The 244,827-nt window shown below is 41.2% G+C and overlaps 7 protein-coding genes and 1 long non-coding RNA gene across 20 annotated transcripts; 4 read left to right on the top strand and 4 right to left on the bottom strand.

The window, feature by feature from the left end:
• Positions 1-11,246: 11,246 nt before the first annotated feature.
• Positions 11,247-40,910, bottom strand: swap70b (switching B cell complex subunit SWAP70b). Its single transcript, XM_030053262.1, has 12 exons — positions 40,780-40,910; positions 38,797-38,937; positions 31,934-32,107; positions 29,914-30,141; positions 29,527-29,673; positions 28,874-28,982; positions 27,988-28,169; positions 18,934-19,041; positions 17,398-17,564; positions 15,534-15,732; positions 14,676-14,772; positions 11,247-12,780 (listed from the first exon to the last, which is right to left on the bottom strand). Exons 1-12 carry the CDS (start codon positions 40,873-40,875, stop codon positions 12,662-12,664), a joined length of 1,767 nt encoding a protein of 588 aa, XP_029909122.1. The 5' UTR covers positions 40,876-40,910; the 3' UTR covers positions 11,247-12,661.
• Positions 40,569-45,689, top strand: LOC115360369 (uncharacterized). Its single transcript, XR_003928337.1, has 3 exons — positions 40,569-40,732; positions 40,825-40,928; positions 45,521-45,689. It is a non-coding gene; the product is annotated as an uncharacterized LOC115360369 (long non-coding RNA).
• wee1 (WEE1 G2 checkpoint kinase) lies at positions 43,290-50,436 on the bottom strand. Its single transcript, XM_030053261.1, has 11 exons — positions 50,159-50,436; positions 49,466-50,022; positions 48,320-48,537; positions 47,627-47,693; positions 46,799-46,971; positions 46,143-46,411; positions 45,751-45,846; positions 45,497-45,582; positions 45,228-45,398; positions 44,743-44,888; positions 43,290-44,510 (listed from the first exon to the last, which is right to left on the bottom strand). Exons 2-11 carry the CDS (start codon positions 49,946-49,948, stop codon positions 44,348-44,350), a joined length of 1,872 nt encoding a protein of 623 aa, XP_029909121.1. The 5' UTR covers positions 49,949-50,022; positions 50,159-50,436; the 3' UTR covers positions 43,290-44,347.
• A 1,039-nt stretch (positions 50,437-51,475) lies between these two features.
• On the bottom strand, positions 51,476-63,330 carry znf143b (zinc finger protein 143b). Of its 4 annotated transcripts, none has more exons than XM_030053254.1 (15): positions 63,175-63,330; positions 61,705-61,823; positions 61,114-61,302; positions 60,542-60,622; positions 59,230-59,426; positions 58,505-58,573; positions 58,305-58,421; positions 57,713-57,788; positions 57,157-57,282; positions 56,319-56,498; positions 55,289-55,516; positions 54,289-54,437; positions 53,743-53,895; positions 53,178-53,347; positions 51,476-51,823 (listed from the first exon to the last, which is right to left on the bottom strand). In XM_030053254.1, exons 2-14 carry the CDS (start codon positions 61,808-61,810, stop codon positions 53,198-53,200), a joined length of 1,821 nt encoding a protein of 606 aa, XP_029909114.1. In that variant the 5' UTR covers positions 61,811-61,823; positions 63,175-63,330; the 3' UTR covers positions 51,476-51,823; positions 53,178-53,197. The 4 variants fall into 4 exon arrangements, with proteins under 4 accessions (XP_029909114.1, XP_029909111.1, XP_029909112.1 ...); XM_030053252.1 differs by having other exon boundaries at positions 51,691-51,823; positions 53,219-53,347; XM_030053253.1 differs by having other exon boundaries at positions 51,691-51,823; positions 53,219-53,347; positions 61,705-61,820; positions 63,175-63,311.
• Positions 63,331-65,396: 2,066 nt separating this feature from the next.
• dnah10 (dynein axonemal heavy chain 10) lies at positions 65,397-98,910 on the bottom strand. Its single transcript, XM_030053243.1, has 79 exons — positions 98,831-98,910; positions 97,773-97,847; positions 97,523-97,620; positions 97,005-97,113; positions 96,780-96,895; positions 95,916-96,129; positions 95,097-95,254; positions 94,717-94,947; positions 93,244-93,434; positions 92,867-93,065; positions 92,525-92,719; positions 92,262-92,432; positions 91,838-92,017; positions 91,586-91,744; positions 91,289-91,434; positions 91,049-91,200; positions 90,784-90,948; positions 90,444-90,651; positions 90,155-90,311; positions 89,563-90,042; positions 89,261-89,419; positions 89,033-89,149; positions 88,681-88,783; positions 87,836-88,014; positions 87,539-87,750; positions 87,231-87,387; positions 86,864-87,097; positions 86,665-86,787; positions 86,337-86,570; positions 85,409-85,632; positions 84,987-85,256; positions 84,657-84,840; positions 84,387-84,521; positions 83,829-83,981; positions 83,462-83,650; positions 82,922-83,068; positions 82,541-82,732; positions 82,280-82,398; positions 82,015-82,173; positions 81,709-81,844; positions 81,489-81,611; positions 81,257-81,388; positions 80,891-81,107; positions 80,660-80,779; positions 80,387-80,532; positions 79,607-79,759; positions 78,851-79,111; positions 78,368-78,540; positions 78,180-78,273; positions 77,789-77,956; positions 77,440-77,628; positions 76,955-77,126; positions 76,651-76,854; positions 76,495-76,575; positions 75,859-76,056; positions 75,535-75,696; positions 75,231-75,405; positions 73,883-74,064; positions 73,644-73,780; positions 73,337-73,554; positions 72,949-73,170; positions 71,785-71,932; positions 71,400-71,679; positions 71,062-71,291; positions 70,322-70,595; positions 70,108-70,212; positions 69,596-69,750; positions 69,358-69,512; positions 69,042-69,225; positions 68,698-68,898; positions 67,723-67,932; positions 67,505-67,600; positions 67,247-67,418; positions 67,018-67,149; positions 66,614-66,825; positions 66,349-66,516; positions 66,038-66,218; positions 65,802-65,947; positions 65,397-65,693 (listed from the first exon to the last, which is right to left on the bottom strand). Exons 3-79 carry the CDS (start codon positions 97,583-97,585, stop codon positions 65,547-65,549), a joined length of 13,443 nt encoding a protein of 4,480 aa, XP_029909103.1. The 5' UTR covers positions 97,586-97,620; positions 97,773-97,847; positions 98,831-98,910; the 3' UTR covers positions 65,397-65,546.
• On the top strand, positions 98,741-112,255 carry LOC115360366 (proton myo-inositol cotransporter-like). 5 transcript variants are annotated; one of them, XM_030053257.1, is made up of 12 exons: positions 98,741-99,025; positions 100,073-100,545; positions 102,267-102,426; positions 104,416-104,624; positions 105,015-105,123; positions 105,440-105,603; positions 106,598-106,712; positions 106,925-107,050; positions 107,338-107,456; positions 108,543-108,695; positions 109,354-109,526; positions 111,213-112,255. In XM_030053257.1, exons 2-12 carry the CDS (start codon positions 100,098-100,100, stop codon positions 111,303-111,305), a joined length of 1,869 nt encoding a protein of 622 aa, XP_029909117.1. In that variant the 5' UTR covers positions 98,741-99,025; positions 100,073-100,097; the 3' UTR covers positions 111,306-112,255. The 5 variants fall into 5 exon arrangements, with proteins under 5 accessions (XP_029909117.1, XP_029909118.1, XP_029909116.1 ...); XM_030053258.1 differs by having other exon boundaries at positions 100,070-100,545; XM_030053256.1 differs by lacking the exon at positions 98,741-99,025 and having other exon boundaries at positions 99,931-100,545; positions 111,213-111,281; positions 111,392-112,255.
• A 2,974-nt stretch (positions 112,256-115,229) lies between these two features.
• LOC115360364 (kinesin-like protein KIF21A) lies at positions 115,230-177,352 on the top strand. Of its 6 annotated transcripts, none has more exons than XM_030053245.1 (35): positions 115,230-115,612; positions 138,453-138,675; positions 141,682-141,864; positions 144,706-144,846; positions 145,341-145,472; positions 146,361-146,531; positions 147,266-147,381; positions 147,957-148,152; positions 149,121-149,310; positions 150,250-150,316; positions 151,085-151,288; positions 154,644-154,731; positions 154,823-154,937; positions 155,085-155,273; positions 155,984-156,183; positions 156,455-156,562; positions 156,683-156,751; positions 157,265-157,407; positions 157,894-158,038; positions 159,135-159,329; positions 160,181-160,282; positions 160,363-160,528; positions 161,147-161,167; positions 161,913-161,970; positions 163,618-163,672; positions 163,785-163,987; positions 164,678-164,791; positions 167,143-167,211; positions 168,330-168,466; positions 169,269-169,443; positions 170,040-170,204; positions 172,516-172,633; positions 173,134-173,304; positions 174,358-174,557; positions 175,368-177,352. In XM_030053245.1, exons 1-35 carry the CDS (start codon positions 115,569-115,571, stop codon positions 175,456-175,458), a joined length of 4,764 nt encoding a protein of 1,587 aa, XP_029909105.1. In that variant the 5' UTR covers positions 115,230-115,568; the 3' UTR covers positions 175,459-177,352. The 6 variants fall into 6 exon arrangements, with proteins under 6 accessions (XP_029909105.1, XP_029909104.1, XP_029909109.1 ...); XM_030053244.1 differs by having other exon boundaries at positions 164,666-164,791; XM_030053249.1 differs by lacking the exon at positions 167,143-167,211 and adding an exon at positions 153,292-153,366 and having other exon boundaries at positions 164,666-164,791.
• Positions 177,353-183,023: 5,671 nt separating this feature from the next.
• LOC115360642 (copine-8-like) lies at positions 183,024-243,047 on the top strand. The gene is made up of 20 exons (XM_030053677.1): positions 183,024-183,142; positions 195,940-195,980; positions 201,703-201,749; positions 202,959-203,062; positions 212,091-212,130; positions 216,133-216,209; positions 221,506-221,569; positions 223,057-223,160; positions 223,889-223,993; positions 226,139-226,180; positions 227,366-227,441; positions 229,515-229,571; positions 230,339-230,400; positions 230,694-230,740; positions 232,609-232,790; positions 237,871-237,998; positions 240,015-240,117; positions 241,156-241,213; positions 241,948-242,021; positions 242,847-243,047. The coding sequence occupies exons 1-20, from the start codon at positions 183,066-183,068 to the stop codon at positions 243,045-243,047; spliced, it is 1,689 nt and encodes a 562-aa protein (XP_029909537.1). The 5' UTR covers positions 183,024-183,065.
• Positions 243,048-244,827: the final 1,780 nt, after the last annotated feature.

Below are 244,827 nucleotides of genomic sequence, written 5' to 3'. Positions count from 1 at the left end.
ATATCACTTTGCAAGTGAGGGTTTGCTGGTGCTATAGAAACATATGAGTCATGCATTTTGATGTGAACCCTTGAGGAGACACACAAAGAGCTGCAACGGCAACAACAAGGCACTTTTCATGGGCCAACGGGTGATTAAGTGGACTGTGTTTTGACATGATCCTTTTGCATTTCACAAGTTAACTGTCCTCTGTTTGCTTTGCATGCTGACGCCGCCTCTAAACTGAGCAAACTTGTGTTGAAGGTCCATGTGAGTACCTGTGGCTTTGGGGATAAACAGAATCAGCTGGTATAGAAAACAGCATTTTTGCCTACAGTCATTGTTGCGACATCCAGGAATTGCTACAAGAATAGCCCAGGCGTTAAGAAATTAAGAGAATATGCTGCCTGCTTGGGCCACAGATGAAGCTGTTATCAGTCTAATCACTCAATAATCAACAGACCATCATCTGAGCACTGGCATGGATCCATCATGTCATATTACAGTAATAGATATTCAGTGTTTACTTATAGACACATTACATTTTATGCTTTTATTCTGTTCATTTATCCTTTATTCCGTTTATCCCACACAATGTAGGAAATGTATTAACTGAGCCTTTTTTGTTAGTGATAGCATGGTGCTCTTTGTGGGTGTAAAAGCTCTGGGTGATATGCACTTGTCGAACTAAGAGGCCCGAACATTCCTCTTCGCTCCCCACCAAACAATGGAAAATCCCAGAGTGTGTTGTTGTGTGTGGAAAAACACAGGATCGGATATTTGCCATGTCCAGGTGGAAAGTATCAGTTGGCCCAAGGGAAAGACAAGGTTCAAGATATTCGTGTTCACGGATGACTGTTTTGGTTGTAGGTTACACATTTAGAGTGTAACATCGTTCGGTTCAGGAATTCTGAAAGTTATTTCCAGGATCTGAAACCGTCCAGCCCATGTACAGTATGAAGAAAAACACAAAGAATGTAAACAATTGTAAACTGTTAGAATCTCAGCTACACAACTGCTGACCTCTGCCTGCACTCTGCACTTTAAAGGGATATTTCACCCATTTTTAAATATTTGATATTATTATAAGGCAGTGGCGATGCTATTCTCCCCTCATCATTTTCGCTGTGCCTGCCTCCAATGTAAAGTATTCGCCTCTTCCCGTTGCTTAAATAACCCCCTGATTCGCTTTCTTAAAAATAATAATAATAATAATAACCACCTACATTCACTCAAACAAGGTTTAACAGCAGTTTTACAAGTGTTTTTTGTTGGAAAAGAAAATGTACTTGTGATGACTGAGTGCACATGCAAATGGGTTTATTTTATATCTTGTTTTTAATATTTGAGTGTACCTTTTAACAGTATCTTTTGTGTGAACATGCACTATGTCCTCAAGGCCAGGAAGCTGAGAACTAGATACAGTAGATGGATAGATAGATAGATAGATGGTGAGAGAAAGAATACTTTATTTATCACATAAGGGGAAATTAGAAATTAGGTCAACTCAAACCCATGACATCATCGGGTATTAAGTATAGAGCTGCTCCGTAAGAAGTTAATTCGGAAATATGGTAAAAATGACTGGGAGAGTAATAAAACAACACAGAGCTTTCGCAATATTTTTGCGATAAATTGTCAAAGTCGTCTCACTGGCACTGGCTATGTCATGGCTGCCGTAAGCAGAGTCGCTGAATGAGATAAGAAAGGACCCTTCCACGACTTGGGTTCAGAGTTGACTCTTTATCCTTTAGTTTTCTCAAGATCTCATCCAAATATGACTATTCCTGCCCACTGACAGACTGCAAGTCTCAGATTTACACCGAGTGGGACCTGTGAGTCCTGAGAAGTTTGCCATGGGAATCCCACAGCATAAACACAGAGCCCCGTCAGCAGCTGCCCTGGGAGCCCGTCAGTGTGACTTAGAGGGCAGGATGAGGCAGGGTAAAACTTTTAGTCCCAATGAAGACTAAATCTTGTGTCATGTGATGGATGTGCGGAGAGTCCAGCTCCCCGCCCGCAGCATTGTGACTCACTTGATCTGAAAGGTCAGAGAAAGATCCCACTTTAGCTTTGAGATCAAAGTCTTGATCATTCCATCTGTGACCCTGCAGAATTTGTGTTTTTGGTTTATTTTTATTGCAGATGAGGAGGCAGTGATTTATTGCCCAGGACCCCCAATTCATTCCCATCATTCTGCAGAATTCCAACATGGATTTTGTTGTTTTCTCTGCTGTCCACAGTGGCACGGCAGGCTGGCCAAATGGTTACATACACTCCCGTATATGAAAGATCACAGGTTTCATTCCCACAAGGGCTGGAGTGTCTTGTCAAAGAGCTCTTGAGCATGACGCTCAGGATCAAAGCATCAGCTGAATACATCTACAACATGAAACTTTTGGCCTCGAGGCTGGAAGTTTGTTGTTCGCCTCGGTTCTTCAAGCTCCTACCCCAAACGCTTGTCAGTCATCTTGATGAGCTGTGGGACTTGAAATTGCATCTTGCCTGAGGCTGTGCTAAACCTCAGCTGTGATTGGAACATACTCTGCACTTAACAGGTGCAAGTGTGAATGGCTTTTGGTCTGATATTTACAGTCCAGATGTTGCAGATTTTGATATTGCCTATATTTACCAGCACATAGTACTCAAATACACAACACAACAATAATGATTTCAACACAAGGCCATTGAAACATGATTAAAAACCATTAAAACATAAATAGAAGACACTGAGACATGATTAAAAGCTAAAAGATACTATAGATTAAAAAAAAAGGTATGAAAAAACCAATAAAAACTAAATAAATAAATAAATATGATCAGTAAACGACTCAACAATTTCTATCTGCTGACCATTAATTGGCACAGGGAGGACCTCCTCCTTTTTCTTCCTGAAATCGGTAATTAACTCTTTGGTCTTCCCTACATTCAGCCCAATGAATTAGAGTCACATCAGTTGGCAAATGACTGGGCCTCCCTTTTGTTTGCCTGTTGTAGAAGCATTACATCTTTGAGGCCCTAATTGATGGATTTGAGTCACCTGGGTAATTGGGGTTGTATGTAAACTTGTAAAGCTGAGTCATGTGTTTCACTTTTGTACAATGATGAAAACATCTGTCATTTAGCTGTTTGTATTCAGCTATGTAAGAAGGCATACAAATAAATTCTGCATCCTGTCAAAGTGCCCCAGCCTACTCTTTTGTTTCAATCTGTGAGGGTGATGTGAAAAAAAATGTTAAACACATGCTGTCTGATGCACATTTAGCTTCACCTTCTTTCATTTGTCTGTTTATTGTGAATACTTCCTTGCACTGTGGCTGGTAGCCTCGAGCCTTGACAGCCACAAGCAGCTCACCGCTGGTCAGTCCAGTGCAAATTGCTGCTGAGTGCGATCAGGAAGTGGTTTGTTCCTTCCTGTCAGGACTGTGGCAGCTCTGGGAACGTCAGCCAGCTGGCGAAGGTGTGAAGCTGAACTCACCTCACTGCAGCTCTGCAGCGGCTGAGGACAAAGACGCTGGCATAAGAAACAGAAGCTGCTGGAGCTTTATTGACATTATGTGTGCCTTTTGTTAAATTTTATTTTTTAATGATGGTCCAAGGCCTTTTCAAGGTGAAATTGCAGGCCAGTCAGTCAGCGTGTCCTCTGGCAGAGGACAGGTTTAACACCTTGATAGTAAGAATGAAGATCACCAAATGGCAACTTCTATCACATACATGAAGTTTGGGCTTCAGCAGTTCTCCATACAGTTCAAACAGATGTCAAACCATCAGTCTCCTCTGTGTTTTGGTCCATAGCTTAATGAAATCACACTTTACTTAGAATACATGCATTTTAGGAAACAACTCCCTATCAATATCGTGCTAAATCTAAGTCTTTCTGAATCTTTCTCTACTTGAAGCAGAGGTGGAAGCTCTCATCAGCGTTGGTCGGAGGTTCCAGGTGGATCCTGATCCTCAGCTGGCCGGACTCTGCTGCCCACCTGCCTGTTATTTGGGGTAACACACTCACCACTCAGTTTTCTGCCCATTCACCGTATTCACACAGAGCATTATGTTACTCTGGCTTTCACAGTGCTATATAAAAGTTATTTATTGTTACTCTTTCAGGCCATTGAATAACTAATTCCTTGGTGGCTTCTTCCATTTTATTGATGCAGTAGCATATTATAATTTATGGAAATAATTCCAACTAGCCCTGGCCTCTGTGTATGACTACAGAGGAACTAACCTGCTCTACCTGCAGGCTTTGGCATGCTCAGGAGCCCACTGGGAAAAAACAATGTTCTCCCGGGTTTGGTAGCAGCTGGAGGAAGAGGAGGAAGAGGAGGAGAGGCAGAGAAAGTTGGCTCGGAGATGGACACCTCAGCGGGGATCCTCACTTCCAATAAAGGCTTTATGGCTGCAACACAAATCTCCTAGCTGTCAGAGCCGGCGCCATCATGGAAGTGAAGAGAAGAATTGCATGTGCAGAAAAAATGGTTTATACACAACTAACAATTAAAAAAAAAAAGAAGAAGAAAAAGATTGCTGTGGTGTGGATGTAGGTTAGTTCAGTGATGCTGGAAGCGAAATGAATGGTCAGTCAGATTTGACTTTTGACTTAAAACATTGTAGTAAAGAATAGTCATCTTGTTTGACTTAATGATTTGACTTATAATTAGTATTCATCAATGAGTGGACTCAGATCTCTGGACCCCACTGTATGTACCATATTCTTTATATACAATAACTAATCAATAATCAAGATTAGGAAACAGAACGGAAGAGAAATGCATTAAGACTGATAAGGGAAAGAAGTTGGGGAGTTAGTTGGGAGATATATGAGAATAGTCACGAGGAATCACATTTTACACCAAGGTAGTTTGCTTGTATTTTGAATTTGATAGTAACATTCACTTCTGAGTTTATTCCCCCTCTGTGGAATATGAGACTGGAGAGTTGATGTTAGCGGTGCAATCAGTGCTAATTCACAGGATTAAATCATACTGACAGATATTTAGCTACAAATATACAGATTCCACAAAATGGTTAAAAAGTCTCCTTTTTCTTCTTATCAAGCTCCATTTGTGTCATCTCTGGAAGGGAGAAAATGATGACTTCAGACTTACAGAGATTATGATTGAGGGATTAACTTCAGAAATGTGTTCTATGAGACAATTTTTACAAATCTGTACAATCAGTTGCACACTTGCTGGCCAGTCCTGGCCGACTGATAACCAAAACGCCGCTGGCTTGAGCTCGACGCTGATAGCAGGGAGGACACGGTGCAGCCGTAGTCCTGCCACTGGACAGCCGCCAGATTTCTTGTATCATGCTCACTAATGCTGCCAAGTCACCTCAGGGCAATGTACCGAATGCCTTCCTCACTGATGAAGTACCCAGATGTCACAGTTTGTGCTCTGAACCCTTGTGGATTTGATATCTGTATATGACGATTTCTTATTTGCTGGCTGCAGAAACCACAAAAGTTCATTCTGACAGTCAAGTATCGTAGATGGATTCATGATGTTTCAGGGAAGCTTCTCTACATCATCAAGGCAGATTATTATTTTTATCATTATCTTAAAGTTGTATTAAGTCAAGTAGGACCTTTATTGACCTCTATTACCAGCAGCAATCGCAACAACATTGATAGAATTGTTGGCCTGTAACTGGCACAATCAAAAAGCCACAATTTCACACAACTGAGGAGTAAGTTATATGTATATATATTTTCAATAATAGTTCTTATATATACATATTTTTTAAGTTGAGAGCAAAGCGTTTCAGCACCTGGCAGAGTAACTCTTGTTACATTGTTATTGATCAGACTTGATCAGCACCCCACAGTTATACTGTGGTCATTTTGTGCAATGGTGCAGCGCAAATCTTACTTATTGACATGGAAAATATTTACATATTCCTGTTAAATTGTACCCAGAATGGTTCTCAGAATAGTAATTTTCTTATTCTCAAAATGTAACCAGTGAGTCACACTGACAAACAATGACATGGAGAGCATTCTTATGTCATGAATCTGTGCAAGGTTAATTGTGGTAAAATTGTCTATTTATTTAAAACAATGTGATGTGATATCACTCATCACCCTTCGTTTATTCAGCAAAGTGGATTAAGCATGCTTGTTCTTTTCTAGCAATCCCCGGTGTCACATTCACATCTAGGGCTGGACCGTACTGCTGGCTGCAGCTTTAGAGGTTGGGGTTATCTGCATTGCTCAAGGGCACACTGACAGTAGGTGATGAGGGAAAGGTGAGCACCTTCCCAGCTGGTACTAGGATTGAAACCAGCAACCTTCCAGTCACAAACACGCTTTTCCAAATTTCAGTCTATTGCAAGTGTGCAGCCTAGATGGACTCTTTCAAAAGTTAATTGAGAGCATAGAGAGAAATAGTTACTCTTGGTGATAATTTTGGGGTAGATTTTTAAACATATTAACTTAATTTTTGAAATCCTCTTAAGTTTGGCTGTTGAAAAACAGCAGAGCATTGTGGGACTCGAGAAATCTCAAGTTAGCAAATACTTAACAGCACCATCTCGGGTGTTGGGGGCTATTGGCAACCCAAGGAGAAATAAAAAAGAGAACATTGGCGCCTAGATGATCAGTTCCACCTCTCTGAATTGTGTACTAAACATTAAGGGGAACGAATAAGGCTCCCCCACAGCATAATTACAATGATATATTGATCACCATCTAGAATTGTTTGTGATTTTTTATTTTTGTACTAAGGCAACAAGCATAGCAAATGTAGATCACATTTCCAAGATGTTTGAGGCTTTATTCCACATCTTCTTCTCCAATCCCAGCTGATGGATGTCCCTCGAGTGGGCCATAAAAGTGTTTCGAAAATAGCATGTTTACTATAGTTATCTTGGTATGGTTAACACTGTAATTGCAAATGACGTATCCTGCTCCATCACATTCAGAGGCCATGAGTTGTCTGCTATCACGGAGGCATCACATGAGGCACAGCCACATGGCTGCAGTCTTCATCCGATGCCTCATCAATAGCGGTTGGGGCACATAAAACTCTGTCAAGCAAAATTCCCCCTTTGGTGAGTGGCCATCACTCACTCTGGCCTCCCCACAGAGAGCACAGTGATTTAGACCCTCTGAAATGTGACCCTGGCACTCTCTGGAGCTAAATGATTGCATAACACTTCGTTAGAAGAGGATGGTTTATCTTGAAAAAATGTAGCCAACAGCTCACTGTCACATTGTCCTCATTAAGGAATTAGAGGTCAGACGAAAGCGAGCATTTCATCACATATAATAAAGCTGTGTTGGACAACAAGAATCGATTGCAGTCCTTTTGAATAGTGGCTCACCTCTTATTTTAGAGGCTCTGAGATAATTTGCTGCGTTGTCAGCGCGTGCGAGCTATCAGCATGCAAAAACCACACGTTCATATCTTCCACAAAGCTATCACACATCATCCATCGCCAGGGGACATCACACTGAATCAAAGGGATATACAGAATAAATCCTGGTAATCTGACTTTGCCAGAAGGAGGGTGGAGGGGGGGGGGGTGGGTGGGGCGGGTGGCTGGGCTCCAGTCCAGTGTCCACACTGGAGAGGATCCTGACAGTTAAGATTAGGTGCAGTTCCCTCCTCTGAGTCATATCTCTTTTTTGACAGGAGAACAAAGCAATTTGTGTTACTCTCTGGTCATAAATAGCAGCTGCAATTTTACCTAGATGACATGCTTCATCCTCTGAGGAAGAGAGTGGGTGTGTGTTTAGGAAACACAACGATGACACAGTAGTGTGCAGGTAACTCTACCTTAGTGCTCGCCTCATTGAGCGCTTGGCCTTTAACCCAGCAAAAGAGGGCCTTGCTGAATCGTCAACTTCTTTGTCTCTCCCTTGAAGCCCACTGTGCCTGGGTATTTTTAGCATGATTTCATGTTCTCGTGTACAATTAAGTAGGATGCCGGTAAACAATGCGCTGGTGGGAGGCCAGTTCCAAACTTGGCTCAGTCATGTCAAGTCAGACGGTTTCGAGTGAAAAGGAATAACTTCATGCGCTGGCAAGAGCACAGCGTAGTCCATGGGGGTTTCAGGATTTTTCTTCTTTTTTTTTCCACAGAAACACTTGTGTTTTATATTTGCGCCTTGCCACACATTCTTTTGTGTTCGTGGGGGAGGAAGAGGATGAGACACACTCAGACTTTTGAAGCCTTTCTGTCTTGTCACGTACGGCATTCCACACAGAGTGGGAACACGAATACAACCAGCCACCTCTCACCGCTGTCTTAACCTTGGCCCAGCTAACAATAAACCAGGTTGTGTGTGCGTGTGTGTGTGTGTGTGTGAGTGTGCACACGCGGACACGCAAGCATTTATGCGTGTTAGTGTGTGCATTTGTGTGCTTGCTTGCATTGAGGTGTGTGTGGGTGTGATTGTGTATGCAATTTGGCGTGTGCATTTTTGTGTGTTCATGTGCACACATAGTGTGAGTGTGTATGCATGGATGCATTCAGATAAGGATGCATTTGTGTGTGATTTAGGTGTGTGTCTGTACATGTACTTTGACATGCTCTGCATGTTAACCTCTGACCTATGAGGGAAATGTCAGAGTGGCACACGGCTCACCTTTAGCTTGGCTCTTTGCATTGTCAAAAGATATTTATATTTGGAACGAACAATTGAGAAAGATGGGTTTGATTTCCCCGCTGCGGCCTCGGGCTCGGCCTTCCTGTGGGTGCAGAGTCAACCTCAGTCAGATGCACTGATTGGAGCCAGATCCTTTGTCCCAAATTCCGTCTCCTTGCACCCTTGAACCTCACGAAATCTCTAAACTAGAACCTTCAGTCATTTGGTCTAAGTCCCATATTACACAAATCCAACTCTAATGTGATGTTGTGAAATGTCAGGCAGGCGATGCGAAGAATCATGTGCTGCTGGACAAGAGAGCTGACACGCAGGTGAAAGAAGGTTAAAGGTGAAATTCCAGCGGCAGGCGAGAGCCACACGTACAGTACAGTCATTCGTTTAGCTGGTGTAAAATGGATTGCCGCCGCTAATCCCACATGCGCTGGACTCACTTTCGGTGTTTTTCGTTTTTATGAGGAGAAACAGGACATCTGTTAGCATCGTTGACCCTTACACAAATTCTCCGGGGACCTTTTAATCTTCCGAAGAGGTCTATAATGTGAAGATGCGGGGATATGCTATTTTTGTCGACTCTCTCACCAGATGCTTTGCTGAACTCTTAATATGCTCCGATCGCACCCCTGGGGTCCATGAATTGTCATAGGTGATGTTGCGAAGGAGGGTAAATGCTCTGCAGACGTTTTATTTTACTGTCCCAAAAGCCCCCCCTCTGCTCCACAGTCCTCCACAGACCCCGGGGCTCCCGAGAACCCCGTTTGCCATAAATACCCAGAATTCCACCAACTTTCGAACCCTATATATTCTGGATTCCTTGGACGCCTTCAAACACTTTGTATCTCAGATGCTGTGATACTCGAGGGGCCTGTGAGACTCCTTAACCTGGCCTTCTCCTTACTTCCAAACCTTCTCCTCCCTCCATCACCTCATACACACACACACACACACTCACACACATGCACCCCCTGCGATGGATTCCAGATAGGGAATTTAATGCATTTCTGTTTCGCATCACCTCCAAGGAATGCAGCACGCGTGCCACAAGCCTCATAACCCCAGGCTGATGATTGTGAGGATGTTTAAAAGAGTGGGATGATGGGATACAGACGCTGCTGGGGGTTATAGGGGGCCAGAGGGGGGGTTGAGAGGGATGGGAGGGGGGGGTTGACAGAGTATATCCGGCACGGCTCTTGGCGTTAATGACAGGCCGTCTTGTTGCATAAAGCAATGTTAGTGCAGCTGTGGTATGTGCAGGGCGCATCTGGACCACAGATTTTTGGGAACTCATTTTCTGTGTGTGTGTGTGTGTTTGTTTGGTCTGCCCCGTCGCACTCAAATTAACGACTGTTGCACGATACAGAGGGAGGATGGATGGAGTGAATTAGCTTTGTTGGGGATCTATCGGGGGGGGATGATCTAAAAGTAGATGCTTTACAAACTGATCTGTTTTGTATAACATTGGAAGAATATTTTTCTATTGTGGCAGAGGCACTCATTCATGAAGACTGAATTTTGTCCCAAATTTTGAACCAAATCACAGGCACTTTGAACTGCTGCATGAAAGCACACAGTGAGGCCTGCGTCAAAAAAAAAAAAAAAAAAAAAAAATTACAATATCTAGAGCTTCTTTTTATCTGCTTGAAATACCGTGAGTGTGGAGCTCACTGTACAGGGCAGGACAATCCAACTAATACCAGCTCAGTCACTCAGTTAGTATTCTTCCCTGTGATTGACAGCTCCACTGGCACAATCTGAACTGCCTCGACCTCACCCCTTTGGTGCTCCACGCATTGAAAAGCAAATTCTGAGATTTAATTAGTAATCCTGTCCAAGCCAGTTGGCAGGTTTCACTCCCTCATAGTCCACCTCACACTTTCCTGCATGTCCAAGCAGCTGAACTGAGTCCGTCACCAATGCAACCGTCCAAACAACTGCTCACGTCCAGTCAGTGGCCACACAAATTATATTTATCAAATCATTTCATGACCAACAATTTAATTACACTTAGGCCATTACAAAATTATACAATGGCATATGTTCCTGATGATTTCGCCTGGATCTTCCACAGTCAGACAGGAGACAGAAGACAAAGATCCGCTTTATTTTGGAAAAATCAAGGGTCTAGACAATGAAGTAATGGAAACTATTCTGTCCCTAGATGATCCACAATAATAAAACATATACAGTTTAACTGTAAGTGTGGCTCCCCGTGCCTTTTGCCATATGAGACTGCTGTCTCCCCACTCTCAGGGCTGAGGTGATGTTCTGTGGTGCTGCGGCGCCCTCTGGTGAGCAGCCTATTTTGGTGGGGATGCAAGTGCCCAAAATTGCCAGCAAGTTCTAATAAAGGATCTAACATGTTTGCATTTTTTTTTTTTTTCTGGAGAAATGGTATGCCTGTGTAATTAAAGCAACAATAAAGCAACAATAAAACAACTGCTGTAAACCAGCTGTTCTGCAGTTACATTACTGCCCTCACTGCCTTTACTTTTATGGTTGTATATTTATTTTGTCTGATGTCAGACCCCTCCTTTTATCAGTGCAAAGTGCTCCATGACATTTTTGAAACATGCTATATTAATTAGGGTTGCAACCTACTACCGTGCAATCACGAGAACAGTCATGTTTACTCAAATAAACAGGTAAGATGCATAAGCCAGTTATTCACGACATGTTTTATTACATAGTTCAGTCTTTAGCTGTATGGCCTACATACATATAAAAACACAAAATAGAAACCAGTGTTCACAAATGATGACAGTATCAAAGGCACTGATGGTCCCAAGGCAATGGCACACATGTTCTGCGGTTAGCACTCCTGTTTCCACTGAGGCTTTGGCAAAATGCCCAATCTCTGACCGAGTGTTTAAAGACAGGCGATTTTCTTCACAACATAGGTTTGTTAATTGGGGAAAATATTATAGCCCTATGTTACCCAGTGTGTGAAAAACAAACAAGACAACCGGTGTTAAAATATTTACACAAATCCCTTGTAATCTCCACGGAAAACAGTCCCAAAGAGTTAAAAAGAGCAAAAATGACAGGAATGTGAGTCGTCGTTTGTAACACTTTAAGTGGTTAATTCTTTACAGACCTTAGACCCATACAATAGTATGGATACGGCTCGCCAAGCCCTCAACACTACAAACTACACTTAACACAGCCTGAAGCTAAAATAGTGGCTTACCACTTTTGCTGTTTTCACTGGTCATCACGTGGTCCCTTGTTTGTCAACAGGCTCTGTTGAAAAGTAGTGCACTTCATCGATACAACCATAGTTGGGGCTAAATGGAACAAAATGAGGAAAAAATAGCAGGGAACACACTTGCCCCCGGCTCACAGACACCAATACAAGTCACACATTTAAAATCACGAGTAAAACCATATTTAAATAAGTATTACATATTTCTGTTAGCCTGTCAGGGTGTTAGCCATGTCTGCTTTTACATATCTGACTGTGTCCACTGTTTACCGGCTGTACAATACTAAGAACTGATAACTTTGTGTAAAAACAGACTAGTAGAAGAATTAGTGAGTTGTCTGTACCCTCCAAATACTCACAGGATGCATCCAGTGAATGCACACCTCATCCCACACTGCTGGGTACGTTTTGGATCCACCATTAAAAAAAATTTAAAAAGGGCAATAAGAAACTGCCTCATAAAACAAAATGACTGTGATATATCTGCAGATATTCAGAGGGCTGTATGCCAATACCAGCAACTCGACGATTACTTCTTCTTTTGAATGTTGCTGCAGTTTCTACTGGTCACCTACAGAGCACGGTGAGTGGTTTGAATTTTGGATCACTTAATGCCCCTTTAAAATGAAACACTTTTATTAATCACTGTTGTATCTCCCATTTAAAACATTTTAATGACTGACACTTTTATATCTTCTTGAGCTGGTGTCTTCATATTTTTAGTTTTTGGATTCCACTGAAAATCCAATTACCAGTGAACTCCCAGGAAGCTCTCTTGTGTCCCAGTAGCTGTCATCACCTCTTTGTTTTTGTTCAATCAGCTGTTTAGGAGCCTCAGCTGTGATGGTGGTTCAGGGTCAGCAGAGGCTCTACTGAGCCTGGGTCGGCGCGTTCTTCTTCTCCTGCCATTCCTTCTCCCTCCGGCTCAGCTCAGCCTCAGAGAAGGCGGCCGGGCCCCAGTTTGTGATCAGCTGATGGCCCTTGGAACCTGGAGGAGAAATTACAGAGACTGTAACATAGAGGTGGGAGTACTGTGTGCGGGAATAAAGTGTCCATTTATCTCTCAAATATTTCATGTTGTTGCTTTTTTTGTTTCTCATGACATCTCAATATTTAAAAGCCAATCAATAATAAAGGCTTCACAAAGCCTGATGTACAATTCAAACGCTGCTGTGGGTTGGACACCAAGTCGGTTTCACCTGACTGTGTTTATTGTTCACCAAAGGAATTTGGCTAGATTGCGATTTTATTCATTAAGTATGCATGTAGTAAAAATATTCTTCATATTAACTGCATTTGTGGTTTTCTCTTGCCTGCACTGAAGCAGCTCGGAGAACATGGTTAGTTGAGGCTAAATAAGAATCTATCAAATAAGCCCTGTTGTTTTTTCATATTTACTTCCTAATGAACTCTAATTGTAATTAGTAAAGAGAAACTACCATTAACCCTATAAAGCCATTTGTATCATATATGATACACATTTTCAATTCCGTTTTTTGTTTTCAGTTTAATCAATACTTGACCAAAATACTGTTGTATACCTTTGAACACTTCCCCTGTTCACCCTGGACCATACCATTGGCACTTCAAGTACATATCATATATCATATACCAGAAAGGTCGTGTAATAACATATTTTTTGATTTTTTTTTGTTTTTTATATATTTTGTTATAGGACTAAATAAAGGGTTCAATTTCAAAAAATTGGAATTTTCTGCCAATTCTTTCACGGTTCAGGCTTTATAGGGTTAAATTTATCCAAGCCAAGAGTCTGCTTGTAGCTTCAGAGAAATTGTGGGCACAACTCAACAAGATGTAATGTGGTGCTCTGAGAAACTCAGACTGAATGACCACAAAACCATCATGAAGCGATGTGAGTGACAGCTCTGCTGCTCTTTGTCTGAGTTCTGTTGGTGTGTTTGTGTTTCTCTGTATTTGTTTTTCTGACAGTCTGTTCTGCCGCCCTGCAGTGATCCACACCTGCTCTGCCTCAGCGATCAGGCTCACCTGGTCCTCATCGGTTCATCACCTCACAGCAGATCTGCTCTGCTCTGATCATCAGTCCCTACCGGATCGTCTCTCTTTTATTTCCTTAGGCCTATATTAGACCGGCATTATATTCTAACTGCAGAGAGTGCAGAGTGCAAAATGTTGGCAGAAGGAATCACAAATAAAACTGATCAGAAATCAAATCTGTTCATGTAATAAATCCCAGGATAATGCAATAATCCTGTCACATCATAAAGGGTGGTAACACATTCTAACTGGCAATATAATAATACAGATTGATGCCAGAACAATGTGAGTAATATCGGCATTCTTTTCATTCTTACAAGGCATGTCTTTATTGCTTTAAGTTATTACATCATAAGGCTAAATTACGTTATCCCTGTTATGAGGTAATTATTGATGGTTACTGTAATAATGTTATTCCATCATTTTATTGTTGCACAAGGATACATTAACAGGTTTCATTGCATTTTTGATACTTTTGACATGTTGCTACATAATTTAGCTGTTATTACATGATCAGTAGCTATAGACCATCTTGAGAGAATGATACTGTTTCACTTTATCCTCCTGCAGTATCTGCCTCGTTAAGAATTTCCCAGTTTGGAATCAAAGTATATCTATCTATCTATCGTAGATTTACTTGCACTGTTAACAAATATGATTCTAATCATGGTGAAGAGAGTAAAATAATATGTTAAAATAATTTTGTAACCAAAATCGGTGTGGCCATGGACGCAAGTATGTGGGCGAGACCTGCAGAGGTTGTGCTTGTATGTGTGTCTGCATGCACACAGACATTGAACAAACATACACACACTGAAAGAAGGAGTCAAACTCCACCCTGGGGGAGAGGTGGCGTGTATTTGTTACCTGGCTGAATGAGCCGTATCAAGCCCTCATGATGGGCCACCTTGTGCTTCCAGGTCCTGGTGTTGTTGGCTGCATCTTCCAGCTTCTTCATCACTGTCTAACTCACAGCAGACACACAAGCACACACAAAGACAAAACAAACTTTACTATTAACTGGAAAATACAAGCAAGGCTGTGTACTGATAGTATAATGTAGTATGCTTGTTGGTATTCATTTATTAACCAATAATGGGAGGTGCCAAGCATGTTCCTCTACCATATCCCATCCAGCAGTCATATACTGACACTGTTTGGTCATGGAAGGTACTACTGTGTCAACACCATGCTCCGTGGAAATGCATGGGCAACAGACACATTATAACACCCTCAGTTTTACTATAACCTAATTATAATGTTTGTGATAGGTCACAATGCATGCAATGTGGATTTATTCATCTACTTAATAGCACCTAACTCCCTACATCAAGGACTAGTTTTCAATACAGAAATGATGTCATTCACAGCTTCTTGACACAGTTTCTTGAGTCTTGCTAATTTTACTCGAAGACATTTTTGTTCCTCTTTTCACTGTGCTACATTCATTTGATGGTCTTAGGTTGAAGTTGTTTGGCTGAATATGCTCTTATGTGCAAATATTCAATATGGTCATCAAATGTCATGCACTGTGAGCCGCCAGTATATGGATGGATCTACATGATTAAAATAAATGCATCAATAATTTGACACTCTGAAACCAACAATGACTACTTTTACTTTTCAAGCTCATCTACATTTTACAGCTAATACTTTAATACTTTCATTTAACTTCCACTACTGCTACTTGTGTGACTGGTGCTGCAGCTTCAGCCGTCCTCTGACCTGGTACTGCTCCAGCGCCCCCTGCCGCTCGCTCTCCAGTTTCTCCAGTTGCGTCATGGCGGCCTGCAGGGCGTTCTCCTTAGCCAGACGCTCTTTCTCCAGCTCCTGTTTCTCAGCCTCCGTCTCTGATATGGCCTGCTGCTGCTGCAGGTGGATCTGCTCCAGCTCCGCCCTCTTGGCCGCCTCCTCCTCCAGTAACCTGCTCCACACAGACATGATGAAGTATGGAGCCACAAGTGGAAGACTACGCCTATTAAATATTATTGTCATTAGTGTCACGTGTAGGGCATCATGCCAGCGTGCACACATAATGTGCATTCCTTTTTTACAGCCTTGATTCAGTGTTTCAGAGCTTCTCTGTAGCTCGAATTTCACAAAAATATTTTTTAAAAAAGAAAAGAAAAAAAAGAACATTTTTTCTGTTTTTTTTTTCTAGCACAAATGTTTTGGTTTTTTTCTGTACTGTGTTGCTTAACTTTGTTGTTATAATGTTCCAATGTTACAGTAGAACATTTTGAGGAAAAAAAAGCTTTCTCTCCATATCTGTATTAATAGTGTGATATGTTCAGAATACACATCCATTTTTTACACGTTCGGATACCTCTGTGTCTGTGTGTTTGTATATGTATGACAAAACTTTATTAAAAGAGTTTTTTAAAAGAGTTTGAAGAGTTTTGCAAGAACTGTATGCTTTTGCATGTGATGTAGGATGCTTTGCCCAATGCAGAATTTATCGCATTTTCCACAACTAATCTCAATATAGTTCTCTGTATAACTGAACATTTGCTGAAAGAATATTATATAAATAAGCAATCAAACAAATCTGGCTGTTTCAACAGTTGGCACCATACTGCAATAATGCACTGTAGTTTTAAGAAAAGGAGTCTGTCATTCACAAATGTGGCATGCTGAGTACAAAAAGAATCTGCTGGCACCTACAAGAAACAGTTGATGAGAACAGACAAATTCAGCGTGGGTGTTACACACCAACACATCTGCGTGGTTAACAGTCAGCTCCTCTCTCCTGTTACATACCACTGTGCTAACTTGCCTGCATCTCCCTGATCCTCCAACTGTGAAAGCATTAGACGGCGCAATGGATTTAGCATGGCAATAAAAGGTTGAAAGCATGCACCAAATGGGTTGTGTTAAATACTTCAGGATGAGGGACTGATCGCTCTGAAAGGGGACACGTACAGAGCACTGTGGTAAGTAGAATGGTGCTGACACATTCACAACTGGTCTTTCAGTATATGATGTGGAAAAGCTCATGTCAGCAAAGAGGAAGGAAGGACGAGGGAGGAAATGTGGCGCTCAGAAGGAACTATAAGTCCTGTGTCTGGCTGTGTGTCTAACAAAAACAGGAGCCAACTCTGTGCTTGATGGAGCCCTCATCAGTGAAATGTTTGGCAAATGAATGAGACTTTGGTCGAACGTCCTCCGCAATAACAAGGGTTCAAATGATAGAATTTTATGTTGTCATGTCAAGTTAGTGGCCCATCCCACATGAGATGTCCTGATTCAATTTCTAGTGATTTTTTAAACACTATTATATAAAATACATTGGTGGTTTTGCATGTCTGTATCCTGTACATGTTGTCCTTTGGGTGTGGTTTTCATATGTAAGCCTGCACAGGGGTCCATCATACCCCACATGTACCTTTATGTACATATAAATAGAGATCCTATTGTTGACTCATATTATGAACTTGGTGGTCTTCTCTGCCTGAGTACGAGCTCTCATTTTCAAGACTTGTCCTTCTGGAGGCTAGTGACCTGGTGCACAGAGACCGCGACCCAGCCATGCTACCAGTTTTATGATGCCGCTGCAAAGCCTGTGCAGGTCCGCTCTTTGTTGACTGACCGTGCCTGCAGCTTGCGGACCGTCTCCTCGTCCTGCCTGGCGCGCCTCTCATCCTCCAGAGCGTCCTCCAGCTGACGGTACATGTCCTCCAGCTCTCGGACCCGCTGCAGATACTGCTCCAGCTCACTGGACTTCTGGGCCACCTGCTCCTCCATCCGCTGCCGTACCTGTCGAACCAGGAAATACAGCGCAATGCAATACACATCAGCAACGCCTTTGAGGAGTCGACTGTTCGCTCCTGATGTATGCGCTTTCTGTGGCTCTCAGCTGGTGTGAATGTGACTGCAGCAGTGGGCAACAACAGCTTTTTTGATTTTCATGTATAATCACATTCAAAACATTGCAATACAATATTCTTGATTCTACTGGCATTGACACTTACGGGAATATTATTATCATATGTGGTATTTTTCGGTATTTGAAAAATAAAATGCATGCATTTGAATTAAATACATTTTAACACCAGTATTGTTGTTGTTTTCAATACATTTTATAAAGATGTATTAATATTTTTAGCCCCCCCACCCTTCACATGAGCACCATTAATTAAGAAACATTTTTTCCTCTAAGGGATTAATATGAATGTAAAAGTGTTCAGTGTTCAGTGGTCCTGAATCCATGAGCTGTTGTCTCCTTCTCCATCATCACAGGTAAAAAAGGACGACATGGAAAGGCTGGATATGTTTTTAAGTATGCTTATGCTTCATTAGTCACTACTAACACTTTAACTTGTATGAGGCTTGTTGAATATACTATTCCCTTGAATAAGACAGGAAGTAACCCATGCCATCGCTTCCTCGAACACAAACGGGGGCTGACCTCAGAAAGGGAAATTAGTCAGCATCTCAGTGACAGACAAATAACGTCATCTTACTCTGACTTACTCTGACAGGACATGACGACATACTGGCAGGCACAATCAGATATTTAACCACAGATTCATGATGTCTTACCATCAGAGGTGTGGTAGCATGCCATGTGCTCTTTGGTGAATGTATTTAACAAAAGAGCCTCACAGTTAGTCACCATTAGTGTACCTGACCAGCTGGAATCACACAGCTGACCCTATCAGAGTGAGATAATCCATGCAAAAGCAAATAGAGGAAATTATTACATTTCTACTGAAGACGGTACAGAAATATAATAACTCACCCGCTGTTTCAGTTTTACCTTCACATGAACTAAACTGTCAGTTATAACAGTACTGCAGTTACACAATTACATTTCAGAACAAATGTACACTTTTTACTCTATAATGTCAAGCTAACAAGTCACATGATCACAACGAAGAATAAAAGGGGACTTCAACTGGACCTGTAAAAGTTAATATATAACATAGGGAACACTGCTTATGAACAAAATAGGATATACTGTATTTAACATTATATGTATGATTTAATAAAGAAAACTACCTTATTTAGTATTATATTGATGTTCCACTGCTTTTGACTTGACTATTAACTCTTACTTGTGTGCTTTTGGGTATACTTCCTCCCTCACAGGGCGCTCAGTGGCAGATAAAGACGACTGACATACCATTTTCTCGCGCTCCAGGTCCATCCTGTAGCGGTCCTGGAGTTCGGTTTGGGTCTGCAGACGCCTTCGCTCCTCCTCTGCTGCATTGGCTGCTGCCTCCTCCAAGGCCTGGCCACCACAAACACAGATGGTGGTCAAACCAATTATCTTTTTGTCAGTAAACACGAAGCGTTTACTTTTATCTTGTAATTGATAACCATGCAATTTAAGTCGGGGGAATTTACCACATTCAGTTCATTTCAGTAAGAAGATCTGGGAGGAAGCGATGGTTATCTTGATATCTTTAAATAGCAAATTCTGATGCAATTATTTCTCGAAGTAAAATGACACACAAGTTCTGAGGAGGAAGTGAGAGTGAATATAGGACACTGTCACTGCTAAAATAATATTTCTTGCTAAGAACAAACAGACACTATGAAATTGGGAACCACGACTACAAACTTCACTGAAATAACTACAAGATTTTATCAGTCAGTCTCACCACTCACACTGGTATTCTTCAGTGTTTTGAGTTAAAGTATGTGAAATTATTTTGCCACTATTTTTGCCATTATTTTTCACTCTAACTGCAGCCCTCTAGATGGCATCAAAATTATCCTGATTTTTGTCAGTAAATTTATCCAGATTTTTGAAACCCTGATTAAAGGTTGGACTGGATTATAAAATCCAGGTCCACATCTTTAGGATTTGAAACTCTTTTGGAAAAAAACAATTTTCAGATTTAATCCAATCGCATCACTTTTCTCCTGAAGGATATCTTTGAAAAACTGGCCCCTGGACTGTCTACCACGCTCCAGGCCATTTTTCATTTGAGCAGGTTGATCATCTGGAATAAGATCTAGTGACCCAAGACAAACACTCCCAGTTGTAAAAAGAGCATTCAGGGCTCAAATAGTCAAAGCTTGCCTCCAGATGTCAGCCCTCTACCCTCTCATTCAGCAGCACAAGCTGAGGGTGAACATGAGGACTGACCAGGCTGAGGTCCCCAAATATCTCCATGACTTGGGAGAAGGCTGAGTCAAACATGGAGAGAGAGAAGTCAAAGCACAGATATCTGCAGGTTACTTGAAAGACCTGAAGACAATAATCCCTTTCTTGACCTTTACAATGGATGTGGTGACAAAGATAACCTTCTAAAAAGGCAACATACACACGCCTTGGAACAAAAAGCAGAGATATCAAATGATATGTACTTGGCTGTTTTCCCAGGAGATGACTCTCTCAGTTATGTTCCTTAACTCACTGACACCCTATGGGGTCAAATAAAATCAAAGCAGCAGCTCCAGTGGTGCTTCTCGGGTCCTGACCGCACTCTGAACAGTGGTGCCAGGGTGGTGGCTGACAGGAGAGATGACTTTCATTTCACTTTCGTCAGACGACAGCTCCCTATCAGGCCAGCCTTCTCAGTCACAGAGAACAAAGGGGACAGTCAGGAGAATGAGCGGGTTGGTTATGAAGAGCTGCTACACTTCTGTATAGTAAGCACTATGTTTGCATCCCAACTCTATGACATTAGTAGTCCATAGGCAGTCTATAATAACACAAGTCTATACACAGAATACAAACAAAAATAACTAATTAAATCTCTACTATCCCAGTACCTGGCGTGCAGTTCTATTGCTTTTTACTGCTTTTACTACTCTACTATTACTGTTATATTTTAGCTATTGTTTTATTTTATTTAAATCAACTTATTTATCTTATTTTTTCATGATTCTATTCAATACTCCTGGTACTTTTTACAATTTTTTTACTTTATGTTACTGTGATATTTAAACACTCTCAAAACATTAAAACTACCAAAAAAAAAAAAAAAAAAAAAAAAGTGCAGCTTCATGTACTTTTAAAAGGTTGGACAGGAAGAAGAATCAAAGGGCTCACAGGGCACTGGGCTCTGGTCCCCTGTAATAGCTCTGAAACATACATTATGAACTACATATTTATACTGTATTTCATAATGTTTTCACATCATGATTACATTTCTTGTTTGATTTTACTGTTTAAAAACCACCAACTCTTCCAGGGCTGGGAGTGCTTGCATAAAACGAATAGTCAAGATTACAAAATAAAGCCACAAGGGTTTATTTCCATTGTGGTCCTGTTGGGGATGAGGCGTGTGCAGGGAACAGGTAACTCATAACCACTTTACCACTCATAACTACCATTAAAACCAAATTGCCTACATTACAAATTAAAAATAACTCAGTCTTTAATGTTATTATTATCTCTGCCAAGGAGTTTACATTTTTCCCCTTTTAGTCAGTATGTCTGAAATTTTGAGGACAGATAAGCCTTAGAACAACAGTCAGTTGTTAAGATTCTGTTTGTTAGATAATTATCACTTTTGTCTTGTGTCATGGGTTTGAATCCTGGACACAGCCTTTACTGAATGCCATCCCTTCCGAGTCCAAAAAAGCAGTTATGCCACAAAGAAAAAAAAAAAAAAAAAAAAAAAAAAAATATATATATATATATATATATATCCTTAAGCAAATGAGCTGAACCAGGAGGTGCAGCGGTCCCATTAACCCCGTGCTGACTCCTGTCACCCAGCTGCGAATCGCCTGCAGACTGTAAAACACACCCCTCATAGCAGGTTAGTGTGGAGATGCCAGCCGGGACAGAGAGCCTATTGTGTTTGTGTGAGCCCAGGGTTCACTGGAGATGGTCCTCTGTGTGCCAGTGTGTGTGTGTGTGTGTGTGTGTGTGTGTGTGTGTGTGCGTACATGCATATGCATTCATGCAGTCGAGTATGCGAGACAATGACTTGTACCTCAATGGCAGATTGTGTATTCAGGGGAGAGCAGTGTCGTGTCAGACAAAGGGAAACTGTTGCCCCAGTCAAACCAGTAGTCGTCCTCGTCCTCAGTGTCACTGTGTGTTATTATGTGATGTGTGCTAGTTCAACCAGTTGGTGCTGCGTCTCAACCTTTGCCACAACTGGCGCTGATGGCCACCACATTCACAGTACCGCTGCGCTGTACTGCGCATCTGTGAAACCCGTTAACTCCTATATATGGGTAATTCTTCAATTTGGGTAACTTTTCAGTCCCTGGCCTAAAATTTCATGAAAAAAATTAAAATCATATTAGGTTTTGTCACATTTGCTAAGTAGCAATAAAATTAACCCTGAACTTTTTTTATTGTCTCTTTGTCATGTATTTTTATACTTTTTTAAATGTGTTTTATGTCAAATTTTCAGTGCTTTGGCCATGTCCCTAGCCCAGAGTGTGGTACTTCAACTATGTTATAAAGTGAAAAAAAGTTTAAAAATAACTAAATTTTTACATTATAATTCTTCAAAACAAGTTGAATAAATACATTTCACATAGATATTTCATTTTAATGTGCCATATGTGGGTTTTCTCAAACAAAATATGGCTGTCCCTAAGTACTGTGGTCATTACCATCACTTTGAACAAATCACAGAATAATTAAGTTTTTCCAAAATCAGTTCACTTCACTCATCTGCATATGTGAAGAGGCAGATGAGCACATGGCTGTCAAGAGGAAAGTTTGACATTTTGATCATCAGAAGTGTAAGTAAATTCAAGATTTATATAGGGTGACAGTAGAGTATGTTTATTACACGTCATTACCAAATAAGCTTCAATGTTGTTATTTTAGTGTAGTTTTATGAAAATTTGCTCTGTTTGTGTGTAACTAGAGTGCATTTTATGCTAGCTGTTGGGTTAGCCTTGCAAAGTCATACAATGAGCTATTTTTTACCAGGAAAGTAAGAAATGTCATTACCATCACACGTCATTACCACCACACAATAAGCTGTGATGGTAAAGACAAACTGTGGTGGTAATGACATTTCTTTTTTTTTCTTGCCTCATACTCAATGATTTTTCCTTATTTAATGGAGATAAATGAGTAAAGATAAAATTCACAGATATACAGTACAGGCCAAAAGTTTGGACACACCTCATTCAATGCGTTTTCTTTATTTTCATGACTATTTACATTGTAGATTCTCACTGAAGGAATCAAAACTATGAATGAACACGTGGAGTTATGTACTTAACAAAAAAAGGTGAAATAACTCAAAACATGTTTTATATTCTAGTTTCTTCAAAATAGCCACCCTTTGCTCTGATTACTGTTTTGCACACTCTTGGCATTCTCTCGATGAGCTTCAAGAGGTAGTCACCTGAAATGGTTCAATTTTGAATAAATCCCCAACAGTGTCACCAGCAAAACAGCCCCCACACCATCACACCTCCTCCTCCATGCTTTACAGTGGGAACCAGGCATGTGGAATCCATCCGTTCACCTTTTCTGCGTCTCAAAAAGACACGGCGGTTGGAACCAAAGATCTCAAATTTGGACTCATCAGACCAAAGCACAGATTTCCACTGGTCTAATGTCCATTGCTTGTGTTTCTTGGCCCAAACAAATCTCTTCTGCTTGTTGCCTCTCCTTAGCAGTGGTTTCCTAGCAGCTATTTGACCATGAAGGCCTGATTGGCGCAGTCTCCTCTTAACAGTTGTTCTAGAGATGGGTCTGCTGCTAGAACTCTGTGTGCCATTTATCTGGTCTCTGATCTGAGCTGCTGTTAACTTGCGATTTCTGAGGCTGGTGACTCGGATGAACATGTCCTCAGAAGCAGAGGTGACTCTTGGTCTTCCTTTCCTGGGTCGGTCCTCATGTGTGCCAGTTTCGTTGTAGCGCTTGATGGTTTTTGCGACTCCACTTGGGGACACATTTAAAGTTTTTGCAATTTTCCGGACTGACTGACCTTCATTTCTTAAAGTAATGATGGCCACTCGTTTTTCTTTAGTTAGCTGATTGGTTCTTGCCATAATATGAATTTTAACAGTTGTCCAATAGGGCTGTCGGCTGTGTAGTAACCTGACTTCTGCACAACACAACTGATGGTCCCAACCCCATTGATAAAGCAAGAAATTCCACTAATTAACCCTGATAAGGCACACCTGTGAAGTGAAAACCATTTCAGGTGAGTACCTCTTGAAGCTCATCGAGAGAATGCCAAGAGTGTGCAAAGCAGTAATCAGAGCAAAGGGTGGCTATTTTGAAGAAACTAGAATATAAAACATGTTTTCAGTTATTTCACCTTTTTTTGTTAAGTACATAACTCCACATGTGTTCATTCATAGTTTTGATTCCTTCAGTGAGAATCTACAATGTAAATAGTCATGAAAATAAAGAAAACGCATTGAATGAGAAGGTGTGTCCAAACTTTTGGCCTGTACTGTATTATCAATGTCTAGTACACATTTTGACTATTTTGACACTGGGGTTTTAGATGCGGTCAATTTGGGCCCTGGCTTCTATAAAACATATGTGTCTGTCTTTGTCTGTGTGTGTGTGTGTGTGTGTGTGTGTGTGTGTGTGTGTGTGTGATTTTCTGGAGGTTTAACCCCAAGGATAATATGTGTTAAAATTTTAAAATAACAGCTGTGTTACATAACATTATTGAATAACATTTTTCTGCACCAATTCATAAATATTATGTCTGAATATTTTATAAAGGCCTCACGTGTCATTTAAAATAAATTCATACATTTTCTCTTAATAGGCTACAGTTAATTCAACATGGCACCAAAAACAACTGTGCAAAGGTCAAAAACATTAACGTTAACTGTTTTGTAACAAGGTAATAAACATTTTCTATTTCAAAAGGTGGATTTGATTCATTTTTACATTAGCTGTTTGTATCAAATGTCATTACCAAAACATTTTGTCATTACCGCAACACACAGTCATTACCAACACAGCACATATTTTTTGAGAAAAACAAATTTATTAAATAATTTCTATATATTTATTTTGTATTTGTGAGAATTTAACATTTTTTCTTAACATTTTATCCAAAAAATATATAAATTATTAATGTACTGAAAGCATAAATTTAATTGTCAGAGTAGCATCTAACATAATATTGAAATATCAGAACAAACAACTCCTATAAATATGTTTAAAATGAAATAAAAATCATTCTCAGCACAGCTTAGTCAAAATTAATGTTTGAAATTACATGCAATGTTTTAAAAACACCATATTTTCATGTTGTTTTGAAAAATAATTCACTATTTGATGATGTGATGGTAATGACGTTTTGTCCTGACATCTTGGAAAAACCTATAAATATATTAATATATCTGAAATAAATGGTCACAACCATCCACAAGAATGAATTCCTGAGAAAATAAAAGCAATATTCAGATGGATAAAAATATGTTTCTACAAGTTGTATTTTCTTACAATTTAAGAAGTCAAAAGTTACCTTAATTGAAGAATTACCCATATACATTTTGTGTTGTGTGAAGACCTTGTAATTCCGGTTTTAGTGGTTTTCATGCTTCATTTAAAGGAGTACATTCTCCTCTGTGCTTTCAAAATCCACCATGGAATGTCAAAAATACAGCCATCAAGCTAAAAACAAGGCATATTTTTCTAATTTCCTGAAAAGTTTAGATTTTAGAGATACAAGGTTTTCACAGACTAAAGACAAGACTAAATGTGTCCGCACTGAAAATAATGCTTTTGTTTTTTCTCTTTTACAGCTAACGTCTCCAAATCCAACAGCAGCAGCAATATAATTTATAGAGGAACTAATAATTTATATCAGCCAGTAGTAACATCAAGTAGCATCAAGTTCCTTAATTCATGTGAAACTGACACCTCCTATTAAGTGGAATGACAAGCTGGTAGCAGAGGACCCCCCACCCCCACCCCCACCCCCTTTCATAACTGCTGTTTGTGGATCCCATGCAGTCACTGCATTTTAACAATCAACAAGCAGTTTCAATTAGGGACATTAACCGGAAAAACAAGCTTGGTGCCTCTACCCCTTCCCTTTCCCTGGATGGAACAATCCACATTCTTCTCAACGGAATGGATGAGACTATTCATTAGACTGAGGCCACAAGGTGGGGCTAATCTTTTATTGACAGTCATGAGCACGTGGAGGGTGGAAACTGAAAATTGGTTTTCTGCCATCAGACGGTTTTTTGATGACCTGCTTTGTTAGGCGCTGGTATGCAGCCCTTTATGTCTTTGTAACCAACTGAAACCAGCTTTGTGGTCTACATAGTATTGAGCCTGGTGTTATTTATAAGGGCTCTAAAGTTAAACACAGTGATCTCAGTTGACACATTGTCATTTTAAGTGTGCTGTTAGCTGAGAGGAAGCTTCTTACATAACCTCCTGAACTTGGCAAACTGCCGTTCCCATGCCATCAATAGTGCTGTAACTACAGTGATGACAACATCACTGTTTGGAGGTGTCTGGATGTAGTGTGGTGTATGTTTATATGATGCACTATGGTATATAGTGATGTGGTTTGATATATGACATGCTATATGATATGGGGTGTAAAGTCCTGTGCTTGTGATGCAGGGCTGTGTTAAACTTGGCGTGACACCTGTCTGGGTGAAAAGGCAAATCATTACCAGCTTTAATAAAGCAGGTGCAGCAGAGGCAAAGGCACGGCACAGCTGTCAGTTCATCGCTATCTTGCCCGCAATTTCCTTGCAGATCTTTCACCTACTAGAGCATAATGAAAACCCAAAGGGTCTACTTATGATTTACCTCCATAAGTATTCAGTTATTCGAGAATGACTTAGCTGCACTATGGACTGATTTGTTTCTGCTATCATGCTGCACTTACATTGTACGCTTAAGCTCTGTAAAGAAATTCAGCGAGTACAGGGCCAGCTAGAGGCCGGCTGATTTCAATCTGGACTGGTTATGATGGACGGTGGGGTGGGGACGGAAAAACACACAATATCAAACACTGGCCTTTTGATCCAACAATTTTTATCTGACATGTTTCAGGATTTGACTGTCTTAGCTGGTCAGGTGTAATGTGAGGCAGACCAAGACTCACCGAGACTGAATTCTGAGAAAGACACTGGGAGAGATGTCACCTTTAGCAGTTCCCACTTAGGTACCAGACAGTTTGTATCAACAACGTTCCTGACTACACTGGCTTCATTTTTGTTGTTGCAAACAGCACATATAAATCTGTTCAAATGGCGATGAGCCTGGATCAACCCATAATATGCAATTAGAAATTAAATTCAACTGAAAAATTTCCTATTTTTTCTTGCTTATCCTTGTAATGAGGGTTTAAAATACAATTAATGTAAAGTAAATGTAAACAGTGGCCTCTGTACTATGTAGCAAGGTACCTAGTTTAACCCTCCCGCTTCCTTCGTCTCGGGGTCAGTGGGACCCTGAGCGGAAAGGGAGCAGGTCAGTGGGACCCGGAGATGAAGGAAGTGGGAGGGTTAAGTTAATGGTAAAATGTTGTTGAATCGCATAATGAAGTACTGTGTGATCTTGTGACAGCCATCTTTGTCCCATTGCCTGGAGTTCACACCAGATGGGATGCCTCGGATCTGAACTGCTTTACGCAGGCAGGACTTGAATCTTCTCGTCTGAGCCAGGCTTCAGAGCAACTGTGATGAAGACGTGTACGCAGGTTTGTTCCCTCCGAAACAACTTGGGAAGAATGCGTTTTGCTTCAGGACACTTCTGGCTTCAACATCCACTTATCCAGTTAAAGGGCAACCTTCCTAACCACCTCACCACCATGCTGCCCCTTTCCTCCCATTTTTAAATTGATTGAGCTGTAAGATTTTAAGAGCGGCATTGTTCTATGTCTCACCCACGAAAACAAATTTCTTTCAGGGAAAATTCCCTTCATCCAGTTCGTTAGTCATTAACAATTTGTAAGTTATTAGATCCTGGATGGGATTTTCCCTGGCTCTTACTCACTCAAACATAATAACACATATACTTGTATTTCAGGTGTACTCATGTTAAGGAAAAAAACATTTCCTCAGTCACTCAGCTTTCTGGAAAAACCTGCTTATCGGTAAGCACTATTGATATGATCAGAGGTTTCTAAACAACCCAGAGTTCCTCCCAAACTGAATGTTGCTAATGCAGTTTATTATATTGGAAGTTAATAACCATGTACTAGGTTTCTGACCAGCTCAAGGTTTCACCTAGAAGGGGCTGCGTGATAAAGACAGCTGACTGGAACTGTGAGGATTTGGGAATGTTTTCAGTCCTAACCTTCCTCATGGCCTCCAGCTCGAGCTGCTTGGCCTCGTTGGCCGTCTGCAGCTCCCTCATCCTGAGCTCCAGCTCCTCCTGCTCTGCCTGCTGCCTCAGACGCTGCTCCCGGCGCTTCTGTCGGGCTTCGCGGTGTGGCGCTGGCCGGCCCAGCCTCAGCAGGCTCACACAGGTCTGGATGGCTGGGAGGAAACAGAAGAGTAGACGTCCATATTCTTAGCTTGACCACCATGGCTTTTTGAAATGAAGTGAAGTGAAAACAAGATAATGCATAATTGGAGTTATGCTATTGCTGTCTGGTTTACTGTACTGACTTCTTATTCCTGCTTTGGTGCGTTCACATTTTGTGAACCTCATAACAACTAACAACTGGAAATGCTCAGCAGTGAAAGACTGCATATATTTCAGTTTCCATATCTTAAGAGGAATCCTGCAATAAAACAACACATTTCCCCCTGAAGTTAAACTCCTCATTTCCCTCTTGGTTGACTGAGAAACCATTATGATGATGCATGAAAACATTATGCAACAGTTATTGTGGAGGCTGAGCTTTCAAGGATAAACAAAAGCTGCTATGTATGAGTATCTGCACTGAAATGATCTAACATCAAAATAACGGAAATGATAATGACATTTTATCCAAGAAACAAACACTGTATTTTTACTGTGGCGTTGACATGACACAGAGATGATGAACATATTTTCTTGTTTAGGCAAGATCAAAAATAATCACAAAGTTCATGGGCAGCAGTAGTGGGGAGTGAATCACTGAGATAAGACAAGTGAAGTCGCCTCCCTGAGACTTACAACACCAGACCAGAGCAGTGAGAGGAATAATCTGTGTGATTAGCAAATTGAGAAAAAAAAAATCCACTGCTTCTCTTACCCTGGATCCACTCCTGTTTCCTCTTCTTGTCTGAAGCACTGATCTCAAAGCTTTTCTGCGAGCACTTGATAAAGAATAGGCACTTCTTCCCCTCCTTGTCTGGTAAAGACTGCAAGGAGAAATAAGGCAGGTCATGGACAGCCACTGCAGCTGATAAATGCGCTGTGCACAAAAAGATTAAGAATACCATGAGAATATTTGTGATGAACTGCATTCCCTTTAGCACAATCCTTACTTTCATTACCCCGGGGTGAAAAAGGTAAAAAATCCTCCTGTGACGTGTCTCTTGCATCTAATCGTAACTAAAGCATGACATTACATGTGTCACTGTGTCACTTGTTGGAACTCTTTATCTAAACTGTCTCACCGTGCCTCGTGTGAACTCATCTTTATTTGTGGCCCCAATGGGAACCAAACCTCTAACCTTAGCGGTGAGCCAATGAGTTATCCTGTTTTACTGTATGGAGCACTTTATCTTACATTTGCTTGTGTGAGGAGTGCTACACAAATAAAGTCTGATAGATTGAGGGCTTTAAGGTGGTGTAATATACCCTGAGGTGAATCCAGCCTCATCTGGATAAAACTAATCACTGAGGGGGACTGGGGCCTGAGACAGGAGTGAAAGGATTGGGAAGAGTATCTGTGGCCCTTGCCTCAACACAGCAGTTTCCATCTAATAAGATGTCGCCTTTCTTATCAGCCAGGTCCTCACTGACGTAGTAGGAGATGGTGGAAGGCTTCAGCAGGAACCAGCGCTCTGTCCAGTTCTTCCTCTTGTGACCCTTCTTCATCATGTAGCCCTGCAGAGACACCGAAGCACAGGAGTCGTTCTCTGATGATCACTTTCTTCAACCAGACATGTGGCTGTTGAAAACCTGTGTGACTCTGCCGCACAGAGACTAACCACAAAGCCACACTGGTACAAAATGAAACTACCACCACATCTTCTTGTAATACCTGCCTACCTGACTGCAGGAACATTTAATCTTTCCACTTAAAGTACAGGCACTTCTTGTCCTCTGTGCCAGTGTCATGCCAACCTGTTTGAGGACGTCCAAGATCAGCTCCTGGTAGACTTCGTTGATGCCCATGGAGAGGGTGGAGCGGTCTATACCCTTGCTGAAGTGGCCTGATCCGATCAGGCTTATGAGCTCCCAGACACTCAGGCACTGCTGCTTGGCGTTCAGCTCCAGCTTGTAGTCCTCAAAACGCTCCTCCACCCAGCTGCCGCCCATGGCCTCCGTCAGCTTACGCAGGAAGTACTCGATCTGGGCCAGGACACACACACAGACGGAAACACACGCAAAGTCATACAAGAGGAAAGTGTCGTGCAATGGCAAAGCGCACATATACAGACCTGAAGACCGTGGACCTGTGACAAGATTCAAAACTAAAGTCAGTTTAGGGGGGTCTCCGCCGAAATAAAACTTGAGTGATTTTAACATGCAAATGTAGCCTTCCAGAGCATTTTGTGATTAGAATACAACAGGGAAAAAAACATAAAGCCTTATTGATATAATAACATAACCTATTTATTGATTATGTTTTGCATTATTAATCTGATTCTGCAAGTAACTAATTGCCAAAGCTATCAGATAAATGTAGGAGTAAGAAGTAAAATGTTTGCCTATGAGATAGTGAGGTAGAAAATAGACATAAGTATCTCAAATTTTCACTTCAGTACAGTACTTGAGTAAATGTACTTACAGGGTTTGAAATTAATTTTGTATAAGCTGCCTGGATGTAAAAGTTACCAGCCATTCTGAATTTGCACCAGCCAAAACAGTGTCAGGCAGGCCTTTTGTTAAAAATGGCTTTGACACAGTTTGTGATTGAAATGCTGCCCCACTACCACATTTGAAACACAGGCTTGCAAATTGCACAACATGCTGTGTTATTTATAGACTGTATGGGGTTTGATTAATCAACTTCACCTGCCAAGATGGAAACATCTAATTTTCAGGGGTTTTTTTTGTTTTTTATTTTGCCCAGGAGGTTTTTAAACACACTGTTTTTATTTCTATTGGGAGAAAGCGGCTACTGTTCTGCTTTTTCTGCTTTATATTCCATATTCATCACAGCTTACTGACAGATGTTTCAGATCACAAGTAACACCACATATAAAGTTACGTCTCTTTTGAGAACAACCCTCCAGAGGCTCTCGTGTTTGTTATGCCCAACAATAAATCCTGTAGCATTTCTAACAGAACAGGAAGCTGGAAACTTCCTTTTCTGCTCTTGAGCAACAGACTGGGTGTTCCTTTTAAAGTAGCCGGTTAATGTGCCAGTGGAGGCCCACACATACACAGTACAGTCTAATGACACCAAAGCACCCAAATGACCTTCAAATCCAGTTTTGACACCTTGTCCTTGCTGCTGTACATAATGTTGGTGTTGGCATACCCACTGTTCCATCTGATTTATGATCTGAGTGGGAAATTAACACAGGCCACCCGACAATTATTACTAGTCTAATAATGGAGTTGACGAAGTAGTTCATGTGAATAATTTGTTTGGAAATCTGTGAGGCACTATAGTTACAAAACAGCAAAGTGTACAGGCCAGTGATGGTGTTGTGCTTAAAACCCTTGTCTTTGGACCCAAGATCCACATCAAAGCCTCTGTCCTATTATGTATCTCAAAAAAAAAATAAATAAAAGCTGGTGCCCACCCTCCTATAGAGTATGGCATCTTTGTACTTCTGCTCCATGCAGAGTGATTAATCTCTCACGCATCCAATAGAAACAAAAAGAGAAGTACCCAAGCAGATGGGAGGAAAAAAATCAAGGAAAAACTGATTCTAGCAGTACTAGAATATCCAGAATTACAACAGTCTTCCCCCTTTACAAGAGAAGTTATATAGGTACCCCGACAGAGATAATATTCTTGGCGATGTAGGATTGGCTCTTCCCCCAGAGACTTGAAAGGCCTGCCCTTGTTTTGTGCTGCCCCAACATCCCCGAACACCTAGTCGGAGGCTGAGTTGTATAAAAGCATCAAACAAACTGTGTCCTATTCGAAAGGAGCATTCAGAAATGGTGCTGTAAAGAAAACCCTCACCTCCTCTGTGACGATGACCAGCGGGTACCTGTCCTCGGACAGGAAGTTGAAGATGCACCAAACTCTGAAGCCGTCCTCGTCGGAGATGATCAGGTGGCTGCGGTCCAGGTTCTTCCTGGCGCACAGAGTCCAGCACATCCTGTTGAAGTCCTGACGGTCAAAGTTATCTTTCACCTGCGGTACAGGAGGACACTTAAGGTGAGGTTTTGTGGATGACGGGTCCTTCAAGCAGGGCACCTGGCTAGAAACGTCTGTTTTGGCAAGAATCTGTCCTACTTAAGTGTCCTTGAGTAAAGAGTAGAGAAACAGAGAGTAAAGAGTGGTGTGCTGTAGCCGACCCAGACCTGTCATCACTACAGGCGAAAAGAGAATCATTACATTAATTTTGACTTTATTTAAAGAGGCAAAGTTTTTGTTCTGTGAGGCCTTTTTAAAGAGACAAAAAGATGGGAGAAAGAGAGGATGACATGCGCCAAAGGTCTTGAGTCAGATCCCAACCCACAGTATGCTGAAAACATGGTGTGCGCCTGTGGTTAGGGATCGCACTTTTAATTTTGTTGTACATTGTACAATGACAATAAAGACATTCTATTCTATTCTATTCTATTCTATCCTGCTCAGCCACCAGTACACAGTACGAGAATTTCAATCTTTTCTTTATATGGTTTTAAAGTGTGTGTGTTTTTTTTTTTTTTTGCCAGTATGGTTTTCACAGAGCTGGCATGAACCCTGGCAGTCATGCCAATGCCAAACTGTCAAGACATGTGTGAAAGGGAAAAAAGTACCCTCTGTTTAGGTACCTTTTTTTTTTTTTTTTTTTTTTTTAGCTCTGTGGTTCAAATTCCAGAGCAGAAAGGGAGGAAAACTCTTGAAAAGGTACAATCAGTGCTGTGGAGGGGAAATGTTTTCTTCTAGCTGGTGAACAGTAGCGTAGCCATGGAGATTCCTGGCAGGCTGACTATGCAATCATGGTGGATTAGGAGCACATCTCGTCCGGCTGGCGCTTGTCAAGCAACCCCTCCTGACCCCAGAAACTTGTACCCGAGTCTAACCTTCACTCAGACTGAAAATCAGCTGAAAATTCAATGATGTGTCTACGCAAAGCCATTATTAGAAAACACTGATAAATAGGAAGAAATGAAAGCAGTGTGGTGTGGCGTGAGTAATCAGCGATGCAGAACCTGCCACTGTAACCCCAGATGGTTTCTCCACACATGCATAGATACGATGAAAACAACGTTAAAACAGTTCCAGATGACTAGTCATGTTTGTAGGCAGAGATAGCATGAAGTAACAGGTAGATAACATGACACTTTAAGGGGAAATGCCCTTGAATGTAAAAAAAAAAACAAAAAAAAAAACATTCAAATCTAACGGCATGTGACAGCCCAGTCATGTGAATTTGGGAACATGAACAGTGAGAATAACTTTCTTCTTTTTTGTCTGATCCTTCTGAAATGCATTGAAACCTGCACCCCTTTTTTCACTGACTTTACAGTAGTGTCCAAGACCTCATTTTTTCTGTTCATGTAAAGCTAAATAAATACATAAAGGTATATGAAAAAAATGAATAACTCAAAATTTTACTTGGGTGCTCATATGGCATTATAAAAAAGCTATCATACGTGCACTATATGAACACTGAGCATATGACAATTATTATAATAAATTATTCTAATCTTTGGGTATCTTTGTTTATTAATGGGATAGCCCCTTGAGATGAATCATCTCATTTTCGAGGGGGTCCCAAACAGAGAGACAAACCGGACAATAACATTACAAGACAACCAGTACAGTACTGACATTACAGGAAATTATAAGAAAAATTAGTGCAGACATGTATTTAGGTTCAAAAATGTTTACTTGACTTTCAAGTTCTTGTTTGGCAAAATTCAAAAGCTCAAACTGTGCATGTCTGGCCTGGGGTCTGGTCAAAATTAGACATAGGAGCCTCATTTGAGAGACGATGAGGCGGCGCTGTCACACACTGATGAATTTGTGTTATATTTTCATAGCAAATCAGATTCTTTCATTGCCATCCATGAATTTACACAAACCTGTAAGGCCCTATTCTGTTTTTTCTCAAATCCACAAATGCTTCCAAAAGATTTTAATGGCCCATCAGGAGCATGATCACTGAAACACAGAAGGTGGAAACTGTGTCAACAAAAAGGTTTTATGAGCTAATATTTGTGCTCTACACACACAGTTTCCACCTGATTCATTTCAATTATTTTCACCAATTATGATTTTTTTTTTTTTTTTACCAGTTTTTCCTTTTTTCCAATATATGTATTGGTTTTCATTTTGCAAATCATAGCACTTTGTACACTAAGTAGCAGTTATATAGGACATAGCAAATATTTTTCATTCTGTTCTCCCTCCCATCACACCATCCCTATCTACTGTGTCCAGATATGAAATAAACAAATGAAAAGTAACAATATACACAAGATAAAAGGTAAAATAAAATAACAATAATAATCTAAAAGTATAACAAATAAAATAAAAGCTGCCATTGTAAGAAGCCTGCAGAGGGTTGACTCACTCACTGTGCAGCTCCTGACAATATTGATTTGAAGATATCTGTCTGATGTTTGATGATTAAATTGAAAGAGGTCCCTCTGTGCTCCTGCTGGGCTTACAGTCTGTTTGTAATGCATCACCATGCACTTCTGTTTTCAGTCTTACCCGATTTCCCATCAGAGCTGGACTTCTGAGTACTAAGAAACTAAACTCTGATTTGTGACATGTGCAGCCTGGAGCTTACTATAGTGACTTTAAATAACTCATGCACTCATACACTATTCACGGTCATCTTTCCACTAAAAAATGCTTTACATTTTGGCACAAGCAGAAAAAAAACACCATACTACACAGAATACACTGAATATCATCTTGGAGACTTCCACATATAACGTTTGCCATTTTTTCTCAGCTCAATCTCTATGCAGTTTGCATATTTGTGGGTGTAAAAAAAAAAAAAACAAAAAACGTTTTTCTTCTCCTTTCTGGGCAAGGCAGACAGAAGGGAATGAATGCACTGAAGCAGTCTGAAGTTTTCAAGGGGATTTTGACCATACACACAGGATCTGATGTAACTCCCCCCCTTGCTTGGATGTTTGGCATGTCACTGTGGTTATCGAATGGGCGTCATCCATTACAGATGTGTCATATTTCAAACATCTGCTGATATTCCCCTTCCTCTCTCTGGAAATACTAACTGATACTAAATACTAACCATCATAAAAAAGGACATCCACTGTTCCTTATTCTCTCATCTTATTACTCAACAATGTGATTGTGTCCTTGTGAGAGTGACATATAATGACCTACAATTGTTATGTTACGAGGCAGGTGTCTGGCAAGAGCTACATGCGCTTACTCTTTTTAGACTTGCGGTTTTGAATGAGTCAACGGCAGCGAGCACAAAGACTGCCTCCAGTGAGAAACGCTGGCAGCGGCGCACAGCTACGAGACATGGGAGGGGACAGTTGTGAAGTTGTGACAGTCAGATTTGTTATGAAAGAGCAGCTCTTTTGTCTTATGTCGCATCATGCTCGGCTGGTTTTTCTCTCTGTCAGTGGTTTGTTTTCTCTCTCTCTCTCTCTCTCTCTCTCTCTCTCTCTCTCTCTCTCTCTCTCTCGCACTCTCTCTGTCCCTCTCTCTCTCCATCAATGTCACTCTCCCACTCTCCACACCTCAACAATGAGGGCCTTGTCAGGGCTGCCTCCCCTCCTGTCTAGTAACACATGTTCATTAGAATTCACTGGCCAGAGGAGTTAGACAAGATCCAAACACCAGCTTTATCTCCTGTGTGCCGGGCCTGGGAGAGTGAGATCCCCTGCTTCAGGAACGACAGCTCACACAGGAATGTTGTGGACAAATTGAATGGGCACAAGTGGGACAAGGGGTGTCAGATTAGAATAAATAGGGCTGGCACAAATTAGATAAACAGACTTGCCACCAGTTATAGAGTTTTGACACCAATTAAATACATGAGATTTCTACCAAAGAACTGCTGCCTGAGAAGTGAAAATATGAGAGGAATGTCATCTAAAAAGAGAAATAAGTCAGGTTTTTATTGTACAAAATAGCCATAACATATCTTAATAGATGCCCTTCAGTTATTCAGTGTGATTCTTTCTCTTTCTCTCTCTCCCTCCCTCTCTGGGTCACAAGAGGTCAGTTGTCACAGTGGAATTTTACGCTACATGTAACCACAAAGTGCTGAGTCGAAGGCTCCAAAATGGCAGGTCAGCCTTCTCCTGCCGACTCAACACATTCCTGTTTCTGCAAAATCATGAAGGGCCATGATTTGGGTGTCGGGTTATCACGATGGAATGAGAGAATGTGCATCGGAATGTACCATATCTTTCAATCAAGGTCACTCCTCACAGGCTAGCATTTTATTTTCCTCTGCGTTATTACTGTGATGGACTAGTGACTCAGTGAGACATACCTAAACCATCTCTCTCTACTTCCCATTTACAATGCCTGTGCAATTTATGGACACACACACAAACACACACACACACAGTCTCCCTGTGAGCCCGGGTGGAGTTTCCTTGGGAGCGAGAGGAGTTGAATGCACGGACCAACACCCTCGCTCTGTGTGGCCGAGTCACCTCCACTTCAATGGGTGGGTGGAGTGGTTGTGAGTGTGTGTGTGTGTGTGTGTGTTTGTGCTACAGGAGTTAACGTCATTCCTCTCTTCCTGAAACCTCTCTTGAATTTCTATAGCTTGAGGAAAGGCTGCTTGACTGAGTTAGAAGCGCAGTCAGTGTCACATAAAAGCGTGTGCAGCTGCGTCACACAGAGGAATGGTGCAACGCGGCTGGTTGTTAGACACGTTGTACAACTTTCTGTCTTCACAGAGGGGGAAGGAAGAAGTAATGGGTCAACCTTGAAGAAATAAAAATCCCTAAGTTGCTCAGAAAACTGCAATCCATTGCAAAAATCATGAAAAGGCACAAAATGACACACACAGATCATGAAAATTCCACAGCCAAGGTGTCACCACTGACTGTGACAATAAAGACTCCACTCTCAACGGCAACAGCGTTTGTGGTGTTTGATGATGCCACAGGCAACATCCATGCAGTGCAGTGTTTATGCAATACAGCCAACGTGACAAAGGCCTAAACAGCCCAAAATGTGTTTTCTAATAAATAATTGCCCTACATGTGGAAAAGGGTGCAGGTTCACTTTATTCCTACTGCTGATATTTAGTCAAGCCAGCAGCTACACTGATGTGGTGGACCAACTCAAAAAAAAAAAAAAAAAAAAAAAACACCATGAAACTCTCCTTGTGTTGCAATAATATCACAAAAAACATGTAGTATGTAGTCAACACAAGTAGTATAGACATAACCCTAAATGATGCAAGAGAAACATCACAATACCCTCTGACAGCACACAAGAGCATATCACTAACAAAAAGTTCATCATAGTAACATGTCACTGAAGATTTGCACATTAAATAAATAACATTTCTTGACAGAATGAGACAAATAACTAACAGCAGCTTGACCCACTTTGAATCCAAAAGCACTAAAAGCAGGGGTCGAATCAGGACTAAGGTGAAGGAGAGCACTTTGGGACACTGGAATGAAACTATTTGCACTTCACAAGAGAATTCTGACTGCTGCCATAGTAACCATCCAAAAATGTGTAGTTTTCCCCTCATGACACAAGGATTCCAAACAGCCACTCGGGACAAAAGGAATTCCATGGGAGTTTGCTCCCTATGACATCATTAAGGGGGAGACTTTCACTTGTCATGATGCCCAGCAAAACAATCGCCACCACTCCATTCACACTGTGACCTCGTGTGACATCAGCACCGGAATGAAGACAAGAAACTGAATCAATTCTCAGCGTAGAATAAACGCTCCCGTGTGGCTGTCCAAGCTGAGCATGCAATGAATGGCCACCAGTGCCACCAGTACATTATACTAATATCACATATCAATCAATAGACTTTCATGCTTGTTACCAGTGACATGAATGAAAATTTGGTGGGGGCTCGCCCTCAGACGTCCAGGGAAAATTCAGACTTCAAGAATCACAGAGAGGCTTAAAGTGAAAACCTCCGAACCAAAGTCCAGCTTAGTCCCATTTAGTTAACTGTTGTACTTATCTGTAGCTGAAATATTATCAAAAATATACTGAACTAGGCTAAATTAAATATGATTTTCTGAGACAGACTTTGGTTCCTAAAAAGTTGGCATGTTGAAGATACAGGTTTTTTTTAATGCGACAGCAACATGTCATGTGGGTGCTGGGCTTTGACCCTTCACTCTCCTTAAAAACAGTATCTTGTTACCACTTCACAATAAGACTGCCCTAATAAAGGTTTATGAATTGTTTATAACTGGGTTACTAATTAGGTTGAAAACACTTTACAAATAATCAATAAACAATTAAACAAGTTATAACACGGTTTTCACGCATCAATGCAGGCTCACTATTTGGCAAGATCATGTCACTGCTGCACTGCATTCATTCTGTTATATCTCAGATCTTCTTAGCTTACTTTACTTGACTTTGCCAAAAAGTGAGCCAGCATCAATGTATGAAAACTTGCTTATAACTGTAAGCAAGTTTATAAAGTGTTTACAACTTAATTAATAACCTAATTATGAGCCATTCATAAACCGTTTATAAGGTTAGTCTTCTTGTAAACTGGTAATGCTATTTTTAATATTGCCAGTCAAGAATTTTGACTCATTCCACTGTTGCGCTCAATTTCAATTCAAAGTCGAGTCCAATTTGAACTCGACATATCAATGTTAAACTTTCTCATTTGAGTCCCCCCCATGGTTCTACTGAAGGGAAGCTGATCAGTGGTGTTGGCTGACCTTGTCCAGGATGAACTTGTTCAGGTACGGCATGTAACCCTGGTTGGACACTGGGCCCTCATCATCGTCCTTAAAATGCTCCTCCAGTGCCACAGGGTCATGAGGGATCTTCATCACTGTGCACAAGTTGTGGGACAGCACCTGGAAATCATAGGAAGTTATATTACTTTTATTACAAAAACATACCCTTTGGGGAACGAGTTATGACCTAAAGGTCATCATTCAATCGGATATCAAACACAGGGCACTTTCTTTCAAATGTGAAGAATTGTTTATGATGGGTTGATGGAAGGTTTTTTTGTTTTTTTCCAAATGACAGCTGTCTTTTTCCTCCGATGCAGATAGTCATTGTAGTGGACAAACTATTGATAATGCCACCTGTGCCTCACACTGAACAAGCATGTGCTTACTGGGGTGAAAATACTGATAAGTCAGAACATCTGTTTCTGGGATGAGTGCCCATCCTGTGGTGAGAGACTCATGGCTACACAGGATCTGGGTTTCATCCCTTGTCCTGTCAAACAAGAAACCCCTGATGTATTGAGGAACAAGAGGATAAGCATGAACCTAAAGGAAACACCACCCTAAGGTACACTTTTATTTATTCATTTGCAATGTTCTAGTATCTCTGCCTGTTGCAGGCTGGATTTCTTCCTGTGCGATTGCTGACCATTAGTGCAAAATGGTAGGTGTAGAACAGGGGTAGGTGACTGTGTGCCATAGAGGTTCAAGAGTCTGCAGATTTTAATCCCAACAAAATACAGTGCAACCTGATTTCACCGATTAGCACTTCTTCAGTAAGAGAGGTGGAACTCATCAAAGAAATCACTTGGTATCATCTTTGGTTGGAAGGAAAACCTGCAGACACTCTCCTCTGCACAAGACTTCCATCCCTGGTCAAAACAAAAGCCTTTGGTTCTTGATTCTCATGGAATAACATCAACCAAAACCCAGCTGAAGCTGAGCTGGGAATATCCTGACATCTTGAAGCCATGGCATCCAGTTGTCTACATTAGGCTAGGTATTCAGAAGAAAAAATACACCATCACACAACAAAATGGATCTAGAAACAGCTGACTATTGTTTAAACAATGTTCAAGTGTAATAGGGCTGAGTTTTGACTTTAACATTGACCCAGTTCACCCCAGACAGCACTGCATCACCCATCACAAGCCACTCAAGGTAAAATATTTGTCATAATTCTGGGGGAAAAAACGATGCTGAAGGCTGAAGCACTGACAGCAAGGATGAATGTTGGTATAAAAATGACCGCTAAGACCCGCAGGACTTTACCATGATGACAACATATATCAAGGCAGTGAGGCGGCTGTCATCTTAAGCTCACCACAGCCTACTGTCCGCTTTATTGTACTATGTACAGAGGCAGGCAAACCTTTACCACAACTGTTGAAAACATGCAAGAGGCAGTTTCAGTTGTGCTATTCCAAAACAGTTGTGGGGTACACTAAATTAGAGATGACTATGGTATTAAACACGGTTAGCAAATGAAAATGTAAGATAACATTCAGAATTATGCATTCAAATGAGTTTATATCAACCTAATCTTACTTTATGGTCTTTGTTTATCTACAGTGGCATCACTATAATATCCATAATAGCCTATTAAAATCAGTAGTGAGGTTATTACTCATTTTCTTGTCCTATAGTATCCTAACAGCGACATGGCTTTGCTGCGGTGGTGAAATGTTTTGCTACTCTATAGTTTATTATAGGACTGCCAGTTCTGTTGCGTTACTGAGGTCAATCAGCGCGCGCCTCCGGACAGGTGCGCAGCTTTTCTGAATCGCGAGCACAAGCCAACAGGAATTTTCCGTGAACAAGAGATAAAGCTGTTCCTAAAGACGAGGCACGGCTCCTAGTTTCCTGCCTGCTCGGCCACCGCAGCTCCAAAACTGATGATAAACAGGCTGCGCAGGTTGGACATGATTTAACGTTGTCCCATTTTTGGAGAGTTTACTGTACCTTCAGTTGTGATTTGGACACTTTTCCGCTTTTGTCCACGTCCAGAGCTGTGAATGCGTGCCATATCGCCTTCAGAAGTTCGTCCCGTAGAGCCATAATGATGTCAACAGCAGCTCTCCCTCCCTGCCTTGCTCTCGTCTTGCTGACTTGTGAGTTGCGGAGCTGTGTGTGTGTGTGTGTATGCGTGTGTGTTGGGAGAAGTGTCTCTATAAAACACAATGGGACGGTCACATGACGCGCTGTCAGACACCGAGGCCGCGGTGCGTGTCTGGCATGATTATGATTGAGGTGCTGCAGCACCACTCAGCGAGAGAAAACTTCATTAATGTCATGGAACTTTGTGTGTGTGTGTGTGTGTGTGTGTGTGTGTGTGTGTGTGTGTGTGTGTGTGTGTCATGTTCTCACAGAGTCAGGATCCTTGATGTTTTGGCCAAAAAAAACCCCAAAAACAACACAATTTAATACTTGAAAGTTGTTTTCTCATATCTTGCGTCCAAAAGAACACATTTGTCATATAAAAGAATGAAATAAAGGAGGAAATCCAGTCAAGTCAAATTCTAGATTGTTTTATTTTCCTACATGTGATTTTATAAACAAGATGCAAATACACCGTGTTTTTTCTGCTATAAAAACAGGACAATGTAAACAGTTAGTATCTTTGTTAAAGGAGGTTATACTGGTAAGTTAAATATTGAACTGATTGAACTGATCTGGTCAATCAATTTGGAATCTGTGATTTCACTTTAGATTGTGTTTTTGCAGCTCAATGCAAAGAGCAAGGCCAGGATTTGGAGGGCATGATTCCCCATCTGGGCCTCTCTGTGCTAAAAATGTACACTATTCCCGCAATGGACTGAAAAAAAAAATGTAAATATATCCATATTCACAAGTGGCTATATACCAAGTTACCATACCATAAAAATCCTTTTTATTTTTTATAGCGAGTGAAACATCTGTTACTGGCGTGAAGTAATTCCACTTGTCCAACTCAAACCAAATCAAGTTCAACACTTTTTGGAATACAGTGTATTTTCCTTGAAACTCATGGTATGACTTGGCGCATTCTGCCTAGTTTCAAGATATTGGACCACGTACACATCACACCTGCAGGAGCTTTTCTGACCTCCCATTCTAAATCCACAGGCATTAATATGGAGTTGGTCTCCCTTTGCAGCTAGAACAGCTTCCACTCTTCTGGAAAGGCTTTCCACAAGGTTTTGGAGTGTGTCTCTGGGAATTTCTGCCCGTTCATCCAGAAGATCATTTGTGAGGTCAGACACTGATGTTGGACCAGAGGGCCCGGCTCACAATCTCTGTTTTAGTTCATCCCAAATGTGTTGGATGGGGTTGAGGTCAGGGCTCTGTGCGGGCCAGTCAAGTTCTTCCACTCCAAACTCAGCTAGCCACAGAGCCTGCTTTGTGCACTGGGGCTCAGTCACGCTGGGACAGAAAAGGGCCTTCCCCAAACTGGTCCCACAAAGCTGGAAGCAGAGAATTGTCCAAAATGTCTTGGTGAGCTAAAGTAACAAGATTTTCCCTCACTGGAACTGAGGCCAACCCCAGAAAAACCAGCCCATAACGTTATCCCTCCTCCACCAAACTGTACAGTCGGCACAATGCAGTGAGGCAGGGAACATTCTCCTGGCATTCACCAAACCCAGACTCATCATCAGACCGCCACATAGAGACACGTGATTGGTCGCTCCACAGAACATGTTTCCACCGCTCCAGAGTCCAGTGGCGGTGTGCTTTACACCGCTCCAGCCGACGTCTGGTGTTGTGCTTGGTGATGTACGGCTTGCATGCGGCTGTTTGGCCATGGAAACCCATGCCATGAAGTTCCCGGCACACAGTTTTTGTCCTGTTGATGCCAGAGGAGGTTTGGAGCGCTGCAGTTATTGAGCAGTGAATGGATTTTATTCACCTGTGGCAAAGGGGAATGAAACACCTGAATTCAGTGATTAAGAAGTGTGTCCTAATTCTTTTGTCCATATAGTATTAATTCTTCAGAAATGAACCTCCACAATAGAAACTGCATTGGAAACAAGCGCTAGAATTTTAGGAACTTACTGTCTACTGAAATATGATGCCATTTGAAATCATTCAGTACTCATTCAGTAAATGTTGCATTTACAAGCAAGACGATAATTTTGCATATTTCTAATTCAAACCATCTCTTAAGAATGTTCTTGGATAAAGTACTGACATTTTTTTTTTTAAATTTCCCAAAACATGTGAAACTAGGAGACAAGTCAAATGATCTCACACCACTAGCTTCATCTTCCATCTATTTGGAAAAATATTATTAAGGCTAATTGGAACACTGAGATGGATTTTTTTTTTTTTTTTTCATTTCTACCTTGTTGAAGTCATGGTGAACAACAATTCATGTTCAAGAGGGGTTTTAAAGCCTTGGGACAAATGATATGGTGTGTGATAACTAACTTTGCTGACACCACCTGACTGCAGAACTAAAGCATCATGGTATATAATCTGAGACTGAGCATGACAAGGGCTTTATGAGTTCAATTTAATAAAAAGAACATATGTACAAGGTTACAGCGACGTAAGGTTTTGTTAGGAGTTACAAGAACAAAAACATGAGAATACTTTTTCTAACAGTTATTGCCAGGACATGCCTTACAAAAACGACAGCAGAAAAACAAAGTAGAACATGAGAATCCATTGAACAGGATGTGAATGATTGTTCTAATGCTACAGGCAGGGTTGGCAGCTCACATGAGAAGTAAAACATTATGTACCATTTCTATCCTTAAAAACAAATGTGAAATCACTGGATTAGGTACTTATAACAGATTGGATAATTTTCTCAAATGGCACCATCCATTTTCTAGTCCCACAATTTGATTTGACAGGAGCAAAAAAATGTGGGCAACAGACTCCTGCTACTCAAAAATAAGAGCCAGTGATCTCTAGAACGGTCCAACCTGAATCCCACCAAACCCTGATACAGACAAAACATCAATAGCAGCAGTTTTTTTTTTATCTGGCAAGTTCCACTTGTTGCCTCCAAAGTGCTCCATTACAAACACAGCTATCGTCAGTTCTCAAACCCTCTTGTACCCAGCATCAGGCATTTGACAGGCAGTAAGGTGCACACGGCTACAACTAGTACATTCACACTGAAGAGGACTTCGATGCAGCTTCAGTTTGCCACCAGAAAGTCTTAGGCTTGTTGAAGAAGTGCCGGGAGACAAATGGAGAGACATCCTGACATCCATGCAACTTTGAGGAACAGCAAGAGTGTAAAGGTACAGTAACTACCTTTCGAAATGACGGTTTCTCCAAGGAAAAGTATATTGGCAACAGGGCTGAACTAAGCTGAAGTGAAAAGAGTTTATTGAGATGAGTCCAATCTCAGAAGAGTATGGCAGCAATCTACAGCTTCAACTGAGCTGAACAGTCCACCCGCATAATTGACTGGGTTCTCTTCAAGAGCGTGCACCATGTTTCTTCACAAAAACAAAAGTCTGTCCCAACTGAAAAGGTCTGAGTCTTGGTCCAAAATCCAATCAATCTGTTGACCTCCTGTTAAGGTGGAATGGTCTCAGTAGATGGTGAGGCTGACCGACCGGTTCATCTTCTTGCCAATGAGCCTGGAGGTTCTGGGGTTGGACTGAACTGTGGAGCGGGTCAGGATCCTATCTGTTGACAAACCCTTCTCCTTCTCCTCCGCTGCGGCCTTGTCCATCTGGGCCTTCTCAAGCTCCCTGAGTGAGACAAAGAAATGGTGTTAACCAGCGGGCCACAGGTCGATATCTCTAGCATCAGTTTACAGAAGCAGTTTTACCATATTGAAGCTGTAGAATACAAAAACAGTGAAAACATCTTTTAGCTGACTGTATGGAGTATGAATAACACATGACCAGTAAAATACTGCTGACTGTTGACTCTGGCCAACACAGTCAAAGCTTGGAATTGGCTGTGCTGCTGTGTACGTACTTCTGGAGCAGGGCGATCTTGAAATCCTTTGCTTTGAGTACCACTCTGAGCTGGACTGCACACATCCTGGAAGTGGTCAGGAGCACCGGGTGTTTGATCAGGTCAGAGGTTGATGGTCGTCTGGCTGGGTCAGGGTGGATCATTAGCTGAAGGAGATCAACAGTGTAAGAATTTGGATTTTTTTTTTTATGTTCAGTTAAGATGTGTTCATGTTTAATTAAATAACTGCAATACAAATGATGAAAATTCAAAAAGATTAACAGCCATTTTTACTCACTAGAAAATGTTGCTTTGTTTTTAAACAAGGCACGCAATGAGAAAGCAACATTTCAAATCTTTTGAAAGCTAAATTTAGGACATAAACAGCACATGTAAAACCTTTAAAGAAACCTCTCAAAAGAATGTCAAATGGGTGTTATAAAAAGATGTAAGATTCAAATGGAGAAGTCTGCCCACTGAATATTTGCCGTAACATTGGCCATTACCTTAAGAAGACTGAGAAACTCTGGAGAGAGCACTTGAGGAATTGCGGGCAGTTTTCCCTGGCGAATCTCATGCCACTTGTCTCCATTGGTTGGCAGAGGCTCAGCCCCTGAGGCACTGACCACAGTCAGAGCCAGGGCGAAGATGTCTGCCTTAGTCAAGTTGCTGTAATCCTACAAAGGAGAGTGCAGAATAACATTAAAGTTTTATACTTCTCTTGGTTTCATCTAAGTTTTATCTGTCCAAAAATACTCAGTTCGAGATAACTAACCTCTTGTAAAATTTCATTTGCCAGGTATCGGCTGTCACCCTCTTCTACCTGTGGGTTGTTCACTCTTGTCACGTGACCAAGGTCACCTGGAGAATGAAGAGAAGGGAAAAAAAAAAAAAAATCACATTTTAGGCACACGGCTGACCATCTTCCAACCAGCGCAACAGTCCAATATCACTGGAACAAAAACAAATCAAATAAAATCTGTTTTGCTTCCAACAGTAACTGTGCTGAATGCTCTCTGAGCGACTTACCTATTTTGTAAACAACACTGGTTGTCAGCCCATCATCCTCCTCCTCATCACATTCTTCAAAGCTGGCAACAGACTTTCGTGAGATAAAGATGTTGCCTAGGAGCAAGATGTAAATATTTTATTAGTTTCTCATCACAAAAGGCTGTACAAATCATCGCCTCTTGTGAAAAAGGCAAGTAGATCTATTTCCACTGTTTAATTTCTCATACTCAAGAATTACCTACATCTTTGATCTGAACTGTAGAATGGATATTCTACCCATTTTCTGTGTTTTGAATGTGTATCAACGCTGCTGTTGCAAGGCAAAACTTCCTTTAACGGCAGCTAATAAAGTTAGTTTGCGCATTACTGTTGCCAGTACTATACCATTTTGATTATGATCTAGCACTCACTTGGCTTGATGTCCATGTGCACCAGGGAGGTAGAGTGGATGTACTTCAAGCCTCGTGTGACCTGCAGCAGCAAATCCTTCAGCTCCAGCTCTGACAGGTAGTGTAGCCGTCGATAATTCTCTGTGATGACATCAGAGAGTGTGCCACCATTGCAGTACTCATTCTGGATGAGCATGTGGTCATCTTCAGCCCAGGCTGAATAGTATTGCACCACGTGAGGGTGCAGGCCCAGGACCGCGTGGGCATATACCTCCCGTAAGGCATTCTGTCTGTGAAGGAGGCGGAAAAGGGAACAGACTGTTTTAATTAAGGCATGTCTGGGGCAAGTCTCCAAGTTTTGTAGTTCAAAGAAAAAACTGCCTTCAAGTTTTTCTAGTACACAACTCCTATTGGCCAATCTGTACAGAAACACACTGGAGCCTATGGACTGTACTAAAAGCAAGCAAGAAAAAAAAAATCAGAAACCACGGGAATATATTTTAGGGGTTTTGCTCAAAATAACATATGCATTATTTGAAACGCGTGACACTGATTAACCTAAATACTCAGTTGACAGAATATCACTTTTACAGGCTGAATCCTAAAATTTTCGAAGATACTGAATGCTTAACATCAGCTAATAAGAGTTTTCTTTAGTAGACTAAACTTCAACTTACTCATCCACTGATCCCGCTAAAGGTTTCTTTGATCTCTTGATGGCGTATGTGCAGCCATCTAGTCTTTTCACACATTTGAACACAGCACCAAACTCCCCACAGCCAATCTTCTCCAGCTCATGGAACTCTGAGGCGTATCTGGACGTCATGTTGCTCTCCATCATGGTAATCCTCTGAGAACACACAGTGAAAAAAAGAGCTTTACAACAGGTTTACCGCATTAACTCTGATGAAAACTGAGTTGTGCATTTACATCCATGTGCATTTGAAGATCATTTTCTTCCTGCCAGACACATGTCACATCATAGGATAAAGTTTCTACAGTTGTTCGCCAGTTTTCCTATAATGGCTCAGTAGGATCACCACTGAAACTAATACACAACTAGTGCCAATTAGTTTCAAAGAAACATGCCAACAAACAATTATGGGGAACCGCAAAGATGAATGCAGAAAGACAAATTCAGAAACTGGATAGACTCCTTTATCCACACTGCAGATAAACTGCACATATGTCTTGTCCTTTGCACTTAAGCATTCTGCAGTTTATTATGACTAGTAATGCATAAAATTACAATTTACTGCCTGGTTGGTCTTTTTGACGTGTTTGCCTGGATTGGATGTACAGGTATATTGAATGTGGGCTTATTTTTTTCTATTGTGTGTTTAAATTGTAAACTTGTTTATAAAAAAAAGTAAAAAAAAAAAAAAAACATTCATCATAGTATAATATGACAGTTTTTTTTTTTTAACAAGTGCATAAAATGAACCACCTAACATCGTAAATGTCACTGCATGACATGAAAAGAGATTTCACAGAAGTTAAGTTACCTTGGATGGTGGGAGGACTTCCTCCTCCCCCACACCATCGCTTGCCTCCATGTCCTCCCCAAAGGAGCTGAAAATCAGAGGGAAAAAAAAGAGGATATCATTTCACATTCTGCACACCAGAGGGCAGCACTGAGGTCTTCACAACCACATGGCAGAGTTCACCAGTAACCATGAGGTCTTGGTTCCTTGCCAAACCCCCTTGTCTTAGTCATGCTTACTCAACGGCTTTAACGAATCTGGTTACTACAACAATGGGCTTCAATCTGTGTCCATCATGATAAGAGGCAGGTACAGGTGTGTGAGAGTGGTCTGTGCTATACAGTATGTGGTTCACTGTGCTGGGGAACAAGTTATTGTGCACTTTGCTATAATGCGCCAAAATGTAATTACATTGCTTTGACAACTACAACATGTGGGAAATCAACAAAAACACACACACAGTTAAGTTATGGATGTAGCTTGTCTACTCCTCCAGCCACTTTGACTAGAAACAAATACAATCCAGAAGTACTGCTCTAAACATAAAGTAAAACAAGTGGCACATGAATATTTCAGAATTTCCCAATTTGGGATCAATTAAGTACATCTATCTATCTGTTGAGACTGATTAGCCACTGTGGCCTGAAGACAAAAGGCTCCGTCTTGCCATACCACCGACAAAGCTGGGTCAAAGTAAACATTAGAACAACATACTCATTCCAGTGTGCCCGCTTCCTGTTGTTTCTCTGTTGTGTGGCAGATTGGATGAGGAGGGAGTCTGGGGTAAAAGGGTTGAAGTTGACCAGCGGGGCCTGGTGTCTCCTGCCACTGCTGTCTGTGACCGACTTTCCTGATGCCTCCACATTCTTGAACAGGGCAACTCTCCTGCTAGAGGGTCCTACGCTGGAGCCTCTAGCTTTGGACAACAGACTCTGGGAAAGATAAATTACACAGTTTAGTAATCACTGTAACATCAGCACTACAATAAAATACAAAGTAAAGATTTAAATTACAAAAAGAGGATGGACTACTCAAACAAGTGCAAGGTGATTTCAGAAAGAATGTTATTCGTGACAAATAACATGGTATGCACTTGTAAAATTGAATGCCCTGTGCATTAGGAGAAGAAAGAGAAGAAGCTTTATTGTCATTGTACAAAATACAACGAAATTTCGTTTAGCAGTAATTCTTGTAGCAGCAACAATCGTAAGAGTGGTATTAAGTTTAATAAATATAACAAAGTGCAGCAAAAAAAAAAAAAAAAAAAAAAAAAAAATACTGTGCATAGTTATTAAAAGGTGCAATAAAAAAAGCAGTTTATGCAGTAGTCCATGTTCTTGGACTGAGAGGTAGTAGTGGTAGCGTTGGGGGCAGTCTGGCTCTTCACAGCCATGGAGAAGAAGCTGTGTTTTAGTCTTATTAAGGAGAACAAAAGTTGTGTTGTGCTGAAAAGGAAATAACGCTCATCCAAAAGCCCCAAATTTACCTGCCCAGACAAAACACCCCCGTTCAACTGACTCATTTGACTGCCTAGCTACAGTGACTGCATTATGCAATTGTACAGTAGCACATAAGTAGGTCATCAGGTCGATCCTTATATGAAACTCGAGAAGTGGGATGAATTGTTTGTTTGAAACAGATACTGTTTTTGTTAAGATTGTTGTTGTACATCCAGTAGCTGGCATTGTAAGGCACAGGCATTTTCAAGTTTGCACAATTTACAGCAAATAATGTTGTTAAAATCCTTGTGTGGATTTTGTTAAGCATCGCAGGCAGATAAAGTGGAAAGCTGGTTAATAAAATCGATTTCATAAAGAATTTAATTACACAAATGTATGTGATCCACTGCCAAATACCAACCTTTGGTGTGTGTGGTGTGTCGAACAGACGGAGTTTTCTGAAAGTTTTGTGAGGAGGTGTGTCGGGGCAGTCTGGGATCGGGGAGCTGGATCCTTCCCCGTCTTCTTGGCCGTATGAGCGCTCCGGTGACCCGCCGAACAACCGTGAAATTTTCCTCGGCGACGGCGAGCAATTTGCAAAGATAACGCTGCCAGGGGACTGTAGGTGAGACGGGGAGTCGAAGCCCTCCTCGTCCCATAGCTCAACGTCTTCATCCCCGGTGCGATTCAAGGGGCTGCTGCCCTCCAGCCGCTTGCTGGAGGCGTTCCGGCGCACTTGCATCGGGGAGTCCAGTTCAGTGAAGCCCGATTCGTCTCCTGTGCTGTTGTTAACATCCTCAATGATGTCGTCCTCTCCGTCGCTGGATGTAAACTGCAATTTCTGACGAATTGGCCGAGCCATGGGCGAGGGGGGTCGGTGTCCACGGCAGCTGAGACTCGACATCTTCGGATTAAAGCCCGATGCGAAAATCACGCGGTTGCAACCCCTAACTCGCTATTGCAATGTAGTTGGAGTTGCTTGTAAGAAAGAAATAACACTCGTTAATGTCTAACTACCTTACAACGAAGGTACTGTCTTTCTATGAAGTACCAGCGGATCCTATTCTTTAAAAAATGCTAACAAACTATGAGAAAATTTAGCCGACTCGCTTACTTGGCTATAACAAACACGCCCATCCAACGTCGAAAATGGCACCACACTAACAAGTTGTCTTCTCCGTCTTAACCGCGTCTAAAAATGAACTTTCATACGGTACGAAAACTTTGGTAAACAGTACTGTCGTGTTTAGGTGTCCGTCAGCAACTTCTCGATGACATAGCAATGAAAATCCTGTAAATCCAAGTCGAATAAAACGCCGCAATGTTTACAACAACGTTTGAATGAGTCGAGAACTGAAGTCTTCCTATCACGCGCGTGGCAAAGGACTTCCCGCGACCGTTGGGCACGTGATCTTTTTCAGCCAATGAGAGCGCACAAGGGAAGTTTGAAAGATGGGCGTTGCAGAGGGGGCTCGGGGGTCGTTACGTCATCGATAATGGGACAAGAATCTGGCGCGAACGCACGCCTTTCATGTTTCATCCCCGTTTTGTTGGGAGCGAAACAATGACATTAACCTCCAGACAATGTATTTATTATGCTGATGTCACGATCAAAGCCTCGTTTTTAGTTTGAAGTGATAACTGACAATACTCCATTCATTTTTGGCTCATGCCAGAAGTCAAACATACCATAATCAATGATGTAATGGTAAATCATACGAGGAAAAACACTTCCCGTTGGCAACCACCGCCAATGTAAACAATGACTAATTATGTTTTTAATCCTTAAAGTGCTCTACATTCATATAGGTAACTTTAACTGCTTTAATACTTACCACTAGGATCTGACTTTTACCATTTTATATGTATCAGACCAAAAAGTGTATAAAACTGATTTCACAGTTTTAAGAATTACCAAATTGCATCAATAAACACATTCTCATATGCCTTGAACTTCTTCAGTCCACATGGGTCCTCCATCTGGAACTTCTCATAATATGGACAGCTGCTATGTACATATGCATTTCCTCCACATTTTGTACATCTGTGAAGTGCCTGTCTGGGCCTATCTTTCAAAATTGCACTACAATACAAATTTACAAGTCTAGTTTCTGCACAAATGTATGATCTTTGTGTGAAAATACAAACCCAATTTCACATTCTTCTTATTTGATATATACTTTTTAGTAAGTTATACAACTACAGTTAGTTTTTCACACTGTTAATGCTTTAAACCTATACTTTTTCATGCATCTCTGCTTAATCTCTCATAGCGCACCAGTAAGCTTCATCTGTAAAAACATATTTGCCACAATTCTGAGTGCCAAATGCTCTTACATAGATATGAGACCACAATATAAACAGGGGCTCAGGTATTCAACAGTCAGGCATACAGTCAATTAATCACACAATCTTTTTTTTTTTTTTTTTATTAGAAATAGCATTAGCTGTACATTGCAGTGTGCACTGTGCACCATAAACATTAGAAAGCATCTTTCCCCTCTCCAATTTGTTTGGATAAGGGACAAAATAGCATAGCGGAACTCCAATTATCAAAAACCTATGTACATAAAAGCTAAGTTCTTTTGTGTGGGGGAAAGACATGGAGGAAGACGAGTGATTTTTCTCTTTGATATAGTCCAATGTGGATGGTTTTGACCCTTAATCACAGTCCATAATCTGGTTATCTTTGCCATCAATCATCCAGGCCAGGCGACTCTCCTTGCTGTATTCTTGATGCTATTCTGATGGCTTCCTCCAGCGACGGCTGATCACTGAGCTGGACGAGGAAAAAAAAAAGAGCACAATACAAACACTGATTGGCATACAGAACACAGATAATCAATCACGGCTACAGTTTTATGCCTCAATAACTCATGTGACATTACAACTAAGTAATCAACACTGATTAAATCTATGTACTGCCACCCCTGTAAAAGGCTTCACCGCCTCTAGGTGTCAAACTATCGCAAGGTCGTAGAGAGTGGAAAGAAAGCATTAGCATTGTGATTTACATGACACAGCGAGCACAGGGGGGTAAATTAAGACTGCATTTGTTTGCATTTGAAACTCCTCAGGCTTAATAAAAAGGTTGGTTTGTCTGAACATGTTTCAGCTTTGATGTGATGTTAGTACTTCAAAGTTTTAAAGCCTGAATAGTTAATATCCACTAAAAACTGTTCAAAATGCTGACTTTCTTTAAGACTTTAAGATATTTTATGTCTGAATTTTGTGAATTGTGAATTATTACTATTTTTTTTAATGACAGACATTAAACAGCATGACTGGCTGCAGCGTTGAGTTTATTTGCACAAAGACAATCAATGTTTATAATTTCACAATGATCAGTTGTGGCGCTAGCATTTCTCAGATATGAAAAATTCGTCCAATTTCCTTCTGGACTTGGTGATAAGCTTCTGGAGTGGTTTTGAGTTGACATGCAATAAAACCACAACCGTAAATTATATCATGCTTTAGTTTCCTTTTTTGAGAGAGAACATGCTTATATGCTGCAAGTCACTTTTGGGGACTTAAAAAAAAAAAAAAAAAAAAAAAAAAAAAAAGACTTGTGGTGGTCATGAAGGATTTTATTTAGATGTAAACCAACACATCCCATTGCTGTTAACTCCCATGTAGTACAATTAGTAAGTCAGCACCACAAACAGGATGGTGCTAACGACTTTGTGTTCCCCCCTTCTCCTAAATCCCCTGTTCTGAAACCCGCCTACCAATGATTTTCTCCTGAGCATTTGAGCAAATAGCGTAACAGGGTGGGGACGTAGGAGGAATTATCTACAGGAGAAAAGGTGTAAACACAGCTAGTCTTGCCTGAAACTCCTGTCAGTATCATAGAGACATCAGAGCTGTGAGGCTGGTTTTCAGCAAAACCGAATGGATCAGCACAGACATACTGGAATTCTCAATAACCTTTAACCTGTGTATACAGATATATTTACATTTTTAGGTGCCCCTAATGCTCAATAGGCCAGTTTTAATGCTATTTCCATGTACCTCTGTCACCCATTTGACAGATGGAACCTTTTCTGCATGTGGCATGTCGGCCTGGAGGGGCACGTACACCCAACCCTTTAGCATTTGTGATCAAGAGAATGAATGCATAGAATTTAACTCACCCCCACCAGTCTATTGATGCCTATGGTGTTGGCCTACCAACCTGCACAGCGATGTGAGTGCCGTTCGAGGTGGCCAATAAGGTGACAGGATGAACGTCTTCTTGTTCTTGACTGTAGCCTGCTTCATCCACAGCTTGGAATGAGGCCATGTCAGGTGTCATGATGGCCACCTGAGGGAGACAGAGACATAAAACTGAAAAACTGACTTAACAAGATAATTTAGCAAAGCAGCTAATATTGATATGTGGCTAGCAATGACAAGCCAAATGTTCTGTTGTGCGTATCAGTTAGTGATTACCTGAATAGATACTACACATAGTTAGCTAACAAGCTGACATCATCTAAACACAAGACTTATGTGATAAAATGACCAGCTTCTAGTCAAAGGCACAGAAATTAACCATATCGATTCCAAACTGTTGAGCCAGCCGAGCTGTACATGCTGTTGCCCAGGAGAAAGAGCTGTGATGTGGGCGCCAGATGGTGCGTTACATGAATCGAAAGCCCTCTATAGCATCACAACAAGAGTCCTACAACCCACTTGGAACTTGCTGCAGTTGCATACCTGTCCATCTGAGCCATCGGTCGTCACCATGGTAACAGAGTGAGCCCCTTGCGTTGCAAGCTCATGGGCTGGGATGGTTATGGTCGTGCCCTCTTGAGTTACCATGGTGATTGTGCCGCCCATAGCCTGTAAGTCTGCTTCAGAGATACTGACCTAATTGAGAAACATTACAGAATGAAGAACATTCAGTTTCACATCACATTGATTTTGCAAAGTATTACTAGAAAATATTGATCATACAGATCCACACAGGTTAACCTGGCTAGCAAATTATCTTTTCAGTGTCACTCTGCTATGGTCTTCCTCTAAACTTATCACACTTGTTTTATTTTGAAACTGAGGAAAACGTAATCAAGTTAATTATCAATATTGATTTATCACCCATCACTATATTATTGTCCTAAGCAGCTACAGTTCGTTTCAGTGTAGTAGGTGATCCTAACTAATCCACTCAGCAAAGCTAATTTTTTCTGATACTTAGTGCTTGGCAGTTATTCATTTCGGGGTATGAGGTTATGTATTTACCATATCACTGTGTTACATCACCTGCTGTTGCGTTCCGTCTTCCTGTGTTACCAAGGCAACGTGCTGTTGTCCGAGAATCTCTGCGCTTTCCACGGGAACCTGCTCTGAGCCGGAGTCCTCTGCCTCCACCACGGCTGTTGCGTAGGTCACATTAGGGTCATCAATGGCATCTGATTCAAACAAGCAAGTTCACATTATTGACATGTAATTCCACAGTTTATAGCAAAACATTTTCAAATCTTGCATTTATCTTCACGCTGTGTATAGTTTTAGTTAATTACCGTTAAGGCTGCATGATACTGGGAAAAACTGACACTGCAACATCCTATTTTTCTATATTTTATTTTTCTGGGGTGCAATTGATCAGTTTCCCAACCAACGAAAATAGGTAGCAGTCATTTTCAGGTTGTGGTCGGTGACAAAATGGGGCTTTAGTTGATAAACTGATCAAATGCATCCCTTCACCAGAGCACACGGTGACCGGATCATTTTACATGCAGAGCCTGTGTCACTGGCAACAAACTCTGTGTATCAGAGAACCCCTAATGGGACAAAATTATGTTAAATCAGACGGTCTTTTAGTCATTGAAAATGAGACCTTTGTGAGGTTTCCTTTTCTATCAAGCAGCAAAAAAGTTGTAGCATGACGTTTTTCAGTTAATTTGCTTTACTTTACCTCTCATGTCCCTCAAAGGTGCACGTTGCGATGCCAATGTTGAAACAATATATCGCACATAGTTGTTTTGCACACCCAACATACATGTTGTAGCTCATGTATTGTCATACTTGCAATTCATATATTTTTTTCCTCTGTATGCTTTAGTCTAGCGTTAAAATTGTTGATTGCATAATGTATGGTGTCATATCATTTGCCCAATTCATTTCTATTATCGTTTTTATTTGCAGTTCCCTGTTATTTGATATTGCAATGATGTGCTTTCCTAACGGGCATCATGAAAGTTTTAGGAATATTATGATCTCAAAAAATTCTACACAACTTCCGTTTCTAATTTCTCCTAACCTGTTGGGGGTTCGAAGTAGGCCTCCTGCTCCTCTTCAATGGGCTCTGTGTCGTTGTGAGCCGTCCGTTTGTGCATGGCCAGCGTGGAGATCTGCTTGTACGTTTTGCCACAGTGGTTGCAGTTGTACGGCTTGCAGGGCGTATGGACAACATGGTGCTTGTAAAGGCTGGAGTACTCTGTGAAGCGCTTCTCACACCCAGGCACAGTACATACATAGGGCTTCTCTCCTGGAGGGGCAGGGACAGTACTTGGACAATGAGAACAAAGGCTTTCTTTTCAATATCATTTGGAGTAATGAAAAGGCATGACTTGCAAAATTCTGCACAAGGATGATGTGGAGTGTACACACCAACAATTATACCCATTCACTTTCTCTCCACAAGGCAATGTTATTTTTGCTTTTTAGCTCCAGCATTTCTTCAGAGGATGTATCAAGACTAGAGCATTTTTGTGTTGTTATAGCTTTTTGTTCTTTTCTTTCTATTTTGAAAAGACTCTACTGCTTTTTTACTTTTCTTTTAAGATCTTTAGGATGGCAAGTTTGTCAGCACCAGTATATTTTTCATATTTCTCTCTACGGGTTCTTCGATGGTGTCGGTTAATGTTCTACTCTCTCTGATACAGTCTGCAAGCCCATCAAACACGTGGTCTACCTTTGAACTCTGTAAACAGGTAGTCAGTCCCCCAATTATGTTGAAACACACACTTTTCATTATCAATTTTTTTCTTTTGCTAATGGCTTCTTTAGCTCCTCATGCCACAAAGTGGTGAGCAATTCCAGGGAGCCAAACCTTTATGACCTCCAACCTCTGTTGAGAAGATGGACGTAGAAATGTTATGCAAACACCTGCTGGTTGAAACTGACCTACAGACAGCACTATCCAGCCATATATGGCTTCCCCAAAAGTTAATAATTTCTATTAAAACTTTGAAATTCATCTGGAGGCCACAAAATGAAGGCTGGTGGGGCGCATGTGGCCTGCAGGCTGCCAGTTGCCTGTTTCTGAGCTAAATGACATGAAAAGTTACCGGTGTGAATCCTCATGTGGTTCTTGTAATTGGTGGCACTGGCAAAGGACCGTCCACAGCTCGGCTCAGAGCAGTAGTACGGCCGCTCCCCAGTGTGTGTTCGAATGTGGACTTTGCGGATATTGGAAGTGGTGAATGACCGGCCACAGCCTTCCACAGGGCATTTGAAAGGCTTCTCTCCTACATCAAGAGACAGAATGCAAAATAATTAGAGAAAAGTTAAGGTTTACAAGGTTCCTCCAGTTTCCAGTTCTGACACTCCATAATTTACCCAGACTTAAATTCCTTGGATGGATTCGAGGATTCTGAACAGTGGCCCACATGACAGTCTAATGGTATCTGGGCAATATGTCTGTTAATGAGATAATAATCACCCTACGGCTGAGGATAATTTTTCACACAAACAAATGTCAAATGACGAATGAGTCTACAACCGCGCAAGTCACAACTGTATTAGGACTGAACAACTGTTTTGCCTCATATTTCAGGACCTGGAAATTATCAAATTCTTTTTCCATACCTTTCAAAACACCCCAGACTTGCAAGGGAATGGTGCCTTTACACAGTAGAATGAAAATAGAAACTCTTCTGCTACATTTTTAGCCTGGGACCCATGCTGAGTAAATTTAGTATCACCCTGGAATGTGGGCTCATTAAAACTTTGGCAGTCTTATAATATTGGAACCTGGCAGAAACAGGACAAGGTCACAGACTATACTCAGGAGAAATCCTGTTCCAGACCTATGACACTGGATAAGGCAATTCTGTCTTTCTGCACATTAAAAAAAAAAAAAAAAAAAAAAAACACGTCAGTGAATTCCTGTGTGTTGCAGTGTACCTGTATGTGTGCGAGTGTGCTTTTGGAGGTCTCCAGAGGTTTTGAAGGACTTGCGGCAGTTCATCTCTTGACATCTATATGGCTTCTCCCCGGTGTGTGTGCGAGAGTGACTCTTCAGTCCATACCCTGAAAATGACACAAAAATGATTACCTACTGTACCAGCTGAATTGTTGGTCTAACTGACTTGATTACCAATTGATTGACTATCATTAATTACTCATCAATTGCTCGGCAGAAAATGAATTATATATGATGTTGATAAACTATTTTAGTCATTTCTCAGGTAAAAATGCCGAACATTTATGTGTTACAGCCTCACAAATTCTAAAATGTTAAGACAAAATGTTCTGACGTGTCTTGTCTCGCATGGGGACGGCTTTGCTCTGAATAACACTGTCATGTTCTCTGAGTAAACTGATCTGGCCGTTATATAAATCTGTGTACATGTGTTATTGGGGGAAGCTGTCTGCATGCTTTAGTCAAACTGTCATCTTTATAATGGTCATTCTCAGTGACTGATGCACTGAGTTCATATGCCATGTAACTCTTTGTTACCTGTTGCAAACTTCTTCCCACAACCAAGATATTCACAGACGTACGGCTTGTCTCCAGTGTGGGATCGCTCGTGTACCTGCGGGAAACACAAACAACTGTTTAGCAACAGGGCTGAAGCAAACAAACAAGCAGCTGACAACGCTGTGGGAAGACAGTGAGGGAAATACTGTCTTTGTCTCTTTGTCCTGAAATACAGACAAGGAGACGTTATATGAAACAATCCCACATTTCAGTAGGCGCATGCAGGCACATTTATATTGTCAGCATTCAGCTCAAAATAAAAGTTCCTCTCATACTCTTATGCAATGCGACAGCAGAATGAGCTTCACTTCTCCACATTACAAGCAGAGGTGCTATGGAACCTTTTGACATAACACAGGACAAGTAACATTACAGCATCAAAACGACATCACTTAATATTTGTCATTACCAAAATAAACAAAAATATCACAGGAATCCAAACTGCAGTCCGACTGACCTTTATATTAAAAGTTTAGTAATGCAGCTGATGGTCTTGTACAGAGTGAGAGTGAGAGAGAGAGAGAGAGATGTGGAAGGCTTTCTTTTCATGTGCACACAAACACACACTTGCCTTGAGATGGTGGGCAGTGGTGTAGAGTTTTCCGCAGCCCTCATATTCACAGCGGAATGACTTCTCTCCTACGTGTGAGACTCTTCCTTGTCTGCCGTCTTGACCCTGAACCACAATCTAAAGGCAAGAAACATTAATTAAACCCTGCTAGGAAATCTGAGAAGGGCATGGAAAGTCACCAGAAATTAAGGACACTCTACCCGCATGTGGACACCGTTGTCTGTTTCCGCCCTGCCAAAGGGTCCCAAGGGATTCTCTACATTCTCCACCTGGCAGGAGTGAAAAAGCCTTGTGTTAGTTTGCTGGATTATCATCAAGACTCACCACTAACGCAATGACAAGTGGGGGGGGGGCTATGCTTGCTTGCTATATCTCCAAAAACATGTCACATAATAAACCAAAAATAAACACATCAGCATTAAACAGAGGATTATTAATGCAGTCTACATTTGTGCCAAATTCTAGCTAAAACGTTGTCCCTATAGACTACAGAAATTCCAGCTTTTGCAAACCAACAAACAATAACAAAAAAAAGCTTTGTGTGAGCGGTAAATGAGTAGCACAAGCAAATCAAGAGCAAATCAAACAAATAATCCCAGTGAAGAACTTAGGTAATTTCTAAAGCCAAATAATAAGACAATGAAAAAAATAGAACAGAAACACAAAAATTAGGTGGTAATAAATATAGTATAAGCAAATTCAAACATGTCAGGGAGGTGTTAAAGGGAAAGGTATGAATAAAAAATGAAAAATAAGGTACAGCATCACAAGAGTGTGTAACATGACACTAGATCATGTCAAGAAAATATAGTATCAAAATGAAATATGCTAAGAAATAAGTGAGAAATAAACATAGTGAGACATGTTTGTTACCTCTGTGTCATTCACTGCCTAAAGTAGTAATGCAGTAATGTAGTACCTTTACCTTGGTAGTGTACTGCTCCAGCACACTGATGGTCTCGGGGTCAATGGCAGTGGCATCAGCCTGCAGGTCTGCAATGGTGCCGTCAGCCTGGATGGCCAGGATGGTGTTGGGCTGTGGCATGTGCACAGTGTGCTGGATGTAGGCGGTGCTGCCGTCCTCCAGCTGCACCTCCTGCAAGCTGCTCTGATCGTATGTGTCTGCAAAGAGTCAAGGAGTGCAGTATTCGGTCAAGATCAGATCCACAGCAGACCAAAGCAATACTTACATAGTTTACTTTCTCTTGAAGGAACATTACAGCATGATGACAGATTATGTTTATGTCCTCTGGTTTTAACATCACTGCAAATTGTTTTCTGGTGCTGTTATCATAGTAATGTATCTGCTATTTCTAGTTATTTTCAAAGTAAACATTTTGAAATGAACACTGTCTAAATATTACTAGACACTTCCACCAAAGAAGACTATGAAAAGTTTAAGCTGAGTAAAGCCAAGATTTACTTTTCTGTAGAATTTTACACAATACGGCTGCCATATTGTGCTTGGGTTTGTCTGCTGGCTTGAGTGGCTTGTAACTGAGCAGAAGTTAGATCCTAACTTGACTGCAGAGAACTTCAGCTATTTACAGAAAAATGTACTGTGCAGAGTACAACATGGAAATAGCAGAAAGCAGTCTGTGTCGTCTCGGCTCTCACAGTGTTCCCCAATGTGCACATTAATATTAAAGTGGAACTTCTTTCAAAGCTTTTCAAAATGTACACAATCACTGGGCAAAGAGCACAACTTATGTAAAACATCCCAGCTTTCATTTTAAAGTCTTTTTTAGAAAATACCAATGACATGCCGATATGATCATACATCCCTAGTAAAAGTGCTCAAAGTGCTTGGAGGGTGATGAGTGAAGTAAAAAGGCTTGCATAGCGCTCCTGTTCACCGTTGGATTCCACTGAACATACTGCTCTCATTGTAGAATAGATGAAAAATATTGTGACTTGATGTTCTGGTGATATCGCCCAGCCACTAACCTTGACTTATTTTCAGTGTAGTTACAATGAGAGAGTCTGATAGCAAGAAATTTTCAGCTATATGAAACACCAACAATGATCAAAAACCAAATAGGTTAATCACCATCAAGTGCAATGTACATTACAAATTGATAACATCATGAAAGTATCTGAGAGGGGACTTTTTCTGTCCTTTCCATTCAAAGAACTTAAACTACTGACATTATACATCTAAATGTTTTAGGAGAAACTAGAGGCAGGATGTTTAACACAAGAGGAAATCAAACAGAGGAGTTTTAAACAGTCTGTACCCTTGGGTGTGTGGATGTAGGCTGTTGTTCCATCCTCCAGCTGTACCGCCTGCCCATCTTCAAGCTGTAAACTGTCATTTCCTACAGAAAACAAACAAACAAAAAAAAAACATTACCTATCTGACTAGACCTCATATTTTGTATGGGAGAGTCTAAACTGCCTCTGATTGGCTAATAATCTCTGTCTTCAGTGGTTAGGCAGGTTAAGGTCAGGGTTAGGGTTGGTTTAGGAAGAGCCAATCAGAGGCAGAGTAAGAGCAAGCCCACAAGTCAATTTAGTCTCTCCACTTTCCCATACAGTAAATACAGTGAGTAGTTTTATAATCACTGCTTTGACTTTCTTAACATTTCTGTGTACCTGCAGTGCCATGAATGGGTATAAAGGTCATGAAATGGAGATGACATGTAGGTAAACTGTTGCTTCTCCTGATGCTACAAAACATGGGAGTGGAAGTGTCATTTCATAATTTAACAAAACAAAAGAGATACTATCCACCCTCATATTACTAAGCACAGACTGGGAATGTGTTAATACTCTCTGTCTTGGGATACTACATGGACTTGTCTTGTACCTGCTTTAGGCATGGACACATGCTGGACATAGGCAGCAGAGCCATCCTCCAGCTGGATGACCTGGCCATCCATGATCTGTCCATCTGAAAAGGAAGCTTTCGAATCATGCTGGATGTATGCGGTGGATCCATCCGCCAGAGTGACAGCCTGCAGGCTTACTGTATCCATGCTCTCCATTTGATCACCATCTGGGAAATTATACATAGTATCAACGATCAGCACACACACAGGACAATGTAACAAAACCACACTGAAGCTTAGGCAACATTACACATCGGCGGCTCTAAATGACAGCAGAAGGTAACTGTTTGGAAAAACTTGAACTTCAACCCTGAAATCATGTGATGGGACATTAGTAAACTACATGCAGCACACTCATGTTGACCAACTTGGCTGGTCTATGATCCCTTTATACCCATGAGACAAGAAAGGTAAAAAGCACAGCTGAAGTCTAAATGTTGTGAATACAAGGTACTGTGATAATAACATGTCCAGAGAGGGAGTCAAATATTGCAATGAACAGGAATCTCAAGAAATTACACCAAGCACCATCAACCGACAAAGGAGCCATGAATCTTTTGGTTGCTCACCTGCCACAGTCACAGCTTCTGCCAGACAGAGAGTGACTGGCTGCCCATCTGCATCATGAAACTCTGCCATCCCCTGTGAGTCCCGGTTTATCTGGGCCAAGAGCATGCTTTAGCTGCTGCTGGAACACATACAAGGCACACATATGAACCATTTGTGCCCACATGAATATACACACACACACACTGAGGATGCAGGTATTATTCAGGACATGGCAGCACAGTGTCTTTCTGATATACACCCCTGCAGACTTATCTTGTTCCATGATGGAGGGCACAAATGTAGGTTACTCATCCATTTGACAAGGCTGACCTGTATCACTGTGAGAATTATTTGTCCATAAATATAATCCAGAGCATTTACTTATTCATGAATAAACGGAAGCTACTTCTGAAGTTTACAGCGCATAGTAGGACTTCACAATATAGCAAACATTCACACCTTGATATTTATGCCAAATATCTTGATAACAATACAAATATACCATGACTATGGGTTCACACTTATTTGAAATTTTAAGTGCAGCCATCAGTGAAGTTGAGGGTGTGAAGAATTAAGGGTTCTTTAAAAACAGTGATACCAAATGGATGGAGAAAATGTAGTTACTGCACTAAATATTTTTTGATCAGAACAGACGAGTCAGTCTTAGGCTAACCCTAACTGTAAGTTTAATATGGTCCATATCATTGCCTTCTGATATTAATATCGGGCATGTTGACATCTAAATAACGATATATCATTCAGCCCTGATGTTCTCTCCCAGAGTGGCTCCCAGCCTCTTACAGGATCCGCAGGCACTGACTGTTTTTGGCGCTTACTGGTTTGAGCATCAGATTAGCTTCAGGGGCTAGCTAGCTAGCTAGCTGTAGCATAACTATGACTTGCAACAATATGTCAGTAAGGTATGTATGTAAGGTGATATTATGTGACAGCGTTGCAGAAGACTGCCGGTGCCCATACCATGTCGATCCTGAGGCTAGCTAGCTAACACAGTGACATGATGTGTGGAGAGTGAAATGTTTTACGACCAAAAGCGGTCCCCTGTCAGAGCGGGGTCGTCAGAAAACAGGCTAACAGCAGCGCTACGTGCTAGCTACGATGCAGCCTCTTTTCTACGGTTATCAGCCGACAGTTTTGAAAAGACATTTGGTTTAACAAGTACACAGCAAGTCAAACTTTCTCATTTTGAACGTCAGGTTGCTCTGTGCGGTAGCCACACGGTTAGCTAGTTCGCCGCTGCTCACAGTGGCGCACATTTCGGTAGCATCGCAGTTAGGTAACAAGACCGGGGAATCCATGAGCTAATTAATGATAACATAACCATTATGACTCTGTGGATGTCACATTCAGTTTGCTAAAAGCGTGTTTTCCCATTCTTCTTTTGAATCCCCGCAGAAATGCCTGCCATTCCCTCTCCCAGAGATGGCTGTGGGAATAATGCACACTGGGTAAAAACCAATTTATATACTAACCTCCGAAAAATTTCCAACAATTCCTCCTGTTCGACCACCATGCACCAGTGCAGGAAACGCTCCGTGTTGTCCTCACCCGGGAACGTGTATGAGGCAAAAATCTCTGCGGCGCTGTTCGGCCTACTCGGAGAAAACGACGTCTGATTGGTTAAAGAGAAAGCGAGGCCAAATTTACTCCACTCGGACTGGCCAACATACATGTCAAACATTTACAACAGGACGCCATGTTTGTTTTATTCAGCGTCCCGGGCCCCTGGCAGACGCCATTCCGCGTCAGTTTTCGTATTGTCTGCAGCTTTTGGGTTATATATGCGCTGTATTGTTGTGGGAAAATTATTTTAGCGTAGACATGAAACAGCCACCATATGAAACCACGGTGCTCATGTCACTACATGCTGTCGGGTCTGCCGGACCGTAACGTAAACAACACTGTGTGGGGAAATTGCGGCATCCATGTTGAAAACAAGGTCGTGTGGGAAACTGGGGGTATGTGGGCAATGCAGTGAACGGAGAGAGGCGAAGACCCGGAGCACCACCAAGCTGGACTACATGCTCAACTATAAGCATCACCCCTAAAAATAAACAGCCTGCAAACTTGACCATGAAACAGAGAAGTCTGAGTTCTTAAATCTACAAGTGGAGCATTGCACTGAACCTGACTACTGAGCTCTAATGAAGTTGCATGTGTTTACACGGGCATTGTCTCAGGTCTAACTGTGGCAATGCTTTGAGCAAGCATGATGGAGAATGTGTTTTTTAGAACACTGACAAAACTCGTCAAAATTAACCCTTGTTTTAAAAATCGCAAAATAGCCGCCACCCACCCACCCGTTCAACATGCTGTAGTGCCAGTCTCTTAATATTAGGCCTATCAGGTTGTTAGGACCCGATTCTTTTGTTGAATGCCCAAGGACAGACCGGAGTCAATCTTCAGCTCTCAGATATATTTATTTGGCCACCCACCCCAGCCACAGCCTGTTCACCCTGCTGCCGTCAGGCAAAAGATACAGAAGTATTCGCTGCCGTACAACCAGACTACAGAGCAGCTTCTTCCCTCAGGCTGTGAGACTACTAAATGCACCATCTGCACTCCTCCATGTTTAATAATTTTATTTTCTGTACAATCAATTAATCAATCAAGAGGGAACCACACTTTAATTTCATTATTCAACCTGTTGTATAATGACAAATAAACTTCCTTGTATCCTTGTATGTAAAGCAAAGCAGCGCTGGTCTCAGTGTGACAGAGCTCTCGCAGGATTTCAGTCAGAATGAGTGTCGATATCAGGAAATGATACATATTTATGTTCTTGGGCTTGGGCCTGCCCCGTACATAGGTTGGACTTTAAACGCAACCGAGAATAATTGGCCAGTTACCCGGACATGGACAGGCCAACCACTGTCCATGCCTTGATCTCGGAATGTGTGATGCTATGTGTATGAATGTTGACTGGGCCTGTATCTAATGCAAAAGACCTAAATAACAAGATAGAGAAAGTACATCTGGCTCCAATTATGTAATACATTGGATAATGCAAGAAACATTGAACTATAAGGCCAATTGTAACACTTCCGTAAATCATGTTCAGACATATATAATTGAATTTGTATGGATACATTAGAAAAAGAAAAAAAAAGTCTGCAAAGTTTTTCTGTTGAGAGCCTCCAACCAACAAGCAAAAGCAGGGGGAATCTAATCTAATAATGTTAAGTTTTTTAATTAACGCTAATACAAAGAGCACCACATTCTCCTTGCCATTGTCACACCTGGCAGAGTGCAGGCTCTTGTCGTTAAAAATGTCACCATGGTCACAACAGACCCAAGAGTTAATAAGGTGATCTTTCTTCACTGACTAAACATAACAGAAGTTAGGGCCTCAGTCAGAGGCCTGATGGCCCTTCACCACACTTCTTGATACCATAAAGTTAGCCCCGGAGTGTCCTTGCCCAACTCATTGCTGTTGTCTGCTGCCATCTAGTGAGTGAAACATGAAATATATGAAAGAACAAATAAGTGGAATTCTCTGTTCTCTTAGTTTGTCTTTTAGGTCTGCTGATACAGTATTTTCCAAGCAAGAGTTATCCGATCCACTCATGTGCCCTTTGCTTCTCTTATAAATTGAAGAGGAAAGTGAAAACATTATATACCACTAACATTGTACTAATTTGGAGTTTGCCCAAGTGTTTTAAAACATTTATTTCATGTCATTTAAAGTTTTAGAACTTTTCAGGATAACATTTATTATGTTGTCATTAAAATTATTATTTCCTTAAGTCAAAGACATTAAAGCTCATCTTTAGTTACAATGGACAAGGATGTAAGAACAGATTGTGCAATATCAGGCCACACTGGTGAGACTGAGGGCATGTCTTTAGTCAGAGTTGAGGCAGAGACAGACACCTTGGAGCACCCAATGGGAGATGTGTGTGGTGGTGAACAGGTCTGCCTCAAACACCAGTCCCACACCCATAGCATTTCTCCGTAAGGACGTAGTGTACACTGGTGTCCTCAGCGTATTCTGTGGTTTAAAACACAAGAAAATACACCCAACAGTTAAGAGAATAAATAAAACAGTGAAATTTGTCTGTCTATCTAAGGGCTTAAAGGGAATGCTTGTCCTCCACACCTGTAATCTGAGGCGGCGTGTCTCTATTGGGATGACCTTGAGGATGGGTAGCTGGACTACCGGAACTTTGGGTTTGCTCTTTACTAAACAGCCCTTCTCCATGTCCCAGTCTGCACCCTCCAGATACAGGCCAGACACAAAGCAGCCTGAAAGGAAAAAAGGAAGGAGTTATCCTCTGTACCTTTATGCTGGTACAGTACAATTTAATTTGTGTACAGTAGCAAGGGTATTCTTACCCTGTCCAGGTTTCTCATCAACTTCATCCTCACTGCGATACTGGGTCACCTGTGTGTAGAGAGTGGAACGATCCAGAGGCCAGCCATTCTTTCTGCATGTGGACTGGACCAAGGCAGTCAGGTAGGACTCAGGGATGTGAAGTCCTGACAGCCACATCACATTTGGCTCTCCCTTATCCACCTGGCGGACACATGATACACATTACACATTAAACACTCCACACTGCACACTTGAAGTCTTTGCATAAAGCTAGTACACTGTGAATAAGTCTCTGACAGGGTAATCTTTGAGAATGTGGATCCTTCCTTACCCAGGAGCTATACTGTTCATGACGCATCTTAAAATGAATCATCCAGTTGCCCAGGGACTTTAGAGTGTCGGGAGCCAGCTTCCTCCAGATGGCAGGGATATGACCGTTGAAGAGGGCCCGAGCAACTTCGTCAAGCTCATTGCTCATACCCACCTCACCAGCCAAGGCCTATGGCCAGAACACAATCAGATTAAAACAAAATATGTATCTGTTTGTCTCCCTGGTGTCTCATTTTCTATTTCTTTCCTCAGCCACTCTTCCTCACCTTCTGCAGCTCAGCAAGAGAGCGTTGCATGCGGACCACCAGTCTGTTGAAGCGCTCCAGTTCCTGAAGTAACACCACTGATGTGGGGGAAATGTCCAGACCAAACTTCTTGCGGATCACGTCCAAATCAAACACTTTGGGCAGCTTGTTCTGGATGTCCTGGGCCACCTGGCCGATGTACTCATCCCTGCTGATGCTCCTGCCAGACTCACCTGAGGCATGAGAGATCAGAGTGTGTTAAGGCAAACACAGGCATAGTATAGTGCACAGGGAGTAAAGAAATAATCCCTCAAGCAGAGGACATAGTTTCTAGTTCTGTGACAACAAGCACCTGCCCTGCTTCAGTGTATATCAGCAAGACAGTTGGAAAGAGGAAAAGACTCCAAGAACACTCCAAATCTTACCAGTCTGAGGCTGCAGCTCTATTAGATGGGTGCACATGTCTCGAGCTGCCTGTGTGTAATATCCTATCTCCGCATTGGAATGCAGACCCAATACTTCTGGTGTGTTTGCTAAGGGTAGGGACTCAATCTCCTCTGTGACAAAGAATAGGAAAATCAAAACTGTGAGCAATGAAGCAGAGACTTAAGGTTTTGTTATACACAAAATAAGAGGACCAAAACAATGACTGACCGACATATGTTTGCTTGTGGCCGTTGGGTGCAATCTTATAGTCCACATCCTTGTTGTGGAAGAAGTGAAAAGGCTGGAAGGTGTCAAAGATGAAGTCTCCTAGATACTCATCCATGTACACAGTCAGTATCCTGCGGTCGAAGCTATCTATAGCTCGCCCACCATACATCACCTATGAAACATGGAACACTTAAAAGACCAGCCTGCAGGATTACGATGGCCAAGAATAACAAAGATTTAAAACTAATTTAGCCTAACCTCTCCAATAAGGTACTTCAGACTTCCCCAGGGAATAGCACAGTCTCCTTGATCGTGTGCTTTGGTCAAATAGGTATTCAGGATCTCCATACACACCTATTGAGCATAATAACATTCTTTAAAACATGAGATATACCATACAACGAGCTCAATAACATCAATAACAACAGCCAAACAAATGCATGATCCGCAATATCATTGACTGTTGCACCACTTACAAGGAAGTCAGACTCGTTGAAGTCATACGGGACATTCCAGCCAATCTTGCCATACTTGCGCCTCTCTTGCACTACAGCATGGAAGAAGGCCAGCACATAGACCAAGCTGCGGAAGGCAGGGTGTGGGCAAGCCATCAAGGTCTCATCAGAGATCTTGGAGTATGTGGCTCTCATGTTCAACTTAAGACCATTGGGAGGCTCCGTCACTACCTGGACAGTCAAAAATAAAATATTATCAGACAATTATAGTGCATCTAAACACACAGAATGACCACATTCTTTATTATCTCTGCCAGGCAGCAGCCTAGTGGGAATCGTGTGTTTGACCATGTGCATGGGTGTATGCATGTGTTTAAATCTGTCTGCAGCTAATATCACATACTACTGAGCTGATCAGACTAATATTTTTTGTGCACAGCTATGGCTCCATGATCAAGGACCTCTCATGACTGCAGTGAATCAAACTGCCTGAAAAACAGAAATTGAGTGCTACCTCTACAGCTGTTTTTTTTTTTTTTTTTTGCCTAAGTCCAAGCACCCACCAAGAGGAAATACACAGATAGTGCTTCCAGATTTTCCCTTCTCCAAGTATGCAAAAAAGGGGTTGTTTGTTGCCTAAGTCCAAGCACCGGAGACAGGGAGATATGCGTGGTGGAAATCTGTACTCTATAGAGTGCACTCTTCTAGTGTTCTAAGTCTTTCAGCAAAGAGATGCAATATTGGTGATGTTGATTATTGTGGCATCTGTTTCTGTGTGTGACAACATATGAGAGTGTGGGCCTTTGGACCTTTTATTTTTCTTTTGCTGTTGTCAGGATGTTGTAGGAATGGAAGTGAAAGAATTACTTTGTTGAATTTCCTCTTAAGGGTATCAGTAAAGGTAAATTAAAAGAAATCCTCGTGCTAAGGAGAGGAACTGAGACTCACAACCAAAGTTAACCTCACTGCTGTGAATAAGGAAGAATCCTGTTTCACCTTTAGAGACTTTTGCAGGATGCCAATGGGGAAGTCCTTGATGGGGTCGGTGGTGAGCCACAGGCGGAAGTCAGGGTGGGGCTTGGTAATTCTCTCCAGTGACTTCTCCAGCTCTTTCAACCACTTCACCAGGAGGTGGCAGTTCTGGAGCATTAGCCACTGACCCCGGGACACTGCCGTATTCAGCCACTGTAGTGCCACCTTTATCACACATGCAGAAAAAATACCCCTCAACTACTTAACTCACCAAGAATACATTTGACTGCTGATCAATTCCTAAACTTGTGAGACTTGATTACACTAAAAGCTTCATTGCAAAGATCTGCAAAATAACTCTAAGGTACCTTCTCTTGGCCCTGCCCCATGGCAAGGAATTTAAGCTTTCTGCCTCCAACTCCTGACCTTTCTGCTAGTTTCATGAGGTCACTGGCTGGGTCAGAGCCAGGACTAAGGATGAAGACAATGGGGGAGGTAGGTGTGCTCTGTTCATAGATGGCATCAAAGCTGATCACTGGAGGCTGCACATATCTGAGCAGAAATAGGGATAAATCTTCATAAGTAAACAAAAAAAACTTAAGTCTGGATTACTGTACATAAACAAAACCACCCATATGTTGACTTTTATGTATATTGTGTTATCCAGAAAGACAACAGTCTCACTTCTCGCCCATGGTGACAGTGACATAGTCAGTGACAGCTCTATACACTCTATCAAGACGGAAGCAGCGCAGCAACAGCAGCTTCTGGAAGGCTGTCAGATTTTCCTTATACTTCATGGGAAAGGGAGCCTGCTCTGGCCCATCCAGGTCATACCACTGAGAACAAAAGGAACAAGGATTAATCCCTCAGGTGATTCAATAAAATGTCTGTAACACATCCTGTGACTGGGGTCACTTACAGATTTCCAGTCACTGGGGTTTTTCTCCACATCATCAGGCAGAGATCCAAATTGCTCAGGGAAGAGCTCAGCTAGCTTCATAATGTCCTCCCAGCCCTGGTCTGGAAGCCAGGTAAATGGCTTTGTGCGCTTGCTCTTTTCCAAGGATAGATTACCTTTACACAGAAGATGGGTAAGAGGGAAAAATGCAGTGCTAAACTCTGTGTATGTAAGTGTGTTTTCACATGCTTGTGTGCCTGTGCATGTAATTACTGTGGTCTGCTAAAAGGGTAACTAAAAGCAACTAAACCCCAAACCTAAATCTGTGAAAAGTGTGACATCTAATGGTAAAAGGCATGCTACACAAATTGCCTTCTGCTATTGGCTGATAGTTAGTGCTAGGTGATGTTATCTTGTTGTAATCTATAGAATTCTTTATATGATTAGATGTTTGGCTTTCTAAAGATTGGGGTTTGGGGTTTACTCACTCCTTCATATTTCAAGGGAACTCTATCTGCCTGTTGCCATCTCACCCTTGAGGAAGAACTCCAACTCCTCCTGAGGTGCCCTCTCTTCTGCCTGCTCAATCTTTATGGTCATGTTGAAGGAGAAGAGCAGCTTGTGTCTCTCAAATAGACCTGAGGATATACATCGTTAGACTAGATTTCAAGCTGTGCAAAAATCTTAAGTATTGTGCATTATCTTAAGAAATAGTCTCTTTCCATCTTTCCCTATATATTACTTTACCTGTGCAGCCATAGTTATAAACATTGTGTGTCAGAGTGTTCATGATGTTCTTCAACCTTTCGGACAGGATGGAGTCAGACAGGGATCTGCGCAGCGAAAAGTCAAATACTTCCAGGTAGGAGGCGAGAGAGTACTGGTACATGCTGTTAACTACAGCCATTTCTGCCAATACAAAGAACAGGATGGCACCACGCTTGGCAGCTGGACGGTATCCATCTCTCAACTTATCTATGTCCACTGCTGTCTTCTCAGCCAGCTTAAGCTTCTCAGATACCTGAGGAGCACAAATTGAAACACAGTCAAAAAGCAGGTTTGAATGACTTCACTGGTCAATTGCACAGTTTCAGTGAAGCAATCCGATTGGTCAAAGACTTATTAAAAACTTGTATTCATTTTCAGTAGTTATGGCTTGGTATGCCAACACCTCTGGTAATTTTGTAGCTAGTTAGTGCTCCTTCTTGTTTTTTTTGTTTTTTTTTTTAGTAAATAAATTATTGTATGCATGTCTGCATACAAGTGTTGGTAAACATTTTATAATGGCAATTATTCTCTTGAGGACCTTCTTTGCTGTGATAATGGGTATTCTGGCACTGCTAAAGACCACCTCTCGTCCTTCATGTATCACCCATAATCACAGTAAAGATTGTCCTCACAGGTATAGCATAAGATAATGACTGACAGCACAGTTTACGTCACATCTTGAAGCCAATTCCAGTGGGCCAGGTTGTTCACAGACTAACCTCACTGGCTTTTGACTTAGTCTCCTCCAGTGTGAGGACAAGCTCTGTGTTGTCCAACATGTTGCCTGTAGACGTGGCCAGCTCTCTAAGCAGGGAGTCCTCGAGGTCTTTCAGCAGCTTCTTATTCTCACTTGTCTCTTGGATCAAACGCTCGCGTTGCTCTTCCAACTGCTTTCTCTCAAAGCCTACAATAACGCTCAGCAGCTGGTCCTCCAGACCCTTGGGGGTCACTATGAGTAACACAAAAAAATAAATCGACATGGACAAGACACAGCTATAACTGCCAACATTTCTTTTGTCAGAGACTAAAATGTGTTTGCTGTACTGAAGGCTCTCACCAGTATAGTTAATGACCATGGCTTTTCCAAAAACAGAGGGGGAATACTTGGGGTTTGCCAGCTTGGTGTTGAGGTAGAGTTTAAAGTTGGGATCATAGTCCACCTCTTTGTCTCCCAGCAAAATAACCTGCCTGCCCTCTGCTCCTTTTACATTTTTCTCAAGGACATTGTCAATGACAGGGTCAATGTACTCATCGACATCTTGAAAAAGGAAAGGGAAGCCAAACTTGATGGCCATCTCTAGCTGTTTTAAGAAGTCTGGATCATTGAAAGAGGAGATCTGGGGGGAAGAGGATGATTATATTAGATGGAATATCATCCGGTATAAGGACATTGAAGAGGAAAAATAACAAACATAGCAAACTATGAATATGAAACTTTGTACCTTGAGGTTGTTTTTTTCCTCCTTCTTCTTAATCCAGTTGAGTGCTTGCTGTTGGGGGTCAATACACATGGGGAAGCGGCTGGCTCTGGTGGTGAGGATTCCGTTCTGGACTGACAGCTCATCTGGGGGCAAACCCTCTGACCCCCACCTGTCACACAAGGTGTATTTAACACATGCCAGGCCCCCCATGATCATTCTCAATTGAAATCAAAGAAAAATCTAAGTATAGGTTAAAGAAACTTGACTAACAACTTCACAAAGATATCAGTCTTTACTGTCTACAGTCTATAGTATAACACATTTTATATATATATATATATATATATATATATATATAGCTTTCTCACTGGCTGCAACCCAGATCTACCTCCGGGTACAAATAAACTTACCTTAACCTTAACCTTAACCTTATGTTATTCATAACAGTGCTTTAATTTAAGTGTTATGGCCAAGTGTATGTAATTCCGTTATCATCTCAGTCTTCCACACGAAATTACATCTAAAGAGAGAGGAAGAAACCCCAAAATGGATGAAAATGGCACAAATCAACTAGATCCCACCACTACAGTGGGAAAAAAGTTAAAACACATTTATTTGTAGAGCCAAGGTTACACCAAGGTTGGTGTATTTTTAAAAATGTACTTTACCATTATTAGTTTTTTGTGCCACCTTTCACCAGTTTTGTGGTCACAATTTCCTTCTTCTTTCTTTAGTTGTTAGCTCACTCCACAGTGCATCAGTGGACACCAAAAGCACTTGTGCTGCCCCCTTTTTATTACCTTACATTTCATGAAGACATCCCATCAATTTGCATTGTGTTGATACCTTTTCATGGTTATCAAACCACTCTGTGAGCACTTGTACCCTCTATAAGGATACATCACCATTCTTGAAAGTCACCTGGGTAGCAGCAGGATTTGTGTAATGAGTAACAAGACCACCTCTCTACCAGAGGATCCAGGTTCACACCCATATGTCAGCAAGTATCTGTCCTGCTGAAATAGTGACGCTTACCCTGAGCAATAACTGAATTCCTAAAATTTGATTTTAGGAATTCAGTTTTTATCTATGAAAGACTAGAATCAGCATTATTTGCAACATATATACATAAGCATTTCATTTGTCATGGCATGTTTGGTGTAGAGTGCATACACTCCCTCCCACCTGCTGATTTCCACCTCATCAATCAGAAGATTCTCCACTCTAAAAGGCTGGCTCAGGGGGATGCTTCTCTCCAATACGTCCTTCTCCCACATCTGGTACACCATCTCATTCCTAAAGTCCCAGCTGAAGGCTCCCTCATAGCTCAGGAAAGCAGCAGAGATCAGACAGTCACCTAGAAGACGCACACGCCGCTGCTTCAACTCCTCCAAATCAAGCGTCCAACTGAGAATGGGTATTATGACAAATGGGAAAAAGAGGAAGTAGTGAAGAGAGGCAGGCAGAGCATTAAAAGGAAAGACAAAGAGGAGACAAGGAAACAGGATAAGCAATCTTTGGCCATGGGCTCAAATTAAGTACTGTGATTCCATGATCTGTCCCCTAGCCTCACCGCTCGTTCTCGGAGCCCAGGCCAGAGATGAGCTTGTCAGCAGCTATGAGCCTTCTTTCCATAACCTCAGCCTCCTCCTGCAGCAGCTGTTTTTCCGCCATGGCAGCGTGGTATTTGTCCCCAAGAGCTCCCAACTCCTTCTGGATAGCACTTAGCTCATTCTGAATATGCTCCAGCTCCCGCTTGCTCTGGAAGAAGTTCCTCTCTAAACGTGCCACCTATCAAAATTGGTGCACATCCACCGGTTTATTCTCCATTGATTCAGTTACAACATGATGCAGTAATAGTTATACATTTGTTGTATTACCTTCTCTCTCTTGGGTTTTATCTCCCTGGCAACATCACAGTAACCCATGACAGCTTCCACAAACTTGAGCATTCCCGAGCCAGCTTTACTGATTGCCTGCATCTCCTCAAAGCTAGTCTGGAGGTTTGCCAGGAAGCCTGGCAAGAAGAAATTACAAGGACAACATTTGTTAAGAACTTTGCCAATGGAAACATCATTATTTTATAAATGCTTTTGATAATCCACTAAGGCCAGCATACCTTTGACAGTTTTGACCTGGCTTGCATTTATGGAATCACAGTCCATCTCCATCAGAGATCGCAGGAAATTAGCCTCTGACATCATCCCCTTGGCTGCCTGCCAACTGATCTCCTTGTGGCCACGTATCACCAGGATACACTCACATACCACCTGCACCTGTTTGGGTGGCTTGGCAAAGGATCTGCACAAGAATGTATCAGAACACCAGCAGGAAAAAGCACACGGGAAAATGATCAACAAATATTGATGTAAAGTAAACCTTTAACATTTGTTAAAGGAGTAAAAAAATATTCTTAGCTAAAGAAAGATTCATCTTGCTTTTAGCGATTGTGGATGTATATCACAATCCATGTGATACTTGCTATGCACAAATCTTTCAACACAGCTATCACTAAGGACTTTGTCAGTGTCAAAATGACTAATTGAAAGCAGGATAAAAGCAGCTGGTCACACCATCCTATTTACCTGCCCCTTTAAGAGATGTCATATAAATACAGATCATATATTCCCAGTCTGTGACATGCATCTTGTTAGCTTTGCTTGCTCACCTCCAGTTTGCAGTGGCACAAATGGCACTCTGTGAGTAAAAAGCAGCAATTCTGATTTATCAACTGTGTGCAGATTGATTATGCAAGTGCAGCTGAAGATGGGTGCAAACTTTTAATGCCTTTGAACTGATGAATATGTATTTTATGGTACTTAGGCTTATGTTTCTGAAGTCAGTTCATGTTACACAACATACAAGGCATTGTCCTCACTTTGCTTACTTATCATTATTGTGCTCCACAATATTCGCCTGTGGATCAACGGTAAACACAAAGAGGGTGATGCTGAGGATGATGATACAGTGGTAGCGGTGGAGGAGGAGGAGAATGAGGAAGGCAGACTGCCCTTGCCCCGGTGTGCCAGGGGCATCAGGGCTTTAGTGAGACGAAATTTTTTCTCCCCTGACTTTTTCATGGATGGTCTATTATATAAAATCTTTTGAACTTGTAATGCTCCTTTTTAAATAGAGTTGTTGGTATTCTAACTGACTAACTGAAAGACAGAGCTCAATTAAATGTCAGATGAAACACTCGCTAAGTAAACAGTTGTGTCCTTCATTTTTTGCTGCTGATTTGCACCTACACTAGCAAATCAGAAGGTCAGATCTGAGCTACTGTGTTACTGTAATCAGGACTCCACATATTCTGTCATTATAATTTCAACATTTGTTTGCAGAGGCTCAACATGGGATTGAGCAGAAGACCAGGACTCTTGACTGCTTGCTCAGACTCTTGAATTTGGTCATCAATGCTGGGTGTTTCAGCAACAGAATAAATAAAAATACTCAGAGGGAGGGATCACCGGATCTCTGTGACATCAGATTTGTCCAGGTCTTGCAGGGCAATGCGGGCTGCCTCCAAGGCAGGCAGAGCCTCAGCCAGGGAACTTTCAGCATCTTTCTTCTCAACAGCTATCACTTTGTTCTGCTCCTCAATCTCTTTGGCTTTGTCTTCTGCCAGGGTCTTCTTCTCTTCAGCTGGAATGGGAAGGTATTAAAATGAATTGGGCTGTAACATCCAAGATTTGTGTTGGGTTTTGTAAGCCTAAATTATGTTTACTATCAATCCTGATAATGGCAAGATAAGAAGTGGTTGTCCTCACTGACCCACAGTGGTGTTCGTGCAGATCTCCTCCAACAGTTCCTCACAAGCTGAGGATTTTTCTGCTAGGACAACCTTCTGCTCTGCCAGCTTGGCATTGAGCTCAGTCAGTTGCTCACTGGCCTCCTTCAGCTTATCCAAGCCTCCTTCTAGGCGCTTGCACTGAGCTAGAACAGGAAAGGAAAAGTTAGATCGCTCATAAAATAAAAAGACTACAATCACAGCCCATTGAACACAAAGTATACCATAGGGCATCAGTCTAACCTAAATGAGGAATTGGACATTCCTATAATTTCTGTGTGATCTTATTGGATGTTCCTTCTTCTTACCCAGGATGTATTGGTCCTTGTCCTTAAGGAGGTTGGAATATGTGCTAAGGAAGTCCAAGTAGTTCTTTGGGGTGACATAGTTACTGCGTCTTAGTTTCTGCAGGAACATCTTGCTGTACTCTCCCACAGAGCCGTGGACCATGCATACATGGGCTATCACTGCTGCACAGTGTGACTCAGGGATCATTGGATTCTCGCCTGTAAAATTCAATTGCATGTTGGAGGTTAAACACAAGTTAAACAACAGAAATGCAATGTTTTCTGAAGATTTTTTATAGTTTGGGCTCTGAGACTGATGTTAATTTTCAGGTCCCTTCCACTATCAGCTCCAAAAGGTGGTACAGTTTCTCTAGAATTGTATATCATGACACAAGGACAGTTGTGCTGTTAATCATTAGTTTTGGGGAACAAGTTGAGCAATGATGCCTGATGAAGATTTACTGCAATTACATTACTCTGTATGTGGTAGCAATAATCGCAGCTGTGGGGGGGGGGGGGGGGGGGGGGGGGGGGGGGGGGGGGGGGGGGGTCACATATAAATTAATATAAATGAAAAACTCAAATTACTCTCTAAACAAAAAATGACTCATTTTCATAGCAAAGCCACTGAATGTACAAATGTTTGTTGTTACAGACCAAGGAAAGACTGTGCCACAGCATGTAATGCCTGCGGGGGCCATGGAAGGAACCAGTCTATCCCAGTGTTGTTCACCAGTCCTGAGGAGAAAAAAAATCAGCCAAATACACTTTTGCAAAAATTAGAGATAATATTACAACCAAGCTGTATTTCACCTGGGAAGTTCCTGCAACGTGTTCTCAGGGTGTCTCCCACTGGGGACATGCCCAAAACAATGTGTAGATTGTTGGCACTCTTGTTAACAAAGTACTGCCACAAACTCTCCTTGGAGGGGCCTGACCCCATCTTCATGGCCTCATCACGAAGCTGGTTGAGAACTGACTCTTTCTCATCATCAGGGAACAGTGCAGGAACAATGCCTGGAAATCAACAAATCACTTGACTGCTGTTCTAGAGCTATCATATCAAAGAATGACACTGTAAAAGAATGTGAGCCAGGATTTAAGTTCGATATCCAACCAGAGGTGAGCATGTTGTTAATGAGTTCCAGGAAGCCTTCCTCAGCAACATGAGCATCGGTGAACAAGAACACCATCTTCTTATTTTCAATGCCAAGCTTCAAGTACAGGGTTTTTAGGTCCTCACGGAAGTTGGCCTCTGTGTATCCACGGCTTAGCGTGATCTCAAACACCTGGAGAAAGTAGTTTCCATTACTACACAGACTTGTCTTTGCAATTATTTCTGTGTAAGATTTTGTGATGTTGTGCAATATAGAAAAAGCACACTTCTAAAAACAAGCACCAAGCTAACAGTTTCTGAGATGATAATAGGGACATTTGCTGCTTGAGGAAAATTGTATCTGCTCCGAATGTGCTACCTATAGAGTGTATATGTAGAAGAACTGGTGCTCTTTTTAATTTAGAAATGCTTTCCCTTTCTCTAAGTCTCATTGGGAACCATTTGTCCTTCTGCACAGATTTAATGGTATACTTATGTTTTACAACCTCACAGCCGGCAGTGAAGGCAGCAAGCTTGGTGAGGGACTGCTTGCCAGAGCCCCCAACTCCCACTAGCAGGGCGTGGCCACGGTTCATACGAATGATGCGATGCACCCGGGTCAGATGCTCCAGGGCATCATCAAACAGTACTAGGTTCATCCTTGACTTATTCTCATTGTACTCCTCTAGAATTTCCTGCAGAATGCAAAGATAGAATCCACTTTCAACATTTTATCGCATGACTAATAGTGACAACTAATGACAACCTATGTCCTTGGATACTACCACATACCAAAAACAAAACAAAACAAACAAAAATATTTTTTATAACTTAGATTTCATAATGTGACAGTACCTGAAACATGGTTTGGGAAGCCTCATAGTCCTGTATGTCCTCATAGACCCTTGGTTCAGACTCATTGAGGGCTGTCCTGTAGTCTCCAAACAGGATGGGGTCCCTCATGGCTGCCTCCAGGTCTGACTTAAAATGCTCATCAATTAGGTTCTTTATATGGCCTTGGACCTAATGGAAAATGGTACAAACACAGGGTATATCTGAAAGCTCAAATACAACTTTACCCCACGGTCTACTGTTTTGTTTTGTTTTGTTTTTTATAGACAGTAGAGGCTAAAAGCCTAAATGTGTAATTACAATAAGAGAGCAGTTACAAAAATAATGCTTGTTACTGTAGTCAAGACGAAAGAAAATATATAAATGTAACTGCCAATATAATTATTGTTATTACCAAAGTTTTGTCTGTTTCACTGATGAGTCTATCATGGAATACTCTCAGGCACTCGTTCCTCCAAACACGCACAAACTCAGTGACTGTCAAAAACCTGTCAGAAGAAATGTGCCAGTGGAAAGATATTTACAATACAGGTGAAAAGCAATATCTACAAGTATTAATAAAATGAAAACACCAAATCCAACCTCTCAGCCGTGGTCAGGGTCAGTCCATTGTAGACCCTTGACAGATCCCTCAGGTTGAAAATATAGTGAAACTTTGAGGGAGTGGGTGGAAGGTCTTTGATGATGTTCTTGTAGAGTTCAAGCGTGCAGAGAGTGATTTTATCACAAACCTTTTGTATACCTTCCTCAAATGCCTGAAATATTTGATGAAGTTGAGTAAATTATAGTCAGTGGTAAATTCAGATGTATTCAGATCCCATTAATTCTGTGCCACTACTGAAATTTATTTCTCAAGACTTATAATTTTAGGATTTCAGTTGAAAATTAGACAAGAATTAATTGTTTTGGTACAAGGAATTTACATGATTCATTAACCGCACTAGTACTGCCATGTGTTTCATTCATTCAGACATTCCACTGGATTTAATAAAGCCAGTTTCTAAGGGTTCTGGATTATTGAGGTTCTAATATGTTCTGATTTAAGAAGACGACAATGCTGCTCACTTCAGTGTGGCCTTTGAGGATGGAAGCGTAGATGAGGTGGAGGGATGCCTCCTCAGGGAAGGGGATGCTGAAAACGCTGAAGAGGGAGATGAAGCGGGGATCCACCTCGTTCCTCCCACCTCCTGCCTTCCCCATGGCGGCAATAAAGCCAAGGTCCTTAAGGATTTTATAGTTAAGCTCCTTCCCTCTGTCATACATGCCTCCACGGTCCAATAACAGCTTCAGTAGTGCAATAGGCTGCTGTGTACCATAATCATCCACCTGGGTGGGCATATCTCACAATTAGGGGGGTCTGTGTGTGTGTGTGTGTGTGTGTCAAAACGCATAGAATAATATTGTTTAAATAATCCAGTTCTTGTTAAATAATTAATAATAGTAATAGTTATAATAATAATAGTTTCTTTCTGTTCTCACTTTGTCTCCCTGCCAACACCACACACACACACAGCGCACACACCTGACATGGTTACAGACTCTGTCTCTCTCTCTGTCTACCTCCTTACATTCAAATTTTGAGTGTAATTCATTTGACAAAAACAGTTAAAATCCACAATAAAAAAGGTAAAGATGAATTTGACGGATAGAATTATTTTGTTTTTCAAATATTCAATAGATATCACAATAATATCATTATCGCAAATTCTTTTAGCATGACAATCATGTAGTAAAAATGTGCCTAAGCCCTAACAGCCCTAATCACAATACAGTTATCAAGGTAGGTTGAGGTGGAGGAGGACATAAAGCATTTGCAGGTACCTTTGGCATGTTCAGGTCATCTATAAAGACCAACAGTCTCTTCCCCATTGGAGGTCCGTAAGTTTCTTTCGTCCTTTTCTCCACATTGGCCTCAAGGTTCCTCTGCAGGTCCATTGAGGTGGTCCTGGATGAGAAGTTGATGACTAGAGTCATCTGGAAACAGAGAGGATAAAATCAAAGAATGTTTTAGACACTATTGGAATTACTGTTTTACATATGCATGGCTATTCATTGGAACTTATAACAAGCAACTTTCTACAAGCTCCACACAGTTACAGACAGAAACACTCTCCTAAAAACAACACACAATCCTTCCAAAATCATCAGTTCCCTCACCCCTGACCTATCACCTCTCATTGCCATGCCCTAAAAGCAAACTCCATTGCTCCCAACTGAGACCACACAATCCACCAACACTTCATCCTGCTTCCCTCTGGCTGTAGATACTGTTCACTCAGATGCACCAAGGCCAAATTCAGGAAAGGTTTTATACCATGGGCCACACATGCTCTCAACCACCTCAGGACAATGTTGTCCCTCCTGTAATTACATGCTGCATACTGAAGTGGTGTTAACCAAGATCCATCGCCATCATACTAATTTCTGACATTCATTCAAATATTAAGGTGTTGTATTTTACTGCTCTTCCCTGTTTGGTACTGTCCTTATGTCTTCATGTCTCATCTTACTGTGGTGTTTATGGCATAATCTGTCCATGTACAACTTGAAGATTTCTTTAAAAAAGAAGGTATACAATTTTCCCCCATACAGTAAACTCACTGTGGTATCTGCATTGAGATTCTTCAGGAAGTTCTGAGTGGTGGCAGTTTTGGAGGTGCCAGCCTCTCCAACCAGAACTACAGGTCTCTTTATCTTCACCATTTGCTCCAGCATCCAGTTGGCTCTGGTAGTGTCCACAGTTGGGACTGTAGGGGAGAGGAAGGATCAGAGGTAGAAAGCAAAAGCGCATGCAGAGCTTGGAAAGTGCAAACATTTGAAATCTATATGTATGCAGGACATGCTAGCATGATAACTCACTAACTCAGTCTTTACCTAGAATATCTATAAACTTCATTTCAGAGTTATGGATGTATTTGGTGACCAGAGAATTCCAGGGAACCCACTTCTGCTGCACTCCATCAAAATGGAAATCATAGAGTGTTGGTAGGTTTCCTATAGGCAGAAATTTGGTTATCAGTAATATAATTTTTGATTTGTTAGTTCATTATTTACCCATTCTTTGACAAAATTCATCGAGATGTCAACTACCAGTTCTCCTCTAACCTGGGATCTCTCCAGGCCCAGCCATCGTGTTCTCATCATGGACTGAGGGTAAACCTGACAATTTCTTAATGAACTCATCAAACTTGGTCCTGCCACTGTCAAGTAGTGTGGCCCCAAGAGAGCAGCACAGAGCTTCCAGGAAGTAACACTCCAAAACCTCTGCACTGTCGCACTCGGTGTCCAGCAGGGCATCTAACATCAAGGACAGCTGAGTCACCTGACCACACCAACACATATAAACAGGGTGAAAGCATTACTATGGACAAGGGACTGTACTAAACAGTTTATGTTGGATTATAATTCTTCATGTACCAATACAACAACAGGGGCAGGGCAAGACATTTGAGGTGGACAAGGTTCACTAACCATGTTCAGATCTGTCTGAGGGACAATAGTCTTCAGTTTCTTTCCCTGTTTTCCATCAACAATACCATCCACAATCATGTCAATAGTGCTGGGCACATATTTTTCAAACAGCTTGTTCAGGTCGTGTTGTTCCTACACAAAAGCAAAGACAGAAGTCAAGACTTTCTCAAATTACATTTTAATTGTGCTAAGAGAGTGCAAATAGTATATAGTAGATGAGTTTTTCTCATACCATGGACGGTCTCTTGTTAAGCCATCTCTGCCAGTACGGGGTGTACCGAAGATTTTTGGGATCAACAAACACCATCCCACAGCGGGACACAGTGGCAGGGGAAGCATACTGCAGATCTCCAACCTGTAACAGTTGCATAATACTTACAATGAGTTCGGCACATGTAATGATTTGGCAGAAAACTTACACTTGGTGCAGCAATCTCGAAATTCAGACAAACCTCAAACAGCAGGGCACAGTGACCCTGTAAACGGATCCTCTCTCCATTGGCCAGAGTGAGGAGCTTGTTGTCATCCATCACTGAGTTCATATTCTCTACCCACAGAGCATCCACATCCCCATCAAACAGAATGTACCTGTGAATTGAAGTTCATGTCTTCATGCAGTATTTCTTATAATTCCTTAAACAGATCAGTATTTCCTATAGATGTTTTGTAGATGTGGTCAGTGGGGGTACTTTAACACTATAGTTATCTGAAATATGTGGGTAAAATATCTTATTATTTCTTAAAAGCCTCTATTCTACCTCCTTTCTTTTTTCTCAGTAGGCCTGTTGATGTCACGGAAGATGTTGGAGAGGATCCCATCTGTCCAGTCTCGAGTGACAGGGTCCAGAATGCCATAAAGTTCAATCACACTCATGGCTTTAGGGTTCAGGGGATACATCTTGGTCAGCAACCCTAATCTGTCATTATTGGGATAAAATATCAATATCATCAATATGACAAGGAGTTTTCCAAAAGGAAAGATCAGTGAGTTGCGGTAAACTTGGTGGTGGAACTAGCACTGACTTGGTCTGCGCTTGACATAATGTGCTGATCACAACTGATTTTCCTCCACCTGTCGGGCCCACCACCATGGTAGTGTGCCTAGTCATCATAGTTTCATACATCTGAACCACTTTATCCACCTGAAAGAAAAGTTAGGTTTAGAACATATCAACATTAAAGCACAGGTTTCACATGCTCTAGCAACATCGCTGACATTCAAACTCTAAGGACTTTCAGTTGCATAGAATTTGGACATTAAACATGTAAAAACAGATGAGACACCTGGTTAGGCAGCAGGACATATTTATTTTCTTGTAAGGTCTGATCTACGGTGTCGTTGAAGGTGGGATAGCGAACACGAGGGCAGTCCAGCCCAGGGAACAAGTCTGAGATCAGTCCAAGGAAAAGAGGCACATCCTCAAAGACAAATTTAGGCAGGTTCATGTCTCTTAGGGCACGCATCAACACCACATCCTGAAGGGGAGATATGAGGAAATAACAGGAGGAAGTATTCTGTATTACTTACAGAACAACATCTGCATAAATAATGCTGTAGTTCAGTTACTTAACACATTATCCAAAAAGGAAATATTTTCCAATTTGGCAATGAAACCAAAACACATGAGTTTCATAAGCTTTCAAAGATGCACTTTGGAGTTTTACCTCATTGAGGTCTGGCGAGCCTCGCTTCAGTTCTCCTGCCATCACTAGTACAGATTTCAGGGCACGCAGGCCAAAGTCATAATGAGACTGCTTGGATAGCTGCTCACGGGCTAGTTTATACAGCACTGTCATCTTCTTTGCCAGTATCTGGATTGACAAAGAATGTAGATCAAATCTCACGTAAGAAAATTACTATTACTATAATACTTTGGAGGAATACAGTATCTTAGCGGAAAAACAATCTGCAGCACAGTGGTAAATTTGCAGATTCTTACCACACATATATGAATTCTGTTTTAATATTTAGTAAGCCATCTGTAGTGCACTGGTAAATTTGCAGATTCATACGACATATGTAAAAATTTTGTTTTAATATTTGTCCAGAAATTCCTGACGTGCATCTGGAACCAGACCTAAGAATTCAAGTGTATTGCACTATTTAGTTCATTTTAAGTCATTCAGGATTAAAACTAAATACTAAATACTGGCAAAATACTTAAAATGTTGTATAAAATGTGTTTGTATGTGTGTATCCTTCACCTTGGCCATGAGGAATCCCTCAGAGAAGAGCATGATCTCACATATCTGCTGCAGGTCAGGCACAATAACTACCACAGGTCTGAAGAGGGCTTTGACTGACTCTGGCAGCTCTGTGCGCCCTGCGTAACCTGGGTTCATGGTGATGAAAATCCCCATGCGGCCATCCAAACTGATTTCCTGGCCTTCAAACTGATGCAAATAATGGGGGGAGTAAAACTTAACTGTGTGCATACAGTGAAAATCCAAAACTCATATTTGTTATTATCAAGAATGAAACAGCCTCTGTTACCTTTCAATGCTTTATGAAAAACATAATAAATCGGATGCATTCATTACTGTTTCTGCTCTTTGGCTCCAACTGACTTACATGGAACCTCTTGAGGTGCATGATCAGAGCATTGCGGATGGTCTGAATTTGGGAGGAAATGACAGATAGCACCGCAGCATCAATACGGTTGAACTCATCAAAGCAGCCCCAAGCTCCACACTGAGCAAGGCCAGAAAAGATCTTCCCAACAGCCTGCAGACAGACAGAAATTGAAGGATAAAAACTAATGACAAAAGAAAATTAAAACAAATTAAAAGTGGTTACTTAGTCCAGCAGACCATCCATCAGCAGTTAATAAAGCTAAATACTACAACTTTGGGCCACAGGTTTTAAAATTCATGCTTTTGTGCATATGCTTTCCAGCATGTGGACAAAGGAATGACAACAAGACAGAATTAGGATGCAAAGATACAATCAATGTACTTCTGAAAAACACTTATTTATCAAATAATTTGGGCAATAACAACAAACATACTTCTGTGTGAAAATTTATATATCAACAAATTTGTGTCCTTTCCTAGGAAAACTCCATAGCAAAGATTTAAGGTAGGAAAAAGGCTTTGCTGGGTTCTTGTTCTGCATAAGGAGGCATCTCACCTTGTAGTCCATGCCCTCTCCACAGTTTGTAACCACACAGAGGAGGCCTAAAGCCTTGGCCAGGTCTTTGGTGGACTCTGTCTTTCCTGTACCAGCTGGTCCAGCAGGGGCTCCACCAAGGTACATGGAGAGAGCCTGAGTCATAAATGCACACACACACACACACGCACACACACTATGTTGTCGATACAAGCTCACAGAAAAACATATGCTAACTCAAGTATCTGGGGAATTTTGTTTGTGAAGTAAACTCTGCAAATCCAGACAAACCTGTGTGAGGGTTAGGTAGATGCGGTCAGTCAGCGGCGTTATAACCAGCCGACCGTTCAAACCCATGTATTCATAGCCATAGGAGAAAGTGGCACTGCACTGATGCACAAACAGATCATCAGGTTCCCGCAACCAGTAGAACCTCAGCTGGCTTTCCCACTCAAACTCATGGGCGTCCATAATACTGGGGAGAGAGTTCAGAGAGTTCACCTTGAAACATAGAATTAAAATGATATGAAACGTATAGGGTATAGACCGTGCTGTTTATTCTATGGGATTGTTTTTTTTATTACACTGCAGCTAAACAAAATGCAAATTAATAGCGTTAACCTGTTCATGACAAAGCTGTCAACAATGTCTCTGGCATGGACATCGATGATAAGGACAGTGTTAATTTTACGTCTGTCATTTTTCTTCATGGGCTGTGTGATGCGTGTCACCAGCTCATCAATCTGCTGGTGCATCTGCTTGGCGTAGTTTTTAAGAGCATCCTTCTTTCCCTGCTTCACTTTGTTGAAGACGTCCTCCACCTCCCATGTCCACCACACCTGGTTCCCAGCCAGCACCACCATACCCTGGTACAGCAACATCCAGTCCACCCTGAGGGGGACATGGGACTATAATAACAACCTTGCTGTGGTACGCCTCACTTGGATATAAACATATACAGACACACACACACACACACACACACACACACACACACGCACGCACACACGCACACACACACACACACATATATCTGCACAGACCTGCTCATGTTTTCACAGTAATAGAAAATGGCTTCCTTGGTGATGAGTCGGTTGGTTCTCCTCATCTCCAGCAATACTCCAGTCATCCAGTCCTCCACTCTGCCATCTGCTGGGATGGGCTTCTTCAACTCCATTATCTCACCTTCCGCAGATACCAGGGCTCCAGCAACTGTCTCCCCATTGCTTCCCACTTCAAACCTCAGAGATGCTATGTTGTCATACATCTTGCGTGGCAGGGAAGAGGAGATCAGGTAAATGTTATGTGAAAGCTATTAGCTATTTCTCACACGCACAAATCTGAATGGAAAGTGGTGATAATCTCCCTTATCCCTACTTTGGAGAATAATGTGTAGTGATGCAATGAAATGGAATTTCAGGGCAGAGTAACAATACTATTACCAATAACATTACTCCTGTATTTACGGGAGGACAACAAAGGCTCATTTTTTAGATTGGCCAGTTTATTTCTCTTTTTGTTTCTTGTCTCTCTTTTTGCCTCTTAATGTGCAAACAGGGAGCAATGCAGTTCATATAAATTCAAGAGACAGCCTTGTCTAGTGCGCCCCCATGTTAAAGAAGATGCACTATACAACAGCCAAGATGTAGTGGTTATTTAAAATAACAATTTCTAATAACAGCCAGTCAAAATAAGGATTAATGAATATAAAACAATCAGACTGTCCTCATTTCTTCCCCCTTAAAATGACTAAAATGTAACAGCACGGAGCAACAGAAGAACCGCACCTGCTGTAAAAAAAGGCTCCACCTTATCAGATGTAATTATCAAATGAAATTCCATTATTGGAACAATAATAGATTTTTTTCATTTATGGGAGGATAATATATCAGCCATCTATATAATGTGCATCAGTAATTATGTCTCTTACGTCTCCCCTATCATTTCCTTCACTCAGTAGGGGCCTGGTACCTTGATCATGTGCTCTTGGACACAGGCAGGGTCGCTGCTCCCCATGATGCTGAGCAATTCATCATCGGAGATAAAGAAGAAACGAGGGAATGCGTTCCGCTTGGAATCCAGATAGTCATTGAGACTCTTCTGGCACCGCTCTAGACCATCACTCAGGCTCTGCAGATCTGTTAGCCGGTTGGGAACCAAACAGCATCGCTTAATGCTTGGGTCCCTCACTGTGTCACTCATTATCTAAACAAAGCAGAGGACATGGTAGTAATTATTAATGTTCAGGTATCTAGAACTTTGATTTAATCAGGTTTAAGTAATCACAATGTACACTCACTTTTTTGAACACGCTATCAATTTTATCAAATTTCTTAGCCTCCTCTGGTAGCTGAGAGCGGATGTCTCCACCAATGAAAATGCTCTCCAGGTACATCCATTTTCGTTGTACCAACATCCACACCTGCGCAGAAATCATTTTTTAGATCCTGAGATTTGATAGATTTGCTAGAATGTAAGGGCTAGCGTTCCTGACTGACCTCTATGACCTCACTTATGAGCGACAGGGTTTTCTCCCACTGTTGAACAGTGTCCAGGAATGGTCCTACAAAACGGCTGCCTGCCATACTCTGCAGGTTCATGGCATCATCATCCAGGTTCTGCAGGATCTCATCCACTGCACCCAGGATAGAACCACGTTCCTGTGTGCCTTTAAAGTAGCGTTGTACACCAAAATCCATGTTTTCCCATGTCTCGACCACCTCCTTCACCCCCTGCATATACATATACACAAACATAAGTAAGTAATATATTTACTTACCAAACAACAATAACATCTTCAGTGTCTGGGTAAAAAAGATCCAAAAGGCCACCTGGCTTAAAGTAACTGTAAAGAGGAAAACTTGCCTTCTCAATACTGAGCTCTTTGACAGCAGAGGTGACAATGTCACCTATGACATTTCCATACTTGTGCAGCTCCATGGCAAACATATTCTCCAGAGTGAAACTGTCAGGGTTCATCTCAAACCTAGTGCCAGATCTTTCCATCAGTTTCTGCCAGTGTCTGTGGGCCAAAATATTAAAAGTTATGCTCTGTACCTTGTGACATCATTGGCTTATTCTCGGTATTACACATTTTTAGTATTTTAATATTTCATGGCATTTTGTTTTTCAATTTACTCCAGAGAGGTTCTGGAGCTGATCCACTGACCAACCTGTCTCTGAGCGCTTCATTCTTCAGATCCAGCAGAAGAGGCAGAGACTCTTTGAATTCCTTCATGCGGCCCTCAAGGAAGAAGGCCACAGGCAGTGCCCGTACATCTTTGGGCAGCTTCCTCAAGCTCTTGATGAAGCTTTCAACACCGTCCTGTAACAGCTGGATGTTTAAGTCCACCCACAGAGTCTGGGACCACTCTGTCTTAGCTGCCTGAGAGATGAAAGGACACAAAGATGAAACACATGAAGACAATGACATGTACTCAGTTCTTCTGTCAACAGCCACTAACTCTGACCTTCTGAGCTTTGTAGATGTCAAAGATCTGTCGCAAGCCATTCATATCCTTCTGCACGTTGAGCAGTTCTGGGTACATGGTGATTGGTAGGTCAAAGAGCTTCTCAGCATTGGCCAACTCCTGCCGCCCTGCCTCTATCTTGGCAAGCTCTACCTCATAAGTTTCCATAACGGCCAGTCCTACAAAAACAAACAAACAAACAAACAAACAAACAAACAAAAAAACATAAAACAGCAGAGAACAATTCAATCAACAGTAGATCTGTTTTTTGAATTAATGTGTAGATGAAAGGGGGGCCTTGTGCTTGGGACACAAGCTCACCTAAGTGTGATCAACAGAAATTTGGGAATTTTGTGATCAAAGGTGATGGTGCATCGATGGTGCATTCGCACTGCAGTTGTGATAGAGGTTGGATTACAGGGAATACACTATCAGTAGGTGTGGTAGAGGCTAGCACTCATCATGATCAATCAAATCAGCTCTACTCATTCCTTTTAAAAGTAGTGCACTGCCCACCATGATATAATAATGGTTTTATAATGGGGAGTCCAGTTTAGCTTCTCCCAAAAGGAAACTAATGCTCTTTTCCAGGAGGTGCTATCAGTGCAGAATATGTGGCACACCAAATATATCCTCGAAAAAAACAGATGATGTCTCTTTTTAAGGTGAATTTATGTTTCTGGAGATACAGCGTAGCGGCCATATTTTCAATGAATAATAATGTTGATGTGATATTTTGGAAAACAATGATTCACTCAGTAACAACATATGCAATTATAACAAACTCTGTAGAACAACAAAACTTGTTTCTATTATTGTATCAGATACCTGTAGTCCAACAGTACCTTTCTCCAAATTATCTCCCATTGCTCCAGGTCCATGCATGTTGAAGCTCTCAGCAAAAATAGACACCTCCTGTTTAAACTCTTCAATCTGCTGCTTAGTGATCTGTGAGAGCAGTGTGGGGGGTGGGGGGTGGGGGGGGGACCCATGAAGCGTAAGCTGTGGTGGATGAGTGCTTATAAAACTGGTATGACTCAATCATAGCGTTTGAGTTTTGAAGGAACTCAAATTGATTCAAACTGGAACATGATCTTGCATTTTCTCATTTTCCATATCTTGCCTATGACTAGACAACTAAACTTTTTATTTGCTGTTTTTCTGGGATGTATGGGAACACAAGTTATGATGTCTCACCTCTACGAAAGATTTTTTGACATGTATCAGACTTCGATCCACTTGTCTGGATTCCGCCAAAAGGTCGCCCCACAGTTGGTCAATACTGGTGGCCAATTCAAGCTCCTCCTCTCCAACCTAAACATAGAAAAGGCAGAACAACTGCTTTGACAAGGATCATAACAGAGATTACGCTATTTTCTACAAAAAAATAAAATGTTACACAAACTGCTCTTTATATGGCACTACCTCTATTTTGTACATGGCCAGAGTCCTATATCTCTCCTGAATATCAGTGAACCTCATCTCCACAGTCAGAGACATGCCCCTGATGTCTGAGATAGTGCCAAGGACAAACTTCAAGTCTTCCAATGTGTTGGGGCTCTGCTTCAGGTTTTCAGAGAGTTGCTGTTCATAAAAATGAGCATAAGGGCAGAGTAATTACACATGAAAAATAATAAACTCTCAACTGTAAACTAACGCTAAGGTATGACCACGAATAAATGATTTGTGAATAATATTTAGATGTAGTAAACATGCATGCTGAGTACCTTGAGTTCATCTCTTAGGCTTAAGAGATCCTCTCTGGCAGAGCGGTTGAGAAACATGCCCAGTGAACTGATCCAGGCCTGGGCATTCTCACGCAGTGTCTGAACCAAAGGCTCCAGGTTCAGATAGATGATGTGCTCAGTCTTGGAAAGAGGCTCCAGCATCACCTCCTGATTGATATGAGTATAGTACTGTAACCTATCATCATACATAACACAGGAAGGCTTTTTTGCTGCAAACTTTTCATTGACAGTGGCTTTGTCCATCTTCCACAGGGGCCCGTAGTGTTTCCAGCAGTTAAGGTAGTGGCCCACAGAGCTGAGCAGTCGCTGAACATTTTGGGACACTGTCATGGCACTCTCATTTATCCGGGGATTTGGATACACATCACTGTAGAAGCTGAATACCACCACTTCGTCTTCTCCACTCACACGCTGTGGAGGGCACTCAATGCAGGTTCCACGCATCCAACGCACAAAGTGCTAAAGGTGTAAGGACAGGAGATGTGTAGGATCAAGTTGCACTCTCATTAACGCATTACAAACAATATTAACAAATATAGTTAATCAATAAGTGGAGGGCAAGAGGTTCTACCTTGGTGCTCTCTACACAGTTTCTGACACACAGCATGATCAGCATGTAAACATCATTGCTCTTGGGCTGCAGCACAATCTCAGGGGCAGAGAGGATGGCTTCAATTCGGAAAAGAGGGGTGCTTCCCATCAGTGCTTTGTTAAAGGCTTGAATGTTCCTAAATGACAAAATATGCAAAAACTTTATAATGTGTCCTAGACAGACATTACACTGTAATTCAAAACAAACACTGATTTTTTTTTTATGCTAACAAAATGTACAAATTGTTGTTATCACTGTCCCAAATCACCTCAGCACCATCTTGAAGAGGGAGTCAAAGACCTTGGTTTCCCAGTAGGTGTAATATTGTGTCATGTTTTCGGCTTTGCCACTGCTGGTTTGCATGATCAAACGCTCCGTCATAGTGAGAAGGGACCCAATGTCAGCGTACTTCCTACTCAGCAAAATTAGATCCTTTGCCCGTTCTTGTTGAATAAGCTCACAGAACTCCCTCACACCTTGAAAAAACAATGTCAAGTAGATGATGAATGTTGAACAAATAACATAAATAAATATAATAATGTTATTCAGCATATATACAATGTATACACATAATTTCTTTAATTAGTTCATACTCTCTCACACTCTACCTGGTAAGTCACTTAATTTTTCTCTAGCTGGAAATCTGAAAAGGTTGGCCATCTCCAGGAAATGCAACTTAGCATCAATGTCCATCTCATTCTTCCTAATCTGGTTGGCAAGAAACTCAAGCTTAGAGATAGCTTCAGTGGCTTGAGAGATAAACTTGGCGATACCTAAAAACAAACACATATCAAAATTCTTGTTCATCTCATCAGACTGAAAATGCACCTAAATAACACTGTAGATAGTTTTCAATAAGTGCATTTGCCATACCTATGGATTTCCAGTTGAGTCTCCTGCATCCAAAGCTCAACAATTTCCTGAACTCGTCGATCTGTTTGGCCAGCATAAAAAACTTGGCATCATTCAGGCTGTCCGTTAGGGAGTGGTAGCGTTTTAAAAGGTCATTCAGATCATCTACACACCTAAAACCAAAGCCAAGCAAGAGATGACATAAGTGATGACCGTGTTGTTCAGTGCACTCAGTATTAAGTAATATGGGACTGTCAGTACCTGATGAATTTTTCTTCCTGTTTAGCCACGGTAATAACCAGATCAGACACAGGGTAGCCATGTAGTCCAAGATGTTTGGCCTCAGCAATGATCTCCTTGATCTCAAAAGCAAAATTGACCATGTATTGAACGTCCCTCTCTGACCTCTGTTCAGTTGCAGGGGCCACCTTAAAATCAGAGTGATGAAGAGAAAACGCACGGAATCAGAAAAAACTGCAATTATCAACTTCATGTCACACATGTTGACTGACAGTTATCAGTGTGTTTCTGCTCAATTTCTGAGAGAAAGGTACTGACCATCTCTGCCTCGCCTTGGTGTCTACTGGTAGTCATGATCAGCAAGTTTCTGTTCATCAGCGATGGTAGGGTCTTTTCTACCTCTTCTTGCCAGTGCTCATGCTTCTTGACCTCGTAGTCCCTCATCTGCATTCCCACCTCAACATATTTTTCCTTGACCTGAGCAGAAAACACAAAAGTTAGATCATGCTTCAAATAATATTTTATAATAGCAGAAAAATATTTACATTATTGTAAGATAACTGCTCTCACCGCTTTGCCGTGCTCACTTTCCAACATCTCTGGCATTTCTGCTAAGAAGTGAAGAATGGGGGTTTTGATGCGATGTAAAAGACAACGCACCCAGTAGATGGCCCCTGCCACCGGAGGCTCTTTCTTATTTAACGGAGGGTTGTCTTTCTCCATCTCAAACATTCCAGTTATCATGTTCAACTACACCAAAAGTGACAGAAAAAAAAATTCAAGCTTTCTAAAGGTATCACTGGGATATGCACTATGTCATAAACAATTGTAATGTTTGATTTGTACCCACAACTAGCATCCAGTCATGTAGGTCATTCAGGCTTGCATACTTACTGAATATAAATCCAGTTCCAAGTTCCAAACAGAGCTTAAATAACATTTTTAATGCAGACTCAAATATAATCAGCATTTTTGTGGTGATTTCAACAAGTACCTCTTTGTCATACTGAGCCAGGACATCATTAAACTTTTGCATCATTTGTTTGTTGATGGCCTCTCTGGAACGTATGTGTTTACATTTCAGTAGCATGTCAAAGGCAGCCGTTGCAGAGCGCAGTGTCTTGAAAGACTGGTCAATGAACTTGATGGCCTCTCCTTCAATAGCCTATTCAGACATAGGTCAAGGATGACTGAATCAGAAAAGTGTGATAACTAAGGAATATATAAAAATTCTGCTTTTTGGTTGTCTAACCTCACCTCAACCTCGGTGTTGAACTCTTGCATGATCATTTTCCAGCTGGTCATTTTAGACATATTGAATGGGTCAAAGCTGACTCCCTCAATGGGTACAATCAGGCTATCCACCCTGCGCAGTACATCATCAATGCGTCTTGGGTCACCAGTCACAGCTTTGAGCTCCGGGCCAAAGATGTTATGGAATTCCTCCAGAATCTGCACAACACAAGGCCAAGGCAAATCAATTATCACAACATCTTAACCTTTCAAAAACTGTATTATGAACTGCTATTTGTGCTATTTCTGCTAAGTGTCCAGTCATCATGTGAGAGGTCAGTCTTTGTGACGTTTGTCTGTACTGACCTGCAGGGCATCGTACAAGTCCTGGCAGATGGAAGCCATGTAATCACTCTTGCCAAATAGTCTCTTGAAGTCAAATTCCCAGCGGGGACATCTGCCTGACTCCTCAATCTGGGCACGCATCTCAAAATAACTTGACTTCCACAGGTCTAGAATCTTCTTAGCATCCTGCACCTTAGATTTGGCCATCTCTCGCTTCTCTCTGTTTAATAAACAGAGCATTGTAGAGGTACAGTGAAACCACAGAATACCCCATGTAGATACTGGACACAGTTTATCTTTCTATTTAATATATACATTATAAATTATTCAAGATACACCTAATATCCATAGCTCCCATGCAAAATTTCAAAAGTAGGCAAAAGGTAAAACCAACATACTTGAAGAGAACGCGGACATGAATCACACGAGCCACACGCTCACACAGCTCCCAGGCAATACGCTCCATTAGTGGGACCATGCGCTCATCTGTATTGTAGTGCCTGGAGATTATCCACACCAATTGTAGACTGTACATCATTGAAGGAATGGTGTCCAGGATCAAAGCAAAGTTGGCTCCTGTAGCCAGGTTCTACAACAGGGATTAGAAATTAACTTTGATGGTTCCATGGGGACAAACAGTGCTGTTGATTGGGTTGGAAGATGCATTTGAATATGTGAGTATGTGCAACTGTCTGCCTCGTGAATATTTTTTTATATATATATTGTAATAACAACTGATTTTTTTCCATTTATATTTATACTAAAAGACTCACAAGACATGAGATTTGTATTACAGTTAACACTTCCTGTGTTAAGATCTATATGCATTCATGAGAGCAACCACTGCGTATGTGTACCACTTGCCTCTGGCTGAATATAATTTATTTAAAAAGTAAAAATTAAAACTTGTGAAACAGTCGCTATAGGATTCAAGGTGCAAACAAAGGTGGCCGAGCACCACCATCGCTGCAAATAAAAAAAAAACGCTGCAAATAAAAAAGAAAAACGCTGCGTTACAAAAAAAAACAAAAAAACAAAAAACGATGCAAACAAAAAAGCCAACACCGTAATGAATTACCTGGGACTATTATTGCCGATGCACAGGTGTGTTTTTTTAATGTGAGAGAAGAAGAAGAAGACAAAGAAGATGACGCAAAACAAGAAGAAAAACGAGCAAAGTTAAAAGTTACTGTTTAAACAGACATTGTACTGCATTAACTGTAGTCGCCATGTGTTTTCTATTTTTCATGGCAGCCCCGAGCAATAAGCCCCTTGACGCCATGGGTTACAGTGATTTTACAAAGCCCCTCAGCCGTTGTCAAATCACTGTAACCCACGGCTTCAAGGGGCTTATTGCTTTTATAAAACGGTTAGGCCTACCCTACATATAACCCATAAAATAAACACACAAGAAAAAAAATCAATAATTTATTGGTAATAATGCAACAATGAAATTGAGAACTATTCATTCTTCCACCAAGCAAGATAGAGTGCACAGAATGGTTGCCAAGCAACACAGACGCTAAGATTGCTTTATCATCTAGCGCCATCAGGTCACATCAGGCTATTTGGGCTCGTTAATGTTGAATTGGATATTACCGTTAATAGTGCAATTGTTAAAATAGTGTTCAATTAAGTTTGCATCGTTGCTTTTTTTTTATTTGCAACGCAGCGTTTTCTTTTTTATTTGCAGCATTTTTTTTTTTAATTTGCAGCGATGGCGGTTCTCGGCCACCAATTTTTTACGTTAATCTTGAACACTGCCTGTCATTTTTGAAGACGACAACAGGAAATGTAACTGACTTTCAGTAATAATGTATCTATGAGAAAAATTGCATTGGAATGTTGGACACGGAGCCGTGCTGGCTAACCTTGAAGTGCCTCTCCAGTGTGTTAAGAAAGCGAACATTATCCGCTGACTCCTCACGGTACTTGGTAAGTTCAGCCACAGTTCGTTCCAGGTTCTGAACAGTGACTGAGTCTGCTTTGGTCATCACCTCCACAACCTTCTTTACCACAGGCAGATTGAACTGCTCACGCAAAGCACTCAGGATGGCTGTACGCTCCCGCCAATAATCTATCTCAGCCAAAGGGCCAGGTGCCTGGAAAAATGGAGGATGGATGGTTCATCATGGTTTATGGATCAAGCACAAGTCACTAAGCAAAACATCAGCATTCTTCTTCCTCATTAAAAATGTGTTAATGTATGAATCACTGTGGGGAAATTATTTCTGTGCTCAAGGACACAAACCTGTGGTTTCTTACTCTGTTGCTCCTCAATAACAATGGTAATCTGAGTCTGCCAGTTCATCATACACTGCTCCAGCTTTTCTACCATCTCTGGGGTAGACAACAGTATATCCACCTCTGGCTTCAAGTCTATATCAGGGATGTGCAGCTTAATCTCACCTATAATGGAAAGGTTTATCTGTAGATCAGTGATTTTCCCCCATGGAAATAAACTGCTATGTAAGCATGAGTATTCCGAGTGCCTGTTGATTTAACTACTGTTTTCTGCTACATTCACTCACAATATCACTGAATGGAGCTGTGTCCCAATTCAGGGTCAGCATCCTTCGAAGTCCGGGTCCTCCGAAGTCTGGGTCCTTCGGAGGACCCGGACTTCAACCGAAGCATCCTCCCCCGTCAACTAACGGCTACGAAATGGGACAGTCTAGCCTTCGGAGTATTTCCTGGTTGCGTAACCGCCGTTACCGCCGTTTCCATGACAACAAACTCCGGAGACCGAAATATAACGTTTCTTTCTGTCAGACAAGACAGAACAGGGGTTTTGGTTTAACATATATGGCGTTGGATGTTCAAATGAGTAAAAAACGAATATTTATAATGTGAAATCTGAACTTTTCTCCGACTGAGCAGCAGCACGCAAAGCATTTTGGGATACAGGAGCCCGCAAATGCTAGTCGCGGTGCAGCCTTCGAATCGGCTACCAACGGCTGGAAAGAAGGCCGCATTTGAAGTGCGCATTTCAAATGCCGACTTCGAAGGATGCAGACCCTGAATTGGGACACAGCTTGGGTCTAGTAAACTAACCGACATCAAAACACACCCTCAAGCTGATGGAGAATCATGTTGATGTGGCCCAAAAACTTGTGCGTGCTGTTGAGCAACTCGTCACGAATCAAAAGCGCCCCAACAGACTCCACTGGCAGGTTGTCCTCGCCCTCTCCTGCTTTCTCTTTATCCTGAGAGGATAATGCTGCTGATTCAAAACCTCTATCAGTCATCTTCAGCTGACTAACCGCGAGCATGGGGTTGTATACCTGAAATAAATGACAGTGAAAATAAATAAACATGAATTTTACCACCAGAGAATCAGAAATATACTATGCTTTCTTTATGTTGGAAAACCCCACCCTCTTAGAGTATTTTGCATCTCTACTTTACCTGACAGTAGAGAGACAGGAAAGGCAGGGGAGAGCAGCAGAGGGCTTAGGCTGAAATCAAACCCCAGCTGCATTGGCAGGAGCGCCATATATGGGGGAAAAGTTAGGACAATCCCAAGGGCCCTTGCTTGACAGGGGCCCCAAAAAATAGGTAAAAACTAATATGAAATTATTAAACCATCATCGAGTAAATAGATTTTTTTTTTTTTTCATGGGGCCCAAAATTCCTGGCGGCGCCCCTGTGCATTGGTAAGGACCTTGATACATGGTACTCACATGTTGTGCCACATTCATCTTCTGTCTATGTTTTCATATTTTATGGTTTTATTTTTCTTGGACTGCTTCTTTACTTTTTGCTTGAGCATTACATTTTTAATCCACTTATTTTTAAGTGTTAACCAGATGTTTTGAAAAGTGATATACAAATAAATGTATTAATATTGTTATTGTTTTTATTATATTGTTCTTGTGGTTATAATATTATCAGGTTTAAGTTTGACAGTTCACTGGTTGCGTTTCTTACTAACATGACTCAGTGTATTCTTCAACATAAGAAGGGCATTTCCATTGAGCATGCCAATCTCCATCACCCTGGGCATGAGATTACTGGCCTCATTCATGTCACTGGGTTTAGAGATGACCTCTAAATAAAACACAAAGAAATAATAGCTTGGTTAATATTTTCCAGCATGGCATGTAGTTTATGGTTTGATTTCATCCTGCTTTTGTAGCACTGTTTAACTCTCACTCACCTTTTGTGTTCCTGAGAAAGTAGAAGACAATGGATTTCGTGAATCTCTCTGGGACAATGTTCACTGCTACATGAAGCTCTATGTGATACACCATTCGAGCCTCAGTCCTCTGGAAACAGGCAACCATAATGGCAGTTTATTACTTTTTAATGTATTAAGCCCCCCTTTCCCTCCATCTATGCACATGTTTACTTTACACTATTTAACAGCAAGCTGCATGATCACCTAAATCTCTCCACACCTTAACTCCTAACCATTCATGGGACTTGTGCAATGTACTGTTTACACTGCTGCTAATTATTTATCTTTTATTCATTTATTCAGCTGCTGTTGTTGTATGTTGTTTGTTTTTATCTTTTGCCACAAGGAGTTGCATTTGAATTTCGTTGTACAGTTTTGTGCAACGACAATAAAGGCATTCCATACCTCAGTCATAAACTATAAAGGTTTTGAAACATTCATAATTACTAAGGTCAGCTATTAAAGACTCTAGGGGTTAAATCAGGATTTAATCTCACAGTGGGCTGCCGGTTTTTCTCCCCCGAGTCCAAGATTATCTCCTCTCCAGCAGTTTGGGTCATGGAGTTGTCGCCAGGACCTGAAGAATCGCTCTCTTCTAAGACAACAGCAGTGACGTTACAGGGTGAATTTTTGGACGGTTGGCACACGTTAGCTAACTATGTGACTAGCAGGTAACATCGAGACAAAGTCACTAGCTGTTATTTTATCTGGCCAACTTTTTTTTTTAAATTGAGTTTGCCCACTTACCAACTGGAACTTCAACTTCAATTTCCTCTTCTCTAACCCTCTTGAAAAACAGCAGTGTGGATGCCTGCTCCTCCTCTGAAACATCGTTTAAAAAGTTTAAAATTAACTGCTCGTTTTCTCCATCTCCTCGCTTGAGTAGCTCCTCGAAACAGTCGGGCTCCGGTAAATAAAAAGCGGAGAGGACCCGCTGCCGGATCCACTCCACTCTTAAATCATCGTGTACCATATTTCGTGTACCGGTCGTGTACCGGTTTTATAATCTATCCAACCATAGACATTAAGAGAGACTATTATATATGTCTGTGTATCCAACTCTGCTGATCTTTACAGTTGGTGGTGTATTGCTATGGCAACCATCAACCGTCCTGAGCGCGTGCGCATTCTCCGACGGGAAGCCAATTTTTTACATTTACATTTTTATTTATTTATTTATTTATTTATTACATTTTTAGTGGTCATTTTGGATTAATGGTTAAGGTTATCGTTGAGGTTAAGGTTAAGGTTATAGTTGGGTTTAATTTGGTTATGGCTGGGATTAGAGAAAGGCTGTAGAGAGTTAATCCTAGGAAAAATATTGCCGACTGTTAGGTACCAACCTCCAGCAGATTTTTAGGTAGGCTACTTTTGCTTCTGTTTGTTTGTTTGTTTTCCTCCCAGTGTTATCTGTCGCCTCACAGCAAGAATGCCATGGGTTGTAACCCCGGCCTCGGTTCTTATGTGGAATTTGTTTGCATATCCTGCTGCCGAGGCATGTTGCTCTCTGTTACAAAACGTTACGACCAAACATATCATTCAACGAGACAACGTCGTTGAATACGCCCCAGGAGTAGGCAACCCTGTGCCATGGAGAACCTGCAGGTTTTGATTCCAATCAAAAACTCCACCACGTGATTTCACTGATTACCACACCTTAAAGCAGAGAGGAGGAATGGTTTTAATGAAAACTTGCAGCCTCTCCATGACACGGGGTTGCCTACTCCTGCTCTACATCCACACAAGCAGCAGCAAGGGTTGGGGCTGTCTGGAGTTAAATTAATGACATTTCTTGATGATTATACCTTTTTCCCCTCTGTAAGACAGATTCGGGGGCAGTCTTAAAACATTACCGGATAAAACATCACCAGCCTTGTGCCGACGATGCTCGTGCCCTGTGGTCACATATCATATGACTTCAGCCTGAAAAACTTCCGGTTGGTGCGGAGTAGCGGCAGACAGTAAACAGTGCACAGTTGGAACAACTTGTCTGTAAAGCGGTAAGTAAATCAACCAGCACGCTGGGACTGCTGTTTAATTTGGTCTTTGACATTTCGAGTCACTGCGGACTGACATTTGTCATATGTTGCTTTTATTTTGCTTTTGATTTTAAGTATTGGAGGTAGGCAATAGGTTTAGTGCATTTCATTCAAACCTCTACAAGTTTGATACTGCTTTTCCGAGTTGCAGTTAATGGAGAAAAGTAAGCCACCAGGACTTTTATTATTCGGCATCTGTACAATACACCAATCAAAACTAATTTTGATAATAAATAAACGTAAAGATTTTGTTGTGCTACGATTGTCAACATAACCAAATTAAGACCTTGTTCAAATTAAGTGCTACATGCTTGATCGTGTACCAAACCGAATGTACCAAAATATCCAGTCGATGACTAAATTGTTTTAGGTTTTGTCTTAATCGGTACATACGTTTGCAAAAGAGTGAGGAATCAATAAAGTGATATATTTTGAATGGAGTTTGGTGTGAGTGCGGGGAAACAGCTCATTGTATTCTTGCCACGGTTTCACCCGCTTTGACTCTTAGCAGAACGAATCACTTTACGGCACCCCAAGGCAGCGATGCTGACTTTTCACAGTGCATTTGTGAAATCTGATACACACCCAATTATTGGCATTAAAGGTTAATGGCGGCGCAATGCGTTTTGTTTCGCAGTGGATAATGACTTGGTTGCACGGGATACGTAGGTAGAGGCTGTGGATGTGAGCTGAATGCTGCTTGTTTCCTCTCCTGCGTAGGCCTAACCTCACTTCTCTCCTGATACTTTGTTTTACTTCTCTGCTGACACCGTGGTATTCATTATGAACAGTGAGGATTATGATAGTGGGTGTTTCATTAGTGTGTCGTGACAGCTGACTACACCTATGTAGACCTCACACTCCCCACTCGGACGATGACGAACACCGACTTCCACGTCGATGATGAGACAGGGCAGGACAGGACAGGTCAGGTCTCGGATTGTTGACTCAGACAGACGAAGTTGAACACCAGTGAACATAACGACTGCTTTCACCTATGCCCAGCAGCCGCGATGAATACAGCCTGCAGCGAATGAGCCACCTTATGGGCGGCAAGAGGCAGAGTGACGATGGAGAGCGGAGCCTCATCGGAGCTCCCGCCGGGGACCGCGCCTCCGTCACCGGCGGAGGCATCGTGGACCAAGAGCCCACCACGCCGGGATTCGTTTATGTCTTGGCGTTTTTCTCCGCCCTGGGAGGATTCATATTCGGATATGACACCGGGGTAGTCTCCGGGGCTATGTTGCTCCTGAAAAAGGAGATGAACCTTAGCGCCTTGTGGCAGGAGGTGCTCATTTCGAGCACCGTGGGAGCGGCGGCGCTCTCCTCCCTCAGTGGAGGCACCCTGAACGGGCTGCTGGGACGCAGGGTGTGCATCCTGGTGGCCAGTTTCATCTTCACCGTCGGAGGCATCCTCCTGAGTGTTGCTCCGGACAAGTTGGCCCTCCTCCTCGGCAGGATTATAATAGGCTTGGGTATTGGTAAGTTTGCTGGCATGGCATGTGTGGAAACATTGGACTAAGCTTGTTGTGTGTGTGTGTGTGTGTGTGTGTGTGTGTGTGTGTGTGTGTGTGTGTGTGTGTGTGTGTGTGTGTGTGTGTCACCCAGTGTGCCTCAGTTATGTTCCCTTGCCCTGTCTTCCAATATCATTTTATCAAAAAGAAACAGCTCCAACATAAAAAGAAGTGTTTAGGAAATAATATCTGAAATTGTGTTTGGTAACATATTCTTATTCAAACACTTAGTAGCATTAATAAGCACTAACATTGTTGGTGAAACAGGCCACATACGCAATCTTATGTTCCCTTACCATAAAAATGAGAATGATGTCCATGTCCTCTGGTATAGTATTATCAAAAATGCACAACCTGATAATATCTGTTGAGTAAATGACATCTGAAATAGTATCTGAAAAGAGTGTATGAAAGAAGTACTTTGAGGGAATATAGGGCCCAGGGAATAGACATTTTCAGGTTTTTAACAAGTTAATCTTAGCTGAGCAAGCAAGTTTTTTCCACAACCCCCCATAACTCAGTTACAACCATAGTAATTGCTTAGAAGCTAAGGGTTTAGGTAGCCTATATTGTTCAGGAGCACCCTAACAGTAGTTGCTGAGGGAGTAGAGAGTGTCATTCATTTACTTTCCCCATCATTCCCATTTGACCTGAATTCCCCTTTCCCCTGAAGTGTAAGCCACCATCTTCCTTTACTTTGAGCTGCATATACAAATATCCATGAGCAGATAGAAATCCACTCCCTGATATTGTTTTGCAAACCCCTCCCTAAAGTGGGTTACCTTACCTGTTTTTCTTGTTCCAAGGTAGATTTTTCCTTGGGCCTAGTAATCATGTGATTGTAGGGGCGCAGTGCATGTGCTGTGTCAGGCGAACAAAGAGTTCACATGGGGCTCCAAGGCAGAAAATATACAATTTGGCTCACCGACTTTTACCTTGTGGATCCCGGGAGTGGAGATATTTTACACCTCATATCCATGGCTACAATCAAAGAAAAATAATTCTTTTCTTTACAAAACATACAAACAGGATAGCTGACAGATGAAGCCACGTGAACCCTCTCAAATGGCTTCAAGAAAACACAAATGATAGATATTATTTGCTACAACACTGCATGGTTGTCTTTGGAGAGATGGCTGTGAGCAAGGAGAACCCTTTGATCAAAACACTGTTTGATTTTTGTTGTTTTTTGTTGTCATCATTTTGCATGTGTGTAACTATGCTAGCATCTAGGGGGTAAAGTATTTCTGAAAATAAAATATCTCCAGCCTGTTAGAGCCATCCTGGAACCCCCCAAATAATCCCTTGGGTCCCTGAATCCCACTTTATAGAAGCACTGGCATAACACATAGTCTTTTTTTACTCAGTAATGTGTGTGGTTTTGTACTGTATTGCATAATTTGCATCATCAGCATGTTAAATTATTAGTCATAGGAGTTCCTGTTTGAATCATTTGAAAACTGACTGCCATTATTAGAAAATGATTGACTGGCAGTACACAATTAAAACAAATTGTAGTACTTTTTGAAAAATAGCTGGAATCACCTACAAAATATAATCTTCCACACAGGGTTCCCTATATTTGAAAGAAATTGAATAATCAAATTGAAGCAGAGAGAGCAATGTTTTTGAAAATAGAACTGTCCCTAAGCACCCCAGTGAAAGCTTGTCTTTTCTTCTGTCCTTAGGTATTGCCTCTATGACAGTTCCTGTGTACATAGCAGAGGTGTCACCCTCCCATATGAGAGGTCAGCTTGTCACTATTAACAACCTTTTCATCACCGGCGGCCAGTTTGTTGCCAGTGTGGTGGATGGGGCTTTCAGCTATGTGCAGCACAACGGCTGGAGGTACATATTCTCTGCACATTGTTGTCCTGCCAGTAAATAGACATCATTTTTGTTTGGTTGCTTGTCTGTTTATATGTCTTGTGTATTTCTCTCTGTCTGACTCTGAGCACAGAGGATGTTGATCATTTGTTACTAAATTAATTGTGATACTGAGCTGTGACAATTCTCCTCAGATTGTGGTCATGGTGTCACCCCTTTTTTTGTAGGATTGACATAAACACATAAATATGTTAGGGGAAACAGCTTGAGACCTTGAGACCTTCAGGTGAAGATATCATGTCAGGTACATCTGTTTCAGCCAATCCGCATGAAACCCTTAATTGGATCAGGTGTGAGAGCGTAGAGCTGAATCAAGCCTTGCGTTCCAAATCTCATACTTCTACTTTTTACTTTTAGTATGTACTGCAGCTGCCTTTACAAAGTATGTAGTGTAGTATGCAGTATGCATGCGCATGCATACTATTGGGACACACTACATACATCATCCCTGAAGTCTGACCCTCTTGCTCACTACCTCCGCCGTCTGTAGCGCCACATTTGAATGTTGTTGTCAAAATGCCTGTGCTATTTTGTACTGCACTGTCGTCTGTCATATTGTCATATTTCTGCGCTGTCATCTGTCATATTTCTGTCTTCCTGTCGCTTCTGCTGTCACTGAGCAAGTTTTGTGCTATATGTGTGTCGTGTTGTCTTCCGTATGTGGGCATGGCTTGTACACACAACTCAGTCAGTGCGACGTAACTTCCGCTGCACAAAGGATTGTGGGTCAGAATGGCCAGAGCAGCATGCTGAAATGCATACTGCGAAATCTGACCGGGTGTAGTAGAACATCCTGGTACTCTTGGCATACTGCATCTGACATACTATGTATTGGGACATACTTATTCTTTTTTATTTTTTTATTTTTTTATTTTTTTTGCATACTAAATAGTATGGTAGTATGAGTATTGGAACGCAGGGATAAACCTGCAGGATAGAGGGGCCTTGAAGACTGGGTTGGGAGCCACTGGTTTAGTGGGTTGATCTTTTTCTGAATGGATCGCTGCCTGACTGCTGTTTAGGCAAATTAGGCAAACATTTGCAAAGTGTATGCCTCTCAGATGAAGAGGATTGCGCACTCTTGTCTTTTGTGAGTGTTTGTCCACCAACACACAGCACTCAAATGTCAAAACACTCACCCTACTCTTAAATTGTAATATCAATTTCTGGTGTTAAAAAATTCCAAGAATTATTTTGCTGAACTTTTCTGGTGTAGCTACTTCCTTCAACCTGCCATGTCTGCTTTTATTTTAGTAAGTGATTTTTCTGCAGTTTCTAGAGTACCTTTCAGTAACTCCTAGAAAAGCAGCTTAACCTGTTGTTGCACCACAACTACAAGTTATACCTGCACACAGTGATAATAATAGTGTAGTGAGAGGTTTTCCAGTCAGGAAAAAAGACTGAATTCCTCCTGTCAGTTCATAACATGTGAACATGAAAGGTCTATTGAGGTTACTTTTTATGGAGAAACTGGCATCCCAGCCTCTTGTACAAAGGATCTCTCCCTGTCGTGTTGTTGAATGTGGAAACAAAATGGTGTGTTTTGAGAAAAACCTTCAGTCATTTGACTCTCAGCAACTAAAATATCTCTAGCTGTTAGAGAAACGATCCATGTATGTCGCCCTGGATACATTTAAATTCCTGAAATGTAAAAATGTATCAGTGATTGGATGGATAGGATGGGTGCAGCGCAGTGTTGGGGTTTCACGCTGACAAGACAGGAATATTTTTGCAAAACATTCTCATTTAGTGCAGTTTGAAATGTGACTGTCACTCATTTTGCTGGGGCTTCCCAGGATCCCCCTCAAATACACTTGGATATCCCAGAACCTCACCAGAACAATGGCTGGTTTCTTCTTCTCTGCTTCCATTCAAGATCCCTTCTCATCTCTCATTTCTCCTCTCTAATCTTTCTTTTCCTCCCCCTCCCTCCGCCTCTTAATTCTGTAGGTACATGCTTGGTCTGTCTGTCATCCCCTCCGTGCTGCAGTTTGTCGGCTTTCTCTTCCTGCCTGAGAGTCCCCGCTGGCTCCTCCAAAAGGGAAAGAGCCAAGAGGCGCGCAGAGTCCTGACCCAGATCAGAGGAGGCCTGAACGTCGATGACGAGTACGACACCATCCGAACCAGCATTGAAGAGGAGGAGAAGGAGGCTGGAAAAGGTGAGCGATTTTTGGTGAAAACGTTAAAAAAAGAAAAAATGCCATAAAGTGAGTGTTTTTCTGTAATGTTTATAAATGAATTTTAAGATGTTTTGCGCCATTTGCTGTAGTGGATACATTTTTTTTAATTTTTAATTTTTACCCCTCTCTCTGTCTATCTCTCTCTCTCTAGCTATCGATCTATAAAATTAATAGACATTATGTTCAGAAGTTACATTTTTTCATTTAAAAAAAAAAAAAAAATCAAATGACTTGTGTTGCCATTACTGGTATCTAATCCTTGATACTAATCCATACCTTCTGGATAAGTATTACTGTACATCTGCCAGCCCTGCTAGTTGATTTCCAGTGACATCACGCTGCTCATAACAGTGATTTCCCGTCCTGTAGGTGGAGTTATTATTTGCCAAATCCTCAGCCACCCTCCAACACGCAGGGCACTCATCGTCGGCTGTGGCCTCCAGATGTTTCAGCAGCTGTCTGGTGTCAATACTGTCATGTAGGTAGTCTTGTCATCCTCTTCCAGTTTCCTGGGGTTGCAAAGGGGTGGAAAATTTCTGGTAGATTTCCATAAACCCTTCAGAAACTTTCCATGGGCAGTTAAGTTGGGGAATTTTGGAAATTTAGTTTTGTCTTAAACAGACATGCATGCAAACTAATACTAATTTTAAAAATGACATTTTTGACTATGATTTACTTTGAGTAGAACGTTAATGGATTCTTGCATAGAACAACAAAAAATATGAATGTTGAATAAAAGAAACATGTCTGCTATTTTGAAACAAAGTGTTTGGCTCCTCTTTGCCTGGATCCAGGTACTACAGTGCGACCATTCTGCAGATGGCAGGTGTGCGAGACGACAAGCAGGCCATCTGGTTAGCCTCAACAAGCGCCGGTGTCAACTTCCTGTTCACCTTGGTGGGGGTGTGGCTGGTGGACAGGGTGGGCCGCAGGAAGCTGACCCTGGGCAGCATGCTAGGTTTGTGTCTCTGACGTTGTCTACATTCTAGATGCTGGTATATGTGGTGCTCTAAAACAGTGTCGTCACATTCAGTGAGTCTTCATTCTTTAGTGGAGGGCACCGGTGCACCACACGCTCCCTACAAAATGAAGCTTTGTGAATGTTTACTTCATTTTCTAGTTAGCAATTGGAGATATTAGAAATGGTGGTGTCTCCATTGTTATTCTTAAAAATGACTATCAAGAGTATTTTATGTAGCATCTACCATTTCTTGCTCACTCCAATTTAAATTAAAAACATTGTGTTAGATTGGAGAGAGACCAGACCAATGCATGTTGATTTTAGGGGCCTATATCTAAGAAGGTTGGCCTCCTTTTCCCAAGTTGAATTGCTGATGTTTGTGTGTTTTAGCTTTAGATAGCATTTGTATACATGTTTTTTTATTTATTTATTTTTAATAATTAACTAACTTGTTAGATAAATTGTAGAGTGACAAAGCTACACAGCTACACCCATTCACAGCCGAATGCCTTGAAGTAACCTCGCAGGACATTAGCAGTTTCTCAGAAGTGCTGTGTCAGACGTGACTTGTGATCCAAACCAGCCTAAGTCGTCAGGTGAAGGTTCGTGTTTTCCATGCTATGCTGACCCAGGCTGATTTGATAAAGCTGCATTTTGGTCAGAAGGAACTCCTTTTGGCCAGAAGGAACTACTTTTCTTCAACAAATATGTCTGCTTTTCTACTATGCTGGAATCTTTGACCCATAAATGTCTTCCAGATTATGTTACAAATCTGTAACAAGTTTGGATTTTATGGTGTAAATGACAAGCAAGGGGTTAAGTGGTATCTATAAGGTAGGGAACACTAATCTCATTTTAACTATGTATGTGATAACTGCATGTAAACGTCTACACAATTTTGTATGGGTCAAAGGTCACGCTGGAAAATAAGGCCAACTAATGGTTTAATTGCTGGCAGTCACAAATGTTGTGTTTCTTGTGCATAATGCAGGCACTGTCCTGAGTCTGGTCCTGTTGGCTGTGGGGTTTTTACTGTCAGCCCAGTTCTCTCCCCCCATCACCCTGCACCCAGCTGACCCTCTCAACTCCTCGTGCACACAGTACGGGTAAGATCAGCACTGCAGTCAGCCAATGAGAACCTGTGAAGGCCACAACACAGGGAAGACAAAACATAGTCAGAATAAGGATCACAATTATCGTTGCTGAGAAGATTGGTCGTTTTTTGACAAGGGCTCAAGGGAAGTTATTTTTCACTGCAAATGGAGTCATATATGGCCATTAGATAATAAAAGGTGTTACATTCTGTTGTGTCCCCCAGGTTCTGTGATCGCTGCATGTTGGATCCCGCCTGTGGATTTTGTTTTTTTGAAAACAGCACCGCAGTGTACGACACCTCCTGTGTTCCAGTTGATCCGTCATCCACAGAGCATGCAGCCTGGGGCAGGTCAGGCACTCTGTGTGTGTGTGTGTGTGTGTGTGTGTGTGTGTGTGTGTGTGTGAGACAGAGACAGTTAATGGTTGGCAAATATAATTTAAATTCAGTCATTGTCTTTGTTAACTGTAATTATACTAATGTGTCATAATTTATTTGACAATCATATATTGATGTTCGGAAATGCACACGCAGCAGCTTTAATTGTGTATTTTTTCTGTGCTATTTTCTGTGTTTTGATTGTAATCTGTGCCAACCAAATTTATTTATGGAGTACATTTAAATTATTTTTCATCCAGCTGTACCAACCTGACCAAGGTCAGTTACGGTCCACTGTGGGCGTACAACTACTGTCCCACGTCCTATTCATGGATCGTCCTGCTCGGCCTCATCCTGTACCTCGGCTCTTTTGCTCCAGGTATGAAATGATTGTCTTGTTTCTTCTCTCCCATCTAGCAATCCTTCTGACTTTCTATGAATAAAAGAAGGCTCTATTTACTTTCACACATTATGACATGAACCATCTTTGACTGTTCTGAAGTGGCTTTCATGTCCAAAAATAGTCTGTCATCCCTGCTGTTAAATGACTTGAAAGTAACTGGCCCAGAAAACAAAGTGTAGACACATCATAACTCTAACAATCTCCGACTTGTTTTGATCTAATATATATCTTTCAAAATAAATTCCATTAATAACAGCAAAATATCTTCATCCATATTGCACGTAACCTGCTCGGTCACAAAAGGTTTCATTAAAAAAAGAAAAGAAAATACAATGTAAAACACAGGTTGCAATCTGCATTATTTCAGTTTACTTGTAATTATGTAATTTATTTGGATGTTTTAATGTATTAAAAATAAATAAATAATAACCATAAAAAAATAAAAAACATTGTTTGGTTTTTTTTAGCTGCTGGGACAAGCAGGCTGTTTCTAACAAGGGGCATGTGTACTAGGTGAACGGCCCCAGATAAAGTTAAATGAGTAAATAAATAAGAAAACAACAGAGTCTGTGAGACGGTGTTAAAAAAATTAGATATGTTTATCCTTGACACAAATACATTGCTTGATCTTGGGGCTTTTACAACAAGACATTGGTAGATACAGTCACGGATTGTCAACATTATCCAAGAGAAAGACAAGAGTGCTTATCTAATCTACATTTACTTTAAGTTCAGAAGCCGTTTCAGAACAGGGAATTACAGTTTCTCACACACTGCTGACCATTTGACTATCATAAATATGAATGAAATGCTTATGAATATTTTAAAAGTCTACACTAATAAATGTTATGCATATCAATATTTTATAAAGTCACAACCGGCAGTTATTATGCATATGATTGTTTATATATGTTTGATATTAATGAATGCGTAATCTAACAAAGTGTATCTTTATGCATGTGAATATTGCAAGAGATATCAACATATGACTAATGTAATGAATATTAGGCACACCAGTATTAACAAATGCCTCTGTCCTCTCTTGGTGTGTCCCTGTGGCAGGCATGGGTCCCATGCCCTGGACCGTGAACTCAGAGATATACCCTCTGTGGGCCCGCAGCACTGGCAACGCCGCCTCAGCCGGGGTCAACTGGATTTGCAACGTCCTGGTGTCTCTGACCTTCCTTCACCTCGCTGAGTACCTCACTTATTATGGTAAGAGCTCCATGAATAGCTAAATGGGAATAATTAACATGTGCCTTTTCATATTAGGTGTTAAAATTACCTGTCGACAATAGAGACCCATTTTGAATTTTAATTTTTTTTATTATTATTTTTGAATCCGCTACCCGCTAACAAAATCTCTAAGGATGACAGATTACCATAACTCTGTCCAATAAACGGTGGACTTGTGAGTTCATCTGACTTTTGCTTCCATGTCCATGTATTCTGCGTGTAATTGGGCAGTGTGAATCTGAATGAACCAAATACAAGCAGACATGCAGTCGGGTGTTTCGGTATCCATGTCCCTTGTATTATCATATATGGCAAACCTTGATGTCCTGCCTCAATTTTGACCTTCGACAAATGTGAAAGATGTTCTACAGAAGGCCCTGACCTGACCCAGCCCGACCTGCCAAGTTTGAACCAAATAGATAAGAACTGTCTGAGTTATGGCTGTGACACGCAAACAAAACAAACTCAAGTCATGATTGCTCTCTATGTCAAGACTACAGGCTGGACTACTAGTTAAAGACTGACTGTCGGTGTCTTTCAGACAATGAACCCCCACCAGCTCATTCACAGCAAGATAATCTAGATTCAGTCATCAGCTTAAACGGCTAAAATGTAAATGTGAATCTCCCTCCTCCAGGGGCGTTCTTCGTCTATGCGGGCCTGTCGGCGCTGGGCCTGCTCTTCATCCTGGGCTGCCTCCCAGAGACCCAGGGCCTCCAGCTAGAGGAGATTGAGAGCCTGTTCTCCGGTCCACTTTGCTCCTGTGGAGCCTCTTCACACAACGGCAATCGCAACATCCAGTACATCCGGGTAAAAGGCAGTAACTACCACTTGTCTGACAACGACGCTTCTGATATAGAGTAAACCAAGGAGATCCTCGCTGCTTCCCCTCTACCTTTTGGATTTCTGTCTTTTTGCTTGCGGACTGGGAAGACTACTGATGTGGGGAGGAAGTATCATAGTGCCCTCTAGTGGTTGTGTCTGGTGATAAGCAAAAAATGCCTGGAGTTTGCCTCCCTCTGGTAGCTTTTGTCAATCATCTCTTTTTTCTTTGCCTTTGTTTTACACCTGCAATTAGCCTGCTTTCAGATCTTCAGTCGCACATTCCCCTTTATTTTATGTCATTCCCATTGTGTCATCATGACAGGAATCACAAAACAGAACATCTCAGGATCAAGGTGAAAGATATTCACTTGAACTGTTTGCTCCAAAATGAGAGATTCATTATTTGAAAACAAAAGACAGCTGCATTTCAAAATGTTGGATGGCACTAAACTCACAGATAATGGTACTTTTTCCAAAGGTGGGAAGTGACTGAATCCTTGGCTGGCACACTCACAACACTTGAACGAACTGATCCTCTGTACTTAAAGGATCTGCTCTGTGTATTTTATTGATTTAATTGTTTATTGTCAACCTTTTTTATGAGAGGGTCGCAACCAGCAGTGATTTTCTCCCACTCACCACCATGTGTGTTGTAGCCATCAGCAGGAATGGCAACATTACAGCGGTATGCTCAGAAACCTCGTACACCCAAGTTCGCTGGGTGAGATTAAAACCAGTGGAGGAAATAATGTTGAAAAATATGTTGCTGTGGCTCAACACTATCAAAGAAAACCAGTGTCCATGTTAAATATCTCAGTGTTGCCATTTTTCTAACTTTGGTTACAACGCAGGTGGAGGTGACTAAGAGGAAATTCTTGCAGTCTTCTCATCGACCATGCTGACAATAAAAACGGATAAATACATTTCAAAAAAATTCCAGCCTCATCATAATTTTAATGATGAACTTTGGGGAATGATTTTTTTTTCACAAAATGGGTGTATAGCACTTTAGAAACAAGGTCTTCATTTGTATTCCAGAGATGTCAGAAACCATCTGTCCAGGTTGCTGAATCATCATAACCGAGGCTTTCCTTTAATTTCTGTGCAGTATTATTGCAAGATAGTGCAATGGACTGATTGGTGGTCAGTAATCATGCAGCACAAAAACTAAAACAAAATACCAGCAAGTGGGCAATTGTCTGCTAGCCTTAATGATGTATACTGTATACACTATATGTATATATCCTATGTACACTGATCAAGCTTCCATGTTTCTAAATTGAAATGATTTCATAAATAAGGGATCCACAATGTGGAGAAGAGACTATTTCAGACACTACCTTTGATTTCCTAAGAGTTTGCCTTATATGTATCTCTCTCTGGAATATATAGGGGTGTTTTGTAGACCTTTGTATTCTGTGGTGGGCTGGGCTCTTTCAGAACACACTCCTGTTGAAATGACTAACAGGAGTATAATCTTTTGCTGATAGAAGAACACAATCGATGAGGGGTTGCTGCTAATTGTGTGCACAATGGGAGAGGTTCCATTTTAAACCAAAACCATGTCTTATTTTCTTTTTCTTTCTTTCTTTTCTTTTTTTTTTAATATGCGAAATTGTTAGACTCAGTTGTGTCTCCAATGTCTTTTTTGTTTATTTATATTTTTTCTAGAAGGGTTTGGATTTCAGGCCAGCACAGGACGGAGCCGCTGGGTTAGACAGTGGCATAGCCTATATAACTGTAAGTACAGTATTAAGGCACTAAGTGTTACAGGATTAATCCGTTTTCTATAATGCCGCATAAACTAAATATGCCTTTTAACGTTCATTTTCATCTCCTCATTTCCACAGCTCAAATAATTACCAAGTAGCCCTGAATTGTACAAATGGCCTTTGTACACAACATCTCATCTTCAGTGGCACACAATGATATGTGCTTTGCTTGCTTTCTTATTAAAATCCAACACTGCAGCCTCTTTATTATAATAAACAGGAAAGTAAAAAATGTAAGCTCCATGCGGCCAGCAAGAGTCGCTGTTTAGTCGTGTCTTATTTAAGAACCAATATTGTCTGTTTTCAGTGATACCAAGTTCTTATGCTCATCTGGAAAATGAATTGAATAATTTTCAGATGGTGAAAATGTTGTGGATCAAAGAAAATCCTATAGAGGTACGGGAACAAAAACCTTGCTAATTTTGTATGACTATACATTTTGTGTTGTTGTCCACAGTCATTACATGTTTTAATATTTGTTACTGGGAGAATAACCCTTCAACTGTAGATGATATGGCCTTAATACAATTATACACCCCTAAATATGGGCATAAATCATGTTGATTGCCAGCCCAGGCAAGAAATTAAGATCTGGGAAAAAAGTATGTCATATTAAAATAGAACTATCAACACTGGTGGTAGTTAAACGCCAGCGCTGCCATTTTGTTCCAGGCTAATTTTACTCTCAGGTGGACAGTTGTGAGCATGTGTAGAGGAACATTTGGATAATTCCCCAACACGTTCAGCTAAAAGAAAAATCATATGATTTTCAGTCGCGATAGGCTACAGATTTCTACTGCACTAACCTTGGGATAAATAAGAGGTGGGCTGTATATTTTGGTGATATATTATTCTTATGATGTGAATGAAATTATATGCTCTGTATGTCTCCTTTTATATGTCCTGTTAATTAATATGATCATCTGGAAATAAATACACTCTTGAACTGAAGCAGTCTGCCTCCGTGAGACCACTGTGTATTACCTTGACTTGAAATTTTCATCTGGGCCTTTAAGAGAGTGAGAAGGTGTGGTTAAGTGGCAGCTCATCCTTGGTGATGGTATCTCCACTTGGGCACCCTGGTACCTCCAGCTGCTCCATTAGCAGTGGAAGCTCATACAGAAATCTCTTACTTCAGGTCAAAGTATGTAAAGATCTGCTGCTTTGCTGCCTCTTATAGTCAAACACAATATATGATATATGAATACTATGTTGAGTAAAAACGACACTGATGTAAAGAAATAGACTAATCAAATTAGTGTTTAATTCAGGTTTTTAAAAGAGGTGGAGTGCTGTGGGCAAACAAATTCATTATGATGCAGTGTAAACAAAAGTACACTACAGCAACTTCATATATATTTATTAATCACTGAAGTTACTGCTATTTTCCTTTGATTCTCTAGCATTTTGAATATTTCCTTCAGATGCATCCTCCTATTTTGTCCCAAAAAAGAAGATATTTTCCTATAATATAAAGCAATTCTTTACTGTTCCAAAAATGGCAATAATGCATTTATGAATGCATTATCAAAATGTTAACCTCATTTGGATATCCTGACAGTGCTTAAACACTGCACAACTTATAAAGCAACATCAGCAGAAATAGAGAATACCTCCAGCAAGAGGAAACCCATAAAGTGTGTACGTGTTTGTTTTACACTGAGATATCAGCCTCCATTTTTTATTAGCCCACACGTGTACACTGTTATATTAAAGTGACTCCTTTTGACTTTTTTGAACATTTCTCTTTTTTTATTATGTTGGTTATGCCACCTATAAAATGAACAAATGTAGGTTATAAAAAAAAAAAACTGTCAAAAACGCAACTCAAATGTTTCAGGATCACTTGATGTTTCCATGTTGTCAGTGCAGCACTGTTGTGTGTAGCCTACTGTACTCGCGTCCCGCTCTGTCACTGTGATGATTCATGGCCACACGATGGCGCTAAAGCTTGACTGAGTGAGGAGCTGGAGAACAAGCATCTGTTGGACTGGAGAGGGACTGTAGACAACTCCACTTTAACTGTGTGGGATTTTTGTTAGTCTTCTCCCTCAAACGCTTAAATAAAACCGTAACAATTCTTGCAGTAAAAAAGAGGAATGTGTATTGAACACATTTTAGTAGTATTGTATTTATTAACGCTATTTATTTGACATTTTTGCACCTGCTGGACTGATCAAAGTAAAACTGATTTGAACCTTGAACCTTTGAACATTTTGTTGCCATGGAACACACCTGAGACCACGGAGTTCCCACAATGCTTTTCTGCTCATTCATTTGTACTTTATACAAACATTTCATGTGCTTTTTTAATATTTTCTATCCTATTTTTATGTCTTGTAAATGCACTTGTCCTTGCATGTATTGTCCTTGCGCTGTGTGTGTTTGGCTGCACAGCTCTCTCTGTGCCAGCTAATAAAGATGAACTTGAGCCTTAACCTTGAAGTTTATGTAAATATAATGCAGGTGATGCAGTGAAGTAAATCCAGGTGGCTTGCCCGATGATTTAAACCTTCAGGGATGACTAGATGAGTGGCTAAACTCTGGCTGATGGGGGTAATTTCTTCCTAAAGTGTGGTTATTTCTTAACTTGTGTTTTTCCTCACCTTGTCCATGTATTTTATCAGCAGCATCTCAATCAACATTTAAAGACTCATTCAAAGAGCTTTGCCCTGAAGGATGAAAACACACTTTTGCTGAAGCTGTGACACAGGAAACAATCTGCAATAAATCACTTCACACACTGTGTCTTTGTGTGTGTGTGTGTGTGTGTGTGTGTGTGTGTGTGTGTGTGTGTGTGTGTGTGTACAGGGGAGACTGTGGGTTTTTGCGGATTGGTGCCATACCCAGACACTTGTACAGAAGACTTAGTCTCAGTCTTTTATCTATTTGGAACCAGTATAATTTGGATTCTTTTTATAAAACTGAACAAGAAAAAAAATGTGGAAAATTACAGGCTTTGTTAGTCAGTCTGTAACAAGTCCTGATCATCACAAATCCCTGTCTAATTCTTATGTATAATTACATAAGAATTAGACAAGATGACAGAAAATGAGGTTCTAAGGAATGTAGAAAATGTGGAAATGCAGAAAAAGGAAAATGCCTCTTGGAATGGTAATGCGCCTTGTAATAAAATCTTTATGATAGCATTTAAACACTGAGCTTATTTTCACTGACATCCATCCTTAGAGAGTTTCAAAGACATGAAAACTTCTGTTTCCAGTAAAATAAAGAAGAAGTCGCCTTTTGGAGATGACTAGAAATTCAAAGTTGCATGAAGAAGTTAGTAGTTTACTGCAGTGAACTGCTTTTCAATGGCCTTTATCTTTCTTTCTTTCTTTCTTTCTTTCTTTCTTTCTTTCTTTCTTTCTTTCTTTCTTTGTAGGCCTGAATTGTTAAATGTTAAATGTCAAACCCATTTGGATTTAATGCTGCTTTCGAGTGCTATGGGAATAAACAATTGACAGTTGGGAGGAAAAGTAAAATTAAACGGGGTCAAAACTACATCATGAGTGGTAAACATAATTCAACAATAAAAAAAAAAAAAAAAAAAACATAGGGTACGAGTAACAGACTATTGAAAATATATATTGAAAAACGCTTAATTTTGTATTTTATTTATTTATTTATTTATTCATGTCACGTGTCTTACTTATATTTAATTTGCAAGAGGCCAGACAAATTTCTCATGCATGCAACAAGTATGGAAACCAATCGAAAGGAGCAGGACACACTACAGGGGGCACAACAACATGTAACTCAGGCCGTTACACACGTTACAAGACGGCAGCCATCAGTAACGGGACGTGAATCAGCGACGTCAGCTCGCAGCCTCCGCCGGGGGGTGGGCGTGGCTTGCTGACGCATTGCGACTACATCCAGAAAGACAGTAGCGCGACTCCGCAGCGGCGCTTCGCCTCAGCCAGCAGCCTGCATGACGGCTGCAGCCACCGCGGCGGCACGGCGGGCACCCGGCACCACTGCGCACACACACATGCACTGAGGGGAGACTGGAAATGCGGCTACGCTGTGCGCACATCCCCGCCCCTACCTTGCTATTATGGTTAAAATACTGTTAGCACACATATTTTTTCAAATGGCGGAATCGAAATCGAGGTGAGCTCCTGCGTTGCTCGTTCCACTCGCCAGCTGGGAGTGTTCTTTATTTTATTTTATTTTATTTTATTGGCCAGAAATCAGCACGGATCGAACGGATTTTTCCCCCTCCTGTGTATCGATTATTGGATGAGGAATCATGACGACGGGGCAGGATGACAGCTCAGTCCGTGTGGCACTGAGGTAAGTGACTCAGGTTATAATTTTCACCTTGCTTGCCGTGATTAAACGCCAGCGGGGCGGCTTGATGATGCCACCTGTCAGTGCCGCCGCCGGCCTACCAAACCACATGCATGCCACCGGCAGCAGCGGCATCTGTTGATCCACAGCTCCAGCCACATCTCACACACTCCATCCATGCATTAATACCGGCTTTTTTTTAATTTAGCACAGTGACCCAGTTCCAGCCGGGCGCGACGAGCAGCTCTGACCAAGTGTAGCTTTCCTTCACCTTTTCCCAGCATCTGCAGCTTTCAGGTGTTTGCGTGTTGAATTGTGCTGCCATATCCGCCCTGACACAGCGATACGCCCAGTGCAAAGTGCATGAGCAAGACGCAGAGCTCTCACTCATCTTGGACAATTTTCTGCAGCCCTTGGCATAAAGATGGATGATATCATCTATTGTAGCAGCTGAGAGAGAGAGAGAGAGAGAGAGAGAGAGAGAGAATCAGCCTGTGTTGCTCCAGTGCCAGGCCTGATCTTGGGCATCCTCTCAAAGGACCCTGCTGAGCGACAGCTAATCGATGAAAGAATTGCTTCATTGACAGCCAGGTTTCAAGGAAAGGGCAGTGAGCCGTTCAGTCTGGCTTTGTAACACTGTTAAATGTACTCTTTGTGCGTCTGGAGCTGCATGAGCACAGGCCAGTCTCAGCCGTCACCACTGCTGCAAGCCAGTGGAGGAAAAAGATGAAGCCTTCTTGATTCAGACGTGATAGATTTCTCAGCAGAGAGCCAGAATGAGGCCTCTCTTTCTTGCGAACACCATGCATTTAATGTGTGGTATTGTACTGAGACAGGCCGCTCCCACCCAGCTGGTGAGATGGCACAGTGACAGTGGCAAATTGGGCAGCCACAGACTCTCTCTTTCTCTTTCTCTTGTCCTCTCTCAAAGCTTGTACGCCTTTTGATAGTGATATGAATTCTGATTAATCATTAAAATGATTATCCATGCGGCTTTTGTCAAAAGAAAAGCAACAAAGTGAATATCAAACAAGGAAAATAAAAATGAACAATTGGCATAGATGATAAATGAAAAATAATGGCTATTTATTTGCTTCCCATTTTTTCCGCTGTGGTGTTTGCACATGTCCCTACACTAATACTTGCTTTTGTGTACACATGTGCATCATCAGCACGTGTTAGGAGCTTGTATGACCAGAGTCAGCTGACTGTCTCCCATGTCCATAAGAATAAGAAGGATTTCACCCTTAAACACTTTCAAAAAATAGCTATTAGAGCTTGCATTTCTTGGCTCTTTTTTTTTTTTTTCCGTGGTGCCTTTTTTATATGTAGATGATGACATGTCATGTGCCAGCACAGCTATGATGGAGTCCAATAGAAGATCTTTCAGCTATCTAAAACAGCACCAGTAAACATCAGAGTTTGGTGTCACCATTTCAAACTCAAAGAGGGAGGGCTTCTCTTTTGGCTCACCATTTTGCACCGTCATTCAGCGATCCTAGACAGAGAAATCCTCCAACAGCAGCCTCACCGGACCAGAATGCAGCGCAGCCACAGGACATTTTGTGTTTTTGAGTAAGGTTTAGGAGTCATATAGGACAGACAGGACAACAGTAACCGAAGTGGAAGGAGATGGGGCAAATTGAGGGAAAGCGTGTGCATCGAAAATGTAGATTACAAAAACGCTTTACCAAACAACTCTTGAGATGCGTTTATCGCCACAGTTTGATGCAGTCTGTGAGTGGATTTTCCCTTGAGGCTGTAACCATCTCCCCCAATGGTGCTGTGGTGCAGGTAATGCTGTAGAGGCAGGTAGGCTAATGCTGTAGAGGCTCATTATCCAGTAACCCACAAAGAATCCAGTAGGGGATCGGTCCAGTGTAGCTCCCTGTAAGGCTGCGCAATCAATAATAAAACTATTAGAGTCCAAAAAATTCTATTTATACAGAGCAGGGTAGTTAGCAACATCTGTTTTTCATTAAAATGGTGCTTAAAAATCTACAAATGTTGAAAAATCTGCTTGTATACTATAATGCAAAATATACTGCAGCTGACATATGATGACTTGTCAGTGTTGTTCAGCCTTGTCTCCCAGTTATATCCAGGGTGGGAAATTACCACCGGCCGTTGAATAAACACTGGTAAAGTCCTGCCAGCCACTTTGGCAGGAAGCTGGTGAAAGCCACCGGCTGATGGATATATGACCTGCTTACTGTATATGACCTCAACTTGCTTAAACAGATATGCCTCTTTTACTCATGTGCAGTGGCATGTTTTAACCGCCTCCAATTGGGGGAAAAACGGTTCAACAAGATTGTTGACAAGCCTCACCCGCTTTAATTGGGTGTGACGGCCCAAACCACTGCTCTGCTGTTTAGAAGTCCCAAATCAAGCTTAGCTCCCAGGTATTTGGTTATGGCTGTAATCTCCTGTGCGTAAGTGAGTGTCTCAGCTAAATGCCTGAAATGTAAATATGATGCAAAAGTATTCAGCTTATCCCAAGGCCAGTAATTTGCTTGATCTCATCTTGGACAAGGAGCCGGTGGGTGAGGGCATGAGGGGTGGGGGGGGGGTCCATTAAGGATTGAGCAATCGGTGTAAGCCTCCAGCTTGGTTCAACAGAGGCCGACCTGTTCTTTCAAACTTCCACAAAAGTACACAAAGCTCAGAGCATTTGCAGTCAACTCACATTTCTGACCCTAGTGTGTGTTTACCCATGTGCAGTATAAGTGAGCACTGACAGTGCACACACCTTTCTGACTACAACATACTCTCGTTTGTACTTTAGTTGGGTTATTTGCACAGTGCAGTGTGTCGCGTTAGTTTTGTAATGGGAAGTGTACAGCAGAAGGAAAGGGCTGTGGTGTTCCTTGGTACTGGTCGAACCTGCCTGCTGGGGCAACTCCTGCACCACAGCCAACGTACAGCAGGCATAATGTGGTGACGATGTGCGGATCAAAGTGAGAGTGAGCGGCTTCCATTATGGGTGGTTACAATAACAACTTCACAGTCATGACAACCGCTGTTGGCAAGCTCATTAACAACTGAGTGACATATAGCAACCAACACATCCTAAGCTCCCCCCCCAGTAAAAAACTAGTTGATCTGGCCGCTCAGCTGAAGGGCATAAAAATCACGATAATGAAATGTAATGAGTCACTAAACTTCTTAAGGATTAAGTTACACGCGTGCTTAAATGTAAAGACCTGGAAACATGCATAAACTGGTTGAAATGGCTAAGCTTAAGCCCGAGGTCGTAGTTCACGAGTTCATGACTGTAGAAGGAGGGTTAACCGCGGCAGACAAACTTGTTAAGACAAACAGCACGGTTAAAGTTGAGCAGATATATCCAATCATTTATTGGCCAGACCAAGCCTGGGCTCAGCTGAGCCCAGCTGAAACCTGTGAAGGTTTACAGTGCAAATAAAAGGCTGGAAGTGCTCAGCTCAAGAACCAAAGACTATTCAGAAGGATTAAGAAACACACGTAAAGGATCAGTATGATATCTGGCTGTATAAGCAAAACAGAATAAATAATCACACTTTTGTACCAGAATGTACACCCAAAATCTTGGTTCAAAACTACAGGGAAATTCACTTTTGCTGCTTAAGAGAGACACTTGTTTATTTGGATGGAAAGAAATCAAGACAGGACTGTTGAAGGAGGAGCACCCGAGGCACAGAAGAAGAAGAAGATATGGGACGTTTGCATTGTTCCGATGTGTGTTTGTTACCCATGGCAGCACCATGCAAACACAAAAGCCCCGACGGGTCCAAAGCCTCTGCAGGCCTGGTGCTTTGTTCACGTCCACTGAGCCAAGCCGCTCTGTCAGGAGTCAGACGATGACCCATGATCCTGTGCGTCTGCGTGTGTGCATGTATCAGTGTGTGTGTTTATCCTCCCATCATTGTTACTGCCGTTTGTCTGGTGTATTTTTGTTGCTTTCTGACACCCTCATGCTTTCATGCTGCAACACCAGCCCAGCAGCTAAGACTTGAATACTCTCATGTTGAATACCTGACAATACTTGTTTTTGCCACCAACGCCCCATAAAACCGCAGACCGTAGTTTAATGAAGCCAAACTAAACCAACCTGAAACCAGGCGAGCATTTATCACTTAATCATTTTAGTATCTAACTGGAAATGGTAGAAAAAGGCAAAGCATTCAGCGGGTCATCAAGGCAATCCAAGACAATATCAGCGGTAATAATGTCATTTCTCCTCTTTATTATCCTCTCTGTCATAACCTCCAGGGTGTATGAGGTTATTTTTCCTCAGTTTCTGTCCGGCTGTTCAGGGTTGGCTGTGTTCCATCCAGCTCTGCATCCTCCTGCTAAGAGCCACATTCTTTGGCAGAAAACGCCTGTAGAAAGGTAGCATGGGGCTGGATCACTTCCTCTGCACATGCCACATGGCTTTTGAAGCGTTAGCCAGAGTGTTAAAGCGCTAGCCGAGGTACCCAGACGGAAGCTATGAATAGCGCCCACTTTGCCTCGAGCTCTAGTTTAAGGAGTGTGTGTTTCTAACAAGGGAGCAGGATTTCACCCGAGGTCGGCCCTAAATAGACCGGGCTGATTACAGTGTAACATAAATGTGACCTTACATCACTTTGCGCTTTATCGTGTCATAAAGGAGTGTGCACAGATGGCAAGCCAATGTAATTCTGACATATTGCCAACAGTGTCAATTTGTCCAGTGTGTTGTTGTCATAGGCCACACCTTTACAATACATGTGATGTCATAACTCTGAAGCACCACAGTGCGTTGTCTATATGAAACAGCAGATGTTGTTGGTAACATTTAAAAAAAAAAAGACCAAATATTGACATTTTATGTATTTTGTGCACTACGCAGAACTGAGGATTCAACTGGAAAAAAAAGTACAATAAGTGTTATTCAGTGGTTGAGTCTCAGTTGTCCTCCTTATCAGACTCCTGAGAAATTATGTCCTTCGTCCACATTTTTTGAGTCCACAAGGTTTTCATTTAAACCAACCCTCTGCAATTTTGTGTCGTGCACCTTGAAAGATTTTCTGAGAAAGACAAATTAGAGGAGAGCAGGATAACTTGACATTTTGTGGCCTTCGGTACTTTAGGCTTAAAAAAAAAATCCTAGATTGCCAGTCTAACAAGTAACCAAAGGAAAGGAGCCCAGTTTCCATGTTCCTGCTGTAGGACTGAAGATATTCATCAGTATAGTCACTGACACGGCCATAAATGACCTTACATCAATTTGAAATCAGAAAACATGCTAATACTGAACAGTACCAACTGCATACTCATTTCCATATTAAACTGGTTTGGCAGTTAGTATGGCAAGTTTTCAGTCTCTCTAGACAGAGGGCTATTCCTTTTCAAGATGATACTAAGCATAGCCTACACTTAGACAGAACTTGCCTGAAAATAGACGCTGACTGACCGCAGCATTGCTGGAAGACCTCAGTTATCTATATCATGACCTCTGAGGAGTCAGCACATTTCTGTCAGACGCATCTGCACCGCTGCAGAGGGCCTGCAGCCGCGGAGCCACGCGCACCACATGTGGACATGCTCACGGCATGGCATGGACGCTGCCTCCCCCGCTTTCTGTTGTCAGATTGCGCTCAGGGAAACAAGCCGGCCATGCAGAATAAATTGGATGTAATTATAGAGCGGCTTACATGCACACCACACCCTTGCAAATATGTTGTTCACTTTGTCACTAGCTTTGTCGTTCTCTGCTGCCCTTCTCTCTCGTTCTTTGTCTCATTTTCTCCATCTGTTTTTTTTTTTTCATTCATGTCTAAAATGTTATCAGCAAAGTCTGTCTTGATATCGCCGCTGTCCTCGTTGTAAACATCTGACCAGCTAAGGACCCAGATGAGGTGGGCGAGTTTGGCAGCCCATCTAAATGTGGAAGCGGCACTACAAATAGGATGTGAATGTAACTTAACTTCTATCATCATCAAACTGCCAGCAAAGCATCAGAAATAGGCCTCGCAGTCACAAATAGCAGTGTTTGCTTAGCGAGCTGTCACCTTGTTATTTATGTCAGGAGGCTGTCGCTACTTACCAGGGGAAGTGTTTCTCAGTAAAGTGACCTGTTGTGCCCCTCACCATAAATTTGGTGGGGGTGGATTGGACTGTCTGTCTGTCTATTAAACATGATAGCTCAAGTAACATCTTGAATATCTCAGATATCACTGGCCTCATTTTGACTAAATTGAGAGGGGTAAGGCCTCTTTTGCGCTGTGTTCCAGCGGAACAAAACACACTGATTGGGCCAGTGGACGGGGCTTTAGTTAAAGGTCACAGTTTTAAATCTAATGTGCTTTAACTCACTGCTAGTCTGATTTTTAGCAAACTTTAGAGGGATGATGTATCTTTGCGCTTCACAGTGTATTTTCTGTACTGTACTATATTATATTTGAAACATGCAGTAATTTATTTTGTAATATGAAACTCATTTGATAATACCTCTGGATGCTGAGTCTCTCCCAAGTTTTAATCAGCATATAAGGTAGCCTGTAGTCCACAAAAGGACAGATACACCCGGTAGTGATCTGCAGTCTTCTAGTTGGTTAGTCACTGTGTTAAGTTAGAGTCTGGACTTCACTGCAGCCATTGAGCATCAGCCATTGCCTGCAGCCATTGGATGCTGATTGAATGATTACATTGAAATCGATAGCAGTGGCTCCACTACTCACATTGTGCTTGAATCATTGTGATTAACTTTTCGATGACTGAAGCACATGTTTGTTCCACTGCCGTTACCGAGACTTAAACTGAATATGTACAGAGCATATATTGAGTGCAATTGGGTAATGTTGCTTTTAATACATGGTAAAGCCATACTTACACATGTTGAGGAATGCTTTCTATGGTGCTTCTCCCTAAAATGCAGTTGATTCTAAAATTGCGCGCTCCATATATGATGCAATGTGGACACAACAGTGGCAGAGGAATCCAGCCTTAAAGCACTGATTGGCCCCAACTCTCAATGCATAAGTTTGAATGACATGAAATTTAACACACACATCCAGTTGTCCTAATTTTCACCGCCTGGCCTAATGAGGCAGGATAATGGCAGAATTTTCAACTTAGACACTGCTGGTGCAATTCTGATGAAATAATTAAGATATCTCGACACTGGGCTCTCAGTATGCAGGTCATTTAACAATATGGCAGTCTTTCATTGTTGTGACCAAGTTCTCACAAATTTATGTGCCCAGAAGCAGCCAGACACCCTACTGTGTCAAAAATAGTTTTGTATTAAATGGTGCTAAAGGCAGCATATGCTAATGAACTCTCCCCACCTGCTGGTATCACCCAGCAGCTGTCTGAATCTGCATATTTATGAGGAGCTAGCTGATTGAATTCACATCAGGTGTGAATATCCACCGTGTGACATATCTGCGTTAAACATAACTGCCTTAAATGGCTACGCGCTGCCAAAATGGGCAGAGATGCAAATGGTTAACCGAGGAAGCGAGCTGCCTTCCACTCGACCTCCGCTGGTGTGTTTACCTAACCTATTATCTTCTATCTTACTGCCTTGAAAGCTGGAGATAGCGGCTGGCTGTTTTGCACCTCCCCTCCTCTGCATTTTCAGCGCTAGCTTTTGTCTGGCTGTCTCAACCAGTGGCCCACGGTTGACACAGAGATGGGACTCCTGTGTCAACACCACATGGTTGAGCGACACTGGAGCCCCGGCTTGACACCAGGATAGGGGCAGCGCAGAGGATTTTCTGAGGAAATGCCATGCCATGCACTCAAATACTTCACACTTGTGACTTCGTCCTCTTTTCCTCCCCAAGTTAGATAATGGTATTTTCAGTAGTACCTGTCCATGTTATCTATCGTTACTATTGTGTAGGTTTAGACTAAACGTACTGTTAATACTGTTGTGGCTGATGTGGACCACACCAGGTGCATAGAAACCACAACTCTTCTGGTGTGGTGGTGGTGATTTTTTTTTTTTTTTTTTTTTTCTGTCCCACATTTTAAAATAGGATTTTTAAGATTATTAACAGATTTTGTCATGCTGACAATAGCATTCCCTAAAAAAGACATGTATTCACCATAATTTTATTCTTGACAGGTTCGCAAATCCTCTAAACATTCTCCATTGAAATTCTTATTTATTAAGAAGTTCATTTAGTGTCAGTAATTGGTGACCCATGTTACCTATTCAGTAGTCGGGGATGTCTGCGGGAATCATCGGGCCTGTAAAGAATATATTTATACCACTCAGCGATGGCTGTTTTATATAGTCATTTTTTTTTTTTTTTTTTACAGTTGTGAAGCAACAGGCTATTTAACCTATTTTAAGTCACTTGTTGACGCATTACATCAACCTCTGACACTTTTTACCATGTTTTTCTCCGGTGTATCTGCTCTGTGTTCCGCTGACTTTTGACAGTTGAAGAATGAAGAGAGGGAACGAAAGTAACAGGAACACGAGGTTTTGAATCACCGCAACCACGAGAGGCTCTTTGTTATACAGTCATAATTGTGCACAAAAATTATTAGGCTGATAGACCCAGCATTTTGCGATATTAACTGTGGACACACACACACACACACACGCCCATGACCAAACACATGATCTCCTCCAGGCTGCCACCTGGCAGAGATAATACTATCTTCATTAACATCAACATTATTAAAAATGGAATATAAAACAAAATGTTGAAAGAAAGCGACATATTGTGCCGTGTTTTTGTGCGAGTGCTTTTTGCATCATGATGGCACACTTGTTGTTGCTTTTAGGATCTGTTGCTGTTATATGAGATGCTTGGCCTGTCTGCCATTAGTGGCACCAGATAACTGTACACAGTTTATTTGTCGCGTTAGTTGATCCTTCCAGCCAAATTTAATCAACACCTATCATATAAAGCTCCGCATGTGTGCATGTGTGTGCACTCCTAAAAAGGAGGTGTCATTCTCAGCACACTGATGTGCCCAGTTAAGGTCAACACAGACACACATATGTGGAGAGGTCACAAAGTTGTCACAAAACTCCCAGCAACCGTGTCTGCCACAGTTATAAACATCCATTACAGAGGTGGCTGCCCGCTAATTTCAACCTTAAAATATGTAATTTGGATGCTGTCTGTCCTTTACTGTGAGAATCTATGATATTTTAATGTTGTCTTTGCAAATTGTGCAATTGTGTTTTCTTGGCCAGGCCTCTCTTGTAAAATACATTTTAATATTAGTCAGACTTTTTTTTACCTGGTTAAATAAAGAATGGATGAAATAATGGGTAAATATGTGAACAACCAGTCTAGAAAAAAGATAGATGGCTCAAAGAGTGTGTTGGTGTGGGTGCTGTTCAATTTTGTAATGTTGTCTGAAGTAAAGGTGAATAGTCTGATAATGCAGATTCCTTTATTATGTCTAATCAGAGTGTGTAGAGTTTGGTTGCTTGAGCAGGTTGGGGCAATGTGATCTGAAAAAATAATTGCACCAAGATTCTTGAGAAAGGGAGGTTTAGATCCTCAAGGAAATTCAGCCTACTGGGACTGGCTTACTGTGGCAGGAGGCCAAGGACACATCCTAGTTACGTTCCTTCCTTTGTGCAAAATTGTACAAAGGAAGGGAACATCAAGCGGTTTCCTTGTTATCTAGGATCCCATAACACTGGAATTAAACATGCCTGGAATTAAAGTTAGTTAAATGTAAATACACAAGACCGGTTCTTGTATGTTTTAGCTTAAATTTGTCAAAAAATCTTTTTCATAGTAGCCATTTCCACATAAAACACCGGTGTTCCATGTTAGTGTAGCAGTCTTTCTAGTGAGTCGACATGAACATGAACGGCAGCCTCTGTTAGACCTAAATGAAGCAGAACCTTATTAATGTCATTAACAACTGTGTAACAAGTAACAACTGTGTTTATCCTAAAAGTCCATGTCAAATTGAAAACAATGTTGGAGATAAAGCATGTCCTTGCCTCAAACCAATTTTTTGGGAAAACCATTCAGTTGTGTATTCATTAACCTGAACATGGGCAAAAAGTGCCTAATATATAGGTTCCTAATAAGAAGCTTTCCTAATTTGGTATCAAGGTGAGAGGAATGGGGTGACCAGATGTCCCCGTTGTCATGGGACAGTCCCCTGATTTGATGCTTTGTCCCTGGCCGGACCTGTAACCTGAGATGTCCCCGCATCCCCCCCTTCTCTGGATGGCACTGGTATTCTTGTGATTTGTTGTTTTCATCTCAAGCTAGACCCCAAGAATTCTGTCTTGCTTGTAAATGAGGGTATACTGCTTTAATCACAAATGTCCTGGGATTTGCTCCCAAAAATCTGGTGACCTGAGATAGGAAGCTTTCTTTGCAAATGCGACAGACCCTTAATATTTCGGTGCTACCTCTTATAACACCGGCTTGCTCTTGATATATTAGCTAGTGTTTGCACCAACACAGTGACGACTCGAAAAAACTCAAGAGCCAAAGACCTCCAATTTGTTATGTCACCTGAAATCCTTTTCTAAGAGTGTGCGCATGCAAGGCTATACACAATATATGCCTATGAGGGGAGGAAAGGGTCTGAGTTCACTCCACCCCCCCTACACCCTTCCCTTTTCCATGTTGACAGCTACAGCTGATCCCTCGCTGACACATCCTGTTGCCTTGCTCTCCCCTCCTCTCCCCTAATAATGATGGGGTGGTCTGCGTCCCGACCCTTGACCTGCAGGAAGCAGTAAAGCCGTTATCAGCGTGCCACAGGGAGTCGGCCTTGCTTGCTTGCTTGTTTGGAACGCACATTTCCAAAGGCCTGCGAGCTCCGGGATACGCCGAACATCTGCACATATCCAACATGTCATTAGCTGAAGATGTGCAAGTAAGGCCAGGTCAGCAGTATGGCATTATCACCCCTCACAGTCTTGGCATGCAGATAATTCAGGCATGTGCAGTGGCATAGGCCTCAGCTCTGGCCTCATGCACTAACTAACCCTTGAGCTTTTATGTCCTTTTGTTACTGTGCGGCACTTAGCAACAAGCTTTTTGTTTTGTTAAAAGCATTTTTAAAATAAATTAGGTGATATTTGGCCAGTTTGAGCCGATTAGGCCTGTGGTTACAGCTTTCCTTTCTGCCCTTATCCATGGAAACTGGACAAATCGCATTCTTGTTCAAAACCCCATACGTTCTATAGCCATTGGAAGTTATGAGCTGATGACCTTTTGATATCAGGGCATATAGTTTCCATTCATTCTTTTCATGAACGCACTCTTGAATTGTCCTTTGGTGTGGCTGATAGAAATAGTATTCTGTTTCTTGATAATGTCATGTTTCTGTAGGGATATGTTGTGGTTGTTATGCTCCAGGGGCTTTTTTTCCCCCTGCACAGGAAGGTTTCCAGTAGGAGCTCAGGGGTTTGGTTTCCTATCACTCTCTCCGTCTCCCTTGAGAGAGGCGAGCCTTTACCTGTCGTCAGATTAGACAGAGCCGTGATGTCAGGCTTTGAGGCCTGTTGCCAAAACAGCTTTTGTTTGAGTGATTAGAAAAAAATTAAGGATCTCTAAGGGTTTCTCCACCAAGCACTTACCACATTATGTGGAGGGGGAAATAAAACACTTGTCCCTCTGGCTCCATACTAAATGTCTTGTTTGCTTTCGTTGTGTATGCTAAAGCTGCCTTAGTCTGACTTCAACCCAAGCTTAGCAAGCTACTCTTTTAGGAATTAACAGATTGTGAATCTAAGGCCCGGCTATGTGGGAACACTTGAAGTGAAATTAGCCCATCGCAATGAGGGGAGCTCTAGGCAAGGAAAGGCTGCGTGAAAAGGCCTTACTGAAGCATCAGTGATAAGGATGGGTGCAGTGTGAAATGCTCTGTCTAACCGGTTGGCACGGCAGTTCATAAAGCTCATTGTGAAGCTCCAGATGGGTGGCAGGATGCTGAGCGAGTCCTTGATGTCCTTTCTCCTCGTGTCGCTCAGCCAGCCACACCAGCATATTATCCTGATGGGATCGGATTATGCCTTTAATTCCTGCTTCCATTACCGGTCACCATGGCAACCCCACCCTTTATTTCCACCCAGTAAAAGCTCAGAGAGTAGAGTAAAGCCCAGACATAAAGACACAGTTATACAGTATTAGCAAATAGCGTGACTCACCGTGGATATGAGCTTTAAAGTCTTTAGAAGTGACGCGATATGTAGTCGAGTGGTGCACAGAGGACAAGAGTGGTCTGGGTTGTGTGTAGACAAAAAAACAGAAGGGATGAGGCTGAGATTATATTTTGAATCTATTCTATTTTGCAGTGAAAACATTCTCCAGTGCACAATGTGCGGATAAAAAAGTGAACGTCTCAGTTGTTCAGGACTTTAATGAGGTCATGATGATACAGGTGCAAACAACCAGTCAGCTGATCCTGATAATTGCCTAAGCTCTATGCAGACAGACGCATCATCACAAAACCATACACTGCTAAACAAGTAGAGGGCAATGTAGATGTACACTAAGTAGTCATGACAAATGCAAAAGTCAGCTCAAGTCAAAACTACATTACCCATTCATAGAGGCCACAGGAGTCCAGGTGCATAAAGTGATACAAGGCTACAGATATGATTACAAAGATACATCGAGCCTATAGAGATGATCGCAAAAAATGGCTTTTGCTGGCACAATACAAACCCAATTTTCAGGCAGCTAGTTCCTAACCACTTTTATCTGATTTGAAAAGAGAACAAAAGTTGTAGTATCGCTTGAGAATAGAGCCAAAGTGCTGCAGTAGCTCAGAAAATATGCTGTAAAAAAAAAGTTGGACTTCTACAGTATCTATATCTGTACAGAATTATGCACAAAGAGGCGGAGAACAGGCTTCAAAATACAGTTTGGTGAAATCCAGACATAATTTTGAGCTTTCACAGAGGACAAGCTTCCATTTTAGAGTGGATAAGCTCTGTGGACCCTCCTCCCCATCATCCTCGTCATGCCCACCCCACACTCACGAGCTAAGCACCTTCATTCTAATCCCTTCACTGCAGAGGTGGTTGCATGCATATTACTAGTGTGCAGTACCTTTGTCTAATGGCAGCATAAGCATAGTAATAGTTTAGTGGTAGTATAGTAAAAATATGATATGACAACCTTTCACGTGTGCATAGTAACAGTAACTTTAGTTATTTATGTTGTGTGTAACTACTATCTCTATTTATAGCTATATATGGCACCCAGCTCGCTCAGGACTATTGTTTTTCTGATGGAGGATTACTATTAACATCCAGCAAGTTGGACCCTGTCACTGTTTGAATCAACAAATTTCAATTTCCTAGGTCGTGCTGCAGGCCCGAGTCATATGAAATACTTCTCTGGTCATTTTGTAGCCTAACTGGATGTCAGATGGGTGGGGTATGCCACAAAACACAATGCAGTGACTGGCAGAAAGTTAAAATAGGACAGAAGGAACAGTATTTCAGGAAAGAATTGCAAAGGTACTTTGCTGTCCTTTGCAACCTCCCTGACCTGTTCTGAATTGTCTTAATGTGGCAGACCACACCCATCTTGTATTAGATTTGGTTTCCAAGAAATGTTAAGAATGATTTGCCATTAACGTTTGACCCAGGTCCGGTCTGGTGTTTTATAGTGGCTGTAATGTGAGAAAGGGTTCTCTCGGAGGCTGGCGGCCTCAGACAGAATATAACCAGAGGTATTAACATGCTACTGTATCCCTGCTGCCTCACCACGCTCACAAGTACACAACTGCAAGGAGGCATGTGCACAGCAGGCTGCAGTGTCTGGCGCTGAGCCATGGCACTATCATACACACTTTCTCTCTCAGTCGCATTTACTTTCTCTCTCTCTCTCTCTCACTCACACACACACACACACACACTGGCACTGTCCCTCACACAAGCTTAATTCTCTCCTCTATGAAGGACGGTCAGATGTTATGCTTTAAGTTGAGCGGACAGGCTGGTGGCAGGTGACATCATCTCTAAGCAGCCGTACTGCTGCTCTCAGCAAGTCTCCGCAGAAAGATCTGGCCTGTTTACTCTCCAGTGTGCAGCGACCACGGGGGGTGTGGCTTTCGCTTTTGTTTGCGTGGCTTTGATTTTTGGCTGTGTGTGCATGGACAAAGGTTGCTTCTGAAAAAAAAAAAAAAAAAAATGTTGCTCTAAGTGCTAGCTATATTCCTCTTCAGTATGACTGGGTGAAGCCCTCTTTCAGCAACGACAAACTAAGCAGTGCACACACACACACACACACACACAGATGGGGCTGTGGAGGAGCCAGTGTGACTTCATCAGCTGTGAATGATGTGAATTAGGCCTTACATGAATCAAATCTGAATGGAAATGACAAAATATTACATTTTTATGATTGCTAGATTTTTCTTACAGTTAGTGTTGGAAATGCATTTTCTTTAGTAAATCATGAGGCGTTGGCGTTGCACAAATGTGGCTTTGGACATTCTGTGAAATGCCCACCACAACCTCCCAAGAATGTCACATCTGCTGTCACTCCCATTTCTAGGGTGCCACAAGTGCATTTCTTTGTTTTGTCTTCAAATCAGCTGACACCCAACAGGAAGATTAACAGCTCACTCACTTAATCAGTTCTTGAAATACTAGTTTTTGCAGATGTGTCTTTCTGTCTTCCAGTATTCAAGAGATCAGTTTATTTGATTCAACCCTGCACATGTAAACACCCAAATCACACTTTTTTTTTTTTTGCACATTTTGAACAGCTTAAATGACATTTACCTGACAGTTGCGTAGAAACACAGCTATGGATGAAGCAGAGCGGAGTGTGTAGACAGACAGACAGACAGACAGACACTCACACACCTTCATTTCTTTTGCCGCTCCCTTTCGGCGATGCGCAGCCGCCCCTAATGATTTATTGAGTGAGTGCAGTGGAGCAGCAGCAGTGAAGGCTGTGGGAGTGGGGGGGTAGGAGGGGATTGCTGCTGCTGCTGGTGGTGGTGGTGGTGGTGGTGGGGGTGTAGCAGGTTTGGGCGTGTTGCGCTGTGCGTCCAGGCTCCACAGATCGTTTGGGATCAGAAAAACCTCCTCCCTTTGCCTGCCGAGCTGAACAACAGGAACAGGGCTGTTTAGTTTGTAAATGTGCAGATAAACCACAGCGTTTTGAGCGTCGTTTTAAGATCCCCGAGGCAAAGCCAATGAATAAATGATGGTGTTACTCTACAATTAATTTATATTTATTTGCTCAGTGATAAAACCCAAGAGTAAGGGTAGCAAAACACAACACTGAAAGAAGAAGGACAACAATGTAGATGAAACAGTATAAGCCTAGTGGGCCATTTAAAAATAGTTCACTTAAAAACTCATTAAATGTCAAGCAAAGACAACAGCTGAAGTTTTGCAGTGATACATCAGTCATAAATCAGCTGTAGGTTTTTCCGCAGAAGGCAGGAGAGTTTTCTCTGCTGGACTGTTCTCGTGTTACTCAACAGTCTCATTTATGACATTGTGTTGGAACCGGTGGTCATTCAACTCAGACTTGATCTGAAACAAGCTGCCTCTTAATCCCCAGTGTCGCTGAGTCGAAAACGGAGCTATAAACAGCTGTTTTTGTTGTTTTGGACGACAAGAGTTTGTATCTCAAACAGGAGAGCCAAACGTCATGACCCTCAACACCGACCCTCACCTGACCTCTGACCTCGACTTCAACCCCTAACTCTCAAAATTCCCCGAACAGACCCATCGCCACAAACATTTCAGCACCATCCGTATTTTGAGACAACAAGGCTCAGGTTACAGCTGATGGAATTGGTCAACTCATCAGTGAAATCACCTGGTGGAGTTTTTGGTTGGAATGAAAACCCTCAGCCTCTCGGCCCTCCATGGCACCGGTTTGACACCCCGGATTTATGATATTGGTGTCTCCAGGAATTTGCAATTTCACAGTTGCAGTGATTAATATTAATGCAACCAATCCCTGCAATACTATATATATAATACAATTTTTCACATGATTTGCATCGACAAACTATGTCCATTAGGGGTGGGTAAAAATATCGATTTGGCGATATATCGCGATACTTTGCCGCCCAATATGAAATTGATTTTTCAACTCCAAATATCGATATTTTTAGAATAATGATTCATGTTTAAGGGCTCTCAAGTCTTGCGCATTGGGCGTGAGACACGCATTTCAACCCTTTCACACGCCACACCTTGTATTTCTCATACAGAGATATTACTAGGATAACGCCCACCAAGTTGCGCTGCTATTTTTTTTTTTTCTATACCTGGAACAGGTAAAGAAAAAAAAAACATTACAACAACTGCACCGGCACCGTACGAGTCCAAAAGGCAAAGAAAATTTCCAGGCTACAGCAGCGCACTGACATAGATTGTGTAACAAAGCGAAGAGTTGCCACTCCGCTCTATTTTCACTGGCTAACAGCAGCACACTGGCTTAGCTTGTCTATTCAGAGAAGAGGTATCACTTTGACTTATTTTTCAATCTATGTTATCAGACATTCTACTGCTCATTCATTGGTAGTTGAATTGTTAGGTCTGTCAATGTAATTGTTAAATAAATAAATAAATAAAGTGTTACTTGTTACCTCAATTAATTTAAGGTAATTTCTATTTCATTTGTGTGCATTTTAGTCATTAACATTTTAGTCATTAACATTAAAAACACACTCTTTTTTGGTAGTAAAATAAGAGTAAAAGGTAAAAAACGGAATTTAAAAAAAAAATGAAAACAGAAAAAACGGAATTTGGGAAAAAATAAAACAGATGTTATAGGGCCCTACAGGTAGAGGAATCAAATGAGTTCCGGGTAGAGTTCAGAAGGCCCTGCCACGCACCAGCTAATCAAATAAAGAGAATATTCCAAGGATACAGTGATTCACATGCTCGTCAATTCACAAATTGATGCTCTGATCAATATCATTTGATGTACATATACAGAAACTGTATTTAAATCGCAATATCGTGATACGTATCGTATCGTGACTCCAAGTATCGCGATACGTATCGTATCGTGAGGTTCTTGCCAATACTCACCCCTAATGTCCATGTCTTTGTCTTTGTCCTCTTGATCACTGACTTGGCATTGAAGCTTTATGGAGGTTAGAGATAGAGGACTCAGGAGTGTTGGTTTCAAAATTGAGTGTTATTCAGGTATAACAACTTGAGTGCAATTTTATTTTTTTTTTTCATTTAAGCATCATTTTTATAGTTTACATTTCAAAGAGGTTATTGTTATTGTTAGGGGAACACAAAGCCTTCCTCAAGCCTAAAAGGGAACATTTAAATCAAACACTTTTCAAACCACAACACATTTAAACAGCCTGACTGTATTCGGTGTTCACTGCGCTAGTATAATTCTTGCAAGAAAATATAAATGGTGAGAGCTTGTGTCTAGCATTGTCCAGTGGTTTCTGTGACAGGCAGCAGGCATAAGCTTGTTGTTAATCCTTCTCATTTTTAAATATCTTCATAGTGACACTTGAGTACCATTTTTTTCATTTACCATTGTAATTTGTGAGAAACAGAAAAACTGATATGATGGTAAAACCCTTGTTTCAGCCAGATCTGCAGGAAGGAAAGTCTTTACTGTGAATGTGTGGGTGAAAAAGGGCTGTCAGTGAATGTGTGAGGTGCCATCAGGAGAGGGCTGTTGTGGCGGCTGGAAACAGACAGGATTACGCAGCCTATTACCATGTTAAATCGTCTGAAACAAAGGCCCCCCTGTGGTTATGGGAGTGGATTAGATTTCTAGAACATTCTTTCCGTCACAGGAAACATCTAATTGGTGGGACACGGTGAATTTGACATGCAAGCTAATTGCTTTTCTGACTGGCATGATGTTCATTATGCGTTTCAGCAACCCCATGAGACGATCCAAACCGTGGAGCGTGCTCTGTAGATTATTTACCACCTCTACTGGCTGAGAAGGGTTAAGAGCAGATTTGTTTGTTGTTTTTGCCTTAATCGTAATTTACCCAGGGATCGTTCATCATTTTTAACATCTTGTCCGTACAGTTACACACCTGGGAACTGCTCGGTCGTCTGTTGTCAGCCACTGAGCAGCTCTCACAGCAGTAGAAGGTGAGGCAGTTGCTCATGGGCACCTCGGCAGAGGTCGTGGGGGGATTTGAAAATTTACTACTCACTCACTTTTCCTGCTCAGATTCTTTGAAGAACTTCCTCCAAGGAAATCGGTTTGCAGCCGGTTCAGTCATCATTGCCGATTCCAGCTTTCTCTGGATTGAGTGCTCGCTCTTAAAGAATCAAAATTCATTTTCCAAGAAGATTTCCTGTCAGGGACTGAATTAGGGCTGGGTAACGAAGGTTGGTAAAGTTTTGGTATTCATCTGACATGGTTAGTGTGCTATGATTACTGAAATCATGGATTCTGTTTTAGCCAACACTACACAAAGGTCCATTGCGGTGAAATGACTGTGCTTTTCACTGTTTCTGTTTTTACCAGTCTAGGTAACTGTAGCTAAGACAGAGCTTTCTTTGATTTTAAAGGACCATTCCAGTGATTTTGCATGTTTATAATGTAATACTTATATCTACAAAATGTTTATGCTTAACGTTTCTGGTAATCTTTTCCCAAAGCAAGCAGTCATATTTTAGAACTCCGCTAAGATATGAAAGCTTCTTTCCGTTATGATATGAAAATGAATTTTCAAAGACTTCAAACTTTCTTCACACCAGTACTCCATCACCATAATAAAGTTGTCCACATTAGTTATCCTAAAAGCAGCAGCACTGTTGTGTTTTGATGACTTGGAATTGGGCAGAGTTAAACATAAAATAGTCCCCGGGGCAACATTTGCCTTGCACAATTCTGTGGTTTATGAATGGTGATGACTTTGCTGGCTGCAGTAGCTGAACATCACAATTCATATTTGATTATATGCTGTGAAGTCTTTAGTACCCCTATATGATTTTCAAAATGGTTTATTGCAACATAAAATGTGGGTAAATGGTACCATATGGGCTAAACATTTAAAATCACTGGTATGGTCCTTTTATTAAATAGATTTTTCTGGCTTCATTGCTTTGTCTACCCCGAGTGTGACCCATGTGCTCTCATTAAGGACATCTTGAATTAATGTTTAGACCACTTCTGTCTCATCTACAACACTGCAGCACTGAAGGTGCTTAGCAGAAGTTCTTCTCCTGAGTGCAACAGAAGAATAAGCTTAAATTCCTCGATGACCACAATTACAAGCAAGAGTTCAAAGGTCAGAGCCACGCATCCTGACATTAAATGCAATAAATATTCGTAGAAGGTTCATGCATGACAGAGACAGGCCAGGTGAAGAAATGAACTCTTAGTCCACGGGACATCCCATGACCTCTGGACAGGACGCTGCCTCTCCTCCCATCCCTTCGTCCGGCCGTGTAATCCTGCAGCCGTGGCGTTGGTGTCCGCGCTGGGATCCAGTGACACACAGACAGGCACAATGGCCGCACTGTGCTCGGATCACGGCATTGTTCTCCCCCTGAACTTGGAGGCACAATGCAGCCCTTATCCACACAGGACAGGCAGACAGGCAGGCCCACTGTCAGGTGCTTTTCTTCCAAGCTGATTTGCAAGCTCTTTTACCGAGGCTGTCCTGCCAGGGGAGTTCTTGTGAGGGAATGGACTGAGTTGTGAGGAGGTCAACTTATTCATCAAGTTAGGAGAACATTCATGTGTCAAAATTAGTTATGCATCCTCAGTAGATCATTTTCTTTTATGCTGCATGGCGTCACATTACATTTTGAGTGGTAGTGGGTGACTAGTATTGTCTCAAAGTGCAACAACGGAGTTGGCAGTGCTTTAAATGATATGGCCTAGGCTTTAAAACAGAAATATCATTAACTCAGTATAACCTAGCTGATGTAACCAGTTTATTTTTACTACCAACTACTAGGGTTGTCACGATACTAAAATTTCAAACTCGATATCGATACCCAGGAAAATATTCGATACTTGATACCATTTTGATACCGTGGGGATAAAAAAAAAATGACAAAAATTTAAAAGGCATAAAAAAATATTTTTATTAAAATTAAAACTCAAAAATAGCCTTTTCAATCAAAAAATAAAAAATAAAATCACATTTTGTTTTCACTCTGTGCAAATTGCAAAAATAACCCAAATAACATAATTTTACAACATTTTTACAACATTTTTGACCCTAACCCTAACCCTAACCCTAACCCTAACCAACTACAGAGTTGTTCATATAACAGGCGATTTCATCTAGTCGCTGCATCTACAAAATGCAGTTTTCTTTAAGTAAAAAAAAAAAAAAAAGAAAAACAGGATTTTAAAACTTAATGTAAGCTTAATTGATAAGGTTACTTGGTGGATGTTTGAGCTCTGAGTGCCTTCATGTTGGAGCTGCTTCTTAGTGCATCCTCACGGCCGAGACAGTAGCCCCTGGTTGTGGATATATATGTATATCATACCAGTGTCTCCTACATGAACCTGCCTGACATGGCCACATTCACATAACATGACTTACCATTTAGTCGAGATTCCAGTCTTTTATCATTATTTTTTGTGATTCTTCACTTTCCAAACCCAGATAACTGCATCTTCATGGCCAATTAAAAAAATTATTATTATTATTATTATTATTATTATTATTATTATTTTATTATCATCATTATTAGTATTCAACTTGTTCACAGAGTAAAATAAAACCTGTCCAAATGAAAGCCCACCCCTGGGCTTCTCGGTTTCAGAGGGTTAATTGCAAAGAGGAGGAGCACAACAAACATTTCAGAAACCTTTCAGCGTTCAAGCCTCTGTCAGTGTCTTAGTTTGTGAATAGCTAGAATGAATCAACTCTTTTGACCACGAGAAGCCAGCGAGGGCTGTGTGGCACGGTCTCACACGTTTACACAGTGTCGCACAGAATGTCTTCCCACATGCAGGGATGGGATTTCTTATTTTTTTAAATGACGTTTTGACGTTTTTTGAATGTATAAAACCCGGGTCATACACACTGTTTTTCTTTTCCATTCTCACTCTCTCTTTCTTTCTCCCTCTCTCGCTCTCTCTCTCTCTCGCTCGCTCTCTCTCTCTCTCTCTCTCCACACATCATCTTGGTTAATCCATGGCCAGATTTCAGTTGGTCAGCATCCAGGAAGCCTTTATTAACATTCAGCATTTGAGGTTTTTCAGGCATAAAGTCACACACACACACACACATTAGTGCAGTACATATTAACCCAGCTGGCAGGTTTTCTGGGCCACAGTATTGGGTCAGAGTGACAGGCTGCTGCGCCGAAACCCACACATTTGCAAAAACTAAAACAGTATCAGATGAAGAAAATAGGGCTTAATTTGTCATTGCTACCTTTTTACTTTTGAATTTTCTTTCAAAATTTCCTTTCTTTTAATAGGCCTCCATGGGTCATGAAGCCCAGCACATCACGACAGTGTTATTTTTGAAACACACTGACGTTGAAGTTGTGTGCTTTGTACTGCACAGCACGGTTTGACGGGAGCAGCACTGTAACAGCCGAGACGAAATTCATAATCCTGTCTGTGGTGTTATAATTGAATAAGGACAAGTCATTTTTTTGTGCTTTTTGATGCGTGGTTCAAAATTCAGGCTTGGGTCAAAGGGTCAAAAAATTGATATATTGATGGCATCACCAGCAGGGTGAGCATCAAGGTGGTAAGAAGGACTGTGGCGTAACAACAGGCCTGTGACACCCATACTGGCCGTCAGCACCTGTGCCTCCTGTCAGCCTGTCCTTCACCTGCTCCCTTGTTGTGAATCACTCTGCATTAGACTCTCAGCCAAACACCTGCAGTGCAAAATGTAAATGGAGAGTTTTAGCATCCTTGCTTCTTTCTGGCCTTGAGTCCGTGTGTTGGTCTTTGCGTTTTTCCGCTGTCGGTGTAATTTCTCTCCCTGGCTGAGACGCAAATCTAAAATCAACAGGTGGCTGTCAACGTTGCTCAGTGCACAACAAGTGCAGATGCAGATCTGAGATGTTATGAAAATGATCTTTTCTTTTAAAATGTGATTTATACGGTCACCAGGGTAAGATTTTTTTTTTAGCGATATTTTGGGGTGGCAGTTAAACTGAACTACTAAAACTTCACTTCAAGTAAAGCAAGATTTGCTTTATTTAAAATCCTAAACCCCATACATCTGGCATGTTCGTCCCACCACTGGAAACTGGTGGCAGGCCTCACAGAAGACTTTCTGTCCTCAGTCAGTCCATCTTCCACCCTCTGTTTCTGAGTTTTCTTGTTTTTTTTTTTGTTTGTTTTTTTTTGATGCAGTGATTGTGTGGGGTCAGGATTCTCTTCTGCTGCTTTGTGTGTGTGTGTGTGTGTGTGTGTGTGTTTTTTTTTTTTTTTTTTTCAGGCTGTGTACTCTGTAGAAAGCCCCTCTATTTCCTTGCCCAGAATGCGCTGAAAAGAATCGCCTGGTCATTTGATGCCATGAATCACCTCTGGTGGTCCATGACCAGCAGTCGTTGCATTTATGAATAGTTGGCAGTTTGTGGAAAACAATAAAAACAGGGTGAAATGCAAAAACGTAACACCCCTACTTATCTTGGCCGATTTTTGCTCCTTCGGTTTTAACTTCACATGCATTTTGTAAACTTTTCAAGGTGTTTCTTACCCTGATACTGCTGTTTCTCCCTTGCTGTGCACAGTTTTATGATAACACAAGCACTAAACTTTTATGGTACACATTTCGTGCATCTTTACAGTTTATGTATCAATAAAATGTTAGGGCTCAGCAATATAAAGGACAGCACTGCGGTATTCTACTAATTGACTGAAGACGCATAATTTGAGTGTAACACATGGGTAGGCTAATATACTATATAAGATATCATAGATGATTATTTATCTTTTGAATAATCTCTTCTTTTGTCTGTATGTTGCAGGATTCGTCCTCAGCTGGCCAGGGAGAAGATTGAGGGATGCCACATCTGTACCTATGTGATGCCCGGGGAGCCCCAGGTGATCCTGGGCAAGGACAAGGCCTTTACCTACGACTACGTGTTCGACATGGACTCCCAGCAGGACGCCATCTATGCCAGTTGTACCGAGAAGCTTATTGACGGCTGCTTCGAGGGCTACAACGCCACCGTCTTTGCTTATGGACAGGTTGGTCGTTATTGCTGAGGTCTGTCACACTGTTCTTTACAAGACGAGATTCTGAACATGAGATGAAAGGAGAATTTAACGCCCTATGACCTTGTATAACAAGTATACACCATACAGACCACAGGAACTGTATGAGCGTTTATTTTGATGAACCAGGGACCCTTACCCCTATTTGTACCCAGGGTATCTTCCCTTCCCTAGTTTCCCTGTTTTCAGTTTTTGCCTCTCCGGCGTCCTCCATCTCATTTTCGAGCTCTCGCCGTCTCTCCTCCAAACCCAAACGCAACATTGCAGCAGCACCTTGGGAAAGAATTATAAACCTGAGTGTGTCGACGTCTTCCACGGTTATGGTTTGTTGTCATTTGCCTGCAGAACAACCAGACACCTCCTCCTGATTTGCATTAAGTTTGCGGTGTGCGGTGGAAACGCAAACACAAAAGAGCTTTGCATATTCGCTTTGGCCCTGGAATCCTGTTCCAAGAGAAAGACCCAGAAATGTTGACCCCAGCAACTTTTTCGTGATAAAGCGGCAATAGTACTGCAGAGCAAGGTGTTTTTGCATGGTAAAGCAATATGCTAGATCACGAGGGAAGCATGGGCGCAATAATCCTACAAAGGTCTTTTGGGGCCCAGAGAAATTGTTCCCCCTGCAGATTTAGTACTTATTAGTTCTGCAGTTTTGAGCCTGCCTTTATTTACAGAATACTTTAGATTTACCGTGGCATTAGAAGTGGTGATCCCACAGTTAGAAGAGCTCCAAAGCTTAAGTGTTTTTCTTTCAACAAAATGACACTCCCATTTCTCTCGACTACACTTCTTGCTCCCTTCCTTTCCCCTCTCCCCTTTCATCACCACGTCTGCCACATGGAAACGACATGCAAGTCCGGGCCTCCCATCTCCCCCGCCGCTTAGGTTGCCTTGACGACAGAGCTCCCGCTGCATGGCACTCGGGGGAGGGTTAGGATTCAAAGTGTGTAAAGGGGGTAAAAAAAACGGCTTTTATGTCGGGAGTCTTAAAGTGGTGCTGTGAAGTGCACACACCTCCTGGATAGCTTTACATTTTTAATGCACGTCCGGGTTAACCCATATTTTCCCCAGTAACTGCCTCTGACGCTGCTGGCCTACTTCTGGCTGTTGGTTCGTATATAACGTGTAGTAACAGCGTTCAGTGTGGTGTGACCTACTATTGCGTGGCCTCGATCAGATCTGTTTGCCATGTGGCGTTTCCAAGGACTAATCTAGATTTAGACTGACCCGCCCAAATGCATCGCGGGAATTCTGCCCACTTGGGTTGTAGATGATGCTGACGGTGGTGATGTGGAGGATACGGAGGAGCACAAATCTTCTTTTTAAAAGGTCATTGGGCCGTCCAGTTCCTGTATTTGTTTCAGTTTTCCCGGCAGAGGACTAAGTGGTTCCAGAGTGAGGGGTCCGAGCCGCTCCACTGTCATCCTCCTCACTCATTTTGTGTCTGTAAATCTTCCTCCTTTGATGGCTGCCATTATTCTGACTTTCTGTCCGTCCTTATTTGACCTGTGCATATTCCTTATCTTTGCCATTTTCCCTTCCCAATTTACATTATATTGATATAAATGATAAACATCTCCTCAGCTTTCTGACCCCTCTTTCACTTTGGGGTGGAACGATACATTAGAAGACCATCCATATTGGCTGAAAGAGCGTTTAAAAAGCAAAATTGGCATTAATATTATTATTTTTATTTTTCATTTTAGTCGATATTTGACATTGGTGAAATTGGCTCTTGCCTGGCCTTTTTCCTAGGTGTCACTGAATGCAACTGCACATCAGCATAAATGTAACCCAGTATTTTGTTAATTAAAAAAAAAAAAAATTTATCACAAGAAAGACCTGTCTGAAAAGTATAACCTGTTTTGAATCTGCAATTGTACCATAATTCTTAAAAAAAAAAAAATGCGTATCAGTATTGGCTGTCACAGCTGGTGGATATCAGACTGGCCTCAAAAAAAAAAAAAAAAAAAAAAACATTGTTGCATCAGTACTTTGTCTTCCTTCCTCCTCCTCTACTAAATGTTTCTCCTATTACTCTTCATCTTTCTTCATTGACCTTTCCTCCACTGATAAGCAGAAGTCAGCCCGCAGGCTTCCCGCTGGCCATGGAATATGTGGAATATCACGGAGGCCTATTCTGAGTCATGCAGCAGTTACTGAGATTTGCATCATGGTAACAGTGGAAACCCTGATCCAGGCGCAGTTACTCCCCTGCAATGCTGCTGGGGAGTAACTGCTTTTTGAGCCATAAGGCCATTCATTTTTGCCGTTTTATATTTTCTGTCATCATTACAGACTAAAGTATGAGCCAGGGATGACTCTCCAATCTGGCAAAGTTAAACATTGTCACAGCTGGTGTCGAATAACTTGGGATTTTTGAACCCCTTTTGTTGTTTGATGGTGTTTTTTCCCGTCTTTGCTGATGGCATGGCATGGCAAGACATGTCAAGGTATTTCCATCACAGCCATAATGGAATTTGATGGCAAATAAATTTCTAGTCTCAAACTGCATAAACAACTGCATAAAAATCCAATAATCATGTAGAAATGAATCCCTCATATAAAAGGAAGAGATATGTGTTTCTCCTTTGACAGAAGCCATAGTAGACCACAAGATAGTCCCAGTTCATGGGATTTGGGTGCCACCCCCCATACACTATTTCTTGCTGGAAATTTGCTCTCCACTGATACTGATTTAAACCAGCGTTATATACACGTTTACTCCCACACTCTTGGGTTGTCTAAAGGCCTTCCTGGGAAATTTAAGCAAACTTAAACTGAGGCAGAAGAAGACACGGCAGGTTGAGGGAAAGCGGATACAGCAAAAAAAAAAAAAAAGTAAATTGCAACATTTTACAGTATATTAATGCACTAAACATCACAGGCTGATATCTGACAGTGTAAGAGGATCTCAGGGCGGTGATGTCACTTATCCGTGTGTATCTGTTCTCATGACTTTTTCTCCTCCCCACCCAGACGGGTTCAGGGAAGACGTACACCATGGGGACAGGCTTTGACGTGAGCATCGCAGACGACGAGCTGGGCATCATCCCCCGGGCTGTGCACCACCTCTTCCAGGGCATTGAGGAGCGCCGTCAGGCCGCCCAGGAGCAGGGCCGCCCCGTGCCCGAGTTCAAAATCAGCGCCCAGTTCCTTGAGGTACCCCCTACGTTCTCGCACCTTTCAAACTGTATAATTAAACACTTCATGGGCGCTGCATGGGCACACACCACCACAGAGTGCAAGACAGATGACTTGAGCCTTAAAGTGCCCACGAGACATTTACCTCCTGGGAAACGGTGTATGCAATGATGACCTCATGCTGCACCAATAGGAGTACAGTTGTCCCTCGCTGTAACGCAGTTCACCTTTCACAGCCTCACAGTTTCGTGGATTTTTTTTAGTGCAATTTTGCATGCTTTTTTTTTTTTACTGGACTTATTTTTCTACGAAGGTTTGAACTTTGAGAGTGTTTAAACAAGAGAGAAAAGTGAGAAAATGTTAATGCCTGTCTGAAAAAAGTGTATAAAGTGTGTAGTGAGGGGTTTTACAGCCTTAAAACATCTAGAATAATTGTAAAAAATAAAGCTGACTACTTCGCGGATTTCGCCTATTGTGGGTTACTTTTAGAACGTAACTCCCGCGATTAACGAGGGACCACTGTAAATAAAATTTCAACAAATAAAACCTTGACCCATTTTAAAGCAGTGAACCACTTCTAATGCAACCTATGTCGAGCATTAACAACATTATAACAGGAATTGCATAAAATCAAGGAAGTGAGATAACCAGTGCAGCTTCTTCAGGCTAAATTCTGGTTAAATAAATTAGATAAACAGAAAAATCCCTCACTACTCACACAAGCTTTAGCCGACGTGTTAACAGAGCTCTAATGGGCCAGTTTCACATTGTTGACGCTGCTCATTTAACAAGCTTTGACACCGTTACTCCATCACTCCAAAATACCCCCACTGACAATTGAACTGCACCAGCTGTCATCGGTGGGTTAGGAGGTGTCTGGGGGTCACGCTCTGGGATAGGACGGGTTAACAGGGATGAGATGAGCAGACACTTGTGCTGACCTGTCAAAATGACAGCGGCCGGATTCCCAGACAAGAGCTGGAAGTGTGGAGCCGAACGAAAGAGAAGGGTCTATTTTATTTCATTGTGTCAGTTTGTTCGGGTGTGATCCTGCAAGGCCAGTCCTTTGAGACGTGCTCCTGACGAAAGGCTGCATACGCAAACCTGACTTCACATGGAAATTTTGATTATCTTTAAATTAAAGTTAGACGTGCCATTGTGTTTCATACCAGCAGTCATTTAAATGGACAAATAGAATGAATAAATAAAATGCAAAGGAAGTGCAAAGAAAATGAACATCTCTGACTGTGTATGTAGCTGCAGTCAGGGAGGAAACACCACAGTGTATTAGTGAAGGGCATGACTGACTGATATCCAGTATTTGATAAAACACCAATATGGGACAATATATCTGCAAACTCATATCAGTCTAAGCCTAATGGAAATGCCTCCAGGCCTTTTGTTTACCTGGTGCTTCTATAACACAAACCTCCTGTGGGGGTGCTCGGATATTTCATCCATCTGTTGGTAATGCACTCTGGCCTTGCCTCTTGCACTTATTATCATCAGTTACTTATAATGTTGGCAAACAAGGAATTTAAGCTTCTCTTATAGCACCTAGTGTGTGTCATTGAGAATATTAAATATATAAAGTGGAAATGTATCAAGAGTTGGCTGGCTAACGGAGCAGAATACCATTGGAATGCATGGACGAGGGCTAGATTAGCGGTTTTGTTTGATTGTCAGAATGATGATGATGAATATGAGGGTGATTTATTGTCAGGTCTGTATTTGGAGCTGCCACAGATGAAGAGAGCGCGTTCAGTTTCAAAATGCATATTTGGAGCTTCAGCTTTATCCTCCTAATCTTGGCCGTTATTCAAAATTTCCACATGTTTTGGGATTACTTGTTCTCATAAGAGGCTTACAAAAAGTGTGCATTGAAGACTTGGGAGAGTTGTGCGTTTGATAGCCAGCGCCGGCATGTCCTAATAACCAGGGACAGATCAGGCCTAAGTGAGATTTCAGTGTTGTCAAGAGTATTTTTGTCGTTTCGCAACAATTCCTATTCCATCAAAACCAGTCCTGGGAAATTACATAAATATAGACGGCGGCCATCAGTCTTTAATAGCAGAGTTATGAGAAAATGCCATTTATTCTATCAATATCAATATCAATCTCAATCAAAAGGTAAAGCTCATACTTGAAATCGCAACATCACAAGTGAAGATTTCCACTCCAAAAAAAATATATATATATATCTGTATATATCTATATCTATATATCTATCTATATCTATATCTATAGATATAGATAGATATAGATATAGATAGATATAGATATGTAGATATAGATATTTTGAGCAAATATGACATTTTGGACAAAGAGCCCCCCTGCAGTTAGAGCGTGATTTTAGTCCGTTGTCCTGGGTGATTGGGGTATCACAGGCTCTTAAAAAAGTCAGAAAACAAATTGCCTAAATTAAAGGCCTTGTAAGTATAAAATGTCTTCAACACAGTTATTAGAGCTCTTATTTTTTTTTTAACCGTGTAATGACAGGTTTCTTTCTGTTCCGTGTCGCTGTCTCAGATTATTACAGAACAGCGTTAGTAACTACAGTCTGCATCCTGTCTGCTTTACTAAATACAGTTGGACTCCACGTCTGGGTGTCCTTTTCCTCAAACCATCCTATTTATAGCCTCAGAACTCTAATTAGCTCTGTTTACTGAGAAATAGGCTGGTTATACCAACTTTATTTTGGTTTGGAAGTGGTCTTGTGTTCAATTCCGGATGACATTTAAAAAGTCTCAAATTGGACCTCAACTTGCAGATAACTGTACATTTTCATGACTTAGTCCATCATTTGTATAAATGCGGCGGGGTGGTAATAGTAGTTTTGCTTGCGTTGTGTTTCTGCAGCTCTACAACGAGGAGGTCCTCGATCTTTTTGACTCGGCTCGAGACATGAAGCAGAAATCGCACATCAAGATCCACGAGGACGCCACCGGAGGAATCTACACAGTGGGCGTGACGACGCGGACCGTCTCCTCCAAGGCAGAGGTCGGGTTTGCACGTGTGTGTGTGTGTGTGTGTGTGTGTGTGTCTGTTTGTTCCAGAGATCAGAAAAAAAACACCTAATGCAAACTATTTAAGCCATCACTAGAGTTGCCTAGGTAGAAACAGCAGGGAAACAGTAAACCTGGCTGTATGGACCCAGCTGGTGTGTGTTATAACCTCAGGAGAAGCACAAATTCATTCACATTGTGTACTGAGGTGTGGTATATTTTAGGTAATGGAATATCAGTGGGTGTTTTTTCACAGTTTTTAAATGGATTTATTCTCTGAACCTCTTTGCTACCACAAGTCCTATATGAACACAGTTTCATTTGATCTATATCAGTGATTAATTCACTGTTGCAATGAAATAGATTTGTTGTAAATGCTGGAAGGTGTTTTTTTTCTCTCTTTCTGTGGGAATAAATTAATTCGGTGGGTCTGGCTGGCTGTGTGTTAATAAAAGGAGCTGATACCTTTGTTTTTTTTTCTTTCTTTAGATGATGCAGTGCCTGAAGCTGGGTGCTCTGTCTCGCACCACAGCCAGCACCCAGATGAACGTCCAGAGCTCTCGATCTCACGCCATCTTCACCATCCACCTGTGCCAAGTCCGCGTCTGTGCCTCCGACAATGTACGTTACAGCACAACCCGTTAAAAACCTGCCATTTGTTTACCGTACTCTGGCTAGTTTAATCATCAATAAGGAGCTTCCTCTTTCTGAGGCATGTTGGCGACAGGATCAGAAAAATGTTGCAGAAACAAATTGCTGCTGCGTAGGATCATATCTATGATGTATGCTCCAAACGGGGATTGGAGCATACACAGGTTTTATGGATTTATTAACCAAAAGACTCACCGGTGATTGAGTCTCAGAAGTTTCTTTTTTTTTAATCTTGACAATTCCTATTTTCACTTGTGTCAGGTTTCTTTTTTTGGAAGCGTAGATGATCCAGTCCATGAAAATGATTTGGTCAGGCAACAACTTACCTGCAAAATCTGCTGTCAGTGATGTAGCCGTAGATAAGATCAGCTGGTTAAACTGTGACTCCCAGGTGCAGTTCATCATAAGACAAACAACCCACACAATAATAAACAAAAACAAAGTAATATTCCCAGAAAACGTCTAACTATGTTACTTTTTCATTGTGAATACTCTTATATAACTAACATCAGTTTGATAAGGAGGTTAAAATGTGTTTAGCCAATCAAAAAGGTGGATGAATTATATTCCTGCCTGCTATCCTTGTTAAAAGCAAAAGTACAAAAGGATGGATCGAAAACAGTTTTTTTTCTAAATCTTAATTTCAGTCCGTCCTTATCAGTTAAATTCCTCAACAATCAGTTGTAAAAGTTGTTGTCTTGCTTTTCAAATGGCTTTCACCTTGTATGCTTTTTCTTTGCTAGATAAAATGCCACCGTTTTTTCACACCGTGATATTTAGGATAATGGCAGGATAACATCTTGAATTATTTTTGTGGTATTAATTACCTTTCTACCTGTATACCTGAATGTCACGCAGCAAGAAAATGAGACTGACAACAGAGTTTCTAACGGGAACTCGGAGATGGACGAGTTCGAGACGCTGACGGCCAAGTTTCACTTCGTGGACCTGGCCGGGTCGGAGAGGCTGAAGAGAACCGGGGCGACAGGCGACCGGGCCAAAGAGGGCATCTCCATCAACTGTGGACTGGTGAGCTCCTCCCTCCTCCCCGTCACACCAGCAAGACTGGTGAAGTCACTCACCAGCACACGGGAGCACCGCTTTCGTTGGGTTGTGCTACCATCTAGTGCCCAGATTGTATTAATGTCCATTTGGAAATGAAAGGAAATGCAAGTCATAAACCATCCAAATATTCCTAAGAGGAATAAAAAAAAAAATGCAGACATTTCATCATTCAGGCCATTATTGGTGACATTTTATCTCCTGTTGAGTAAGAAAAATATGTGACTATAAAGCGTAGACCCTGTAGTGTTTATTATTATAAGGAAAACTCCCTGTGCGACACTGTAATATGATGAATCAAAACATAATCATGTCACAACTCACTTACAGTATCTGATGCAACACACTTTTTTCATACATCATACCAATGGAACAAGTATATAGAAGAGAGCCAGTCATTGCCAGACTAGAATGGTAAAATTAAACAGAATGTATTATAAAACATCAGTCTGGCCATTAGTCCATGCACACAACAATTGTGTGCTTTTTTCCTGAAAAATATACAATGCCTATTGCAAACGCCTTGATATTTGATTTTATTGAAATGTCACTAGCGCTGTCAATGCAGGGCCAGTCCAGGGATATTAGGCAATACAAAATTGTACCCTGTATGTGACATGTGACATGTAGCATACACATTACCTAAATGAATTCTGATCTCATACAAAGTAAGGTGGTGTACATTTCAAATATTTTTTCAGCTTGCTCTGGGGAATGTAATCAGTGCGTTGGGCGACCGGTGCAAGCGGGCCTCCCATGTGCCTTACAGGGATTCCAAACTCACCCGCCTCCTGCAGGACTCTTTAGGAGGAAACAGGTCAGTGGACAACTGATTTCACCTTTTTTTCCTCAAGCGTTGGAACACGTATGAATTTCCTGTTGGTCTGTGATTGTTGATGCACCTTCGAAATTAATGCATTTTGTGCATTTCTGCAAGACACTGAAGTGGGAAAATAAGTCATTTCTAGCAATATATACTCTATATCTCCATATATGGCATGAGAATAATAAGAATACTTATCAAGAAGTGAAAATGTAAGCAGCTTCAAGGCTGCATACAAAATGATGTAAAATAATAATAATAATAATAATAATTTAAAACGAATCAGAAATCAAATTCAATGTTGAAATAAGTCATTTTGTTTTCTTTTTTGCTTGGTTTTGAATCCTAAGAAAAAGCCCCTCCTTTCTTCTACCAAACTCCTTTTCTTCAGTCCCTGATTATGGAATTATATGGAAAAGCTGCATTGTATCATGCATTGAAACATATATCACATTTATCAGCATGTCATTTATATCACAGTGTACTACAAAAGGAGCCGTGATGCAAATGTGTCTCAGCTTTGCGCAGCTTTACCGCACACTCTGAATCTCTCTCCTGTACCCACGCAGCCAAACGGTGATGATAGCGTGCATCAGCCCGTCTGACCGCGACTTCATGGAGACGCTGAACACGCTGAAGTACGCCAACCGGGCCAGGAACATCAAGAACAAGGTGGTGGTGAACCAGGACAAAGCCAGCCAGCAGATCAGCGCCCTGAGGACAGAGATCGCTCGACTGCAGATGGAGCTGATGGAGTACAAGACGGTGAGAGGAGTCACAGATCAGGAGGGTGGGGGGCGTAAAGACAAAGATAGCATAATTATAGATGGAGCAGGAACACCTGTAGCCTATAAAACAAATCATTTAGTCTCATATTCAGTCTTAAATTCTGATTTTCAGAATGTAATTATTCAAAACAGTATTAGATGACAGAACAATGAGCATGTGGCTGTACATTAGTTTTTTTATTTTAGGTTTTTCTTGCAAGAGGTAAAGGAAAAAACAAACAAACAAACAAACAAAAAAACCTCAGCATTCACTCACCCCTCTCTGGCTCATTTAGAGTGAAGAGTGCATATACAGACAACAGAGTTTAACAAATAAACTTGAAGGATAATAAAAAATACTGTCACTGTGAAACAGACGGAGAAGGCTTCGCCTGGTTAATAAAGGTGCAACAATAATCATATCTTTTTGCATAATTGAGCTGACTCATCTGGGCAATCAACAAATGCGATTTTTCTTAATACAAGTGAAGAATTCTGCTAGTATGATGAGATAAATCCATATTTTTCCAACCTGGTTTTGCTTGTTCCAGATTTTTTTCTTGAAGCAAGGCAGATCAGCCCACTCGTAAAGACACTTCATTCGAAAGGATTCTTAATCAAACTTTCTGACTCAAGACTAGACAAATTTCTTGTCAAGATGGAGTACAAGATAAAAAAAATAAATAAAACAAAACAAAAAAACCCCAGATGATTTCATTGTCTATTGTTTTGGCATTTTCATGAAATCAAGGGCTCTGTGTAGGAATTAATTAATAATAATATTCACTGGTGAATGTAGCTGATATGTTAGAGAGGATGTCATGATTTTTTTTCAAATGGTGGATATGTCGTTTGTAACTTTCCAGATACAGTTTACAATACACACTGTCGTTAGCAGGTGACCAGAGAAATGTCGCTGTCCTTGGCCCTTTGTGTCCCCCTCGCCTCCCTTCCCCTCCCCCGCAGGGCAAACGCATGGTGGGCGAGGACGGCATTGAGAGTTTCAGCGACATGTTTCACGAGAACTCCATGCTGCAGACGGAAAACAGCAACCTGAGGGTGAGGGTGAAGGCCATGCAGGAGACCATCGATGCCCAGAGGGCCCGGCTCACCCAGCTGCTCAGCGAGCAGGCCAGCCAGGCTCTGGCCAGGGCAGGTGAGCAGCCAGCAGTGTACAGTTATTACTGGGACTGGGAAATGGGGCCGAATGGTAATCCGTAAGATCCTTTTTTCCTTATTTTAAATTGTATTTAGCGACATCTCCTGTAGGTTCTTTCTGTGATGTTTATAGTGATTTTGCCAAAGGCGTCATCTTTTTTTTTTTTTTTTGCACTTAGGTAAGCCTTGTTCCAAGCAAAAGTAGTTCTTGTATTGTTATTGTATTTATCTCGTTGGCTGGAGCCTAAGACACTATATGGAGAATCAAATGTTCATATAATATTATAAGGGTTTCCTCCTAGTTTTTATTGTAAAAGATCATGTAAACTTGGGCAATTGGGAGAGTGCAGCACTTTCCTTGCCACAAATGGAAGCTAATCGACACATTTTGTTCTCTCAAATGGCAAAAAGCTCCCTGTCACTGGTTGTTCTATTTCTTGTCTATTGGCAAAGATACACATTATTGAAAAAAAAATACTCAGGATCTTCTCTGAATATTTAGAAGTTGCTCTACCATTTGACCTACAAATAAACCATCAAGCAGCACTCAATAAAAAAAAAATAGACTATGAAAATTGGTGCTTAGTTAGTTCTCTTCGTATTATGGAGGATAGGTAGCAAGCAAGGTTAACCACTAAAAGCTGAGATTTTATTGGAATAAAATCTGTTTAGTGGATTACAGCAAATTGAAAAGTGGCCTCTAAATATTCATGAAAGGCCTTACTGCAAGTCATGCACTATTAGATGTTTAGTTGTAGCAACATTTATGTACATCAAAACATACCAGATTATTCTGTAAAGGAAAAGCTTGGGTTGATTCACAAGCACTAAAATGATGTGGGTTTTGTTATTAGTTTTTCCAGTGACTTGCGGTTATTTGAAATGGAAAATAAAAAAAAATAATAATCTTTTGGAATTCCTTTCATTTCTCATCCAGGTGAAGGAGGGAGTGAGGAAATTGGCAACATGATCCAGAGTTACATCAAAGAGATCGAAGACCTCAGGTAAACAATGTTCACTGTTGACTGGACTGAGGATTTGTTAGTTGTATATAGTAAACCAAGGCCTCTACTTTTAACTTGAGCAGGTTTGTATTTGCAGATGATTCTTGGTGTTTTTATTAATCTGCTTGGAATATCAGATGGGCGGAGTTTACCATGTCAGAACAGTTCAAACTAGTGAAGCGTTTGCATGTCTAAAAAAAATCTGGCTCTAGGTCCAAGTGCAGCAGTGAGTTATAAATACCACACTGAGGAAAATGAACTGAAACAGGGTGTCTACAGCTTAAAAAGTCCTAAAATGTCTTCAATTTAATGTTACAGATATCAGGCCTTAACAATTATTAAATAGTCTTAAATTTGAATTTGTGAGATCTTAATTTCAACATAAAACATTTTATAGCGTATGACATTTTTAGATACATTTTATAGAATCAGTTGGTTCATAACAGCCATATTCCTGCTTCAGAGTTACCGCTACACTCGATCATAAACATAGGATTTACCTTTACACTCACCTGAAATGCTGATTTGCATAAGGAAAAGATAATTTGTCCAAAAACATCTACATTGTTCTAATCAAAATCTGTCTTAAAATCATTATAGGGACTTTTATATTTAACCTGCAGTTGCATCTGTGTTTGGATTTATACCGTATCCTCAAGCATTGGTACACCAAATACTTTCCAGTGTGTGGTATGTGTCCAGGCACTGTTTGACCCAGGTCTGCTGTGTGCACTCCTTGATTTGTGTCGGCGGGTTTCCTCTTTTTAGAGCCAAACTCCTGGAGAGCGAGGCCGTGAATGAGAACCTGAGGAAGAATCTGTCTCGCGCCTCCAACCGCCAGTCCTTCTACGGAGGATCGGGCTCATTCTCCACCTCGCTCCTCGCCCCCGAGAAGGAGACGTCTGACATCATCGAGCTCGCCAAGAAGGACCTGGAAAAGCTGAAGAAGAAGGAGAAAAAGAAAAAGAAAAGGTAAGAACGCGTCATTCAGGAGAAATTGGTAACAACTGGTCACTGTTCAAATGTGTGCTTTATGATTGGGTGCGTCTCAGGCTGCTTTTTGCTCTTATACATTCATCCGTCTTCAGACCTAAATAAGTTTCAAACTGGACCTGATAATGTATCCTAAATCACAGAGGAGCACACATTTTTCAAAATAAAGTTCCTAAATATGCCATGCCTGGAAATTTTCGTGACATGGTTCCAACATAACATGTGGTACATAGTGGCATATTTTATGGCCTAATACGGCCCTTGACAATGTGTTGAAAGGTCAGGTCCCATATCACATTGGACACTGTGGATTTTGAGGGTCGATACTAGTTTTCTTTGTATTGATGCTGCCCACAGCTAGTATTTTGTGCCAATATTCAGTATCTTAAAATGTCACCATTTCAGTACATTATTGTAAGCAAAATTCTCCACTGAACCTCTAACCTCTAACTCTGAACTGATTTTTGTTATGTTTTAATAAAAAATTTACAGACTGTTGCCCTTGAAGCCACTCCTGCATCACACTGGTGAAGATTACTCTAATCAGCCATCTACAGTAAAAATAATAACAAAAATATATTCACTAGGTGTGGGTGCGGTTGACCTCCCCTCAAAACCATGTCTGATTTCAAATTAGTCCCATTTTTTTTTGGCTCATATTGAACTCTGGCAGATAAAAGGCTTTGATTCCAGCTGGGGTCACCTATTTTAAATATCTATACTCTATTAGTACTTTAAAACATAACTTTATCCATACTCTACCTAGACTCTATTTTCCCATATATTTCCAAAATGTCAACAATTAATCGCCTCCCTACAGGGCAAGTTATGCCTTGCTTGCCTTAGTTCTTGGGTTGATACAGTCCTGTAATGACAATGGACACTCCACAAATCCCAAAGTGTGTCTTAATTATTATATGGATTGTGCACTCTGAAATGAGACCGTTTTGTCTTGCTGTTATAGGTGTTTGTTTTTGGGCCGAGCAGACAGTGTGCAACATCTCCAACATGCCATTTTGTTTTTCTGTAGCGAGCAGAGCTTGTGTGGCCCACATATCAAATCAAAAGCATGTTGCAGACATTGGCAGCTCGCTCACTCACCGTCTGCTCAGAACTTTACTCTGAAAAGCTGCAGCTGTCTGCATATGCTGCTGTGTAACGTAGTGCAAAATGAGTAGTGAACTTGGTTAGGTCTGGGATAAACTGAAAAATAAATGCACTGTATACCTCGTGAATTTAATTTAGCACATGAAAATATATTTCCAGTGTCAGTGTATAAAGACTTGCTTTGGATGCTTTTAGGATTGAGCTTTGGAGAATCCATAAGGCTCATGGGACTGTTGTGGACAGACGAGCACCATAGCAAGTAGGATGCAGGCAGCTCAACTGTAAAGAAATTGTTGAGATTTTCATTCAGAATTTATCCGTATTATAGAAAATGATGGGGAAAGTAGGGTACAGGTTGAAAATGGCAAGAGTTATGCTTTAAAAGAACAGTTCATCCCAAAATTACCCATTGGGATAGTAATGTGTGTCTTATGCTCAATGAAAACTTGTCATAGCAGGCTTCTCTAAAACAGCTGAAGTCAGTGGGTACTGCTTTTTAGAGTTTCAAAAAGGGCACAAAATGGAAAAAAATATAAGTATGTCTTGTGCAGCATGATCCAAGTCTTCCTAAGCCAAATGATTCCATCCTGAGTAGAAGAGACAAACCTGTGTGTTTATGCTGCTATATAGCTTCACGAGCCTTTTTTTTTTTAGCAAAACAGTTCACACTGACACGTACCCAAGCCTCCCGTGTCCATGTTCTCCTCGATGAGAGCTCGAGTGTGAACTGTTCCTATCAAGTTAAGTATCCACTCAACAAGGAGTTTTAAGTGTACTGACGTGCATTTCTCCCTCTGACCATTCTTCCTTCCATTCTTCCTCTTCCTTCATCCCTTGCCTCTTTCTCTTGTTTGACCTTTCACCCCTCCCTGAAGACTCCAGCAGCTGTTGGAAGAGAGAGAGAGGGAGGAAGGGGAGGTGGTGGTGGTGGAAGAGGTTGAGGATGCCAGGTTTGTCCGAGCTTCCACCCTCCTGTTGGCATTTCCATCCCTTGCTTCCTCTAATTTACCATTTTATTGTTTTGTTGTTGTTGTTGTTTTTGGTTTGACAGGTAGTTGCCACACCTGGAGTGACACCTGCTACTGTAGCAGCTCTTCCCCCACATAAAAGCACATTCCTAGCCATTACATTAAGCTCTGACCACTTCATCTTCTACTCCACCCACTGACCAACAACCCTCTTTCACACAATGTGCCTGCTTCCTACTAAATCCCTATTGGGTGCTCAGAGGTTTTAAGAAGTATCTAAGACAACCTGGAACTGGAAAGTGTGCAACATGAGGAAATTGATATTGTCATCATGAGAGCCTGAAGCAGGGATACAGAGCATGTTCAGTGCTGATGTTCAGTGCCCTATTTCATGGTATCATGATCATACTGCCCCACAATGCTTAATCACACTAGCTTAAAGGTTTGAAACTTCTCAAGTCTGAGTTAACTTGAATTTGTTTTTAAAATCGGGTGCCTATACAAAATGTGATGCCCTCTCAGCATAATGTTTGGCTATATTAATCAGGCTCTGTGTAGAATGTATTAAATCACATGACATGGTTTGGTAAATACCCTTTCCCTCTGTATTAATCTTTCATTTTCTTTTATTCAGCTTTTCTAGATGATAATGTGCAAAGCACCACTTAAGGCCTTTCTAACCCTCTTGGACTGGATAAAATATTTATCCTACAGAGCCAAGTTACTTCTTTGGTTTACAAATTTTTTTCCTTTCTTTTTATTTATTTTTTTTTTGTGCTGCATATTCCAACCATGCTTTTTTTTGTTTTGGGGTTTTGTTGAGACTCTAATGAGATGCATCCCTCCTTTGTTAAAAGAATGCACTGGCTTTTCATGCAAACAAAGCCAAAGTCAACTAGACACAATGGAGAACCTGATATCAATCAAGTTGATTTTTGCACAAATTTCATCAAAGAGCTTATTTGCCAAAAGACAGTGTAGTCCTTTGATAACCAGTGTGCTCTGCCTTTAGGTGTTCATTACTTACATTGATTTTTCACAGCTAAAGGAATGATACATTTATTCTATCCCACGGATGTATTATGCAACCTATGTTTCATATTAACATGTGTATTACAATACCTATGAAGACGCCCATGCTATCACGTGGGATAGCATGTGCCATCCCATTTGTTCTGTTTATGAAATATTTCACATTGGATGGTGATTGATAGCCGATGGATGGCGTCTTTGAATCTCACCATGTCTGAATCTTTCAGCGCCGTCAAGGAGGAAGTCCCTGACAATGAGCAAGAGAAGGGGATGGAAAAGGAGATGACAGAGCGAGCCAGTGAGGACGCTGACATGGTATGACTGACAGCTGGTTTGATCAGTCTTCCACTGAATGCACACAACACCTTCAAATACGATACTTTATCATTGGTGTATAATCTTCCAGGAGGTCCAGGAGGGCAGCGATCATGATGACGGTGAAGAGGAGGAGGAGGAGGAGGAAGAGGAGATGGATGTGGAGGAGAGCTCTGATGATTCTGACTCTGAGTCGGACGAAAAAGGTATGGGGCCGAGTTTTCCTGTGCCCTCCCTCTCTTTGTTTTTAGCGAAGTTGATAGCACAGAGAGACGGAAACGATTGGAAGCATATCTGAGGATGTAACATGATTATAAATTTAAATGCATACATCGTCCATCTGTATCCACCAGAGAACTACCAGGCAGATCTGGCCAACATCACCTGTGAGATCGCCATCAAGCAGAAGCTGATAGACGAGCTGGAGAACAGCCAGCGGCGTCTGCACACACTGAAACAGCAGTATGAACAGAAACTGATGATGCTGCAGTGTAAGATCAGGGACACTCAGCTGGAGAGGGACCGTGTGCTCCAAAACATGGGTAAGACCAGGATGCTGTTTGCCAGTAGGTGGAGTCCCATATAAGTCAATGTAAAATACAGTTTGGATCAAAAACATCCACCAAATGGCATCTGTGGCTTGGGTTTTAAAGTCTGTGCCTCTAATTAAACCCCAAGCCAATATTTATTTCAGCACTTACTTAAATTTTGAAGTTTATATTTGCCCATACCTTCTTCTTCATCACTTCATCATTTTATTCGGTGCTCTTTAATAATGGAAACGTACTGCTGAAAACCTCCACACTACACATGAATTGATGTGTAATTAACTGTGCAATTAATGAAGGCTCTTAAAACCATCATCCTGCAGCTTGACAGTACATTTAAGCTCATCAGTCTGGTGGATCAAAACATTGTCTCATTTGGAATTTGATGCAGATTTTCAAAGGTTGGAAGAGCTTCTGCACACGTAGAAATCTGCACAAGAGACGCCTTGCATTTTAAATGTAAAATTAAATTTTTTCAATTTTCATGAAGCTGATGTTGAATATAACTGTATAAAACATGGAACAAAATGTATTCTTGCAGAATGCTATTGATTGCATATAAAAGTATAGAATTGTCTCTTGCTACATGAGTCATTTACGTCATTATTGCATTCTGTCTTTTTTGGGGAGATGTCAATCCTTTTTACTGTGGTTTTTTTTTTTTTTTTTTTTTTACATTTTTTTTTAATGTTGCATATTTCAAGGTTCAGTGGAAAGCGGCTCTGAGGACAAGGCTCGCAAGATCAAGGCTGAATATGAGAAGAAGCTGAGCGTCATGAACAAGGAGCTTCAGAAACTTCAGGCAGCTCAGAAGGAGCATGCCCGCCTGCTTAAGAACCAATCACAGTACGAGAAACAGCTAAAGAAGCTTCAGATGGACGTGACTGAAATGAAAAAAACTAAGGTATGGTTAGTTGGTTGGCTTTCCTCTTGAGGGTTGTGTGTGAAAATATTATAAGTGCATCTCTGGGAAATTCAAGGTCACACTGACTGTAATCTACTGTGTAACCTCTTTTGATGAGTATCATTGTTACAACACTGAGGACAAGGGCATTAAGCAATACTTTAACTGGTCTTAAAAGAGCCCTCACAGCATTACAGTTTCTCTTGGTGCTTCTAAGACTAAATAAAGAAAATTGTAGGTTCAACATGACTGTACTGACTGATTGGTCCAGGTTCGTCTGATGAAGCAGATGAAGGAGCAGCAAGAAAAGAACAGAATGAACGAGTCTCGCAGAAACAGAGAAATTGCTACTTTGAAGAAAGACCAGCGTAAGCAAGAGGTTAGTGGCAGGGCTGTCCCCTGCATCCTCTTTAATTTCATTTGGCTGTAATTACATCTAAATCAACCAAGGCCATAAGCTCCAGTCTCTTAATTAAACTAATGCTGTTTTCTTCCATAGCACCAGCTGAAATTACTTGAGGCTCAGAAGAGGCAGCAGGAGCTTATTCTGAGGAGGAAGACTGAGGAGGTGAGCAGTTACTTAGAGATATTTTTTTTTTAAACTGCAACACTCCTTTCTGGCATTTACCTATAGAAAGAGTAAAACATGCATGATACTGAAACAAGTAACATTTCAAGATCTCAACAGGTTGGATATCTGAACAGGTTGACACTGTGTATCTATTTATTTGTGATTTAGGCAGTGCTATTAGCATAAAAATGATGGAAAATAAAGCATGAAAAAATTACTGACTTAGAGGAAAGAAAAATGTGTTAATTGATTTTTCTACATCATCATCAATTTATATTAGATTTTAATACATTATAAGCTAATTAAAAAAAATCACATAAGGTGTGGTTGTTATTATGTTGTTTTGAGTAAATTCGTTTTTTACAGTGCAGGTACCCATTTGTAAAGAAAATGATACATCATGCAGACATACACATACACAATGTATGCCAGAAGATTTTCTTAATGTGTGTGTCTGTGTGTGTGTGTGTGTGTGTGTGTGGTTTGGTTTCTGTTTGCTGTGTGTGCCAGGTGACTGCCCTGAGGCGGCAGGTCAGGCCCACCTCAGGCAAGGTTATCAGGAAGGTCAATGTCCCAGAAGCAGGTCAGGACTCCCACCGACCACCCTCTGGACGCATGTACTCCTCTGGCAGCGCTGCTCCCAATGGCACTCGGTGAGTTGGTGTGTGTGTTTCCACATGTACATGCTGGTACAAATAGTTACTTGTGGTAGGAAGGAAAGCCTACTAAATAGGGAGACCCAAAGGATTATGGATGCATTACTTGCATGGCCAGCTGAAGGCCCCAAATGTAATCTAAGAGTACCTTTGCAAGTGATTTGTTGATGTGCATATTTCTCTTTTGTCTGAATATCAATACTATAGAGTGTGTTTAATTCAAAGACCCTTTGCATACCTTTTGGTATTGTGTGCATCATGGTGTGCTGCTTATGAGGTCAGTGATCACCGTTGATCCTACAGCTGCATTCATTTAAACTGCCAAAAATATTTTGCATTTTGCTGCATCATCATAGCTTAAGAAGCAGCATAGAAACCACAGAAAACCAGGTTCACTCAGAGCTTGCATAAAACTGTCTGAAATGATTACAAAGTTTCAGTCGATGAATCGCGTCACTGACTACAACTGCTGGGTGTGTGCAGGTCTTCCTACAGACGTGCAGCAGGTGTGTACTCCACCAGAATGGCCCGGAATAAATGGCAGTCTCTAGAGCGGCGGATCTCTGACGTCATCATGCAGAGGATGACCATTTCCAACATGGAGACTGACATGAACCGCCTCCTTAAGGTAAAACCTTACCACAGGACTTCTGAATGTTCCTGTCAGAGGCTGAATGACTTTATAGCCTCTTGAGACCCAGCCAGTGCCTTTGTGTCCTCTGTAGTGGACATTATAGATCTGGAGCTGTAGCTTCAGGACTGCATGGTATCATGAAGATTCCTGATGTGCCTTCAAGAGGACAACCTAAGCTTTACAGAGATATCACATGTTTGGGCGTTCTGGCATTTTTTTAGTGAAATACATGTAATTTTTCTCGTGTGTTCGAACCAAATGGATGCTTTCAGTGAGATTTTAGTGAACATGAACTTTTTGGAGCATGAAATACAAGCCCATTTTATGACATCCACTGTGGTGGACACTGGGTCAAAAAATTTGCACATGGAGCTCAGAGTTCATTCCCATTGGTTTTAATGGAGGACTTCAGGGAGGATAGTTACCTATCTGCACATGTGCACAAATTCACACACACACACACATATCTTCCCCCTGGGTCACACACACATGTCTCTGCAATAGAAACATATGCAAGGGCTTCAGCAAGGTCTGGAGCTTCGGAATGAATGTTCAGTGGCACGAAGCCAGCTTTCAGTGTGTGTGTGTCCAGCCATAATGCACGTTGATGATATATATATATATATATATATATATATATATATATATATATATGAGGTATGTAAGGTGCTGTCGAGCAAGCCAGTTAACTGCGGGCAGCTCCCAGGTTGTAATGAGTGTAAATGTATGTGAGCGCTGTCGAAAGAACAAGTAAACTCTGAGCAAATCCTGTCTGCATTAGAATTGAAAAGGAATATGGATGTGTCTTGAGTCTAAAAGCTCATACTGCATGCAAGCACAAAACACCATAGAATAACAATACACATAAATAACACTTTCAATTCAATACATCCAATATGTTTAGTTCATTTTTCTGGCATTTTCCTTCTGATCCTGCACAGCCCAATGCCTAAATAAAAGTGCACAAGTATATTCTCAGGGAGGAGACACTTAATTGCTCATAAATTTCCTTTAAATTACCTGAGTGCTGAGTCAAAACAATCTGCTTTAAGTAGAACTGTGACCTGTACTGCCCTGTCTGCCCTTATAGCAACGGGAGGAGCTGACCAAGCGTAAGGAGAAGGTCATCAGGAAGAGGGACAGGCTGGCCAAGGAGGGGCCGGAGGCAGAGAAGGCACTGCTTCCCCTGAATGAGGAAATAGACGCACTGACGGCTAACATCGACTACATCAACGACAGCATCGCAGACTGTCAGGCCAACATCATGCAGATGGAGGAGGCCAAGGTGACATGGAGACAGATGCCTAAAAGTAGATGTTACACATGTATCAGTAACCGGTTGTCCCCCACAATGAAATCAGGGGAAGGAACATGAATGTGCCCTCATCTGTCTGCTCATGTCTCACAATATCTCGGACGCCACTGATTGGATTTTCACACAACTTAGTAAATGGCGCTCGTTATCACTGACTTAAAGCATTTTCAAAATTACACATTAGCCTAAAGGGAACACCACAATGACGTCATTGACAGTATCTCTAATGCTGATGATTGGATTTTCCCAAAATTCCCAGTTGTGCCATTCTGACATTTTTTTTTTTTTTTAATTTTACTGATTTCACTAAAGGGGGTTGTATAACATTTGTTAACCATTTCACTTTCCCAAAACTTGGGGGGTTATTTCATCTTACCACTGAGTTCTTACACTTTAGAAATTACACTGATCAGCCAGAGGGGGGCACTGCATCATTTTCTGACTAATCCATCTGTAATTCACAGTATCTCAAGTATCACTGATCCAGTTTTGGAAAAACAGGCACATCTCACCGCTCAGAATAACACTCATTGGCCAAAGTGAGAACTTATGATAGCTCAGAATCAAAACAAAAGTTTACCGTTGTGCTGTTTGAACACCTGTACTGCATAGAGAAAGGGGAGAAGACTGATCCTTCTGGGCAGAATGGTGAATGTGTATGTAACTGTATGTGTGATTAGCAGCGTTGCTGAAATCGCATGTAAAAGCTAACAAACCTTAACTACATATTGATTCCTCATCCTTTAGAAAAGTTATTTTAGTTTATTTCTCCATTTTGTAATGAAATTGAATGGATTATCTCTCACACTGTGAATTTCCAGGAGGAGGGTGACACAGCGGACGTCTCTGCTGTGATTGGCTCCTGCACCCTGTCAGAGGCTCGTTTCCTGCTGGATCACTTTATGTCTATGGCGATCAACAAGGTACAAGTCCTGATGATGACAAAATATTAGTTGATGGTGTGTGCATCATCTGCTTAATGCCTGCTGTCCGATCTGATCAGGGTCTGCAGGCGGCCCAGAAGGAGTCCCAGGTGAAGGTGATGGAGGGCAGGCTGAAGCAGACGGAGATCACCAGCGCCACCCAGAACCAGCTGCTCTTCCACATGCTTAAGGAGAAGGCCGAGTTTAACCCGGAGCTAGACGCCCTGCTGGGGAACGCCCTGCAAGGTAACAACAGTTTGGTAACAGTGTTTGTCATGGCGTTAAAACTGGAGATGTGAATGTGTTTCATAGAGGTAGAGAACCCAAAACCAGGCCCAGGCCTCCGGCTCAGCCAGCCCACCTCCTGGAAGCTTTTGAACAGAAACACTGAAGCTGATCACACACATACACTTAAATTGTTTATTGTCAAAAATGTAACGCAACACTAGACAGTGTTTTTTAGACTTCTTTGTGAAGATTGTGACCTTCCAGAACATGGGCTGGATGATTGGTCGATTGCATGATTGGGCCTGTTGAGTTGCTCTTGCCTGCTGCTGCTGAATAGATGCTGGTCTAAAGACTGTTTTTGTTCACATTAGATCATATTGAACCAGAGTTCTTTGGAATATTCAAAAACGTGCACATTTTATAGGCTATGGAGATGACTTTACACAAATTATTAAGGCTGTTGTGTTTTCTCTTTTCAGTGTTTGCCAGCATCTGTTCAGTTGTATGCTCGGTTATAGTTGCACTTTATTTTCCTTTTGTTTTTTTAGAATTTCGGGGGACTGTGTTATTTGATTTGTGTGTTGCCTTTTTTCTTTTCCCCCATGTTTTTCTTTACTTTTTTGTATTTTTTCACAGAGCTAGGTAACATGCCAGCTGGTAAGTGGAAACTATATTAGACTCTTATCTGTGTTATGGATGCATGGTTCCTTCCCCCCACACTTTGAAACTAACTAAACATAACATGAACAGGTGCATGAGGTGCAATGCAACCAGGCTTCCCTCCATCTGTCTGCTGACCGCTCCCCTTCCTCTCCCTTCCCCATTTCCCTCGGCTCACCATGTGCTACAGCCACCCTGCTTTAGCACTCTGTTAACCCCAGACCCTTCCACAGGAACCATACAACATGGATGTTTTGTCTCTGTCGGACCCTGTAGGTCAGCTGCCCCCTTCCCGGGAGAAACGGACTAATGATTCCTTATAATTCGTGACCATATTGTCTTGTATTGGGTGCCCCTCACTATGACCCACACACCTTTCTTTATAACCCTCCCCGCCTGACCTCTCTCTGACCTTTGACTTCTCCACCTTTTCGATCTATCTCATGCCATTGTTTACCTCAGTGAGTGGCCAGGGACCACATTTCTCTTTATTTTGTTCGATAAACGGCATGGTGCTGCGCTGACATTGACCTCATCTGCTTCCCTTGTTCATCTTTCCCACATCCCACATTCTTATCAGCGGTTATTAAAAAAAATAATGATAAAAAAATAGTCGGACAGACAATTTCACACCATTTTGTGACACTGGGCAAAATGAGAGTATTTTTGACTTAGGGGTGTTTTTTTTTCAGCAAGTGAGTATTTGGTATCTCTAATATTATTTGGTGTTGTGATTTGACAGAAAACGGGGATGACAGCAGCAGTGATGAGTCTGCCCAAAGTCCTTCTGCAGAGGGAAAGTAAGTATGGCTACTGGTTATGTAGGGATGGGAGCTTTACATTCCTTATAGCTGTGGGAAAAAAATCAGTACAGCAGTGTGTCATGATATCATTTTATGGAATACTGTATTGATTCTGTAGCCCCTTGTATTTGCCACTTATGCCCTTCATTCTGTGCTGGTTGGTCGGTCGATCAGTCGGTTGTCAGAGGAAAGGTCCAGAGGACCATATCTCAAAATGTATTTAGGGAGTCACCATGAATTTTGGTGACAACATTGATGTCTTCCTGGAGGATGAAACCTGGCAATTTTGATGACCACATGACCTCCCTCTAGTGACACCAGTTGGGTGAAATATCACGCTTGTTTTAAATAAAAGTGCATTGTGCTAATTATGTTTGAACATTAGGTTAATAAGGTTTTACTTGTATGTAGTCCTTCTTGAAGATGTGATTTTATACAGTATATATGTATATACATAGTTTGTATACTTAATAATTTTATATATGCAAGGTCCTTAATGCTACATGCCTATACCTTGGTATGAGTGGAAATACAAGCAGTAGAGTCATACCGGTGTGGACTTTGCCCGGGTCAAACAAGTCTGGATCAGGTGTTGGGGAACCAGGGCAACCTGATGACAAGTGGGCCACTGGAACAAGACAACATACTTGGACTAGGACAGAGATTCCAGCACCTTGAGGCTGTACACTAAGTGGAAAGAGGGATGCTGAGGACTGGTGAGCGTCAAAACCACCATCCAGGATGAAACAACAAAGATCCAGGAATACATCAAGAAGATGACCTGCTAAGTGAATACCTCAGGCAGAAGCCCAGTGAGGAGGAGGAGGAGGAAGGGGAAGAGGCGCTATCATGGCGGGAGAAGCCCCTGCACGGTATGTACCACCAACAGATAGCAGAAAAGGCTGATATCGAGAAAACATAGCAGTTGTTGGAAAAGGCTGGACTGAAAAACAGCTTAGAGGCTCTGATCATGGCAGCAAAAGAACAGGCCCTAAGCACAAGATACACAAAGGCTGGGGTCTACCATACCAGGCAGGACCCCAGGTACAGGCTGTGCAAAGATGCCCCTGAGACAGTACAGCACATCACAGCAGGGTGCAAGATGCTGGCAGGTACGGCATACAAGGATAAGCTGGTGGTGGCTAATCAACCAGACATCGTGGTGGTTGGTAACAGAAGAAGGCAGTAGTGATAAATGTAGCGATCCCACAGCAACTTCAGGAAGAAGGAACAAGAGAAGCTCAAAAAATACCAAGAGCTGAGAGAAGAACTAGAGAAGATGTGGGGAGTAAAGGCATCAGTGGTGCTCCAGCAGATTCCAGGAACAACATCTGAGATCTCTGTCCAGAAGAGTGCAGTCCTCAGAACAGCTAAGATACTGTGCAGAACCCTCAGGCTCCCAGGCCTCTGGAAGAGGACCCCAGCTTGAAGGAGACACAAAGACCACCCAATGGGGAATGGGGATTTTTTTTTTTTTTTTTTTTTTTTTTGTATGAATGAGTGTGTGTGTGTATTATTATTAGTCTATCCTGATGTTATGTAATATTGTAACCTCTCTTTCTACATTTCTAGTCGTGAGTTGTTTGCCAATAATCAACCTTAATGGCATCTAATATTCATAAAAAAACTTTCTGTTCTCTCCAGTACCTTGGCCTCAGATCTCATGAAACTCTGTGGAGAGACCAAAACAAGGAGCAAGGTACCTTCTGTCATGTTTACCATGTTTACTACCGTGTTTATGTCATGCTCTATACATGAAATCCAGTATTTTATTCCCGCTGTGTAATTCTAAGTCTGTCTGTGTTCCACAGGCTCGCAGGAGGACCACCACTCAGATGGAGCTGCTGTACGCCAACAGTGATTCCACCTCTGACGCGCCCACAGCCGACTTCTCTAGCCCAATGCTGCCATTGGCTGAGACACCAGAAGGGGGCGGAGACTTGGACTCGTCAGGCTCATCAGTCAGAGACTACACCGCTCTCTCCCCTGGCTTTTCCTCTAAAATGGGCAGCATGTAAGTCCTGGCCCTGCGCTTTTTGCTGGCATGTTAAACTCTGCTTCCTGCATGTTGATATCTCTGCTGTTGCTCTTTTGCTTTTATTTAAAATTTTTTGCCGTCGTCTTTGAGGCCTGAAAAAAGTCACCCCTCCCCCCCCACCACCAACCCATGAAATCTTGAGAAATAAAAGCATGTAGAAAGACGGATTCATTAACTTTTGTTTGGCCTAATAAGTATTTCCCCCCTGCAGAAATCCATTTCTGGTTCCGTAACACCAACTGCATAACACACTAAGAGCTAAAATGCTAACCAGGTGGCTGTGAATTAGCTTTTGAAAGTTCATGCCTCACACTTGCACATTAACTCGCTTAGGAAGAAAAGCAGAAGCTTGGCTGGCAGAAACTGGGCAGGTTAGGTGGTGGATTTTGTTTTGTTGGGATGTAGTAGTGTAGCGCTAATTCTACATAATGTTCACACTAATTATACATGAGCTTGGGCGAAGAAGAGCCACTGTTTTGGGACTTTAAATGCCAGGTAACCATGTTTCTGTGTGTACTGCATGCTCACCTCCTCATTTTTGTCATAATTTCCTATTGGTTTCACATCCCTGTGTGTGTGTGTTTTTTTGTTGTATTATTTGTGTGTACTGTCTTTGTGTTGTTTGTGGATAACTGTATGAAACTGAACAATCAGTTCTGGCTCCAGAACTCCGTCAGGCTTGGAAAAGCGAGCACCGGAGCCTTCGCCGCTCTCTCGCAGGAAGACGTATGACAAGGCACAAGCAGCGGCCGAAAGGGCAAAGGTCAAGGAGATCAAACAGTAAGAGCTTGTTGCCGACACTGTGGCCAGCGAGCCAAAAAAAAAAAGTGAAATAACTTTCCTCCAACTCTACTAATACTCTCCCTCTTGGTTCCTTTTACCTTTGAAAAGCATGTGGTATCAACTAAATCAAAAATGTTGTGTGCAACAACCTTTGACCTGCCAAGTTCTACGCCGAATTTAAAGTCAAACCTTTCTGACCTAATGTACATACTCTGCCTCCTCATTGAGCCATAAGAGCATTAGTTTCTAAGACTTTATTATCACTGGTATTTTTGACATAAATTCAGTGTTCAACTTGCTTTACCAGTATCCAATACCGCTGCTGCAAATTTGGCTAAAATATATAAAACTCTTATATATTGAGGAAATTGCTTTCCTTTCCCTTTCCATATCAGTAACTTTGTGTGATTGAGTATTGACTTGGGAAGCTGTTGCCTTTTTTGACATGTATGCGGAATGAGCTGCAGTCTTTAGAGAGAGAGAGTTGTGTGTGGGTGCATGTGATCCATATGTTTACTGAATATTGCTTTCTTCTTGTCATACAGCAAAGAGATCAAAATTTACCACTAGAAAATAGATTATCAGCTTAGTTATCAGCTTGACTTTGATTCAGAATGAATGAATCTAGTATCTTCAAATTTGACCATATTCGCTCACTCACTCACACACACACACACACACACACACACACACACACACACACACACACACACACACACACACACACACACACACACTCTCACACTGCTACAGTCAGTGTTTCACCCAGAATTTCCTTTCTGTCAGAGTGGCCTTTGAAACAGCATTGAGACCCTCATGAGGCACTAATATTCTCTACTGAAACTCAGACTAATGAAATTATTTCAGTGTTGTTAGCTCTTAAAGGGAGAGTGACCCACCATACTAATTCAGTCTGGGATACAATTCTCTAAATGAAGATTAATTAGTTAAAAAAAAAAAATGCTTTGCAGTTGCATTCCAATTCACCGGTGGTGTTTTGAAGGTCTTTAATTATACAGTTGAACAGCAAGGTCAGCCAATAAAAGACGTACCTGAAAAAGTTCAGTAAAATTTAAGTTAAAGTAAATGTTAGTTTGGTTTGCTGCCAAATTCAGGTTATTGTGACTTAAACAATCAGCTTTTTTTTTTTGACATTGTTAGCTCGCTAAAAATCCAGGAAGCCATATTGTGGCCATCACTAAAGATGTTCACAAGAGGTCAGGGGATTATCTTCAAGCTAACAAGTGGCACTATCTTAACAAAAAAATTGATCTGATGTACCAGAGGGGAAATGGTCAGTTCTCGATCAAAAACAAGACCTGAGAAGTCCAGTACTGGCCATTAATACAGGTGTGTTAAGTCACCTCAAAGCCCTCTATAAATATTTAATAAAAGGGCAAAATCAGCTTGATATAGCCACTAACTGGTGTATTGGTCTAAACCCAAATGTAAGTCAGATGTGCGTATTATTATGTAAAAAAGCAAGCAGGATACACAGAAAATTTCAAGAATGTTGTATTATGGCTTAAGATAAGTCTGAAATGCATGAACATATCCAAGTTGTTGCTTTTTAGAGAGTCAGACAGTTAGTCCCAGATGTTATGAATGCAGCACACACGTTTCCTGTATTCACACAGTCCTCCCCTACTCTGCCAGCGGTGGGTTAACAGCTTAACAAATGCTAAATTGTGCTGGAGTTTGATTGGCAGGCATACCGTCTAGCTTTCTAGCCCAGCCAACAGCAACCCCAAGAACAGCCCGCAAAACACACACACAAACACAAGCACACACACACACACACACACACACACACACACACTGCCCATTTGTCATCACATCATTTAGCTGTCTGACAAGGTGAGTTGGACGCACTGCAGACGTTGTGCAGGATAAGTAAAAATCAGAGATAAGTAAGATGGACACCAGCTTGCCAGAGTCTCACATTAGACTGGGAGGAGGATGCCAGGCTCTGCAGCATGAGCAGTATTAGGAGGTTGTACTCCAAAATCTCTCAGCTTATCAAACACCAGCTAAGGCGTTAATCCCCATGCTATCAGAGAGGAAATAACATTTTTCCTGTCAATGTGGGTGCGAGTCATGTTGCACTCATATGTATCAGGACAATTTCCAACAAACTTGATTTGCTGCTGTAGTAATGCAAAAGCAATCGAATACACTAAGCTCTAAATAGTTATGATTTTTATTATTTTGCTGTAGTTTTCCTCTATGTAATGTATGTCGGACAGTGAAAAATATTCATTGATTAGAAAAGAAAAGAGGTACTAATTAATCAGTAGCTGTGTGGTCTATCAGCTTCAAGGAATGCTGGATTCTCTCTTCCCCTCCAGGATGAATGGATGCCTCCGTCTTTCAAAAACCCACATCTGCTGCTCTGTTCCCCCCCCTCTCTCCCATAAGTATAACTTTGATGTTTTGTTTTTAATCTACATGGCACAGACTGAATTTCACCTGTGGTGTGAAGGATAAAGCTGAGTCTGGAGGACGACCTCAGTCGGTGTAGTTGGGTCCCAGCTTTCTCGTTACAACCCTCAGCGTTGCTCAAAGCCTCAATGAATTAAATATTAACGCATTTTGACTGTGGGGGTGGCGCGGTGGCTAGAGAGGTGGTCCTGTAACCAGAGGATTCCCAGGTGGAATCCCCATGGCTTTTCAAGTGTCCATCCTGCTTAAGTGTCCTTGTGTAAGACATTGAGTGAATCGGGCGCTGGTTAATGCTCAGGACAAAAAACAACAATGATTGAATTGGTTCTCTGGGATCAATAGAGAATCACAAGAAAAAAAAAAAAAAACACTTTAATTGTCCCAAGGTTATTACTGCTATTGAGTCCAGACCGCCTTACCTTCAGCAATTCTCTCTGTTGGGGTTTCTATTTCACTAGGGTTTGTATTCACTGGCACTGTGGGCCCTTTGTGGTCTCATTATAAGACACTCTTAACCTCATTTACCTACATCTCACTCAAATATTGATGTCTATAAGTGTGGTACACCATCGGCCTCTGCTGCTAGTACACTGCTATTGATAGCTATGACTGTTGTACATTAGACATTGTCCAATTACCCTTTCAGATGCCAATTTGTTGACACTGCCAGCAGATCTGTTATTGATCGGTGTTTCTGGGATGCTATTGAACAGTTGCTTCCTAATGATACAAACACCACTGGTTTCTAATGATTGTCTGACTTTGTGGCTTTGGGTGTTTTAATCTATTATGGGCTGGGGGAGGTGTTTCTGTTCAAATCGGTCTTGTCATTTTCTTTGGTGAACCATTGACTTCATCCTTTTTTTTTTTTTCTTTTTTTTTTTTTTTTCAAATATTTTGATTTGCAGCATCTCGCTATCCGGCCACATGGGTTGCATGTTGTGTTCTTGCATGATTGGCTAACTTGGTGTGATTTATATCTGTGCTGCTTTAGATTTTTCAGGCTGCATATGTCAGTTTATGCAACTATTGACGGTCAGTTGTGTGTGTGCGTGTGCGTGTGTGTGCGTGTGCGCGTGTATCCCATCCACAGGGGCGTCATTAACCCGGTCCCATCCACTAAGAGCAGTCGATCATCCACGTTACAGTGTGTTCACGTGGCAGAGGGACACAGTAAAGCCGTTCTTTGTGTCGACTGCACTGACGATCTCCTCTTCACCGGATCCAAAGGTTGAAATGGCATTACCCACAATCTTTCATAAATTCCTTTCTTGTGCCCATAATTTCATTTTCCCCATCTCTCCCTCCCTAGTCATGTACTTATTCATCCACACATTTTGTTCCTGCTTCCTTCTTCCTGTCCCTCCTGCCTTATCCCTTGGTCTGTTTTTGCTGCTAGCTCTAGGTCTTCCTTTCTTTCTGTCTCTTTCTTTCTTCTCTCATCACAAATTCCCCTATACTGTGAGTGTATCCTCTTCATTGCTGCATTAATTTTGTTATGGCAATGGTAATTTGTCACATTTGGATGTGCTGTTATGTAATCGTAAACTAAGCTCGACAGGGATTAATTAATAAATTGTCATATGTGGAACAGCAAAAAAAATGCGGTGATGAACTAAAACGACTCATGGCACATACAGCGAAGCCATTGCGGCAAATGAGCTTTTTATGATTGTAATAATTAGCGATGAAGATGACGGCAATTAGCTTGATTGAAGTTCTCATTTACCCCATGTGGAGATAAAGCCTCCAGCCCCTGCTCCTGCTGCCCTGGTCACTCAGTTTACTGCTCTTTCTGGGACTTTTGTGTTGCTCATTCAAAAGCTGGTATTGTGTTCCATGCCTTGCTGCAAGCTAAATTTCCTATTAGAGAGACAACCGTCTTGAACTTACCCTGAACCCTGCTGCACCAATTTTGACATCTTTTGTCAGCGTGGTCTCCCTCAGAGAGCGCATCCTAGTGAATGAGATTTTGTAAAGGTAACATTCTACGAATTTTGAAATCCTGGTTTCCTGTGTGCCGTCTTCGCAGACCGGACCTGTAAAGTGTGGAACCTGGTGACGGGCCAGGAGATAATGTCCCTGGCCGGTCACCCCAACAACGTGGTGTCAGTCCGTTACAGCTCCAGTTTGGTCTTCACCGTCTCCACATCCTACATCAAAGTCTGGGACATCCGGGACTCAGCCAAGTGTATACGTACTCTGACGTGAGTGTGACTGTCTGGACAGATTTATGGCGTCAGCCACCAAGTGCCTGTTTTTTTTATTCCTTTGTCGTGTTTATTTTCAAGTGTAATGATGACCTTTTAGGTTACCCTGACAGTGCTGAGACCTCAAAGGCATTCTCCAGCATTCTTCCCCTCTGTGTTATGCATACTTCTTTATCCTTGATTCCAGTGGGCTTTGACTTCAGAAACACAAATTAAGGCTTGGAATATCTTAAAATTAATGGATTGCCTTTCTGGACTTCTGTCTGTCCTACGATCAACAACTCACATTCTGAGGAAAGCCATGTGATTTGTTAATTTGTTGATACAGCATCAGTTCTAAATCAGTTTCACCGTAATTTCATGGCGTGACAAAATCATAAGTAGTCCTCAGTGGTGGCTAATTTTCACCAGTGGCACATCTTAAATTAAAAAAAAAAGCCAAATTTGAGCCCTTTCTCAAACCAAGACCTTGAAATTCAATGAAGATTTCTTAAGTTTGATGTCCAAGTGAGTTGAGGTTACTGTGTTTATCCTCTAACCTCCTCATTTCCTTTTGCACATTTATATAGATTTTATATCCATGTTTTTTTCAGGTCCTCTGGTCAGGTGAATGTAGGGGACGTCTGTGCGTCCACCACCAGCCGGACAGTCACCATCCCAGCAGGAGAGAACCAGATCAACCAGATAGCTCTCAACCCCAATGGGACGGTTCTATACACCGCTGCCGGAAACTCAGTCAGAGTCTGGGATCTCCGAAGGTATGCAGGGGGGAAAGCATTTCACTATGAAAAATACACATAATTCAAATTATAACACTATATAGTGTACATTTGAGCACTTGAGCCCTTGACACATGGCTTTGTGTTTAGTGTGGTTTAGAGATGCAAGACATATGTAGTCCTCTCAGGACCAGAGCTGGGAAAATCTAAAAAAATTGAAATGTTTTAATATAATTACCAGTCAGGATGTTTCAGGTTTAATATTGATTGTCATTGTTCAAAAAAAAAAACTTTCATCATGTGATTGAGAGAATTATTTTCAGTGTAATGTTTTTATCATCAGAATATCCATAACCCTTAAGTAAAATCAGGTGTTTACTGTTAATTTGAAGCTTTTTGAAGCTGTTAACAGCAGTCATCCATGGAGACCTGAGGTGATAGGACACCCAGAACTATATAGGACAAGGCGAGTGGTCCTTTTATCTCATGTACTATTTCTTTGCTCTTTATGACGTTGTCACCTTTTTTTAGATGTGATGCACATCTGTGATTTGCAGGTGCGGCTCACTTGTTCATTGGTCGGGAGGCCAGTACTTTCGGAGGCATTGTGTATAATTAACATGGTGAAGAAAAAAGGGGAATAAGCAAGGTTGAATTATACTTTTATAGAGCAGCAAGAGAAGGTGCAGGGCAACAGAAAGAGATTAGAGTTTTTGCTGGCTGTGTTTGTGGATGTCAGTGGTGTGTTTGTTCAGAGCGCTGTTTATTGTGCAGGGTTAGTCTGAGATATTTGAAGCACTCCACCATCTCAACAGTTACATTATTGAAGCAGGTGGGATTGTGGGCTGTGCTGTGTGCGTTGGGAGTGTTAATTAACAGTTCTTTTGTTTTTTGCTACATTCCACTGCTGATAATTTGTCTGTGCACCACTGTGTGAAGTGGGAGATGGAGTCTTGATAGCCTGAAACAGAGTCATTGTCATTAAGGAGTGTGAGTACGGTGGTGTTGTCAGAGTATTTGAAGTATGTGGTGATGGATGAGGGGCTGACACCATCATTCATGTAGAGGAGTAAACAACAAGCGGCTTGAGACACAATCATGTGGGGCTCCGCTGTTGGTGATTGTGGTAGAGGAGGTGACAGGGGCATTGAGATGCTGGAGTTTCCTGGTCATCTGGTGGTGCTGGATGGTGTCGAGCAGAACTGAAGTTGATGAAAAGGAGTCTTGCAAAGTTACTGGATAGTTCTAGGTGTTGTAGGAGGGAGCGAAACAGCCATGCCGCAGCATCCTCCGCCCCCCATTTTGGCCTTATAGACAAACTGATGTGAGTCCAATTGTGGTCCGACTGTTGACAGGATCATATTAACCACCATTTTTTCCAGGCATTTCACAGCAATTGAGGTGAGTGCATCTGGCAGGTGCTGGTTTAGTTCTGAGGGGTGAGGTTTCTTTGGAGACGGTGTGACAGTGATTGCTCAACTACCAATGCGCATCCTCCAGTGTGAAGTGAGCAGGGTGTGCAGGCTGGACAGGGTCTCCAGGGTGTGGACAAGCTGTTCAGGTGTTCCACAAATGAGGCAGGGTCATTGTGTACTTACTTTTCGAAAGTCTTATTTAGTGTTTATGGTGCTGAATTCCTATGCGAGTTTCTGTTTATATTTGAGTTGGGACTTGACAATGTCATTCTTAACTTGACGGCTTATCATTCTGAGTGTAACCCAGTGCAGCCGTTGAAATCCTCTCTGGAGGTGTGGCTTGACTCACTGTAACAAACAGAGAGGTCGCATTTTATTTCACTTTTTAAAATTCGTTTAATGCAAAATATTCCCATTTATTGATTACCTGGTTATCATTTTGCAGAGGTGGACCGAAAGGCTGCATTTTTATTTTTCAGTGTTCAGATTTGTTTTATGAAAAAGGACATTGGCGCTTGTCAATCCGCTCCCCCACTGCATGTCCCGCCAATGAGCCCCCCCAAAAAATTCTGTCATCCATCACATTGTCAGCTAGTCAGTGTTAGTTTTAGAAAATTGCCTTTTTGTTCCTCTTGAGAAGTAGTAACCTCTTGGTAACTGGCAGTGTGGATGTGTAACATTTAAAATACTTTGAATTCAGTGTGCCATGTATACTTTACAGTGGGACTGAATGGTAAACTTTTTTTTTTCTGTTCACTCAGGTGATGCCTGTGTATATGCAGTGATTTTCTCCTTTTTTCTATGAGGCTATACAGAGCTACAGCTATTTTCTTAGTTGTTGACTTCCCCTCCATGGTTGCAGCAGAGCTAAGTCAGGGACTGAGTGTGAAATTATTGAATTTCAATATATCAATATACATTTTTCTCTGTTTCAGATTTGCATCCACAGGGAAACTCACCGGTCACCTTGGTCCAGTTATGTGCCTGACCGTAGACCAGACTGGAAACAATCAAGACCTGGTGATCACTGGGTCCAAGGACCACTACATCAAGGTGTGCAGCTCTTTTCTTTTGGGGGCTTCATCTGTTTTTTGTTTTGTTTTTTTGTCCTGTACACTTGTACTTGCACTGAGACTGATGTTATAGTTTTGATGTGAGCCCAGATTATTAGAGCAGTATAGAATATGATACACTGGATGGATGATGATGATGATAATGAAAACTCTTCATTGAATACCTAGTAGCTAGTGCTAATAGTAGTCAGATATTAAAATGAATAGCAGTTGACTTGTGAAATTAGCCCTCTGATGAGGAAGCTACAGTAGGTAACAAACTGCAAAGAACTAATTGTATGCATAGGTTCTCAGAGCTACACACCATGACTACAGTTCTAAACAGTTCCCAGTTCTTTTTTTGCCTCGTCATTTTATACTGCACAGTAATTGCACATCACTTGTATACAGCCGGCTTGGAGATTTGTGACACAACTACAAAGCCTCAATTGAAAGTCCTACTTGACTCACCTTTAAAACCTTGTCTTCTGGCTCTTGCAGCTGTTTGATGTGGCTGAGGGCTCTCTGGGCAGCATCAGCCCAACACACAACTTTGAACCGCCCCACTACGACGGTATCGAGTCGCTGGTGGTCCAGGGCGACATCTTCTTCAGTGGCTCCCGAGACAATGGCATCAAGAAGTGGGACCTGGACCGCAAAGACCTGCTACAGGTACCGCATGTTTGCAAGGAGGCCAGCCTTTGACCACAGTACATACCTGAGGAAGACGTGTTGACGTGTATATAGAAACAACAGCAATTAATGGTCTTTTTTTTGCAACAGATATGCCAGTACATCTTGTTGTCATTTTGGCCCTTGCATTTGAGTGTGAAAGTGAGGCTGCAAAATGATTTGTCAAAGTTGTTTGGCCTTTTGGCATTGTCTTCTTTGCAGACCGTAAGTGGAGGTTGTTTTTTTTTTGTAATACTGGTGCAGCACATTGCTAGTGTTATCTGTAAGGCAAAGCTCTCTTACAAAACTTGCGAACACTCTTTGTCTTGTCAGTTGTTTGTTCTTCTTTAAATGGAAACCCAAAATGCTGCCGCACAGCAGATTTAAACTTGAGGCATCTCCAGTTTCAGTTTTGCCCGAATCATTTTGTCAGCTGCTGCCTCTACACAGTATTGAGTTCTGCTAGACTCAAAGGAACCATGGTGACCCAAGCTAAAACTTGCTACCATTGCACTCTGTAATGCAACCCTAACCCTAACAAAGCAATTGGGGTAATTCTTTTGTTAGATATTAGACAATAGCTGAAACCCTTGTTCAATATGCATATGCATGTTTTTTTTTTCCTGTATTCCAAATTTTCCCTGTTCAGTCATTTTGATTACTCTCTGTTTCCCTTTAGTATGTATTGGCAGTGTTAGACAGAAGCAGGTGCACACAGCCTGATAATTAGCCCTTCAAAAAATTGACACCAGCCCATCCGTGTTGCCCACCACTAATTTAAGTGAGGATATAATTTTACTCATCAGCTCTTGCAGTGTCAGTTTGTAAAATTTTGTCAGTTTGGTAAATAAATCAAACATCCCTCACTTTGCCTTGGGTTTAATTTTTGGTTTTGCGTTTTGGTCTAAATGCTGTTTCAGAGGGTTTTCCACCATAAAAACAATGAGAGATGCAATTTTTTGAAGTGAACATGTTCAAAATTCAGTACAGTGTAGAGCACAAAATATTGTCTTCAGTCCAAAATATTGAACCTTCAATCCTTCTATCCAACAGCAAGTGCCCAACGCCCACCGTGACTGGGTGTGCGCCTTGGGTGTTGTCCCTGGATCCCCGGCCCTGCTGAGTGGCTGCAGGGGAGGGGTGCTCAAACTGTGGCATACAGACACTCTGGGGACCTTAGGGGAGCTCAAGGGCCACGAGAGCCCCATCAACAGCATCTCCACCAACAGCAGCCACCTGTTCACCGCCTCCGAGTCAGTCACCCACCGAGCCACACACACTTTCTGTCTCTCTCTCTCTCTCTCTCTCTCAGTTTATGGCCAAGACAACAGCCTCTTATTAGCTGCAACAGTGTGATTCGTGGCAAAAACACTTTCAACCTAACAACCACACATGCCATTTAGGGTCTTATGTTAGAATCTTGAAAATGATTGGTGTTGTTTGTCTGCTGTGTCCTTCAGCAGCAATGAAAAAAAAACAAAAACAGGAATCACAAGCTTAAACTGTCAAAATCAATCTCTTGGCTGTCAGGAAAAGAAGGTTGGCCAGCTTGTCTTACACTCATGACCTTATTAAATATTTCATTTTACTATCTTCTGATCTCGGTCATGAGGCCAAAATGTATTGCTCAATAATTTTTGTGTGTTTTAATGACAGTAGAAGAGATGCATTTTGACAGAGTATCACGTGCTTTAGATTCCTTGTAGAACCCAACCAATACATCGTCTTGCTGATATTATCCGCTAATATAGTTTCATTATGGCAATATCTATCAGCATATGTTTGCTGATACGCAAATACAACAACAAAAAAGTAAATAATGCAGTAAGACATCAAATACTTCTTCCAGGACACTGCAGTGTTTGATGTTTATTTATTATTCAGCTAAATATCAGGCCTCCAGTACCTTCCTTCCTTCATTATAACCATATGGCGACCACATTTGTTAAAAAAAATGTGTGCTTTAATGTATAAAAGGTATTGGCTAGTTTATCATGATCAGCTGTTTTAAATTCCAGATATCAATATTGCCCCATGAATAATTTCATTTTCTTGTTTTCCAGTGACCGGACAGTGAAGATCTGGCGCGCCCGTGGTGGGCTGGACAGCACCTTAGAGACGGCTGACAATGCAGATGACGTGGCCAGTAACTGAACACAGCGCCCCCTGCAGGTCGCAACTCTGGAAGGACTCTTAAAAGCAGCATGCCATGCCGCTGCCCTGCACTTTGACCCCTAACCTTTAAAGCCCAGCACCCACCTGACCCCCGACACACGTACACACACTTACACACATCATGTAACCCTAATGCCCGAGTTCACAGGAAATCCCCAAAAAAAAACAAAACAAAAAAAAACAGAATCTCCCTACCGTTCCTCTAGCCTCTGCCAGAGGAACTGTCTTTTTTCACTGTTTACTTCCTGGGAAGATGTTGGTAGTGTGACCCAGGAGGCCACATCATGGATGACTCTTGGCAGCATAAACTCTCGTCTTGTTTTTCCTTTTGCTCGTCGAAGCCTCAGATCGTTACGAGAACCGAATCTCTGTTAGGTCATACACAAGACATGTTGCCATCTAAGAGTTATGTCTCAAAAAGTGGTGTAACACACACCCAATGAAGTGCTGACTGCAGGGAAGCAAGCTGATGTGGTCATTAGTTTATTTCCCAGTTAAAACACTCACTGAAATTAACTCTGCTGCTCAGCTTAGGTTTAGTGCTGTGCCACTATAAAATACACCCGCAGACATGCACCTATCCCAAAACAGGGTGTTTATTAGGGTGTTTTGTTGGATTGGGAAAACAGACGGATGATGGAAAGAGAGAATGAGTGAAGATGGTTGAGGAGAAAATTTTGGTAGAGGAAACGGGTTGGTAGCTGGCCTTCACAACCCACGTCTTTTGGTTTTATGGGAATGGATTGTTTCTCTGCACTGTAAGCAGAACCAATGTCCCCGCGCTCCCTTCCCCCAAATAACAAAAGTGGCTTTATGTGAAAAAGACAAATCACCGTTCCCCTTAACTTTCTCTCTTGCTTTTGTTTTCCTCCTCAACTTCAGCAGCTGCTTTAAGATCAGCGACCAAAATTGTGAAACTTGTCTTTACTGTTGTGCACTGTACTTGTGAACACAATACACTACAGTAATAATACCACTCACTCTTAAGCACTTGTAAAAACCCACAGTACTAGTCTTTTCTGGTGACTTAATCCTTCCTAACTCTCTATGTGCAGGTTCAGCGTTTGAGGATATCCACACTTGTTGTCCATGTTTCATTGTATGTAGCAATGTACGTTCATTCTCCACATGTTGCTGTTACACTTTAAGTCCCTCACCAAACCCCACTACTGAGTTTTCATCTATCTCTCTGCTGCTATGTTGTGTGCTCCCCTTCAACCCTAAGAGGGCTTCTTGTTTTGGATGCCAGGTGAGGTCCACTTGGTACCGTAGCGATGTACTGTATATATATATAAATATATATATATATATGAAAATGTATCTTTTTGAGAGGAGGGGCCTTCAAACTTTGCCTGTGCTGTAAGCCTAACAACATAGACTGACGTCTGTCTCCCAATTCTGCTCCTTTTGGGACCTTACTGGGAACAGTGATGGTCACCCTCTTTAACTGGCCTCTTTGTCAAGATTGTTTGCCGTCGCTTTTGAATGTTCAGTGGAACAGCACTTGTAGGCATTATTCGAGTACATATCTAATGTATGTAAACAATGTATTAAAAATAATCTGACTGAATGTTAGTTTTGTGGGACCACCAACCTGAACGCAGCCTCTCAACAGAACTGAGAGGACCAGAATTGGCAGGGAAGACAGCTTTACGAGCAGTACAATGCTTTGAGCGGAGCCTTTGCTCCAGTTAGGTAGCAGGTTATGTTTAGTGGCCTACTTTTGGTTGTTTTTGTTCATCAAGCTGTACTTATTCAACATATCCTGGGCGTTCCCCTCTGGAGTTTTAGTAACTGTTCCCAAAATGGCTGATTCTGTAGCGATTCTAATGTCAGATGCCTGGTGAGAATAAATGCCATCTGTCAAAAAACAGCTCTGTGAGGTTTCCTTGGTCCTACCACTCATTTGCAATCAATTCTTTAAGGCTATTCCTTCTCCTATTAATCTAGGTTGGGTATGGTGTGGCATTTTTATATCACAGCCTGAGTTATATTTTTATTTGAGAATTTCAGTTTTGCTTTTAGCTTGTTTGTTTTTCCAGTTTTAGAATTTCATTTTTCATACAACTACCGTTCATTTCTAATGACAGATTCCTGTTTTGTGCTATTGTTCCCACCTTTCTAATGTTTTGTACCACATTCTGGCCTCCTCTAGTTGAAGCCACTTGCTGTAAAGTACAGTATGAGACATCAAATTATTTCTCTTCTCAGTTTGAAATGTTGAAAGGTGATGGCTGTGACAGGGCATGACCACAAGATGGCAGTAGCATTACCTGCAGGACTGACTGTGGTCACTTGAAGTAAAAATCATGAGTTACCAGGTAGAAGAATTAGAAGAATAAGTCTAAATTAGTAGAATAATGAGTAGGAAAAAAAAAAAACTTCCGAGACTCAGCCAGGAATGAGGAGTATGTGGGTCAAAACTGCTGCAGCCACATAACAATTATCCTTTTGATGATCATGTAGAAAAGAAATGCTACTGTGGGTACCAAAAATCTGCCACATCCTGCCACTTAGTTATGTATGTTCTCATTACAAACAAAATGAGTATTAGAGATGTCCAGTTTTATTTCTCTGCACCTACATATATACATTTTTAAGAGATCTATGCCCATTAAGCCAAATTCTATGAGACTCACACAAATTTTGTTGTGCTGTACTGGACCACACTGCTTTATTTAACTATTGGTGTTACAGTCCTTTGTGCCATAATCTGGGATGAGCATTCACAGAAAAGCTCAGCTCAGACATCAAAAGAGTGATTTACTAATCCGCCAATGGGGACCACAGCTCCTGGCATCCCAGAACACACCTAGCAACCACTTGAAATCGCCGACCACAGCCTTGGTAACCTGCAGTACTCACCCTACAACCACCTAGTAATACCCCTACTTTTACCAACACTACTCTGAATATTACTATTACTGTGGCTTATTGACTTACCGCTAACCCTTGCAGTTTCCTAATTTTACAGCTTGCTATTGATCTAATCAATAATACACTGATGGGGTGGCTGACACTGCTGCCTCAAAACAGCTGTATCAACAAACAATTACACCAAGAACTGGAAACAGTTTATTAGTACTCACTCTATGATGTCTGTAAAGTCATATGATATTATAAGCTTGAGAGTAATCAAGAGACTTTAGACATGAGATTTCAATTTTTTGGTTAATGTCATATGTCTTAGTCATAACATATGATATCCTTTTAATGACAGACAAGTGATCACTATGTAAACTAACATGCTACAAACAGTACTCGAGTTGAGGGGAGATGAGGGCGGATGGCATCCCCCCTGAAGTAAAAACGGTCAAAATCATCCACCCTGTAAAACTGCCATCCTCCCTTTTCATCCCCCTCTTATTTACACTGTTTTGTTTTGATAATGAATTTTCTCCCTGGACATTGTAGTTGTTGAAAATTGTAATAAATGCATTCCCAACAGATTCAAAAGCACCATGAATATTAAGTTACACTTGGTTGAAATTTATCTTCTCCATTTGAGCCTAACTGCTTAGGAGCCATGGAAGCCACAGCAGGGCAGCCTGGGGACTGACTGTAGGTGTAGCCACAAGTCTCCCCTGTACATACATGTCCATTTTTGCTATACCCATGCAGCTTTGGGCAAAAAATAATGCAGTTTTTATCTTACAGGAAAATGTGTTTTTTCACCTGTTGTTTTGATATATTTCTGCATAGGCTACTGGAGTGTTAAATAGTGTAGGGGATGCATAATATATCATTTAGACAGTACATCAGTCGGCTAATATGTTTATTTCAAATTACACCCCTGCCCCCACCCCCTTTTAAAAAAAAAAAAAGTGAAAAAAATTGACCATCCCCCCTGAATTTTTTTCACAACTCGACCACTGGCTACAAACACACAAAAGCTTACAACCCAGCATGTCAGCATGGTAAGAAATCAATATACTGCACGTGGCAGATATGAGGCCAACACAACAGAGCAACCATGCAAGGACAAGAGCTTTAATAGAAATTAAATTATACTGCATCCTGTTTTGCAAACAGCGGAGATATGATTAATTCATTCATACCCCTTTTCCATCCGCTTAATGATACATGTCATTGAAGCCATGTTTAATGAGATTCTACTAAGGTACTACTGTGCTGCAGTACTACAGCTACACTACTATTAAATTATACTACGGGCTGTTTCACACGCCTCAGATGTTACTGATTTATTTATAGACATATTGTCCATTTTTTTTCATATACGCCTATTAAACCTTGTTGGATGAGAGTCCATAAATCACAATACTAAAATACCACTGTGCCAGTTAAGCCATTACCACTATATTGCCACAGTGCTATTATGAAGTTAAAGAGTACCAACAGCTGTTTCATAAGATGCAGAGATGTGCAAACGAAGCACTGCTGCTCTTTGAAGAGAATTTTGGCAGAGCAACAGAAGGGCTCCTCCCCTCACAAAGAGAACTGACCTGCCTCATCCTTGGCAGGATCCTGTGCCTTGGTGCAGAAACTAGTGCAGCCTGATTTCCAAGACCCTTTTATGCACAAGAGCATAAAATTCTGTAAATCTTTGATGAAAGTAAGAGATTTTTTTCCCCCAAAGTATTTTACCTATCTCAGGAGGGATTGTCATTCCTAGGAATTTGACATAGAATATTTTTCAAATGTGATTATCAGAAAGGCCTTCTGACCAATGCTAATATATGATCAAAGTAAAACCTCTTATAGCAAATGCTTTGGGTCTCAAAACCTTCATCTGATGGCATGTATTCCTGGCTTGCTACTAGAAGGGTCTACAAGTGTTTAAAAAAAAGTTCTTAAAAATGTAACTTGAAAAATCATAAGGAACTACAGAAATATCTACATGTAGGTAAAGATATAGACATAAATATATTATAAAATATGATTCATTACTTAGGAAAATTCACTACTTGGCACAATAGACAAGACACAGTGAATGAAGCCTATATCAAGCACATAAATTGGACCTTTTTTTTTTTTTTTGGCAAATTTAACAGGTGTATGACCCAAGGATTGAACTTTCTCTATCTAGCCTCAGCCTAATTAAAGCTGACACAGGCACTCCCATTTTTAGCTCACAGAGTCGTGCTTGGCACCAAAACCTGCCACTTGTTAATTGAGTTTGTTTTGCTCAGGTGGTCTGCAGCATCTGGCTGTGGTGCATCATTGTTTGCTGCTGTCGATATCTCAAGCTCAGCTTTTACAGACCTTGAAATGACAATTTTATCAACTCTGCTTAATAACCCTTCCATTTTGAGTCTGTGCTATAAAGGATTGTATATAATGAGCGGGGGAGGGGGGGGGGGGGGGGGACTGCTTGGTGCATAGTAATGTGGGAGAAAAAGATTTTTTTTTTTTTTTTTTTACCTTGACACAGCACTGGGTTTTCCTTTAGGACCAAAGCACTCTTGCTTTGGAGAGCCTGGGTTAAGGTGAACGAGAGATCAATCAATAATCATCCTTTGATATTCTTACAGGGACTAGTGTCTGTGTGCCTATAATGCCTAAGTATTTTTCTTATCTTCTATGATAAGAAATCCCATTGTTTTGCTGATTGTATTTCATACACAGACAGCATATCGACACTTACCTTTCTTTTAATGGTTCATATGCTGCTGTACTTTTGTTTTTTTGCCCCAGTGAAAAAAAGGCACAGTGGAACAGCTTTTATTCGCGATACTGTTGAGGAAAGCTGTTTTCTTCATGAGGGCTGTGAATAAATTGTACTGTACAGGCTGCAAGTATATAGACCAAGTCAGAATAATAGTTATCCATGTGTAGGCTAATTAATCCATAATTAGCTCTGCTCTATGTATGGTTGATTACCTGGCTGCCCCCGGCATTTCCAGTCCAATTTCAACGGTGCTTTTAAATGCTGTCATTATTCGATGATTATTCTCCCACTTTTTCCTTGTACTCTAATTCTCTTATACCTTTGTAATGTTGAGTACACTGCTGATTTTCTGTCATTTCCCATCTTAGCTACTGCACTATGTGAGAGAATGCTTGTGAGAAAAAAACAACACTTTTTTTTTTATAATTAAGCTTCACTCTGCCACAACAACAGTAAAAACATATTTTTTTAGTGACTGTAATGTTATGGCTATTAAAAGTAATAACTGTGACTTGTTTATAACACATCACGTAACATTGCACACTGACAAAAACAAGGGCACAGCTAAGTCACATTTTTGCAAAATAGAGAGCAGTAACCCTAAGCTAGCTAATCAGAGCAGAGATCCAACAGAAATGCCTAATGAAGAGGTAATACTATGCAATACTGGAATAATAATAACAGCAACATTGCTTTTCCTTTTGCAGTTTTGGCTTGGGAACAGGGCTTTTTTGCCATCATTGCTGAAATGTGTTGCAACACTGGTCAGCTGCTCATAGCACCGTCCTCCACCCAATGCACTTGAAAATGTAATGAATGGGGAATTTTCCAAAACAAAGTGGAGGCCAAAAAGTGAGTTTTGAAGGCAAAAAATGTCACAACTTGGCCAAGAAAGTGGTTGACATTTTGACATCTTTCTAAGGAGCCCCATCTTCTTTGGGGCCCCCGGGAACTATTTTGCAGTTCTCCCTTTTATGTACACCATTGCTGCACATACACAGTTGTCTGTATGGTGTACGCCCTTTATTATATGCCTAACACTGCTTATGACTAACACTCAACCTAACCTAAACCTAATGACAAAACCTTAACTTTTTTTTTGGTTTGTTTTTTAAGGATTGTTCTATTCCAAACATTTATTTTAGTTGCCTCATGTTATCAGAAAACTGGGGTTATGGGATAAATAACAGAATATTACAATGTGGAAAACATCTCCCTGCCTCTTTCTTGTATCACTTGTGTACTCCCACGTTATAGGCTGCTTACCTCGACTATATCTGTTAAAGGTTTCACAATAACAGTTTTGGGAAGCTAAGAAACATTTTTTTTACATGCCTTTTTCTCAAAAACTTAAGAAAGAAAAATACCTTAACTATCTTCTGATTTGTAAAGGGTAGGCTGCTTTCCTCAGCCGAGCCATTTTCAAGCATTTCTGTACTCTGGTTTACACTTAAGCTGATATTAAGTCTTTTGCAGTAGCCTATCAAAAGAAGAATTTCTAATGTGGAATGAGCTTGAAAATGTTGAATATAAAACTAGTCCCTTTAAGATAAAGATGTCTTCACTTTGGACGACTTTCCGCATCTTTGTTCTTTTCTTTTCTTTTTTTTTTTTTTTTTTTTTTTTTTAAATTTAATTTATTATTTTTTTCCTCATGTGGACATTTGCTCCTTGTAACTGTCGCACATCCACGCGCAGGCACGCGAGCATACGTCCACGCACGCACGCACGCGCCTCCCTCCCTCCTGTGGACGCGGAGCTCCGGAGCGGCGAGGCGCACATCGCGACGCCGCGCCGCAGCTGCACGTCTCTCCGCGAGCTTCGCGCTTCGAAAACGGCCCCTTTGTGAACCTTTTTATTTTTAGTTTTTAATTTTTTTTTATTTTTGCATTTCTTCTCATGCCACCGACAAGAAACCGGATACAGGGCGATTTGGACGACGAGTAGCTCGGTGAATATGGCGTTTATTGGGGACTTGGACCCTTTCACCGCTACCATACCTGCTACCAAAGTTGAGCTCACCGTATCCTGCAGGTGAGTGAAGCGGTGTTGTGCTTTCTAGACCGACTGACCCCTTTTTTCTCTCTCTTTCTTCCATGCTGTTGCTTCATTTTGATAATGAGAATTTGGTTAAAAAAGTGTTTGTATTCTGTATTTATTTTTGCGTAAATGTGCTTTGGCACACTTGCTAAGGAAGCGTGCTGGTCACTCCGCACACCAGGATGGTTCGTCGGATGTTGTGCCTCATAGCCAGGGATGTTCAGTGGAGGGTAACAATACAACGACTTACTAGACTTTTTATTTATTTGCCTTTTTTATTTCAGGAACAGTTTATCAGCCTTCAGTTAGACAGGGGTACATCTGGACTTTAAGATGTGTATTCGCTGTATATCTACAATCCTGCTGTCAAACTAATGGAAACATGAGGATAGGGGCTTTACGGGGGTCATTTGTGTGTGTGTGTTTGAATTTTGTGCGGACTGGTGGTTGTTGGCCGAATGATGATCCCGAGCTGGAGGTCATAGTTTACACGCCTATTTATTTACAACTCCAGCACGGTTCATGATGCATCCCTGCAGAGCCGTGGGACAACAAACTATATCCAGACGGCTTCTCTTGAGGTATTATAGTAGCCTGCTATAGATTTTTGCTGGATTTTTACAGGACGGAAAAAACGAATATTAATTAAAAACCGTGGTTAAACAGACTCAGAGTTTGTGACAGCTTTACTGTTTGTTCATCAAGTCTCCAGATGTGCATAAGGAACTGTGCACATTTCCCATAGTCCCAGGTTCCTGAATACTTCATTAATTTAATCTATCTATCTATCTATCTATCTATCTATCTATCTATCTATTTATCACTGAGGTGTTTAAAGGTGAAGAGGTTGGCTTGAGGCACACACTGAATTTCACTGAGATTAAATAAATAAATAAAATCATAATAAAGAACAGCAGTTTGCTTTCTGTGGCTGAAAACCAGTCAGCTGGTAAACTGTTGATGCTAAAGCTTCATGTTAGTGAAATTAATTAAGACAAACAAAACCCTATTCTTATGAAATTATTGATGGCATAAAAGAAAAGTCCACTGTATTACTGTAAGTTTTTGAATCATCTCAAAGTGTTTGCTTCAAAAGATGTAACCACTTAAGTTTTTAATGCAATGAACTCACATAAAGTTAAGGTTTTCCTAATGGATATATTGCATGTTCGAGTAAAAGGGGCATTAAGTAATTCATGACTTTGCTGTAGAGCTGCACAATATATTGTTTCAGCATCAACATTTTTTTTCAACATTCATTTTTTTTTTTTTTACTTTTTTGATACAAAAGGAAACCTTACAAGGTTTTCATATTCCATGACTAATCTACTAGAAAAGTCAGTGTGACATTAACTAATTTTGTCCGATTAAAGGGTTCATGGTTACACAAGTTGGTTGCAGGCTCTGCATGCACAGTGATCAGTTTGCTCTTGAAAATGAGTGCTGCTTGTTTTGGTTGTTTGAGAAAGTAATGGAGTGCACCCCCTCAACAGAGCACACAGTGAACTGATGGCTGTGCATGCAGAGCGTGCGTGTCACGTGTCTGTAAGCATGCACGAGACACGGCTACTGTCACAGGTTATGTAGCCTGGATGCTAGATGAAGCCGTTCAATTGTGTGAGGTGGCTTTTGAGTGTGTATATTCCTGTTACCAAGTTACAAAGTTACCTGTCACGAGGTTGGTCCATACCCTCATGTAAGGAACACTTAAAGCATGCACAAAACGTGAAGTATCCAGATCTATTTGTACTTACATCTTTCTGTCATGTAGACAAAACTGTTTTTTGCTGGAGTTTGAGAGTTTTACCATCCTCTGCCACGCTGGGAGGCCTGTTTATCTTCCACCATGCAGATTAAAGGCTCATTTATGCTCCCTTTACATGCAAAAATAAATATGTCTGTTTCAAATAATCAAACTGTCACTGCCCACATACTTTAATGTGTCCTTTCTGTTGGCATGGGTGTTAAGCAATAAAACCACTAGATGGCAGCTCAGAGTCCACAGTGTCTGACAACAACAAACATAGCGATGTTGGAGGAGTTTGTAATAATGTACCTGCTTCAAAGAGGTAAACGCAGAGGCAGTGGTGTAAATTACAGTGGTCTGTGAGGTCATTAAATACACCACAACATGAAGATTGAGAATTCTTCTCTCTAATATTATCGATTTTTTAAAATTTCTTCACGCCTCACTCATAGACTGGTCTTGCTGGGACTATTGGCTACACTGCTTCTGCGATCTCCAGTGGTACTGCTCCTTTTCATCTGTATCCGTAAGCTTTCTGACAACGTGCTCAAATACAGACAAAATGAATGCAGAGTACAGACAAAGGACTCCATCAGTATCCATATTTGTATTTAACGTTGAGCATGAATAAGCCCTAAATTTACTTTGAATATTGTTAGAAATGGTAACATATAAATAACACAGCTGCGACATACAAGTTTATGGAGAAACATATGTTGTTTTTCCCAAATACCTCTCTCCCTGCTCTCTCCACTTGTATGGTAGACACAAGTGGAGAGAAACATAGACTTTTACCACCCACACATCAACAGGTCAACAGGTCTCTGGCGCAGCTTACAGTAGCCACTGATTCTTGGTAATTTGGATAAATCATGTCCCACTAAGAAAAATGCTATTTCTGTTGGAAATTTACAACATTTTAATGAATAAAAAGAATCAAGGGCATAATCAGGGGGTCCTTTGCGCATTTGTAAGGTTCTTTTATAGGTTTATTTTTAATTTGTATTAATTTAATGATTATATGTTGGCCCATGGCCTACAAAACCAGTTGTCCTCGGATAGGAGATAATCACTTCAACTTGATTAAAACAACATAAAGTAATAATTTCATTGAATAATATATTTACCACATGAAAGAGTACATCATAATATGTATTAAAAACTACAAATGATGAGTTTTGACTATATTTACTATTATTTTGTGGTTGCTCAAAATGTGTCCCACATATTCGTCACCACCGTCAGATATTTATTTAAAAAATAATAATAAAAAAACTACAAGGTCAATTACATTCCTGAGGAGCCCTTTTCAAACCTTCAGCTCTACTGCATGCTTCAAGACCACTCAGGCTCCTGGAAGTTTGCTATTTTCTCTTAAATCTCTTCATATTTTTGGACATTGCTACTGTCACAACCATAACATGTCAACACCGTCACTTTTGTTTAAAAAATAATAGATTAGATTATGGAATAAATGTATACTTTTTAAGAAGAGGTCTGATGCAGGTAGCAACAGGGGGGAAACAAGCTGGCTAATGTGAACAACTCATGCTTATCATGTGAAAGAGTAAGTTTTTGTCACCACCGTCAGACGTCACCACCGTCAGGTTTTCTGTGTGACAGTGATGACTGAAGTCTGAAAAATGCTTATAACAGTGCTCAGGATTGTTATTTTTTGTACCAAATAGTTAAATAAAGTTGTTAAGCAAGAAGCCATTGACTTGAGTGGTATAAATTTTGGAAATGTATGTTGTAATGAGGCCACTGTCACCACCGTCAGATTAGTGTCACCACCGTCAGAGGCAGTTATATTTGTTTTAAATGAATATGCTTACAATATGTTTCTTTGGTGCTGTTGAATTATTATAGTATTAGTCTCTTTTGATACAAAAATATGTTTTTCAAATAAAAAAAAAACCATTACAGTGACAGTGTTGACAAAAACAAAGCAGCCTAATAACTGGAAAAATGTCTATTTTATGAAAAAAATGCAAAATGAGGAGGTTGCACCGGTACATTGCTGAACAGCCAAGACCTTGGCCTATAATGATATACCTTCAGATTTTGTAATTTAACTCACTTTTTTTTTTTTTTTTTCAAAATTAAAACCTGTTTTATCCAAATTCCCAAGAATCAGTGTAGCCTGTAATTGACAGAATTATAACAATCACATCTTCACAATAGAGAGGAGAAAGTCAGCTAATTAGCTAAATAGAGCCGAGATTCAATGGAGATATCTAGTGAAGTTTTATATCGGCATTGTAAATTACTTTAGTAATAATACTGCTTTGTTTTTTGTTTATTCAAGAACAAAATGTGTTATAACACTGGCCAGTCACTCGCTCGTATGTCCATCTTCCATCGTTGTTCCCAAATACAATACGGCTGGAAAAAATCTTTCTTAATTATTGTTTTATTCACCACAGAGGAGACTCCAACTAAAACATTTATCTTGAGTGTTGATGGTCTTTGCCAACCGTTTTTTATGAGCAATAGTGGCTGGTAGTTTAGTGTCCGACAAAACCATAAAAGCTCACTAAGCAATTTTTTGACCATGAAAATAGTTCACATATAAAAAAAGAACAATGTATATTTTCGTAAATGTGTTTTAAATAATGTACATCTCACATGAGACAAAGAACCAAAGTGTTTGGTAGGTTTAGAGTGAGCTATTTTGATATAGTGTGGATAGTTGCCATGGATGCTACCCTGTTCACCGCCATGCTGGCATGAACGGCTCAAACTGTAGAAGAAGAGGAGCTCTGACTGCCAATAGTATATTTGGTGTTACAGAGAAGTGAAGCATAAAAGTTTCTATCATTACGAGTAACTTTTCTCTGATCTGTGCCATCTCCTGAACATCAGAGAGTACACAATTTCATCATCAAATGAGCATGACAGACCCCACATAATTGGTGAGGGCAATATTGAGACACAGTTGCACACATGGTGATGCGTGTAGATCTCAAAGAAGAAATTTCAGTTGGTGCTTCTTTAACTGTTAAACCATCTAGTTTGATTTTGAGAAACAGGACAGAGAGGATCTCAGTGCCCTTGCAGTGTTTGTGGAGTGTATGTTGGAGGCAGTTGCAAATAAAATGTAATACAAAAGCAGCGTGCATGATCCTCTGTCCTAGATTGCTGTAACTGCCTCAAACACACCTGCAGCAGTGTTGCCTCTGCCAACAGAGCTGGATGAGAATTATGTTTTCGCCCCACTCTGTTTGTTAGGAGGATATCTCAAAAAAATGATGAACAGATTTGCACAAACCTTTCAGTGACTGGTGTGTGGTGGTGGGTGTTGCCGGTCATAAAAAGGCATATAACTTCTGAACAGATTCATGTAAAACAGGGTGATGCTGATTATGCCGGCTGGCCAAAATGGGGTGTTGCCTATTAAAACAAGGTGCATAACGTCCAAATGGATTCACATAGCGCCGCATAATTTTGTGGAAAGGTCGGTCATAAGCCAAGGAAGAGCCGATTCAGTTTTCATGATGATTGGCCAAGATTAGGTGTGACAGTGGGCATTGGCGTTTTCAAAAGGTGCATAACAACCAAATAGATTCATGTAACATGGCAAACATTTTTGGAAAGGTTGTCATCAGGCATAAAAGAGCTGATTAACCTCTCACACTGATTGGCCAAAAGGGAGTATAGTGGTGGGTGTGCCCTATCACAAAGAAGTGCATAACTCCAACGGCAAAAATACACAGAAAAGTAAGAGCTGCCAAGTGTTTAATCTGGTTAACTATGTGACATCAAAATGGCATATCTTGAGAATTGCATAGCATTGGTGGAATTAGGCACTCTACTGAGAACCATCTTTATAGTTTGGATGTGCGAATACCTCCCGCTGAATGATTTGAAGAGAAGTTCCCATCATGCCATTTCTGCACTATGCTGGGTACCTTTGGAAATCTTTTTTTCTTTGTTTTGGCCCTCTGTCCACACTCATCTAGCGTTTTCCACCTCTGAAAACAAAGCCTTTACAAACACCTCTTCAAGGTGTGTACATTTTAAGAGTGCTGGTCTGGTGTAGTGGGGATGATGAAAATGGAACTCTCTGAAAATGCTGGTGTAGGACTGTCATGACCCAGGCTATAGTCTAGTATTGAGCATTTGTACATGTCATGTGCATGTGTGCTCAATACAAGACTTTTAAGCATCTGAAAATGCCAGTGTGGTGTAGTGTGGATGGATCACCAAAATTGTGTTTTTCTGATATACCTGCCCCTAGTGAAGGATCTAGTCTAGAAAGAGCCCATTGTTTGATAAAGTCCTCTTCACTAAGTAAATCCAATCTATTGCCAGACTCAATGTGTGTATTCAAGCAGAAGAGCTGACAGATTGATTAACAGAAGTCCAATATTGTGCATCAGACTAAGTTCCCATTTGATTGATGAGTGCCCATCATGCTTTATCACCAGACCTTAGTAGTACACACAGATACATACGCAGCGCTTGATGGAGTTTGGCTTCATGCCCGGATGTTATAGGGGGACCCTGGCAGGCTTTAAGAATTGTAGAATCAAAAGAGACACGGCCCTGTGGATGGTTGTACCCTGGAGACTGCATGTCTGGAATCAAGTTGGAGCGACTGTCATCTGATCTGAGTGGTCCGCAGCACAGAGATAGCCATGACCTTTGGGCACAAAAGGTAGGAAGGGTATCCTATCGAAGAATTGATGTGTTGTGATGTGGCAGTATTGAAGCTGGACGCTGACCTGCTGAGAGGCAGGTCGATGTGTCACAGTGGATCGTGCACTTTGTTTGAGGAAGGCGAAGAAAGAAGCAGAAAGTCTCATAGAAACAGGCAAGCTATACTGTATACACGTTCCATGCAAACAGTTTCACACCAGAGGTCACTGTACATGCACAGCTGACATGACCCAAGGTTGCACGTGGAGCTCTTTGCAGGCCACAGTGAGATAATCTTCAGTTGAAAGTAATGGTCACACTAAGCTGATTCATCCCTCCTGTTGACCCTGTTTGACAATGAAATGAATGAAGTTTTCACCTTGTCAGCTACAGTGATTCTTCATGATGTGAAGAGTATAAATATACATATTTAGCAGTAAATACAAACAAAAGGAAATTACATTTAAATACAATCACTTTTAAAGCACATAATTTTTTGTGATTGCTTAATGGCATACCAGTAAGTGTGTAGGAACTCAACACCACCTCAGCTTTTTTAATAGTCCTACCCTTGCAAACGCTCTTTCCTTTGCTTAGGCAACCGTGATTGTGTTCAGTGGCTGGAAGCTAAGCCAAATTAAATGGAAAATAATGGCAGTTAGTGAAATGAGACTAGACTAAAGTAATTCTCTGTGTTTGCCCTCTAACCAGAAGCTTCAACTGGCTGCACTATCACCTAAAATGTATTGGCCTTTTGTATTTCAAATTTTGCACCGCTTAAGTGGAACAGAGCAGAAAGCCTAAAACCAACAGATCGCGCTGGTCATCAGGTGTTGGGTCCAACCGGCTCAGACTCTCCTGGGGTTTCTTGATGATGGTCAAGGGGCCTGTGTGGCACCAGCTGGCCCTGTGGGGGTCATGCTGAGTAGCTGCATTAATGAGTTTTTGAAGGAGTCATTTGGCCTGCTTAAGGCACCAGCCAGCCACCGTGGCTTCAGCTTGTTACCACAGAGAGATAATGTGACTCCAACAGATTCACTGCCCACTCAAACTACCCAGATCCTCTTTGTTTATTCCATAAAAAATGTATTAGAAGAGTGCACTCAGTACAGGCGTATCAACCTTTTCTGGGCTATAGGCAAAACTCAGGAGAGACAATTGTAATTTGTATTGTCAAATGCTTTTCAAATTATTAAATGACCTATGATTAACTGTACGATTCAAAAATAATCCAGCACAGTATAGAAACTGTAAAACTCTGTAGCAACAAAGGACAAATTAAAATAGCAAGATTCAAAATTACTACCAAATGTCTCTCTCAAACACATACACATACGCACACACACTCAGCTAAGATCAGCTAAAAATGAGAACAACTAGACTGGTGTATGAAACAGCAACAACTGTTTTACTCATCATTTTTTACAGTCGTGAAGCATCAGGCTATGTAACCTAATCTGACACTTCTGGCACTTTTTACAGTGTCTGTCTGTGTCACACTGTTTGTTTTTCCCAGTTTGTCTGCTATCTGTCTTTTCTGTTCTGTTCTGTCAACAGTGCATATATTTGCCCGAAAAATGCAATGCACATCCTGGATTTTTTTCACCTGCTATCGGTTAGTGCCAACACATCCACAATAAGATAAAAAAAAACAAACAAAAAACAAAACAAACAAAAAAAAAAACAAAACAAGCATGCTAGACAGTGGGTGAAGAGTGAAGAGTGTTGTGACCCTGGAAGAAAGAGAGACATAGAGAGAGGGAGAGAGAGAGACAGCAGCAGTGGTTTAGCAAGCTAGACAGTGAATGAAGAGAGAGTAGCCAAAACTAAAGTTCTCAAAGGTTTTGCATCACCATGGCCACGAGAGGCTCTTGATACAAACATAACTGTGCACAAAACATTTCTATATATTTTGTTATAGGACTAAATAAAGGGTTCAGTTTTTTTTTAAAAAAAAGAATTTTCTGCCAATTCTTTCATAGTTCAGGCTTTATAGGGTTAACTATGATGTCTGCACCATAGAGATCATTTCAATATAAGATGCAATACATTGTGACAGTTTTGGATATTTATGCTTTTACTATTCTAACCCCATGGCAAAATCACTGGGGCTGCTGCTGATGTGACTTTCTGCAGTGGAGTAAGATACCTTCAAGTCTTAATTATTGAACCCCCACCACTCTCTCCACTCGAGTCTCAGAGAATTGTTTTGACTTCACAGCATGTCTGCACTCTTGTCTGTCCTTTTTAAAAGGTGACTTGATTGCTGCTCTGAATTTACTTCAGTTGACCTGTCAATTGACCCCACTGATCTTCCCAGGAGGACTGGCCTATTCACTTCATTATTGTACCTCTGGTGAGAGAGGAGAGTTCCCTTTTTTCCTCTTCTTTTTCCTTCTTGGTAGTTTAGGGCTTGGCAGGCAGCTGCTACTGCACTGAAAGTAAGCCTGCACATTAGCTAGGGGGGTAAATGTCAAGCTTGGGAACTTAGGCAAGGTTACGTAATTGGGATAACCACCCACGCTGCAATCCCGAGCTCTTTGACTTTAAGAAGCAAGTAGGCGATAAGGTTTTCTTGCTGTGCACTTGTACTCCTGTGGAGCTCAGTGAGTTGAGACTGGCACTAACACTGCCAGGGTTAATGGTTCAATTCCCATTGGGGCCAGCCATGCTAAAATTGTTTGCACTCATGTTTCTGCAAGGCATTTTGGATGATGAAAGGTCCATCTCATGGCAAGTCATTTAAAGGAAACCAAATGGATGAAAAGTTTTGTACAAAGCATCAAGGGCAATGTGTCAAGGTTGATTTACAGTAAATTACATACATTTCTCATTCAAGGCTTAATCTGAAAGAAAAAAAAATGAATGGGGCACAGGGATGAAGTGGAGCCTTTGAAATTCCACAAAAGAGGGATTAACTTCTTCAGCAGCAGTTCTGTTGGAAATGCCCTTCACTCAGAGCTCTCTCAAGTTTTGAATTTTGACTCTCCCTTCAGCTGTACTCTCAAAGCATCATGCCCAGGCAGAGCAACTGCATCAGTAGAACAGAAAATGATTGCTAGAGGTCATGGTATCTATTTTCTATAAATAACACATGCTATGTACTCACCCTAATGTTAATCAGAGCACCGGTGAAGTTTGTGTGTCCAAGTAATCTAAAGTTTTCAAGCAGAGCTTCAAGGCAGCCTTCTTCAGAGCAGAGGTTACCAGAGACTGTTTCTTGGCAAAACTAATGAAATGGAAGACCATAAAGCTACAAGCAGCCCACTCAGCATAATCCCAGTGTTCTGATGCCACATGATTGCATGGCCACTGCATGGCTAACAAAAACATGCTGCCTTCAGATGCTGTTGGAAATGTAGCCTTTGCTTGAATTTGTTTTTCATTTGGGCTTGCATTACCTTCTCTAAGGTATGGCATTTTGCCAAATACACAGAAATGTCTTTCTTAAGTAATAAAACAAAATTATGCCTGCTAAAGCTGCCTGTAGACTCTAACGTTTGTCAGTTTATACAGTAGGAATCAATTGGGGAGTTGAACAAGAATTAAACTAACTAAAATCAGTTTAACTGAAACTGTGTAAAATCCTAACAGTAGCATCCCTTCTTGATGGTTTGCCTCTCCAGTCGAAAGCCCAGCTCTAAGGGACTCCTGTTGTGATGAGATACTGTTTGATCCCTCTCTTTTGCTGGGCTGCAAACCTCTGAAGATGAATGCATTTTACAAATACATCCGGAAAAACCCAGTTTGATTTCTATGCTAGATGGAATCCCCCTTTCGCTCACATGAAGGTATTTAAGGCTCAGAATGAGAGGCCTGCCATGTTTAGGTGGGTGTGATGTAACTGTTGGGATTTCAAATGTAATTCTAGTGTCTAGATGGGACTGCTCTTGTAAATGTTTGATGAACGACGAGGCACTCTGTTCAGACCACCTAGACATATTTGGCCTACCCGTGGTTGAAGCAGCTTTATAAGAGTTGTGCATCATGATCTGAGTGATCAGGTGAACAGTAGGAGTTTACTAAATCCACATACATGTGGAAGTTTCTGCAACACACACACACACACACACACACACACACACACACACACACACACATAATCTTTTCTCTTTTTTTCACTTAAAATCCTCAGTGTGCCATCATGCTACAGTACTACTTTTTTCCTTCCACATGTATCCCATTTGGCAGGTGAAGTCACCTTCCTGTACACTGGACACCTCTTACTCCTTCACACCTCTTACTCCTTCACACTCCCTCAGACTCAGTTGTAACACATGGCCAATGTGACCAGCCCCAATTCCATCGCTTATTATCATTTATTTAAGGTCTTGAAGTCAGGAAAGGCCTAGTGGGTGTGCTCTGACAGAGAGGCAGCCGAGCGTAGCTTTATACCATCTGGGCCACACTGGGATCAGCACAACGTGGGTGCCTGATCTAGATACATCACTACCCATCACCCGCCTTAAGACACTCACTGCTTGTCATATGACAGAGTGGTCCCCCCGCAGCTAGCATGATAGCAAGAACCTTCCTCACTCCGCCTCCATCTCTCTCTCTTTCCCTGTGTTTGTAATACAGCTGCACATTATGGAGAAGCTCACACTACAAATATTGTAACAGACTGCGCGGTTACAATAGAACTTGAAGGATAATACCTGTTTTTTTTTTTTTTTTACTTTCTTTTTTGTTTTTTGTGTTTTTTATGATTCCCTTACCACTTAAGTTCACTTCAATTCAGTTCAGTTCAGTTCAATCCATTTCAATTCAATTAGACTCAGTGCTGTTCAGTTCAGTTCAATTCATTAAAAAAAAAAAAAAATCTGGTGGTGCTAGAGGACAGGTTATGGGTTCACCAAAATTGCTAGATTTTATTCTGCAAGTGACATGAAGATTGCACCAAATTTCATGGGAACCCACTGGATGGATTTGGAGATATGCTGCTCTGGACATAACTAAGAGACCGACCTGCACAGTGGTGTATAGGCCACCACTTTCCATTAAGTCAAAAACAAATATTTAAATATATAGGCAAGACAATAATCCAGTAGGTGAGGATCTCTGAACAGGTGCCCGAGCCAACCAGTAAGAGTTGCTATTGCAGTGACAAGGACATGCTCCACCACTGCTTTTCTGGATTTTGGTGGATGGATTTTGCCTGCATCACCCAGTGGCCCCCTTTTTTTGTGGAAAATTCTTTGTAGTAGGGATTTCATATTGACCTTTAAGCACCAGAAAATAAACTAGAATATCAAAATAGATTGAATAAATTCACTGTAAATTCTGGCTAAATTTGTTTTATCCACATTGAACAAAGTCACTTTTTTCAATAAAAAGAGATGCTGCGAAGTTTTTATGATGATTGTATGTATAAATTCCTCCAAGTGCAACATCAGTGACCATGCCTAAATGTTTGTAGCCAGTATTAAGGTCTATAAGTCTAAATGGCACTGTTATTTTCCTTTGAAATCTAATTTATAAACGTGTAGTTAAAAGATTTATGCCTACACTACCTTTTGATGTGGCTTGAAATGTTTGAGTTGCTCTACAGCGGTAGAGTGTGGGGTAATGTGTCCCACTGGACTTCCCACTGACGACCAATCCCCTCATATTATTTCGTCTTTCTCAGTTAGCTCCATGAAAGCCCTATGAAAGGTTTATGGAGTTTTAATGTAAGATTTGGCAGGAGTACAAGCTGAGTGAGCGAAGGGTTCACTTCAACCCCTTTGGGTGTTGTTGGACTCGCCACCATCCTCCTGACAACAGCCTCCAGATCCCTGGATGCTGTGAGGAGGCAGTACAGAATGAAACTGCAGAGGCCTGCTGCTGATGCTGATGTAACAAGCTGGATCTCCCTTTTCTGAACCCTGCTCCCAAGGTTCTTCATTCTCGGGTCTGGGCCAACCGCAAGTTGTCGCCTTCCTGTGCATATTTAATTCCTTCTGTGCCGTTTAACAGCAGAGTACCTCAATGGCAGGGAGCATCTGCTCTGTTATGGGACTTTTCACTGCATTTATACCTCCCCATGCAAAGAGCAAAGACTGGGGCATCATGTAAATTTGATGGCATCCTCCACTGTTCCTGCTATCCAGGGAGTGCAAAAGTGAAAACTAGTTCCTCTTTTCTGCTCTTTTCTCTGTTTGTTTGAAGTTTGAACGGGTTCTATTTGAAGCTGTATTTTATAGTCTGTTTAATGTTGCTGCATAAATGAAATGACTCTGTTAATCAAATCTGGAGATATTGGTAAACAACAGTGTTTTGGGTCAACAAGGAGTCTAATTAGGCAAGGTTTCATGCTGTAACAATTTCAGTTTCTCTTTGTGAAACAGTGAAGTGGGAGTACTGTGGCCACTGGAGTGCAATGAAATATGTCAGTGTGTCTTCTTGTTTTCTTGTTTTTCAGAAACCTGCTGGACAGAGACACGTTTTCCAAGTCTGACCCAAGTAAGCCCATTTCCCATTACATACATACCCCCACGCAAAGCATGCATATGAAAGCACATGCTAACACAGCACAGTTACGGATGCACAGACATATGCATGCATTCACCACATGGACCACAAACACACACTGCACACACACTACACACACACTCTGCTTTCCCTGTGTGATTCAGTAGACATTTGCATGTGTCAGGGGTCATATTTGTCAGTGTTGTCTGCTCTAGCTATCAACGTGAGTGAGGGGAACCAGATACCCTCACACCCACACCAGCCGCTTTATTCATATAGGAAGCGTTCCTCAGCACTCATGTGCTCTTCAGCATCACACTGCTTCATATCCATATTGTTGCACACGTTCCCACCTGGGAGCTGCCTGGTACAACAACGGTGTTTTAACACTGGCCACTGAGCGGCCTTGCGTGTGCAAACCCATAATCGATAAGTTCACAGAATCGCGGCTTGGACCTTTAAGTGTCAGACAGCAGAGAGAAGGATGAGCATCCCTGCCTGCCCAAACGTTTATGCAAGGAGGCACTTGTGCTGCGTTCATGTCTCTGCTCTGCTGACAGCACTGGCCCCAGTCACACAGCATTAGACCGCCTCAGCAGAGCCACACACACACATACACTAACAGGCACACACAACTACACAGGCCTCAGGGAGGCTCACGTACCATATTCATATTAGCTTATAAAGCTAGACAACACAACAGTGTTGTCTAGGTTTATACACCACTGAGTTTTGTGTGTGTGTGTGTGTGTGTGTGTGTGTGTGACGTTTGTGAATATTTGTGTATGTTTATATGAGTATGCTCATATACACACATATATATTCTCCTCCATCTTCCTGCGTTGCATGAATGTGTCCATGTGTTAGTGCATTCAGAGCATTGCGCTTCAACAAACTGGAATAGGGCTTAATGCAGACAGGAACACCATCAAAGTATGCCACATTGGTGTCTCCTACATTCAAAACAGAGCGGTGTAAGCAGCACTGTTGTCAAGCTTCTGCCTTCATCATCAGTGTGATGAATGCGAAGAGTTGAAAGTGTCGTGACGGACAGGCTGCATCGCTATTTGTGGGCATGTGATTGATGTATCGCTTTCTCCTGCACAATAACACAGTGACCATGTGTCATCCAAGGCTTCATGGCAGGATAAAATGATGACTTAATATTCAACCAGCTGAGCCCCAGCTCACCGCACACCATCTACAACGCAACATATACAACATTAAAACTGGCGGTCTGAGAAGCCACTTTAATTGGAATTTGTCTATCTAAAAAAGGTGTCACATTTTCAACACTGCCATGAGTCTAATGTGGAACAACAAACACTCATACATCAGTTTTTAACAGTCTTAACAATATGCAGTCGGTGAGCACAATATTTGCATTAATTGCAAAAGTTTCAAATCAATATTCTGTTACATTCTGGGGGAAAAACAAACTGAAATTCCTTAGTATTTTGCATACCTTAACAAAAAATGTACAAAAAAATCCATCTACAGCAGGATGCAATATACTTTTTTGTATCTTCAATGCCTTTTGTCGACTCAGACCATCGATACATTTTGGAAATATTTTGAGAGTTGCAGAATGTAGCAGTACAGCTACATACTGGCGACTGTAAGCAGATGATTACACCTACCAAGTGTTTTCAGTGTCAGCTAGTGGCACTTTGACACCAAAAAGGAGGTTTTACATGTTTGATTGTTAGTTGTTTTTAGGTTGTGTTCAAGTGTTTTTTTGTTTGTTTGTTTGTTTGTTTTGTTAAAGCATAACAAGGACAAGTGACACTGAGAATATGACTAACAAAAATACAGAAAATACACAAATGGACAAAGGAAGGAAAATGCAATTATACAAAGCAGACAAACACAAATGCATATAATTAACAGTCCAATGGCGTTGAGTTGAGTTACAATGTGTAGTGATGAACAGCTATGTGCTGTTCTACATTTACTATATCTGTAAAGATATTGTAATGGTAGGATGATAGGAGATGAGGGGGCTTCCACCATGGTGTGATGATTTTTTTTGGCTGCTATAAGGCCAGCAAGCTCAACCCACTTCTGATGAGGAGCTAAGTCTAATGATGAGTCATTGTTTGACAGCAACACAGAAGGAGTACATGGGATGTCTGGATAGGATAACAGATAAAGTGGTTGTGACCAACCCCCAGAGTGTTAAGACTACAAGGCTCCCCCAGACCATATACTATGTATATATGAGTGCCTGGACTGCCCTGGGAACAAAGCAAACAGTTGGAGGTTGGGAGAATTCTGGAATAGTTTGCCTGGAGTAAGACCTGTTCCATGGATGTATTGTAATGGATCATTTGATGGTTGGAAGAGATCAGTAGATTGGACCATACAATACGATAAAATCAATAGATGAACTGGGAAGAGGTATCTCTGTTTTGTATTGAGAGGGACTGGTTTATATGCAGCCTTAAGTAATAGTTTGTATAATTTAGAAACCATTCCTCTTATTTTAAATCCTTGATCAAATGTGACAAAGAGTATGTGTGAGGAGCGGCCTGTCCCAGGGCACTCTGTAAGCATTTTTCAGAACAAAGTTGTAAGTAAAAGAAAACAGAAGTCCCAAGTAAATTGTTATTGAACTGGGTGGGGGTGATGGTGCTCCAGTATGAAGCATAGAACTAAAAAAAAAGTTAATACATGGTAAAATATTCATCTTGATCATGAATAGCGATGTGAAACTATGGGTATATTTGCTAGCATCAGTGTATTGCTCATAGCTAGTTTTAAGGTTCGTAATGCTGTTTTGTCCCATTTGATTTTATTGTGCGAGATTATGATAAAATCATTAAATAATTTGCATGTGGAAGCCAGTGAATTAGGAGCATCTTCCATGTATAACAAAATGTCATCTGCATAGAGAGAAGTGTGGTGTTTGATGTTGGATATGGAAATGGGATCATATGTATCAGATTGCTAAATCAATTTGGCAAGTGGCTCCAGCAATAGAGCAAAAATAGAGGGGACAGAGGGAAGCCCTGGTGTGTTTCCCTGAAAAAATATAATTGGGCAAAGCAAGTATTGCCTCTCAGAAAGACGGCTGATTGGCATATGCCTTAATCATACAAATAAACTGATTGCCAAAACCCATATGTTCCAATACAGACTAAAAGTAATGCCAGCCAAGCCTTTTCAGTATCCAGGGCGAGAACAATAGCAGACTCTATGTCATGCACTGTGTCGCTGATATGCAATAGACAAGGCTCATTGGGGTTCATTAGGGTTCAAGCCATTGTTTACATGTTGTTGTTGTTTTTTACTTGGGACTACCCCCTAACACAAAGAGTTTGTTAATGTGTACATTAACAGAAGCCTGTGCTTGTAAAGTGGATGCCAAGAAGTTTACAAGACAGAACAACTTGATAGCCAATGTTGATGTATCAGTGTTAATTCCATTTCACTTCTGTTCCTTACGTAGTAAGCCATTGAACTTCAGCAATTCTTAATACACTGACTAATTTAAAGAGAGAGAAATGGCTGCTTGGACAGAGAAGGGCATACCTTCAGCATGCATCATAACATCGCACCTCACATGAGTTGCAAATCAGCGACTAATTGACATATGAACTGATCAGAGCTGAGGCCGGTAACTACCCAGGACTGAAATGCCATGTTAACCTGTTTGCACTGAGATCGAGTCCTGGGTGGTAGGGATATCTTAGGCAAGTGTACAACAGATAATACAGATGATACATTTGGCTCTGTCTCCATGTCTGGACTAAACAACCACACAGACGACGGCCAGCTGCTGGGAACAAACTAGAGGATGATCGAGGGGTTTCCACTGAATTTCTACATCCTGACAATCAGGAGGAGAATTGCTGATCGAGACTTGGTTGGGACTAAAAGTCCAAACAGGATAGTGTTAGAAGTTTACAGGTTGATATGCAGACTGATCTCGATCATATCAAACATATTTTGATATGTACAACCTGATATCCAGCCTAATGTCAGATCACATATTCAGTCCAAGAGTTGAGACAACCAGTAGCCAATAACATCCAAGGTTACAGTCACGTCAATCAGAAGAGATTATATTAAAATGTTGTGTTTATAGTAATTAATAATTCAAGAGTTAAGAACTTAGAATCTCCAGTCCCACAATCAATGGAAGTAAGTGGCTAAATACCATTATTTTTTGTCTGATCAAACTTTATCATATCCAGCTCTCTGTGAGAATTGTCCATGTTGACCTGTTTTCTTCAGCTACAGCTTTATAAAAGCATCTGTTTTTTTTTCCCTTTTTTTCAGTATACATTAATGTGCATGGCATCAATGTGGCATACACATTAATATTAGCACTGATATATTAGTACATATTAGTACAGATTCTGTCACATCTGATCAAGCAAGTTCCCCAGAGATTAGAGAGCCTGACATCACAGGCGTTCAAGAGTTAGCAGGATAATCTCAGATTGGGTTTGATAACCGCTCCTTTCTAAATCATTTTGTTTGAGAATATTCACAACTGAGAGACAAGACTGCGTTACATCAGTTGTTATGCATGTGATGCATTTTCTGAAGCAGTGAGGATTTTAAGTCTTCTCATGTTTTCCCAGCCTTAGTAATTACTTAGCTCCCATTGAATGTTTTTTGTTAGTTTAGTGCTTCACTGTGTCCAGATAGGGCAAGGGCAGACAGAGGTTGTTGTTGTGGCCTTTTAAAGTTAGCAATCATTGTCGCTCAGGTGGAATGGGTTGGAAAAAGGTGCGCCTGCCTTACTGATGAGCTGTTTTTTTAAGATGGCTCCAAAAGAATGATGTGCATCTCACAGCAATATGCAGTAAGCACACAAAAAGATGACTGTGCTTAAGGTGTATGTGCGCTTCAAAGAAAGAATGAGTGATGGCTGCAATGTGTTTGTGTCAGCATGTATGTTATGCTTGTTTGTGTGTGTGTGTATATGTGTGTGTACGCGTGTGCGTACACACACTTATACAGTATTTGTTGTGGTTTTCCCTGCTGCCATTGTACCAGAGTCCCTTAATTTTTGATAGCTGTTATATTCTATCTCTGATGGGCCACTGTAGAATTGGACCATCCAGAAAAATTGTAGTAAATTAAATTTGTTATTGGTAGTTTGTCTTACTTTTTTTTTTTTTCATTCCGATATTTGGGATAATAATATGAAACCAACAAATATTCTTTCAAAGGCTGGAACCTACTTAGACTGTTAAAACAAACTAAGTGTGTGGTTAGGTGGCTCTAATACAGTGAATATGTTTGCAGCACTGCTCTTTGTAGGGTGTATTGTGTATTGAATGAATCAAATGCAAATGAAATGTCATTTTAGTGACAGCTGATTGCTTTACTCAGTCCTCAACAGTGTCCCTTCATCAAAACCACTCTGAGACTCCTTTGGATGAAGATGCTTGAATGTCAATATGGAGGAACCCCCCACCCTCCCCACCACCACCACCACTACCCTCCCCACTCACACACACACTCTACCCCATCACCCCCGCCTCTCCCTGCCTCCTCTCCCCTCTCTGAAATATCATCATGCTGCGAGGCAAAGTTCTAGTGACATTTAATTAGGGAGTTTTCCTCTCATGTGGGGGCCTGGGAAAGAACACGCTCTCAGCTGACTTCTTAGGGCGTTGTTTGCTCACTGTTAACTACTCTTCAATCAGTCTGTGCTTTCTTGTTTCTTTCCCCGTCCCTGTTTTTTATTTCACAGTCTGCGTGCTGTACACTCAAGGAATAGCCAACAGGGAGTGGCGAGAGGTGAGTACAGCAAGACAACAGGGGATGGGATGGGATGGGATGGGGTGGGGTGGGGATTAGTTCATTACCATTCCACAGTCACTTCCAAATGGTGTGTTTGACCTATTAGACACTGTAATCAGCATTGCAAAATACACTCAGAAAATGATGGGTTGTTCTGTCTATCCAGATTACAGGCCCTATAATAGAACAGCTATCATTGATTTAAAAAAAAATAATAATAAAAACTTACTCCTTACTGTGCTAGCTGCATAGTAAGGAGTAAGTTATGCAAATATGGCATCTTTGTTACAAGGTATTGATGTGTTTTACTTGGTATAGATGATTTGAAGAGTTTGTTTCTAAGTCTTTTTATATGCATTTTTGTTACCAAAAATCACTTCCATCACACACCTAATTTATTAGCAGTAAGCATCAGAAACTTGACGATCCATATGGGTTTGGCAAGTTGGCAGGTAGTTAAACAAGGTTGCATAGGATTTCAAAGTTTGCTGGCTCAGTTCCCAGTATGTAAAAATAGACATAAACACAAAAATTCAGAAAGTTAGATCTAGGGGCAAGACTGACAGTAGTCCACGAAATATGAAAAGATAATCTGCACCCTAGATTGGCTCCCATGGCTTTTAATGTTACCAACACATATGATATTTTGGGTGCAGTCCCTTCTTCAGACATAACAGTATACAGAAATAGACCTCACAAATGTATGTCCAATGCATGTCACCTGATAGATCATGTAATTGTAAAAATGAAGAAAAATTAAAAAAAAAAACAGGAGTAAAGCAATATTCAAAGTTTGTCACACCACTCAGGCCATACAGTTTATTAGTAAGATGTGTATGTCCTTATGTCTGACGAATGGCTTGCGTCTGAAACGTCATATGTTGTGGTAACAGTAAAAACCACAGGAGTCAGTTCCTACTATCCACATTGCCCAACACTGCTGTAGCTCTGCTGAGAAGGGACACTCAACCACTTTCTCTATGTATAAGTACCTCAAGAAGACATAGCCTACAGGAAACTCTAAAAAAAAGTGTGATACAGTTCAGCATTCAGCAGTTCACAGTATGCTGTTGTTGCATCTGTCTTTGTAAGGATAAATAATACATACTACATGGGAAGTGTTTTGAATTGTGTATATATATTGTATGTTGAGTAAGTGTTTATGGCAGCCAATGTTCTATTATCACCTGTCTGCTTTTCTCCCAGTATGGCAGGACAGAGGTCATAGACAACACCCTCAACCCTGACTTTGTCCGCAAATTCATCCTGGACTATTTCTTTGAGGAGAGGCAGAATCTACGCTTTGACCTGTGAGTTAACAGTTGACCCATACTTGGTGTGTGTGTGTGTGTGTGTGTGTGTGTGTGTGTGTGTGTGTGTGTGTGTGTGTGTGTGTGTGTGTGTATCTGTGTTTGACAGGCATGGGTGAGAGTGCTGCTCCATGCAAAGCAAGGCTGAGTTCGGACTAAAATATTCATAGGCTGCACAGAGGGAGAAGTTAAGTCTTCTCCCTTCTAAATAAAAGAATAGTCTTATGTTCATGTTATCATCTTTGGTTTATGGACTCATCCAGTAAAAATTGGTTGGTAAAAAAAAAATGGTTCATGTGATATCAAGGTGACAGAAGTGGCAGGACATCCTAAATGTTAGACAGACAATCCCGAAACGAAAGATAATGGGCCTGATCCCTGCACCAGCCAGCTTGTTCCACCTAAGTGAACTAGACACTGAACCTGCTTCCTCATTCTTAATAAGAGAATCTAACTGCGTAAAAAAATAAAATTGAAATGTATTCCAAAATGGGATTCAAATCTGAGTCAATGAATAGTTAATTGGTTCTCCTCCATTTTTATGCATGGTAGTTCAACCCCTCTGGAAGAAACCTAGCCTTGATCTTTCAGTTTATAACATCTTTTTCTAAATGGCTGTTTTTGCTAAAAAATAGAAATATATGTTTCCTTTTTTTGGCATGTGTTATCATTTTTAGCACAGTTTTTGAAAAATTCCAGTCAAGTTTAGACCAATACGCAGTGCAGGCACAACCTTTCTCAAAGAAACAAATGGCCTCTTTTCAACAGCAGATGCAGCAGATTGCTCGGCCCTAATCCATTTAGACCCAAGTGTGGCATTTGACACAGTTGATCATACAATTTTAATTGCCTAAGTGGTGGGAGGTTATCTCTGGCTCAGCACTGAGTTGGCTCAAATCTTACCTCGTAAAAAGAATCTAGTCTGTTATAATAGGAAATCCTGAAGCCACCTCAGCAGGTATCACCTCTGGGTCTCTCAGAGCTCAGTTGTAGGCTCCATCCTGTTCTCCCTTGGCATGCTCCTGCTTGGCAGCACCATTTGTAAACATAATTCACAATATGTCTCTCCCTTGTCTTTCCTGTGATAGCCAGTTGAGTATCCCATTGCCACCTGGCAGCCCAAACTCTATAAAAACTCTTTCAAACTGCCCTGCAGACAAAAAGAGTTGTTCCCAAACTTTTTGCATCTCAGCGATACAAATACAAATCTGAAAGTGTTATTTCACCACCTATGTGCCAGAAGGCCTTGGCAGTCGGAGAGTGGTGTAGTTCTGACTTTTCCCCATATTTTTTTTTTTTATAACTTTATTTTTATTTTTCAAACAGCACTCTTAACAAAACATACAGACAAAACACTAGACAAAATACAAAATACAAAAAACAAAAAGGAGGGGGGTACACACTACTTGGTCATGTACAGATGCCATTTTTCCCACTGTTTGTCGAACAACTCTGCTTTAGTCCTTATGTAATAGGTCAGTTTTTCCATAAAACATATTTCTTCTATAATGTCCAGCCAATGTTCCTTGCTAGGAGGGACAGCTTTCAGCCAGCTTCTTGTAATGGCTTTTTTGGCTGCCACAGTCAAGATTTTGAAGAGATAAAAATCATCTCTTCCTATTACCTCTTCTGATATCAGTCCAAGATATAGAGTCCGAGGCTCCCTGGGTAACCCATATCCCAAGACTTCCTCAGAGGTCTGGATGACCCTGTCCCAGAATGGTTGTATTTTCACACATGACCAAAATATGTGCGAGTGATTGGCATTCGGATGGCCACATTGTCTCCAACAATATTGCCGTTTCCCTGATTGTTTTTGCTTAATTTGTGGTGTAATTAAAAAAAACGTATTACATTTTTCCATCCGAATTCCCTCCATCTTTTAGAATTTGTAGAAGTGTGTTGGGATTTGCATATAGAATGCCAATCACTCTCAGACAGTTCCATATTAAATTCCATTTCCCATTTTGCTTTTACAAGTAATGTATTTCTTCCGTGCTGCTTTTGCAGACCTCTAAACAATCTTTAAGGGTGTTTGTTTATATGCTCCTGTTAACACATCAATCACGTCACTTCCTTCCTCTGAAATTTCTTTTTTAATTTCCGTTTCGTAGAAATGTCTTAACTGCAGATATCTAAACAAATCACAATTCTCCAAATAAAACTCCCTCTTAAAATCTTCAAAAGATTTGAAATGTTGATCCTTTATAAGTGTGCAAATAGCTGTCATTCCCTTATCTTTCCACCTTTTAAACGTCTTATCATGTTTACCAGGTCTGAATTTAGAAGAATGAGGGCCAAGTCAAAAGTTTGCAGTCACCTGTTAGCTTGTATTTTTTAACCACATCATACCATATTTCTAATGTTTCTTTAATAATAGAATTTTCCTCTTTAGATCCCCATATTTTTATGTCCTGTTTTTCTTTTTGCTAATTTATTTTGAAATAATGTCCTATTTTTTTGTCTTCATATTTATCTCATTATTCTTTTGCTTCCCTATAGAACACTTTTTAAAGACCCCATGAAATGGACTGTCAGTTTGGTAGAGTTTTATTTGAAGGGATAGGTGGATGAGAGGGGCTGTATAAACAGTTGAGAAGATTTTATTGGTTGAAATTTTAATTCGCACCCACTAGTGCAGGATGATATCCCCATTTAAGATACTCTGTTTTACAGGAAGTAGAATCTATGTGAGGTCATTTCATGCAAATTTGAAAAGAGTGAGTCAACACTAAATCACACAAGGCAGAAAATTCTGTTGCACTGCTCTCCAGGGTTGAAACCTTCAGGCATGTTGCAGCTCTGGCCACACCAATGAATGATATACGTAGAGAACAATGCAGCAGAAATGTACTGTTATTTTATTTTTGTTCCTAATATTATTAGTTTTTGACACTCCTTGGTAACTTACTAACCAAACGATAACATGAAACAAGAGATATTTTTTCATGTTCAAACCGACAGATTTCCCAAAGATGTATGTTTCATGATGGATATTTATCATATTTTTAGAATGTTGTTTGCATCAAAGTAAAATGTGTGTGCATTTTGAGTGATGCATTTTGGAAATTTGCAGAATACATATTTTGTAATTTCAGCCTAAAGGTTGAGCTTGTCCAAGAAATTTCAGTAATCTGGATTTTCTCTGTTGTGTTTCAGCCTGAGTCACATTATCTGTATTGGCCCATGATAAGTCATGAAATATGGATAGGCTCTTTTGTTTGTTTACTTGTTGGCTCGTCAGCAGGGCCACATGCTGATTGCAAGCTGTGGGAGGTTAGAGTTAAGGTCAAGGAGAGTCGCCTAGCTGTTTATTTGTGTTTATGCGGGCGGCAGATTGTATGAGGTTTGTGTCTACATTTAATGCCAGAGGAGGTTTTAGAGTGGATATATGTATGTGAGAGAGGCTTTTTGTTTGTATGTTAAGGCTTTTTGTTTGTGTTAACATGCTTTTTGCTATGTGAAGTATGTGCATGTGTCAAGTCAAGTCAAATGCAAGTGTTTATTGTCATATGCAGGTAAAAACAAGTTTCCCCGCACCATGAAATTCTTCTTTTGCCTTGCACTCTGAATGCTGTTTATCACAGAAACACAAGATATAAAGATAAATAAAATATTAATTTAAGAATAAAAGAAAATGAATAGCAAATATCAGTAGATAAAAGAAATGATAAAAAAAATATGCAGTGAGCACTATGGACAATATACAGAATAGTATGGATGTGTGTATATGGGTGTGTGTGTGTGTGTGTGTGTGTATATATGTGTGAGCATATGTACGTTTTGATATTTGTTCATTTTAAGGACGAGCAGGCATATGTAATTTCATGTTTTGTTGTGTATGAGCATGTGTTTAGGCATGTGCATTCGTGGAGGCAATGATGTGTGCATGATGTAATAGTTGTGTGAGTACATGTGTGTGAGCATGTGTGGTTTTGGGTATTCATTTGTAAGTGTATCTGCTGTAGTGTGACTGCATGTGGGTGAGCAAATGTGGTATCATATTTGTGTTTCTATGCATGTGTGTGTGTGTGTTGCCATCTGTGTGTATATTCCTGTGTGCAAGAGGAATGTAGCTCAGACTACGCCAGAATATCATGCAAGCTGTTAAAAACCAGAGAGAGAGAGAGAGTTGTGCTGTTTGGCTGTAAAGGGGAAGAGGGAGGATGAGTGCATGTGCGTGTGCGTGCCTGTGTGCGTGCCTGTGTGTGTGTGTGTGTGTGTGTGTGTGTGTGTGTGTGTGTGTGTGTGGTTTGCAGCTCGGCCGGCTCCCGCAGGGCTCGTTTTGAGTGGGCGAGCATCAGGCCCCACTGCAGTCTTCTGGGCTGATGGCCTTCCGACCACTCGCAGTGAGGACATGGCTGCCCAGGCTCCCAGACACACACACACACACACACACACACACACACACACACACACTCAAGTGTCCGTCCTCAGAGGTTTCTCTTTACAGAACTAATGGTTATGCCTGCTGTACTCAGCCAACCATCTCTGTCCTCTGTCCTGGGGTCTGGAAGTCTTTTTACTGTAGCTCCCAGCTCCTGCAGCCATTCATTACCTCCACCTCCCTCGCTTCCCGTCATGCCTTCACATCCCTGTAGGCCATGCATACAACTACACAGCAACAAGCTCCCTGCAAACTTCCAGCACTGCCACTGAACCGCCCTGCACCCTCTTCCTGCAATACCCTCAAAGCTACGACACACTTTGCGTTTGAGCAGGCTTCCTCTGCTGCTATCCATGCCTGGAAATCCTGTTAACTCTCATCTCGCTCTGCTGGAAGCTTTCCAGTTTGCTTCTAGGGGGAAGAACGGAATTGAAACCTGAGATGCTCACTGAAGCCAGTGGAAGCCTCTAGGTAGATAGCTGTCTAATGAAGTGTGGCAAATTGGATCAGACTGCAAAAATAAAGTGAAGTTACACCCAAAATTGAACCAGACTAGTTTAACTTGAATATTGTTTAAAATTGATTAACAATATGTCATTAATAGCAAAAAACAAACAAACAAACAAAAAAAAACATTCAAATTATTTTGTATCAGAGGCTGTAAATTCTTAAATTACATTTACATTGTTGATCTATATTTTGAATTAAAGTGGTATTTGAAAGTGATTAAAGTATTATTTTCAATCGGCCAGTTGTTCCATTCAATACTATGTGTTTATATACCCATTCGGAAACAGTAACACCAGTATTTCCCTAACATTCATTTATCTGTTGTGTTACATATAATGAGAATTTATCATCTGGCCCTAGCCTTCATCATTGCCCAGCCTGACCTAAACACAGTAATTGCAATTACACCCAATTACCCATATTTCATTATGTAAATATCCAAATTAGAGCCATGCAACACCTACTGGAAATGATACTGAAAGGCCCTGAAGCAAACGTGGGTCTCAAAACCAAAATTAGCCCCATCACCCGACAAAAATATACTGGAAACACTGACTAAATCTGTTATCTGTTGAGTGTTTTCTCACATGGGAACATTCCCTTACTTTTCTTCTCCGATATTTTGGTAAAACACCACATTCAGGGTAACCTGTCAAGACCAATTAGTACGATGAGTGTGAGCTTATAAAACATTTGTGTGGCATCTTGCAGCAGTCCTTAAGAAGAGTTTATGAAGGTTTTATGAAGCTGTTAGGAAGCAGAGCTCAAGTGTCGGCGTATTGTCTTTTATTGTTTGCCTGTCTCTCTGGCCCTATTTGTTTGTGTACTATCATTAGTCATCATCGCTCTATTCAGACAAAGCTCTGAACAGCCTCTCCCCCCACAACACAGCAAAGGACCAAGAGAAATCCTGTCTGGGCCACTGCCTATGCAAAATGATGTCATCCACATGAACACACATTCACACACACACACACACACACACACACACACACACACACACACACACACACACACACACACACATACACACACACACACACACACACACACACACATATACACAGCAGCAGCAGCACAGTGAGTGTGTGCTCAGGAGCCGCCGGGAGACATCTTCTCCAGCAAACTCTCTCAAGTGTATATTATGTGTGTGTGGGTGAACATGTGCAGCCAAATGCATCGTATATACATCTGTAGTATGTTTGCCTTTTTCCCACTTTCACTCTTTCTGTAGCTGTCTCGCTCTCTCCTCATCATTAAACGAGATTAAATGAATCATTTATGAACATTTGGGAATGACCGAGGCGAGGGGCGAATAGAACATGAAGCACACCTGTGCATTTTGCTGTTGGCACATTGCGTAACAGCAGCGTGTTTCCTTGCTTTTATGGAATAACATTTGTTACAACACAGCATTGGATCCCCCCTCACTCCTCCCCTTGCCTTCCCTGGGCTGTGGCATCAGCGACAGACCGTGTGTCTGACTTTTTCAGCAGGCGCCTTATCTTACATGGCATGCTGTCTGTAGAAAGAAACACACAGACTCTTTCATTTACACACCCCGCTGCACACCACTGCACGCACACAGCACGCATACAGACACACACCTGGGATACTTAGGAAGGTAACGGGTTAGGGGCTGTAAATAAAGCGGGATAAATTGCTCCCTGGGGATTTTGGTGGAGAGGCAAGTGGATCACAGGGTCTGCGTGCCATAGCTGCCGTGCATGGTTTTGCATGAATGGTCCTCCGCAGGCTGTATAAGTATGTCATTTATAGAGATGCTATGATGTTCTTCGAAACCGTGCTTTGAAGTGCACACTAAGTAGAGCTAAGCACTGCTGTCACATGAAAACTCTATCTGCCCAAAAAAGGGGCAAAGGGATCTTTTTCTTTTTTTTCCCAGACTAATGCCACTAATGCCCATCTTGCCAGACTGATGGCTAGACATTTTTGAAATCATACAAAAGCTTTTGAAAGTGTTTCCTAAAACCCTTTAGCCATCCCAATCTACAGTTAAAATCACCGTGCACAGCCCAATCATCAGTGCTCATTCAACTATAAAAGGATGAAATTCAGCACAATGCCAGTGGTTATTAGAAGTTACCCATCACAGTTAATGTAACACTTTTAGACGGTTTTTTGGTCGTCCATATGAGTGGACAAATTATGTTCCAGAAAAAGCTTGCCAAATCCAAATAATTGTCACTGAAAGTGCAACGCTTAATGCTGTGAACACACAGATTGCAACAAATCTGTTGAATTTCCATTGATAATCCATTCGTTCCCAACAAGAGAGTCTGTTACTGCTACATTATTGGATTTGGTTTACTTTGCAGATATACTGTGTTGTGCTTTGAGTGTTCATGGATATGTCATACTTTTGCTTTAAAAATGCATGTGTAAACTACAGCAGATATTGTCAGAGTGGCAGCTGAAGTATTCATTATAAATCAAAATAAATTTAGTATTCATTATAAATTAACTTTGTAAAATGAAGTCAAACATGGAATATAAAGATTTAGGGCCCTATCTTGTGCCAGACTCCCTAAACCCGTTATTTGCGGATTTAAGGTTGCGCAAGAGGCGTTCCCCCGTAAAAGTTGCTATCTTGTGCACCTCCCGCTATCCGCAAAACACCTGCGCTACCCGCTATATTATGCATAGGCGTGTTTTGGGCATTACGCCAGTTAAACCAATCAGTGTGCCAGGTGCCATTGCCTTTAAGGGCAGGATGCGCTATCCTAAATCCTAAATCCTAAATCCTAAATCCTAAACCCGCGTTTAGGATTCTACTGAGTTCTACTGAGGCTAAAGCAAGTTGGCTTTATATATATATATATATATATATATATATTATATATTATATTATAGGCGAGTTAATTCGGGAGGTGGAGCCACATGTGTCCAAGTGGACGTGTCACAAGATTGTACTGATTGAGTAAAATCCCCGGGTCACACCACACACACACAAGAGGCAGAGGTGGAACTATGTGTAAACTAATTTATTGACAAGGTAGATTGGGCAAATGAAATATTAAAAATAAAAATATAGCACAGCTGCTGGCTTATGATAAAACAATAAAACGTGCTGGCGTAAGGGTCCAATTAAAACAGTCTCTAAACAGTCTATATGAGTAATATACTCAGTCCATTCCGGTGGCGTACCGGTATCAGTCCAACCATGTGCGTGGCGAGGCTCCGTCGGGGCGCGCATTGAAGCCGCCTGGACGCGCTCTCGTAACAGCCCAAACTTTAGGGATAGCGGATAGCGGGTGGTCAGGACCACCCGCTATCCGCTTTCCCTAAAGTGTGTGCACAAGATAGCAATTTTAGGGATAGTGCATGAAACACGCCCACGGACGCACCTCCAGGCGCAAATGATGCAGTCGGCATAACGGATAGCGGGTAGCGTGGGCGCAAGATACCGTTTAGGGATAGCGGAAGTTCCTAAATCCGCAATTTGCGGGTAGCGGGTAGTGGCAGCAGATAGCGGGTGGCACAAGATAGGGCCCTCAGTATTTATTGTTGAATACTAGTCACCATAATATTAATTTTCCCATTTTTCCCTTTATTATAGTACCTCATTTGATAAATAAAGCCTACACATATCTCTTTGTCCATTGTCAGTTGTTCAATATGAGACCACAACAAAGTTGTTTGACCACTGTGAACCTGTTCTGCACAGTCTGCACTGGAAAACAATGCAAACAGCATGATCACACATATGTCATATGTGATCATGCTGTCAAAACCCTGGGGAATTTACTAGTTGTAGTTGTAAGATTTTCCCCTGACAATTGTTTAAACAGTGGATGGCATTTAAACTGTTGCACTGTGATGCCTGAAATCTAAACAATAGTCCTTATGGTGCCATAAACACAGGCCTACTTAAAAACTGAAAACCCTCTTTGGAGCGACTACAGTGAATGTTGTTCAAGGGCCTCTTGATGGTAGTTTCTGAGGTAGGGGAGCATTTGTCGTACAAGTCCCCCACTCAGATTTCCCTGTTGTGTTTTGAACTGTCAACCATCCTTCCTGGACGTCCAGCTTTTCACTTCTCTTACTTTTTCACCCATCCATCTTTTTAGCCTCCATTCTGATGTATCATTTCTTTCCTTTTCTCTGCAGGTACGATTTAGACTGCAAGAGTGACAACCTCTCTAAACATGTGAGTGTCTTCACCTCTCTTCTGGCAATAGCTGCTCAGTAATCAGTCATGCATTCATGGAAATATTACACAGCTGAATGTCTTCTTTTGCACAGTACAATAGAAGCTTGATTTGAATCTCAGTGTCAGAAATAAGACTGATGTGACCGGGAACAAAACAATCATGTTGACGTTTAGACTTTCTCAAAGGGAAGACTTTGGAGTTTTATGTGCCTGTCCTTTTTGATCTCTAAGCGGTGTGCCTTACTGAGACATTCAAGAAGCTTTTACCCGAGAGTTTCTGTCTCTGAGAAATTTTTCTGTCCTGCCTATAGTGCAAATCAAGTACTTTTGAAACGTAAGTTTCAGCATGACAGATGACACTTCTGAGAGTTGTGTGATTTATTCTTAGTAAAACTACAGGTGTTGAGTAACTATTGCTAACATGGCTGGTGCCAATTTGGAGAAACAAGCTTGTAGGAACAGTTGCTCAAGACTTTTCAGTGCCATAGGAGGAGGCTACATTTCTAAAGATGAGGTTTTAAAAAATCTGGAACCTGGCCTTTAATTACACAGAGGATTCAATAATACCCAAGGTGCACTGCAAAGCTCTGCCTCATGTTTAGTACCTAACACTTTCTTATAACACTGTTTATTTGTGACCATTTTTTAAATGACAGTAGTCACTATCAATTTACAATTAATAATTTAAATTACAAATAATACATATTGGCATGCACATGCAGTTTTAGTACAAGGTTCAAACTAGATTCTTTAAAAGGTGCGTTGTACAAAACTGTCAAGGGTTGATTGAAGTGAGGACCCTGTAGACTGACAAATGTGGAATAAGCGCATAATGTGATGGTTGAGTCCACATGGTTCTCATTATCAGGCTGACTCACTGACATTATTTTTGTTTTTTCCACACTTATTCCACATTTTTGCCAGTTGAGTCTAAATGGTCCTTGCCTCCACTATCTGCAGTTTTTCATCATGCAGCTTTTATTGGAAATTTGGAAATGACAAAAAGTTGAACGAATTCAGTAGAACCAAATTCCTCTTCTCAACTTTACTGACTGGCCGTTCATTGTGAAAGATTCCACAATCAGCCATTAATCATTTGTAATGGATATGATTTAAAATGTATTTAAAAAGTACAACACTCAAGCAAAAAAAGTATTTAAGTAAAAGTAAAATGACTTAGTTTAATACTCAAAAAGTGCACATACACAAAAAAGCTACTCAATTATAGCAGTATGAGTAAATGTAATTAGTTACTTATACCCCTGTTGATACTAGTCCAGGCGATTTGAAGGCATGTCTTCAAGTCTTGCATTTTTCCTCAGTCACAAACAATTTGACTTCTCCAGGATGATTAGAATTCCAATGCAGGTCTCATTCCCTTCATTGTCATAGATGGAGGAAATCTTACAACCAATTTTTCACAACCAATTCATTTGTCTTTCACCTGCTTGGAATGTGTCAAGTCAGCCACATAAGACAACACAGAAGTGCTGAGATAACCACAGGAAAGCAGCAGTTGATGCTTTATTCAGTATATTCATATTCACTACTTTATAGTATGTTTTATTCAATGCTTCATGTAGTATTTAGCTTCTCAGGCAAGAGGTCGATCACCTCTTGTCTGAGAAACTGAATCTGAATCATTGTAAACTTCACCCATGTTATACCCTATGCAGGCTAAATCAAAGGTCAAAATTACTCACAAACATTATTCACCCCAGGCGACACGCTACCTTCCACTGCATTGTTGGCCAAGCTTGATTGCTGATTGTACAGCCCAGTTCCCCAACTTCAGGCTGCCCTACAGCCCTATCCTTCACATTAAGCCCAACTAGAAGCTCCAGGAGCCTCTGGTCTACTTTTGTCCATAACTGTGTGCTCTATCTCCAGCACACAGCCCCAGCCCCTTCCAGTTACCCTATCCTCATAGTCTTTGTCCATTCTGGGGCCAGTACTGTTCCTCAGTCCTGTCTTCAGCGCCATCCTGCCCCCGGGCTTTCACTGAGAGCGCTAAGCAATGTGAGCGCAGCGACTCACCCTCAACATGAAGGCTGAGGATGCTTGGATGCGTCCTGTCGTCACCGCTGATGTGGGGGATTGGAGATCTGGCACGCAGTGATGGCTCCATTGTCCACACACGTCCATCCCCTCTCGCCTGGCTATAAATAACAGAAAATGCATGCAAGTACAATATCTCTCTTGGCAACTATAGTGCCCGTGCTTGAAGATGGCGTCCTCATCCCATCACAGCAGATGTTTTCTTATGGTTCATATACCATGTGCAGATATGCTTATGGCTGCAGGGGACGATATGCAGACATACTGTACATCGTGCTGTGCAGTCTAATAAAGGTCTCTGTATCCTGTTGTCTATCAGATGAAATGGATGTTCCTTTGTCATTGTGACAGCAGCTTATCATAGCCTCGGGGACGGTTATGTAGATTATTCCTGTGTATTCATGAGGGTAATATACACTAATATCCTATTGACGAGCATTATCATCATTTCAAAGGCTATTCTAAATATTAGCAAGTGAGTTTAGGCAGAGAAATAGACTTGCTGTGTGCAGGCAATAATTTGGACCGTGTCATTAAAAACACTCAGGGGCAACATTGTTGGAATTGTCCATTTTTATGCTACATATAATGTTTCTTGTTAGGAAAGTGCATCTTTCTGGTGTTTGTCTCACTGCTGATGAACTCTGATATTACCCAACTTGATTAATAAAGAGGAAAGAGTTCTTGTTATTTTTGTGCCCTCATAGGCAATAAATGGGGCACTGACTTTGTGGAACCATAAAATGCTAAGTTGAGTTGTCACGCTAAAAGTAAATTTATATTACAGCATTAAAAGTAAACAAGAATTTAAGTTTCATAGTAGTTTTTAATGTTCTGTTTTATGCAGAACAAGATAAGACTAATAACGGACAAGTTTAAGAATACCTTTTTTATCTACCTTATTTAAACTAAAGCTTCATGTGGGCCAGATTTTATGTCCTGGTAACATCACACATTCAGGAGTTAGTTCACCAGTTTCTAGCTGACTGAAAGATCCTGCGGTACAGGAATAGGGTATGTGAGTTCTGAAAAGGGGTGACGTAGCTCTTCAAGGAGATGTTGTCCCAAGTCATACGGACAAAGCCTTGCAAAGATATGTGGTTCAATAGGTGAAAAGGCATTACAGGAGCAATGTTTGATTTGAAATTTGATGTGCTCAGTTTGGACATCACCGCCGTCATCTTTTCTACTTGAAGATTCTTCCCTCTCAACCATTTTTTCTATGTCACCACTGAGCCTGTTTATTTGAGCCGCAACAGTTCGTAGCTTTGGATCTCTTGCTCTGCTAGCAGCACACTTCTCACGGAGAAGCCAGAGCATTTTTGTCATCTCTCTTTGTTACGAGAGCTCAGCTGGAGGAGGAATTTGCTCAGCACCGGCAAAGATCTTTGGAGCAGCTTTTGCCTGCTGGACTCGACACAACTCATCTGTCAAGTATTGTTACACACGTGCTTATGCTTGCAAACACACACACACACACACACACAATATGGTAGGCTTGGCCTCAGTATCACTGCGTGAACAAACGGTCCCTGCTTGCTGCAAACAGAACCCTCCCTCTCCCTCTCACTGTTCTTGCAGCCCAAAGGCCCCTCTTCACAAAACTGACTCCCCTGTAATGGCCAACCTACAGTAATCAACAAGGATACGGGTCCCTGTGCTCCCATTGTTTAGTGCCAAAGGGGAAAATAATACAGTAAGAACAGAGCTTCATCATGGAATTGCATGATGGAATCAACACTGTGAGCTTTAAAGGCCAAATGCTGAAAGAAAGTGTTAATGAATATTTCTCTGTGCATCTCATAACCCTGCATGTTAACCTCTCTCTTTCTGTTTCTATTTGTGTGTGTGTGTGTGTGTGTGTGTGTGTGTGTGTGTGTGTGTGTGTGTGTGTGTGTGTGTGTGTGTGTGTGTGTGTGTGCGTGCGTGTCTTCCACGCAGGACTTCCTGGGCCAGGCCTTCTGTACCCTGGGAGAAGTGGTTGGCTCTCTGGGAAGCCGCTTGGAAAAACCTTTGATGTAAGTAGCACATTGTGTGTGTGTGTCTCACACGTCCCTCTCTCTCTCTCTCTCTCTCTCCCCCTCTCTCTCACTCACTCAATCACTCGCTCACTGACTCACTCACTCTCTCTCTCACACACACACACACACACACACACATACACACAAACAGGAGGGGTTGGCTCAATTCTCTTTCAATTCACTGAGCTCAAAGTATAAGCTGGAACCGGGTTTTACATAAATGGTAGAAATTTTATTAGATTCTACTCTATATAAGCATGTTTTTACAGCAAATAACTTCCAGTGGGTGAATTTTGATGAAAGTCAATTCTCTGAGATAACTGAACTTAGAGTGAATTAGGAATGGAACAAAGGTTTTGTGATATAAGGCTGTCCCGTATGCCTTGTTTTTTGCGGACTGTCATGTGCGTTCAGTCTGATCTCAGGCTTATTAGGCAGTTTCTGTTTATAGAACTTTCCTAGTGGGTGTTTTCCTGGGTTGTGTACATGTTTGTCTGTTTGGTTTTTCATCTGGCTTATTTGGGTATTAAATTGGTCTTAAATTTAATTTGAAGTGTCATTAATAGATTGTCATATAATATACAGTATGAGTTGAATGAATGCATTATTACATTCTTAGTAAACTGATCCAAACCCTAGTGTGTACAAACGCAGACAAGATGTACACACACACACACACACACACACAGACACTCAATATCCTGCTCCTGTTATTTCTGTTGTACACAATCAGAAGCTGAAGGGCAACTCCAAAGGCTTATATTTCATTATGCTGATCTGAGAGCCACATTCACTGTCTGCCACAAACAATCGTTATCTGCTCGAGGTCGTTGTCAGATTTTGGATTATGCAGCTCTCAGGGGAATGAGTTGAAATCTAGCATGTGAGATCATTTGCTACAATCACTCTTTGAGAAAAGAAATGAATCAGAGAAACGAACGTGAGCCAGGATGTTGAAAACACATGCTGTCTCTGTCAGCCAAATGAGATGAAAAGTTAAACAGCAGCAGGCCTAATGACAGACTGTGAGCTAATTAAGACTGTCAACAGTCTGTAGTGAAAAGGGATAGTTCACCCAAAGTAAAGTCAAAGAGCAAAAAGAGCAGCAACTCACATGTCAAGCTCCACGATCGCTGTTTGTCTCTCCACCTACACTTGTAACTCACAGCTGAATGTCACAAGTTTATGCTTGTTCTCTTGGGGTTGTAGAATGGCATCATGGGAAATGTAGGAAATCACTTACTGACATAAACACAGATGAGGCTTGATGAAGGAAACGGTATGCCAAAAAAGTACTGTCCAATGATTCCTTACAAAATAGCTCCTTGAAGGCACTCATCATCATGGCCTGATGATGTATGACCACTGGTCCATAATAAAATTTGGATTGCTGATGATGTTATCAAATGTGAAGAAACAGCGATGTCGTATTGGTACACCTGAATTTGTAACACTTTATTAAGGAGCAGTCATAATTATTGAATCTATCTCTACCTCTTCAACAGCTGAAGTTTTCCCTTTTTAAAGTTTTCCTGTTGATGATACAGACTCTCAGCCCCTCAGCATTACTGAAGGAAATTTAAAAAAAAAAATGTTGGAGTTTATAAAAATTATTTACAGACAGGTAACACTTGCAATTCCAGTCAGTGCAAAGACAGAAAAACCTTTGACAGTAAAACCTTTGACAGACAATCTATACAGCCTATACTAATGTCATATCATGAACTTCAAGTGTTCTACTCCTTATGTTACAATCACTTCTGGATTGTTTTCCTACTCCTTTCATAAGGTTTTTCAAGCTACACTGTGTATCTTACACTTCCTTTGGGCATCCTAATATAGCAGCTGGTGGCTTCAATGTTAGCGTGTGGTCTATTACTATGTTATCCATTCAAGAGAAGGTTATAGATCAATGTGTACGACATAGTATCGAAGTGTGGAATTTTCCTTTCACTGAAAACAAGTTGAAATGCTCCTTCAAGCATCCTTTGAGTTATAAAGACTTAGACATCAGGGACAGATGGGTTGGTTTCCTCCCCTAGAAAGAGGCCCTTATCCTGACTGATATTTTGTCTGGAGCAATTTAAGACACAGTGCAGTGCTGCATTGTTTTTCATGCAGTTTGTAGAAAAGGACAGTTTGTTGATGCTTTGTCTTCCTCTGGAGGCATCAGGCCATCAGTGGTCTGACCCTCACATCATCCTCTGTCCTCCAGTGATATCCAGTGTGTGTGTATAGTGCGAGAGAGAGAGAGAGAGAGAGATGAGAAAGAGAGAGAGGGACTTGAGAAATGAAGTGAGAGGAGCTGAACCCCTTCATGAAATGAAATGAACAAAAATGGGGAGCCAATCAGTTTGACACAGATGTTTTTGAAAAAAATATTATTGAATCCCTATATGTATCTATGTGTGTAGTGTGTGTGTCTGCATTGTCTATAATTCCCATGTGTCTGCCATTTATTTGCGTGTTTCTGCATGTGTGGCAGAATCAATGAGCAGCTGCAGTTGAATGAGCCTGCTGAAGACTGACACACAAGAAAGATGATGTAAGAATGTGCTGCTGTTGCCAAGTTATGTAATCACAGACCCAGACTCATTCACTGTGTTTTACATCTGGATGTGTGTGTGCATATGTGCATACCTGCTTGATTAAGTTGTATTTTGTCATATATTATTGATTATTCTTTAATGGTCACCTGTTGTGACTGGGTCTCTGTGTGCCTCTTATTACTTCACTGTCTCAAAATGAAGCTCACCCATTTTCATAAAAACGTCTGAATCAGAAGCATTGTACATCTACTCAATCAAATGGTGGTAAAATGCACAAATAAGAGGCAAAGTGAAGGGTGACGACCGTATGCATCAGACACAGTGATCCCAGGAGGCAGAGGAACAAACTGGTGCTCTAAAAGTGATGCTGCACTTGATAAACATGATTCATACTCTACATACACAATTTAAACAATCATTTCGTCAAACTCCACTGTAACACATCATGTCAGAGCGGCAAACAGACACCATTAACTCTACATAGCTGCAAAAGTATTGTTGCATATGGAATTTGGTTTTTGGAAAATGCAGAGCATTTGTATCATAAGCTGTAACATCCATGTTCAGTGATGAGACCTTTATTTATTTATTTATTTTGTTTATTGATTGATTTTTGTATCAATTAATTTCTCATTTAAAGGTAATAATGTATTCAGAGTTTCCCCTACCATTAAATAGGTGTGGTGAACCACTTAAGTGGTAATGCAAATGCTGATTGCTAATGTGCAGAATTTCTGTCATCCTAAGTTTCAGCAGAGAGGCCTGAATGTAAGTCTAAATGCTGTTTTAGGGGGTTTTCCACAGTGATCTTTTTTTTTTTTTTTTATAGCATAAAAATGGTCAGATTTCAATATCACCTATGGGTGACCTCAGTCTAAAAATGGTGGATTGGGGCCAACCTTCAAAAGCCTGTATTGATCACAACCTACTATGTGCTGATCTTTCCATGTCCACTCCTCCCTCCCTCCCACGCCTTCCCTCTATAATGTAATGTCATTCACATCCACATGCTGCTCTCTCTCTCTGTCTCTCTTGCTCTCTCTCTCTCTCTCTCTCTCTCTCTCTCTCTCTCTCTCTCTCTCTCTCTCTCTCTCTCTCTCATTTGCCTTTTTTTCTCTCTGGGCCCCTTGTTGAACAATGCCTCTGCTGAATTAATTTCATTGAATGCTCCCCTGTGCTTCAAAGAACCTCAGCGTCTCTCAGGTGACATTGGGGGAGGGGGCAGCGGGGTTGGCGGTTCAAAGCTTTGCTTCAGTTTGCCATTGGTTTCTCCACATGTATTATTGTATTGCACTGTTTCCGTCATTACTGGACACTACGGAGCCAAATGAAATTATCTCTGCCCTTCCTCGGTCCTAATCAGGCCTGGGGTTGGTGGCATTCATTTGGTCTATTTTTAGTGGTCAGTCTCCCTTGGCTTTATTGGCTGAATATTATGCTTCACCGGCTCAGGATGTAAACAAACATTGCAGCTGAAATGTCACTGGATGCAGTAACATTATTTCGAGGTTCTTTTTTGCAGGTTTTTATTCAACAGTAGATATTATTCATATGTGTGAGCGAGACAGAGTAAAAGGAGCAAAATTTGATTTGACTCCGGGTCTGCAGGAGGCGTAAGTGATTTTAGTATTTTTGGTTATTGTTGACACTTTCATTTAGAGTAAATTATCTGATTTAACTATAAATGGAGGAATCTCTGTTTGTCTTTCTTTAATTCAATTTTCTCTGCTGCCGTTCATCTGATTGACTTCAGACTTGCCAGGTGTATTGCTGAGGACCCATGGGTGTCCAGTGTAAACTTTGAAGTCACCTGGATGAACAGCTGCCCAGAAAATCAACATACACGTTCAATGGAGTGCAGTTCAGTGGAGGCGGGGAGATGGGCAGCACACACACACACACACACACACACACACACACACAAACACACTAACACAAACACTTTCTCTCTCACCACCTGTTAAAAGCTCCTAATTGATTCTCCAGTCAAATAAATTCATAGTTGACCCTTCATCTAATCTAACTATAATTGGAGCAGTCTCTGTCTGTGCGTATGTGTCTGTCTATCTTTAATATGCTACTTTTTGTCCCTGTGTCCTTTGTCCTTTGTTGTTGTCTAGCTGACATTAAACTTGCAGTCCACATCCACCTCACAAATTATACTGATTGGCCTGATGGGCGTGCTGTAATGTTGTCTTGTGAGATTTTGAAGAAAGCTGGACCCATGCGGACGAGCAGAGGTTCTTAGGTGATATTGTGGGATTGTGTTTTGGCATTTGAAAAATTACATTAATTGGCCTGATGGGGACGCTGCAGTTAAAGGCTGACATTTCAGACTTTGGAAGCACATGGCTGGTACACCACCAGTCCAATTTACATGGAAGTAGGAGCATGATACATCATATTATTGGTTGGCTCAAGGTGTGCTTGTATCATTCATGGGGAGTGATGTGGTAACCTTTATTTAAGTGGGAAATTTCAATAATATTCTTACACACAGCAGTGACCGGGGGGAGAATTACACATAATCATGCAGTCATCCCTGGAATCTCCCCAAGTGCAGTCAGAGTCCTCAGCTGTCTGCTCCAGGTTTAGTGCCTTGTGACAGGGCACTCTAATAGTAGATATTAATGGAGAAGGGAGCATTTTGCCTGAGAACCACCGACCTTCCAGTCACAAAGCTACTACTCTAACCGTTTTGCTCCCAAAACTTTGGAAATGATCTGTTTCATTTTTTTTCCTAGTGGAATCCCAGGGAAGAAATGTGGCACCATCATCGTGAGAGCAGAGGAGCTGAGCAACTGCAGGGTAAAGATACATTTGGTGCCCCTATTGATGGTTAATTCATTTGACTTTGAAATACTTGTCCTCTGATTTGCCCAACTTTGTTGTGCTTGTGTCATTTGAAGTGACAAACCCTACCAATTTGTTACTCCACAAAGCTTAAAACAAACTAAGAATTATTTGGATTATTTAGATTTTGCCATAAGATGGTGTAATGCATCTTAATTGAAATACTTCTGAAATGCACAGCCACAGATGAAAGCAGTTCTGAAGGGTATGAGGCCAAAGATCAAGTAAATCCTCCTGCCGAAGTGATGTATGAAGTCGAAAATCTGATCGCAAGTGGTCACTGGAGATTAGATGCAACATAATGCCAGATGTGAACAGTGATCTGTCTTTGCGTTCCACTTGTGATCAGATCACCTGAGACCGATGTTAAAACCTATTGTGAACAAGGCCTATGACGGCTTTGTAGTAACTTTTGCAAAGGAGCTTTGGGTATGGGGCTTAGTTTAACTTCAAGTCATATAGAGATCCAGCACAGAAGATGGAGAGATACTAATTTCTCCACCAGTAATAGCCTCAATAGACCAGAATGCAATGCAGTAACAGAATTTGCTGTGCTCTCAGTTTCAGAAAACCAACTCTTTTTCTGAACTGGCAGTCGTCTAGCCCAACAGTTGGTGTTCCCTTTCTCCACACACACATACAAATCACAGCCGGACACGACAAATTCACACACCCCTTCTCTGGGAGCTTTGAAGGGTATTCTGGGAAACGTCACTAACTGAAGCAGAAATAGGAAAAAAAAAAAAAAAAAACAATGTTGTGGAATGCACATCATAAATTGCAGAGATGTTTTTTTTCTTTTAACCCTTCCAGTCAGTTTACCCTCTCTTTATATGAGGATGAAATGGAATTTTGTTTGACAAGTGTGTCAGAAAACTTTATATACAGATAAAACACTTGAGTTGCAAAATTGAATGCTGGCATCTTTGCTGCAACAGGATCATAGTGCAAATGAACATTGCAGGACATACAACAGACAGCAGTGATTTTTAAGGGAAAAAAAAACTCAACATATTTTCAGTTGCCTTTTGTTGTTCTTAGTGGGTTTTATATTTTACGATTTTACACTCTGGTTCATACATGTTTTTTTTTCCTGTTCTTTTCTTGTATTTGTGCTCCTATTTTGATATTGCCTTGTATTTTATCCGTGCATCTTATTGCTACTCTTTCTTCTGCTGTTTGTGCCTTTTACTATTGATTTTATTTTGTCTTTTTGTGCCTTTTAATTGTTGTACAGCACTTTCGTCTACCATGGCTGTTTTTAAATGTACTGTATAAATAATTTAATTTGCTTTGATTTGATAGAATATAAATATGACTCTTAATTATTTTATTAGCCATAAATATTACTTTTATGATTGCACTGGAAACATTGTGGTGTCTTAGCAGACCTCATTGTAAAGTGTGTATCTGCATATCTTTGATCCTCCTCTTCTCTTTAGGAGTCAGTGATGCTACAGTTTTGCGGTAACAAGCTGGATAAGAAGGACTTCTTTGGGAAATCTGACCCTTTTCTTGTCTTTTACCGCAGTAATGAAGACGGATCGTAAGTTGACAAGCAAATTCCCTGTGCTATTTGTAGATATCCTTTCACTGAATTAAAAGAAAAAGCATCTATCTCTATCTTTGTGTTTCACACTTAAACACACACAAACACACACTGTGGAAAATAGGCCTGTAATGAATACAGACAGCGCAAGATTGTTCACGCTCCAAAAAGCTGGCATACATGGGATATAAGATCTAAACTGTCTCCTTGATGTTATGTAACAGCCATACATAAAAGTCTGTATATGTGACTTATGCTGTCCAGCCATCAGCGAAGGAAAGCCAGCAGACAAAGGGATGAGCGGAGATGAAAGGACAGAGCTGAGAAGAGGGAAATAACGAGCGGGGAAAGAAAGGGTGGATGAGGTAGAGTGAAGAGAAAAGAGAAAACTACGCTCGGGTTAGAGTTTCTCTGCCCTGCAGATGCTTTTATTCAAGTCGACTTCAACGTCTTGCACTTAACACATTCTCTTTCTGTGCAGCTGGGTATTTATTGAAGCAGTCTAAATGCTGAGCCGCAGGGTACAGCAGCAGTATGCTCCAGCCACGAAAAGCCACACTAGCTGCGACATTCAGCCGACAAATAACTTTATTAAATAATTCTGCATCACACTATCATCCCTTTGCAAACAGAAGGAAGATGTATGCGTAATATATTTACATTTTTAACTTTTAGTCACTTTTTTCATTTTTTTTCAGCTCTGTATGTATTTGTGACTGCTACAGGTATACCATCTGCCATAAGACAGAAGTGGTGAAAAATACTCTGGATCCAGTGTGGCAGGCCTTTAAAATTCCGGTCAGGGCTCTGTGCAATGGAGACTATGACAGGTAGGGGACACACGGATACATCCCACAGAGACATTATTCCCAGTTACATTTCAGTAATTGAATTTAAGAGAATAAGCTGCAGTTCCTGTATGTTAGTAATGAGTTTTTCAAAGCCATGGCAATCAGACAACAGGTATTACCACAATAATAATAATAACAGTTGCCTAACAATATTGCTTCAACATCATCATTGTTGTGCACCGCTGCATTAGTGTGAAGAATGCAACTGTGGCAAATCATGACATCGGACATGATATTTGACGAACCCAAATTGGATTCACTGCCACTGTGCAAATAACCAGACATCCACACGAATGAAACCCTAATCATTTTTGGACCAATTTATGCTCACCAGAGAGCTGCAAATACTCATGAATTCACATTACGCATTCCAAAAAGCAAGGGCAGTAGTTGTAGTACTGCAGCCTCATTTTTCTAGAAATTAGCACATAAAAGCTGTGCTGTCAGCGGCCAACTTGGAATTTCACTTAACTGCAGTATGATCATTCTGGCTGAAACAAAGGTGGTTGTCTAATGGTGGAAAGTGGAGGTCCAGATCACCATCAATGTCTGTTCAAATGATCCCTGTCTGTTCACCATATTTCAACCAAATCTGGTAACTTTTTGAGATATCTTGCCTACATAGAGAAAGGGTGAAAACATTGCAAGGGTGAAACAATTCCAACTTCAGTCACAGAGGTAATATGGAGGAGAAAAAAGTAAGAAATACAAGCAAGAAAGAAGCAATTCTTTGATCCTCCAAATTTGGAGTCAAGTCTCTGTCTGTCTGTTCAGAGTTGTGTAATGTCAGACGTCCCAAGTCGATGGTGAAATCTGTTTCACTTGTTCACAATTCCTTATCTGGGTGGAAAGCTGGAGAAAGATTTTGTCTTTCCCTCAGAAGTGTTACAGTCAATCATGAACAGGAATATTATCTTGTAATTTCAGGCTGAAGGGAGGAAAAGAGATATCTCTGCAATAAAGAGAGGGACATTACTCTCCTGCTCGTAGTGCTGCAAAGCCTAAAGTCGTTATTATGAATCCAACACACTCAATGCGGTACTTACAGCAGCCCTTTGGGTGTGATACTTATGAACAGTAGACGCATGAAACAAGAGCAGAAGATATTTCTAGGGACACAGGAATAGAAAACAGAAAACGTCTGTCCACCTTCACTCTGACACCCACACTCCTTCATAATGACTGGTTGTCTTTACAGTCACTAACTCTGGAAATGATTGTCATCCAGATTTTTAAAATGGAGTGAAACATTGTCACTTTTGCCCCAGGGTAAGTTTATTAGGAAGTAGGTTTCAGCTAATATGGATTTTTGAAAGCTGATACTGATATATTTGGACTGAAGCTGTCACTTCACCTCCATCATATTACCAGTGGACGACACTGACAGGCTCATATCTAATTTTCATTAAAAGGCCAAAATTGTCTTGATGTATCATCCTGTTAGCAGCATCCTTTCAGGTTGTGGCAAAATTAGTATTTCATCTATTTTTTGTTGTTGTTGTTGTTGTTTAAATTCCCAGGATGGTGAGACAGATACATTGTCTCACCTGTTTTCTGTAGGTGGCTGAGGTTCACCCTTTATTGAAAATTGGATGCTTGTGCTAATTGTTAGGGGAAGCCCTAAAGCTTCATTTCAATTGGTGCCCACAAATGTGCATAAAATAATGCATTTTTGATTTTATTACTATACATAGTAGCCTTGGTTTCAGTGGGATGTTTAAGGTCTCATTATTTACAAGTTTCAGGAGCTTTTGCACCCTGACAAGAATAACATTTTGGCAACAATCAATGCTTGTAACTGTTTGGTGTGAAAATGTTCAAATTTAAAGATCTTGCATACTGGCACAAACTGCTGACCATAGAAATCTTAATTGCATGGTGTGAGTATTAGCATTGGTATTGACCTCCAAAAAGTCGCTTTAGTTGCATTATAATCAGTGGTGCTGTGAATCGCCAATTAAAGGCTTCCCTACATTTCCACAGACTCAGCCTCTCAGTGCCCTTGTCATCATCTTCCACAGGAGAGTTGGGAGCCTTTTTAAGCAGAAAGGCTCCAAATCAGTGGCGCTAATTGTTTTTTTTGATGGGCCCTCCCTCTCCCCCGCACCCGTCTCTCTCCCACAGGAGCATTAAGGTGGAGGTGTACGACTGGGATAGAGATGGAGGGTAAGGCAACATGCTCTTTCTCTTATGCTTTCAGTCCAAAGTGATAATTAATGCATTGTACTGTATGTCGTGATGCTACATGTCAGGGCTTTACAGCGCTGTTGTTTTAGCTGTGCGATGGAAAACCTACATCAGCTGCCATTCTGGTCTCTCTACTTCTCATTTATCACATGAGTTGAAAGAATAGAAGGCTGTATGTTTGTTGTTCAACATTCATAATCCTTGCTTCTGAAACCTGTTAAATCCTCGTGTAATAATTCAGAAATACATGTGGTGTCAACAGCAAAATGAGCATTTCTTCCCTCATTCCACAAAAAAAAGACTTTTTGCGAAATAATTATTTGCAAAATAATGTAGACAAATAGAAAATAAAGAATAAAATTACAAAATAAAATTAGAAACAGAAACTGATTTGAGACATTCTCTTTGTCATTTTTTGAGAAATAACCGTTAACCTTAGATGGTGGTTGTTAAAGGTGCGATAGACAAACTGTGCGACTAAAAAGGTGTTAATTTGAGAAAAAGATTTGATAGTTGTACAGATTATGATCAGTTGAAATTCTAAGAAGCAATTAAAAGTTTCAGCCAAGCAATCTGACTGGTTAAAGATGCATTTCAACCAAGAAATGAACTTATTTTTCAGAGGGTATTTTGTACTTGTCAGTTTGATTTATAGGTACATTTTGGTCTTTTTTGAAAACAGTTTTAATGATTTATATGCATGCAAACTATCCAAATAATACCTTTGCGCTGCGTATTGGGAAAGATTTGTTTTAACTTAATGACCATACTCTAACCACCGCTGTAAAGTTGTTTTGTTTTGCTTTTTAACTGATGCAGTGGAAGGTTTCTTTCTCCCTCTGGCTACTTGGTGCTAATATTTTCTACTGCTTCAAGTTATGTGCTCAATTATTTTCTGATTAAAAAAAAAAAATGCTCCATTTTTGTTGCACTGGAAAGAATCCCTTTGCCAGAAGCTGCTCCACATTACCTACAGCGGTCCACAGGGGAGAGAAGATGCATTGCCATGAAAATTTGTCAACTCAATGAAATTTCTGTGATGTACTGGCGATTATGGATTCATAGCTTGTCCTCTGTTTCTGTGTTCATAATCAGAAAAAACAACGCCCATATCAGGATTGTCAGATTTAAATCAATTTGACTGTGTATGTTCATTTTTTTCAGTCATGACTTTATCGGCGAGTTCAGCACCAGCTACAGAGAAATGTCCAGAAGCCAATCGCAGTTCCACATATATGAGGTTACCATTCTGCACACACACACACACACACACACACACACACACACGTATCCGCACGCATGCAATACACACATCCACACGGCATCATCCTACGTTAGCGGTGTGAATCTTTGGCTTAACAAAGATTCTGTTTGATTCACGATTCATTAGTTGGCGAATTTTTCTTGAAGAATTACTTAAACATCATTTCCTCTAAAAATGACATTATTGACAAAGCCCAGGTGAACTGTGAATGATTAATTTCAAAACTCATTCAGTGCTATAGATGAGATCATCAATAGTTGCCACTGTATTGGAACTGTATTGGAATGCAGCAGTTTGGGATTATGAATAAATTAATTCCTTATCAGTTGTCAGTACAGTTTGATGAGTTAAAGCAAACTGGCAAGTAGAAGTAACATCCATAAATAGCACTGCATTCATGTTTATTTCATATCTTCCTTACATATATCAGACAACAAAAAAAAATCAAACAACTGTCTGCTACTCAACTTTAAAATGACAAATTTGGAACATTTCATGGGATTAAAAAAAAAAAAAATCCCTCTTGGAGACACACATATACACACACACTCCCATTAATTCCCATGGAAAGTTTACAACTTTGAAAACACCCAGAAATTCCCCCCAGCTGGGCGCACCGGTGGCTCACCAGTACAGAGTGCGTACCATGTGCCAGGGCTTAGTCCTGATCGCAGCGACCAGGGTTCGAATCCGACCTCAGGTCCTTTGCTGCATGTCATCTCCTCTCTCCCCTGCCTTTCTTGTCTATCTCTGCTATGACTGTCAAATAAAGCAGAAATGCTGAGAAAAAAAAAACAAAAAAACAACAAAAAAAGAAATTCCCCCTAGCCGCAAGGCTCCTAAAGTCATTATGGTTTTCAGGCTGATGAACATGCCCCAGCATTATAAACTGAAACTAAGATTAAGAAGGAGTCACCTGGACGTCAGTTTTCAGCGATCGAGCCATCAGTCACACTGTTCTGTTCTGTTCTTCTTCAAGAGGCTGTCCTGATGCCGTAACCCTTCATCAGATCAGAAAATCTGAGCCTTCAACCCTGAGTCAGAATGAGAGGAGAGACACAGACAACAACAAAACTATATTTTGCCAAATAATAATTGAGGTTAACTTGACCATGAACACTATTACCTCATGCAATAGCCCATGTAAAATATGCACCCAAGGAAAATATTTGAGAATAAATTGTACCTCGGCACCATTGAAAATGAGGGTTCAGGTCGGCACTCAGCCTGTTTTAATAATGTGGAGTGATTAGTAGATCAATCAGGAGAGACAAGTCTGTTTACACACAATATAATTTATTTCTTGCAGATCTATGCTGAGCTCATATAGTCTGCGGCCTCTCTGAAATCCAAATGACAGAAATCTGTTAAAGTGACTTTAATCCCCGAGGACTACAAAGAATTTCAAGGAGCTTGGCTGGTTGTCACCTAACCCAATATGTTATGAGAGGATTAGCACCAAAAACATTTCTGTGTCTCTGGCTCTTATGTGCTAGTTCTGTTAAAAATTTAGCATACAGTATGTTCAGTAATCATAAGCATCTTGATCCCTCCTGTAATTTAAATTGTAGCCTAGAGCAAAACATCCAAATGGGAAAGCACACAGAGGAACAAAAATGCTCAGGTTGATTTAAAATGTATTTAGAGCTTCCAGCATTATTCTGAGGGTTCCTGGGAGGTTGCTGGTTTGGTCCCATTTGTGTGTCATGTGATGATGCATGTTATTGTTTTTCTACCATGCAAAGACTTGAGCACTATTTTAGATGATAAAACCTGCTATTCTTGGCACATATAAAACCTTTGTTTCAGTTCTAATTGTAATAGCACTTCTACCTTGTAGAAGTACAAGTTCATGTGCGTGACAGATATGAGAAGAAGCAAATTTCTTGTCAAACTGTGTATTATTGCAGTTGACATGCTGTATCATCCATCTGCTCAACATCACTCACAGTCAGATTGACTGAGCACAGCAGACGTGACTCCGGATCTCTCTATGTTGTTGTATTCCACAAAGTGAATTCAAGCCTGTTTTAATTGTTTTCTCCACAGGTGCTAAATCCAAAGAAGAAAGGAAAGAAGAAGAAAAAGTACCTAAACTCAGGAACGGTGAGGCAACAGCTAGGGCTTCACTGCTGATATCAGAAAGCTGATGCAGCCGTCATCGGCCGCTGATGCTTTCCATGTTGAGATCTCGTTCACACTGCAGCCCTCAGACTTAACTCCAGACAGCTGCTCCAATTGTATTTGTTTGGATAACCATTCTCATCTAGGATGTACCCCTTATCCCATACCAACATGAACTGACAACACCGTTGAAAGGCTACTCACGCTCAGAGTGACAGTGGCATAAAATGTTTTATCCATTTTTTCTTTTTGCATTGTTCTCTCACTTGTTTCAAACATATTTAATTTACAGTAATCCTTTTAATCCTGGCCCTTGTTTTTTCTCATTGTCGTCGATACTAATGCAGCACTGGAATTGCAAAAATGTTACTAAAAAAATGTTATGTATTTTTCACCGCTCACACTGATTACAAAACCTCAGATCGCAAAAAAAGGACAAAAAAACTGCAGACACTTTCACCTGCATGTGAATTTGTATGGGTTTAACAAACTGGTTTAATTTTTGGTTTGACAAATTGCCCAGATCAGTTGACTTCTTCAACTCTGCCGCTCTCAACAGTAGTTTTGTCTTTGCTACATGGCCAAGCTTTGTTCAGATCTACAGAGCTTTATTTTAATCTCTAGTGGAGATTACAAGGTTTCCAAATATCCCATGTATATGCTGCTGAATTCCAGGGAAATGTGTATAAAATGAGGCACAGGTCATCAAACTATTTTCTATTTGATGTACAAACTTGTCCTTTTGGCAGGTCACTCTCCTGTCCTGCCTGGTGGACACAGAGCTGTCGTTCCTGGACTACATCAAAGGCGGGTACGTCCAGAAGAAATGGCTACACAAGATTCATCAGTGATTACACTTACACTCCCTTAAATCTTGTCCCTCTTTGCGGATGTCAGATTCACTCAGAGTGGTGATGTAGAGTTAGATGATACAGAGCATCACAGCTGAGAGGATTACTGCACTGTATTTATCTTTCAGTGGCCGATAACACTACATTTAATTGCTCATCGCTGCTTGCTTAGAAACACGATGTGACATAAGCTAGCTGGACTGATAATTCCACGTTATCCCTCATGTGATTTTTTTTTTCCTTCTTCTTGTAGGACTCAGATTAATTTCACAGTGGCAATTGATTTCACAGCGTCAAATGGTGAGTGATTTGAGTCTTTGCTCTTGTCATTGAAATCCTGTGCGTGTGTCGGACAGACAAAACTTTGGTAGTTAACGCGTGGATCTCTGTGGTTGTGTGCTGTATTTTTGTGCTTTATTTTCTGTGTAAATAGCACCTTGCTTTTGTCTGCCATTTGAAACTCATTTCTCATAGGATATTCTTTAATCCTCTTAGTATAATGACACCTCCATTTTTCTCAGCTGATGCCAAAAAAAAAGCAAACAAAGGCAAAGCAACTGACAGTTTGACAGTTATTTACTAATATTGTGACTGCTCTACTCTGTCAAACTTCCAAGCTCAGTTTAGTAATTCTGTGTATATGTATTTGTGCACAGTGGGGCCTCAGTGTGACAGATATGAAATATGAAAATCACTACACCCACATATTTCAAATGTAATTTTTGTCACCCTGCAGTCAAAGTTTATAAATCCACAAAGCTAAACTATATTCATCAATGACAACAGAAAAATAGCAAACAAAATGATTATGCACATTAGAAGTCTTCACAGATTAGTGATCTTCTCAGTTCAAATAGGAGGTGATTTAGTAAGGTGATACATGTAATGCAATTTTGGAGACCTGGCTTTTTTTGCTTGCATCAAATTGACGAAATCCCATTTTCTGGTACAGGCCTTCTTTTTGTCAAGTTATCATTACCAGGTTGCTCAAATATTGCAGGCTCTGACAAATGTCTTATTTGTTTTCTAACATTTCACAGAGTGATTCACACACTTTGATTTCACATTGTGCCACCACTGACCTCATAGTTTTTGTTTTTCACATCTTCATATTTATTTCTCCCCTTTTTCTAATGGTTGACAGATGTTTATGATTATTATCATTGATTTTTCCTCCAAACTTTGTTCTGTATTGAACTTGTTTTTTTATTCTCACTGTGAGAAGTTAGCCCAGTGAAACGTTGTGTGTTAGTAACATTGCACAGAGTCAGAGCTGTGTTCTGGTCAAAATATGTTGAAAAAGATTTTTTTTCTATAATATATTAATCATGAGTGGTAGTGGCTAATTCTTTGATGAGCGTGCATTCATGATCTTGGAAGGTCAGCAGGCTGGCTAACCAGGTTGCTCGTATACATGCCTGTGGGTTACTATGACTAGTTTGAATTTAGAAGGTCAGCTAGGCTAACAAAGCTAACCCAGATAATTTAGTTTGGCTAGATTGCTTTCTTTCAGTTATTAACAGGAGTGCTACACTTCATATGAGGTAGCTCCTGGCCTGTTCCTTTCCTTTTCCAGTGAGCTCTTGTCAGTGTTGCCAACCTTTTGACAAGGAAAGTAGCTGCTGGAAGTCACCAGATGGTGTCATACACTCATTTGCATAGTAATACATCTATTATGATCTCCCCCTCCCACCATTCAGTTTAGGGGCTACAGTATCCTGTGAATGGAAAACACTATGATCCTCAGATTTGACAGGCATGTAAATCAGCATCAGCTGTATCATTTGTCACCAAATGGTTTGGGAGTCCACTCATTCACGTTGCTCACACATTGTTGATGGTCAGAAAAAGTGGGCTTCTGAGTAATAAAGTCACTGGGAGTGTCTCAAAGTTGCTAATTTAAGTTGCCAACAGTGCGCTCAGTCTAACAGTACTTAGTCAAAAAATTGTGGTTCTCTGACTGGATTGATGTTTAACTCAACCACTGAGATTATTTCTACCTCAAGAGCAGCTCTGCCTTTGAGAAATGTTTGTATTACTAAAACCTCTGTTCACCCAGCCCCATCCTTTTTATTCCAGTGTGACTCACAGCCCAGAGGTGGGGGGCAAGGCATAATGCAGTTTGATGCTGATGTGTGTTTTATTGTGTTCAACCATTCGGGTCCTAGGTAACCCATCCCAGCCCACCTCGCTCCACTACATGAGCCCATACCAGCTGAACGCGTATGCCATGGCTCTGCGGGCCGTCGGCGAGATTATCCAGGACTACGACAGTGACAAGATGTTCCCTGCATTGGGCTTTGGTGCCAAGCTTCCTCCTGATGGACGGGTCTCGCACGAATTCGCCCTGGTGAGGTGTCAGCTCTCTACCCATCTGCTGCTCCATCAATGCATCTAGTAACCCATCTGTCTGTATATGCATACATGCACATCTTTCCATCCATATGCATTCATCTCTCTACCTAACCCTACCCACAAACATGCATACTACACCCATGAGATCCATCAATACAGAAGGAAAGAAGGATCTCTAGGAAGAAACTGTATTTGCATCAGAAAACAGTAATAGGATAAAACAAACAAAAAAGAGAAAGACTAAAAAAGAATTCAGTGCATTTCTGTGAACATGCTAAAACAACAGTTTCAGTAGGTCTACTAGAGCAGACACAAAAAAAGGTATGGGTGAAAGTATAAAGAAGCGTGTTTCACAGCAATTTATGGTTTGAAAACTAGCCACAGTAGCAGCAATAGATCTGAGTGAGATGTAATAGAATTTGAAAAATGTACAATGTGAAAAGTGCCTCTACACTGCATGTTATGTTGTGTGCCACCAAGTTGGATTTGGTGCCAACCCTGCCTGATTGCTTTTTGGCACAAAAAAGGGAAGAAACACTCTTCTATCAATGCAAGTGAAACAAAAGCTCTCAGAGCTTTTTGCACTGGCAGATGATGGAAGGAGTGAAAAGCTAATAGAATAAAACACTTCCATAATGTTTGTCCTTTTTCAAAAAAGCAAAAGACATCATTGAATAGACAAGGATGCTTTTTGTGACAAGCAGCTCTGACAATACTGCTGGCATGAGACAGAGCATACTAATCATCTCGACCTTGATTTCATTTGTTTGTGATAATCACACCAAGGTATCTTAATTAAATTAACAGCTACACAGTGTATTTATGTGGAAAAATGCTACAGGATCTGTCTCTTTGATTCAACACCTTTTTTGTTCAACACTTCCATCCATCCATCCGCACCACTCTCTCACGGAGAGGCTCTCCAGGGCTCAAGACATCCAAACCAGTCCTCAGCCACCCATAATCCTCTCCCTGGTCTATACCCTCACATCCAGATGTTATGCCTAAGGCATTTGCAGCCATTACAGCTGCTCGGCATTGGGTAACAGCCTCCCCAGAGGGGCCCGAACCAAAGACAAGCCACATATGCATTAATCTAAGCATTAAGGATTTAACTGAGTCAGCTCTTAAAGAGGATGGCTACAGCTGCTGCTACACAGGGAGAAGGCCACCACTAGATCCAATGTAATTATACAAGCTCCATTTACAAAGCAAAGGAGTCTCATGTGCACTCTTCATATTCATGTGCAACCAAGCAGAACTGGTCAAGATGGTCTTAACTCCTCACTGAGATAATTGGGAATCCAAAAAACATATGGGTAGCTCAAATGATGTATTGTTTGATTCTTTGCAATCTTGCATCTACCTATTAGTATCTTAAACCCAGTCACCCAGGCATAGATTTCTTTATTCTGCAAAAGGAACAAAAATATCACTTGACATAACTACTTTTATTCAATATCAAAACACAAAATTATACCTTACAGGCTAGGTAGAGGAGCTACTTTCTCTCCTCTAATCATCTTGCAGTATGCCCTTCTACTTCCAGCTCTGATGAAAACCCAGAGTGGGTTGCCAGGTATTCAATCTTCATGCAAAGTTGGGAAAGAAGTGGAATTGCAGGTTATTATTGTCGTAAATGGAATATTGGAATTTAACTTTTAAGATTTTTTTTTAAACATCTGTATTTTTTTATGCAAGACGGGATTCTGTGTGCTTGAGAGTCTACATTCCCAAATAGTGACTCTTAAACCAGGGAGATAGAAGTTGATTTTTGTGGGCACTGAGGTTTCAGGGCAGGGCAAGGTAGCGCCGTCCCGAGACAGAATTCCTGACTCAGAGCGTGGTCAGGATGACTCAAGATCTGCCTGGCTTTCCGGACCACATGTTTTTTTCCAGAGAGAGCTCAGGTCTGTCAGTTTGACCCTTCACAGACAATCCATCAAACTAGCAGATAAAAGAAAAAGTTAAAAGACTTTCAATAAAAGAATAATAGAAGTTACATAAAATACTCTTAGAGACATTACAAGAATTCAGCTTCCACATTGAGTGGATCCTTTGTCGTCCTCATTTGACAGTTGACTCTGTATTTTTATCAAACTTAAGGTTGGAGTCAAACATGGTTCCTAAGTACTTGTATGTCTCTACAGTTTTGACATTTTCTCCATAAAATCAATGATTAACTCCTAAATTTTTGTCACATTAAGGTCCAGGTAGTTATCATCACACCGCTTCACAAATGCTGATAAGGCGCAGCCATGACCTGATTGACCCCCCTGAAGAGGTGACAGTGACATCACAAAATTTTATAAGGTGGCTGCCCTCTTGGGAAGCTGTGCAGCTGTCTGTTTAGCAGAGGAGAACGTACGCAGCCCTGCGGAGAACCTGTATGTGAAGTGATGATGTTGGACCTGTGACCATTCACAAATACCTGCAGAATTCTGTCTGTTAAAAAGTTTAAAAGCAACAATAAAATCTGATCTGGTACATTAAAATAAGAGGCAAGTCGCGCAATTAAAATATGAGGCTGCATCTTGTTAAAAGCTGAAGAAAAATCAGCAAATAAAAGTCTTACATGTGAATTGGGTTTTTCAAGGTGCTTGTTTAATCTGTCTAAAATAAAAATCTCAGCGTCATCCACACCTTTCCCTGCTTGATAGGCAAATTTTCATGGATCTAGTTTGCCATCAGTTAGGGAGACAGTTTCATCTTTCAATATTTTCTCAAAGTTTTTCATCGCAAGGGATGTTAAAGCAACTGGTCTGAATTTGTTCAGTTCTGTTGGATTATTGGGTTTCGGGATGGTTATTATGGTAGAAGTTTTCCAGGTATCTGACCTAGTCCTAACCCTAACCCTAATCCACACTCGACACACATCTGGAAAAGTGTTGTGAACACCTCGCTGAGCTGGTCGGCACAGTGATGCAGGGTGTGTCCACAGAATCAGGAACAGCAGCTTTACATTGCAGCTTTGTGACACTTTCCTGAATTATCACTAAATCATTCTGTTTATCCAAAGATTACCGCAGCTTAGAAATTTCACTCACAGAATCAGACCTTTCAAAACGAGAAAAAAAATGAATTAAAGCAATTTGCTAAGTCAGCACCATCCACACCATTTACACGAATGACCTGCTTGGTCTCACAGGTAAACTGGAGACTGCTTTTTTTTTAATAGAAAATACTCTTCTTTGTATTGATGATGGATTTAAGTTGTTAAAGTTGTTTACCCAAGGGTTATTGTTTGGGTAAGTGACCACTTTTTTAGTTGGGAGTCCACACAGAACGTGACGTATGATGAGATGATATCTGAAAGATCATTAATATCATCACAAGCATCATACAAACAGTGCCAGTCTGTGCACTTAGAGCATGCCTGGAGAGAGGAGATGCTGGCCTCTGACCGGATTTTCTTTGTCCTCTCCTCCTGCTCCAGGCGCCTGAAGCATGATTTGTATACAGGCATGAGATACACAATGCTGTGGTTATCTCAAGGCACTTTACAGAAACCCAGCAGATACTGGCCAATCCTGTTAGCCAAAATCTCCCCTAAAAGCAAGCACGGGGCGACAGTGGTGAGGAAAAAATCCTTTTAACAGGGCCAAAAACCTCGAGCAGAACCCAGCTCTGGGTGGGCGGTCATCTGCCTCGACTGGAGGGGTTGAGAGAGAGGGGGAGAGAGAAAGCGAGGGTCAGAGGAAGAGGAGGAAAGAGCACATTGCAGAACATAGAACGATGCAAGTTGGACATAGGGCTGTATAGTAATACTAGTGATAACAGCAGTAACAACAATACTAAGAGTGGTTGCAACAACAACAATAATAATACTAACAGCAATAATTATACTACTACTGATAATAATAGTAATAGTAATAATAATAATTGGATTAGTAATGATAAGAGTCATGACAACTAAAAGAGGTGTTGATTAGGGTCATGGGGGGCAGCACGTGCTTTGCCGTCATGGATGCAGACTCCAGAGGCAGAAATACCTGCTGAAAAGGGACAGAGGAGGGAGAAGAAAGAGGAGAGAGCACAGAACTATGGGAGAGAGAAGATGGTGAGTTAGTAACCTCAATTAATGGGATATGGATATGAGAGGAAGGAGAGACGAGAAAGAGGAGAGAGAGAGCCCAGTGCACCATGGGATGGCCTGTAGCAGCATAAGTGTGGGACAGTCCTAATTATAAGCTTTATCAAAAAGGAAGGTTTTAAGCCTACTCTTAAACGAAGGGAGGGTGTCTGCTTCTCGGACCCAAATTGGAAGATGGTTCCACAGAAGAGGAGCCTGATAGCTGAGGGCTCTGCTTCCCATTCTCCAGGAACCACAAGTTAGCCTTCATTTTGGGAGTGCACTTCCATGTCAGTGGAACACAGAAGTTTGTAGGACCAACAAACACTCACAGATTACAATACTCCCACTGCAGCTCCATCTCAGCCTTTTGCCAAATTGGCTCTGGTTGTTTAGAGTTACAAAAAGGGTATAAAACACCATCAAACATCTCTAATCAACTCACACATCTTAATGTGAATGTTTTTTGACTGGTAATTTAAAAACATTACTGTTTCCTCTTCTTGCAATACTGCAACATAATGAGGTAAATATAGGCCTGATAGGCACCTCACTGAAGCATTACCTTTATGGGAACTCTAAACAGACAGACCCTGATCTACTGTAGGCCCCACTGGCATGATGGTTACTAGATGATAACATCATTTTCATGTTGGGGTGAACCTTTTAAAATACCTGAAGAGTTTTTTTGTGTCAAAGTGAGTCAGCCACCATTTAAAGATGCACTATGTAAAACTGCCAAGAAGAGCACCCTGTAGAAACAACTGCCAAATTGGAATAAATGATTGCCAGTATAAATCTAAGGCACATTATTGGTTCTGAAAGTTATGAACTATCCAAACACCAGTGCTCTTAAACAGCTTACGATTATCATGTGTTTTTTGAATATTGCAGTAATGGACAAACTGTTCCAGTTGCAATTGTGTACAATGAATACAGGGTGTTTTGCAGTATTACAGTAGATTTCACTTGTACACCAATATGTCTTGCTCTTTTTGCGCAGAACGGCAATCCGCAGAACCCGTACTGCAGTGGTATTGAGGGGGTGATGGAGGCCTATTACCAGAGCCTGAAATCTGTGCGTCTCTATGGACCCACCCACTTCTCCCCTGTCATTAACCATGTGGCCAGGTAGGTGCCTGATAATCACAGCCCTGCACATGGAACATATAGCTAGACACAAAACACACACACACACGCAAACACATACACACACGCACCTGTATTATGGAGCCACCACCAGCCACCATGAAATTATATGAAATGTAGTGCAGCAGGTGAAATTCCACCCCCACACCTCTCCCTGTAATCTATCAGATCAATATGCTCTCATGAAATTCCGGCCATGTGTGTGGGCTGCTACACAGTGACCTGCGAGGTCTGCAGGGAAAGGGAGGAGATTAAAATAAATGTGCTAATAGCTCTTGTCACCTCCGAGGAATCAATACTTACTGTGGTGGTATGAATGCATGCAATAATCCCCACCAGCCTTTGGTGTTAAAGAAAGTCATTTGCGTTTGATGTGTTACCAAACAAACAAAGATTCCCATGCAGAGCAGAAGAAATAGCCCTGTAAATAACAGTAAATGTCACACCTCCCACCATCCCTCTAGTAAACGAAGAATGAATGCCTACATACAAGTGGAAAATATGCACCAGGGCCCCAGTGTTTTTAAGAACTGGAGTCTGAATATGATTAACATGATACATGAGACCAATTTTGTTTTTTTATTGTTTCATTTTTTGGAGCAACAAACTGCAAATGCAAGCAACTTCTCCTACTCTGCTGCTTGATAAGTTGTGTGTGTTGGCGAGGTGAGACATTTATTACAGATAAAGCACACTTCTGCCACGTCAGGAAAATCGTCAGCACAATTTACAGGAATAACAACTGACGAAAGTGCAATACTTCCAAAGGTATTGTATCTGCCATGTAAATGGCCAAATCCACCTGAGGTTCCCTATATCCAGATCTTGCCTCGTGTTCCTCAAGACTGACTGTAACAAGCACTTTCCCCACCCTTCATCATTAGCTTTCAAATCCCATCTCTCTCACAGTGTGCCATCCGCCCCCACAGCCTGAGAATAGCTGAATTGTTCAGCGCTTCTCTGGAGCATCTGACCAAAACCCACAAACCCAACGTTACAAAGAAGTGACACTAGCTAAAGGATCAAACCAGTGATTTCAAATGTTCGATCCATTTCTAATTTAGCCACATTTTACATTGCAACACATCATTTTACAAATCATGTGGGAATTATAGAATCCCTCAATTTTTAAAAATGAATTTTTGGAGGAATCACCCACCTGAATGTTCTGCTTCTGCGGCTAACAAAGTTGTTGCCATTCATAAACCTTGGAACTGAAAATTGCCTGTGTAAAGTAAAAGTTTCCCTGAGGACTATTCTCTGGTCGAGAGACCATTTCACTCTGCCCAATTTCAAGTCATCAAAACCCAACAGTTTTAGAAAACTAATGAGGGCAACTTTATTATGGTGATGGATTACTGGTGTGATGAAAGTCTCTAGAGACTTCCAGAAGTCTCTAGAAGTTCATTTTCATATCACAGTGGAATGAATGGAAACCAGTGGCTTTATAAATGGGCAGAAAAATTATATTGGAGTTTGAAAATCTTTGAGAAAAGATTAGCAAAACCACAACGTTTATATGTTTTGTAGATATTACACTAGACATGCAGAATCACTCGTACTCTGTGGTCCTTTAAGCCAAATTCCTAATAACCTGTTTATTTGTTAAGAGTGTAAGTAATAGTGAAAAATTTGCTTAAAGAGATTAAAAAAACATTTTCTTGTGATACATCTTTGGAATATTCCATGCTGCATTTTTACAGTCAGGTACAAGAAAAACATTGTGACATGTAACTTAGGCTCACAACTGGAACCTTTTTCTTCTGATATAATGAGCTCATTTTCTTTCTTTCTTTTTTTTTAAAATATCTATTAGGGGAAAATAGGTCATTGCTGCAGCAGCAAATATAGCTTGAGATTAACAAACAAAGTAAAAAGTAGAAGTAAGTAAAAATGTACAAAGTAGAGTGTCACTATCATAATAAAATCTGATCTTCACACATGCTGACTTCGTGCCTCTATCTGTTTTTGGCCATGTGACCTCTGACCCCTGTCCAGGTATGCGTCGGCGGTGACTGATGGCTCCCAGTACTTCATCCTCCTCATCATCTCTGATGGCGTCATCACAGACATGGCACAGACCAAGGAGTCTATAGTCAATGTACCGCATCACTCTTAAACTAACCCTCTCTGTCACTGTATTTTTTTCTCGTATTTTTTACACATAAGAGAATTACATTCAGCTAATATCTGCTTTATTGGTGTGGGTGGAAGAGCCTGTGTTGGCAAGGCAGATGCTAATGTCAAATAATACAATAGATTATTCACAAGCTAATTAACTGTTTCTCCGTCCTTCCCACTTTCTCTGTTGCCTGTCTCCACTCTTGGTCCGTTTCACTCTCTCCTTCCTTTTCCTTCTGTCAGAGTTTTGCCTCTGTCTCACTGATCTCTTTGTGTTTTCCTCAAAATTCAAAGACCCCCCACCAGCCCACTCATGTAGTTTTAATAACTCTACCTTGTAATTAAGGTGATCAAAGTTAATGCATCTGATTTTTTTTTTTATATTATATTTGGAGCCTCAGTTGCCTGATCTTGCTGCTCTGCATCGCACAGCCTTCCCCATGTGATGCAATGTTATTGTCAAGTAAGATTGCAGAGTAAATATTTATTAGCCTGCAGAGAATCCAGGCCCCCTCATAACTCTGGCAATTTGGGCGTCCATCTAATAACGATGGAAAGTTATGAAACACTGAAAAACCTCCATTCATCATTCATCATTCGAACTGTGTCCCATTTGGCTAAGATTTAATAAACAATATTGGGATGCAAGGCGGCAGTCTGCAGCTCAGGGCAGAGGGGAGATGTAAATGGGAGTCATTTTTAAACTGTCAGGCGCTGGGAGATTTAGACAAAGTTGTAGATGCATGAAATTAGAGAAGGTGAAATTAGAAAACTCCAGAAGTGGCCACACAGAAGGCTGCATGAAAGGTAGAAACCTGCTGCAGAGGGCAGACTTGGACTTGGACAGACCCTGTCAGTCTTAAGAAAAGCAGTGAGCTTCTCTTCTTTGGACTGTTAGCTTATAATTAGTAATGTGCTGGGGTTTAACTGACAGCCTGTAGCGTTTTAGATAACAAATGTGAAAGGAAACTTGCTTCCTCTGGGTCTTTGATGCATCTATTCTCTTCCCCCCTAAAAGGCTGCTTCTCTTCCCATGTCAATTATAATAGTTGGGGTTGGACCAGCAGAATTCGATGGTAAGCAGTGTGAAGATCATGTGTATGCTTTTGTGTGTGTGTGTGCTTGTGCATGTTGGTGCGTGCATGTGTTTATTTGCATTCGGTAATCCCTTGCCTTCATTCTAGTCGCTATCTCTCCTCCCACATGGTTCAATCCTTTTCCTCCATGCTCCTGCTTTGCTTCCCACCTCCAGTGAACTTGATGTTGATTGTACATGAAAATCCTCATTTGTTAGAAAAGGGCTGCTATTCTCTTAATGGACAATGGGCCCATTCCCGACCTCGCTCATGTGTTGCTGGAGAGACATTCATGTTCACAAGCCCCAGAGCAGCCCTTGGTAAAAGAAAGCTCACTCATGATGAGCAATTAGCCTGCAAAGTCAACGGGCTTCAACGATTATCACGCTTATGAAATCAATGTGCACGCTTGCATGATGTCCCCGTGGTACACATCATTGGCTCCACTTACACATATTCACGCATGTTTCCCTACGCGCTCATCTCTGCCCAGTAGTGTTCAAGTTACAACCCAGTGCCTTCACGCTCAGCAACGCAAAACCTGTGTGTTCATGCTACGTTTGGCATCGACAACACCACAAGGAAATGTAACACTCTCATCCAGTGGCACACTAATGGCTCCAGTGGTTAAATCCAGACAAACTGTGTGTCGCGTTTACTCACTGTAGCTTTTACACAGCGGTGTGAGTGTCCTAGACCTCCTCGGGCATGACCGATGTGCTTCCCCCCCTCAGAAATGATCGAGCTGGACGGGGACGAGGAGAGGATCTCATCCCAAGGCCGATTTGCTGAGAGGGACATTGTTCAGGTACAGGGTCTTTCACAGAAATGCCTGACTGGCTCTGAGACTGTTTGTTCAGCAGAATGTCTTCAAAGCAATCTGGGATTTGTGAACAATGGGGAAAGGTCATGGTGGATCGCCCTCTGTTATGCTTTTGTTTTTGGTAATATTTGAGAGGACGTCAAATGTATAGTGCAAAAAAGAGAGAGAGGCTTTTCAGACCTAAATATCAGCCCTAAATCTACATGCAGACCACTTGCTGTGTATTTTGAGTCTTCCTCAGGTTGTGTATCCTCTTGCTGCATGTTTGAATTTTTTGATACATATGTCCTCATCATACAGTAGCTTCCCTCTTAAATATTTTTATATTTTGGATTTTTGTCCTTTTTTGGTTTCTTTTTCATCCCCCACTTTCTGTTTCGTTCCCACTAGCAGCGTTTCCATAAAATATTTGAATTGATTGCAAGCAACTAATTAAATGTCACCAAATAATCAAGCAAATTAAGGTACATTTCCATAACATCGGTTTAGGCGATAAAAAAAGACAGCAGCATATCCTTACACATCATCATCATTTGACCATCACCACAGGCAACCAGTTTGTTTGCTAGCAGCCATTTGTTTGCCAGACCATTAACATTCAGTACCATCCACCATGACAGCTATGGTGGATGGTGAACTATAAAAAAATGTATTTGATACAGCAAAATGCACTTAATGCACTTAGTGTCTCTCTCCCCTATATCTGCTGTTTTCTCACAATCTCCCTTTTCACACTTCCTTTCTCTTACCTGATATTTATCATAATCATCTACTTGGTATTTTTGTTCCTGTTATCTCCTCTCCCCTCAGTTTGTCCCCTTCAGAGACTACATCGACCGGCGGGGAAACCACATCCTCAGCATGGCTCGACTGGCCAAGGAAGTGCTGGCTGAAATCCCTGACCAGTTGCTGTCTTACATGAGAACCAGAGGCATCAAGCCTGGCCCCTTGCCACCTCCGTATACAACGGCCATCCACCCCCTCCTCACCAGGCGGGTAAGCCGAATCTAAAGACACAGACACCTCCACCCACCTCCACCTCCACCACGACCCTCACCAACCCCACCACACCACCGGACAACCATGGCCTCATGGCCTACTTCTTCCGTCTCTTCACTGGAGGGTGAAGTTTGCCTGCTCTCTCGTTGCACTTTCGGGATTTTTTTGGAAGTGACAGGTGCAGTGGACATTCCAAGCAGTCGCTTCCTCTTTTTTAAAGGAGGGACTTCCTCTCAATGGAAGTCCCTCATGAGGAGGACAGAAACTGACCACTCACGGCAGTCTGAAAGGGTCCGATCCGTGGAGGGCCCCTTTGGAAACACTGTACATCTCTTTGCAATGCTGTTTCTGCTTCCTCTTGCTCTCTACTCCACTTCTCCATCACAAAACTATGTTTCTCCATCTTTCTCTCTCTTTCTAAATGTTTACAAAGTCATGGACTGAAGAGGAGATTTTTTTTTCAGGAGGATACATTTATACTTGCTTAGTGGGGAAACCTGTGAGATCATTTTTTGGCTAAAGAGACGAGGGGTTGTGACTTGTACAGGACTGTTAAGACCCAGGCCACGTTCTTCATAACAGTGTGTGTGTTTTTTAATGGAGCATGTGCTAGTTTTAGAGAAGCATGCACTGTTGTCCTGCACTCAGGGCTTCGCCCCCCCGCCCCTCTCCAAAACACCCCACCGCTGCCATGTTCCATTAAGACCAAAACCGTCACCCATGTAAAATCTTACCGCTTTCCTATGATCCGCTTTGCCCACCTGCCTTGACTCAAAAGGAAGCTTTGCTCCCTGTGAGTCTGGTCAAATCAAATACAGCAGGGACTCAAACCAGCCTTACTTTCACATCGGATGCGTTCACAGGCACCATGTTCACCATGGGTTCTGGAAATGTGGATCTCCAAGCCCAGAAGTCAAAAACACACATCTTGCTACCACACTTGACTGGGTGTTGTGTGTTTGAGTTGCTTTATTTCTATGGAATAATGTTGTACTTCAGAAGCATTATTTGTTTTTGTCTCTCTACCTCTCACTTTGTTTGGTGTTGCCAAAAATGTGTTGTTTGAATAACAACGTGTCAGTTTGTATCAGTAATTTTGGCTGACCAATAGAGTTCACAGTGTTACCTTTCTCACCAAGTATTCATGAAGTATTTGCCAAACTATAGGTTGAGAATTACAGCACTTTGGTTGCTATCAGATCAGGTGTCTCACGCCTTCATGGCAGCAACACACTGTGAATATGTGCACAGAAAACAGTTAGTCAAGTTATAAAAAAGCAAATATGGTCATAAGATTTTTATAAGTACACCTTCTTATAGAACCACTTCAGATATTAGTGGGATCAGAATAATGAGGATTAGCACACATTTTGGTCCTGGGTAAACTTCCAGCATTGTAACTAAAACTTACATAATCATCAGTATCCCTGCAGTTTATACCCATGTAGCTAATTATCTTTTATAAATATTAAGGGGAATTTCTGAGACCCAAAACAGGTAACTGCACTGTCACTTTTAGCCAAGTTTCAGGGTAAAACTAAAATGCAACCCTACTGTTTTGCCCAGTGTTAATGTATATAAAAATGTAACAGTATGTCTTTAAGCAAAGCACAAACCATTTCATATCAAAACAGCTACAGCCACTGTACCCGAAGGTCCCTTCGTACTCTGCCTCATGTAAATGTGTGAAGAAGAGTGTTTATACATTGCACTCTGCATCTCTGTACTGAAAACTGTAGATCTTAACCATTATCAGTACTTTTTTTGGACCCTATTCAGTCAAGTAATCAAT

The sequence above is a fragment of the Myripristis murdjan genome, chromosome 6 (assembly GCF_902150065.1).
Source record: "Myripristis murdjan chromosome 6, fMyrMur1.1, whole genome shotgun sequence".
In the NCBI taxonomy this organism is placed as follows: domain Eukaryota; kingdom Metazoa; phylum Chordata; class Actinopteri; order Holocentriformes; family Holocentridae; genus Myripristis; species Myripristis murdjan.
The sequence above is the reverse complement of the archived record's forward strand: the minus strand, read 5'-3'. Positions and strand labels throughout refer to the sequence as shown.

What these genes read in the sequence shown, in the direction of transcription:
- swap70b (XM_030053262.1), bottom strand. Translation starts at nt 40,875, where the DNA reads ATGGCTCTACGGGACGAACTTCTGAAGGCGATATGGCACGCATTCACA. An exon ending in TGGTCATCGTCACAGAGGAG is followed by an intron (nt 30,142 to 31,933) that starts GTGAGGGTTTTC and finishes GTCCTGGCCCAG; the next exon opens with ATCGAGTACTTCCTGCGTAA. An exon ending in ACCTGGAGCGCGAGAAAATG is followed by an intron (nt 17,565 to 18,933) that starts GTATGTCAGTCG and finishes CTGGTTCGACAG; the next exon opens with GTACGGCAGCGGATGGAGGA.
- wee1 (XM_030053261.1), bottom strand. Translation starts at nt 49,948, where the DNA reads ATGTCGAGTCTCAGCTGCCGTGGACACCGACCCCCCTCGCCCATGGCT. An exon ending in AAGCGGGCACACTGGAATGA is followed by an intron (nt 47,694 to 48,319) that starts GTATGTTGTTCT and finishes TCTGATTTTCAG; the next exon opens with CTCCTTTGGGGAGGACATGG. An exon ending in AGTTTCTCAGTCTTCTTAAG is followed by an intron (nt 44,889 to 45,227) that starts GTAATGGCCAAT and finishes GATCTCCTTCAG; the next exon opens with CTAATGATCCACCCTGACCC.
- znf143b (XM_030053252.1), bottom strand. Translation starts at nt 61,810, where the DNA reads ATGCTCTTGGCCCAGATAAACCGGGACTCACAGGGGATGGCAGAGTTT. An exon ending in CTACATCCACACACCCAAGG is followed by an intron (nt 59,427 to 60,541) that starts GTACAGACTGTT and finishes GACTCTTTGCAG; the next exon opens with ACACATACGATCAGAGCAGC. An exon ending in ACAACGGTGTCCACATGCGG is followed by an intron (nt 58,422 to 58,504) that starts GTAGAGTGTCCT and finishes TCTTGCCTTTAG; the next exon opens with ATTGTGGTTCAGGGTCAAGA.
- dnah10 (XM_030053243.1), bottom strand. Translation starts at nt 97,585, where the DNA reads ATGACCCAAACTGCTGGAGAGGAGATAATCTTGGACTCGGGGGAGAAA. An exon ending in GATGAGGTGGAAATCAGCAG is followed by an intron (nt 71,933 to 72,948) that starts GTGGGAGGGAGT and finishes CTTGTGTGACAG; the next exon opens with GTGGGGGTCAGAGGGTTTGC. An exon ending in TCAACGAGTCTGACTTCCTT is followed by an intron (nt 67,601 to 67,722) that starts GTAAGTGGTGCA and finishes TATGCTCAATAG; the next exon opens with GTGTGTATGGAGATCCTGAA.
- LOC115360366 (XM_030053255.1), top strand. Translation starts at nt 100,062, where the DNA reads ATGCCCAGCAGCCGCGATGAATACAGCCTGCAGCGAATGAGCCACCTT. An exon ending in GGAGAAGGAGGCTGGAAAAG is followed by an intron (nt 104,625 to 105,014) that starts GTGAGCGATTTT and finishes CCCGTCCTGTAG; the next exon opens with GTGGAGTTATTATTTGCCAA. An exon ending in TGAGTACCTCACTTATTATG is followed by an intron (nt 108,696 to 109,353) that starts GTAAGAGCTCCA and finishes TCCCTCCTCCAG; the next exon opens with GGGCGTTCTTCGTCTATGCG.
- LOC115360364 (XM_030053249.1), top strand. Translation starts at nt 115,569, where the DNA reads ATGACGACGGGGCAGGATGACAGCTCAGTCCGTGTGGCACTGAG. An exon ending in AGTCCTTCTGCAGAGGGAAA is followed by an intron (nt 161,971 to 163,617) that starts GTAAGTATGGCT and finishes TGTTCTCTCCAG; the next exon opens with TACCTTGGCCTCAGATCTCA. An exon ending in CCTCTTCACCGGATCCAAAG is followed by an intron (nt 168,467 to 169,268) that starts GTTGAAATGGCA and finishes CCGTCTTCGCAG; the next exon opens with ACCGGACCTGTAAAGTGTGG.
- LOC115360642 (XM_030053677.1), top strand. Translation starts at nt 183,066, where the DNA reads ATGGCGTTTATTGGGGACTTGGACCCTTTCACCGCTACCATACCTGCT. An exon ending in GTGACAACCTCTCTAAACAT is followed by an intron (nt 212,131 to 216,132) that starts GTGAGTGTCTTC and finishes TCTTCCACGCAG; the next exon opens with GACTTCCTGGGCCAGGCCTT. An exon ending in CGCAGTTCCACATATATGAG is followed by an intron (nt 227,442 to 229,514) that starts GTTACCATTCTG and finishes TTTTCTCCACAG; the next exon opens with GTGCTAAATCCAAAGAAGAA.